The sequence below is a fragment of the Pholis gunnellus genome, assembly GCF_910591455.1.
Source record: "Pholis gunnellus genome assembly, chromosome: 19".
Classification (NCBI taxonomy): Eukaryota; Metazoa; Chordata; class Actinopteri; order Perciformes; family Pholidae; genus Pholis; species Pholis gunnellus.
In genome coordinates, this window is record NC_136546.1 from 17085925 (window position 1) to 17355667 (window position 269743).

The window sequence follows — 269743 nt, forward strand, 5'->3', positions numbered from 1 at the left end:
ACTGGCTGTTCTTCTCAACAGATGAGATAGTTTAGGCAACAGCAGACTCATTTTATGAGGCACAAAAGCGTCATTTATATTTTGTTATTGCATCCAAGGGTCATAAATGTCACTTGGGCATGGTTACGTTTTTTTACTGATTGGTTGTTTTCTGTGGGTCCAACAATGAAGTTTCCTAATGGACATAAACCTTTTAGTTTGGATTTAAATCGAGACGTAGACATTTTTAAGAATTAGCTGACGGCTAACATTGTTTCATGTTGTTGCCTCTCTTACAAAATGTTTATGGAAAGCTGAGTCTTAACTATAGCCAGTCCCAAATTTTAGCTGAAGGGCATTTTGAGACTCCAAGGGGGAAGATGCTGTGCGTAAATGGGCTCTAATTGCTGAACCCGTTCTGTGGCGCCCCCTCAATCCTGCATAAATATTGTAATTCATTCCCAGTGAATTCTCCCCTTATTGAATCGATGTGCAGGCAGGGGAGGAAAGGAGTTTTTGTCAACACGGCAACCGTGTGATTAAGGTGTGATCATGTCAGGCACAGTCCCAATCTGGTCAGGTGTACTCAAGGCTGAGCACTAAAGAGGAGGCAGGCTGTAATTTTGGTCTGGCTAATGGGCTTTTTTCTCACCTCTGCAGAGCATAACTCTGCCATCTGCTGCGGGGAGTCTCTGTCAGCGCCTCGACCCTCTCTCTGGAGCAGGGAATGGACAAATGGCAACCTGAGAGCCGCACTCAGCAGCTGAGTACATGACTGGACGCACATGGACCCTTTGCTATTCTCCCTTGCCTCATCCTGCGCCTCATCTCCTACCACCCTTTGTCACTTTGAGTTGTGTAGCCCAATGTCCCAAATCACAAATTTGCCTCAAGGGGCTTTACAATCTGTACAGCATGTAACACCCTAGCTAGTCCTCAGATCCATGCTCCGGATAAGGAAAAAGTTCTAAAAAAAGAAGCCTTTAAAGGGCAAAAACATGAGAGAAACCTCAGCAAGAGAGACAGAGGGGGATGTCTCTTCTAGGACGGACGTACATGCGACAGATGCATTTTCTCAAGTCGACAGAAATGTATCGTCTCAGGAAGGATGAACCCCTTGAGATGTAATGTATAGTTTTCAAGGGGGTCCCAAATGAGTTGTCCTTGAAAAGCATTGACACACAGTTTCATGCATGCACAAGCGTGCCTCTTGCCAACTTACACGCTTTAGTTTGTAAGAAATTAAATAATTAAAGATCTTGAAACTACATGTAGTTTTCAAGATCTTTACTGGTATATAGTCTACAGCCTTTTCTGACAGAAGCAGCACCCGTGTAGAATCGTATGAAGAACCGTTTGCAGACAGTTTTTCATTTGACAGGGTGTCATTGACTCTTTGTTACGAAACTGGTCAAACGGAACTTCACGACATGCTCCTCACTTCTCCATCCAGTGATTTTTTTTTCTCCAGCTTCTAGACGTCTGAACTCCAGCCCCGTGCTAAAATAAGCCGAGGCAGATCAGGCGTCTGTTTTGTGCCTCGGCCCACTCTGTTAAATCTTCTGCCGTGAGCACAGATAAGCAAACCTGGGAGAGATGCTATCGGACCGCTGGGTTAGAGAAACTGACAACTCCATCACCCCTAGTCAGATCAGAGGGGAACTGGAGAGCAATGCATATAGAGCGGTTTGAGATGAATCCTCATGATTCTCTGTATGGCCATTATGCTTCTCGGTGTGACGCTTTACAAGAGATATAACTGCAGAGGAGGGCATTGACTGTATGCAGGCTTTGACTATATGAGGGGGAGGGGAGGCATTCACAGCTAACTGTCCTAATGTGCTGCAATTGGTCTTGGTGTTCCATAGATGTTAGTAACACATTTACTACAGTACTGTACTACCGAATGCGTATGATCACAGATCATCTGAAGAAATGGAGGTTAAGAAGAAATTAAAGAACTTCATGCATTTCTCAAGGCAACATTTGCCATTCCTGCCCAGAATGAATTAGGAAACAGCTCTGACCTGAGGACAGTGGCAAGGTCAAATGGAGAAGGTTGCGCAGGCCGGTGCAGGAGAAGAAAATTACAACAATTTAGCGGAGTGACAAGCCAAGCCCCGAGGCACGGAGCCTTATCACTCATGTTCCCTCACGTATGAAAGCCGGGGCACACTTCCCACTCCGCCGCCTCCGGAATACAATAATGACTGCATCTAGGTTATCGGATGCTACGGATGCATACTGTATGCACACAGACTGCGTTTATATGTGTAAAGGGGCAATGGCACGGCAGAACAAGGGGGTCATGTGTCCTGTGATGAGCAACACAGTCGGACGATTAGGCATTGTTTTTGTAATATGGTGGCATTCTGCCTCCAGCCTGCGAACTGAGGCGGTACACAGAGGTATCTGTATCCATATCCTCTGAGTAGGCTGAACATGTACTTGGTATTCCTGATGGGACGGAGCTGGCTAACTGAGCTTTCCTGGCAATCTGGCAGCTCTGTGGTGGTACAAAATAGAATAGCGGTACAAAAATCAACAGCAGCTATGCATAGGCTCTGAGTCAACTGAATGCGCTGTGTGTTCATGACAGCAGGAGAATAATTGGTCCAATTTATGCCGTGTGGATTTATGGCAAGCTGTCGCACATTTGGAACATGTTTCTTTTTTTTTTTTCTTCTTCTTCCTCGATTTGTCATTGATGTGTCAGAGTTGAAATAAATGGGAGCGCATTAACATGTGTGATGCTTTGAACGATGGTAATGTTGCCTGAAGAAAAATAGAAAGATCTGCGTTTTATATGCAAACAAACAAATTAAAGTCATAACAATATTTTTTTTATCTTGCCACTAAACCCAGTTAAACCGCCCAAATGGAAAAATAGAAATGGGTTTCAGACGGCTGCAACAGAAATCAGGAAATGTCATCACCATCATGGTGCATGCGCTCCCACTCGCACCATTTCAATGAAACCCGAGCCAGGTTCAACGTAACTGTACTGTGATCTTGTCTCTTGGATATTTGTTGTTTCTTAGTCGTAGAACCTTGCAGGACAGAAAGACCTGTTACCCTGAGAGATCAATGAAATGTACTCTAGTGGAAGCAAGAGTGAAACAGCAATCCATGTACCCATTACTGTCAGACATGAAGCATAATGTATTGTTCCTGCAGACTTGTTATGTTGATTGGTATCAGTGCACCGATCGGTTCAGTTCCAGGCTGCTGATCTGAAGTACTGAAGTGAAGAATATTTATGTTGTTGTGCATTTATGTACATTGGTCATGGAAATGCAGGAATACTGCAAGCACTATAAGCTCTAAATCCCAACCAGGTACATCCATAGTTGGGATTATGTTTACATTTAGGGTTGATTTTTGCACTTCATAATGGGGATGTCTCATTCCAATCCAAATGATCACAATTGGGGCCAATCCAGAGATGCTTTGGTGGATCATGTATGTTTCCTCCACACACTTCTCAAGAATGCCCCATCACGCTCTGTTATTGCACACTGGAACCATACAGCTTTCATAAAAGAAAAGTATTAAAGGTGCAATGTGAGTACCTGACCACCTGCTCCATAGAAATAGCGGGCAGTATTTCACTTCAATCTAAATGTACAGCTATTTTATTTTAAAGAAACCGCAAAATTCAACCAAACTGCTGAAACTCTGGGAGCCGGTCAAAACAATCTTATAATCTTTAAGGATGGCCTCCGCCTATAGTTTATGTTTGCCACCTGTATTTTTACTGTGACGCTGACCCGGGGCTGTACGGTTCTATTTGATGGTTTGTTTATTGGATTAAATCCAAAGTGGCAGAAATGAGGAGCCAGGAGACCACCAATGCCGAAAGGAGAGCGGTCTGCACTCAGCAGCTCCGAAAGACGGACGCCCAGTCAGCGGCCGCATGCAGCAAATTTATTCCAACCAGCAGAAATCCCGGCGCCGAAGTCGAGGACGTCTCCCAGAGCAGCCGCACGCTCTACTCCTGGCGAGGGTGCGAGTCATTTTGTTGTTTCTGCCATTTTGGATTTAGTCTCGTAAACAAACCATCAAAATGCACAAGGACCGTGGATAAGCCCTCTGTGCAGCTCTACTTCTTTATTCTCTAGACTAAAAGTAGCCTGGTGTTAAAGTCGCTCTCCATCGCCTCTTTAGTAACAAGTGGTATTACAAGAAAGGACGGTCTGGACCTTGCTGGCAGTAGATATCTCTGCAGCACAATACATCAAAACTGTTACTACTGTACACTGTTTTGATTATCATAGTTCATTTTTTTTAAATGACTTTAAACTAAAGTTCTGGCCAGATCTTGCACGTTGCACCTCTGAATTAACTCTTCTAGATATGCTCGATCTTCTAAATTAACTTTTTATTATGCACCTATGGCTACATTGCTAGACCCCAATTGCTGCTTGCAGCTGTAATTTTATTGCTTCTCATGTGGGCTTCAGTTCTGCTGCAGTGTCCTTAAGCAAGGCACTTGAAAATCAGCTCCAGAGACACTTATAATTTCCCAAATGGATTGTTTCATTACAATTATTTCTCTGTTGCAAAATACATTAACCTAAATGTTTATAAAGCTTATAAAGTAATATCCTTTTTATTTCAAATATTAAGACTAAACTCTCCAAATACTGAATATATTTTACGCTATGCAAATGAGAGGGTTTAAAGGAATTACTGTGGCTTACATTTTCTTGATGTCTGCATGTGTGCTCATTGACCTGGACACGCTTCAGTGTCACCTGACAAACACCTCACTATCCTGTCACAGCGAGCAAGAACATAAAGCGGTGCGAGACAGCCTGTGAGCTATTGATCCCTGCTCGAGTGGAAATATGGAACGTTCCCTCTGTTCTCTGCAGCCTGAATAGGATAAATTGTAGGATTCAAACTGAGAGTCTCACCTTCGCCCACATCACCGGGGCCTGCTGCTGCTTCCTCGACAGAAGCTCCTCGCATCGATTGCTCTGATATCCCTGTGCACCCGGCGCTCAGTTGAAACAGAGAATTCTTTTTTTTTTTTTTTCTATGGAAGATTAATAAGAGGCACAGCGGTGAGTTGCTGGAAACGGCAGATGAAAAGAAACGCGGTTCAGAGAGAAGGTCGTCTGTAGAACCTGCACACCTTTTTAAAATAATCGCCGTATCACATGCATGGGCAAACGGCAATCTCTGTGTGGGGAGATACCAATACATTTGGTCTCCCTCTTCAAAGACACACAAACTTGATGGTTGCTGCTTTTCCATGAGTTTCTTTCTGCTCTCAGTAGGAAGCATGTTCGCTCATTCCCCAATGTAACGCACACAGCGCTCTGACTTCTTTCCCTCGGCCCAACACACCTCCCATTTCTCATGTCTGTCGGTGACCTTTCCTTCTGTGGGTGCACAATGGTTATTTCAGTAATAACTAGGCATCGTTCAAAGCTACACTCTCCACAAACAACACGGCCAACAGTCCAGACTGCTTTCAAGTTGTTGTTGTAGATTCAGGAATCTTTTGTTGTCAAGCATGCATTTTTTTGTTTTTGCTGAAGTTCAAGAATGTTGAGATTTAAAGGCTGTGAGGTTGTTAGTGGTGGAGTAGCAGATGGATAAGGACTGTCTATAGTGTCTCCAGGAAATGAAACTGTCTTTATTACCCCTCATCCTCTACCCCCCCGCACACACACAAACAAACACACACACTCACTATTACCACTACAATACAGCCAAGCGTGGAAGCTCCCAAAGCCCAGACACAGAGAGAGAGAGGAAATGTCAGAATTATATGAAAGCGTGAGCCGTAATGAGATGATAATGGCTTCTCCCATGCTGACGAGTTGACAGAAGGATGAACAGGCTTCTGGGATGTTGCTGTCAATAACCTGCTGAAGCTGATAAAATGACATTACAGTCAATTAGCTCTTGAGTTTGCATGGATGCATCCTGTAGCACCGCATTCGGTAACGCAACACTTGAACCCCCACATCTCATGATGGCACTTACTGCTTTGCCGTCATAAGCACTGCCAAACATGTTTTACATTCTGTAAATATCTGTACGGTCGTGTATATACATTAGTGTTTTTTCTACATTTGAGCAAAAACTAGTTTAGAGATGTTTTAATGATGGTACAATGGAAACTTAATTGCTGCTGTCTTTGCAGTTGTCCAAAGAGCAACATGTCGTTCAAAAACCTAATGAGCAGTGGACTGAAAATAGACTCACATTGAAAGTGGAGGCGACATATTTCATTATAACACCTCAGTGAATGTGTGATATCTTGCCGTTACTTGTCCTGGAAAGCAAAAGGTCGTAGAGTCATTTTAGTTTTCTTTAATGAAAACGCCTCCTTGTTTCACTTTTACTCAGCTTTCAGACTTTACAATGCACAAACTGTTCCGGTTCCGACAGATATTAATGCATACAGACACCTTGAAAAAAAACAAAAAAACAAGTTGCACATTTCTTTTGACCCCAAGTGTAGAGTCTGTTTCATCTTGGTAAACTCACCTCCACTCCTCTCTACTCCCCTTTCCCTTTCAGTGCGCCTCTCGCTCCCTCCATGCGCTCAAATCACCATCTGGGAAAGCCTGATAAGCTCAGAGGCAGACACCAGCATTTGTGCGTTGAGTTGAAGAGCCGCCTTGAGAAAGCCACGACCAATGCATAGCCTTCCAAGTTTACAGGTTACACATCGGCACACAGTTCATTCTGTTTGTTTCTCTCCTTCTTGTTTATGTGTCCCTTTGTCTATATATATTTGTCCCCATCTTTAATCCACCTTTATTTAGACTCTAAATAGGGTGCAGGCTGCACAGTTTCCCAAAGGGAAGTGAAGAGATTTAGGTGGGACATATTTGTTAAAGGGACTTAGAGTAGGTGTCATCCTGCAGGTGTGGGATTATCCCCCTTCTGACAGTTTGTCCTCGCAATCGAAGGAATTTGACTCTACTGAAGGCCATAATTAAACAAAGCTCATGTTTATTCATTTGATCCCGAAACCGAGAAATAATTAACACCGGAGCTCAGTTGTCACAAGCTGGAGTACATGTGTCCAAACTATTAGTCACAACCCTCTTTGTTGAAATCCTGCATGGAATGGATTTCGGTGTAGCTCCCTGTAGGTCTCCGAAAAGCTGCGTTTCTGACGTGCATAAATACACTTGCAAACTAGAAAGGTGCACTCACCAGAGTGCAGATCTCCCCCAGGTGTGTCTGCAACTTTCCTTGCTGTAATGTTTTGTTGAATGAATAGGAAACCATGATTCCCCCCCCCCCCCCCGTCTAGTATCAGACGTGTTTTTCATTTGAATCCATGCAGCTCTCTGCACCGGCTCAGCCAAACACACTCTGCTGGCTATCGGATGCTAACGGCTAACTAGCTCTCCGCCCGTGGACATGAGACGTCGAGCTCTGTTGTAGTCAGTGCTCGGTTGAGTTTGTCATTTGATTGGCAATATTCATACATCAGATTGTTTTACCTTGACCTGCAAGTCAAGAGAGGAACACTTCCTGGTCTGTAGTGGAAACAGGAGTTCAAACTGGAGCAGTTGTTGATCTGTAGGGAGGAGTCAGCAGTTCATTTTGTCAATGGAGTATGTTTTTTCAAAAAGTTAGAATTGCTGCAACCACAAGAGGTCCTTGAGAGTTCAGATAAAATGAGCACAAAAAAAATAAATATTAAAGTTTGGCTGGAATTTCTCTGTGGTGCTGTCCATGGTTCCTGATGGCAAATACTACCATTAAACCCCGATAACTCGATATGCTCTTTCCATTACGCTCCACTGCTTTTGTTCTTTGGATCTCTGACTCTCACATACACGTATGTGTACGCACAAAGAACACATTCCAACTAATTAAAGAGATTTTAGTTGTGTCTAAATACAATCTGAAAGCTGCCATCTGAATGTGGCAGCTGGGGGAACAGTCAGGGAGGACCCCAGGGGCCAAGTGTGTCCACGGGTCACCTTAAAGGACTCTGTGTGTTCTTCTGCTCCTCTAACTCGGGGCTGCTCCTTGGCCTCATACTGGACTACTTGCACTATGATTTCATGAGGAATAGTATTATTGTTTTAATAACCTCCCTCATAACTTTGCTGCATAGAACAAAAACATTAAATTAATCATTGAATTGATGAATAAAATAGGTGCCAGAAATTGAATTTAAATACAGCTACTATGAATATGTAACTTAGAAAAATAGATAAGTTTTTCACCTTAAAAATTCAAAGTTGAATGCATAAGCATAAAACACACCCTTGTCTAGTTCAGTACATTAAAAGGGTTTCACCGCTGCAAGAGTTGGTCTGGTATGAGCAGCAGCTTATGGTGGCTAATGTTAACAAACTTTGTATAGCTAGTGCCGTATGATGGGTATTACTGAGTCAGTTAAACAACTTTAATTTCACTTCTTCCACTCTATTTTGAGGTTTTTGCACCTATCCATAATTGTAGTTTCTGGAGCTCTGTTTAATAAATGTGGTCTTACTTTAAAGTTATCATGATTAATCAGCTCATCAGATATTCCTTCAGCTCATATCAAGCGAGGCTTCCTGCAGCAACCGGCCCGCCACGGACGGACCCATGTCCGTCTTTGCTGCCACCTTTTTGAAACTACTGTCAGCGCTCCGGCGGGAGGTGAAGAGCTCCGCTCCTGGCAGCAGCGGCTTATTCTGCGGCCAAGAGCATTGCCTCACTGCCTGGCTGGTTCCTGTTGGAAGCCAATGCAACGATTTGATCTCCTTCATGTTGCCAGACATGAACGAGATAACATATTTTGAAACTCATGGGTTTCACATTGCTTATTACACATTTTATGTCAGTCGCTGTCCGCTGCTTCGGAGAGAGAGAGAGTTTGATTTAGCACAGGTTGCTTATGCAGGCTACTTATTTAATTTGCCAGAACGTGTCATAATGTCGGATCAGCCGGTATGTATAAAATTAAAGAGGTTTAAGCTTCTACACCGACCCAACTACTATTGTCTTTCCAGACTGGTCAGGTGGGTTGCCGACATTGCCGCAGACACTGAGGACAGTCCGCCCTGTTTAAAAGTTAACCGAAATCATGCAGGTTCACCGGAGAGTCCTTCAGCTCAGACTCCAGCGGGGCCTCCGGCAGTAACCAGCCCACCGCGGACAGATCCGGCTTCGCACCACTGCACACTGTGCCTACATGAGGACACATGTTTCCCAGTACTTGTCCTGTCAGCATGTTCCTTTCACTGCCCTCGGTCATCGTGCTAACAGCTGCTCAGTAATGGCAGCTCTTAATGCATCCAGGCTTTTTACATGATTGCTGCTACATTATGGGTTAGTCAATACATTTACGTGCTGCAGTACTGCCTCCCATCCCAAGTATTGGCTAAAAATGAATATCTAGTGATCCATAACATCACCAATTCAGGCTGTGACCTTAATTTTGAAGAATAGGAATGTTTTGAGGGATCTTAATGGCTGCTCTCCACAGACGTTTCTTTGTTGTCGGGCCTTTCAAGGATCCCTTTGAAACGTCTACCTTTGTGGTGCTAGCAGCATCAAAACATGTCGAGGCATTCCCCATGAGGACTTATCAATTCTTTTTTTTCCTCCATTTTCTGTTTATTGACACATTGAACCCTCATCCACATTGCAGCCTTGCGTCCCTTGGCAGCAATAAACACATCAGAAGCCATTTTATTCTGAACATTTAAAATCACCGTCCTTTGCTTCAACCCACAAATTCAAGCCCCTGCTCCTTTTTAACTCCGTTCCTGTGCTCCATTCCTATGTCTCTTGAACCATAGAAAAACTGATTAAATATGTAGTCGAATCTGCATGAAGTTTTTCATACGAATCCATTGCAATGAGAATCCTGCCTTTGCTAGCATCCCTAAATGGACTGTTCCACAAGGCAAGAACAGGCATCCCAGAGGAAATCTAAAGAGATCTAGACAACCCTTCCTGGACACTCACTTATTCATGTGGGATTGTGGGAGGAAGGAGGTAAGGAAGGATACACGCGGCCCCAGTAAGCCCAAGGCTATATGGTCTAATGCAATGCTGGATGAGTGTGCTGAAAGGCTTGCTGGACAGATATCAGATAAGGTCAGGGGAAAAAGAGATTTGCCATCCATTCCTGGGGATTTGATAAGTAGACCATTGCCAACATGTCCCCTGTAACACTGACACCTCAAGCTTAGTATGAGGAAATCAAACATCCGATGGGCAGCAGAAATGAGTTTGGTGGACTCTGCAGTGGGGGGATGATCTTGCACACCGATGACTTCACTGATGGCTCATTTGAAAGACCTGTTCTGAATTCAAATACTAGAAAGTTGTTTAATAAGAAATGCAATTTCAGAAAATGAAATGTCATCCCTCACATTATTACACGGGGGTCATGTGAGGCACATGGCCGAGATGATGCTGAATATCTTTCACAGTGTAAGCTACACAGTCGAGTGGAAAAAAAAGTGTGGATATTGAAAATGAAAATCAGAATACCATGATCAAAGGTCTAATGTCCCCGCATTATAAACCAAGTTTCATTTGGACTCTTTCCATCAACGTAACAGCTGCTCTGGCAGCTGTTTCTGAAGTCCCATAACCTCTGATAATAATTATATAGAGAGGGGGATTTATTCAAATTAGTCATGTCATTATCCCCAAGATCACTCCACTGAATATTACTTACTGATGTCTAGTCAGTGACAAAATGTCCTACTCTGCACCGCCTGACAGTGTCACTGCAAACCCCGGGGAAAGTTAAGCTGACTGTAATACGCAAGCAGGAGGGAGATGCATCAAAACATTGGCCGACATCCCCAAATCTGCTCAATGTCTTTGCATCTTTTGTAGAAATGGCCACACAAGAGGAAAAAGTAAGGAAAGACGGTAATTCTGATGTATAATTTCCATTTTCTTCACCATCCACCACATGTCAAAGAAGCTATAGAGGGATCCTGCATCACACTGAAGCGGTGTTTAATGGCAAAGACGTTACAGGACCGTAAGAAGTACTGCAGTGTCCTTGTGCATCTGACTGGCACAGAGTGCAGGACTAGATAAGTGGGGTTACAGTGTGAATATAGAATAATGAACATAGACAAAAGGAAGATGGATCACATTAATCTGAGCAGCAGATCCCCACCCCATCCAGCTCTTTTTTTTTTCTTTTTTTTTTAACTGTGGATACTGCAGTTGTGTAGCTGACACCGCAGCCTTACCATTTGATGAGCAATTAGCATACCCTCGCCTGAGTTTGTATCGTGATGATCCATTCATTTCCGTGGTGTAATTACGTGTATAAGGCTGCTCATTTGGAAAACATTGAACTCATCAATCTTTATGCACCCATTTTCTAATTCGGCCCATTGAGAGAATCCTGGGGGACACCAAAACCACACTTAATTGTCCTCATTCCAGACAGCTCCTAATTACACCCAGTGCTTTAGATCTCGTTAGAAAAAGTTCAAGATCCTCCTTGCCTTTTTTTTTTTGCTTAACTGATCTCAATGTGTAGGGAGAGGGAGAAAGTCCCTCGTCACTTGCCCTCTGGCAGCTGCGCCCTGGATAAACAAACAAGCGTCGCTGCACATCAGTCAGCCGGTTGGGAGCTGGGGCTTGATTAAAACGCTCCCTCCGCTGTATCTCCATGGCCTTGCTCCTGTGAGCACTCAGATAAATAAATTAATGAATAGCTCTCGTTGAACTAATGGAGGGACTGAGCGGTTGTCTCAACAGCTGCTGTACTGTATTGTTTTGAGTTTACCTGATTGAGTGGCGAGCGGCGCATATTGAGCCGCACTGGAAATCACTGGAGTCCTGATTAGCACTTAAGGAGAGGATTACTAGCGAGAGCGCACTCTTTTCTTACCTATCCTTGGCTGCTCTCGTATCCTGATTCAGCTGGAGAACAACCTGACCCAAAACGGATACTGATGGTGGGGTTAACTTCAGTTGCTCATTACGCAGCAATCTGAAGGTAGGATAGAGCGTTTTGTTTGCATGGAGGACATGGTAGAACAGCATTGGTACATGCTAAAGCTGACCGCTGTCAAGGCTATAAAGCACTCAAGGTCCAGGCTTGAGTGCAAATAGGAGCATGAGGCTTTCTATAAGGCATACAGTTCGGCAGGAAAACCTTGGTTCCCTGAGAATATATTTAAGGTTAATTTATTTTCCTTCTACATCACAGTTGTACAACAAATTGTAAGCTGTAGACCCGTTATGTTACACAAGAAAAAAACTAAACACAACTATTCTGAATGGACTGCAATTGGATATTGAACATCCTGAATGTAGTGACCTGTGTTTTAGCCTTCAGTGTATTCAACGAAGGCTTGAATGAGTTGCACAGTGACAACCCATACAGCACAGTCATATTCACCAGAAATTCATTAGCTATTTTATGCTGTGTGTAACAAGGAGCAGATAGGAGCTACGTTGCAACAGAAGCTTAATACATACAGTAGTGAATAGGGATGGATATCATTAGAATTTTATTGATACCACTAAACACTAAACTGGTGAAAACATTGCAACAAACACCAGATAGGGCCATGTTGAACATGAAGCCACTTCCGTCCTGCATACCCACATAATGGAAAGAAGTTCAGCTAACGGTGCATGCACACAAGCAATTTTGCTTAATGCTTCCAGCACAAACGATGTCATTATGAAAGCTGATACTCCACAGGTTACAACTGTTATCACTCTGTTACCAAAACTCCCTAAACCTGCAGCCGAAAAACAACAACTTCACTTTGCACAGAAATAACCATGAATTATGTCTTTCCTTTTCTTTTTTTGTGAGTAAACGTTTTGTTCGAGGGCATAACAACGCTGCCAATGACTACTACGATGTCTCCTGATCATGTTTGTGTCTTGCCTCAAAAAGGAGCATTTTCAGTCTGCCTCCATTTAGCATCGAACAGCCTATCCTCAGCCTTCCATTGGAAACACTGTAATGTCACCATCTGGTGGATGAATCTGGGTACTGCACTCATTCCAAAGGCTTGAAGGCCTTCAATACAGGCATGAGCTGGTCAAATAGACGAATATGGTATGGTCGTCTTTGAATGACGACATGTATGATTGATTTTACAAAACAAAGGCAAAAATAGTTTTATTTAGATGGAATAACTACCTACAGTGACATGTAAATGAAAATAAATGACTTTTGTGGGAACATTTTAAATAGCACAGCATGCCTCTCCTAAAATACTCCCAACTTTGCTCTGCCTCATACAAATAGCTTTAGTCTGTGCACAGATAATGTTTAGATGTTGCAACATGGTTTGCAAGAACGTATGATCTTCAACTGCATCATCATCAGCAGATAAGCTTACAAGAATTTAACAAATTGTAAGATACATGGTTAACTGAGCTAAACAGTTGGACTACATTCTTATTTATGAAATCTCTTTGTGTGCAGAACAAACATCCCCGACCGACACACACACACACACACACACACACACACACACACACACACACACACACACACACACACACACACACACACACACACACACACACACACACACACTTTTCCTACCATAGTGCCAAGCATAATATGTGAAATGTCTGCTGTGAGCATCCATTTAGTCCATGGTCATCTAAATCATGCTTCAGAAGCACACAACTACAACAATCAAAACAAAAATAAATGAATGTATTAAAGGAAATGAGTTCCATTTGCTGGTGCTAGTGAACACGAGCGCACCACTTCTGTCACTGAGCTGAAGAGCTCAGAGTCGCTGCTATGGCAACAGTGCAGAGCTCTGATAGGCAGCGGTGAGCCCTTGGATTTTTAAGGTGGAATCAGAACAAATGAAGATTCATGCATGGCAATTTTACCCTCCGACTGGCTTAGTGTTCCCTCTTTTGAAATATATTTTAATTGTGAGTGTGCAATTCTATAAACATATTTAGTACTTCGTGCTCATTGCTTGGTTATACACATCAGACTTTGGATGTGGAAAAATGTTTGTTGGATATGTTCAGACACATTTTGTTGCTCTCTCCTGTAGAGAACCACTCGTAAACACACACACAGACCCCTGGCGCCTGCTAAACATCGAGGTCAAACCCGATCCGTGTGTACCTGAGCCACATCACACAGCTGGACCACTGTGCATTAATGACCCTGTGCACATGCACACGCTGACATACTGTACGGGAGTGTGTGTACTCCGAGTAACAGTGCGCACACACAAACGCACACCAAAATGCATTATTCAGAAGGCTACGCACATGTTAACATCTGTCCAAGTCGACGCTTTAATTGAATGGCATTTTTAACGTGTTGTTTCTGACTCAACAGCCAGAGGCATCTCATTATGTAAACAAAGGTCCTGCCATCAGCATTCACTTTCCTTAAAGTTCATACATTCAAATTGGAACCACATTTTGTAGGACAAATACACTTCTGCTTGTGCTTTTGTAATCTATATGCAAAGAGAAAACAAGAGCTTAAACCAGCTGTGGGCCCCGTAAACACTTGTGCAGACTTTAAGGTAGCGTGCAGTGGTAGAAAAAAGACCAGCAACATGACAGAATATCGTCTATCGCCTCCATATTTATCCTCCGTCAGTGGTTTTTATTTTGAACGGGACACTGCGTAAACTTCAAGCTGTGTGCTGAGCCAAAAAAACAGGTGACATGCCGCAGGACCGACATGGAAGTAAGACATGGAAATAGCTTTTTAGAAAATGACCAGAGTTGCACATGATGCACAGTTCACGTCCAGCTGAGGAAAGTCTCCGCAGAGCAGACTAAGCAGCAGTCTGTGCCTGAGGGACAAGCCGCTTCATCATTGTATTGATCCGTCCCAGTGCTTAACTGACTAGATCGTAGCATGGAGTTTCATGATTGATTATTGATATCAGGGAGTGTCATCAACCCGCAGCATTAATGAAGCCGCGTCTTCTGGCAGTGACTCAACAACACACACTTCCCATTTGAATTGGAAACAAGGCGAGAGCAAGGTGTGTGTGTGTGTATATGTGTGTGTGTGTGTGTGTGTGGCAGTGGCAGAGAGAAGCACCTGAATCCTAATCACATTTGTTGTTGCAATGGAAAGCACACAAGCTGATTTCATAGAATATTTAACGACAAAAGAACTGGCTATATAGAATAACTTTTCTGCAGTGGTGGGGCAAAAACTACTCTGCAACACATTCTCTTCTCTCGAACAAGTGAACGAATAACACTGGAAGGACAATCTTTCCCCAGCCTCAAAATAATAACCCTACTCGATTTTGGGCTGTCAATTTTCCCATTTCCTGCTGTGAAACCGTTCATATGAAGAAAACCCTGTGTGTTTCTGTAGGTGTGCACTTCTCACACTTTGTGATTCTCAATCCACAACATCATTTTCTTAATTTTGCGTGATTATCAAGGAACACACTCACCTGTGAATTTCACAATATAACACCACGGGACAATCCTGTTTCGCTCAGTGTACAAAATTCAGTCAGAGAAGTTATTGAAATGGAGCAAAGATACAGTATCTGTTGGAAACAGAAAGTGCTTTTTTTAACCTCAAATTAAACAATTTAACTTATTACGTGACACAAAGAAGCCCTAGAACCAGTTGGAAAAACTGTCTTCTGCTAACCTCGGTTATTCTAACCGATGATATAACAAGCACTAATGTTATGTGGGTTATACACCTTTTTATATGCAGTTGATTCAGACCAAGATGTGTGAATTACTCTGGGCCTTAATGTCTGCCCCCTGTCCTATAAAATGCATTCGTCAGCTGTTTTTGATTCATATTGCTTTCACTTTATTATTTATTATATTATTGTATTGTTTTGTTTGTCTCTGCTCTATGTAAAGTTTCTTTGGGTACTTAGAAAAGCGCTATATAAGATGAAAGTATTATTATTATTATTATTATTATATCATCTACAGGCCATGCCGGTTTATTTTTGTCAAATCGGTGTCCATGGAGGAAGTCTATAATTTTTTTTCTTCCAAAGTAAGTTGTATTTAAATGTTGTTGTTGGCAGAAAACCAGCAGCAGGTTGCTTCCTCGAGTTCAGCAGAGAGTGATAATACGAGTGGTAACTTTCAACTCTTACTATTAGCTGCAGCACATAATATGTGATGAATACAAATGTTAAGAAAAGGTGTAAATTATTATACACGATTGATGAAATACAATGTCTAAAATACTATTTGTTTTCTCTTAAGTAATGAACTCTACAGGATCAGAACATTAATTGGGCTGTATCTGCCGGCTACAGTGGATCTTGGCTCCACATGTAGTGCGTGGTGCTAAAAGCAGAGTGGCTTTCCAAAATATTATACAGTAACTGAGTGGGTTTGTAATGCAGTTATTAACTCACACTTCAATTATTCCAGGTCACTAATCTGTAGCTGTGTCTTTGAGAGGCCTTTCTGGAGTTTGCTAAACTTTTACATTGGATTAAATAAAGTTTTAAGACACGTATTACACGTGTAAACACTAAGGAAAATGTTAATGAATTCTGATCTGTAACAATAAGGTTGTAACATCACATCCTCCTCAGTGTTTTAGTTTCTTCCTTTGCTAACATTTGTTGTCTATAAGAGGATGTTTCGAAGTGAGACTCTTTCATCAAATATCTCAGCAAAACAGTTGGCAGATCTTTTTTATTAATGTTGGCCTTAAAGGGAGCTGGAATTAACACGAGCAGTAAACAACTATTTGCCATGTGACGATATATCAAAGTAACGTCTCCCCGAGCAGAGAATGAAGTCGATCTCCCCTCTGTAACGCCGGTTACAGCTGATAATGCTGCCGCTTTCCGGTTCCCCCTCAGGTAAACTAAGTTCGCTCTGTCAATACTTCCGCCGTAGTTTGTGCTGTTAGCGCTGTTTTAAGCTGTTCGCCGTCGCCATGTTGAGAGCCGTTGAGAGGCAATCGCTCCCAATATTGTATATTGCACCTTTTTAAAGTAATATTCTCATCATGGAGCTGTCACTCACAGTTTGTCCACCCAGAATTTGTTTGGGTTGACTGCTGGGATTATTACCTGAGCAATGTTAATTTTACAATCACTTAATTAGACACTTTATGTTGCTGTTGTTGCCTCAACATAAGGTCTTCAGTTCCGCCTCAGAGAGCCATTTGTCGTGTTTAGCTTCTTTTTTTGTAGAGAGGTTTATTAGAAAATGTGTGGAATATAATTTCATCCTTTGGGGGGATCGAGTCGCTGACATTTTCTCGATGGTTTCACCACTTGTTCATTAAGTTGAGCGTTATTGATTTAAATTTGCAGAGGGGTATACGTTTTCTAGCGTTGAAGCCAGCGTATGCCTTTCTAGTTGTTGTGCGTCTCTATTCATGCTAAAGGAATATCAATGTCATACAATCGATTTCCTCAAGGACAGCACAGCCTCGTACAAACAGAATACACACAGGCCACAATAATAGCTTCTCTCTACATCCGACGTACATTAATATGCTGTTGTCATAAATGATGTCTTTTTTTAAATTGAATACACAGTCACTATAGTAATGTAACGGTGATTAAATAAAGAATGCTGTATCCCTGTGCTGACAGTTTCCCTATTAATAAAATGTCAAAATCAGGTTATCTAATCATATTAAAAGTCAGGAGGCTGCATCCTGGCTCACTGGCTCAAAGCTCATCTCAGGTGGTAATTTGCAGCCTATTTTCCATATAAAAGAGACAGATTCTAGTTAAGTCATCCAGTTGGAAAACCAGGAGTGTCTCGCTTTCGGATATAGTAGTCTACCACTGTACCTTGTTAGACCTCGACTAGTTCTCAGTTTGGCTTGGTTCCTGTCGAATGTCTCCATTTCAGCCTTGACCTCCCAGCATCCACACAAACGCTCACACTCACTTATTCTCCTGTAGTCACTTCCCGAGGGACAGGAAGTGCTGCCAGAGACAGTGCTGTATGTTTACCTGTGCACTTTCTGTCTGTGCAGTTGTACACATAAGACTGGGCCCCTTACGTCTATGGGGATTGAATCAGGCGGCATTCACAACACAGTGAACCTCAACCTGCCTGCTCTTTTCTCTCTCTCTCTCTCACTCACTCACTCACTTACTCTCACACAAAGTTTGCAGTTGTATAAACGAAAGAGTGTGGAGTCTGACGGAGTTGGAGTCTCTGGGAATATATACTCGTGGGTCTGCGCTTCATGACTCAGAGGTGATGATGATGGGCAAAATTACAGTAGCAGAAAATTTTATAGGATTACAATATTAGATAGACGAAGCATTAAATTAATGCTAGTGGACTGAAGGGAGGGAGGGAGCGCAGGGGGGGGGGGGGGGGGGGGGGGGGCTTTGCCTGTCTCATATTTCCATTCAATCTCCATTACCAGACCACAAGAAATAATAAGAATGTGGAATTATATTATCCGAGAAAAAGAATTGCTGCCAGCTTGCAATTGTTTTTATGCTCGAGAGACTCCGTTACTCTGTGGACTCAAGAATAGAAATGTGTCTTTCCATTACGCGCGCATCCCTGCTGTAGAGCGGACCAAATGAATATGAATAAACATCTCTGCTCATATCTTTAAGCTCGCCATTACATTCATAGTCGCGGTCGGTTGTGATCGCGCTGTAAGTTGTCCAGGTGCACCGTAGCGGGCTCAAGCCCCCAGCGTCATCTGTTCAAATCCACCTCGATGACGTTGCATCTTATCCCATCTGTCTTTTTCTCTCTCTGTCTCGCTCTCTCGCTCTCTCTCTCTTAAACAGAGTGTGATGAAAGCAAAGGTTTCGAACAAAAGATGCAGTCTGGAGTCATGTTGGGAGGCTTGAAGCCCATGTGTCACATGTGAGTGGGTGCTCCTTTCTGTCCTTGACCTGCCTGTGTTAGGGCAAGAAAATATGCACGTGACCTTGAGCATTAGTGTTATTGCTGTTGTGTGCAACACACAGTCCTATTAATGTGCTGATTTATTTTTTTCAATTAGACAAAGGCTTGAAGGTAGGCATGATTGAGGGCGTGGCCTCTTTGAGTGACAGGTGGGTGTCTCTCTTCTGCTGCTGTCACCTGGGCTCGCCACAGCTCCACCGACGATCCACCTCTTTACCCATTTTTTGGATTAGCAGCGAGTTGGGTTCGCTGCATTCGACATTCCAGAGAGAAAGCCTGTGAAGAATTGGAAAATAACAGAGGTTATTTGCTGCCGGGCCGAGTGATATAATCTGACATCAACATCATGATTGATTTCCTAATTTACCTCGTTAACGATTGATGAGCGATGTCTTGTTAAAAACACGTGTTCACAAGATTGTCTTTCTTCACAGTGGACCTCTTATTAATCATTCCTACCGATCAATAAACACAATCATCATGAATTAGGACTCTGAGTAATATTCATATTTAGTGATTTGAGTTGCAGTATTTGAACAAAAAGCTTGTGTAACACCGCTGCTCCGGCCTCCAGGCTGTGAAGGGGACGCTCCGGTAATGTTCCAGGGCTAGCTTGTAGCTAACTTCGGGGTTCGACCACGCCGCTGTGTTCAGCTGCTGGCAAACAAAGCAAGTGTTCTCTGCTTGGATCTCGAGGAGCTGTAGCATTCATTTGTAACAACCACGGCTCGTACAGTCACTGTTGCTGCTATCCGACTACGCCTCCCTGGACATCTTTCTATCTCCCTCCAGCACACACACACACACACACACACACACACACACACAGCAGCGCACTGCTTCTCTGCTTATCCGACGACCGCTCCACTATTTTCTGACAGTATTTCCATTTACTTTTGTTGTGTCTGTATTGTGTGCCCACATGACAGACAAGTCATCTTTTTTTGTTTTTGTTTTGCACCTGTGCTTTCTCATCTGCACCTGCCCCCCGGCTGCATTTGTATCTGAGTTAGCCTGGAACATGCATAATTTCATCGCTTGAAACAGCCTGGCAGAACAATGCTGACTCAACTCATGAAATGAACCCAACCGGCTGAAGGCCTGAGGGGTTGTGTTCTTCAACCCGTAGCATTTCATTGGTTAGAGAGTCACGATAACAAAAAGGAAATAATAATCTATAATGCAGTGTCAATCACTGCTTGTCAGCAAACGTTCTCAAACCGCGTGCGCACAGTAGTCCCGCCCACTTCGTTCACATGGCCAGGAGCTGCACATGTGGTTTCTCCGGCTAATGGGAGACTCGATGAAATAGCTTACTGTAGCTTAGGCCATACAACAGTGTATCTCAGAGAGACTGTCAGACCTGCAGGATCCCAGTAGTTGGTCCCTCTGCCTGCACTAAATCTATTGGAACCTTTTCTTGAATATTGAATATTCGCAGTCGTTTATTCTTCATGTTCGGGTCGAGATGACTGAACAAAGAAATCACACAGAGAGAGTGTTCACTTCAGCCTGACTGTCAACCGTCTAGATATCACAAAACCAGACCAGAACTGTAATATATTATTAATTCAAAGTTGCTCTATTATTATTATCATTATGCCTTAACTACACAGACAAAGTATTATTATGATGGCTTTTGCCCGACCAAATGCTTCTCACTCTACTTACTTTGTCATTACAGGTGAGCAATGATTTGCAAGAGATAATCAGCAGTAAATTAAAAATGCATGTGATAAATGATGTGTTGTTTTTAACCACATTAAAAATTATTTAATTTAATTTAATTAAATCATCAGTCAACCAGCAAACAATTATCATGAAATGAAAACGCTATTATATTCTGTGTTAAACACGCACTTACTAATAACTCTTGATGCAATTGAAGCACATTCAAACATTTTTCACAGGATTGTTAGCAGTTATTAGAACGCGTCCCTTTATTATCGAACATAATGCAGAGTTCAGTCAACAGTCTCTACAAATGTGCCTGGAAGCACACATGGAACCTCTCTATAATTCAGAGCAGCGAGCTTTAGAAATACAAAAGGCAGCCTTAAGGTGCGTCTCATTTTGGTTTCTCATTCATTGTGGCAGGGAGATTTCACTGGTTCTGGAGTTTTACATGTGTAAGAAAGAAAGAAACGGCAAACAATCCATCCCAAAAGTGAGTAATTCAGGCGCTTTCGATGTCTTTTTAAAGGCACATCTTTAAAGAGTGAACAGAACAGAAATCATCCGTCACTGCGGCTAAACCGGGAGCTTTACAGCGGTAACACTGAAACCCATCATGAGTGGTCTGACTCACTGTACTTAAGTTCAGCCCAATCACACTTTGGACAAATCAAAGACGGAGTCTATCCAGAGCCGATGTGTGTTGAACCACAGGCGGTTTACTGGAGAACGCCAGTTTTAAAGTCTGGTAGGTATTTATAAATCGTGTAATAATCTCAGTGACTTGATTGTCATTTCACACAAGCCTCTCATACTCTTATACTGTCCAGTAACCAAAACACGGAGACAGAAAACCTTGGATACGTTCAGTGAGAACTCTCTGCCCTTAAGAGGAAATAGGAAGTGAGTGGCCCAGCTAAGGCCAGTCCATGGAGCAAGCTATTGATATTCATGTGAGGGTCCAGCAAACTAATGCTTCTCATTTGTACCTAAGGCACATCATAAGTGGCAGTCTTTACCCTGACGATCTGGCTCTTTGACTTCAAAGGGTGGCGTGAAGAAAGATCCTATTATTCTGCAGCAGAAATCATTAGACTCCAAATCTCTGATGTGGCTGTTGAGGAAAGTAAGTGGTGAATTAATACTTAGCTACTGTGCTATATATATATATATATATAATGTATAATGTAATAAATCAAAGGGGTGGATGTGTGCATGGGCCACGAGAACTAGCTTACATAACATGAAAGCTAATGCTTTTTATACCTGTGTATATATATTTGCCACTCAAGGCCGAAGTGCTTCTGAAATAAACACTTTACAGGTTGTTTTTCTGCTGAATCAGTATGGGCCCAATACAAGCTTGTGTGTCAGGAAACTGAGCTGTTAATGTGTCTGTTAAACAAGACACAAAATCCCTACCTGATGTAAGGATACTGTTTTATTTAAGACCAAAAGCTTGAACTTTTCCTCAAACTTTCGTCCATTTTTTTTATGGTCTATTTTACTTTTAAATGGAACCATGGTTTACTGAATGAACATCATGCTGTATTGAAGAAAACTTGAAACTAGCGATTGAGGCGATAAACTCATGTTCACTGAGGGAATCATGTGAGAGGCACGGCCATTTTCTCATAGACTTCTATACAGCTGACTTCTTTTTGCAACCGGTGGAGTTGCTCCCTTTTTAAGCCAGTAGAGAAACTGCAGATCCAAGGCCCGTCAGCATTGGCTTGGGAGGATCCTCTCGTCGACACTGGCAGGCCCTCGCCGGACGCATTTACTCCACGTCCGTGGATTTTGTATCTGCATGTTAGTCAACAGTGTGTCAAACGCCTCTCCTTGTTAATGTCAAGTAATGTGACATTTCCTTTTATGACATCAAAGGAAATGAAATGTCAAGCACTGCAGGTGCATGTATTCTAGGGAGAGTGGAATATAATGATATATGATCGGTGAACATACATGTGAACCGATAAACATGTATTTATTCTTTGAATGTGTATTTTTTTAGATGGTTAGATTAGACATTTGTTTTCAATGCTATGTGACGGGCCTCTTCTAAATGTAATAAGTGACGTCTTGTTCTGCTCCGGGCATGAATAACTGAACATCAATGTATATTTCACTCACACTCGCGCTAAGACCAAAGATGTATAGAATATCTTGTTGATGGCAATGGCCTCACACAACATGTAATTTGAATGTGATCACTGCTCACATCCCTGCAGTTACACACAGCAGTGGAGCCAATATGATTTGGAGCTCGTCATGATGCGTAGGGTTAGTTATTGTATCAAAAAATGACGATGCCAGTACCAATACTACTCTTAAAGTGATAACGATACCAAGAGAGTACTTCATTCAGTACCCATCATATAAATGGAAGCGGCGTGTGTGCGTGTGTGCGTGTGTGTGTGTGTGATCAAGTCTAGCTAATCCCTGCAGCACTGCACAGTGCTCATACAGTGGTTACTGCTGATTATGCAGTCCGTCAACCCCCATAGCTGTTAAGGTAGTGGGTCAATTAAATCTTGCATTAAATCAAAGACTGCTTGTGGTGATTATCTGCGAGCAAAACCATTCAAATAGTTTTAAAACAATTTTTTTAAAGATCTGGGCTCAAAAAGGGTAAATTCCTGGTATTGTTTTGAGTACTGAAGCGATACCCAGCCCAAAAAATGCTATGTGTAGTTTTGCATATATATTACATGGAAAATGTTATCCTCATGTTATAGCATTCCTTAATATTATTAAAAGATGAGGCTGGTAACATTGAACAACAATGAATTCATTTATTCTGTCGCTGAAGCTTTATATAGTTTATTTAGCCGAGCCTTCAATTATTGTACAACAACTTTTAAAATGAGGAAGAAGATGGATGAAGAGCTGCAGGTGCTTATTGCAGCTTCGAGCGGATGCCCTGAACGTACAACAGCATTTCGGAAGAATTGGATTTTCTGTTGTTGATGCAGAGGAAGAGCAAATTAAAAGCAACACAATACTCACCTTTAGCCGAGCATATATATAATCCATTCGTCTGTGAGCAGTCAGGACTTTGGGTTGAATCTAATTGTGTTGATTAACATTGAAGAACCAGCCACCCGCTGATTAAAACGGGCATTAGGAAACAAACTGGAGTGCTCAGGTCAAATGAATTTAGCTCCTTTTTTTTCGTTTTTTTTTTTTAATCGACAGCAAGTCGTTCACTAACACCAGACAGCTGCTAAAAAGCTGCAGGAGTGGCCTCCGTAAAGACTGGAGAGGATGCAAAACTATTCACTGCCATTTAAATGTACCCAGCCGCTGTGTACCAGCGGCGTGTTGCATGATAATGTGCTCGTCATCAAGGCGACAACAAAGCAGTATTTCAGCATCTCATTCATATTTCAAAATATACTTCTAATTTCACTGCCAAACTACGCCTGGGTAACGTACAAGCGGCATTTAGCTGCGATAACAAAACTGAAATCATAACTCTCCACTCATACTTTTAAGTAATCCCGTGAGACGCAGATCAAGCGACATGATTGTGATAAGTAAATCGGGACGTGCACAGATGTTGTAGCAGCTGCATAATGACTAGCTTTTGAGTTTGACACCTTTTTAAATAGACTGTGCAGTAGGTATTGACAGTGCATAAGCTCAGTTTAAAAGCATCAGCTGATTCAGGATGCCGCGCTCCTCAGGTTTTCTGTCTGAACTAGATGGCAGGCTTATTACCGTCATTAATATTCAGCGGTCAACACTTGAACGGCAACTATCATTTTAGAAGATAAGGTGTTACATTAATCGAATCGTGGAGACCATGTTTAGGGTGTAAATACCAAAATGCTAGCATTAAGTGTGGCACTGTAAGACATATTGTGGGCAGCATATATATATATATATATATATATATATATATATATATATATATATATATATATATTACTTGATGCAATCCCTGGAAGAGAATGCTATTCTGCTCTTTTCTTTCCTGCATCTGCAAAGCGGCTGTTGATATTCTTTCCAGGCAACAGCAAACCACCAAGCACCTCCAAAGCCTTTTGAAAAATGTATGACTGAAACATCATTCACTTCGATCCTCAATTCCTAGCCTACACTACATACCTCCTTTCTGGTAAGTGCACACATACATCATAAGACTGCATAAAACAGCCAAAGACCCATAAATCATGCAGTAGGACACATTTGCAGTGCTGCAGTCAATAGGCTTTTGTCCTCCATATCTTTCAAGCCACTTTTCGTGAGCACCACTCTAATGTATGTGCAAAAGTAATATCCATAATATTGTAATATACTGTTTCTACATTTGGGGTTTCAATGTATTTATCAAAGCAGGAATGGCTGCGGATCACTATTTGGACCTGCGGCTGAATGAATATGACTTGTGAGCAGAGTTTTATGGTGTAATGGAGTGAGTCTGCGTGTATGACTGAAGCTTAGGCTTGTTTCAGTTTCCACAGATGCTGCGTTAAAAATTAAATTTGGGTACATTTAAAAAAAAAATCAGTCGGCCTTCCCTCTCCTTCATCGGAGCAAGTTGACCGGAAACTGTTGTGCAAGATTCATTAGCGGAATGAAGACGGAGCAACTCTGCTGCAGTCTTTTGAAAAAGCAAATTCGCGAGAACATATTGGATGCAGGCGACTGAGAGATTGTTGGTAAATTGTTTTGCGGATGAAATGGGCAAGTGACGCGAAGAAAAAGAGCGTATCACCGGCGTGCATCTCATTCACGGAGCACCTTGGTATTGGCCTTCTATCTGATAGGAGCTCTCTCCTTCCACTTCACTGACTGTCCCCACAAGAGGAGAGCTCTCAGCTCCAACTCCAACCACTTTCCCATTATGCAAATGATTTCCCTGCAGAAAAGCTCCACGCCTGGTGCCCATCAATTCAGCGAGGCCTCCAGTTTCAATACATGGTTTCCCCGCCCCCCCCCTCCTCTACCCCCCCACTTCCTCCCTCCATACTTATGAATAGAAGGTCTATTTCTGATGCATAGCGCTGGTGTTCGTATTGCTATGGTGGGGGAATATAAAGAGCTCTTACCCAATCAATTTATACATCCGCCTTTGAAGAGTATGCCTTTTTCTATGGTGAGTAGTGAAATTATACAAATGTATGGGGAATACCAGCTGTAAAAAGTAAGTTGAACTCAAACAGCCATGGGTTGTTTAGAGTGACGGCATTGCCATTCCAAATGCATACATCACACCAGGACACTTCCCCAACACATTTGATTAACTTCATCGAGGCCCTGAAGGTATATGGCCTTAAAACCTCACCATAGTTTAATCCTCTCTTCTGCAGAAAATTCCTGGAGTAAGACCATCAAAAATATCTTAATTCTCTGCATTGCCACTGGCACTGAGTCCATCTGCAAACTCAATCCATGGTGAGCAGTATTGAGGTTATTATTTCCCCCCATACTAGTCTGAATATGCAGTAGTAATTCAACCAATAGATGAAAGAAAGATATCACATCATGTATAAATAAAAGTTGACCAATGTGATTCAATTGTTAAGCTCTTTATACATTTCTGTTGAGGATTTAGAATTAATAATAATACAAAAATATTAACAATTTTACGTCACTGACAAAATAACCTCCTCAAATTCCGATATTAAAGGTGCAATATACGGGATTCAGAGTATTTATATTATATAAGCTAACAAAAATAAAGCTATAGTGAAGTATTCAGTCTACCTGAGCAGAGAATCAAATCGAAGAAACTCTGCAGGAAGGGCAACACTCATAATTACAGGAGCTATTCATTGATTTTTAATTGGCTGCTGCCCCTGTACATACTGGTTTGACCACAGTGCTGTGTCAGTATGTGTGACGATCAAAATACAAAGGACTTTAAAAACCTTCCTCGTGAAACCCCACCAGACAATTATTAAAATGCACAACACCAAAAACTCCACAATATATACAACATTCAGGATTTCAGTGTATCTTTCTACAGCAAAACAGCTCAGTTCATCAAGGTAAGACACAAATAATCCTCTCCTCTGGAGTGTTGACAAGGTTGGTAAGGTCAGGCCAGCTACCTGCTCCTTAGTCAGCAGTTAGGAGTCCGGCAGGAAGTAGCCACTCTGGCGTTTCTCACATCCAGATGGTGAGAATGGCAATAGTTGAGGATGTTCCTGAAGGCTTCGGGCCGTGTGACGACTCCATGGGGCGCGGTTTGATCGCAGACTGTTGTGACTTTGCCAGAGGCGGGCTCAGAGCCCGAGCCTCGGACACTCTGATGGACCACCTTCACGGGACGGAGTCTTTCTAACACCCCTGTGGGCTGTGCCATACTTCTGAAGTAAAACGGCTTAAACCATGTCAATGTGGATGTCACTCAGTATGTATTGGTAGAAAACCCTCAAGCAGGAAATAATATTGAAGTTTTTTTTTTTCTTTTAAGTGGTAGATTGTCACAAGGGACAGGTTTAACAGGGTTTGAGTTCTTTCTATCGGCTGGCCTTAACATGAGGTGCTTTGCATCAGTGCTCTGCATTGCTTTCACCTACTCTGGTTGATTGGACCGTTTTTGGAGGTTGACATTGGGCGACGCTATGCAGGGTCATCCATGATGTACGTGCTAATAAATGTGACAGAAGAGTATCGCCCATAGAAATAGAATAAGAGGTGAAAGGACATTCCCATTCAAATCAACGTAGCAGGATGGTCAGAGTTTTTATTTATGTGCCGTCACCGATTGGGTTGCATCGATCCAACTTTTTCAGCCCCGATGCTGATAACGATACCCGGCCTTTGGGCATCGGCCGATACAGAGCAGCGATCCGATACCAGTGTTTATAGAATAAGCTGTGTGCCTCAAGGTGTGGAAGAGGCTGGGATCATTCTTTTATGCGTTGGACAACATCAGGCTCGACTTTAACATAGCCTTTCTAACAAAATGGTACAAATGCATAGAAATAAATGGACTGAATATATATTATATACATTAAATAGATGTCGGTGCATTCTTACCATGCCACCTTACAACAATTGCTATTTTCTGTTGAAGTAGTTAAATGACCGCTACAAACTGTTCAATGTTTACTCTCAATCAATCCCCGAGGTCCCACCCTAACATGCTCAAACGCAGGAACAGGAAAGTGAGACGTTTACTGTGCATGCATACAAGCCGTCCGGAGACGAGGTCGGATCAAGAGACATAATTGAAAACATCTGTGTGGGTGACTATGCGCGGGTCTTTAAAGCCTTAATATTTTTCCAATTTATTTCATTCTGGCACATCAGACCGTTAGCGATCCGTCATTTTATACTGAAGCATATGACAGCAAACTTTCATTTTTATAGCCTCTCCTTTGAACTTTGTCACATCGGCTGGCATTTCATCAATACAACTTGACAGCTCTCGCCTCTCATGCGAAGTCTCTCAACCGTCAAAAAGTGGACACTGGGCTAACTCAACCTGACCGCAGGTTAATTCTGCAGATTAACAATCCCCTGCAGGCGTCTTGCATAGAACTGCTGATCCCTACACTAACATTAGGTTTTGATCCATGGATGATCTCGCACAAGCTGTCACTGGCGGTGGTTGTGTTGACTTTTACGTCTTTGCAGATTGATACAGATTTTTTTTTTCTTTTCTTGTTTTTTTTCTGTCCCATCGCAGACAAGCGGATGATCTCTCCAGGTTTATGAAACGGACACATGGCAGATAAGGAAGAGACGTGCCTCTTAATGAGTGAGTGGCCCATGCTATTTGCCTGTGATTCAGCACAGATTAGTGTGATTACAGTGTGACAGCTGTGTAATTACATGCGACGCTTCCAACAAGAGAGTAGATGACATGTTTGAACAGCTGCAAACGGTGACTTTGTCCCTCTGTCACTTCCCCGTGTATCACTCGGTGGGTGTGCACATGAATCTGCGTGTATTTGTGTTCACCATTTAGTGCACAGGGGATTGTTTTGCGAGACCTTGTGCCATGAGAGGTACCGGTGTCGAAAACAAGGGTAAGTTGTGGTTGTACCTCCCATTACAGATGTTTTGTCAGATTACCAACCGTTCACGATGCCTCCGAAAATCTCGTCGGCTAACATTTCACTGACAACATTCGACTTGTGATCTTCATAGTTTAGGGTTTGCTATTCTACAGATATAGATTTTAAATACAGCTGCCCAAAAGTGAGTCAAAGAAGTGATGAAATGCAAAGCAATACAAGTTGAAAGCATGACCGTTCGCTTCAGCTCAGCCAGCAAAGTAACGCGGGTCCTCCCTCCATCTACCTCGCTCCTGTAGTTATGAATATGATTATTTCTGTTTGGTGCTATTCTATCGATTATTTTCACATGAAACGAGGTGTCTAAATAAAAATGAATTGAAATGGAAAGCCGACTCGACTGCGATATGATACATTAATGATTCACTGAATTTGTGATTCATTGGGATTGCTCGGTCTAAATTTCCCCAGTTTCTACCCGTCCTCCGCCTTCTGCATGTCAAGCAGAAGGCGGCTGACAGCAGCCCACCTCTCTGGGTGTAGCGCTCAGGTTTTTATTTAATACAGTCACGCTACGAGGGCATCCCTTTGGATTTACAGCGCTCATGCTGAATGTAACAAACGGCGGCAATAAACAAGAACATGAAAATATGCGACGGGTTTTTAGAGGTGAAAGTGAGATGTGTAAACTTAATAATCACCTTCTGTGAACTCATTTTCAGGATCACCGTGAGCCTCTTCTAGTAATACTTTCTTCTCAGTTCTGCCTTCTATCGGGTGAAGAATCTTTCAGCACAATTACCCACATAATCAGACTCTGTAACAAATTTTCTTCTTTATTAAATTATTTCTTAATTCCGTTTAAAGATGATCACAGCCCCACAGTCAAAATAATTTAGCAAGAGTTAATTAATTGAAGAAGAAAATGAGTTCCTTGCAGTATGTTTTTAGGCTGGTAGGAATTTAGATGCTACCCGAGGAAACGGAGCTCGAACAGGCCTTAAACGGTTGAACCAATCTTCCGCTGCCTCTTACATTTAAGGAGCGATTAAAACAGCATCTTAACCAAAGATGTAAATGATGTTGTACTTCCTGCAACAACTAGCAGGAAGCCACTTTGAGTACATCTACAGCAGGACTTCATCATATAGCTACTTGTTTTTTTTGTTTGGTACTTTCATTTATTGATATTCTCGGCTCTATATTAGTTTTACAGCATTAAAACCGTTGATGTGGCACTTTCCTGGAGCGGTGAGGTTTCTCTGGCATTTTGGTGACTCACCCTGTGCCGAAATAGAAGAGCCACGCAGCACGGGGGCGAACCGTTGGCAGCTCGGAACAGTTTTGGTGTCTGTGTTCGCAGCATTTTGTGGCCAGCCTGTCTGGTCCAGGTCAACGGGGCAACACGTATGTGTTCTGTGCTTTTTTTTTCTTCTTCACTTTCATAGGTGGAAACAAACCATCCAACATAACAAAAAAACTCTTTCTACTTGTAATTAGCTTGTCAGTTTCATTTTCACTATACATTCATCAGCCGGTAGACACATCTAAATATACAGCAAAAATACAATTCCGTAGCAATTATGCCAATAATACCAGCAAGGCAGAGTAAATATTCCCATCTGTTCTTATCAGCATCTCACATCCAACATCGTGTTCAGATGATGAAGTCCCGTTACAGCTACCTGAAGGTGACAAGCAAGTTTCCATCTACAGTCTCTAATTTGAGTGACACATATTGTCACCGTCTGGTTATGCATGCCGGATGCACTGTGGTGGTTAACTTGATTAAATCATGCACAAGCGCACCAGGCTGCTGCGGAACAAAGACGCCAACACCTGTGCTCTGGCGTACATCTAACCAGCCATTATGTTTTTTGAAGTTGTCTGTCCATCCGATCCATTCTCGTGATATCTCAGGAACGCTTTGAGAGAATTTCTTCAAATTTTTGCACAAACAAACACTTGCAATCCAGGTTTTTTTTTCGGTCACTATTACCTCACAAAACATGTTTTGGGCCATAACGCAAGGATTGGTATGCTAATTATGACAATTTCACACAATTATCGAATATGATAAAATGATGAAGTGATGAAATTTTGGAGAGACATGGATGTTTACTGCAACATGACTGCTAGTTGTCATGTTAAAAGTGAAAAACTGCCAAACCAGGTGAATTTATAATGAAATAACATGAATAAAACAAGTCGTGTGATGCAAGTTTGTTGTAGCGATCAAGTCTGTATTCAAGACCCTTTTTTTAAACGACATTTTCAACTAACACCTAGAGCTATAGTGTTTGCTTAATTAGCTGGCTAGCTAGCTACTATAGCTGGTTAAATCCCAGATAAATTGTCATTTTTGACAGCAAAATTGACGGTTTTCAGCTAAACAATATCTACCCTTGTCTGAAATCAAGGACCCATTGCTTGAAAATGTACTAAGAACTTTGAGTGGGGAATCTTCCTGTTCTTGTCTTTGTAAACTGTAATGTGCTGTCTGACAACTGAAAGCCTGGCAGGCGTCGCAACGGTAATTAAAAGTGACGGTGCTTAGCGACGGTCAATCAAAAATCCTCTCTTGCCTTTGTGTCACTTGAGTCTTTCAACTCCATCAGGTGACTGTCAGTTAGTGTGACTGCAAACAGGAGTTTGTCGTGGGGAAAATCATCAGTCAACAGAATCATCACACATTTTAAAGTATTACAATCTGGAATGAAGCGGAAGACTAACCGACAGACATTGCCAAACATGTTCTTGGTAGAATATTGTGCCGTCATGTATATTTGGGAAGCTGCGACATGTCCTCAAACCTCCGAGGAGATGCTGGTCCGGACTTTTTGTTCCAGTGAAAGATGTTTTTTTCTCCCGTTTGTCCATAGTTAACATTTTTCTCACTTGTTTGAACCATCTGTCTTTATTTATCGCACAAATTGTGACTGACTTCTCCGTCTGGATGTGGCATCTTGCAGACTGTGATCATTTTATGCCCGCAATCTGTCCGGCCAAGTTGTGACAAGCATGATGGCTGATGTCTACTCTCTGTTTGGTGTGGATTTCTGTGTATTTGTGCTTATGATAAATGCAAACACAGTTGTTATTTGCATCCATAATGGAGATGCATGGCTGGATGTGTAAGTCTGTCAACGCAACAGCAGAAAAAGATCCCTTCTTCGCTGCATACTGTCTTTGCCAATCCCCCTCTGCCACATCAGTGCTTTGCTGTCTCTTGTTAACCTCCTCACACAGCGCACATCCCCCGCTCTCGCTTCTCTTTTGCAATCATTTCCTCTTTTTTATTTTTAACAGGAGATAGGCAATTGCCATGATGAACCCTTTTGTAATCCGGAGCATGTTCTTTTTTCTTTTTTTCTAGCTCTGGGGCTTTCAATGATAAACATCCTGTTGTCCTCACACTGTCTTGGGTCACAGAAAGCAAACAATCATTTCACAAAAAATAAAAGGTGTTGATGTAAAACAGATGCAATCATACCCGGCTGTGTCTGGCTCTGTCTTTATACTCAAACTTTGGAAGGAAAAAAAAAAATGTACTGACTTTTTTTCATAGATTAATACACATGTTGGTCGATACTCTGACAATATGTGGTTGATGGCCTTAAAGGGGACATATGCTTATTTTCAGAGTCATACTTTTCAGGTTCAAAATACTATGTATTTTGGGTTTACACTATCACATAATTTTCTGATTATACCTGTAATCACCCTCTGTCTGAACCGCTCCATTTTAGCGCCTGTCTCTTTAAACCCCCCCTCCCAAAAAATGCCCAATCTGCTCTGATTGGCTTGGGAGAAAGATATGGTGCACCTTTCCAAGAGCGGTTGAGAGGGGGCGGTATATTCTAATGAGCCCACACGTGACATAAGCTGCTTTCACACAGTCTGTTCAAGGCGGGACTGCGGGGAGGTTTTCATTCGGGATGCCCCTCGATACCCGGTTCTAAACGAGAACCGTAGTAGAACCACAGTAAATACCCGGAGTATTAATACGTTTTGGAGTCGACGCTTCTGCTATCGGTACTTTAGAAGTTACGGAGTGGGAACTCTGCACAAACACATCTACTGTTGCCGCTCAAAAAAGACTATTTGTTTACATACGAATATTAAAGCAATGTTGATCAACCGTCTTTTGTTTCTCACAAAAGAATCGATAAGAGTATCGATAAGGAACCAAACCGATACGTATCGATAATAGTATTAGTATCGATAAAATCCTAATGATACCCATCCCTAGTTTTCACAGAGTCAATCCGACATCAGTAAAAAGTGACAGCCAGCACGACAGAACAGGTGTGATATTTGAATGACCTAGTGCACCCAAACTTTGGGGAGATAAAAAAAAAAAAAAAACTAGCAGCATTTAGCGGCTAACCTACAGCAACAGAGGATGGCAGAGAATTTGGGAGTCTCAAACACTCAAAAACCAACACTCACTTCCCCCCGCCAAGTTGCTTTTCCAACGTGTATGTTATACGTCACACTAGACGTCGATGTTGTTATGTTAAACGTCATGCTTCTTTTGCTCCCATGATGCTATCCGAAATCACACGCTGGGGCAGCATCATGGTGCAGAAAGCAAAGCCGGCATAACAGCAGGTGTGAAATGCGTTATAGGAAGCTTGTTGATTCACATGTTCTTTGATCAAAACAGCCCCACAAACGTTTGGGTTGGGAGCCACTCCAGAAACCACAATGTCTGTGCGCTGAAGAAGAGAGGTATTCATGATCCGTCCCCTTAAAAAAAAAAGTGTCTTCTTGCTTGTGGGAGAAATATTTTCCAAGAAGATGAAATAAAAAAATCTCCAAAAGACTGCTTTAAATACAAGTGAGGTGCTGCTGTACGGTAGGTTGATGTATGACGCAACTATAGTTCAATTCAGTGTTTCTGCTGAGGCAATGGATGGAACCAGAAGTGTGAATAGATGAGAAGCCATCACTAACCACTAGAGCAGGGCAGAGCAACTTGATAACACTGATATGCCCTAATATCAAGAAGACATCGTTCCTTTCAAATATCACACACACACACACACACACACACACACACACACACACACACACACACACACACACACACACACACACACACACACACACACACACACACACACACACACACACACACACACACACACACACAAACACACACACAAAAAATGTGTTTTTTTTGTGTGTTGTCCTCAGAGGATCTAACTCTGTTCAGCCTCATTGAAAATGTGTTTTGATGTTTTCTGAAAACGGTGTAACTCCTTTTGTTGAGACCCACGGTATCATCCACGGCTCTCAGCATAAAATATAAATCGTAAGCGTGTTTGAAGTCAACATCGGGATGATGTTTGTGCGCTTTAGATCTTTTTTAGCTCCCATTTGTATCCGAGCGAATGGAATCCAGCTTTAGCGCTCCAGGAATCACGGTCCACTCATCTACGTAAAGGTGTAATGTGCAGTTTTAATAAAGAATAGGACAGGTGCTGCTTGTTTAAGCCGCTTACCTGTGTGTCCCGTGCATGAACAGTAGGTTTAATTGCATGTGAGTCTTCCAGTGTGTGTGTGTGTGTGTGTCTGCGTCAACACTGTATATCCAGCCTGTGTGTGTGTGTGCGTGTGTGGGGTGCTGCAGAGTGCCGAGCAGGACCGCTGTGCTGCAACAGTAGTAACGAGCTGCCTGGTGCCTCAGCATTTCTGATGAAGTCTTCCCTGTGATCACTTCTCTATCTAATCCCTGTCGGCCAGGTTCCTAGCAGCCTGCCTCCCATTAGTACAGCAGCTATCTAATACATGCCGAGGAACTCTCACATTAACTCTCTCCTGACCGGATTAATAAAAGCTTCTATCCCACAGTGGGGCTTTGCATGCATTTCCATGCTAACAAACCTCTTGTAAAACATCATGCACATTTTCGCGCTGCCTAATGAGGCCTAGATACAATACAGAGTGCAAACTAGAGGTTACAAGGGATATATGCTTTCCGACCATGCGGCTGCTTCTCCTAGTTCTGATGTCATGGGTGTGTAAGGTCAGATCGTACAGCGAAGTGGATCGACTTGTGCTCCTTCCTGCAGCGCTAAGTCTCCCGGGGGCCTCTCGCAAGGGTCCACCCCGTACGCCACCGTAACCGCGGATTCCTCTGTCCTTCATGCCGGCTGAATTATTCATGTACCAAAGCCACTGCTCCTATCTGTGGAGGCAGCAGCTCCCCTGCATTATGAGCCTGCAGTAATGTGACTTTATAGGGACCAAAGCTCCCTTTACCCGACCAGACAATCCTACATTCTTCACTACGCGCCTCGGACTGCCTGGTGTTTCCCCTCTTCTGCCCCTCTGCTCCATTTTTCAATCCCTTCCTCTATCCCCTCTCACTCTCTGTCGCCTGTGTCCTTCGCTCACTCCCTTAACTTTATAAGTATGCACCTTTTTTTTTCTCTCCTTCAATATTGTACTCTCCTTTTTCTCTCCCTCCAGCATCTAGCAGTCAAACAAAAAACAAACCTTGTCAGTCTTCTTACTTCTCCCTAAACAGTCACTATCCACCTTGAGAAGATGCTGACCTGCCATCTACGCACAGTAATGAGCCCTAGATGCATATTCAGCTCCTGCTCTGGACTGCCTGGATGATAACTGGATCCAAGGGCATTTGTTGTCGTTGCCGTTGAACCTTAAAGATCAATTCAATGCCATATGTGAGATTTGCAGGATCTCAATGTGTTCCTGTAGCATTTATTGTTTTGTTGTTGTTTTTTGTTTTTCTGTGTTCAAATGTTATATCCCCAAGAACTTGAAAGTCTTCCCGGTGACATGCTTTTCGGTGGCCGACTATCAGTTCAGTGTTTGACTTTGTCCTGTTTTTCCTAGTTATCAGTGGCCACATGGGAGTTTATTCCTTGGAGAAATTCTAAGCAGACCTGCAAAGTTTTTCTAACGGTAAGCAGGTGACAGTACATGACAGGGAGTGAACTCTCTTTTAAAAGAAAATAATATCTTTATTCTCATGTCTGACAGATATATATATATATAAATTCATGGCTTTGCCAATAATATAAAGGCAATAGTCTTCATTGCGATAAACAACCTGTCGCAAACCACTTCCTGTGACATGCTGAAAATAACAACTAGACAATTTATATGGACTAACGCATGCGAAGGTGACACATTTGTTACTGATTGACAGGCATGTTATCATTCATAGGGACCGACATTCTCCTATTTCTCCTTTTTTCCTACCAACTTGCAACTGATTCAAGCCATTACTTGATCTCAAATTAAATTTCATCAACTGTCTGTTATTTTTAACATTCAAAACATCCTGGATATACAGCAAAACTCAGCGAAGAAGAGAAATCAAGTCTTGCAATAGATTCATTGAAGCATATTAGATATGAAAACTCTTTTTTTGAACCATTGTTTATTCAGAATGGGGGGAAAAACCAATGCTCTCTTATTTCAGGGAGCTGCAAAAAAAAAAGTGTTAACTGGTTTGAGTTTCAAGCCACACCCCGGATTTTACCACGAGGTGTCATTCAGCAGTCGCTCCACCAAAACTCCAAGGTTACCTTGAAGGTCAGCCCAGCTTAAATGAGCCTGGGCCGAAGTGGGCGCTAACTTCGGAGCTAACACCCTTCACTTTAATCAGCAGGTGGCGAGCAAGACACCAATTGGGCATATTTCAAGCAACACTGGAGAAATTGATGATATGGAGTGTCGGTGGACAGCGCCGTTTGACCAGGTGACTCTTTCTGTGTGCCGATAGAAACTCTGGTGGAAGGGAAGGAGGCAGCGTGAGCTTCTGAGGAATAATGCATAAACTTGACAGAAGAAACGGAACTTAACTGTTAGCTTCTGAAATAAATAATAAAGTTATGCAGCTGTTCCTCGGGCGTAAACGAGGAACAAAAACATTTTCCTCATTATGTTATGTATTATTTCACCCATCCGCTATCAATCAGAATGCTAATTATTATGACCCGACCCGCCCGCGGATATAACTCCAATCTACGCATCTCTGATGCACAGATCGATGGAGCTTACTAGATTGCATTTAACTTCAGTTGTACTTTTTCTGTATTTTCTGTTACAAATTAAATGATCGATGGATAACATAAAAAACAGACATTTTGGTTTATGCATAGAATGTAACTACTTTGTTTTTTCCTGTTTTTCCGGCTATTATATTTCCCGGATAATGGTTTGGATGCATTTTCCCAGGAATTCGGTTTTCCGGGACTGAACTCTACTCACTGTCTCACACACACACACACACACACACACACGCTCCCTCTCCCTTTCGACCACACTCGATAACGTCACTGGCTGCTGGGCTTGCAATAGCTGGCAGAAACCCGTTTGTCTTGTCACCCCAATGGACACATGAACTTCCTAGTAAACAAACACAATGTGCGACTCTTCCCACTTCCCACCTCTACTGAAACCTGATCCGTTTCATGTTGCCGCCCTCGGCACAGCCTGCAGAGGCTCCGTTCGTCCGTTTGTGAACAAACACAGTATTGTGTTAATCACGTTGTCATATCACCTATCACCAATGCAGTACAAGCTGGATTTTAGCTGGACCAGATTCCCGCAGTTACACATTCACACCTGGAAGCTGCCCAAAACAACCACATGTCGGATCCGCCGGCCAGTGAGCAGCTGTTGAGGTTAAGGGCACCAGAGTGGTGGTAACGAGGGAGGAACCGGGGAACTGAACCGAAGCTCACGTCTCTAACCTTTGGACACCACTGCCACAATAGGCCTATAAAATATTAAATGCTCCTTCATGTCATATTTCTATTAAGCCAATACAAAAGGATATGTATTAATATGTAAAAGTTCAAGGGAGTACAGGGAGAAAATACTGGAAGATATGTTCTAACGAAGATGTCTTCATGTCAGTGTTTGGGCCTTTAGCATTCCGGTTTTAATGTGACTGTGTCATTGCACTTGGTGTCCGTGTATTAGCTCTGTGGGCTTTCACAAGTCACAGAAATGTCTCCACTCCATTTCCCAAATTGTCACACACAGAGCAAGGGGTCCTCCAGAAATAATTAGTTTGTTACATGCTGTCAGGAGCAGTAATGCAAATCAAGGTCCGACATCTTGTTACGTGATAATTTATCGATCCAGTCGGAGGAGATAACATCTCATTTACTAATGGAGGCTGATTGAACAGTAGAGAACAGGAGAGAGAGAGAGAGAGAGAGAGAGCGAGAGAGAGAGAGAGAGAGAGAGAGAGAGAGAGAGAGAGAGACTTTCTTTACTACGTTATCACAGCCTGCTAATAGAAATTCTCTCTTCCTTCACATATTGGAAAGATATTCATCGTGAGATGATGCAGTAATGCATTCTGGACAGATCAATTCTCCTGGAAGCTTAGCAAGAATAATATGTTCTTTTGGTATATTTTTTTTGCTCCCATTTTTGGATATATGGTGTTTGAGTTTCCGCTGCCTGTAGTAAACCCTTGTCTTTTGGCTTAAAATTACAAACTGCAGTTTTAACGGCAGTACTACAAATGTTGAGGATTCACTGAGTCTTCTCATTGTGGAAATAGGTGGCAAGTATCAGAGAGAGCTGAGCTTTAATCTCAGTCCCAGAGGTAGTTTCACCTCAAAATGTGTCTGCCAACGTGTCAGACATACATATTTCTGTTTGTTGATTTGAAACTGTGAGTCTATACTTGACTTAGGATGTGTCTTAGGAAGACTTGGCATTTTATTGCTTTTGAGACTGCTCAAAATCCTTTGTTTTCTTGTCTTTTTCCTTGAGCACTTATAAAACAGAACTGCCTCAACGCTGACTAAGGTGTTCTCTATTTGTAGTAATAGTACCGCTAGCTGCTAGCTTTATTGTACCAGTACACACAGTGTTATCAGGAGAGACCAGTTTATCGACGGCATGTGTTTCCATCACGGTGAATGGAGTCTTAATCCTTCTGTAGTTGGGGAAGATGGTGGTTGTATTTTTGCATCTGAGTGAGAGCTGGAGGCAGCATGCTTACAGGTGCATCTTACTGGGTTTATAAAGAACATGCTAATTGGTAATTGACTCCCATGTGGGTAAGGGAGGCGAGAGGTAGCATTAGCATATTCTCGATAAGAATGGTGTGAACCAGGAGGGAGTTGGCTATTAGCTTTTAATCTGATAGGATAATGGAGGGAAGTGGGAACATTAAATGGAAAGGTTTGGCTTCAGCTTTCTTGAGGAAAAAAATGATTGAAGAGGAACTATATTCTTTTAATGTTGTAGCTCCTCATTTCAGCCTCTTTATGCTGTTAGTTAAAGATTCCACATTATGTTATATCTTATTGGCTGATGTTATTTACTCATATGTAAAATGTTTATCTGTAAAGTAGTAACTTGTCGCTGTAAAAAGCACAATATTTCCCTCTGAAATGTAGTGAAGGTGTGAAGTAGTGCAATGCTGAAGCAGATATAGTTTTTTACTGTCACCCACTGTTAGTGTAGATACCATCACAAACCTCTTGGTAAGTTTGACTTATTCCTCCGTATCCAGTGATGACTGGGCGTTATTCATCCTCACAGCTGTTGTTGTTTGACTGGGATATTTCAGATTTCATCTTCATTCCATCATGGAAGAAATTCATTTTCAACCTGAATTAAACTGTAAAAAGTGAAAAGACAAATTGCTTTTCTCATACAGTGAAACGAAATTAGACTTTCCTCACAAGAGATACAACAGCATTCGTGGTTCATTCAACTCTGTGCTATGACCCATTTATGTTTACCTGAAAAGGACCTCTAGTGTCTGTGTGAATTATGACCGGTCTCTGTCACAAGCAAAGGCCTCTGCATTTTTTATTTTTTTCAAAATCTTGTCGGGAGGAGGTTAATGTGGATGATGGATGCTTTTTTCCCTGTGTCCTACAGAAAGTCAATGTTTTCTTTTCACCATATCCGGGAGTCTTCCACGTCTGTGACTGTAAGTCATTTTTTTATATTCAAACCACATGTTTTCCTAAACAATAAACCTGACATAATAAATATTCTTATATTAAAATGAGGAGTTATCTCTCCGATACGTCCTCATTTTTCTACATAAAAACCTGAATAAGGTGGCAGCTGGGCTGGAGGGAGATCGGCAGGGAGCTGAAAGTTTCTTACTTGCTGTTGGCTATATTGTATGTCATATCCAGTGAATATTAAACGTGAGGCTCTGGCCTCCACTCATGGCGTGTGAGCACACGAGCACGCACAAAGGCTCAAAGCACTGTTCATTGCAGTATTCTCCGAAACGCCAGAGGGCATACAAACAATATATTCTGTGAAGAAGCAAGAAGTCAAACAGTGTTACTGGCAAAACGCCATAAAACAAGGCGGGAGGAATTGTAATGAACTGTAAACGCATAATCTCATATTCATGGCCTACTTAATTGCCTTTTATACAATCCTTGTAAAGTAGATGTAAAGTAGATGTAAAGTAATAAATGTCTCATAATGAAACAAATATCATGGCATATCATCTCAATCTCATTTGGCTGGCAAAATATTTATTAAAACGTAATCGCTTAAGACCTGTTAATGTGTTATGTTCACAGCTTGTTTTGCTGCCCTTGTGTGGCTGAAAAATCAAATAACGCATAAACCAACCAGACCGAATCTCGAACAAGCCCCCCCCCCCCCCCCCCCCCCGACTATTGCATGCGCCTTCTAGCTGCTTTAATCTGCGAACATTCTCCAACCAAAGCCCCAGAGTGACGCTCTTTGCTTTCATGTCCACCGGAGCATCGTCTTTGCTTCTCCTCGCTCAGTTTCTTCCTCTCTGTCTGTATCTGGGTTTGCAGGGGGCGCCCCCGCTCTGTCCTGACACCCTGACCCCTCCTTACTACGACGCTGGCACGGCTCTCCCCGTTGCCTCGGTCGACAAAATGGCAGAATAGTTCTGTGCCTTGGGGTATGCAGAGATCAAATAGCCACAATTCAGTGTCGTGGAACCGCAAAAGAGGCGGAGTGTGTCACCAGAGGTCTCCCCAGAGCACACTGTGTGCCAGGATGAAGAGGCTCGCTGATCACTGACTGATGAAGGTCTCAAGGATGACACCTGTGCTTCTCTCATTGACATCAGCTATCCCACCGACAGCTTTGGTGGGAACGTGCTTTTTGTGATTTCCCCATCCTATTCAGGCGTCTGTAAGAGAAGAATTTTTGCAGTATGAAGTTGTTGCGGGGGTTGTGCGATTACAGGACCTTGAATTACCTTGCTCATATTCTTTGAAACAATGTCTGGCATGTTTGGGAATAATAGCAGAAAAGTGACTTTGTTAATAAAGTTTCATCCCAACGTTTGTATACCGCTATCACACACACACACACACACACACACACACAAAAAAAAGATAGGAAAGAGATCATTCATGATGAGTCATCTAATGTGTGGTGTGCATGCATGAAGGGTAGTTAAAGAATGAATTTGCATTTAATTAGCCCTGGATACACATGAGCCAAGGAAGAACAAAGAACCGCCACATACGTTTTGGAATCTAGCCCCTGATGGGTCGGTGCCTGTTTTGAAGCACTGAAAATGTAATCATTGCATAATAACACTTAGAGCGCCGCGCTCGCAGAGATGAATATTACCTCTCACTTCCAAATCATTGGCGTTGCCATGGGAATTGAAGCTTTTTGCACTCTTCAGTAAGAATGGCCGTGCTAAATGCTTACACAAGGTACTGTTGTTGTTACATAAGAGGCACAGCCACTTTGCCGGTCTGTTTTAGGAGTTGACATGCCATCGTGTGTGTGAGTGCATCGGTACGTGGGCGGCCTGCAAACCAATCCTGTGCAGGAGCCGATCGAATCTGCACTGTCGGCACAGATGGGACTTCCTGGACAGGCAGAGCTGCTTCCCCGATTGGCTGTCGCTCTGCGTCAGTCACTCAGAGCCCGACTATCAGTCATACAGAACACACACACACACACACACGCGCGCGCACACTGAAATAAATGAATTGGGCTTTGGAGAAGTCAAATTATTTGCAGTTTAATTGCAAAACTTTCATTCAGAGAGTTACCCCAGAGAATGGATCGGGAACGGTTGCCTGAGCCCACAACTGTTCCGCAGCAGCAGTTTACTTGTTGAAATGTGAGAGGCTCATTAGGCCTAGGGTTCCCTGATGAGACAGTTTAATTACATGCCATTGGGACTTGTGCAAGTGGTAGAGCTGCCATTACAACTTTTATTAGCACCGTGAAGCAGCAAAACACAACATAAGTTCTTCATAATGTAATTGTGTCCGTGGCCTTGCAATAGTCTGCTCAACAGTATGGGTCACACACACACACACACACATACATGCATAGATACATGTGGCTTTTATTTTGTGAAGCTCAGGCTTTTATTTTGTGAAATCCATGCACTACATGCAAAGTACACAAATCTACAGTAAATAAAGGGGAACAGTTTCAATTCAACACGACAGGGCAGAGAGAAGACTGTTCGGATTTGCTTGCTTGCATGTAGCATGTGTGCATTGTGTGCATATACATGGCCTTCTAAAGTCCTCATCAGACGGAGCGGGTTTTAACAGCCTGTGGCGGCTTTGTGCAGTTGTTTACAATTAGAGTGAAGGGCGTTGTGCGTTGCTGAGCGCATCACGTTTTCACGCTCCATGGATTTTCACGCCCTGAACGCCTCGAGTTGAAAAAAAATGTCTCGGAGCGAAAAACCACCCGACGTCATTGATGTTTTTTGACATTGTGGTGGCCTTTGGTAGACACTCTGAGGAGCTGTATGACCGTAGTCACCATGATCCGAACAGAAAACAGCCGGCCTGGAGGTAAAAAGTGCGGTAGGCTACTTTAGTCTTTGGTTTACTTATTTTGATTCATATAAAGTGTACTATTAACTGTTTGTCAATTTAAAGAAATTTGCGAGCGGGCGTCTTCAGCAAAAAGAGGCAGGGTGGCGTGCCTCGCGTTTTCAATAGCCAATGACTCTATTAGGCTCTTATCAGAGAAACACCTCACAAGTGTTTGCAAGCTGATCTCCGGTGCCACAGGCAGTTTGACAAGCAGCCACCCAGAGTGCTCTGTGCTGCCCCCATTTGTAGCAGATTGTCCCCCTGCCTTGTCTCTCACACCCTTCAGTGCAGACCTTGTGTGGTTGAACCCTGAGCCGTACCTCTGAGCCTGCTGGTTTTCCCCACAGATGAGCTCCTTGAGAAAAGCTTTCTCATTTCCTACCGCGGTGGAGCCTTTTGTTTCCCTGCGGCCCCAGCGGCCTCTTTAGCATGCAGATGCAATTAGCTAATGTCACCGCGCAGGAGGGCTGATTCAGACCCCTTCCTCTCAGCTGGAGTCGCTTAGACATTGCAATCCCAAGAAAATCAAATTATAGAGCCATTAATTTGTCTAGGTAATCCCGCCTGTCTGCTGCTCTGGAGAAGTAATCTCCCAGGACTGCGTTCATCAAGTGTGTGATGCCAGCAGAAGTGAAGCATTATCTAATTAACAGGAGAGGACGGAGCGGCTATAGGAATTACATCTGGCCTGAATCACCTGCCAACTGTGGTGACATGCAGACAAAGTTGTGTGTATATGATTCTGAAATATCATCTACGCAGATGAACCGCTAATGAAAGGTCCTGAAATTTAAATTGGCACTGACTTGATACTGTGCACAACTGATGTTTCCACTGAAGGACTTCACACAAACATCCATGAATGTCTTTTTATAAACACAATTGGTCAATAGTGTAGTGTCGGCAAGACAGGAACAGACGCTTTTTGGGTGTGTCTTGTATATTCAAGACTTATTAGAAAGGAAGCAAACCCTCACAATGTCACCGCCCAGTATTTGCCCATTTAGATCATTTGTACTGTCGTAAGTGCACCGGCAGCAGTTTATGCATGTTCTTGTTCTGCTCATTAATAGAAGGGAAATTGAAAGCTTGAACTAATTAATTCATTGTTTGAGTGAAATTTAAAATAGTTCGTAGGTGAAATAAAGTCTGTGTTCCTCTTATTTAAAACAAAGTTAATTATGTAAAAGCAGGTAAATTATAAATCACTCAGAGCAACAATAATCAGATAAGATACTTTTTTTTACCGGGCTGTCACAATACATTTGTGCTCACCAAGTTAATTGCTGAGATTTGGGAACGTGTCTACAAAACAAAGTTGGCGCAAGAAACATGAGCAGTCAGATACAGGTTCAAATAAACCGCCAGGTCAGCAAAAATAATTTAGAGAGAGAATGAAGGCAAACTGAAATGACACAACAAACTGCGTGTTGTAACCGACTACGACGCTTTAGATAATCTGACTAAAACTCTGATCATCCACACATTTGTGCTCGTTTTTCACATAAATTAAAAATAAAGTAAAGTATTTCACACAAAGCAAAATTGCAATGACTAGTCTGATGTTTTGGATCTTGACACATCATCAGGTAGAAAGAAGCGTGTTTTGCCACCGTTAGCTAGCTAATGTCCCCTCCAATGCAGTGACACAAAATGGATCGGTTCTGGAAACGAAAACGTGATGTGGGAGACAACCCTGCACCCGTAAAAAGCTCCAAAGCGCGTGAAGAAGAAATATGATCCGGAATACATTACATTTGGATTCATAATGACAGGCAGTGATGGATGAGGGTGAGCAGGATATTTATTTCAGTCATTACGGCTGACAGTGGCATAACACATATTTACAGCCCTGTTCATGTTTTTTGTCATTTATTTTGGAACGTGGTCCTCGGAAATTTAGTAACAATCAGAAGGGGGCCTTCAGTTGCAGAAGGTTCAGAACTCCTGCTGCAATCTACAAAAATAAGGATTTCACATCGCAGCTCTAAAGCAGGGCACTTTCTGAATGCCAATGGTGTTTTACACTGCAGGGCTTAGTCTAGCGGCTAACGCTAGCGGACTTTAGTTCGTTGGGTATTTACTCTTTCTTAGTCATAGCTCATCTACTCGTACTTGGTTTGAATCTGAATCTCCTGACAGAACAACACCACGGTTGAATTTCAGCCTATGCCCCGCCCTCATACATATACTGCATATATATATATATATATATATATATATATATATATATACATATATATACACATATATATATATATATAACTTACTATTTCTTTGAGCCTCATGTCCTTAGCCTATGTGTTAGCGTCACTAAAGGATGATCAGAACCTTGATCTAACTGCCTGAACATTGATCTGCATTCGGTACACGAGGATCACGTAAACACATCTTGATTATATCCAACTTCCTAGTGATGCTACAGGCTCATCCTTCTGCCTTTTAACTGTACATATTAACAACTCTCAGTTTGCTGCAAGTTGACCCAACTAAGTCCACTTGACATGACACAAAAACCTCAAAATACATGACTGTGCTGATGACACAACGAAAGTATTAGATGCCAACATTTGATCATTCTTTTCTTTCTTGTCTAGACAGTTTAGTATCAGATTTGAGCAGCACATAATAGAAGCTTTGATTGGACTCTAATATTAAAAGAATATAGCCAAGGACAGAGGACAAAAAATACATATTATGGTCTCATCTAGTACTTGAGTGAAAACGAACTGGGCACCATGCTGTGGTCAAAAGGAAGCAGGCAGAGAAATGACCATGTGTACTGTAGAGAGAAGCCAAAAAGGGGATAATGAAAGAGTGCATTGGCCTGTCTACTGTATCTACGCCTCTCTCATTAGCAGACATGAATAGAGTTGAGAATTGCTCTGAAATATGATTTTGAAATATTAATTTTCTCCTTGATTAGATTTGAAACTGATGACTGAAACTGAAAGCGTAATCAGGCATTAATAATATCAGCCTTTACAGTAGGTTTGCAGTGGGAATGGGATCAGAGAGAGGAAGAGGATGAGAGAGAGAGAGGAAGAGGAGCATGTCTCTCCTATGATTACCCCTATGGGGTTTTAAAGCAAGCAATGGTGTTAGCAAATCACTCGGCACTGAAATCCGTTTGTTCTCACCCCGCTCTCGTTTGTTCATTTTTTCGCCGTGTCAAAGCTTTTTGCCAAACATCATCCCACTTTGGAAAAAATAAAGAAAAAATAAAGAAACTCCTCGGTTTCTTCTTTTTTTTGCCGTTCACGTTGAGCACTCAGGGGTATTACTCTGTAATCACATTAGCAGATCATTTGTGACGGCTCTTTCACTACATGCAAAGTGTTTAAAGGATCTTTTCTCTTCCAGTGATGCGCCGGGAGGAGTCTTGAAGCAGACATTTTGCCAAAATACAGGAGGGAGGATACAAATAGAATAGGCTTTTGTTATTGTGAACGTAATCATCGGCGGTGTTTGTTTGCATGCAGTCGAATGCAAACTGCGCGTTCCAGAGTGAATAAATGATAACGAGGCATCATTACCGCCAAATCCGCTTCCTTTTGTGTGAAACGTGGCCCCGGTCCCGTGAGAGAGTATTCCACCATCTCTAGCACACACATGAGAGCTCGTGCTGAAGAAAAACAGCTCCCTGCACACTGAGGACGTAACCCAAACCTTTGCAAATGCCACCCTCCCTGTGACTAAGTTTACTGCTGCTATTTGCGTCACAACAAACAACCCCTGGGTGTGGATGATTGACAGGCTGTGAGTGATAATTTGTCACATTCTGTCATTATTTCTTTATGCTGACTCACTGTGCGTTCTGAAGCGCGCGGCGACACTGTCAACCAGAAGCGCGATGACACCTGACAGCGACAACATAAGAGAAGACGCCATCCTTTCTTTATAGAAGCGACAGGGTTTAAACTTCAGATTTAAGTGTTTCACACTGGGGGAGAAGTAAAAATATATAGTTGCTCTTGGGTTGATGTGGCTTCGATTCATACTATCAACTTATGTACGTTTTTGCCAAAACAGCACACGTCGGCTGAAGACGACACGTATGATGGGAGAAAAGCCCTTTGAAATGCACTAACAGGCCACAAAAGTGCCTCGCATCGACCACAGCCACCGTCCCGGCAGTCAGGTCTGCGCGGAGCTGTTTAGCAACTCGCCCCATTGATCGCCTAAAGTGAACACCCGCCACAATCGGCATCCTATGACATGAGGGGGAAGCGGGGGAGTGCAAGAGGTGCAATTAGCTGCTCCCAGGAGCACTGCAGGAGTGACAGACAATCAACATGGAGGGAGGGAAAGAAAGGAGTGAGGTGCAGGGGGGGGAGACAGAAATACAAAAGAGGGGAGGAGATGAAGGTGTATACAAGGAGAGGGAGGGAGAGGGAAAAGATGGTCATTACCCAAATGGGCCGTTATGCCCCATCTATCCATCCCATGCTGCCATACCCCTTCGCCCACGCCACAGGAGTTTTAATTGGCCCAGTACACAGTGTTTGCTCAAGCACTCTGCAAGTTTGGAGAAGGGCTCTGTAGGGGAATGTGGTGAGCTCAGTCATGCTGGAAATATATAAGATGGAAAAGAGTGGGTGGAGGAGTGAGGTCTATCTGTGTCTATGCGTGTGTGTGTGTGCATTGCTGTGCATGTTCCACCGCACCTAAAACTCATATCAACGTCGAGAATTTTATACCCAGCCACGTGGATAACGAGCAGCTAGAGTTTTGGTGATTTCCTGTGAGGGGCACATAAAGAGGAATCAGCAATCTTCAGGACTCATTATATCGCTGCTGTCACTGCATTAAAAGTACTGGTCACTAAACCTAAACTCACCGCCAAGATGAAGCCTCGCTTATTGTAAAGCCATGACTGGGATTTCTATACTATATCTGAGAGCTGATGAAAGTTTTCACAAGAGTGTATAATGGCTCCTGCACCGATAACTTCACGGCGCGCTGTGCTCATCATAAACCCCCGACTCGGATCCATATGGCTTGCACCTCACGCAGCAATGTTAATTTAGATCCCTTTGCGAGAGCGAAGTTGACTTAAAAGTTGAACAGACTTTCCCCGGCCCCCCCCCCCCCCGGCAGAGGGTAGAACTGAAGCTTCCAGTTAGAGATGCCGTGATGGGAAGACGGAGTGAAGTCTTGTCTTTTTCAATCAGATGAATACCCTCCATTGGATTATCTCACCTGGCAAAGATGGAGAGTCCTTGGCTACGGGGAAAGTCTTTGCTTGTGGCTGTGACACTATTAAATCCTCAGTATGTGACTCAGAACACTTCCAGTTGCCTGTGCATTTTCTTTTCTTTTTTTAAATGCAACAACTATAACAACAAGTAATAAACAAATGGGACAAAAGCACCATATGTCATTTACAGAATGTAATTAATACAACAGAGATAGTGAAACATTTGTTTTCCTTTTTTAAATATGACTTTCACTAAAATGATGAGCCTGTATCTTAAGTTTTTACATATTATAACGTTTGCATGTTTTGGAAGTTTGCACTACACATTAATTAAACTGTCACTATCGTTTTATTTGATCAAAAAAACAGCAGCTCTAATACCTCCCCAGCACAGTGGACTACAGACCTGCAGTCCACTGCAACAAACATCTTGATATCTTAGTCGAGACTTTTAAAAGATGTTGAAAATGAACCGTTAATTGTATATTTTTGGCAAAATCATTTGTTTTATCTTGACTTTACTTCCTCAGCAAATGAAATGCTTAATCAGTAAACTCAAACAGAGGCAGTATTTGCCCAAAGATGTTTTCTTTATAATGATTTATTAATCATATCTCATCAAATGTGTAAGATCACTCTTTCAATATTTATTTGACAGGGTCTTAGGATTCTTTAAGTTTTTTTTATACATGAAGTAAAAACATTTTTACTTTTTTTTACTCTTCAGAAGAACAAGACGAAGCCGGTTCGAGGAATACTTTTTACTATATTTTATGGGTGCATCAATATTTTTATGATAAAAATTCTTCACACCTCTCATTCTCTCACACACTCGGACAAGCACAATTGAACATTTTCTGATAGCCTTGTCTGATCCAGGTATGTCCAACGAAAACATCACACACACACACACGCACACGCACACGCACACGCACACGCATAGGTCCATAATTGATGTGCTCAACTTATCCAGTTGGAGCAGAGGAATGGGATGGTGAATTAATCATGGAGGGAAGTCTGTGAGCTCTTTGGCGAGAGAGAGAGCAGGAGAACCTCGCACTGATGAGCGATGATGGAGGTTAGGACAGGCAGGACCGGTGCCATGAATGTGCTGAACAAGGCGGGCCGAGCACAGCACAGCGTCATGTACGACCACACGACGCCATGCAGCCCGTGTGTTGTAAAAGCTGACCTCATAAATACGTCAATGAATCACTGCTGGAAAACCACTTGATATGAATACAATATTCATCACTCAAACAAGCCGGCTGCACTAAGTAACTGCAGAATTATTGCCTGTTTTCCCTTTGATCTTAGAGTAAACTAAATATCTCTTTATCATATGGCCAGATGGAGTGAGTGTTGAACTGATTTCATCAGGCAAAAGGATGGATGGTGGTAGATGAAAAGGACAAGCTGTCCCTGACATGCTGGGTAAAATGGAGGGCAATTCAACATTGGAACACTTTGTGCGCTTGATTTGAAAATAAATATTGAGTATCAACCAAGTGGCAATCTCAGGTTCTGAAAACTAAAGCTAATGCAGAAGTGTCTTTACCTTGCGTCCTCCCTACTGGCAATCAGGGGGCGACTCCTCTGGTTGAATAGAAGTCTATGAGAAAATGACTCTACTTCTCTCTTGATTTATTACCTCAGTAAACATTGTGAACACGAGTTTATGGTCTCAATCTCTAGTTTAAAGCCTTCTTTAGAAGTGCAATAGATGTCGTGTGTACAGAATAAACAACATAACAGAGTTACAACACATTAACTTCATATGACAGAAATGATTCATATAATGAGAGGAGTAAGCATAATGTTGGAAAAATTACTACTACTACTAGTAGTGGGTGTCAGCAGGGCCATGGCAGGAGGCAGGACCAGTTGCTTATAGATTTTTTCACTTCAATATAAAATTTGATTTCTTAAAATGTTTTGACTTGTCAAATTGTCCAAATCTCTGTTAATTTCATTTATTTATTAAATGAATAGACCTACATTTTCCATTTGGTATATGGTAGTTTGGATATCGTATCCTATATCGTATCATATTGTGCTCATTATAACACATTATAGATCGGTAAATACCGTTAATAATTAACTGCACGTACAACATTTATACAAAACAATAGATTTCTGGGAGAATCTAATCACGCACATTTGCTTATTTTTTCATCGGCAAATGAATAATTTGAGCACCAAATGCAAAGCTTGAGACGGGTCTCCCTGAGTTATCTTGAACTGTTTTTATTTCAGCACAGGTTCCTGAGGTTTACGCAGTCCATCGAACCATTAATCCTTCTCAGAGATACAGACATGAATTGTTTATATGAAGAACTTCTTTTTCATTTGGATCGATTTTTGTGCCTTGACCCAGCGGATTAAAAGAAAAGGGCAAAACTTTAGTAGCTGAAAAACATTTGACTGAAGCGGCGCAGTGGCAGAAACTAGGGAAATAACCCACAGAGTAAAAACAAACCCTGAATGATGCTCACAGCTCATGTGACTGCGAGCATCCAAGTCAGTCACCCCGAGTGCGAAAACTCATCTGTCTGCCGCTGTACAGTACATTGCCTTCGAACGCTCTGAAATGTCTGTGTCTGGCAATACATTTTCATCGTATGAGTGCAACTTAAATGGTCTATCTAGATGTTTCAGTTGCGCCGAAAAACACCATCAATATCACTAATGTACCTTACAAGGGCGAGACGACATTGTGCTAAGAGCAACTATGAAGTTAAATTACGCGAGCAGAATATCACCTCCTGGATGCTTTCAGCTTCAAGGTCGGTTATGAGCTGGTGTGATTTGACCCTGGGTGGAAGACGGGACGTTTTGAGGTACTGATGTTAAGAATAAATAAAATAACCGAACAGACACGACTTTTCCTAAGAGACTCGAGGCTTATCTAATAACGGGTTCAGATGTACTGCAGAGGAACCACGTGTGGGTCGAAGTTGTTCATGGTCCGACTGTTTCTCTGTCCCTTCCTCTCCGTTCCTCCGTACACCTCCTCTCTCCCTCTGTCTCTCTCTCTCTCTCTCTCCGCCTCGCTCTCCCTAAATCTGTTCCACTCCAGCGGACTCTCCCCTTTAATCCGATCTGATGAGGACCCCGGTTGTCCCCTTCTCACTACCGCATGGAGAAATGTATGCTAATGTGGCCCGACTGCAAGAAATGGAAATTGGACTCCTCAGCGCTCCTGCAGCAGCCTGAGACAATGCAGCCGTGAAAGAGAGGCGGCGTTGTTCCACAACAAAACCCCAAACGGGGAGATAAGAACTTGTCAAATTTGATCAGCTATGAATTATGCATCACTGGCCACTGAGTTGAAGCGTCGTGCTTTTTTTGATGAATCCCCTTTATCTCTTCATCTGTTTTAGCAATCGCCGTCAGGAACTCTGTCTTCATGTACATTTATATAAGCGTGTGTGCATACGCAGTGACTCAAGACTTACTGTGTGTACAGTAAGTGTGTGTCGACGAGATAAAGCCTCCAACAGTGATAAAGACACAGAGACAAGAACTTTATTTTTTGCTTTTCTGATCTTCAGAAAAAAAAGAAGAAGAAAGGAGTAGCACATTGTGAATTCACATCCAGGACGAACAAAGGCAACTTGTAAAGGGCTCTATCAGGTAAACCTTAGATGTAAGCAGAAGCCCTTATCACAGATACCCCTCCATCTGGGCGAGTGGTTGGGGAAAGAGCTGCTAACAGGATTATGTCTGACGTGTTCGCCTTTACCAAGCAGACAAAGGGGCACGATCGATATGTGACTAATGTGATCGGGGAGGGCTATCACCCTTCGTCTCCTGCTTTCAACGAAACCCCATCAACCATGCGGCCGTGTAGCGCCGTGCACGTGACCGCAAATGTTCCCTCCTCTCCGAGCCCCTAGTACAGTAAGCTAACTCTGAGGGCAGCATATCTTCCTGAAATGGGATACGTCTGATATCATCCGATGTCTCTCAATTTGATAATTTGAATCCACAGTGGAGCAGAGAGGCGAATCAGCCGCATTGCTAACAGATCAGGGTTCTTGTTGGTTGACAATTGAGCGTGCCCTCCGAGTGCAATTTCATTTACGCACAGCCCAGGACTGCAGGTAGCATGAGCCGAGCATATCTCATTAAAATAGAGCAGAAAGTGCTGTGCCTGAGTCTATTGTGCTCGGTAATTCCTTGGTGATGTATTCCTCCCCCATCCTGCTAATGTAACAGCGTCTCAGATCCCGAAACCCCATTCGCCTCTCCATCCTCTCCTTCTCCGGGAAGGAGAGAGTGTGATCTCCCCTAAGTTAATGAAATTGTCACAGCACCTTATGAAATCACCACCGTGTAAGCAATAACATCTGGCAAATAGATGGCGCATATAATGTCCGCTGAGCCTCACTACACACAACCCTGTTAATGAGTGGAGAGACAGAATGACGGGGACGCAGACAATTCGGGAGCCGATTGATGAAGAACAGACAGGATGTTGTCAAAGTGCGAAACTAAAAGATGGAGAACTAAAAAAATAAATGATGTGAAAATGATCAAGAATCCTTTTTTTATTTCAACATTGTGTGATAATTGATACAAATGTAACAAAAGACAACCTTCAATCTGGAGCAACAGATTAAAGATTCACGTGCCATCAAGGTTTGTGTGACAAGGCCTGGCAATTAATAGATTTTAAAGAATGATGTCTTAACATTTTCCCCTTTCACTCTTGGCTTGTTTGTGTGTTTTGGGACGGCTGTGTCTCGGGAGGTGGAGCGGGTCATCCACTAGTTGGAAGATCGGAAGTTCGAACCCCGGCTCTTTCAGACCTCGTGTCGACTACAGATGCACCAGTGCTGAGATGGGATGTCTGTCCAATACTGACTCAAATAACTGGATTGTGACAACGAGCCGATTCAATCCTGTGTTTATATACTTTTTACAATATATACTGGAAATCTAATTACTGTTTAAGCTTTGACCAAGTTGCTGTGAATGAAAGAAGTTGCTGGTGTACAATTTATCACATTAACCACCGGTTAAAGTTTCGTGAACTGCATAGCTTTAATTTGACAAGCGATTCTACTGGTCATGGGAATTTTATTTAAATTATTTTAGTCCAATTTCTTTTTTCCTGCTACTAAATCCTGGTGTGACTCAGCTCATGAGAGTGGGCACGTAGTGAAGAGGCTTATGCCAGAAGGTTATGGGATAGGGAATCACTGAAGATTCTCCGATGCACTGTATAATGATACAAATCTGCTGCGTGTGCATGTGTTCCCAGTTACTGCATCATGCTGAGCAGAGCGGAGAGCGCCCCAGCTCCTCAGCTTCACTGGCAGGCCTCTGACAGTTGGTGCTGGCTGTCCTCCCAACCTGCCGTTCCGACGGGACGCCAGCTGGCCCGCCGCCGCCGCAGCCGCCACCGCCGCCTCTCCACCGTCATCACCAGGGAGGCCGGCTCAATGAAAGACAGGGCGTAGAAGGAGAGCGAGAGAAGATGGGAGCTGCCAGCTCGCACCATCCTCACCCGCTCACTGAGATGTTAAATCTGTCGTCGGCCTCGCTGTCTCCCGTCGCCGGCTTGCGGATTTGTATGCAAGACGGTGAGTGTAACTCATTGCCGACTGCCTCCTTTACCCGTTCCCTCATCCGGGGGGGGGCGCACTCAGCTTCCCGGGGCATCTCCAGCACCACACTGTGTCGAGAATCATTTATGATAACAACAAAACATTCGGCGAAAAACCTTGAAGGAGCACAAAGCATTCAAGTGTCAACGGGGTCAGCTTCCTATAGCGAGAGTCCCGCTGTTCCCGCTCTTTAATGAAGCCCCGTCTGAGCAGGCTTTAATCAGCCAGAGGAGGAGGATGGGTACACTGTTGTGATTATCTATTTATTAAGCGGCCCTCCTTGCGTTTCCCCATGTTCTTTGTCACCTGCGTGTCTCATTGGAAGTGTTTGGTCAGCAGTGCTGAGGGCAGCACATCGAACCTGCATCGCGGTGTAATTAGGCCCTCCACATATCACAGTTCTGCTTGGCTCTGCTCTCCTGAGACGTACTATCATGTCGACACACACACATACCCCTGGAAACCCAACCCCCAGACCCCTCTGAGACACACACACACACACACACATTCTAAAACAAGCTCATGTGTCTGTGCACGCTTGAACACATACAGTATAATGTGTGTATATATATGAAGAAAGATGGCTGGGATTACGTGGTACACGCGTTCACTACAAGGCAATGATATGCTATTTCTGATTCAGTTTCATGACCTCTGCCTCAGCTACGTCTCTCTTCTTACAGGTGGAGTAATGGCACACGCCGTCCTATTAGCAATCCTCGTGTAAAAAGGTGATTTAAGAATCAAAGTAATCCGTTTTGGAACAGTCACACTTGATTATGGTACAGCCTGTCAGACTGCCAAATCCTATACTGTAGCAACTTTTGCATTTATATCCCATTTACGCAGCCACGGGTGTCTGCTCTCATTTTACATCTATTAGCAACATATAAGTCTACCGTGTTGGATGCCTGCCCAGCAATTAAATGACAGCTGGGAAATGTGATGAATGATGATAAGAAATAAGTACATACTAATAGAGAAAAGACAGATGAGTGAAATCTTCCACTTATCCGCCCACAGTTTCAGTTAATGGACTCTAAACATCCATGTTTTGTGGTTACATCTGCATTCATACAACAGCATGCATCCAAATTGACTGATGTGAGAAACAACGTTACCTCAGATGCAATTCGCATTAGCGTCTCACAAAAGATTAAATCTAATTTCATGATGAGCTCTGCATGATGATTGAGGAGTTTCAGAGCTCACAAAATCTACAAACTCACCCACTGCTCACACAGGCGTCTATGAGCCTCAGTCATCATAAAAACGACGTCTCAGTTGCTTGGACACACGAGAGACACGAGAGACAGGAGAGTACGGGGAGTTAAAGCTGAGCGAAACGGAGTTTGTTGCTGAATGAAACGCGACTCCCTTTTTATTCAGCTATATGCACCAAAAGCCGATCACATCCCAGGTGTTGCTTTGGGTGAGGATTAAAATGTTCAGACTAAGACGTGTGATGAGGTTTCAACAACCTCGGTAAAATGGTTCTCTGACGTACTCCGCCAACATTTCAAATATTCATGATGTTGTAAGCTCCAAGGTAAAAAAAAGAAAGTCAGCTCATATCACTCCCCCCCAAAAAAACCCCACTTAACTGACAGGTTGAATAAGACACAAACTCTACCGGGTATTCAGATAGTACATGAAAAAGCGTGACAGTGTGAATATCTAATTGTTATTTATTACTGATGCATGAATTGTATCGGGTCTATACATGGTATTGATGTGAATTTATCATTATTCCTCATCTATTGGAAGTTACCCAAAGTCAAATTGAGGTAACACGGCTTTCACCAACCGCATCATTGAGCTGCTGAGCGTTGTGATATTCCTGATGACAGCTTGTGGAGTGAACAAAGGTTTCGCTCAACCATTGACTTCACAGCCAAAGTCCACCGACAGCGAGGCTTTTCATGTAACAAAAAAAAGAAGGAATCTGGTCGAATACATATCCATCACCTGCCACGAAGTAAGCAGTAGCTCACTTCTAACATTTCCTGACACATCGCAACGAGATCATTCCCCCCAGGCTCTGTCGTCCTGGATTTATTTTGGCTGCTGCTGTCACGCCATTCCTGCAGCAATGTTTGATGATGGGAAGTCCAGACAAGCTAAGTACGTTAGTTTATATCAGTTCCTATTGATCCCAAACGCAATATCTCTTTGTTCAGATTGACATAGGAGGAAAATAGCAGTTTCTTTTTTTTTTTGTTATAAATCTTTACTTTCTGTTGCGAAATTTTAAAGATTAAAGCTCCCATTGATATATTTGATGTTAACAATGGATGAAAATACTATGTATAATGTGAAAGGGGTGGCTTGCAGTGACACATAGTAGTATCACCCGACTATGCAGACCTCCTCTGCTCTGCTGAGCGTTTTAGCATCTATCAGTTCCTTGTTTTCGTTTTTTACGACTTGCAACTTTAAGGTTTTGATTTACTCTCATCAGCATCATTTTCGGCAGCTTTGAAAAGCCCAACGAACCCCACCTACCCATCCAGACAGACGAAGCTGGTGAATGTTGCTGAGCCTTTAGGAGCTAAACAGACAGATGTTTCTTCTCAGGAGTTGGTGGAGACCAAAGCAGAGTGAATAGATAGTTAGATAGATACTTTATTAATCCCGCAAGGGGAAATTTGTTGGAATATTGGACAAAACTGTCGCCATAGCACCTTCTAAAATGTGATATTACTTCAGTGTTGCGTTCACAGCTTGTTGTTGTGCTGCCCCTATAGCTAAGAAAAAACTAATAATGTGGGTTTAAGAATTCATGAAATTAGTATTTCTGAACTGTTAGCTATCCCGCAGAGCTAGAGCTACTGGGAGAACATGTCCACTTGGAACTATAACTCTGTGCCTCCATAAAATGAGCATTAAATGATGGGAATGTCAGTGGCCCTGACTTCAAACCTTTGTGGCATATATCACCATGTCTCTGTGTGGGTTTTTCCTCAATGCACTCAATTTCCCTCCCACAGTTCTGACACATTCAGGTTAGGTGAAGTAGAAAGTTTAATATTGTCTGAAGCTGTGAATGTGGTTGTCTCTCTTTCTGTGACTGGTGACCTGTTCAGGGTGGACCCTGCCTTTTGTACAAATACAAATACATACTGGGAAATTTGCACACAGAAAATAATTCTTTTAGTTTATAATTGTATTCATGTTGAATGTTATGGATGTGTTTTTCATTTTAAAAAGATAAATGGCTTGAATCAGTATAACCTGCTCCTCTAAATGTTTAAAAACAGGCAAATCAGCCTCTAAAACCTCAGTGTTTTCTCATATTTCCATGATTATCTATTGGCGGTGGTACTTTTGGTGCCAGGATGACTGCGTGCCAGGCATAAACAGCAGTGTGCAGTCAGTTTTTTTTTCTTTTTTAAGCCAATAGCAAAAGACAATTTAAAGGACAACCGGGTGAGCAGATGGCAGAGCCATTATTATCCCACACCTGAACCCACGGTGCAAAATAGAAAAGCCAACGTGTTACACAGCGGCTGTTTCAAGCTTTATTTGACCACTCGATTACTTTTTAAAGTGGGCAATGAGAAGGCAATGTTGGGTGGAAATAAGAAACACAACATGATGCGACGCTGCCGGCGGAACATTGTTTATCGGCCACGAATGATAGAAACGTAATCATGACTGGGTTCAAGGTAAAAGCTCTTTTGCAACAGAGGAACCATGTTTACGTTGGGTGTCAGGAAAATGAAATGCAAATTATTCAACTTGGATACGTTTTTTTTTTTATTCTCTTTTAATATATGTATTCTACATTTTATTTTATGGTTCCGAGTCACAAATATCGACAGCATGTCGGTTGCTTCTCCCTCCTCCGTGTGCTGACATAGAAAAAGTGATTAGAATTCAGCTGCCATAGAAGTGAATATCCAGCCCTGTAAATCAAATCTGCTGGCTTATGAAGGAGAGACAACAACAATTTTGAGAGCAATATGCAATATTCATTGTTCATAAATAATTAATTTGTTTGCTCGCAACTCAGCCTAAAGTGATTGTGGCCCTTTTTCATTTGGGTGTATATCTATGGCAAATACGGTCCTGTTGAATGGAGTGGCATTTGTATTTCATTCACACACACACACCACTTTACCCATACTGCATTGCTTTCTGCTGTTGCTCCTGGCCCTACTGTGTTTTCAGAAAGAGCTCTGATTCACAAAGAGGCTGTCATGCAGAATCGGGCACAGGATCTGCCTCAGATAAAGAAAATAATTACACTGTAATGGTTCCTTTCACGCAATTATCCGCATCTGTTTGTACACGTTGCTACAAACGGGGATTACTAATGGCCTTTCGGTGGAGGTAGGACGAGTGTGCAGTTAAGCGCTGATCCGAGGCCTGCCGAGATACAAAACAATTGTCCAAGTTCTCTTTTCAACGAGGGTTTCCTCCCCGTCACTCTTTACCTGCAATTTTAGTTGGTAATGTAATTTACTGTCTGTCGAGTGCAGAGTAATGATTTTACCCTGGACGAGATCTGTTCTGAAGATTTATTTTCCCGCCCCGGTGCAGCCGAGAACACGAAGGCTAACATGGGCCTCACTTTACCTTCTTTACAGAGAGATAATTACAATCTCAGACGCTGAGCCAAGTAGCGCCGCATACTAAACCCGGGAATCACATTTTCTATGCAGTTGAAGGGGTTTAAATCGGGAAACTGATTGCGCTTGCTTGGATCATACTATTTGTGATTTGCACAGCACTGGGAATACACAGCATTGTGTTACAGACCGCCACCAGGAAAACAAATCGTCTCAGTTTCTCATTATCATGAGGATGGTTTTCTCTTTCAAGGTAGTTTTCTCATTAAAATAAATATCAAGTGCAGTGTGTGTCTATGTGTAACATTGTTCTTGAAGCTGGGTGTAAGCACACGACTTCACTACTTATGTACAAATTACATTTATGCAACGTATTCATGTATTCATTGTAATCACCACATTACATACATCTTTATATGTATGTAATGTATTACATGCAGCTGGAAAAAATTCTGTTTTACCATTGAATCATTTCTTCCATATGTATAAATTAATACATATGTTGTAAGGATTTGTTCATGTGCGTCAACATGTTTCATGTAAATATGATTACAGCATGTTAGGCTTTGTTATCCATCATGCACTGTTACAGATGCTTCTCAGGAGTTCAAGTTGTTGATAAATACATTATTAACACTTTAAATAAATGGTAAATAGGAGGGTTTAGATAGTGTTCCCAAAATACATTTTCATAATGATGAACTAATATTATCAAGACCTGAGCAGATTCTTCATTTGAGCGATTCGCTGCCATTTCAATGCAAAGAAAATGTGCAGCAAGTTATGTCACAAATCCTCCGCAAGTTATCCTCCGATCATCTTCAGACTGTATTTATTTGATGTATTGCATTCTAACCTTCTACAGTGGTACTGCTCTCAGTCGTATGTTGTCAAGTATAAGGCCGTCTAATTGTGAGGTTCATACAGTTTAATTAGAACGCCATGTTAACTCTTTGCTGTGTCGCCAAAACGGCTTCGGCAGAATCAATCGGAGTTGGGACGAATCACCTGGGAGCGCGGCTGATCGATAGGCCAGGAGTTGGTTCTCCCATGTTGAGGTGGACCAGCCGCAGTGTAGTTATCTTAGGGGACACGTAATGTATTTGTAAATGTGTTTAGGATGCAGTTTGAGTGACACGCAGTGGTGGCAGGTTTTACAAAGCTTCAAATGTGCAGGTATCCTTCAGACCCCTTCAATGAATACATTTACGATTCAACCTCTGCGGAGACCAGCCACTGATCTCACCAGGGAGCATCACAAAGAGCGGCGGCCTCTGGATTCTGACTGCTTGTTGATACCAGCTGCCATGAACCGCTGCACCTCATTGTGAAATCCAGCTCTTTTCACCCCAGTTATGTGTGTAAATACTGCCGACAGGCGTCCCGCTGCCGTGAATACAGAGTGTGTCGGAGTGCTGCTACCCACGGAAAAACGGGGGTGTCTGAGGGAACATTTATAGAATAGAAACGCGTCATGCCCGTCAGAACTGCCTTTTGTCTTTATAGTCGGGCTACGGCCTGCCTCTCAGCATGACATCTTACACTAGTCTATGTTAAGAGTGCACTGATGCTTTCCCCAACAGGAGATCAGAAACACTAAATCTAAATGGCGTCCGCTCTCTTCATGTGGAAGAGCATTAAGAACAGATGGGGTCTAATTCCCATTAACATAAAAGAAAGTTATTTGTTTCCTTCTTAGAGAATCGACAGAGCAAGTATGCATTAACTCATCAGTGCTTTATGAAGCCCAGAAGATTTTTATTGGAACGAGGATTGCACTTTGGCATCTTTTTTTAATACCGCAGCCTGGATGAGAGTCGCACGTGTTCTCGTTGAATGCACTTTTACCCGCCGCCTCATTCCCTCCAGCCGGGACTCGGAGGAGCCACATGCAAGTCATTATCCGTGGCGTAAACGAATCATGACACAGAAAAACAAAAAAAATGTTGGCCCTTCTAAAATTGTCCTGCCAGCTTGAATGTGACCTATTTTTTTTTTTTAGGGGAAACATTCGTCAGCAGTGGCACACGAGGGGGACGCTTGGTTGTGTCCTGTGAGTGTAGCTAACATGCATGAAGTCAGGTATGGCCAATTTTTTGAGTGACAGACAAAAATGTACATCCCATATCCCCCACGGGTGCTTGTCCCCAAGACGTTGGAGCATGCTCAACGGCTCTTCCGGTTGTTCAGAGGTGAAGGTAATTGCAGTTTGTGGAAACCATTAAAAGTCTCTTTGAATCCAAATGCTCCAGGCCTATGCATGGCTTTACTATCTCACTATTTCCTCAGGGTGTGCCAAATGACATCTCTCTTATTCACCAGATAGAAATTTAAAGTAATCATTCCCTTCAAATGTCACATTGGAAAGGTGCCGCTGACAATTTTAAATGAAGCAAAAGTAACCCGACGAAAAAAAGAAGTGAGCATTGCTAGACGAGCCTTGAGCTACAGTTGTCAGTGGAACCGTTTCCACAGGTGGCCACTGGCTGTTATATGACTTTTAAGGCAGCGAGATGGAAAAATACATGTTGTTCCATTTGAGATTTGCTCATGTGTGATGCCAACCAGAGCAGAATATTGTCAGGAGTACCAAAGCCATAACCCTCTCATGTTCTTTCTCACACACTCGCAGATACACACACGCACAGATACACACTCCTCTGGCTGACCCTGGCTTTGTGTGCCACCGTGACATCATAGGTCTGCTGTGTTTGAAGATGAATGTGAAGCCCACAGAGGCTCCCTCAAATGCCAAATTGTCTTGTTTCATACCGTATCCAACACCTCATGCACTGTATGACTGAATACATTTAGTCAAATGTCATACAGCTCTAACTACAATACTAGTGAGGGCCTTTTATATTAAAAAAAACCCCATGATGCTGCACGGAGACACTGTACTCACAATGGGCTTCATAATCGCATTTCCCCCAATGTCAGTGTACTTTAGCAGCATCAGACATCTTGCTTGAAATAAGGTTGCATTATATTCCTCCAGGGAAGCAGAAGATGGAAAAAGAGAGAGAGAGAGAGAGAGAGCGAGAGAGAGGAGAGGGGGGGGTCAGAGCAGATTTATCCACAACAGACAGATGGAGGGTTGAAGTCTAAGCTTCCCCGGTGGTCTGTCGTTCCAGTCCATATTGGATGGGTGATGCAAACGTACAGTAATACACATAATGATTAGCAGCAAGCAGGTGTGGGATAAGCGACTACACGCACCACATCAGCTTAGGACAAAACACACGCTTGTCAAAATTCTATCCGTGGACACTGGATGTTAAATGACTTGTTGTAAAGGACCACTTTTCTAACACTTTCAAAAACAGGCACATACGTACGCTCACAGAGAGCAAGAGATGGTTAAACATCCTGCATTAAAGCGCCGGTAAAAGTGATGGAGATCTCTGCTCCACACACCATTCGGGATTAAAACAAAGCCAGTTATTGGCAGGAAGTAAGATCTGAAACTTCAAATTACGGTTTGCTATCGACGCTGCTGCTCCACCCCCGGCGTTCGAGGGCACGGCACTGATGACGGCATAAAACGGGTGGGAAAGATCAATCATTTAGATTTCAAAAATTAAATTTGGAATAGCCTACATCAAATATTAACTCCACTAAATTCATTTTACTCCTCGTGTCAGGATCAGATATTGTCAGCTCAGCTGAATTACAATGATGGAAGCCTCATGAGGCAGTGAAATAATCATATCATATCTATTTATATTTTAAATGGTAAGAATGTGCGATCAGAATGGTGAGAAATTGGGTATACAACCCCAATGACTGCATGATTATTGATTCATTTAATGGAGTCCTGTAGAGGGCGCCAAACCACGCACTGGTGCTCCACCAGTCCCTCACAGTGTCTGTGCTTCAAATAATACCAGTTTTCTGTTACAACATGAAATACACTTGTTTTTTACTTGATTTAAAGAAAAATTCAACAGCAGATAGATTACTTGTCAATACAGAGTTACAGTTTTGAGTAGAAGTGGATCTAGTGCTTCGACTTGAGTGCAAATACCAATCTGGATTTATTGTAACTCGTACATTTTGATGCTTTTTAAAAGCTACAAGGCCTGACAAGACAATTATAGACATCACAGGGAAACCGAATTTGGAGATGAATCAAACTGTTTGATCAGGAATCAACCTGTGGCGCTTGACGTTCATCACTTGTCCCAAGAGTCTAACATTTGCTGCTGCATTGGGGACACTATTTAACCAATTAATACCATTCAATCAAAATTGTGTTGCTAGGAAACAGCTGTAGTCAAACTTTTAGATCTGCAGTAATGCTATTACAGAACATTTCCAACAGGAAATACAAAGAAGTGGAAGCATTTACAGTATAATGAAATGGTCAATATGACCATTAAGGACAATGGGGAGGTGAAACCTGTAGTCAGAATGGGCCACATTTCTAATTGGGATATTTCCAGTCATTAGAATGGGAACATGTTATATAATGAAACAGAACTGCCAGCAGGACCCCCGAGGGCCTTCTGGGACCCCATTGGGGAACCACTTGGTACCTTTTTTAAAACTTTAAAAGTTACGTGTTGCTAAAGTTGCCAAAAACATTAGAGACCTGTGGCAGCAGCATCAGCAGTGTGTGCTTGGATAGACTAACCGACATCTCACTGTTGAACACAGATGAACGCTACATGGCAGACCGCATCTCATCCTCCCTGTCTGATAGAGGAGGCCTGGTGAAACATGAGCAGACAGGAGTATAGACTGGCTGCTTGGTGTTGATTGCAAAAGGTCTGTCAAAGCTAGATCTCCTGAATTCCAATGGTCTCTTCTCACTCTCTCTCTCTCTCCCCCTCTCTCTCTCTCTCCCTCTCTCTCTCTCAGCTTCCAGCAGCTGCGCCTCTCATGCCTTTCCTGACGCTGAGCGAAGCCTCCCATACAGATGAGCGCTGGAAGCCACGCACCTCTTGACGTAGCAACAGACCGGCTGCGGTGCCACTCGGTCTCCGTAGCACGTATTGCGCAACGTGACTGATGCTCAACTGGCTTCGCGGCGGGCACATCCGGCTCCCCACCGTCGCGTGAATTCATTAAGAAAGTGGTCTCATAACGCCGAGACAACAGCGGGCATCGCCGAGGCGCTGTGGAGGAACCATCCGCCGCTCCTCGCTGGACTGGACCCTCCCCTTGTCATTGCCACCGGGAGAGATGGAGCAGAGCGCGCCGCGTCGGGGTGCAGTCGTGATGTGACTGTGTGAGCGCACGAGCCTCCAACTGTGGTATCGGCAGCCTGACGGCCGCCTTACGAGGTGGGAACTGAAAATTTGACAGTGTGCGCGTGTGTGTGTGTGTGTTTTTTTGTGAATCATGAGGTGATGGCTTCGTTTGACAGCACGCAGTCAACGCAGCAGCTGCATCCGCGGAGCGAGGCTTGACCACAGCTGGATTTTGAGGAGCTATGTCCGTGGGCACTGAGCCTCCGTCTGCCTGTAGTCGACAGCACCAGTGTGCCCGCTCGGTTTGGTGCCTCGGGGGTCTCCGCTAAAGTCCGGGGGAAACACAGCGCACCTGGAGACGCGGCTGTCTGTTTTAAGGCCGGGCTTTCTGCAGCCCACTCCCCCGCGCCTGCTCGCTTTTCCCCGCATCCTCCGCGGCGTCTCTGTGCCGCGTGCGCTTCCGCGTCCCGACTACATGGCAGCGGACATCAAAACAATCACAGCCTGAGTGTGTTCGCCTCCTGCGGACCGTACATACCTTCGCAGCTAATACCGAGACTAAATTAATCGACGTGTGGGGATCGCAGCGGCGCCGTTGTCTATGCGCCTCAGTTACACCGCCCCGGAAAGGACTTCTTGCCATTGAGAGGAGGATATGCAGAGATTAACGTGAGAGGATGGATCTAATTATCTGTGTTTTGGGGCTGCTGGCGCTGGTCGTGGAGGGCATCCGTTGCCAAGGAGTGTACGGTGAGTGTTTGCAATTTGCTTCTGCTGAAACCAAATACAACCATGACCTTGTAAAAGCAGTGGTCGCTCATACATCGCCACCCTTTAGACTCGCCGTGTCCCGTAATAGTAATAAAACCCCCCCAAAAAACGCAGCATCACCTGGTGTAAGGGGCGCCAAACCAGGTCTGAATGTCATGATGGAGTGAGAGGCTCCAAATGTTTTCAGCAACCCTGAGGTTACACAGCAGATCGCGTGGGCAGCCAATCATGCACAGCCCCCCTTTCCCCGTCCAATCCATCACTCATGATGGTCGGTGAGCAGGCTAAATTTAGTAGGCTGCATTCATACATTATGACAGTGGAACCGGGTCGACTTTTCTTCAAGCCTCTCAGACTGCTCACCATACAACATACATGGGGTTTGGTAATTAGCACTCAAATGGTCTACGTGGCACTTTTGTATTTGAATGTCACCATGAGCACCGTAATCTGTTGAGCATTGGCATTTAGTACGCTCAGTCATGAATTATTTCCATGTGCGGTGGCTCAGTCTTCCTACCTCTTCCTTATGTCTGTCTGTCTGAATGTCTCTCCCTCCCACACACACACACACACACACACACACACACACACACACACTCATACACTCAACAATGAGCACATATTTTGGTGTCTCTCTCTCTGTCTGCTTGTGCAACCGGTGACAGAGATGATGTGTCAAATGAATCGTCATCCTCGCAGCAGCAGCAGCAGCACTGTGAGGAAATAATGATTCCTGTGCAGTAACATTGGGACGTGGAGGAAGCCTTGAGGTGCGCGGCGGCCCTGACCTGTCGGTGGAGACGGGAGGCTCTTACCGAAGCCGAGGCTGTGCGGGGAGAGCGCGAGGTCAAGTAGAGACGTGGGGTGGCGCGTTTCAGAGGCCGTTGCCAAGCACTAAAAAAGATCTTTGTCTCCAGGGTCTCTGTGCGCGCACAGATGATGTAGCAATGAAAGGTTACCGTGAGCATGACAGGAGCAGTCAGTCTGCTGCACCTGACCAATGATGCGCCAGGATTTGATCTATTCTCTTGCTCGAGACGGAGGAGGTGAATGAGATAATAAATCACAGCACACGTCAGGGCAGCTGTTGCACGGCTGCTCATACATGTGCACTCATATTCCCACATTTCTTCGAACACCTGTTGCGGAGATATACATTTTTTTTGACCTGATCTTTAAACCTCTAAGCACTCATTAGGCGGAGTAAGATTTGTACGTGGGTGTTGTTGTTTGGAGTGAGTGGATTCCTCCAGTTACCCATTTAAGCCAGAGGGCAATAACCTCATCAAACATTGATGTCTCAAGAAATCATTGCCTTTGCTGGATTCGATATCTGTATCTTCTAAATTGGTCTCATTTATATACATGTATTCAGGGGGAGACAGGCATGACGCCAACCATCAAAACCGATCACATGATTGTCAGATCAAAGCTGCAGGATTCTTGGTGTGAGCGAAGCTGTCCACGCTGCATGCGGCGTGTGCGTGCAAGTTGAAGATGCAAGCTCATTAGAAGGAATCATATCCCATAATGCTCGATGTGGCGTTGCCATAGAGGTGTGTGTGTGTGTGTGTGGACCAGTGAGAAGAGACAGGGAGATGTAGCACATGGAGTTATTTGAGCATGTATCTGTTCCTGTGTGCTTTGCATGTTGTGCAGCCTGGAAATTCTTTTGAGCACAGTCCCCCCTCCCTCTCCTCCTCCCCCCTTTTCCCCCATCAGTCTGTGTTTCACTTATTCTACAGTAAGTGTGCTTTAGTCAGGATGTCCATATGTTCTGCTGCTGCTGTATGTTCTGGTGCCGCAAAAGGAAGAAGGGCTTGTGTAGAGAGGTAGATAGAGAAGCATTCCTTTAAATGGCGAGGAGCCAATGGCTAGGTCCCGTGTATGCCTCGTGTTCAAAGTGCACTGCACATCTTTAGGGAGGTTGTCAAAGGTCACCGTTTATTATTGATAGTGCCAAACATTAGCATGCATGCTGTGTTGCCTCCCGTTGTGTTCACCGAAGGTTTTGACGGCTGAAGGAGCGGTGGGGGGTGGGGGTGGGGTGGGGGGGGGGGGGGGGGCAGTGAAATGGGAGTATTGTGCACCACAGGTGAAAGGCAGTGGGTGTGTGCGGTTGAATAAAACGAGGGCTGTGAGAAAATAATGCATAATGGTGCCAGTAACTTTGAAGTGGTAGAGTTTCAAATCAGGTCTTTATAGAGGGCAAGGCCTGACTTCTTTGCTCCGGTCATATCTTTGAAATCGAGGTATTTAAAGTGCGATATATTCTTCATTTTTTTTCACAGTCAAATCTATTTCAATAATAGCTTTTCACACAGTTTTCTTTTTCTTTCTACCACCCGATTCCATCTCTTATTTTTTTTGCATTCAAAGCCATCAGCTATCACTTTCCTCCCCAGATCTCCAAATTGCCTCAAGAGCAGATGAATGGGACAGTTTTGCGGGGAAAAAAAATGTTCACCGATTATTTTTATCCCCGAGCATCGACAAACGTCATCGCGGCCGACTAAATGGTGGAATCATGATGTGGTAATGAAGAAAACACATACTAGTGCGTTAAGTGGTGCTGCCAGAGTCATTAAAGAGGATTGATGAAGGCTAGTCATCCCTCCATGACTCCAGGCCACAGAGTGGAAAAAGAGAGACACTACTAAAGTACATCTGCTCCACTCTTTATCTCCTCTTTTTTTTTTTTTTTACCACCCTCCTTCCCTCTTTTCTCATCACTTTCTCCACACACACAAACACCCTCCACCAGGAGATTGCTCTATTATCTCAATCTGTGTTGCTCTTTAGAGCTCCAATAAGCCAGTGGCTGCTCGTAGCAAATGGAAGTAACGCTGCTAAATATTCTCAATTTGGCAATTATCTGTAATGTTGCTGACAACCAAGCTGCCCTAAATAATAATACAATGGAGCATAACACTTCCGATAGCATGGACGTGTTTTTTTTTTCCAGCCGGTTACCAAATCTGGAGATGTACCGCCTTCAGTATGTTCTCTTTGCATCAAAGTCAGTCGGCGACAACCTCCATGGGAAGTGCACATGTTCCTGATCTCGTTTTGTGTTATGCCACGAAAGAGAAAAAGTTCCTACTCTCCCATCCCACTTCTCCCTCTCTGTCTCTCTCTTGCCGTCTCTCGCTCCCCTCTCGTTTGCATTGAAGTCCAAGCAATTGCTGGGGTTTCTTTTCATGAGCCCCGGTTCAGTCGCTTTGGCTTCTAAGCTATGCAAATGCATTCTGCCAGTGAAACTAAAGCCGTCTTTGTTGGTTCTCAGAGGCCTCCTCCACAGAGTCCTTCATCATTCCCTTGGATCGGGACCCTCACATTTCCCACCGTAATGAGACTACGGATAACTCTATCTCTTCTCCTCCCTGCCTCCCTGCCCGTCTCTCTCTCCTCTGCCTGTCTCTCTCTCTGCCCCCCCCCCCCCTCAAGAGTAGCAGAGGGATGTCTACAGTATATGCGTTTCCTATCAGAGGCAAATAAGGATATACAGCGGGGTACGTCGTAGAGGAAGTTATTCGTTGCAGTAGAAGAAAAGAAGGGGCTTCAGACAGCACCAACTTAATCGTACTGAATGTCAGTTCTCTTAGGACAGAGTCCTCTGAGACTGGCTCTGAATATACGCTGCAGAGACATTGTTTTAACTTGAAGTCTGAAGCACTCCAGCTGTGCTCAGTATTCACTGGATAATCTTTCACACTTTTACTTTAACACTTTAATACAATGTGATTAAGGTGAAACAGCTGTTTTGCCACTGTGGTCAATTTTGGAAACCGAACATCGAGTTGGCTCGAAGTTCAAATTTAAGGGTACTACACCAAATGAGTATAGGCATTTACGTGGTGAAAATGAGGCAACAGAGGCTATCCTGATGTTTGGTCAACGGTTTGAGTCAACATCCAAAAAACACTGGGTCCTACGTTACCCATACTGCAGCCAATAGAATCATTTCATTTGACCCTCCCTGCCCGTCAAATGCCCACATCTTTCCAACTCCATGCTCATACCTCGGGTATAGATTTGCAATCTCCAAGTCAAATCACTATGACATCCTCAGGGTGATTTTCTCAGGCTTTACAAAGCCATCGAAGAAATAGATAGAACTACTTTCACGAGCTGAGAATACATTCTCATCTGTGTAACATTAGTGAAGTGCCCTTTTAGTTTGAGTGCTGTCCTCTTCCTGTTTAGCTGTGAAGCAGATGTCTGAGAGAGGTTTATGCGAGGTTTGTGTCTTTGTTACAAGGGGACACTCTCCACTGGAAGGATGCCGCTCGCAGTTCTGCCCTCTCTCTGCTCCCCTTTAGCTACTGTGGAAGATGTAGCTGTGTGTAGTTTTGGCAGTAGGCAAAATGGAGCAGTGGGCTTTATGGCTGAAGCAGGGATTTTAACAGCATTGTCAACTCCTGCGATGTCCTCTGCAAGGAAAATAAGCAATTTCATTCCTGTTTCCTTGTGCATAGTTCAAAGCAGAGATAGAGTCGTGTGCAGCTGTGATAAATGGAATATTTTTCTCTTGATGGTTTGTGTTCCAAAAAAAAAAAAAAAAGGTATAATGTAGCTTTTGCTACTTTTCACACATCATGAACAGCTGTAATGCTCCCCCCCCCCCCTTCTGCTGTGAGGATTTGGATGAGTTAAGGAACACAATTTACCTCTGGATCATTCAAGGCCAAATCCCCACCGTGGACCAAAGAAGCTTATTGTAACCTGGCTGGCTGCTTCAACTGTTAAGCCCACATCCCCAAACCCTGAGCTACTTGTCCCGCTCCATACAGTGCTGCGGACAGAAAGCTGCTGCTAATGATCTCGTAATCATTCATTCATTAAGGCCTGTCCTGGTGCACGACTAGACCGCCCTTATGCCCCCCGTTTATTTAGAATCAAAAGCAATTCTGTACTCGACATTAAGTCTAGTCACCGATATTTTCTCCTCTGTCTTCAGACATTCTGATGAAGCGGCCATTCATCATCTGGGTCATTAAAAACATGATTTAAATCTTAAATGTCAACCTTGGGCCCGCTGATATTACCTTGTACAGCAGCACGACTTTTATCTGTCGTGATTTCATTTCACGTGATAGTGTTAATTTCCTCAGGTTGCGTAGACACGAGGTCCAACCCGAATGAATTAAAAGCTTCAACGTCTTGCTTTAAAGGAACAGTGTGTTGCATTTAAGGGGATCTATTGGCAGAAATAGAATATAATATTACTTTTCATTTAGTGTAGAATGAGCTGATGGAGCCCATCATGTTGCACCACCATGTTTCTACAGTAGCCCAGAATGGCTCTGGATACACTGTCCACTGTCCCTTTTTAAGAAGCCCAAATGGCCAATACTAGTGTTGCAGTAGTAGTGTGACTCATGGCAGGTGTAAATCATTGGGATGAGACTCCTATTGGCATTGCATTGGGCTTCCTTTCCATACCCTTTCTATCTCAGTTGCCGTTTTCATGATAATAAATAAACACTAGAGCATCAAAAAACATTTTCATCATGTTGTTGTTGGCTGTAGTCATCATTACAGTAGCCTCATGTTTTTTCCTAAAGATGGATTGGATATGTTTGACCATCATAAGGGCCAGTGTAATGCTTGAAAGATGAAATGTCAGTAACAGAGGCATCCTGTTGGCCGTGGGGTTGAGGCAAAGCGCAAAAAGTGGCAGTAGCGTAAGCTGCTCACAAAAGACTGTAATTCATAGCCAGAACACACATAATGGCATGTAGCCCGTACTCAACAGGAGCTGATTTACATCCACTGAGAGTTTATTCTGAACTCTTGACCTGCATGAATCCTATTTTTCTAATTAGTTTCAGTTTGTAGTTTGGAACTGACAAAAAAGATTTTGCTTAAGAGTAAGGTAGGCAGTGCTGCTGTTTAGTTTCATTAATAATAATGCATCTTAATATATAAAAACATGCATTATCTTAAAGCCTCCATCCGTGGTCCACTCACACAGGTATGCTCACTTATGTTCCCTAATTGGCACTCTGCCCAGGACAGAGAAGTGAGTTTGAGTGACACCTCCCTCACCCTTTCGTTGATTCTGTTGTGTTGTTTCGGGCGGGGCAAGTTACCCTGTTATGATCCCTATCAGTGCACAGAGTTGGGTGGAATGATTCCCGGCATAGCTCACCTGGTGAGCTCTAATTAGGCTGAGCAGCCTAATTGAAAACACCTGTTTGAGTGTGCGGAGCCTTTAGATTTGCAAACTAACTAGTAGCTACAGCTGTCAGATAATTGTAGTGGAGTAACAAGTACAATATTTCCCTATTGTGAAGTAGATGGAAATACTCAAGTAACGTACAAGTACCCGAAAACTGTACTTAAGTACAGTACTTGATTAAATGTACAGAAAAAAAAAACAACTAACCAGGAGAGAGACCTGGCTGGAACTCCGATAAAAGAAAGGGTCAAAACAAAGTGTAATACCTTATTATAGCGCCACCACACGGTCGTTTAGTGCACATTTAGTCGCATATATAGGCCTGTTCGGGGACATCAAAAACCAACTCAAAGAGTTACAGTTTCACAGGTAAAGACTTCGGTGAAACAATTAGAATTGTAATTAAAACAATAGAGTATAAACCCAAGGCTTAAGTATTAATCCCTTAGCGGAGCCGGAGCTCTCCTTTGTGTTTCAGTTTTACATTTTCTGCTCAATTTCTAACCATTAACCCGCAGTTAAGTCATAAATTCATTAAAATCTCATTATATATACGCTGTGTTGCAGAAATGTGACTAACTGGACGTTTTTTGGTTGATACCACCGCCCCATGACCCTCCATTTCTTCTAGCGTTCATGCTTTCATTACGTCACGCCTGTTACATGCATGAAAGTCTGGCCCGCTCGTAAATACTGTATATGACTGTATGTGACTGGACGGGCAAGACCTGGATGCAGAGAGCGAGGCATGCAGCTGTATGTGCTGCATGCTGATAAGAGCAGACCCAAATCCCTTCAGCCAGGTTTTTAATTTGTGCACAAAGAGAAGAAAGAGGTACATTTATGCTTATAGAGGGGCTGAGACAGACTGAGGCTTATGTCCTTTTACCTACTTTATAGCTGATTTAATGACTTGTTAATTAATATAAGACTTAACTGTGTGTTGAAATTCATTTTGTTAAGTGATTGTTCATAAAGTGTTAAATCATGGCATAAACCTGATCATTTATTGATATTAAGCTACTCAACCCATTAATGCATGCATTAGATATTGATGAGTCGTGCATACATTTTGCATTTAAAAAACATCAGTTGTATACCTCCATAGAGTGTTACAGATTATTCTTAATGAACGGCAGGATTAGCCGCTAAGATAGATCCTTTTAAGTGTCTGTGGTGCCTTTCCGTATGTGGAGTTATCATTTCCATGATTGGCGTCACTTCAAATCACAGAGAATTATACATGTTAGCCAGCTTCAAAGTGACGCAAGTGATGAAAGGGGGCTCGTTGAATATGAATGTCTCCTCCCGTCTTCCCTTTACGCATTTCAGTCGATTGAATTGTCTTTGTTAAACCAAACTGGCAGGACCTGCATTTACACACATAAAGTACAAATTACCCGCCGATCCCCAATAGGTAGCTGACAAGAGCAACAGGGTGTGCCTTTTAGCGGAACTGTGGAGGAAATAAAGGGAAAAGGAAAGGATTGGTACGTTTGGCACCCACAAGAGGCTAATGCAACCTTCAACTATGTCACTTCAGCCCACACAGGCATCCTAAGTGCTGCTCCTGTGAAGTGATGTCTGTTGTCATGGTGACAGTATGTGAGCCTTGCATTGCACGTCCTCCGACTTCCCTGTTTCCTCCCTCCCTCCCTTCCCTTCCCTTCGCTGCCTACCCACTCGCTCATTCTCTCCTTCCCCTCACACGCCAGGAAATCAATCGCCGAGACAAATGTGAAGTGATTGCAGAAACAAAAGCTCTCCTCGCAGCAGCCTTACAATTGTGCACGAGAGCAGATGAGATTGCTGTAAAAGGGGGGGGAGGAGGGGAGGGTGATGCATGTAGAGGGGGGGGGGGGCTCTGAATGTGTCTCTTCACAAATCACCACCATTTCACTGCGATGAGGCAACCGCAGGAAGGAAGCCTACTTATCTTCGTGGCGAATAATGGCTGAGCTTCTCTCGACGAGCAGGGACAGCGGCGAAGTAAGTGTGTTGACAGTGACGCCCTCAGTAGACCCCGGCTCCAAAACCAATGCTGAGCAGGCAGCCAGCGGGGGAGCCGCACATTGGCCCCTGGATAAGACTACCGTCACATCAATAACTTCCACCTAGGCAGCCACCCACACCAATGCTACTAAAATAAACACACACACACACACACACACACACACACACACACACACACAAATCCATGCTGTATCCCCCCCCCCCCCCCTCCCCATCTCTCACATCTAGTCATTCATCCCCCTGCTGGCAAAGGGAAAACTGAATCTCTTGAGTTGTGCTGTGGCTCTGCAGAGGCACTGTGAAATTTCAACACAGATGAACATGCAGTTTGTGTGTGTGTGTGTGTGTGTGTGCGAGCGTGTGTTTGGAAGCATGATAACTCCTTTTCTGTGTGCGTGTGTGCTTTTTCATCTATCTAGGGCAATACTTTGCTGAGATATTAATTTAGCAATGTGCATTCACACACCAGCCCGGCTGAATGGGACGCATCGTGCTGAACGCGCCTCAAAGTGCCTTTTCGAACATGTGATGCAGTCATTACGTGCATCTTTACACTCGCTAAACCTCCTACCCTTTCTAAAGGGTTATCCTTTTGTCTGCTGAGCCTTCTTTTTCTATTATTTGGCTTTCCGTGTATCCCTCAATAGTCTCTAAAAACCTTATTCTTCTAACAGAAATTCACATTGTAATAGTTAATCTCTTTAGCGTCATGCTCTCTTCATCTCTCCGCCAGACACGGTACATCCCAGAGGCTGCTACACCCATGGGGATAACCTCAAGCCGTGTACTGTCAGTTAATGGCTTCCTATGGCAAAGTAAGCAGTTATCTGGAGGAGGCGAAGCACTTCTCCACTGAGAGATCAGTTAGCGGGAAAGAAATCTACGGGCGAGATTTAATGCAGATGTTGGCGTTCTCGCCCATGTTCTGATTGTCTGCCGTCTCCCTTGTCTTCATTCAGGCTGCTGCAGCAAAAGCTTTGGAGTTCACAGTACCTGGAGTTATATTTGCGCACTGTAGGTTGTATAGGAATTTCTTTAGGGAAGTAGCCGCAATACACTGATAGCAGTCACAGTCAAAAAGCTGTTCAGCAGTGCTTCCTCAAGGGTGCAACGCCTTAGAAAATCAAGCTTTGGCCTTCAGTTATTAACAATCCAATCTGACCCATGACCCCGTCTATATGTGTCTGCAGAGCTTGAGGTTTGCTTCCTTTTGGAGGTCTTCTCCCTCGCCACAAGCAGCGGAAGTCTCAACCCACGCTTTTTCGCTCTCACTTGATTTGGTTCAGTCTCCCCTGGCCCCAACAAAGGCTGCCGTCCATCACTCATGGCACGCATCTCTTTTGCTTTGAGCCTGTCACGTTTTATTTGAAGAGACAAATGAAATCATTACAATGACACACGTAACCTGAGCTTCACCGAATGCAGACTTTACATCTCGACACAAGTGCAATTGCTGATTAATTCAAAAAATTGCTGTTGCATAAGCAAATTGTATTATATGCAGCATGCGATCTGGTAGGAAATCTGATGCTTTTCCGTAATGAATTTTCCGCTTATCATATCCTGTCATACTCTGTGAGATGCGGTGAGTTAACACATGAGTTAAGACCATTTATGTCAGAACAAGAAAGGTGTGATAATTATCTATATATATAAAAGCATTGATGCAACACTTTTTTTTTAAATGTTCCCGTACTGTAAGAACAAAAAACTCATGCGCATATATACACATGTGCAAACAGAGAGACGCACACTTGGCATGTCCTTTTTTTTCTCATCTTTCTTGTCACTTAGATGTATTTCATCTGAAGATGAGTGAAGCCTAAAGCAGGCCTCCCGAAATGCCACATTCACAGCTCCAGATGACCTCCTGTCCCCTTTTCTCTTCATTTCCCTCCATTTTATTTACATGAGCCCTTATATTGCCTTTATCCTCGCACGCAATATTATTACTCCTTCGGTTCTGGGTGTATACCAAATGCCTCTAAGAGTCTGCACAGTTAAGGCATCTTAATATTAAGGAATTGGCTGGTTTGGCCTTTTTTTTTTACCTTTCATTGGCGTGATTACCTTAAAAAGGTTGCTAAAATATTTGTTGGAGCAGAGTTTATATACGTCCTCTCTTGGGTTGTAATCAAAGGTCTCTGTGCTGAACAGCCAGACTCCCCATTTTATCATCCAAGCTCATTTGGGGGAAAACTGCAGGTCAATAGTCGATCTATAGTTGATTGTTTGGGGTCTACTGTGCCAGTTCATGGTAACACCAGTATGTACTCACTGTATACATGAATATAGCGTCTATATTCTAGGGCTGTATTCTGGTGTGACTCAAATGTGAAAGGAGAAAGAAGAAAATGATCTGTAGCTTCCCAAATGATTTTGAACAAAGTGACTAAAACATTACCGGAGACCACGTTCCTCAAGATGCGAAATTTACCAAAAGCTTTGATCAAAATTCATCGAAATACCCACCTTGAGGTTTGAATTTGTCATATTGTGGGTGAGTTTACCAAATGTGGATTAAATTTCTCTGTAGAGGCACAGGTGATTTACAAATACACAGCTATCAGAGATTTGTCAGTTTCAATAAAAGAGAAGTGGTGCTCCGGGCCATTTCACCGCGTCATTAAAAGAAATGACAAATCTCGTATAATTAAAAATATATCGCAAAATCGATTTCCTACTAGCATCTGGTGAAGTATGATTTCCCATTGGCCTTCGGGCCCCCAGTTTTAAGGAGAGAGGAAATATTAAAGTTATTAACCTGGGTAGAGTAAAAAAAAAATGAATGCATTAATTCCAGGATGTTGTATTTTAAATGAGTTTGGTTTGGTGGGTCTACGTGTTTGGTGTGCTGATGTGGGACCATGTAGTTATTAAAGTTTGTTGGCAGGGATATTAAACAGCTAGAAACCTCAGCTTCTGCCACAGAACAGAGGACTTCAAAACAGCTTTGAAATGCACCAATAAACCTCAACATATTAGTGGATCCTCAGGTTCTCTAGGCTCATCAGAAGAGCCCATGCAAATCCAGTAATAGCTTCACTGAATGCATTAATAATCCTCCCCAAAGAGGTGGAACCTGGGTGGTGTTTTCCATATTGCTATCCATATTTATATCATAAGCCATCTATCAACACATGCTGATAATATTCATGAATTCTGGAGCAGCCGATCCAGCAGAAGCAGAGTAGTGACATTCGGCCGGGCCCCCTCTGCGGTGAGAGCATCCTGCAGTGGGTGTCTTACATGTTGTGTGTGTGTGTGTGTGTGTGCGTGGGCGCCCATGTGCGCATGTGTGACTGTGTGTATCTGCCTGTTTGTGTGCGCGTTCCCCCGCGGATTTCTGTGATGCTACCGTGGTAATTGGATGTGTGGCGCCCACCAAAAATCCCCTTTAGCCCTGGGCAAGCGCTCTTTCAATCCCAGCATGCCTCTGTGGAAAGCACAACCCAAAGTAAGGCTTATTCTTTCAACTGGCAAACATCAAATGGTTCCCTGTTCTCTCCATCACAGCCTCCGTCTCTCCCTCTCTGCTCCGCTGTAGCATCAGAGGAAAGCCCATTAACATGTAATGACATGACCGTACACATGCGTGGCAGTCGCAGGGAGAAAACATCCAGCTGCTCACCACAGTTTTCCCAGCTAATATCCACGAGCAACTGATTGTTCTCTGGTGGAGCGGATGCAACTCAGGGGCAGGTGCTCGAAGGTGTCAAGAGTGTTAAATGACCCCTGATGTGTGGAGATGTACCTAAAGCCTGGCACGGTGCTGAGTTTTCTGCAGTCTGAATTTAATTAACGTTGGCTCGGCTGTTTGGGAATCACGAACGGCTACGGCAAACTTTCATCATGGGAAAAAAAAAATGTCTGCAAGCTGACACGACAACATTAGCATGTACATTAACAGAAGAATCAGCAGTTAACTGATTTGTATAGTGTCACATTACCATACTAAATATCCATTTGGCAATGAGCCCCAGTGTTTGTGAAGTGGTGGCGTGGCTCATGAAGCCTTTATAGTTGCTATATTCTAATTCTGCCACCGCATTTATTTTCAGCATCTATCAATCTGTCGATTTGATTAATTGTTGAATCTATATCAGTCTTGATTGTCTGGAATACTGTAAAATGGCAGTACAATCTCCCAGAGTCATGTTAGATGTCTTCAAATTGATTGTTTTGTCTAGTCAACAACCCATGACCCCAGAGATATTCTGCCTTCCCAATAGTTTGAAATCCAAAGATATTTACAGCAATATATAGTTATATTGCCAGATTCAATGTTATATAGATAAATGGATGAATCGTAGTATTTTGGAAGTGAAATACTTTTAGGGATGGCAATGTGGGCCTCTCGGTCGGTCTGTCGGCCACCTCGATTCAGGCTGAACTACCAAATCAGTTTCGGATGGGTCGCCATGACATTTGGTAATCTCACAGACTTCTCCTCAGGTCTGAGGATCTGTCCAACACTTTGGTTTATGACAGAATACCTGCAAAAAGTAGGTGCAGCTGCACTTTAACCTTTGTCCTAATTGACAAATGCTAAGGTCCTAACATGCTGTACTAACGTGGTTAACATCATAGCGGCTTAGCGGCAACTTGTTTGCCTTTGTGAGCATGTTAGCTGTCTAATATTACTAATGTGACTATTAGTCTTGTTACTTGAGAAAGGACTTAAATAATAAAACAATTACCATAATTGTTTTTTGGATTCATTTCTCATTGAGCATTACAATAATCTTCTTCTGCTCCAATAGTCATTTATTCCCTAAAAAGCACTACTGCTGCTTTTAAGTCTTCTGTCTTCCTCGCTGCAGTTGCTATTGTTAATCCCCAGTGCGATGCAGAAGTAATGTGTGACATCTCTAGACATCTCTAGGGCTAGTTTTTATTTTATTTTAACCAGAAGCCTCATTAATAATGCATGACAAAGAGAGGGTCAGAATAAGGTTTCTTACTTAAGAGGATGCCTTGTTTAGGAAATTTGATCTCAACCGCGGGTGAGTATTAAGTCTTCACAGCGATACACCTCAAAGCATGCAGCTGGAATATGAGCACAAACACAAGGACACGCCGCGGACCACGTCTTGTTGAAACTATCATGATTTCTCCAGCTGCCAGTGTCTGACATGTGCATGTGTCAACGTTTGTGCCTCCGTCTGTGTGGATTGAAATGTGTGTCTGCCGGCATTTGTATGCGTTAGATGCCGCAGGCGCTCTCATTCCAGTGGTCTCACCTCCCGCTGAATCACACACTGCAATGGGCAGAAAGAGAGGGAGGAGGAAGAAGACTTTCCTTCCCTTCCTCTCCTGTTTATCTCCTTTGATTCCTCACTGGATATTTCCGTGACCTTGTTTTCGAAAGTTGCGTAATGCGCTGCTGGAGGTTTTGGGTGGAGGGCAACGGGGTGTGGAGGCAGCGGGGGTGGAGGCAGGACACTGATCTAAACTGTGATGACAGCTTAGGCTCTCTCCCTCTCACCTCCTCCACGCTCTTGAGGGGAGGTGAGAGCGTGGCGACAGAGAAAGGAACCTTAAAGACAGCAGGGGATTTCGCCATCGCCACAAACACGGTTTACGGGGGATGCGAGTGAATAAAAGAGCACCCTCTGAACCGTGCAGTTCATTCACACGTGGATAGAACGGGTCACACTTGCATGGGTTTGCTTTCTGTTCCTGTATGTTTTACTCCCCTGCTTTCTCTCTCTCACACACACACACACACACACACATGCAGTGAGAACAAGAGGGAGAAGGCCTCTGACTCATTTATTTCGCCATTATGTGGCTTGTTGTACATGTTACGAGGTTATTTTTGCTGCAGCGGAAGTGGGAGGCAGCCGTGATCATAACGTCATTAAAACGCCAAAAGGTGAACAGCAGTGGGAGTTAGTCACTGCCTTGTCTGATGACATAATATTGCTAAAACTCACTAACAACAGTAATAGTAATAAATTGCATGGTCATACAAAGCTCTGCTGCAATAGAGAGCGCTGTTTTAGGCTTCTGAGCTTTTTGGAAGAGGCTTGATATTGGAAGCTTTATGGAAGCAATAGTAATAAAACCCTCTGTCAAGTAATTTGTAACACTTATTAGCATGCATATTAGTGGAATACTGGCTCTTTATTAGTCATTGTAAAGCACTTATTAATGCCTTATTCTGCATGACCAAATTCTACAACTACAAGGCCATTTAATAAAAGTTTTCCACTAAATAATATCCTAATTACTGCTTATTAATGGTAAGTAAAGACGTTGTTGTATATGAATTATGATACACTGCTCTCCGCAGTCAGACTAATTAATTGGTTTCCTGTGTCGATTTAAAGCATTTTCAACCCACACTGCTAATCCTATCGTTGGTAAGACTCCTCCATATCTCTGCTTACTGCTCAATATCTCCAGCAACTTTTCTTTGGTTCATCTTGTCTGATGTTATTTTATTGCACTAGCTGTATCTACGTTTTCACTGTCTTGCATCGACTTTCCTTCTGTCGCTGCCTCTCGGCCAGGTCGTCGTTGTAAGTGAGAATTGGTTCTCAATTGACTTATCTCGTTAAAGTTACATAGAGGTCAAATAAAATAGATCACAATCTATAAAACATAACATGCTTCACCCAGTATGGGCCTTATAAGTGGAAGTACCACAAGAATAGTCGTTCTCCCTTAAAATGACAAGTGGTAATAGTGTCCAAATAAGTCTCAGTATGTTCCCCATTCTAAAGTGGTCTTGCTCATTGACACATTACTCATACAGGTTCTCCTTACTCAAGTTGATGTACAGTTTATATTCCCATTCAGTGGTAGAAGAACCGAATCAGCCAGAGTAGAAGCCTTGAATATAGTTTAAAAAGTCTTTCCGTAGGTATGTTCTGAAGTGGTCCGTTAATAAGTTACCTTACTTGCGCTGTCTCTGTTCTTCTACCGCTGAATTGGAATAGGACCTGTGCCTCCTAATAGACCTCCATCACTTGAGAAAAAAAACCTCCAAATGCTGTAAGAAAAGATAAAGAAGCAAATTGAATGGACCGTATTCTCAACTTGAAAAAGCAAGCAGTTGTTAGTACTCACCGGTACAAAAAGGCTATTGTTGCACATGTTGCCCTGCAAAGCTTTTGAAACGTATTTAAGTCAAACCAACACCCGTTGAGACCAAGAGATCAAAGTCTTGTGTTAATATGCCAAGTGTTCTTTGCAGCATTTGAATGGAATCAGCAACACATTTGCATTCCCGATGGTGTGCCATGTTGTATATGGTATTATGATATGTTTCTTTCTGGATGAACGCTCCCTAGATGGACCATTAATGGCTCTTTCTTAGGTTTTTACGAGTCCTCTTAATGCACTCGCATCATCGGCTGACATTACCCTATTGATAACATCAGTATGTCATCACGCGTGCTAATACGTGGCTGCTGTGGGCTCTGCATGTTTTATTGGTATACAGGGAATATGTTGTTGGATCTATTCACATAATGGAAGGTCTTTGACGGCGGGTTTCATTGGCGGCAGCTCCCCTCGAACAGAGGTTAACCGGTTCTCTGCCTCCACCGCATCGTGTACGACAATAAAACAGGAGGGCATTTAAGGTTATTACGTATCAACTTTGATTTGACATCCAATCACTAGATCACGTAGCGTTGTGTGTTAAAACGGACACGTTGTTGAGTTTTACCGAGCTTGGCAGCTTTTGGTATGCTGCGCTGTCACTGAGTAATGAGATGCAGCTCTCGCCCTGACGATGCTCGCCATGGCGTCCCATAAACAACGTCCAGGATCCAACAATGCTCTCCTCATTTGTTGGTTCCACCGCAGGGTGCCAGCTCTTTAAAGAGGATGAAATCTTTCTGCGAGATAAAGGGCACATGGAGCTCACTTAAGAGTACCTGGCCTTGTTCTTTTGCTTGTTTGCAGGCGTACGGTGCAAAAATAGGGACAGAAGGAGAAAGCGCACCGTAGGATGGTAATCTTTAATGAGGGGATTTTTTTTCAGTGGCTGCACATGATTCTCAGCAGTGGATATATTACGCAGAAGGGTAAAAAAGTCAATTTCCTCAACAACTAGCTCCTTGGTAACATTATATGACCGCTCAATTTACATAGGTAAAGAGAAGAAAGGAGATTCTCTATCAGCTCTGTGTTTATCTTCCTCAGCGGTGTGCTGAATCTGGGGCTTATTTCCTCCTCCTGGTTGGCTTTACTTCCTCTATCATTTCCTGTTACTTCATTTTTTTTTTTATCATCCTAAAGCCAAAGTGCACAATGTAAGCAACGGCTCCTTTGACTGGGATTCTGATGGAAAGTATTAGCAAGCGTGGAGAGGAGAGGAGGCTCAGCAGGGAGAAGATTAAATTATCTCCTTTGAAGGTGTGCTGGTGCTTTCATGAGACAGAGGCCATTATTAATATGCAGTGACACATGCATACATCCAAAATGATCCTGGGCGCTTCGTCATGGATCATAAAATTCCCCAAGGTGCCTTTCGCTCATCGCATACTGAGAGACGCCACCACATCTCGTATGAATCATAGCGGCTCCGCCAGGATATATGGAAAGATGGCGGGAGAGACAGACAAGAGGGAAAATGGCTCTTATGTCTTATTAGATTGCCCAGACAAAATTATATTAGTTTTGAGCGGTTTGACTCCGTGGCAGGCTGCTATGGGCGCTCCGTCCACGGGTGACAGGAGGGCCGAAGAACAGATTGTGGGGTTTGCATGGCTGGCAAAAGGTTAAATGGGTCACGTAAGCTCCTATCAGTCTGGAGCGCGGTGAGTTCATTGTTTGATTTCTTGCTGCCACTTAAAGGTGAACTTTTGTCTCAAGCACTGTGTGCTGAAATGGACTTTATACTATACATTGCTTCCGACAGATAAAAGACGGTATGGCATGCTGTTCTCTAGTTATTCTAATGAGCTAAAGGCAGCCAGGTTCAACCAGCTCTATGGGATAATTTGCCTGTCACAGCGTGACAGCAAGATAATACCTGTCTGGGTTCTCGACTCTTACCCTCCTGATGGCTCCCTAGAAGCACCTTTACAATGCAGTACTCGCTTTATTCTTCTGATGTTTAACTCCGCTAAATAAGTTTCGCCCACATCATGCTCATTATACGACTGGATGGAGGCATCAACAACGCCAGGCACAGGTTACACATATCTACGGAGCAAACGGTCATCGACTGTGTAATTGGAATTTCTACCCTTTTATTCCCTCGCCCCTGGTAGATAGCCCAAATGAGCTGTCATCCATGATTGATTTTCACATTTCAGGAAAGCCTACTTTGACTAAGAGCTGACTATTGGAGGAGCTCTGTCATGCCTGTGGCATGGAGTGGGCCGTTAAGTACGGAGCAGGAAACATCTTGGCTTGGGCGCTCTCGAGCATAACATGTAATGTACATGCAAATAGGAACACACTCCGTTAGCTGCATGGCAATGAACTGTAATGCATAAGGCCGTAAAAAGCCTTTATGATCTGCAAACTTAGCTGACTGCAACATTCTCCTGCTGGAAGTGCTGATGTTAAGATGGCAGCTTTGAATGCTTCACAGCTGTGCTGAAGACAATCTTTACACGGTTGACTTTTATGTGTTTATGCCGCAGCATGTAACTCTATGATGGCCCACTGCAGTGTAGGAAATAATAAGTAATCTGCTGACAACATAGTTACGAGCCTCTAATTGTGTGGCAAAGTTACAACTCCTTTGGCTTAGTGTTGGTTTGTTTGGAGCACATGAAATATATACCAACAGTGCATTCAACTTCATTTTGAAAGTCTCACTTCAGTTTCCCAATCATTTTAGCGGCATACAGAAGCTTCTATAAGTCATTCTGGTACTTTACTTAGTTGGTCTTTCAGTTCCAAAATCTTCAAAAACATTTATTATGCATGTGACATTGTTGGCCACATGCCTAATTGGTGAAACAGAGGTTTGCCCTGCGGGGAAAGACTTGCCTTTTGGGGTAGTAGGAGTGTTTTTTAATTGGACTGGTTCACCTGAGAACTGGTGGCAAGCCATCGCCACTTGTGCAAAAATGATTATTGTCTCTAATGAGAAGCTGGTTCATCTCATATCCTCTACTGCTCACCAGAGATCCTGAATGCTAATTCCAAATTAGTCAATTTAACGCAATGATGGTTGGAGATAATCAAGAATTATTTGTTTGAATTGCATAATTCTCGAGCATTTTCTCTCTGCTGGGCTTGACCGAAGGCTGCAGATAATTCAGCCATCTCATTCACTGTTCAATTAATACATCTGTCTCGCCATCTGATGTGTCTGGCAGCAGCTAGGTGCTTGGCCTTGCACGGAAATTCTAAACTTTGACTTACACTGTACAACACCAGACCTCCCGTTCGACCCTTTAGGCTTCATGACTGGACATTGATTTACTCCCTCTGTGTTTTCCGGCTGGACGATCAGGGCAAAGGCACTTATTTCAATTACAGCGTGAAATGGAGTGAATCCAAAAATGTGATTCTCCACGGCGGATCCTCTCATGCCTTCACATACCGCCCACGCACATGCCCAGGTATGCACGTGCAGACACAGATTTAGAGCCACGGGGTGACATGGCACAATCGGGCACAGTTTACCGCGCGTGAAATGAACAAAACGGACATATGCTCCTCCTGCAGTGGGTGTAGCGTAGGTTTAGTTTGCTCAAGCCTATAACATGTGATGGCCTTTTCAATGCTCCGAACAAAAGAGAGTTTGTTCCACTCTGTGCGACTGCACTTTGCTCTCTAATCCGAGTGTGTGTCGTGGGTATATGACTGAATGAGTTCTATTTCTCATTCATACAACTCTCACAATGTAGTCTGCTGGTAATGATAATGCTGGAAAAAAAAAATACTTTTACGAGAGCAAAAGTAATGCCTTACATGACTCATTTACTTTCATTACTCAGCGCAGCTGCGTTTCAGGTGCAAATGCTCTACAGCCCCACGCACAACATCTTTTGCATTTAAGAATTTGAAAAACAGGACATTGGCAGGCCGTCCTACTATTTTGAGGAATTTACCGACGATCTAGCTAAGCCTCAATGTCTGCACACTCTGCAAATGTCCCGACCTCACACACCATCCGACCCCAAACAAAACACAGTGACTTCTAAATGTGGGCTTACCCGTGGCTAACGTTAGCAAGTTATGGAAAAACACTCAACATTAGAATAAGACAACTTTGGAAGAAGCAGGGTTTCATGTCTCCTCTCTTCGTAGAGGTTAACCGCCTTCCTAGCTGGCACGTTCCGGATCAGACTGTCCACTGAACGGTGAGAGCCAAACTGAGATTGTCCCACCATCTAACTCCTGGTAAGACACCGAGCAAGCCGACCACGAAATGTCAAAGAAACTCCCGTACACTTTTAGTTCCTGAAAAAAGTCATCCGTTACTGTAACGTGTCCGTACTTCATGCGCTACTGCTGAAACACAGGAAATTAAAAAAATAAATCTATAAAGAGACACTCTACAAGTGTGTAGAAAAACCCAAGAAAGCTTTTAATCAAAGTGCAGCTTCTGGTTCATACATTCTAGGATGCATAACTGTCTCAACACAGAGCCAGACACATAAGGTCCATATACTGTAGGTGTCCCAAGTGTATGTGTGAGTGGATATCTAGTACTCATAGTCTTTTTGTCTTTTTATACCTAAAGAGAGAGAGCGAGAGAGAGAGCGAGAGAGAGAGAGAGAGAGAGAGAGAGAAGTATTCACATCTTCCCTGCTCCAGGCTACTTGCTTCCTGAGGCCCTTTAGGTGTCTGTCATGCCCTGCAGGGCAAAGTCCTGCATTATGAATGCACGAGTGGAGGTCAGGGACAACGAATCAGAATATGGTTTTTGCCAGCAGGGACCCAGAGGGTCTGCTTTAATGACCCATAACCAGGTAGTGTTTATAAGTGGAGCGGGACACAATGGTGCAGAGATTAGTGGGTGAAAGGGTTTTGCATCTGGATGACATAAGACTTAATTGATTTAAAGACTCTGTATGTCGATCAGTTGTATTGTAAATGGTTTAGGATACAGGAGAAAAGCACATGATTTTTTTTCCGCCTTTAGAGCTGAAAATAACATCTTAGATTAAATGATCGTAAATCAAAGGCTCTAAATTGGCACTCAAGTAATTCAGCATCACCTCTTTGTTCTTATTTCAGTGATTTAAGTGGCCCAGATGTTCTTAGCCAAAAATACAATGTAACTGCTGAAGGATATGAATCATTTCATGAGTGTGATCTTATGTCCCAGCAAGGCCTGCTGTCATTTGTAATATAGAAAGTTGCAGACTTGCCAGGTATTTTACACTGATCTCATCTGTAATACCGCCGTATGTCTTTCTTCCTCTCCCCTGGTATTTAGATTAATGTGAGAAATGAAAGAAAACAATGAGGAATTTAAATCAGGGCTGGCAAGGGCGACAAAAGTACAAGCATCGGTAGAAGAACAGAGGAAACGCATTGTGAAGAAATATGTCTTGTGTGTGCTCATGCCAAAGAAAACCCTGGCCGGCATGGATACCGTCCTGTGAAGCGGTGGTTCTTCTCAACCCTTTCAAAGTCACGATTCTTCCCAGAATAATCAGGTTGGTGTTCGTTTTTGGACCAACGACCAACATTGTATCAACCCACTGAAAGCGAAGGGACCGTCAATGACAGTGTGTGAGAGAGAGACAGCGGCAAAGCGCTGTAAACTGCTTTTTCTTCACGCCTCCCCCCGCTGATTTTGAGTGATTATTGTGAATGCTCTGATTAATAAATGACAAACCTTTTATTTTAGGATTTTCAAAATGATGCAAAGACTCCCATCATTACATAATCAGTACATCATTTGAACAAATCTGCCATGATTACCTTCACAAATACAGAGAGAAACAAAACAAAAACAAAACACAGGACTTCAACAGTACTTATACACACTACACTCCAGTACACTCGAGGTACACTAGTACAGGGCTCCAAATTCTGACAAATACATCATTTTTCTAAATCCACATTCACAACTCTCTTATCCACATACATGTTGGTAGAATAGGTTTTCTTGATACAGCCATACCAAATGGCTTTGATATTAGTCGCCATATGTAACACACTCATGACACCTCAGACGGGGACTATAGTGGCAAGCGGTCCAGTCCTTCCCAAGGGCCTGAGATAAACTTTTAAATACACTCTTCCAATAACTAAACACTTCCAGACGTGTCCAAAAAGAACAATGTCCCATCTGTCTCGCGGTTACAGAGGAAGGACAGCTCAGGGAAAATCTTATAATCTGTCTCTGGAGCAATAGAGCCGATGTACCGTTTTGAATCGTGTCACATTGTGCCTGGAGTTAATTTAACAGTTATGCACAATGTCAAGGCTTTCCATCTCAAGTCTCATTATCAATCCCTCACCAAGATCTGTCTCCTAATTCTGCTTAAGTGCACTTGTGTTAACGTCAATACGTCGTCATCCTACAATTTGACAGAGGTAAGGGACTTCCCCCTTTCTACGTGGATCAAAGTGGTTGATACTCTCAGGGGTGTTAAGGGAACACTTGTTATGAATACTAGACATTTTTCCTTACATATAGTCATAGGCTGGGATATTATACGCTTACTGTAGCTGCTGAAGTGACAAAAAGTTCCCACCGAGGTATAAAGCGCTTATTTCTTTGATACCCTTTGAGATAGTGAAGACTGAGTCATTCAAGCCAGGAGCGAATGCATGGTTTTCACATATTTGATTATACAGGTATTTGGTGCGTTTTATGTGTAATTTGATTTTAAGAGTTATTGACTAAACTGTTGTTGTAATGTAATTTGCCTGTTTTTGATGGGATGGTTGAGAAGGGCAAGAAGAAAGGTCTCATACGCTCTAATGATAAGCCAGGCCAGGCAGTCACTTGATGCATCGACTGAGCCCTTTTCCCTCCTCAATAGAAAGAAGCAGGCTGAAACCACCGTTGTCTTTGGATTTAATTTGGTGTTTTTTTGGTGATTTTGTGCAGTTTTGTAGCTCCGTATGAATGGCATGATGATTGAGTCTCGGGATTTAAAATGAGAAAGAGGGATGAGAGATAGGCTGGCCTGGAAAAAGGTAAAGAAATCGTGGAAGAATGACCATTTTGATAGCATTGATTCTCCCAGCCGTATGGATATGGAAAGTTATATCTGTATTTCCATATTTTGCCTTACTTGAAAGTTGATCTGCTTTTTTTGATATTATAATTCCAAGACATGTGAAGCCGCTGTGGTTTTCTTTTGAAAGGACTGGTCTGCAGAAATTCTTCATTAACATTTGTGGGGGGAAGAAAAGAAAAGAAATGTCTTTTCCCAGTTAATTGAAAATCCTGAAACCTATGAAACTGTAAATGAGTGTGAACAGTGGAGGTATTGATGTCTCTGGGCTCGATAGATACAGGAGGATATTTGTGGATTTTCCGGTGCAACTTCTTCTCTCCCTCTGACTCAGCAGCTTCTCTGTGTTCCAAGACCTCCTAATTTACAAATGAAGCACTAAATAGAACACTCGAGAGCTACCAAACTCACACAGGAAGACCATTGCGTGTGAGAATTCACACATTCGAGTGGGACTGCTGGGCCTGCTTATTTAATCAAAGCAACGTTATTCTTGGGTTTATGATGGAGACGCACGAAGATCCTCTTCAACTCTGCTGAGCTGTGATCTTCTTTTTGTTCTTGATGAATATATGTGCGGAAAAAAGGCCTTTTTCACATTAATTAATATGTAAATCCAAAAGGAATAAATAGTTGCATTGCCGCTTTTTCCTAGTTCCGATTATTCAGCAGCCACTGACAGCCATAATTCTTGCAGTTTGCAGTGGCTGCTGGGCAGATGAGACTCTCAGCGGTAGTGTGGGGCTTTCCACTTGAGCCACCAGATATGCCACTTCATATGAAGCTGCCAGGGCTTGAGAAGAGACTGTAGTGTGCACACTCGCCTGCTAGAACAGAACTTGACAAAGGATGTGACAGGTGTGTTTCTTTTGCAAACATCTCTGGAGTTTTAACTGGTTTTACGCTTTCATGAGCAAGCGCTTCAGAACAAACAACACTGTGGATATTCCACATTGGTTTTTGGCTACACATGTAAATCCGTGTTGCAGAATGTCAGGCCGTTGGCCTGAGACTTGAGCTGGAATACTTTTTTTTTCTGAGAAGCCATCGCTCTGTAGTCATCCCCATGTGATAGCTAGCAAAATTGTCTCAAGCTGCATGGCTAAGCACGATACTGTGAAACTCCAAAATGAAGTTTTGTCAATCAGGAAGTCATGCAAGCACACCGTGACTCACAATCACAGTCAACAACATCGACTCTAAGGCAAATAATATCACTATTACAGGTGAAATATGTAATTTTATTTTCAATATGTTTCATTATGTCTAATATGGCCTCTGGCACCCTCAGGTTGAGAACCACTGCTTTTTAGGTTCAAACATAATTCTTAATTACATAATGTAACCTTCAATTGTGGCGCGAGGATAAAAAAATCAGATTTTCCTTCACTTATGTTTGCATTGGGTTTCACCTGCTGCGATCAATCTTCGACTCAAATCACCGGCGAACACCTTACACTCTCTGTCACAGCTGCCAGAAATATAACAGCCTGATGAGTGATTACCAGGATCCTGCTCTTTCTCCTCCTTTTGTTCCCGGACCGATCGGGCTGCTGAAGCCCTGCTTGGTGTTTCGGCGGCTCCTCCTCGGTCGGAGAACTGAGGGTCCCGGCCTGTGTGGAGACGTTACAGGTTGCTCTGCTCTTGACAGGTATCTATAGATGCCATTGACTTTGAATTAAAGCGGGGGTGCGAGGTGATCAATCATAGAAGTGCACTCTGGACACAGCTGCAGTGTGATGCATGGGTTTCCCTCCCCCGGGCTCCACGACAATGCACTGCGATCAGAGCTGAATTACCCCAGCGACTGGTTCTCCCTCTCCCCTCCCCTGCTGTCCTCCCTTTCTGCTCGCTGCCAAACCCTCCCATTATACACTCCATGGAGCAACACTGTTTTTTATTACCTTGCTACAGTACCCCTCACACTTTTTACTCTGCAGTATGTTAGACCTAAATGTGCAGTAGATGTCGATGGAAGTCTATTACTCCGCTCAGGTCAGGTAGCATGCTGGTGTGTATACCGAACATTTTCCCCCTCATGTTCAGATTGAAAAGGCTGCCAGTGTATCTGACACGAGCCTTGCATACTGTTGCTATGCGTGTGCGTGTAGCTTTGAGACTGGCAGAGTGGAGGTTATGAAATCAGTTTGAAGGCTGCTGATGAATGTGATTGACGGACAAGGCTAATGTTTTTTTGCACATTAATCACATCTAATTGCACATATTTTGCATTTTAACATCACGGATTCCACTTTTAATACATCAAACTAATAGTTGTAAGATTGACTTGCCCTTTTGGCAGTCACTTGCTTCCATTCATTTTGCTGCTGTGTAAATCGTGCAGACATGGAATTGTCTTGCGTGAGTCAACATATCTTAGTTCTGTCAGCAAAGTTGCGTTATTGTCACGTGGTCATGTGGGCGTGGCCCGCTTTGAACGATCTCCTTGTTTGTGTGTTCAAGGACATTCGACAAACGGCCAAAGTCAAGTTGTCCTTTTTTAAAGGTCCACTCTCGCTTGTTGTTTGTCCAATATCCAACAACATGCTTTGCTTTCTTTATTAGTGCAGTTGTGGATATTGAGTTCTGCATAACTAATATTATTGAGATGAATTCAGATGAATGGCAGGTTTGTCTCAAAGAAAGTATCAACGGTTTACAATCTGTACAGAACACTCCACCATCCTCCGACCCTCGATACGGATAAAGTCCTCCAAAAAATCTGTAACGGGAAAGGTTTTCATTTCAACCCACTCATATAACTCAGCAAAAAAAACAGAATGAGCATATTTCCCGAAGTGACAAACTACTTCTATCGTTAGTGCATTGGTTTTAATAGTCTGTTCTGATTGAGACAAACTCAACACTTGTTTTACTGATGAGAGTGAAATAATGTTACTGGTTGAGAATTTAATCCTTTACATCCTTTAAAGCTAAAGATTAAAAAAATGGTGCATTAGGAGTAGTGATGGAGAAGTGCTGCTGGGAGTAAAAGTCCAACTCTGTTTCGCAAGTGGTGATTTTAGGTGATCAGTAGGTTCATCTGCATGACTGCAAGACGGGTGCATGTTAATGTTCAAGTGAAAAAGTAGGAATAAGGACTCTTGACCATGTTTTTTCTTTTTTCTTTATTTTTTTCGTTGCTGTTTCACTGAACAAAAATCGCGACAAAACATCGTTAATGACAAAAATACAAATAGACATAAAAGTGAAAATTAAACAAAAAATTAAATTAAATAAAAGGGGGTCAACACTCACTCTTTACAAACTTTGGTCTATTTCCTTTTATATCTTTTTTTTTTTTCAGGCCAGCATGTTTTAATTTTGGGAAAAGCAAACAACACCTTTCTTTTTCTCTCCCTCTTTCTCTTTCCTCCTTTCTCTCCATCAATTTTCTTTTTTACAAGACAAGGTAACATTGGTCAATTTCATGGTCTAATAAGCCTCTCATTGCATGGGGCATCATACTGGCACACAACATGTCATGTTTGCTATGGGAAGGGGGAACAAAACTTCAATTATATTCTTGTACTAACGGGTGTGGAAGGCTGCCCACTCAAAACAACTACCTGAGAACAAGAGACACTGAGGCTTCAAAAAAGCCTTTTATGTGCTGCATGCTGGGATGGAAACTGAACCCAAACTTCAACCGCGAATGTGTTCATTATTGTCAGATGTCAAAACTTTAAGCCCATTTTCACAGTGAGGCACAAGAAGTGTGACGGCCTAAACAACGAATTAGCATCCACCATGGTCTCAGCAAACTTCAGCTCCTCAATTTCACATGTGCGCATATATGCAAAACTCTCACTGCAACAACACACACACACACACACACTGGAAAAAATGATGAAAGAATTCACAATCAGAACTGGTGAACTGAAGAAAAGGCTAATGAGCCTCGGCACTGTTGTAATGCTCCGGCGCCATCTTCACCATGTTTCAGCGGCCATGAAAAATGATCAACTGTATCCCCGAGTTATGTGTCGACTACAGGCGAACGCGCCTGCCTGCTCCCATCTACCGCATCATGATGAAGACACTAATGCGGCATCTGAATCCTGGTGTTACGGGTTGCCGGTAGGACTATGGCATCCTTTGTTCTAGTTGGTGTCCGATGCGATGAACCTAGAGCATAGGGGCATTCCCACAACACTGCACACTGTTGTCGTCTCCTTCGCTGGAGCAGAGAGGTTTTTCTTATTTGGGATTTATTGGTGGTTTGTTAACAACTCTTAGCCGTATTACTGCCTACCGCTTGGAAACTTCCCATTTGGAGTTTCAAAAAGCAGCTTAAATGGATTTCTTTGCTTTTTGAGAAGTAGACCGTTTCTCCGGTTGCTATAAAAGTACAATGAGGAGAGTGGAAGAGGCCAGGCATGAGAGGCGTACTTAGGTTTTCGCCTGAATCGGAACATTTACAAGTGGAAGGAGAATTCAGGCTGGGGCCGTGTATGCAATGGAAACTAAAACAGGCGCACGCTGTTCACATGAAAGGAAACAATCTCATTTCTCCTGACTGTGAAAATGTTATTGCTTCAATTGCCTGCAGTACCCTGAAGCACTGACTGGACACCCACAAAGGAACTGCCCAAACCTTCCTCTAAAGTTCTCCCTCTCTACTGCAAACTGTTTGACCTTTCTGCTGATTTAGCATGTCCTTGTGGACAGTGTGTTTTGCTCCAGGACAGAGGCATACATCGCCCGAGCGGACGTTCATGAGCTCTGCAACCCATTCATTCAACGAGAAGAAATTACATTTTCCAATTGTCTGCGGCAAGATGATGGGTGTACATTGGGGGAAAGAGGATGTGTGGAGCAATACAATAAGCGCATAGAGCACACAAACATGCCTTCACATTTCACAGAAATAACATTTTTCCAACACGATTAGAGACGTTTGACCTTTTAAAGCCTTGTCTTTGGTGGTTTGGCCGCTTTTACGAGGAGCGTGATCCCGGCTGTTTGTTTGTCATACGCGTTACGTTTCACTTTGTCCTGGAAGCGCAACGCTGCTGCATTAATTACGGCTTTAATTGGGCGATATACAAGTATACTAAGTTAAAAATATCTTAAATGTGCAACACATCTCTGCAGGGATAGTATGTCCTCCTAGGAACATTATGTTGTAAACAAAGAAAAAAGAAACATTTAGATTTTTAAAAAAAGAACATAATTTCCCCTTATTGGCTATATCTGGGAGCGCTGGAATTCTAAAAGCACATTTGTTGTCGTTCAACACTTAAAACAAGTAAACATCTTAGCTTTGGGGATCGCTCACCAATACTCTCGGGACTTGCTTCATCGTTTTGTCATCTCATCAATGTCTGTTTGCCCATTTTGTTCGATTTTTCATCAACACTCACCGCGCAACTGTGCTGATGATTAAACCACAGTTTGATTGCAAATGGCGATTCAATTTATTGGCTTGAAAGTGATGAGGGAGCCATCAGCAAAAACCTATATTAATTAAGAAAAAAAATAATAATGCGAAAATCAGAAACAGCTGTCAACGATCACGATTCTCATGGGTTGCGAGTCTACAAGGACAAAGAGAGTGAGGTACAGCCAAATGCCACCATGATTAGATGAAGCATTAAGTGTCGGCGTCCCTGCCTGTGAGAGCAGGAGAGGCGCTATTAATATAACGTGGAATAAATGGCCTTGCGAGACTTCATGGAGATCGGAGGGCTGTCATCCACTCTGCTGCTCATACAAGTCAGACTCATACAACCTGTGTAATTGCCACATATAATTGCTACATTTAAAGTTGTAATTATATTTCTATAGCAGTAATTATACAATCCCACCTTTAGTATGCACATTCGCCCTGATCCAGTGCTCGCAGTATAGCACGGCTTAATGCTCACGAGCACCGCGTGCACAGGAGCACTTGTTCAGTTGCTTTTAGCCTTCAACACTTAGAGAAGATGTGCATGACACGCAAACACACACACCGCATGCTAGCATCATCTCTGTTGATGCACAGAAAGAGCTGAAATGACGCATGCAAGCACTTCTGTAAAAGCATGATCGCTGTTTTATTCAGTTTATTATTTTAGCTGCGTTTCCACCCAGAACTGCTGTAAATGCTTTTCTTCATCAATACTATCTAATGTTGTAGTAGCACTGTGTGGATTCCCTGATGCTTGAATTAATAGGGATTTTATTGCAATTTACCAAAACAAAACCAGCCGTTAAGGTTTCTTTTGTTTGTCTTTTTTCTGTGTGTGGCTCTTTAATCTATCTTAAAGGACTATTATGCACTACAACTACTGTCGTGATAGACGCTCTGTGAACCAAATGTTGACCAGAGCAACTACAAACTCATGCAGGGTTTAAAGTGTTCACTGATTGGTTTAGAAATGTGGGATGATTCATTACCGTGTGCGCTGTCCTTGGTGCTGAAGTGATTTCTCTTTAATCAAAGTATTTCTGTTTGACTGTGTGGATGTTATTGTGTTTCTGTTGTTATTTCCATCGTATCAGTGCTGTTTGGCAGAATACTCTGGGGATTATTTCCCTTGGGGTGGCAGCAGGAATGAGAATACATTTTGACTTTTTCTCAACTATCTTGAACGCCACAATATGGGCCCATTCTAACAGCTTGCACAGTAGTTTGAATTGCCAGAAAAATGTGTTTAAGAGAGCTCTGCTCCCCTCTTTCAGTCTACCTGTGAGGCAGCTTCCTGGTTCTATTAGGAAGGAATTGATTACTAACCAGGCAAAGTGGGCAACTGACCCTCAAGGGCCCCAAAGGCCCCAGAGGCCCCAAGTTGTCTGTTGGCAACGTTGCTGTAATCTATTAGGGTTATATTAACTTTAACCTTTAAATTACCCTTGGTTATTCTATTATCACATCGTGTTAGCACCTATATTGCTAGCAGTTTAGCTCCCTGCATTCGGCAGAGAGAGGCTAACCGACTGTAGAAATGTACTTTTTAAACCTGTTGATTGTTAAGATGGCCACCTGGCTGCAATGTAATGCTGCAGCCTCTTCTGTAGTGTGACCTCGCAGACGGCTCTGTACTCAAATCTGTTGCATCGAGCGAAGTGGTCTTTACTTTGCGGCAGCTGTTGGGGTTTCTGCATCGTCTTCCCGCTATCGCGCACACGGCTTAGCTCAGAGGTGAAACGATCCGCGGGATGAGAGATCAGCAACTCCCTGTGAGTAAACCTGCCAATTTGTCAGTGTTCCGGCTATTGGGCTCCCTCCGTCTCTCGTCAACTCGCTCGCTGCAGTCACCGCTTTGATTCATCTGTTTCAGTGTTGCCTTCCTCTGATTACTGTCCCAGTCACTCCGTTTTACTCCCCAGTCTCATTGTCCCCCCGCTCTATTTGTCTCGTCTTATCTCCCCCATCCTTTTTCCTCTCCCTTAACCACTTCTCCTCTCTTTCTCATTCTCCACTCCGTCTCTCTCTGTCTTTATCTCAACCCCCCCCCACCCCCATCTCTTCCCCTGTCCCCCTTCTCATCAGACACACACAGAGAGTGATGCACAAACACCATCCCTCACATCTCCAATGAGTACCTTGTTATCATCTTGTCCCCACAGCGGCTTTCTGTCTGGCTTCGTCTCAGCTTGGATTCCGTCACTAATGGGGCCGCATCATTTTCGACAGCTGCAATTCCTCAGTGCTGACAAACAGAGATGTGGTGCAGCTCTCGCGAACACCGCTCAGAGGGATTGTAGAATAATGCCTCAGTCTGATTCACACATTTACAAAGGCCTTTTTAAAACATCATTTCTCTTTGACACACGCACACACACACACACACACACACACTGGGGTTGTATAGAAATGCCACAGCATACAGTACGTATATAACAGACCTCAGTCGGACATATTTTCCTTTAGTCAGAATCTCCCAACTCACTGTCTTCTGAAATGTCTTTTTTTTTTTTTTATTTAAGTAATATCAGCTTCAATCCAGTCTGGGAACACGATGCATGAATGCATGAGATTTGACAATTCAGTGACAACAGACAGTAACTTGTCAGTATGCTATTCTAGGTTCAGACATCTTAGAAGTTCGTATATGACTCCCCGGGCTCCTCAGATCTGCCGAAGAGAAGCTAAGTGAAATTTCGTGAAGGCTTCAACAATAGCACATATTACAGTCTGCCTGCCTTCGATCTCTCAGCCTGCTAATCGTTTCCACTGGGTCCTGCAGGGCAACAACAAAGACTCGCAGATTTTGTATGCCAATCTGTTACTTCTTTTGATTGCGTCCTTAACTAAATTTACTTGGTTTTTTTTTGGAGCGCTGCTTTCATCTCCCTCAAAAGGGGCACTTAGCAGCTGACTCGCGCGTGACCCGGGACAGGCTTTGAAAGCAGAAGCACACCACAGATTGCACAAATCAAATGTTCCGCGCAAACAACTGTTTCGGTTGCTTTTATGAATCCCCGTTTGTTATCATGTTATGTTCAGGAGGAAGCGACCGTATGTTATTTATGCAGCTTAATACCCATTCTGTCATTAGGCAGCTAGTTTGTCGTAAACAATAGTCACCTACTTTTAATTTACCGTTTGCTGTTATCCTTTATTTCTAATACGATAATAATGTATGGAAGTGTGGATAGAATCCACAGCCCTTGTTTTTTGCTAAATGGCATTTCTCAATTAAATTAATATCAGCAGTCAGAAGTAGACAAATCAAGAGTATTTTCATTTTTCCCCTCAGCGTTTCTTTGCTGAGCTGATGCAAAAGGAACAGTAACATAAATGGGGACTTCTTTTACAAAACACTGTAACTCCGCTAACTTTCCTTTAATCCACGCTTGCAGTTAGTGTTATACTATTTTTTTTTTCCAGTAAGGTCAAAAAGCCCACCTTGTTAACAGAAAACTCTCCCGGGTTGGACTAGTTAAGATGGTAGCACCGCTCACAGAGAACATTTTCATTTCCTATTGGGGGGTTTAAGGCAGCTTGCGCAGCGAACCGAGGCGAGCTGTGTGTTGAAGCTTATCGTGTTTGAAGAGAGGCAGGTACCCTGATCTGTGTTAATAACGTGGTGGTAAGAGCCGCTCAGCCAGCCGGCGGTTACGGCCTGCCAGCATATTACCGGTGACATCACAGATCAGACTGCATTGGGCCTGCGCTCGGTGGCCGTCTCTCATTAGACCAGACAACCTACAGGGGACCCTGCTGGTCGTATATACACGTGAGGTCAAAAAAGCATCACAAACAGTGCTTTAAAGCTACTAGCAAATAACAGTAAAGTCAGCTAATATACTGTAGATCACGCTTCCATTTCATGTTTTAATTTTTTATAAGGCCAAGGAAGGCACACTAGCAATCAAAGCAAAGATGAGATATCCCATTCGATGTTTTTCAGTTTACATCAGCCTCACAGTCCAGAGAGATGACTCTCATTAGACGTACAGTGTGTTTTGGTGGTGGCCTGTTTGTAAGGGATCTCCGGCTCATTGGTAATCTTCTTTTGATCGGGATGTGAAGAAATACTCTTAATTTAGAGCTGGCCGAAAGTCTCTCAGAGCTTCTTGGAGCGTGAACAGAGCCTGGAGCGTTAAATATTTCAATAAACAAGTATATTTTAAATATTTCATGTGTAGAGCGATTGATAGGAACTGAAACTACTTTATGAAACATTAACGGCCCGGTGTCCATCTGAACCGTACACATTCGCCGGCTTTCTCAGAGCACCACTGTGCCGCGGCCTCTTTAGCTGCATACAAGCCACACAACACTGGAGGAATACATGTGATGCTGTCGTGATTGTTCGTGCGGTCGTACATCATGGAAGGAGGGAAAATTAGCGTTATAGGAATCTGTCCTCTCTCACAGGCATTCTCCTCCCTTATCTCACCCGGACACTCCCCCGGCACTCCTTTCTCACCCGACGCTGCGCTCTCTCACTGGGGTGGAATACAGAAGGATAACATTGCGTAGGATTTCAAAGGGAGAAGGAAAAAAAAACACATTCAAAAGTGTGGGATGTGGCCAAGTTGAAAACCCCCCCAGAATGTCTCTGCAGTGTTCGGGAGTAGCAGCGGGGTTTATGTTGTGTCCTACCACATCTATTCCTTCCTGCAAAGACTGGCTCGCTGAATATACTGCAGCACTGATTCTCTCTGATAAAACACTTCACTTGTGTACGAATCCCAAACTTAATTAGCATGAGCCGAAATGGAAATGAACTCAATTATCACGATATTGCCGAATATTTGCCCTCCGGTCTTTTTTGTATCTAATTAAATTAATCTCTGTGGTTTTGCCAACTTTTCCCAACTTTGTTTTCACAAAAAGTAATATGGACTAATTGGAAAAAATGTAGTAATAATTAGAAGGATTTTGATTTGGTTTATTTGCGACAGGATTTTACTGCATACGAAGTTCCTAATGAATGTAGTTAAATGGATTGTTTTGTAACTTCTTCATGTCATCCATCCTGTTTTTGTAGAATCAAAATTAATATTTTGGGAGTTTTAATTGAGCATCACAATATGTAACTTACAAATAAGTTCAAGAAATCAAATGAAACGAAGACTTCGCACTCCATGCAGCATCTTTCGTTAGACCGCTTAAACAACATTGTTGGGTATGTGAAGGTTGGGTGGGGGTCGATAAAGTGGAGGGTCGGTTCGAGGTTTATATATCCTGTCTGTCACATCAGAGACCAGTTCTTTCAGACGTTTTAGATATGTCACTATTTATTGTTCACAGTACTGGTGTAGAATCAATAAAAAGATTTGAGAAGACCTGTTAAACTTCATACCTCCAGTGTATAACGCAGCCTTCAACTTTATATTTGTTCTCTCCACACTAGTTCATTTTCTTTGACACCTATAATTGGTAGACTGTCCCTTTTTAAATTTACACTAAATGTCTTCATATACTTTACTGTTGAGTAAATGAAAAAAGACAAGGGCTGAATTAAATCGTTTTATTGTTAAACTGTCACATGACTGTCAAGTATCATGTCAGAATGTAAACATACTGCAGTAACCTTCTACTACATGTGACTTCAGCAACTGTAGAGCCTGTTGATCCTGAGAATGTCGTTTTTGGACATTTCCTTCCTCTGCCCGATGGGAACAGAGGAGTCGGGGATGGGAATTATGGTCTCTTTTCCGTTCTTTCCAAAAGCAGTTCTACAGATTTAGACAATGGGAATCATCAAAAAATATCATTCAACTCTTAGTTTCCATAGGTTTCTATAGGTATATAATAGAATTAGGTTCTCCATTGACGTATTTGATTAAGTTACATGCTTTACCTTCCATAGTGCATCACAGAGGTGTAATCATACGGAGTGTTGAGATTATTTGTGCTCTTCTTTTTGAAGTTCAATGCAAAATCTGGTACCAAAAAAAAAGATGAATAAATAAGTACCAGACTAAGAGATGTACCAATCAATCATAAACAACGCGAGAGATTCTTACATTGATGGAGGTTATCCCAGTTGATTCTGATATACTGGTCACGGTCGCTGCGGGTGTGTTCGTGGTAGAAACCCAGCGCGTGCAGCAGTTCGTGCTGAATGATGCCTCGCTGTATGCAGCCAAACCTCTGCAGTGACACTACCTGTTTGTCTCCAATACGACCCAGTGAAGAGAAACAACTAATGGCAGAGAGAGTGACAGAGAGACAGAGATGATTAATATGCAACTTGATATCTGATTCATTAATCCATGTAATTTACATTATCAGCGACCCTGTGTGTCCATGCTTAACTGATTAGCTTCAGAACAACAGACAAAAATAGCTCTTGTGACGCTAAACTTGTAATTTACTGTTCTTTTGTTTCGTTTTTGCTTCTAAAGCTCTTGTTGAGCACAAATGACCAACATTTGGTAGAATTTGCGACCAACTAAAGGGAAGAGTGCTGGATTAAAGAAACACTTCCTTAAAAGCAAGAATGATGCTACCAGATGACCGTTGCGGCTCTAACTTGTGTCCATAGAAAGATTACAGTCATAACCTGAGTTGATTCTTTAAATTTTGTTGCGACCATTTTGTGTCTCTTTGTAGCTGTTTTGTGTCTCTTTGTAGTTGTTGTGCGTCTCTTTGTAGCTGGTTTGCATCTTTTTGTAGCAGTTTTCTGTCTTTGTGGTTGTTTTGTGTGTCTCTGTAGCTGCTTTGCATCTTTGTGGTTGTTTTGTGTCTTTTTGTAGTTGTTTTGCATCTCTTTGTAGCCATATTGCATCTCTTACTGACACTTCTCTGCAAAGATATATATTGAATACTAGAATGTGCTACACAAAGTATTATAGGAAACACCCAAAAAAAGCCTGAGATATAGAACTCCTCCGCTGCCAAACTGGTTTAAATGACTCTACTAATGTTACTGTATTTTAATTAAATGTTGATGTAGCCTCAGTATGCTGTGCAGCTGGAATATGGTTACGTATTCTTACCCTTAACAGATGTCTCAACTTTCCCACTACTTTTATGGACACAACTTCTTCTGTGTTTTTCCCTTCACATACCGGAGTGCTTTAGTCATTGACTCACCCAGATCTTGGTTCGATGCTTACGTACGCCCTCTGATTGGCACGTGGAATGAAGCGAATGCAGGTTTTGTATTCAAAGTCCTTCATGGCGCTTAAAATCTCATTCCTCTCGGTGTTGTCTAAAATTGTGAATAAAAGTAGCTAATTAGATTCTGTGTGTGAAAGAAACACCAGTGTGCAAAATCCTGAATATCTTAAACTTACCATATTTGTTGCTTATGAGGAAAGGGATATCCACGCTCCCGTCAGCAGACTTCTGCCACAGACAGCTATATTCTTTATTAAGGCACTTCATAGCATTCCTGGCTTTTGGAATCAACAAGTCTCCTTCCAGCAGAGTATCCCCGGATCCTATTGGAAGAAAATAAATGAGTACTTTTTAAACTAACTGGCAGAACATCAGTACAATCCAGTATGTATGTTTTCTATGACTGAATATAGAAATTGTGCACCAATATTGGGAGAAACTAATGTTCCCACCCTCATGGAAACTCACCATTGTTCATCCTCAAAATAGTGTGGGTTAGGTCCTCCTCTAAGATCTCTAAATGGAAGCAAAACAGAAGTCATAAACTCTTTTTCTTTTCCTTACAATGACCCTCAGTCATTGATCGATTTTGTCTTTTAGTGAGGTTTGGTTACCTACCATTATCAGTATCATGATCCTGTGGGAAAAAAAAGGAAAAAATAAACCATTTTACTTAATTTTACAGTATTTAAACTCGGTATAATGCATTAATAGAGACAGAGATAGACACAGATGATATGGGAAATATGTCACTATTACATACAGTGCATACAAGCTGCTCTACACTAGATTTAGTGAGTTATATCTTACAATGCCCTGCTGAGCACAACAGAGGCCTGAAAGCAGCAGCAGAAAAAGAGAAAATGTTGCTTTGAGATCCATTTTTGTCTGAAGGTGCTGCTTAAGATGTTGCTTCGGAGACATCCTCTCACTGGGGGCCGATGCTGAAGCCCACTCAGGGCTGAGTTTATATGCAGGCTGTCAGCGAGTGTCTGTGTACAGAGATTAGTGGTAGGTGTTCAATGGGCTCTGTCTTAAACACACAGCTGATGGGAGTGCCCTGCCCACTGTTGCCTCACAGGGATAATCTTATTCTGGGGGCGGATTACAGTACAATGACCAAAGGCTGCTGTCGGCTCGCTCAGCATCAGATTTCAGATGGCCTTTTTAACCAGCGGGGAATCCGCGCATGAGATCTGGGCCTGTCCTTAAGTTTTATTCTAAAAATAACAGATACACAGTTTGGAAAATTCCTATTAAGTATTTGCAGGCACTGAAGGGAAGTGGTAATGTAGCTTGTAGACCTTTAACAAAATAGAATAAATAAATAAAAGACTATTTCAGTACTAAAGAAAAATGTATTTGTATTATTTGTTTTAGAACTTCTCAGTTGTGAGTGTTTGCTGCCTTGCTTTATCATAAATGCTTGTGCGTTAAACATCGTTGGGCTTTGGACCGATTGTCGAACAAAACAAGTAATTCGATGACGTCACCTTTGGGCCGTGGGACTATTTTATGACAGTTTTTTTGGTTATTCGAGAAAGTTAGATCTAAAATAAAAGGAGGCTTTCACTAGGTTTTCAGAAGGAGAACAATTACAAAAACACATGCTTAGTTTGACCAAAATATGCACCGAAAACTATGAATCCTCAATGGAATCATAGAAGGAATGATTATTACAGTTATGATGATAAGAAGCCGTAGAAAATGGAGTTAAGCAGAGAAAGAGAGATAAAAAGATACATTATAGAATATACTGATAAACATCCTCTGCATTATAGTTTTTAATTTGTTGATTACATAATGATTAGCTGGCTCTGTAGTGTCTTTTTTACCCCAACACTCTTAATCACTCCATATTTCAATGTCAACATCTTTTTAATTAATTGTGTCAATTTTTAAAAGGTGAAAAAAAACACCAGAAAAACGTTGAAAGTTTTAAATAGGTTTAAGTATTTCATTTCTGATTGCTGAGGGAGCCGCTCCACCATTCTGAGCGTCTCTTCGGTCCGGAGCTGCTGTGAAGCGACTCCCCACACTGCTGCTGTGTTTCTCTTCCAGCCCGAACATTTTTATTTCATTATACCAAAGAGCAATTTATTTCTCTATTGGTATCAGAACAAACTTTCTTTTTGATCCAAGTATGAGCCCTTAAGAGCTTGATCACCAGTGCTGCAGAAACCATCCGTGCATCTCATTAACAAAAAACATAATTTCCTATTAAACGAAACAGCCACTGTGGCCTTTACAACCCTTTGGATTCCACAAAGAGCTGTTGAGATTGCACAGGGTGTGACCTACTGTTATGAGGCCCCATTTAAATTGTGTTGTTTAAATAATAAAAATAATGGCTCAATTAGTGACCGGCGGTAAAGTCCTGGATTCCTTATTAAAGCGCTGCTGCTGCTGCTGCTGCTGCTGCTGCTGCTGCTGCTGTGATGATCTCAGCTGGAAAGGCCGGGCCACCTTGGCCACCAGACTGTGATCAACAAAAAAACCCTCCAAATCCAGACATGGGTTGTTTAGAAAGATGAGTATTCAGATTTATTGAAGGCCTCGCTAATAAATCATCCGCTTCCAGTGGATTGTCTACTAGAGAAGAGGGATGCTGTCTGGTTTCATAGCGCCATAAACAGTTTTAGCATCTGATTCTGCATGTCAAGGCCGGCAGCTTCAAATGGAGATTCCATCACGGCAACCTTTATATGATGCGGCCCTCCACTGTACATCACAATAATGTGGCATTTATTATCGGGGAACAAAAATTGCACCGTGTGTGTGTGTGTGTGTGTGTGTCATAAAGAGATGAACCTCAGGTGCTGCCTGTGTGAACTCCCTTTACTTCAAGCCCAATAAAGTCCTATGGATTTGTGAATTTAACAATGTTTGCGTCGTGCATTTTGCACATTCATGTGTGTCTGAGTGTGTGTGTGTGTGTGTGTCCAGCCTGTGTCTGTCCAACTCGGGGTGATGCGCGTTAGTGCACAGGTAATCCAATTTGTGTTTTAGAGACACAGCACAGCACGACTAATGCTCAATGATGTATGACCCATCCTTTCAGTTGAGCTTCATTCCTAATGCCCCTCCAAACTGCAGGGGGAAGTAGATCTTATTCAATTGGCTGTCAGACTAATGCTATCATTGGTCTTCAAGCATCTGCACTTTGTTAAGCGGAGGATAAGCTTCAGAAAAAAGAAAGAAATCATCACTTGTCAGAGTAAAAGTATAGTGTAAGACTTTTCCAGTTATACTTAGTTTTAGTTTTCCCCTTTGGCCGCCAATATTTTTCATTTTTGACACGTTCAATGGACTTGAACCTCAACTATGATCCTGCTCGTTTCAACCACACTTCAAAGTCAACAGGGAACCGCATGAGGGGAAGCACTGTTCACCTGTGTTTTTAACCACAACTAACAGTAGAAACGTCTTTATATAAAGCACAGCAAGTCTATATTTTTTATAAGTTGAACATTAAAAAAAAGAAAGTTGTGGTAAAAAAACAAGAGGCGTGAATTATGAGAGATTAAATCTGGAACTATGACTTGATTGACCGATTGGTAGATTGGTTCATCGTTGGGTCATTTTTTTACAATGTAAGGGAATTGATTTGCGTCTTTGTTTTGTCTCTTACGGTAGTAAACTGAACAGAGCTGAAACAAGTAGTCAATTGATTGATTAGTCCATCAAAATTTTTTTCATAATCAACTAATGGTTTCAGTCATTTTCAAGCAGAGAAACGACATTCTCTGGTTCCAGCTTCTTCAATGTGTAAAATATTTTAGCTGCTTGGCTGGAGAAAAAAAAAAGACAGTTAAATGACATCACATTGGGCTCTGCAAAATTCTAAAGGGCATTTCTCACTATTCTATAGACATTAATGGATAGATGACTCTCACTTCTCATTTCACGGTGACTTCTCGAGCATTAGGAGGTAGATCTGTGTGGTGGGGGGGGGGGGGGGGGCGGAGCAGATGGGACGTTTTGGCTCATGTGCTCCCGATCACCAAACAACAGTGATGACGTACCCGATTACCCTCCATTGCGCTAGAGTACATCTCTGTCTTTTTCTCTGACTCTACGTGGGCAGCCAAGGACAACAGTCAATGAGCAATATCAATTTACGTAATGGACTATTAAACAATGTGCTTAACATTTAGAATGGCTGCACTGGTGTTCGGTGGGAGTGTGTGCCAGGAAGCCCGCTGCCATGATAACCGCCCTGCGAAATGAAACGCATTAGCGTGCTCCGCCGCCTCTCGCTCACTCGCGCTCCTTCTCCTCCTACAGTTGTTTGGCTCATCCGACACAGGTGCCCTACTTACTCTCCCTGCGCTCGCCTTTAACTCTGCATGTCAAAGTAACAATCGAGTGCGTTGTACACTGCATTTATGTCGGACGTCCTCTGTGATTTAACTCCTTGTAAGTCTTCAAATGAGCCCTATATTTCCTCTGTCATGTCCTCTCTGGCTGGCTAATTTCTCATCTAATCTGCTTTTTTTTTTACAGCGTTAGTAACTCGGAGTAATGACAAAATCTTTCTAAAAAGTAGCTCTTCATCCCTCTTTTCCCCTCTCTCTGTTCTCTATGCTGAAGTCAATCAGTGAAGGTAAACATCTTGCTCACACTAATTGACATTCAGACAAACCGGGACAAATATATTGAATATGAACACCGTCTTAATTGGTGTGAATTGCCAGACTTGTAAGAGCCACGCAAACAGCTAATTAAATCAGGTGTGTTATTGTCGTAATGCAATTGATTAAGCCACAATGCAGTTGAACAGTCCATTCAGGGAATATGTGTCAAGTGCTTCAGAAGGCAGATTTGAAAATTAGACCATAAAAGGTCTTTCTGCTGAGAGAAATGGCAGTTAAGAGAACTTGTGGTTCGGTCAAATGGTCCAGTTGAACAGATATTCGACATAATGACACCAAAGAGTTGTTGTTTTTTAGATTTTTTTGTTTTTCAGAAAGGAATAAAATCCATTTAAATTCACAGAACTCCATGTCATCATACTTAAATATTGGTTGCCTTTAACCCAATATATGACTTGCTCAAGAGTATCTCAGAAGTGTTGTTTTATTTGAGGGCAGAGTGGGACTCAACACTTTGCCCACCCACGTTTCTCCAGCCCCGTCTAGAACTGATGAGGTTAGAGAAGAGGTTGCACGCCCATTTCCCCACCTCCAGGCCACAGCCACTGATATAAAACTGTTCTGTTTGCATAACACTATAAATTACATTATTATTTCAATATGGAGAACACTTAAATATATGAAAAAGGCTTTCCTCCCAACACTCATTTAAAGGAGCGCAGCTTCCAAAGCTTGTCTGTTGGCCATTATTCCTGCAGATGACTTTAATGTTACAATATATTTTTTAATATATGATGTACTAAATAAAGGTTACTTTTTGCATAAATATCGTACATTTTATGCATACAAGTGAAGTAAATATGCTGTAATTCTACTCTAAGTATATGGGATTTTGTCATATACCTACAGTATTGTCTTTTAGTACACATTCGCTTTGAGATGACTTCGGTGGTTATCTGTACTTTGTTTTATGATACATAACATGCAAAACTAGTGACATTCCCATCAGCCTCGGCTGTAATTTGTGTGTTTAGCTAATTAGCGGATGTTAGCATGCTAACGCACTAAACTAAGATGGTGAACATGGTAAATACCTGCTAATCATCAGCAGTAACCTGAGCAGCGCTCTGCCTCAGAACAGCCTTACTTACTCTTAGTCTTGTTACTAATGCAAACACTGCTGCACGTCTGCAGACAGCTGTGTTGATTTTAAAGTCAACTGCCTTTTGTGTTGTGAAGAATTTGGTATTGTAACTAACATAACATTACCATATACAAGCCCTTTTTTCACCGCTCACACCCAGGCTAATGGGTGGCTACTGTTAGCGCACAGCTTATTGTATCAGATTAGACAGCGCTGGGCTCTCATCTGTCTAGTCAGGTTTAACCACCTTCTGGTTTACTTTTTGACATTTTCCGCACGTTGTGTGGAGAGTAAAGTACCGGAGGTAACGGGGAAACACCAGCACGGTATGAAAGACATTCTTTGAATATAAGATCAAGAGGTCTGTTCTTGGCACGCTTTAATGGACTGACACTTCAAGTCTTGAGTAATTATTGCTTTAAGTGAAACTGCACTTGATAGCAGCTTTAAGTGATCATTCAAGACTGATTACAGTCATTTTGACCGAAATTATTATACCTAGTTTTGAACCTTGTGTTCACATTTTTATTTGGCTGTCTAAAATACGGGATGGGACAAAATAGCTTATGTAATGACATGAACTCAATTCAATCTTTAATGCATACATGTCACACTGTCATTTATATATTTTTTCTTTCTTTCTCTTAATCTTCTTCTCCTTCTCTGCTTCCTTCACCTCCTTTTTTTAAATTCCCTAGTCAGTGTATACGAGCTAACTTACTTACATTTTTCACCCACATGTAGAAAATCCCCTAATGAGGCTTTAGGCACTGCTGCTCTTCATCTTCATCGTTCCGCTGAGCTGTATTTAACATCACATGGAATAAGCACCCTTCAGTTAACAAGACTCGGTGGAAAAATTCGAATTCATTAAATCTCGAAAACTCTCGGACCAAAATTAATTTGCACAAGACTACAACAGTTTGTGTTTGTTTTAATGTAACAGTACGTGCCTAGCCACTTGGTTTAGAGTTTTGGTGAAGTGCTGCGGTGGAGCTAACTTGAATTCAACATTTCCGAGGTCTGTGCTGCTGAAGACCTGTAGCCCTCGTTTCCAGGAGCGTAGCTCGGCGAGAGATCTCCAAAACCCATTTCCTGCCTGGCTTAGAATAATGAGGTGTTAGGGCCTGCTGGCAGGACTTAGCCGCACACCTTCCCAATGGAAAAGTTATGGACTGTATACACACACACACACACACACACACTCACTCACTCACTCAAAGACATGGACACGTGCCCCCTGGAGGTGTTACGGATAGCTGCATTTTGCAAACCCAGCCAGCAGGCAGCACTGTCAGCCATCCTGCACTGTGGGCTTTGATAGGACAATCAGTTCACACTGGAGTTGCCGCAGCCAATCATCAGACAGTTTCTTGGCGCCAGCACCCAATCTTCAGAGGGTTGCCAGATACTCTATCCTCAGTGAGCTCTCGCTGGCTCGCTGCTCGCCAACCATAAAGAAAGCTTGCATCAGCCAATCGTGTGAGTGTTGGCCAGAGTGAAGCCTATCGACAGAGAACTGCTGCATGTTTTCAGCCAATCTGGACTTTATCCTTCCCTACAGATGTCCGATTAGTGTTGTTTAGGGAAATCTAACTGCCACAACAGGCCCACGATGCCAACGTGGCAGCATGAATGGGCAGACCGGTAGAATGGGACAGGAGAAACCCACAAAGGCTTACTTAACTGTAACACTGTCATACTCTGTCAGTGGGTGTTTTGTAGAGGGTTGTAGCATTGTTGGGTAGGCAAAGTATAGATTCACACCTCTGCTTGATGACCTTTCTTAGCAGTACCGTGAGCTAGCAGGCACTGCTTAACTGTGGAGGTCTTTCTTTTAATGAGGTTCTAAATTTAGCAGCATGTACTCGTAAAGGCCTGCAGGTTTATTCCTCATAAACCTGCACTGGCGAGGACATGTTCAATGATCTCTGGTCACGGTCAGTTTAACGGGCTTATAACACATGTCTGCGCCTTAAATTGACATAAGCATTAGATCAGATTAGAGTACAGAGGCTTTAGGACTGCTCAAGCTTTTCAGTTTCCACTGGAGCATTTTTATGTTGCAGCGCTCATCACTTGCAGTAGCAAAAAAGTGCTAACGGCACCTGACATCTCTGCCCATTCCAGAGGTAAATATGCATTTTCCCATTCAGCAGACTTTACATTCCCTGCTCTTCCCTGCTTTTACGACACACTTTAAGGCAAACTTTGCAGATATTTTTTCCTGTAACTCTTTGTAGCTGCTGTCGGTTGTATTATCTTTGATGTACAAAGCTCTGAAAATATGATGCTAGTTCAAGCCAGAGAATGTTTTAAATTATACTGTTGAAATATTGGAAGATTTACTCCATGATATTATGGTGCAAAAGCACAAGGATTAATGCTAATACACACCATTTTCACAGGAGGCACACATTATCCTTCTCTTTTTTGGCAGTGCTGGTGGTTGAACTGAATAATATTCTATAAAATCATTATTATTTCTTTCTAGTCTTGGAGAAATAGTGTTTCAAACCCTTTTTTGCTTCCTTGCAGTGCTGAGAAGTCGTACAGTATGCATGCCAGCAAACCTTATCTGATGATGACTGTACATAAATGATAAGTAGGTGAATGACAGGTGGCTATACCCATAACTATTACTCAATAAAATCAAATACATTTCTCTCATAGTAAATGCATTATTTAGTATTCAGAATGTAAGAAAAAAGTGTAAAAACTGCCAAATTGCTTGTTTTGTCTGCGTAAAAGTTCAAGAAGATCAAGAGAAACACCAAATATTCAAACTTAGAAGCTGGAAACGGCCTGGTTATCAAATTTCTTACTGATTAGTTTCCTGTTAATTCCTGTTAGTGTTGGGTATTAAATCTTAAAAAAGGTTACAAGCTCAAAGTCCTGGTGTAGCATTTGAAGGAACCCAGGAACAGTGAAACCAAGATGGTGGATTTAATGCACTGCCTTACTTGTAGGCATTTGCTGAGGTACAATAAGCCTTCAGTGTTACTTCAAGTAATGTATGCCTGTGTGGTTCTTGTTGGCGTGATGCCTGCATTGTGTGTAGGCAGCAGCAGCTGATCTTTTTTTGCATTCTACTCTCCCTGCATGGCAACCGCTGTATGCTTCAGCACCATGGACAGAGACGGCACCGTCACAGCACTGCTGGCGAGCCAGACGCCACAGTGCATCTGATAGTCTGCGCCGTTACCTTCGCGCGTCTGGTCTGGTGCGGAACCAAGCGATACATCAGATGAAACCGGGGCTCGTTTGTGTAATTTCCTCAAGACGGTTTGCATGACATAAAGCTTGCATGAACATAATGGATGCAGCTGTATGCAGTCAAGCTCCATAACCCCCTGCTGTAGAGCGCCGTAATGTGGGAGCAAAGATGAATCTGTCCTCTAAATCTCCCCCACCTTCACCCACCACAGTCATCTCTCCTCTCTCTCCGTCTCAGCAGGGCTTCGGCAGTTTCACACTGGCCTACTTTTAGACTAACAGTGTGTGTGTGTGTGTGTGTGTGTGTGTGTGTGTGTGTGTGTGTGTGTGTGTGCAGGAGTATGTGTTTGTATGATTGTGTGTGCATGTCTGTTTCCTATAAATAGCCCCTCTGAGCACCACAGCTGTTTCCGGTTTGTTTTGTGCTCTTACAGTGTCCCGTGTCCGTCCAGTGATCGGACAAACAAGCTGCACTGCTGTGTTAATGAGCTATCTCAACTACCCAATTTACAGTAGGCTTCAGTTTGTCCCTTTGTGTCACACAAAGACCACCTGGTGTCTCTCTTGATTGTACTATTGACCGTCTCTCTTTTCTGCTGTGCTGGACAGACGTGTTGTGTTTTTCTGTGATGCTGCAGTCTCGTACGAAAGTGTGTGTGTGTGTGTGTGTGTGCGTGTGTGTTTATTTTTCAGCCCACCACAGTACACACGGTGCGATAGATCATCTGTGCTGATAGTGCGAAGCCGGATATACACAGGCTCTCATTTACAATAACAGTGTGGGCCGAGGAGTGCATGCGAGTGCATTACAGTGTGTAATCAATACGCTCTGACAACCCCTGATGTCATAGTATGCATGTGCTGCTTGCACACCATTTCTAGCTCTTCCACACATGGATGACCCCGCGGATGAGTTGCTTCTCAATTATACAGTAGGATGGGCTGGGTGTAGTGTGAGCTTACGCTGTCCAAAGTGTAAGGAATGGGGAAAGCATAACAATTCATTTATCGTGTGAGAACTTTGGCAATGGACCATGTTTACGAAATCTCAAGGTTGCAGCATCCACTCACACTGATATAACCAATGCTTGTGCTCTTCATCACCCGAGAAGACACAGCCAATACTCTTTTCAACCATAAAATACTGATTTAGTAGAAGTGGGTCTGCTCAGCTGGGGTACAAAAAGGGGGGAAGAAAATATCACAGCTCTCTAACGCCTACTATATGACACGGATGCACCGAGCTGACTTCTCCAGTCCCGATACAGATAACGATACCTGAGCCAATACCGAGTATCCGATACCAGTGTTTAGATAATAAGCTCAATCATTCTTTTATGAGATAGGCAACATCAGGCTTGACTTAAACATTGCTGTCTTAACTTTGTAAAACAGAAAGTAACAAATAAAAACATAGATATTAACGTTTGAATTGTTATTTATTAAAATAATGTTATCAGATGACAGATTGGCCCGTAGTCACTGGCCGCCGATCCAGCTATTTGAGTCGGTATCAGACTGATATCTGATATCTGATATCAGCATCTGTAATGATGCATCTCTGCTATATGTTCTCTATAGATTTACTAGAGGAAAGACACAACGTAAGAGTACATGTTGGTTGGGTCGTGCACTATGCTCCTTTCTTACAGCTGCACAAATCAATACTTTTACATAAGCTATGGATCAAATTATATGTAATGTGAAAGGAGTCACTCGTAATGAATCGGGATTTGGTTTTATGAGCTGCTTGTCTTGTCTTCAGCATCAAACAACAAAAAGATAACGTTGTCAACCAGCTGGTGAACATAGAGCATTTAGCTGCTATAAAGCCAGACATACGTATCCCTTAAGGAGTTGGTGGAGACCAAAACAGAGCTTAAAGGAGAGTTAATAACTACTAACTACATCCTAATATTACAATGGTGTGTTTAAAACGTGTTCCACGGCCTCAAGGTGGCCAAAAATACAAATATTGCTGATTTGAAGATAAAGAAATAACGTAATATTCTTCTTACAAATAAAAAGTTAAATTCATTAGCAGCTTGCGGCGGCTAATGTTAGCACACTTCAGGTATTGCTAACTGACATTACTGAGTCAATTAGCTTCCTGCTTCCTCTGCGCTCTGGCTGCTGTTAACATTACGTTTCCGTACGTACGCTCTGAATATGAACAGAGAAGAAGTCTTAGTGAGTTATAATTCTTTGATTTAAGCCGTGATGTGTATGAAAATGTCGCGTCTTGTGCCTGAAACCGAAATGTGCTTAAACGTGTGTTAATTATCGCTCATCAAAAAAGGAGAGCTTGTGTGTGACAGTGGCGTTTATTAACAATGGGTGACCAGTTAGACCAACATTTTTTTCAAAACTCATCATTTTTTTTGCAATATCTAACATGGCCGTGTTGTCCTTATTTAAGCAGCTCAATGAAGCTTGTTTTAGTGTTATCTCTAAGCGTTTTTATGTTGGCATTGTGCGGCTTTATCGTACAGCTGAAATTAACTTTTCCCCCCAGTCCCTTTATACCAGAAGTTTATTTGCAGCGCTCCTGCTGCAGAATCGATAATGAGTTTGGTGCGATAACAAAAACAATTATTTTTAAAATTGTAACGGTATGCATATTGCATGTCTTTTTCTCCTTCTGTTGCTCTCTATCTGGCTCTCCCGTTCTGAGAAGGTGATTACGGAGCCAGAAAACTAGCAGGCAATGGTTAGTGGTCCTGAGGGGTTGGTCTGAGGACATTAAGCCCACAGCGACAACGAGCCCCAGCTGTTGGCATTTTTTTTTTTTCACATTCATTTGTTTGTCAAATTTAGAGACACTACTAATGCCAAGAACCTCCTCTGCCACTCGGGCACTCCAGAACCGTGGCGACAAGGCTGCTTTTAGCCAAATCCAATTTAATCTCCATTGGCGGTAGTGGATAAAGCTGTCTCAATTTCCCCCAACTGAGGCCAAGGAAGGCTAGTCACTCCAGTGGGAGCTGCACATTCAACACGCACAATGCCCACACAAACACACACACACACACACACACACACACACACACACACACACACACATATATGCAGACTGGAGATGAAGAGAGAGCACTAAAGTAACAATCTAAAATGCACAACTATATGTGCAGAGGCACCTTTTCTCTCCCCGTTGTGTGTTTCTGCAGAGGGGGCGAATGATGTCACTGTTATGGAAATTAGATAACAAAATGAAAAAGAGAGGCACATCTGAGACTCCAGCTCCTAGCCTGCAGCTCTTCTGCTTCCTTTTTTTCCCCCTAAAACAAAAACTGTATAGTTATCAGGAAACGTGTGTGTGTGTGTGCCTGCAGATGGTTGGGTGGGAGGGGTGCAGGGGGGGGGGGGGGGGGGTGACGCTACAGCCTGAAATGCACATTTATGCAAATGTCATAACTTAACCCACAGGTTTGTGGCAACATTTGCTCGACATTTGCAACAACGCTGTTTAATCACAAGTGCTTGTAGAGCAAACAAACAAGTGATTTCAGAATAACTCTGCATTAGTTTGACTGTGAGGATCCACTCAATATTTGGCATTGATTTTCCCCCCGCACTGTGTTGCACTTCTCACATCAGTGTGAGTGGCAGATGTGCCTCGTATGCCAATGCCAATTCCCCAACCGGCAGGAAAAAACGAAGAAAAAAAAAAACAAGATCTAAAAGAAAGTGTCTAATTAACATCCAAATGTGCAGAAATTCGCTCCCTTACCTTTGCTTTGCTTCCCAACACACATGACCACTCACTCATTTAACACGTTGTTTTGCTCCGGAGGGGTATGATGAGTAGAAGAAGGTTCTTTAGAAAAGTTTGTTATCGATTAATTGTCCTTAAACATTTACTTGTAGCTCTTAATGGAGTGTTGAAGGATGTCTGTGACTATCCAAACAGATGTTTTAGCGGACTGCTGGGAGTTTCACTCCTACTTTTAAGCACATTAAGCTGGTTATACTTCTGTGCGTTTGCTTAGAGGCACCCTGTGGAGATATAGAGCAACGTGTTGAAGTGTGGGTTTTGTTTGTATTGTGTCAGTGCGTTTTACAGCGTGTCATATTGTTGATTGAACGTCGGTGAGCGAAAAGCGCCAAGAAGCGTAGAATAGAAGAGCAATGCCAGCAAGCAAACATTGATGTTAACGATGGACAATTTCAAATGAATGTAAACATAACCTTTGTTTGCTTTCGAGAAAACTCCACGTGGTACCTATTAAGTATAATTGCAGGATGTTCGCTTGTAGCAGTTTGTGGAGTATTTCTACTTTCGTGTATGTAAAAGATCTGAATGCCCTTCCGCCACTGAGAAATCATTTGAAACCCAGTCTAGAGCGTCGTATCTCTTTTATGTGGAGTAAAAAATATGTTGCATTGGAAAAAAGAGGCCATTTGAATGAATAGGAGGTGTTTTCGCTTGTAATATGTAAAAATGCTGCCAATGCAACAAGTGATAATTGGCTTGGTAAGAGTTCTTGAAATAAGATGTAATATGTAGGCCTTTAAAGAGGTCTTGAAAGTAGCCGGGTAAACTCATGATGAGCTATATTCCACTGGCATTAGGAAGTGTTATGTGTCCCAATGAGCCTGTGATGTAAACTTACGATATTCAGGATGCATTGTCTAAAACAAAGTCCCTATATTTCACTGAAATGTTACTTAATATTTTGACTGACAATTAGACAAATGTACTTCAAAAATTCACGCAGCACAAATACAGCTAATCGATGAATGACTCTGTCAGTGTGTGTGTGTGTGTTAGTACGTTCTTATTGACCCACAAACAGACATTTAGAAGACATTACACCGTCACACCATAACGTTTCCAGCGAATAAGACAGAATCCTGATCCCCATAATCAGCTAGCATGTGATGTAGTTCAGATACTGAGGGCCATGGTCCGCTGTGTCGGGCCTGCTCTGGCACATTCAAAGCTTTGTCTATCACCCATATCTCCTCCACCAGGACATCTTTTATCTCAAACCTGTCAGCGCGTTGACATCTCCCTTTGTTCTACCCCAAAGTCCCAGTGCATTAATGTCTCATTATCCATCCTTAGATGTCTTTTCTGAAAACACCATGAGTAGTTACTGCCAGTATCAAGTGGCTTTCATGAAAACTGAACCAACAGAAAATGATGTAGTAATGACAGCGATTGTGGCTCATGCTTTGGGCCAAGTGAGCCGAGGTCTTAGCTCTACTAGGATATGTGCGACTCTCCGATAACATTATGGCGCTCATTACGTATGCTTAAAGAGAGTGTTATTTGCTTTCGTCCCTGTGAGCTTACTGTTGTCTGCTTAAAGAACAAGTGTGTGTTTATGCGTGTGCGGCCACGGCAGTCGCTGCTATAGCAGTTAAAGATCATTAATTACGGGTGTTTCCCTACTTTCCTCCAGGGCAGAGGGTGTGCTGCGGAGATACTGGCTCATTGGAGTAAATGGCATTAGTACTTTGTTCGGTGCGTGCCCTGGGGCCTTGTTTCCGAGCCCTTTTTTTGTTTCAAGTGGCAGCCTTGCGTGAAGCTCCCTTACACTGAGCCTATTTCTCAAGCCCTTATCCGCCCCTATGGAGTTCACCACCAGTGTATTCCATCTCTGAATGGAAGCGAGGAAGACAAGGAGGGGGTGAGAGAGCAGGAGCGGTCCAACGCGGCTTTATGAGTAGCCAGTTAGCATTTCGTATCGGTGTTCATCAATCTGTGTAGCGTGCAGACGGGCAGCGCGGCGAGCACGGCGGGGCAATAAGCTGAGTGAGACAAACGGCGCGCGGTTGGTAACGGGGGAGGGATGGGTGGTTAGCGCGTGGCTAAGGACACGCTCTGGCTGAGACTCCCAATGCAGCGGTAGGGAGGAGCGTCGCCACGCTCATTAGCATCGCAGCCTGGATAGAGGTAGAACTGAGTCTGCTGCTGGGGCTGAGTCTGCTGAGAGAGAGGCCCACACAGGAAGCTGCTCCTCCAACATGAAAAGGCACACAGCAGTCAGTAACTCCATGTGATTTCAGCTTGAATTTTTTCTTTTTTTTCTTTTCCACCAATTTGTAGTCCTCCTCCTAATCATATCCCGTATCCGCTCTCTAAATCATCTCATCCCAAACCTCTTCACTAATCATGTAAGTTGAAGAGGAATAAATGCTTAACAGATGCTAATATCGTCAGGGGTCGGTTACATGCGACTGCGCTCTCACAGCTCATTGGAACTCTTTTTTTTTGGGGGGGGGGGGGGGGGGGGGGGGCGCTTTACCTAAAATGCCTCGTTTCTCCGTTCTGTTTAACCCCCACCACTTGTGCCCCGCTGCATGTTGGGCTGTGGAGGGATTGCAATGTCCTTACAGTTCCTCAAGGGTCAGCTAATAGAGAGAGAAACACCAGTGCAGTAACTACAGCTGTGGGTTTAGAGTCCTTCTGCCCTGATCTTGTGCTGCTGAATACTGAGCTGCTATTGTCTATATCACAGATTCTGGCATTTTGATATTCTTAATTGTATTACACAAGGAAATGATGTGCTCAAATAAATGTGCTAAGTGACAAAATAAAAGAGTCACTTATTTAAATACAGACACCTACTCTCCAGATGTTCTCATGACAGTTTTTGATATGTTGATATTGAAATCTTATCATTAAAATGATATTAAAGTCACGTTAAGACATTTAGCTAAAAGATGATCAAGTTTTTTGAGTCATGGCTGATTCATTTGAGAGCATGTTCTTCATGTACACGTGTACGGTTTTGTAATGAAACCCTTCTGGCGTGTAATTAGACTGAGTTGTAAATTCGTCCTGAAAACTCCCCATAGTGGGGAGGATGAGGAATGAGAGAAATGAGTTGTTTTTGCAGCCAACCATCAATCGTTCACAGTTGGTCATCAACTTGACACTGCATTTGAATCATTTCTGATTACACGGGGTAATTTGGTTAAGATGCAAAGTGATTGTCACTTTGCATCAGAGTGGAGTGATACTGATTGGTTACTGCTTTTGTCACAACTACTGAATCTGTTTCCTCCAAACTGTAATTAAGATGCTGAGGCCAAGGTGCTCCAGAGAAGGTCTGCAAGTATCGCAGAGGGTCACAGGGTCAAATATTGATTTAAAATCTTTACTTTGTGTTATTTTTCTTTGAATAAGATACCACGTTACGTACAGAGATAAATACAGTAAAAGTGTTTCATCTGTGTTAGTACATATTAAAAGAAGAAACAACTCATACGTATGGCTCTTAATAAAACACTGTCACCCTTTAGGTAGCAGTACTTTTTCTATTGGCAGGGTTTTGTGATACATAACGATACATAAGTATCGTTAAAAGTGCAACATTAGTCAGAAATGTAAAAACGACTTAACGACTTTCGATTACATGACAGTAAGTTGTGTGAGCGGCGCAGCGATCTAATGGCTTTGAACGTGTAGCGGGAACTCAGTCCAACTGATCACACTTGACGGATGTAGGACTCGCTGAGGATTAAAAAAGAGAAATAGAACACCATTTTTAAAACATGTTTGACAACACACTCCGCAGCACGAGCCCTATCAGTGCGTGTCTGTGAAAGTGCTACTCTCACAACTTACTTCAAATAAAAACTAAGCAGGCAGTGAACCATTTCCCCACAAGTAGCTTCCCTCGACTTTGTGTTTGACGTTCTAGCAATATTTGAAAAGCTAAACCAAACTGAATGCTATAAAACAAAAAAAAACGGCAATTCTTTTTCTATTTTTTCGTGTGCAAACATCTCTGGTTTGTTGTTTTGCTGTACAAACGTGGCCACAACACTTTGAAGACTTTTTTCTTTTCCCCGAGTGAGACGACCTCTTAATCAATACACAATCAATACACAATCTGTTGCGCTAAACCGCTCATTCCTTCAGAGGTGATCAGAATGCTAACACACTTTGTTCTTTTCCCCTCCACAGCGCCTCCGACCGTCCGCATCATACACTCAGGGCACGCCTGTAATGTCGAAGAGGAGAGGCACACGGAGAGGGTCTACACCATCCGAGAGGGAGAGACCCTGGAGCTCACCTGTCTGGTGACGGGGCATCCTCGACCACAGGTGAGGAGCTCACTGCCAGCACGAGGGACTCGTGGGACAAGACAGCTCATTTTGTAGCCATGTCTGTCCGTTTCTCCTCCCCTCGCTCACCTTCATCAGCTTTCTTTTTTCATTCTGTATTAGAACCATTGAGTGGCACCCCAAGTAGAGTTCAATCCTTTAATTATTGATGGTTTGGGGGTGCATTGTGCACCTGCATGTTGGTAATGAAAGCTTCCAAGTCTAATTATAATGCAGCAACAAAACAGTCGGAACATCTGCCAAAACAAAAAGGCTAACGAGTGAAAGCAGGCCACGGTGAAAAGACGCTCGGTCATGTGAATGCACACGGGTCCTCGACATCTGAGAGTTCTTTTATTTACTGTTGAGATCTGAACTAATTAAAAAACTCTTCCACCTTGTTCCAAAGAAAATGGGCCGTTGATTTGTTCTTTTAGTTATTTCCTTTCCTTAGAAGTAAGTGCATGAAAAAAAATATGTTCAGAAAAGTAAGACAAAAGCAGAAACAAGATTTCATCTACTCGCTTCGACTAAATACCAACTAACGCAGGTATAAATGTCAGCTCTGCCACAAATGACCCGACCATCACATTTTGTTCTCGCATTAATCTGGACAGGATTTGCACACGCTAACCTTTCGAACATTTATCGAATGTTGTTTCCTATTTGCTCGATAACAAAGAATGTAGCCGGTATTCAGCGCTATCTCCAGACCCGAACTGAGCTCATTTACATTAATTACTATAATTCCCCTTTTGATCGATGGACGGGGCCTTTTGTTTGTACACTCCCCCCCTCTGGATGCCGAAGCGGAAGAGCGTGTTGATTTTCATACTCCACTTGAAAAGGTGAGGCCTCTTAAATTAGCGAGACGTTCAGGCACACCGTTCAGCTCCCCTACTCGTCGGGGGGGGGGGGGGGGGGGGGACAACTTCGCACTCATCTTCTCTGTCTTTTCCTCTTAATTAGACTTTCTGAAAACCAGAGCAGAGCGAGGGGAAGGGGAGAGGAGGGGAGGGGGGGGAAGGTTGGGAGATCAAAAGCCCTGCACGGCTGTGGCAGGAGAGGAAGGATCTCCTTTGAAACAGAGTCATTATGAGACTCGCACAGTTCCCCTGGCACAGCAGGTCTCGGCTGTGTGTCTCCCCGGACTATGGGATGTGTCAGCTTTTCCCCCCCTCTGGTAGTGGCATGGGACCGGGGGAGGCGCACACTCATACTGAGTAGTTTCGGAAAGCAGGCGAGGTTATCTGGGGTTGGCGGTGGACCCACGGCTGGTTTTTGTGATGCTGGTTGAAGAACACGAGGGCTTTTGCGACCTCATCGGAAACACACTGGCGAGTTAATAACGGCTCGTCTTTTCATTCGAGTTAAATATTAATTCTCAGACCATGTTCAGAGTCTTTCTTTGCCCCAAAGTTCCACATTTAATTGAGTTGAGTTTCCTCATCTTTCGAGAGCATATGTGGGGGGGGGGGGGAAGTAATCAGTGCTCTTTGCAAAGGTTATACTGTAGTGCACTTTTCCTGCGTCCTGTCTTGATTAATGACACGGGCACATGTTTGGTTTTGCCTTTGGCAGGGACTTTTTTGTCAGACTGTATAAACAATTGTGTGTGTGTGTGTCTCTCTATTTCTTGTTGTAAGTCATGTGCATGCATGAACATACACATAGTGTATGTACAGACACATAGGCCTTGATAAAGCTAAATGTTTGCAAGATGTTTTTACTCGTAAACTCCCTCAAAGCAGGACTTGTATCATACTGTGCACATTTTAGTTTCCGATTTTCAAAGATCTCGTATGTCACCGATCATTCTTATTAGCTAAGATGTTACAGACACTTTTGTTCCTCTGAAAAAAAGACACATGATTGTCCTCCATCTTTTGCATTTGGCATAAAACTATAAGAATGAATATGAATTAGCTCATACATACATTTTGGGCTGTGCTTAGCACTCCGTCAGCGCTTCGCTCTGACCACACTGTTCAAAACACATTTGTTCCTACGCGGCCGTGATCTGGGCTGAGTAGAGGAAATGCCACGCGTGATGAACAGTAAAAGATTCTGGGCCCTAGAACCCCCCCCCCCCCCCTGGAGACGCCTCAGATTAATGGGAAAGTAGTTTCTCTGGTCTGTGAAATCATTTTCAAATCTGTTTTCTTACTTCCATACCAACAATCACTTAAACCACTCTCTCCATCTGCACCGCGATATCACAGGGGGCCAAGTCACACTGCTCGATCACTGTGAGTGGCTTCAATTAGTTCTGCATTAGTAAATCAGAAAATGGCTTTCTCCATCATTACTGTCCAGTTTTCCGTCTCTTTCCCTGACTTTGAGATACTGCAAAAGCTCCCATGATGATACATAGACGGAGGGGTGTTGTGCCAAGTACGACATCAGCACCACAAAGGACCAACCGCAGAGTAAATGGGGCCACACTTGGCAATTTCGCCACTGTTTAATTCTTCGCGTGTCTATCAATATGCACACTTCTTAAATTACATAGACGCCCCTCAGGCCTTCCCGCTGATGGAGTCTCTGGATTGTGTCCAACCAGGCAGCAGCAGCTTCCTCACAGTGGGCCTCGCTGTCAGCCCCGTGCACATCTGCCCACTCACCTCGGGAGGAAAAAAAAGAAACAGAGGCTTTCTAATAATAAAAGCATACATGCATCCAAACCTCACACACAATGGCACACGCACACACTCAACACTTGTCTGCCTTCCCATTTAATTGTCAAATAAATATATGTTCCTGTCAGTCACCAGCACACCGTATAATATGTGCCTTTTTTCCGCTGTGCCTCGTGGGTTTGGCATTTCAAGGTGTTACTGAAGGCTGTGCAGGAAGACTGGGACTGCTGGCATCTGGCAGGCTCAGGGGGCAATGAAGTTAAATTGGCATAGATGTCTGGTGCAGAGGTCACTGGAAGGATTTGTGGAACTTGACTCTCCGAGGAGAAGAATAAGACAGAAAATCGTAGTTGTGGCCGGTGCTTTTCCTGCTCACACTCACACAGATCAAGTCCATGCTCTTGATCTGTCGCTTCCTTCTGTGTGTTTCTGAAAAAAAGAAGTACATCAACAGAGAATTAATCCACAACAGTATTGGTAATCAATGAACTGTTTATCAAACAGCAAGACAAGAAGCATCTATAGTGGCTGTGAGCTAAATGCTAACATGTGGATGTTGAGCGGGTCACTCGTGATGAGCATTTTTCACTTTCTTGGACATATTTGACATTAAAGGATTAATTGATTAGGGGGAAAATGTACAGACACAATCAAATATACTTTATATACACGCAAAACATTTGAAAAAATCGTATTCGATTCCAAATTCCACATCTATAAAACACTAACATGTCCCGTCTGTTTCTCTACCGTCTCCCTCCATCTAGTGCTGTAACGATTAAGCGATTAATCAATTGGTCGATGGACATGAAGTTAATCTACTGCAATTCTGATATCCGAGTCACTCACAGAGCAGGATTGCCGAGCTTTTAGCTGAATACGGCTTCTCAAATGTGATCTGCCGTTTTTCTCTGTTTTACATCAATAGAAATTGAATCAATGCAATTTGAAGATGTCCCCTGAGGTTTCTTGAAACGTAATGAGGATGTTTCACTGTTTTTCTTGACATTTAATAGATGTAAGGATTAAACAATTAATCAGACAACTAATGACTCATCAATACTGCAAATAAATATAACACTCTGCCCCTCAGCCCTCCATTGAATATACGTATAAAGATAAACTCTCTCCTGACGGTATGTCTTTATCTCTATCGCACTCTCTTTGTCTCTGTATCAGAACACCACGTATACAGTCTACAGCTTCATCTGTTCATAGTTTCATGGTTACCGTCCTCCAGCTTCTTTCATTGTCTTTGATGCCGTGGACAGACATCAAAGAGTCCCATGATGATGAAGCCATCTGCCCCCCTCGCTCCCCTGCCCTGGCCTCCATCCATTATGTCCACACTACTTTGTTTGAGTACCAGGCTCCCTCCAATAGCCAGCAACACCACACTGCAAACACCTTTTTCTTTTTTTTTGTTTCAATTATTGGCCGGCCAGATTCAACTCGCAGCGCCACGGGTCAGCGGTTACAAATACGCTGACCTCGGGCCCTGGGACATTTCGCTTTGCACAGACCAATTGGAGTATGTGATCTGTTTTGGATGCTCCCATGACAGTTAGCCTACAGTGCCGGTGTCTTTAGCAGATGGTGCTTTCAATTCTTTGCCATGCAAACTGCAGTATCGTGGGGGGGGGGGGGGGGGGGGGGGGCACCGTATCAGAGCTTCCCCTTGAACTACACCCTGTCCAATGCACCCGCAGTCATTTGCACTCGGTTGTCTAACTGCAGCACTCAAACATACCATTAGTAGTTCAACACCAAAGCAAATATTGATATCAAAGACCATTGTAGTTTGTTTCATATTGTCATCCAGTTTTGTATTTTTACAAGGTACAGTACTTTCTAATTTAGACCTGTAGAGTCTTTGCACTCACAACTTGTGATTTGGACCCCCTGTTGCTTCCACTGATCGCTTGATTGTCATGCTCAGCCACACTTGGCTTCACCACTGAGCGGCACAGTCCGCCATCAGCGCCGGAAAACAAAAGATGGCAAGCAATTACAAACCGGTCTGTTGTTAGGGAGAGGGAAACGTCACAGCAGGCATTATGGGAGATTCACCGAAGACGCGTGCTCCAGCATATGATCCCTGCATAACAACAGACACTGGGCGCATTTTAATTAGCTCTTGCCGTGACATCGCAGCATGTGTGGTCTCAAACACTGCTGGGATTTTCAGTTGGATACTGATCGAGACGAGCTTCTGCTTTCCTTGTAAGCAAATGTTGATCTTCTATTGGGATGTCTAATTTAAGAGGGAATGACGTTATTACTGCGTAGACTCTGCTGTTCCCCTGTGGAACTAAGTGGTGTCATGTATTTTTTTTTAATAGAATATGCTAAATATGCACAACTTCCTTTTTTTCTAAACTATGCGAGGTGAACATGAATACCAGACCCCATTTACATTTCATGGTCATAATATATGCACACAGTTGCAAGGGGCCGACAGGAATAATATATTACTTCTATAAAACAGTGGCTGGGTGCTACATCTTTGAGCAGTTTGACTCATTCCCCAGTGTATACTAAAGAGCACCTTATTAGTTTCAGCTGAGGATTGACAAAGGAGAGGCACAAACAGTCAAAAGGAACTCAGCAAGGCAGTCAGCGGGCTAGGAGCAGCAATTATCATATTGCTCAAATCCACCAGCTCCTCTCAGATCAAGAGTATTTGCATTGCACTGAGGAGAGTGAAGAGGGTCAAACTGTTCTCGCCAGGCATACTTCAGGACTCCCCCTGTGAGCAGAAGTGCTCAGAAGAGAAAAGTCAAAGGAGTGGAGGAATGAAAATAGCTCCAGGGTACAGGGGGAGTTTAAAGCTCACCAATAATGTGGTCTGCTGCCCTCGTGAAAACAAACAGCAGCACTTTCCTTTTGAAAATATGAAGCGTAGTTTGAATACCCACTTCTTAGCGTCGCTCCAACAATGCACTTATTGATACTGCGCTTTCCTCAAACTCAAAAGCTCTTTACACAAAAGGCAAAGGAAATAACTGGTGGTATAAGCTGGGAGAATACTGAATTCTGCTGAGGTCGCCATAAACTAGCTTGCTTTGTATTTACATGAGGGGATCCAGAGAGCACCGGGGGGAGAGTGACACAGAATTCAAAGACTTTGCTCCATCTAATTTATCGTCATAACTTATTTAACTTTGGGGCTGGTTTTGCTGAACTCATGATGTCCCTAACTGTTATAATAGGGCTCCAGGTTTCCTAACAGTGGGGCTTTAGCATCGATCAATTGCTGAGTTTGGGCTTTTTCATGGAGTGTCTCTTAATGCATTTGAAACAGGCCAAGTGAAGCCTTTTCAGTGAAGTGTATTCATTTACAGGCATTTATTTTTAATGACAATATATCCACTTAAAGGCAGTATAAATGGATGGCACAGAAGCTCAGTCAGCGAGAGAGGTCGATGAAAGGGAGAACTACAGCACACACACACACACAGTCTTTGAGTTTCAGGGTAGCTCATTTATTTCTGCCACTCTGAACAGTAAACACCCCAAGCAAGACAGAGAATCTGAAACTCCTCTGATAAACTTTTGCTGCATGTGAATTCCTCTCCTTGTCATCCTGTAGCCCTGAGCGCACGCACGCACACACAAAAAAAAAACAGCGTTTGGAATATGACACCGTTATCAGGTTTTGGGCCAACCGTCCTTTCATTTCCTTTCTGTTGTCTGTTAGGAAAATGACCAAACTTCAAGCTGTCGTATCCTCGGGCTGGAGTCGCCATGGTTAAAACCCCACGGCACCAGCGGCACAGCGGCAATCTCCCAAGATAGCACCCTATCTTCATCCCTCCATGTAGCGATATCCCTGTTCCATCTGATGCTATCTCTGTAAAAATGGGATGTTATCAGTATCCAAAATGATGCTATCGCTATACAGTGTGGAGATATTGGATTCTAATTCCTCCCGCCCTGCCTCGGCAGAGATATGAAAGGTTCTGCAGGCAAAGCCAGTCCATCTGTGGCTTACTGAGGATGAGGGATTGAACGGAGCTTTATGCTCCGTAGTTCTAGCTGTGTGGCCTCCAGGCCAGAGTTGTCGCAGTACCTGTTCATGCTGTATGCTTTAATGAGGACAGGAGATGGAGATGATGGAGAGTCAATTACAACCTCGTGTAGGAGAGTGACACTGTTTCACCTTTCATTACACCTCAATGCCATGGGCTAACTGGGTCTCATCAGCTAGTGAAAGGTACTCATGCTGAGAATACCACGCTGGTGTCGCCTTGTGTGGAATGGAGGAAAAACGGAGGTTAGAGGAAGATTTTTAGCTCTCGAGTCCTCCTTTGTACGACGGCATTTCACAGAAGAACATCTTTTAAACAGGCGTCTGTGCATTTTGTTAATTACAGAATCTAGTCAACAACACAAGAAAATAAAACAAAAGCAATAACTTCATTTAAATCTTCTGCAAATTCTTAAATGGTGGCTTTTATTCATCTCAACTACAGAGACAAACAAACCATTACTTGGAACAGGCTCATATTGGAAATTCCTTTCGTTCCAATTTCCTTTCTTATATATCTCATTATGTTTCTATAAGAAGCCTGTTTTCTGATCCGCTCCGGACAAAAACGCTTAATAACTTTCTTGCTGAGGGTTTGATGTGATATCACTCTCGTATATGTTAGATAATAATAATAAGCTGGAAATAGCTACCCTGACTCTCGCCAAAGGTAACAAAATCCACCTACCAACACCTCTAAAGCTCACTTAAAAAACACATTTCATGAAGGCTTATGTGGTGGACTATTTCTTAGTCCGGCGCAGTAAATATTTCTCCAACTATGGTTGTCGATGTTGTTTGCTGTTAATGCAAACTCAACACGCTTACCTGCTCTCTTGACTGTGGGAGTTGCTCCGAGTCTCTTCTCACAAATAAAAGCACAGATTTAATTCACTATTTATTTCCAGTCGCTTCCAGTTTGTTGATTTTATCATCTGTGATAAGCCACTGCCAATGAAGCCAACACTTCCTGCAAAAGACATTTCACATTAAAATCCACCTTCCATTGCTCAAAGGGCATAATCATAATGAGCTTCTACAGCGATCAAAAGACACTGAACATAAAATAAAAACAATATTTATTTTAAAAAGAAGTGAAGTGCACTGGAATACTGATGAAATTAGTGCTGTATGTATATGATGCTGCGTTTACCATTACTTTTACCATTACTTACTTACAATTATTGTTTGAGTGAAGATGATTTCACCCTTTCAATGTTTTTATTTAATCAGTCCGTGCCAACGGTGCCCATGGCTAGTATTTGAATACTGTCTTTGTGCCATCTGGATTTAACCTGTATATCTAAGCTGCGTTGGACCCCTCACTCTAAATCAGACCTGAAGTCATTCCCGGCCTTTGTTCTTCACAGATCCGATGGACCAAGACAGCAGGCAGTGTGTCGGACCGCTTCCAGGACTCCAGTGTGTTCAACGAGACGTTGCACATCTCAAAGATCCTGAGGACCCAGGGAGGTCGCTACTACTGCAAGGCTGAGAACGGCCTCGGATCCCCGGCTATCAAGTCCATCAGGGTGGACGTCTACTGTAAGTGCAATGATATACTTTGTCTACTTCCTAATTCACTACTAGGACACATTCCGGACAAACATGACCCTGAAAAGGTTTCTATTCACAGTTCTGATATTGCGACAAAGTCAGTAGGCATGTGTAGCAAAACGTAGTATATTGCAGCTTCCAGCACAGTCAGATTTTTAAACTGTAACCAGTGTGTATATGCTCTATTAAATCAATTCAAAGTGCTAGGAAATATATCATTATGTGAAATGAACTATTAGTGCTGATCAGTGTGAAACAACATGAAACCTTACGGCCCAATATAACACCGTTCCATACTTTTGCTTTGAATGAAAATGTACTTATTATTCGGAGGTAGAGCCTCCGAAGAGACCCCGGCGCTCTCCTGAGAATGGCAATTAAGCTAAAATGCTTTTGTCATCCTGAACAAAGCCATCGACTGTAAGTGCAACCTCTCTATTTTTAGAGTATCTGTACGACAAACGGTAAAGGCTCATTAGCATTCATCAAAGGAAACTGTGATTAATTATTATTGTTTTTATTGACTGGGAATTGATCGTCCGATTTCACCTTGTGAGTTGTCGAAAGTGTGGCGCGACAAGGGAGTCGCTGCCCGGACCCTCAGAAATGGAGGGAAGTGGGAGTTTATATCCAGTGAATAATATATAGTTGTGTTGTAATCAGATGTATCAAGGGAGGAACTCTAGTCTTACTGTTTCAGCTTCAAAAAAACTCTGCCGAGATACATTTAAAATGTAGTGTTTTGTGCCTTTTGAAAGATCTGTAAGCCGCCTCCTTAAATTTACACTTCTGCTTCAGTCTCCGCTCCCTCGGTAGCACTCAATCACTGCTTTGTTTTTCACGCCACGCTGCAAAGTAAAAACATGCTTTGTCTTATCTAATATAAGTCTAATATAATCCATGACCTCTCTCTTAATTCATTGCCAAACATCTACTTTTCAGGCACAGAGGAAAGAAGGAGGTGGTGGAGCAGAGCATTCGCACTAAATGAGATGTACTTGATCTCTTTCCAGTCCGTGACTCGTTTCTAGTAAAGCCTGCGTTCATTTGAAGCATCGCAGAGTGGCAACGCCGGCCTCTCTGTCTGTTATGGGCCTCTCTCCTCTGCCCATGTTTTCTTTCCCCGTCTGTCTTTTTCTTTCCTCGCTGTGTGTGAGCCACATCCTTGTATCTGTTTGTGTGGACTGACACGGGCAAAGGTTGTGGAATTTAAACTAGTATAGAAAGCTTGTGGAAGGCCTCAGTGGAGCAGCAGAGCTGGGGCCGAACGTATCTCAGGAGCTGACAGTCAGAGTCCTCGTTCTCTCCGTGCACCATTTCACCTCGACTGCACTAAAGAGAGCCGGAGGAGCAGCAGACGTGGAAATGAAAGCCAGATAACACGTCAGGGACAGAACAGAGGAGAATCGGAGAGCGCGGATCCTCAACGAGCTTCATTTTGAGCTCAACCTTTCCATACTGTCGATGCAAATTCATATTTGAGGTATCGTGAAGAAAAATAAGAATTTATCAAAACAGGAAACAGAAAAAATAACGATTCAAACCAAACAAAATTAAGATAAAAATGAGAAGTTGAAGAAATAGGATAGATGCCATTAAAAACAATTACAATAACGTAGAACACAAATATTTTGTGAAAGAAATTCAGATAATCGTGCTGCTCCAGCAGCCATGATGTGTGGAGTGTGTATATGTAAAGATATATAGAAGTACATACAGGAGAACAAAACAATATAACAATTATATATTTGTAATACAGGCTAATATTATGGTGCTATAAGTCCTATGCATCAACAAAAGGGGAGTGATGAAAACATTGAATATATTGAATAAAATGAAGGTTATTAAGCAGACATTCTTCACACAGTAGCGTTTTAAGTTGCTATCCTGATAATGTCCTTGCATCTGGCCTTGGAACACAGTATGAATGTACTTCATTAGCTAGCATTTTGTGCTATGTTGCACAACCAGCGGAACACATCATTCCTCCTGAGCAATGTTATAGCTGTCCCCCGGGGGTGAATTTAATTGATGGGCCTCTGCAGTACATGCTATTTTTAGTGGTTTGCAGCTACGGTTTTTAATTAGTATTAAAATTGGTGTTTTGGAGCTGGACCTCCCAACAACAACACCTTGAATTGAGTTTGCTGTCTCTTTCAGATTCATCCTGCATGTGTTTCTTTGTTCACATTGCTCTGTTTGTGCCTAAGAAACAACACGGGCAGTTCTAATGGACTGCACCATTACGGCAAAGGGAACATACTCTGTATAACCGGACACAGGGCCCCATGTTTTACAATAAGAGGCGTATAACCTGAATGATCTTTCTACAGTCGAATCCTTGGTTTTCTTTGGAGACCGTTTGTTTGCTTCTGCTTTTTGGAATCAAAGGTTTTGTTTTAAATTTTCAAAATATACACAAGAGTTTTTATTCACGTATGCACCTTTTTTATTAGATCAAAGTGTGCTGAACACTCCATTCTTCATAAAGGCAGCCGAAAACCTGCTTGACTCACTTTCAGGGAATTGAAATGACGGAAATACGAGGCTAAATCTAGACGGACAACAAAAGTTTTCTGCTGAGTTGAGAGTCAGCAATAACTGACCTCTGCAGCCCGGAGGAGCTGGTATTAGTTACACAGCCAGCTCAAAGCTAACATATTTACAGAGCTCTGAAGTCCATCTAAGCACATTTTATACCTGCTGACACGTCAGCTGTGTTTGTCTGCATTTAGGTCTGTCGGGAAAGTCCTTTGCAAAGTTAATAAAGAACCTTGCCCAACATCCTACACTGATCGATTTTAAGCTTAAGATGCTCACTTCTTTTTCCTACAGGGGGGTCTTTTCAATGTTTTCATTTAATTTCAGCTCCATTAATTTTGCAGGAGCATCTAATGTGTCATCGAGTGACTGATTGAGGAGGGCTTAAGAGTTCTGCAGGGCCAGCTTATGGCAGGCTCAGAGTGTCCATTGACTATCGCCAGCACAATAAACCTAAAAGAGATTTGGAGAGGAGGAGGCCAGGAGGAAATGTTCCAGAAGTAACTGGCCACCCAAGTCCAGGGGCATGAAATATTGCTATTTACAGCATGTTGTTAATGAATTTACTCTGCTAATGTCTCATTCTAGTAATCACCAGTTTTCAAAATACACCCTACTGATATTAATATATTAAAATGGTGCTGAAATGGAAGTTAATTAATCCATTTGTAAATCAATAAAGCATTGATCAACAATTTAGATTTTGTGTTTTATATTGTTTGTTGGTCTAAACAAGCAATTCCAACACAGCGAGGCCTCTGTTGACCTTTTTTAGAGTTAATATTGAATTTATTCAAACTATTTAATACAAAAAATGTCATTGGTTGCAAACCCTATAACAGTAATCTGCTGAATGAATAACTCCACTTCCTACTGATAAACAATATAACCTTTAAGTCGATTATTTGTGGCCAAACACAGAGGTTGTCAAATTAACTCGTAGAGAGCGAAGCAGAATGATTTCACCTGACGGACAAATGGAGAACAAATTGCTTTGCCTTAAACCTGCTCAGTCCAGGTCAGCATTTACTGTACAGGTTGTGATAAAGGACCACTTTAAAACTCACTTTAACAGAAAAAACAGAATAAATTGAGAACACAGAGATGCATTGCGGAAAAAAGTAAAAGAAAAGGAGAAAGCAAAAATGCTGCCAAGTCTTCCGGAGTTTACAGGAATGTTTGTCCGTATGCTAATGTTGTGCAGATGATATTAATGTGGTCTGCCAGTTTGTCAGTGGCTGTGAAATAGTAAGAATCAGGTGATGCATATTTTGTATTGTGAGACATAACCCACTGAACTGTAGATATCAGTTTACCGAAGCTTTCACACACATCCTCACTCCTCCCTGATATTTCTCACTACATTCCCTCAAAAGAAGGATTAGAAAAAGACAATAGCCTGCTTTCTCTGTGTTATCTGTGGCAGGACTTACTCCACACTGCCATTGCAGAAGCCAGAGAATTTTAATGAGGATACTGTGTGTTTTGTGTGTGTTTGGCAGAGCACGGGCTCCAGTCTGAGCTTGAATCATATTTTGGCAACGGCAGCGTTCATCTAGATTCGAGACGTGTGAATGTGTGTGTCCATCTCTTTGTCTGCTCATGCGTGCGAGAGAAAAACAAAAATAGAGGCTGCCCAATGGGCTCAAGCACATGCTTATGCATGAACACACTCTCCACCAGTGAGGTCCTGAGTCACACACACATGTCAAAGGCTTAACTTGTCTTGGCATATACGCCTCCTCAGCTGTGCAACGCTGTGCAGCAGCATGCGGTGTGGGGCCGACTTGGGGAAGTGTGTCCGCTTCATGTTTGCCTTCCATCGATGGAGTTCATAGAGGAGCTCGGAGACCAAACAGCAGCTGATGGTGTTTGTTTAGCGGCCATGCTGGCTTTCTTTTATCCAGTCGGTCAGTATAACTGGCGCTTCCTATCTCATCAGGTGTCCAATTCGCGCCGCCCTGCTGCAAGGAGCCTGAGTAAATGTGTGTGCAGAGCAAGGGAGGACAGAGGGTTTTGGAGAAACACTGGGTCACAGAAACAAGAAACACGGAACATGGTGATGAAAATTGAGTGTTGACTGTGGCTGATGTGGTTAACGTTAACCCCTTTATCCCGTCATTACTGGCCTTTGCACCCTGTGCTTGAATTTATATAGCATGGAGAGGCTCTTTTAAAGTGACTTAGTAATACATTTGGGTGTGCAGTGTACAGAAGGTAGTGTGTGTGGGATGGTGATCTCAAGGGAGCCTATCGATTAGTGGGTTCAATTGGATGAAGCAGTCTGTGCTGCAGGCTCAATAGGATGAGTTATGACTCAGATTGAAGAAGGGTGTGATTGTTAACTGGTGGACTAGCTCCTAGTTATATACAATAAAGCATATATTTTGACAGTTTCATGGATAAAAGAATAGATCGATCCATCCCTCCACTAGTCCACACACTATACCTTCTTATCCTATTAAGGGTCAGGGGGATTTAAAGCCGATCCCAACATGCGCTGGGTAAAAAGCAGGTACACCCTGGGCAACAATAAGATTCACAACCAAAGGTACTTTAGATTTAACTCATCCCCGCTGCTACTCCGTTAAGCTGTCAGACTTACCATGGAGCCCACACTGTCACTAACTGCACTCCCTGAAGAAATATTGAATTTATGGAAAAACAAGTCAGAAAGAAGCAGACAGAAGGGTTTACACACAATGTCAAACTGATTTAGCAGTTTAAACAGGTTAGAAAGATACAGATAGAAACTAAAGCCCACAGATCACAGTGTAAAAGTGAAACATCATGATAATCGAGACATTAAGGAAACATTATTAAGGAACAACACTGTTCCTGTAAGGCTGGGTAGGTCTGTATTCACTGTAACAATCATTTAAAAGCAAAAGCAGCATGTGTAGCTATATAGTATATATTCAGTAGCTAGCGTAGCATAGAAGTGCTAATGCTAATTAATGATGTGCTAACGTACTTTGCTAATGTTAGCGTCACAGGTTTTTACGTAGAAACGTAATGTTTGAGAAACGTATATCTTCTTCCAACCTTTCAGGGTAAAGAGTTTCACTTTAACCATGACCACGTGGCTCAAAATCAACAACACCAGCCTGAAAATGAAGAAAATTGTTCGCCCTGCCTGCTATGTTGCTGTTAAACACAGTTTAATCCATTTCTTACGGACTAAGTCCCTGTGTTTTTGGTTTTAGAAAGGCTGAAAAGAAAGTTTCACACTCACTATGGCCCCTATTACTGCTTTGACATTTTGAGGAATTCAAAGCTCGACAGACCTTGGATCATTGCGGTTTGAGGGAGGGGTTAAGCAAACGATTAATTCCCCTAGCTTGCCTGTTCTTGGACTATAAAACATTCCTGAGAAGAAGAAATAAAACAAAATGGGTCTGAAATATTTCATAATTCTTATAGCATCTATTTGGAGCATATATCTTGTGTATATAATACATTCCATGCTCTTCCAAATTCAACAAAACAAAACCACACATGACAACTTCAACAATTTTGGGATAAAAAACGGGTATTGTGCGAGAAATGGCTGAGGAACTCAATCTCGCCACCTCAAAATGATGTGATCTCATGATACGAGGTGATGTATTAGGCAATCTTCTGAAAAGATCCCATAATGTATGTAGACAAAGATATATGTGCAGCAGCTCTTAAGTGCTTTTGGATGTAAATGACCTGCTGTGATGAATGGTGTGATACAGCCACGGTGAGTTATCTGAGCCTTGTTTGAATCAGGACAGAATGAACCAGCACATTATGTGTACATTATGTAAATGTTTGCAGGTTTGGTTAATGGAGGTAAAGCCAGTTCACGACTGCCCATTACTCTTTCAATGACTTGCTCTGGGGAGGGGCCCTTCATCAGCGTAGTGGAGTCAAACTCATCTCTTGCCTCAGTTTTTCTCCCCATCAGGAGCTTAAAACATACTAGTGTGTTTGTGTTGTGTATGCTAATGATTATCTTGTGCAGAATTTCATTCTTATCTGCTTTTTTGTTTTTGAACATTTTCTCTCCGGGAGAGGAAAGGCCATGGATGATGTACTGACTGCGTTATTATTCATCTTTTCGCCAGTATGTTTGGATAAGGGCCACAATATCCAAATTACGAGATCAGTCTATACAGTGGGAATCATGGGAAATAATGATGGTATTGATCTTGAGTTCTACTACTATTTATGTAACAGAACTTTATTGAGCAAAAGAAGTATTTAATGACTGCCTGTAAATTATATGATGTTATTTGAATCCTCATAATAGTCTCATGAGGACAGAGGGCAAAAATGTGTGAATAATATTGTTAAAACTAATTAAAATCATGCAGAGCTTTGGTTTTGTGTTAATACCAAAGAAGTCCAATGAGACAAGAAATGAAATACTTGTTTACTGAGTTGTTTTGAGAATGATATGAGGTGATGGAAAAGATAAAGAGAATCAGTAATGATTGAATGAATTGTAACATCATACAGAACACTGCTTTAGAGACACAATCAGATGTTACTATCTTTATATGATGTAATGTCTGGACACAAACAGGACGTTGTGGCAGGAAATAACGCAGTAAGAGATCATCAAGATCAAAGAGTATCAGTTAAAGAAAGAGAGTATCTAGTTTGATGTACAGAAATGCCCAGAAGAGCCGGACTCTTTACATATGTATAATGCATTTTTTATTTAATTTTTAATGCAAATGTATGTTCACACCTGCTGCTACAGTACAAGGTCACTGTTGGAGATTTATTGTGTGCTAGAACGTTTCAATGCCAATTTTATTGTGTCTTTAAAGAAACACAGCGTGCCCTAGTATAACAGACATTAGGGTTAGTAGTCAAACAAGCATCAGCACCTTGGAAGCAGAGCTGCTATCGAGAACAAATAACGGATGAAGTATCTTGCTGTTTTCTTGGATACAACAACAGAATTTCTTTTAAATCGGTACATTTTCACATTCTGTGTTATACCTCACATAGAAGACATGAACCTATCACGTGTCCAAATTGCACCAAACGTGGCACTCATCGTCCTTGGGTCCCCATCAGCCGCAAGTCTGAAGTAGATCGGATGGACGGTTCTCGAGAAAGGCGAAGGACACACACACATTCAGAGATCCTTTCGGTGCGGAGCCATTGCCAACGGGTCGATTGCTTGGCTCCCGGTAGAGACGGTTTCACAGTTGTGAATGTTAACGTTCCAAACGTTTCCCAGTTTATTCCCAAGCTGCAACTCCGTTGAACCGGCACGTGGCTGTTTGGATCACATGGCCGTTCAAAGCAGCCGCATGCTTGCGTCCTGGGAGTGCTGCGTTGACTCGAGGGAAAAGAAGGGAAGAGTTTAGTTGTAACATTAGTGCATCCAGCATCCAGCAGCACCCCGCTGCAGGTCACCTGCTCTGCTGTGGCCACGCCCCCCCCCGCTGCTTCACAGAGTGCTATCACTTGTTAATTCAAAGTTTATAAGTATTGAACGTGCCGTGGATTCAAATTGTACCAAATTCGACAGGGCACTCCTTTGGGTCCCTCGCAATACACCCACCGAGTGTGAAGTAGATTGGATGAGCAATTTTTGAGATATGCGAGAGACATACCCCCATACAAACAGACTGAGATGCCTTGCTTCATCGTTAGACGCTTTCGCATCATCATTCAGGAAAGGTATCCTATTCTCGGTTGGTCTTTGGCCAAACCAAACAAAGGAGAAGGTCATTAGGCCGAAACCAGAAAAGAACTCCGTCATGTTGCTGGCGCTTTGCCTCCAACTGTAATGGTCGGTTTCTAGGTGGTTTTGTTTAGATCAGTGGTCGGTGGCTTGCTTGTTTTCTAGGGAGATGAATTAGAGAGGAGATGAGCTGAGGCAGACGCCACTGTCTAAGGGCGAGGATGAAGAAGAGATTTCATTACTCCTCACCCTCTAACTCACACACACACACACACACACACACACACACACACACACACACACACACACACACACAGAGTAGAACTGGGCCTCATTATTTCCTCATCTCCATCACTGGGAGGAAGTGAGGGGCTGCAAGCTCTGCTGTTAGGCTGCTGACGTCTGCCCCTCCATTTATCACATATATTGTCCATGTGTTCACACAGACACACACACACACACACACACACACACATTGGTCTCGTACACACCCCCACAGACACCCAGTGTTCCTCCAAAGACAGCATAATTGGAAAATCACTGTCACTGAAGAAGATGGAGGTGAACCAGTCCTAAGTGGGCTGTAGCTTCCTGAACACAGCTCCAGCTCTTAAAGCAACAGCTTCAACAGCACAGTAAAAGTGAAAGACGGCTTCATCTGGTTAGAGGGAAAGATGGTCCGCTCTTTGAGCTTAAACATCATCTATTTGCATAGTTTTGGCTTAAAGGGAAAAAGAGCAATCAAAAGTCTATATCCAAGCTCTGGAGGTTTGTTTATAGCACAAATGAAATGTTTGTGTTTTTACATCCATACTGCACATTGTCTAAATCTTTTTTTTAATCGACACATTAGCAGTCAGTAACTTGAGGGGACAAGCCCACTTTACTATACATTAGGAGTTTCCAATTCTAACAAGACCATTGTCCTCCATACAGTATATCTGTTTAGGCTACTCTGCCACCAACAATGTAGCGAGCTGTATTGCTGGATTGCTCCATTGACTCCATTGTGCATTGCCACTTTAATTGGCAGTAATTACACTTAACCAGGCCTGATGACTGTAGCCTCAGAGAGGGAGTTAGTTACCATTACCTTAATGCTCAATGCATATCCTGAGAGAGAGAGAGAGAGAATCAAGAAAAGGTGATTTGTTTTATAGTCCAAGTTAACGCTGGAATGAGGAAATGCTTAATGAATAATTCAAGACTTGTTACACAGTACCACAGAGGCAAGCCAAACAGCAGCCATGGCAGGGGGGGTCCGTTGCCCTTTACAAACCTTAACCCAAACTTGTACAAACTCCCCCTCACTGTGTTCCTGGCAGAGACAGAAGAGCAGCCTTTATAAACCCTCTTTACAGTGTATTAAAACAGTTGTTTTGACCCCTGGCAACTGACCCACTGATTCAATTTCAATTCCAAACTTCTGATATTAAAGCGTGGATGGGGAGTTGTGTAACTCATTGCTCCCTAAGACACACACACACACACACACACACACACACACACACACACACACACGCACGCATACAGCCACCTAACCCAATAAACCCCCAAATGTTCAATTATTGTGCCACAAGGATTTGGGTATTCACTCTTGTTCTACTGATGCAGCCAGAACAAAAACAATCATTTGTTCTTTTCATTTAGAATCTGTTTCATTACAGAAGCAGCTAATTGGGTACGTGAGCAATGTTTGCACATTGTTATCTCTCTTTCAATGCTTTTGCTTTAAGCGCTACATTTTAAATCATGCTTATTAAAATGACATGGAGTGAGTGCATTTAAATGCATGTCACAATGGAAATCACAGGATTGAGTGCATAACTAACCTCTGTTAACATACTCTGAATGAAAGAAATACGTATTCACCAATACATTTAAACCACTTTTTTTTTTTAAATCCATAAAGAATAATGTTTATCTGATTTCCCTGTGATGTTTGATGAGAGGATTGCTACACTCATGACTGTACGGTCAATAGGAAGCAACATTCAGCAGCTGGTTAGCTTAGCTTAGCACAAAGGCTGAAAACAGGGGGAAATGGCTAGCCTGGCTCTGTTCAGTGGTCACAAAACACATTATGTGTTACTTGTTTAATCTGAATAAATAACAAACTGTAGATTTGACAAGTTGTGTGAGACTATTTCTTGGCTGGAAGTAAAGACTCTTTAGACCCTGAGGTTATACCGGGAACCCAGCGATCATTCCAGGAAGTCACTGCTCCAGCCAAGAACGAGTATTAATACCCCCAGTGGTATTTATCTTCTCATCGACTGTAAATCTCAGCAACAAAGTGATTAACTATATCTTCCAAATTGTCTTAACTATTACTTTAAGGTAGAAAGTGGGCTGAACTTAACATTTAACTAATTCATTAATGTAAAACATTTCCTAGTTGACCAAGACACTAACAGCTTACTGTGTGCAAGTAGTGGCTGGTGGTAATAGAAAACATATTGCTTCAAATTAATACCATAATCTGCTTATTCACAGTAATCTCTTTCAGTAAAGCGTGTGCATGTCTACATACTACATGCACACACATACATGGGTTGGTTTCAGGAGGCTATTACTACGATCGATGATCTTTACCATGACGTCACTGTATTCTGAAGCTTTGATGTCTAACGTTTATGATCGCTCATAAAATATCATAATAATCATTAGATATAAATCAACGCTGCACCGTGAGCCATGTTCACATTACCATAGTACGATACCACGGTAAGATGCACTCGGCTGTATAATGTGTCCAGTCACTGTGTGTCCTTCTCAACATACAAATGATACAAATTCTGTTTTCACACACAGACTGAATCAGCCCCCCCCCGCTCACACTCATTTCTCTTGTCTCGGAGAATGATATTCAGTTTCCTGAGATATCTCTGCTACACAGGCGCCATCGTCAGAGTGGACTTATTGCAATAGATGTATCACGCCCTCGCCCACCCTCCAAACACATCCATCCGCCGCCACAATCACACTTTAGTCTGAAGCAACAGCTGACGCCTGATAGATACAGCTAGCAGGAGCTGGTTATTGTGGAGTGTAGCCATGAGATAGAGGTCACTGTTTGCCACTGGGTTGAGAGATGGAGGGAGCGGAAATGTACCGACACTAAATTACATGCTGGATACACATATTCCATCAGAGGCCTCCACATGAGATGGATGTTATATATATCACCACTGCGTCTTTTTAACCTTTTGACCCACATAAATTAAATTCATTAAAGCACACCATTCAGCAAACGGAAATGACACACCATCTAGCTCATGTTCTATCAGTGCCGTCTTATTTGATGTAGTGTGTTTGCACATAGTACACTGATGTCGCATATTACACATTTAAGGTCTTCTTACAGTACATTAAACACACACATTTTCCATCAGCGGCGTGGAAATATCTAACGTTGAGCCCTCGCTGCCCATTATCGCAATCCCTCATTTATCAGAGGCTTCTGTTTCGCTACCGGTGATATTTTTAAAGATCACACATCCTCCGGTATTCGCATGAGCAGACGCCTTTTAATGTGATCGGAGAGCCAGAAAATAAATTCACCTATTAATGCTTCCTATTTATGTGGAGGTGTCTCTACCTTTTTTAGGATTTACTTTTAAACTCCAGCTTTAAAAAAAAAAAAAGAAAAGAAGAGGCTTGAAGGTGAGGTCAGTCACAGGGCGGGCTGCCAAGTAATAACTTCTCTAATCACTTATGCCTCATGCCCATATTTCTATATAATAATAAAAAACCTTTTACGAGAGAGAAAGGGAGCAAGTCACCCTTATTTGGAGACAGCTGTTATCACCACCTCGTTAACGCCGCAACGCGATCACAGCAATTTAGCAGTTGACGCATGCTCTCGACCCTCCATTTCCTCCTTTTGTCCGTCTCGCTGCTTCTCTCCGTCCCTTGGCACACAAATAAAAGCAAATTGCTCGTCTTTGACGTAACCTGGCTGTTTTTAGCTCGCGAAAGACGTCGCACCAAATGTCTTTGAGGTCAGCGGCTCCCACTGGTAATCAAGCTGGCACGGTGATTAGGGGGAAAATGAATCGCAAGGCCTCTGTCGCTCACGGCTGACAGCCCGGGAGCCAGATAGGTGTTCTCTTCCCAGGTGACTTTGACAGATCAGGCAGAGAGAGTGAAAGACATCAAAGCAGAGAAAAAAAACAGAAAGAAACTTGCATTAGATTAATACCCGCGAGATAGCCCAAAAGAGGTGTGTGCGTGAGTCCGTACAAGAATGTTGGTGTCTGAGTGGATTGGGTGTTGGTAGGTGGAGTGAGGTAATGCGTGTGAGTTTTTTTACAAGTGTCTGCTTTTTTTTTTTTTGGCAGGGGGGGGGGCATGAAAGGAAGGAGCTATGGTTTGATGTGATAATGAAGCACCTTCTTTAATCCCTCATCCTCTCTTTTATCCGATCCACTCACTTGTGCCTATTTGTCCAACAAATGTTTTGGTAGGCGTTATAAAGCGGAAATCTCCATTCTGCTTTTCAAACGGGAATATCATCCTCAGGTTTTGTTCCACTCTTTCACACCGGAGAGGATTAAAAGATTGGAGATTCTGAATTGTATCTTTTTTTTCCTGCTTTTCTTTTGAGACCCCCTCAGACACGCAATGTGCCTGGCGTTTGCACATTAGTGTGTCATGTTGCCCCCGGCCCCTTGTGTCTTAATATCAAAGAAAACCCAGAGCTTTTAGACCCTGTCATGCTTGGCGGGAGTGAGCAGGAGTGACGCTAAGGTTAGCTCGCTGGAGCGTTTAGATGTACATGGGCAGATTTACCAGCCTGTGAACCCATAAACCTGCAATTACAAACCCTAACAACTCTGGCACAGGCGGCCTGTACACCGCAGTTTTCCTCTGGGCTCCAGGATTTAAGCTTCACAATCAGTCAAGCGTAACTTCAGAAGCTAATTGCACAAGAGTGACACACACACACACACACACTCACACAACATCCTTACGGGGGGGGAAACTGATGGCGGAGGTGGAATTTTGTTTGAAATTCATCAAATTTTAATCCAGCGCGTACATTTCCATATTTCCATATTTATTTCTTTATGCTCCTAGCATCCACTTCTTCTCTGCATATCATTTCGGCCCTATTAATAGCTCAAACCGCTGCTTGCCTAAGACGCAAACATACAGAAACACACACAAACACTCTTGTCGCCACAAGAAAAGAAAAAAAAAAGACAACATCCTATCAGGTCCGGTGCTCAAAGACACGGGCAGATAGGGCTGTCATTGAATCACTCCATTCCTGCCACAGTTGGTAAATTGACTGTTTGAAACAGATGAGGCGGGAGCTGGGAAGAGTCAGAGATAAGATGTAGCGTTCACACTCTCCTCCTCTCTATAATGAATCAGTGTATTTACTTAGCAATCTGCTTCTCTAAAATGGCACCGCAATCGCTTCGTCTTCTCCGGAGCGTTGTCACCCTCTCCCGTGTTTCTCTCATACCCCCCCCCAAAGGTAATTGCTCTTACCTGAGACACTGTAATGGATCCTGGATGAAGTATTGACCGCTGCTAGATTTTGATTAAGGGGCTGTAGGGCAGAACATGTCTTTAATGAAACTGAGGAATCAGCATTCTGAGGCTGGAGGCTGTGCAGCGTGGCCCAGAGGCACCTTGATTAGGACCTGATCCTCAGCAAATCCAGAGGTGGGCCACAGCTACTGAATTAAAAGCGATGAATCCATCCATTAATAATACCTAAGGCGTGTGGAGTTTTTCTCTGGAGGCTTATAATCGTTAAAGATTTGGGTATTCATTTACTGTAAGCGGTTTGCACTCGCGCTCACACATGTGCACACCGGCTCTCTCGATCACTCAGTCGTCCACCTTGTTGCTCACTCACTGACTTTCATTAATACAATCGCTTTCCCCTTCATATGCAAAAGGTCAGCCTTTATCATTTGGAATTTGAGCATGAGGGATAACTTGCATTAGCTTCTCTCATCCTCTCCCTTAAATTGCCTTTTTGCTTGTGTTAAAAACTGATTGCATCTATGACGGAGATGAAAGGGTAACAGCTAGCTCCCCACGTTTCTTTGAGCGTGCAAATGGACATAATCTAAAAGGGGAGTATTAGCATGCTCAAAGACACCACAGCCATGATGAACACTATTTGCCAAGGCTTAATGCGATAGCCGGGTAAGATGATTAACTTTGAATCCATTTAATCAACCACAGGCGCTTTCTCAAATAACCAACTGTCGAGCGTCGGGGTAAAACTTCCCTCAGATCTGTTGGGAAATGAGTAGAGTAACAGATGTGTCAGTGCCTGAATCAGAGAGGAGGCCAGCCAAACATTATTCTTTGAAGTGACGGACATCAAATATCATTTTGTGCACAGTGTATTTGTCGTCCTCGCTCATGTTTGAAGCTCACGACGGGGCGAGACTTGGAACACGTAGCAGCTCGCTCATTGACTGGGAAGTCAATGTGCCCTTGGGCTGCATCCTATTGACTTAAGTAGTTCAAGTAGTGGGCTCCTCACCTCCCTTCACACATCGACTCCTGTGTGCGCGCCGATAACTAGCTCTCATGATGCAATGAGAATTCTGACCTTTTCGGTCAGACCTTTCACCACAATCAGCACGGGAGATTGTATTTGTGTTAACGGATCAAGGGGGTAGGTTTGCAAATGGACGGTATGGCCATGTTTGGGAGGGCAGAATTGTCCCAACCCAATATTTGAGCAAACTTCTCATACAGCGTTTGGATTATCTTATGTCTCATGCACGCACAGAGAGTCTCGAGGAACAGAATCGCTTGTTGACCAGCGTGGAGAAATGCGCTTCTGGTGGGATCATCGGTTGTAGAGGTCTGGACCTCGGTAATTATTTCCTAAAAAGCCCGCCGTCTCCGGTTCAAACTGACAACTATCAATTGGACAGCTATCTGTCTCCACGGCGTCTCCATTGCGCTCTTTGGCAGCACATCCATGGTCACAAAAATACTCGGTTATATTTGCACAGTTTCATAAGATATTATCTAAAACTATTGGCGCTCCGTCGTGACCCAGCTGACTAGTGTCCATTGCAGATCTCATCCTGGCCCTCTCCTCTGAGTCGGTGAGACAGTACCGATGAAATATTGAGCGGAATTTGATTTAGGGTCTGAGTTGGTATAATCTTTACAATCTTTACAACAAGTGTAGTTGCAGGCTACAGGTGATGGCTCACTAGCACAAATAACACTGCTGGTTTGAATGCTTATGATCAAGTGGATCTGTAGCCTGTACTTTGTCAGAGTTGGTGAAGTTTCCATTTGCTTGGACATTAACACACACAGTAGTGAGATGTATGCCTGATCAAACGTGTCACAAAAATATCTAAACTATGTTGTGACTTCCCAGAGAGCACGGATGTGATATATGTTTTGAATGTGAATAAAGTTTTGAATATGAGCAGAAATCTTTGCTGAAAGACATTAGAAGCTTTTCAATTCCAGAGGTTTATAAATTCATTTGAATTGATTTATGTTATCATTGAGGAATAGGTGCCACATGCACATTTAAAGAGGTTAGAGACACAAAAGAGGGGAGAAGAGAAAACAAATGCCGACGGATGTTTTGACTCGGCCTGTTTATGCGTGAATCGTCTTCTACTCATTTGCAAATTGAACGACTCGCAGAAGACTGTTTATTGATAGCTTCCTGCCGTCCGTTTGTGTGCTCCTCTCACAGACCTTGATGACCCGGTGGTGACGGTGCACCAGAGTATAGGAGAAGCTAAGGAGCAGTTCTACTACGAGAGGACCGTGTTTCTGCGCTGCGTCGCCAATTCCAACCCGCCCGTCCGCTACAGCTGGCACCGTGGGAGGGAGGTCCTGACTCAGGGCTCGGACAAGGGAGTGGAGATCTATGAGCCGTTTTTCACTCAGGTAAGACGGAGGCAACATGGAAGTGTCAAATCAGGCAGAATATTAGACAGAAAACAAGATGTATCGCACTATTCACCAAATGCTTAGAGTTGATTATAAAACTTAAGGGCTCCGGCTATCCCCGAGTCTTTTAATGTGGCTATATGCACCTTTTGCCGTCTGCATGCACACTACAAAGGGAGGATAAATAGGCTGATACAGAAGAAAAGAGGACGCAACCATAAAAAGCTTTTGAAGGCGTCGCAAAAGATGTGTTCATCAGGAGCGAAATATGCTGAAGCTGTTACAGACAGCGCTCTCTCATACATCATTAAGAGATGCTCTCATGACCGGTGGCCTGGCCTCCTGTGTGTTACCAAAAGAAAGAAAGAAAAGGGAAAAGAAATACAGCAAACATTTTTGCTACAAATAGATTGAAGCAGCAGAGCAGGTTTAGCATTTGTTAACAAGATTAAATTCGAATGACACAATGCTCTCTCACAACGAGGGGCTGTTTGTATTCCCATGTTTCTTTGACTGATTTAAAAACTATTGTTGCTGGTTAATGTTTCAGTCACAATAGATAGAGTAAGCAAAGCAATTTTTTTTTGCTGAAACAAGACAATGCGTTTACAGCACACTTTAGAACTCTAAATGATGAAACCCTGCGTGTTCAGGAAACCAATTTTGCTAGCGACGGTATTTTTATTATCACTAGTGATACAGTATGTCGAGGCGCATTAAGTTCAGGGACTTAAACAGACACTAAGTATGTAAATGATGCCCCTTCATCAACCATCTTGTGACAATAAGTAAGGAGTGCAACAATAGAACACACCCGATCCTGCGTGTTCACAGCAGAGATGAGTAAGCCGCAGTAGCTAATTGATGAGTCAGCGCCACATCTTGTTACAAAGGTGACATATTGCAACGTGAAACACCGTAATGATATTGCTGCTATTCATTTGCCTGCAGGTATTGGGAATATGAGTTTGATTTAGCTTGTTTCACATCCTTTCCCTAAACCCTATCTCCACCCCTTGCTGTGAAAGCTAAGCCGTACTCATTAACCATATGAATAGCAGTATCGCTTTCACTAACCCGGTTTCACAAAGTTTCATGCGTGCTGAGTAATTGCCGACACAGAGAGATCGGGTTCTCTTCACAATCACTTCCCTCAATAGTTGGATTTTCTTCGAAATTGCAAAATTGCGAAACTTTTCCTCTCAATGGAATCAAATGCTGACAATAAAAAAACTGATCGAGCTTACTCTGTCACTCGTAAGGGAATTGTAGTTTCTGAATTGATCGGGTTAAATGTGATTTGTATGTTGAACCGGGCAGCAGAGGGAATGGAAATCTTTAAGAAAGAGATAAAGACGTGCGAGAGAGGAAAAGAGGATTAAGAAACAGGGAGAGAGGAAAAGGGAAGTGAAATTGATGTTTGGCCAAATGGAGAAAGATGGCTGCGGACTAATGGAGTGGGTAAAGGAGGCTGAAGAAGCTGCGCAACTGGGCCTCATCAGACACTCTCCCCTTCTCCATCCTGCTCTCCATACCTCTTTGCTCCTTCATCCTGCCCTCTATTACAGTAAAGCTTTAATTGCTTCTGGAAATATGAGCGCAACCCAAACCCAGAGATAAGCTTTGTGACGGTCCAACCCCAAATAAATCCTCACAAAACTCCTCGTAATTTGCTCATATAAATGGCAAATAGCATTACTTTTCACCAATATGTCTGAACTTGCCTGAAACATACTCCGACAATAGAGTTACAGATTCATAGCTGACCAAAGCTGAGCCTGCGGGGCCGATTCGGAGTCCATTAGAGTGCCGCCAGGCTTCCATTTTGACCTGTCAGATTTGTGAATTAAGTTCACCTGAATACCTTCCTCCCTCCATTATTCTTCATTCCAGCTTCATTCCCTTGCACCTTTTTCAGTCTACCAAATGTTTTTTCATATTCCCACTGATACGGTAGAAATGCAGAGGTGGCATTTTAAACCCTGTATGGAGAAAGGGTTCATAATTAGGTGAGGCCCAGAGCTCTGCTTTTATTGTAGAAAATCTCTCTGCTGTCTGTTCCTTTCTCCTCCATTTTCCTCACAAAGTGCCAGAGAATAGGACAATTATCCAATATATAATGGAGCCATTTCTCCTCCCTCGTCGGATTCCCACTTCTTTATAGCAGTCGATATGTTTTGATGTTTACGATGGAGTTTGATGTTTTCTTGTGGTGTGATGTTCTGTTTGAGCATTCTGTCTTGAGCTCTTGAGGAAGTAACCAGTTAGAAACATATTGCTCATCACCCAGCGGAGGCACACATCACATTTTTCTATTGCTCTTTTGTTCAGCTTCCTCACTCAATTTCTTGGCCCCTATGAAGCCAAGTTAGTAATTTTCCTGCTGCTAGCCTGAAAAAACGCCCTCATTTGCATCTTTATTGCCATTCATTTTAAGTTCATCAAGCTGGTTTTGATTCTATGTCCCCAAAGACGCCCATTTAATGCCTCAAATATGTCATTTAAAACATGAAAGCAAAAACTGGGGATTTTCACCTGACAGTGACAATGCACTCCTCCATAATTTCTTTGCCCTTTTTTCAGCCATGAGTCCCGTTCCCGAAGCTCTTGTGTACTTTGTGTAGCGTTCAATCTTTCAGTCGATATGACTATCAAATCCCCCCGTCCAATTCGGTTTAATGTGTTTGTCCTTTCGCTTCCTTTCTCTGCCCCTTGCATTTTCCAAATAGATTTTTCCTCCAATTTGCCCCCCCCCCCCCTACTGAGAGTAAAGCTTTTTACTCTGAATACCACGGACCTCATCTCCTGATATCTGCTCCGAAGCAGAGGAGGTGACAAGAGAACGAAAGGAAGAGCAGCGCGGGGTCCGTCGCTGATCTAATACAATTAATTTATCCATGAGCCTCATTGGATGTGAAAGACGTGAGGCACTGCCATGTTGTGTGGACTGCCGCAGCGCGCGGCTGACTCGTGTTTTAATCAGTCGCCGCCCCCTCCGACCCAACGCCCACACATTGGAGTCAGCCAGATCAAAAGGTTTCACATCCTCATCACGGCCTCCTGGACGGAGCTCATGGTTGACAGGCCCAGCTGGAATCAAACACATATTATAAGTGAGATAGCCGTTTCTATGGAGGGATCCCCTGCTGAGCCCATCCATATTACTGCAGCTGAATGGGGAAAATACTGCAGCGCCATTGACTGGAGAGTAATCCACACGTTGGTATTAAGCAAGTTGACACATTCATTCCCTTTAAAACCAACACCATCATATATTTAGCTGTAATCTGCAACCCTTCCTTTTTATTTTGGGCTTCATTAAAACTGTATACATATTCATCTCTTTGACCTTTCTTTGGAGGTGTTTGGCCTTTTGTCATCCCGGTCCCAGCGCCTCGTTTTCTGCATTTCTTTAACTTGATTATGTTGATATTTTTGCACACATTTGCATACCAGTGTTGGTTTGGTCTGAGCTGCAGGGGGAAACGAAGATATTGAAGCTGAAGAACCTGCGTCCTCAGGACTACGCCAATTACAGCTGCGTCGCTTCTGTCAGAAATGTGTGTGGGATCCCTGACCGCAGTGTTATCTTCAGACTCACCAATAAGACAGGTACTTAAGACCATTGACTTTTCTGCATTATGATTATATAATCTTACACCAAATTACTGTTTTTGCAGTTATTTTGATATTATTCCAAGTGTATTGCAAAATAAAAGCAGCTAAATCTATATAAATGTCTTATATAAGTGTCCTAATAAATATAGCACAGGCATGGAAACAGACAGATGAGGTGAACTGACGTATTCTGTAACTGTCATAACTGCCAAAGTTGTCCATCTCCTGCCAATTAAGACTCCACACTGTCTTCCTCCACAGCCTCGCCGTCCATCAAGCTGCTGGTGGAGGATCCTATCGTGGTGAATCCTGGCCAAACGGTGTCCTTGGTGTGCATCACCACAGGTGGAGAGCCGCCCCCCATTCTCGCCTGGATCAGCAGCAATGAGAGCCTGCCACAAAGGAGCGTGGTAAAGGGGGGCACGCTCACCCTTCCAGCCATCAGCTCAGACGAGTCGGGGGTCTACAGCTGCGTTGCCAGCAACAACGTGGGAAACCCGGCCAAGAAGTCCACCACCATTGTGGTGCGAGGTGAGGAGTCCAAAAAACCTTCAGTATGACAGAAATACAGGATTCAAGGATAAATGATTGGCATTATGCAACAAAGGGTTGCAGTATGAAAGGCGGTTGTTGCCTATTTGCTACACAAAGAAAGCAAAAACAGGAGAGCGTTCTGTCGTGTGTGTTTTAAATTAGCATCAGGAGGAATGTAGACAGCAGCAACTAAATAATTCTTTGTGCAGATAATATGGCCGGTATCATAACATTAGATCGTTTTATTTCACAATTTATTGATTTCTTAATATATTTAGCTGTGTTTATTAATATGATTATTCCATATTTAGTCTGAGAGAACTACAGGATAGATACTAAAGGATATATAATAAGCCTAAATATTGTGTAAGTCCCTTCTTTGCTGCCTGAGGATGGTGCACGTCTTGTATGACTGGGCACGATATTATTTCGTGTTTACTGTATTACTTTTGATTAATAATTTAGTTAAAGTTTGCTTGTATAGCTTTTTAATGTATTCACAGAGTTGCTGAGTGTCCTTCAGATGATGCGCTCACAGTTTGACCTTTACAAACACTCAGAGCATCAGATCTCACTGTCGGTTCTGCTCAGGCTACTTGAAGACCACCAAGGATAAACGCTGGAGGCAAAAGAGTGTAAAACCGTTAATTAAAAAAACATGGATTCAAAGAGTGGTTAACACAAGTTTAACAAGGGCAGCGGGGCGAGGGTCCATTGCTGCCTGTTTGCTCGTTATCAGGGGTAATGTTTTTTTCTCCAACCTGCTCTTTACCTGAGTGGCACAGCTGTAGCTCGTTACAGAAATGACCTTCATCAAAGTCCCTTTTTCCTGCATGTTGTCACATTGACCGCTCCCTGTCAACGCGGATACGCAGACGGTGAACGGTGCTTTTAGTTGTCAACAGACACATGTTATGTTACAGTAATGCTAAAATAACTACACTGAAGGTTAATACTCAAGACAGGATATTTTACCACCTGTAAAGAAGAGGCGTTTTGATATAAAACACGCACGGATGCGACATGATGCATGAGGAAATGAACTTTCTTAAATTGACTGCTGTTACTAAGCTGGAGGATTAAGGGTGGTGTGTGACTAGGCTTTCGTCTGTGACATAACAGAGGAATGTGAAACTGCAGGAACCTCTTGCAGGTGAATAAAAATATGTATTAATTAGTGAAAAGCCTTACAAGCAATACAGCATTCAGGGGATGATCCAAGAGTGAATTTTAACTTTCAAGAGAACATCCCACACACACACACACACACAAATGGAATCACATATCAGAGTTTAGCAGATTGGCTCGGAAAGTTTCTCACAGAGTTTTCTCCTTTCATCTGAGAGATTAAGCCACAGCTCCATCATCAGGTCGCTTCTGTGCTCAACCTGTTTGGAAGCATTTATTTATGCAGCCATATATTCCCCGGGATGAAAATCAAATCATCAACAAATCACTCCTGATGGCCCCCCCTGACAGATAAAACCCCTTCTCTGCATTGTGAAAGTGCCCATATAGTTGAGGACTCAGGAATTGAGAGGTTTACATCAAAGAGAAGGTGTCAGGTGTCCCATGGCAGTAAATAAGTCAGAGCACACTCACCGCGGGCAATCGCTGCAATAAATATCACTCTCTCATTGATGTGTCATACATCTGGAAATGACAATGGTTCTCTTATGGGATCTTGATCAAATATCATTAAAAACAAACACCCAACCTTCCTTAAATATATATGATGTTTGAATACACACTCATTGATCACATTGAGAGCAAAGTCTGCACTTGTTAAAAGTTAAACAGGACAAATAAACATTATTCTGCTTGACTGAATGTGTTGCTGCTGTAGATGTTTTCATGCAACGCCAGGCTTTATGAATCATCAATCCAGATACAAAAGTCTGATTATTAGCTCTTTAAAAACAATCACAGGTATAAAGGTGTATATGTTTGGTTACATTTCTGATTCATGACCTTCATGCAAAAGTCAGACATTGATGAACACCCATTGTGGCGACATGAACAGTGACCAGGACACTTGTGTATTCTCCTAAAGCCTAAAAGCCCTCACCAACGTGTGTGCGACTCAATCATTTACTGCAGATGTTTAAACAAAAGGCAATCAGACGGGAGGAGACTAAATAGATTAAAAACTGACACAAAATTCTGTTCAGAGTAAATCAATTTGGAGTGAAAACAAACTAAGCCAAAGAAATCTATGCAGTCTAAAAACTAAACAGAGAGATGCTTAAATGACACAATTAATCAATAGGTGCCAAAGCCAATTAAGGATCAATAAAGGAGGAAAATAAATTGGGAACATTCTCATGAGATTGATGAACAGTCTCTCTTGTCAGTGCAGTTGTGTGATCAATAGTTATAGAACTCCAGAGTGAGGGGGTGCTGTATGAATGGCGTCTAATCAACACAAAAAACTCTGTCCTGAGTCTGACCAACCGTCACTGAGAGCACAATTTGGATCAGCATACCATTAAATGACATGTCTTTTAGATACATTGATTATCAAAATGATTCAGAAAGACAAAGACACGCCTAAATGACAAGACCATTTCAGGGAGACACTCTGGAGTAAGCTCTGACAGAGAAAAGCAGTTCTGATTTAATTCTATTTCTGGGACAGACTGATGAACTATGAAAAACAGTCAGGATCGATGTCACATATCTCTCTGAGGCGTCAGGATCGGTCTCCTGAGTCTGATGAGCTGTCGCTGACGCAAATGCAATTTTGGGATCAACATGCACCAGATGACGAAGGGCGGGACGGTATATTAATAGACTACATTAGTCTGTTGAAATATATCATAGTTTTGATTTGTGTCCTAATAACATACAACCAGTTCAGCGGTGAAACAATGGAGACGTACAGCTCTCTGTAGCAGACATGCTCATGGTGAAAAAAAAAAATAGTTTGTGCAATACATCATACTTTCTCTCTGCTGTTACTGAGTGCATGAAAACAAGCTTGCAGCATCTTTTCATATTAAGGGGGCTGGTGGGTGGGATGGGGGGGGGGTGTTTGAATTTAGAAGAAAATTCTTCTTTTACGTATAAACCCACCAACATAGACCAAACTAATATTTGGAAGGTTTCACGACAGCGTTAACTTTTACACAATGTTACTTTCCCTGATGTGTGCTTTTGTTAATGGGTAGTGGGCACAACTAATACTGGATTTTCTATGCAGATGTTGATATTTGAGAGTTTAATTTGAATATACAAATCTTCCAATATTATTTTCTTTTAAATAATGAATAAATAAACAAACATATGAAACATTTTTTTAAAAGCTACTGTGAGGAACTGCCCCGCTTAGACCTGGTTCTGGTTCTCCTGGGCCTCTCCTTCTCACTAATGGTCTTGTTTACTTATGTAGGTCATATAGAGGCATCTCTATTAAATGGAGACTGTTTTATAACCAGTTTAAAGTTCCTCACAGCAACTTTAAAGGATACCTTAGAGTTTTTTATTCATTTTTTAGGAAGACAAACTGTGTTGATCCCTGAGGAGAAATTCCATTTTTTCACTCTGTTGTTATTTTTACACATTACACACACACACACATGCACAAACAGGACCTACTTATGCATTAATGGAGAGATTCTCCACTCGTTGCTCGGTACTTTGACCATGCGCTGGGACTTGAACATGCGCCCCTCCGGTTCCAAAGCCAAGTCCCACACAGACTGAGCACCTATACCAGCGATGAGTACTAAGTTAGACATTTTACAGTTGAAGAATGAACTTGTCATCAGCCGATATATCAGCGCGGGTGACAATAGTAGTGGACTTTGGTGAGTTAACACCGGTGCAGACAGTTTTACAGACCACTTCCAGACCCCATTAACTGGTTGAGATGGCCCTTAAAATGACAAAGCTGACCAGCGAGAACACAAATGTAGGCGGAGTGGAAAAGGGTGAAGTTGTAGCGCCAAGAATGGTTTTGAACCTGTCTACCGTTCTTTACCCACCTTCCTCTTAGCATGCAAATCAATCACGCATGATTGCAGTCAATCTCTATTGAAATTAGACAGGAAACAGTCATCGCACTGTACTCTATTTCCCCCCTAATGCCATTCTATTGTGACTAAATGAATTCTAACCGGGTAGTAATTAAGAAATGACATCGTGCTTTGTTCTCCTCTAAATCTCCCCAAGTTGCTCCTTCTCAATGTTGGCTAATTTTTAAATGAAAATCATGGTCATATTTGCACGTGTACATTGTGTATTCTTTTAATTGTGTTCGAACAAGACATTCAGTACAATCGCTCCACTGGCAACTTGTTACTGTCGTGATACTTTGAAGTGAGGAGAAAGGGAAAATTGAAAGAGGATAAGCCAGGCTCGAGGCTAGAGCACAGGCAGACCTTTAGTTGCTCTTTGTTTGTGTATGAATGTGTGTATGTGCAGAAAAGAGAGGCAACAGAAAAAGACTGCTGTCTGTGTCCTTATAAAACATTTTCTTCAGAATATCCCGACTGTAGGCTACAAAAGCAGTAGAAATAATTGCTCTGCTAATTGCTTACGTATGTATGTATGTGTGGCCATGAAGGGCTGAAATGTTTAGGGTTGCAAGCACTTGGGAAGAATTGCTGCATCCGTCTGTGCATGTGTGAATATGTTTTGATATGCATGTTCATATACTGCATGTGTACATGTGTTTTGCAGGGTCATCCTGTGGCCTCATTGTTGCATAGCTTGTTCAACCTCCTCTCCAGTCCTTGAGAAGCCCTCTCACACTGCTGTTGCCAAAGGGGGCTGTGTGTGTGAAAACACACATCTCTCCCCAGCAGATGGTAGCTTCTCTGGCCATACTGTCCCACCAGCCAGACTGCCTTCCAGGGCTTGGCCTTCTCCACAGCCTGCCCCAGCAGGCTACTGGCATCACATCACCCTGCTGACAAGATCCTTTTTATGGATTAAGGGTCCGCAACACGTCTTCAAATGCAGGTCAATACCCTGCCTTCCCCGGCCACTTCAGTCCACTCTGTCCTCCACAGACACACCAGTTTGTGATATATCCGCTGTGACAATGCAAAGATACTCTGCGCTGGTTGTTTCTTCCTTTCCTCTGTTGCTCAAATATGAGTCGGCAGCTCTCGCTTGGAGAGTTGGTGAATCGAGACAGGACTGTCTGTAGATGGTGTTGTTGAAATGGGCAGCTGGCCTCGCGTTTTGTTTTCATGTCTCCCTGCACACAGACGGAGACTCGGCGCATGTGTTTCCCGTCTTTTCGCTAAGCAATGTGTTTCCCCTCTTTGTGATGTAGAGAAATGAGCATTTCTGTAGCTATCAAAGATTGAAAATCAAACGCAGCCGCGTTGTCGTCGGATTTTCTCGACAATTCCCCCAGGGCCTCCTGACAAAATCAGGTATGAAGCTTTCACACCCTAAGACATCCATCATTCCCGACGCGCTAACGTAGACACAACTTATTCCGCGTACACACACTCACGCGTGAACACAAAGTCAAACACACTAGCTACCAACCACACTTTGTAACTCTGATTGGAAGCTTGCTGTTATTTATGGAGAAGCAAATGCAATCTTTTTCAGTGTGAGCTCCCCGCTGTTTATATTTAGACTGTTTTGGAGGGGAGAAAACAATCATGACGTGCCTGGTAAAAACCCGGCTGTCAGCATGTGAATCAACATGTGAATGACCCTTATCAAATTTGCTTTGGAATAAATTGGACGAAAGCTGAATACATCTCCATTCATGAATGCCAGATTCAATGGCTGGATGGCCAGAACTGGCACAGGCGGGCCGGTCTCTTGGGCTGCGGCCCTAAGGACCGCCTGTGTGTATTTGTATGTGTCTGTGCCTGTACATGTGAACGGCTCTGTCTTGTTTTGTGCATTCGATGCATGTGAATCCTTTTTGACATAAATTAAAGCCGGAGGTCCGCCTGAAGGTTGAGAGCAACATTTAGGACTCATTTTCTTCCTGCCAAAAGAATGGACACGTGTGAGTGGCCGTTATATCGTGAAGGTGCTGATGCATGGGGGAATGTGTCGCTGCTAATGTGAGGATACATGCGATAATAGGAAAATGAAAGGTGTTTTGGATGGCGGTGCCAGTGTGTGTTTGTTTGCAAGCGCATGTGAATGCCTTGTGTTTTGAGCCATGCTAATGCCCGTTGTCCTCTTTTTTTTGGTTAACCTTGAGCGGATGAGAGGAGGCAGAGGAGAGTGGCAGTTAGAGAGGCATCCATCTGGCTCTGAGAGATGAGTTCAGCTCCACATGCTGATATTCGCCGCAAGAGTGAATGGAGAGCCCAGGATGACGCCTGCTGAGAGACGGGCGGACAGGAGCGGCTGAAAAATGAGATGAACTGATGAGTAGAGAGGAGGATAATGATTCAGAGTGGGAACGGAGTGAGACACACGTTTTTCTTCGCATCCCCAGAGAATGGCGGGGGAAGTGCTCTGGAAAGAGTGGGGGCACATTCAAACGTAATTTCTCCTGCAGTGTTGCAGCGTTTGTGTCTGTGCATAAGTGAAGCCATTGTGTCTTTGTCATTTTGTGCCTACATACGTGTATGTCATAATCAGTATGTCAGGGCTGTGTGTACTTTTGCCCTGCTAAGAAGCTCCCCCGAGGTGGTATTGTAATCCTGCCGTGTGACATGAGCCTTCTGTAGAAGGAGGCCTCAACCAGGGCTTTTTTCTTTGTGTGATTATCTGCGCTTTTCATGTTCAGGCCACCCATTATTCTCACAGGCTATTAAAGCTATGGAGAATCATACAGGCTCGCTGCAGGGAAAAGCACTTCAGTTTGCAGTAGAAAAAAAAGAAAAAGAGAGACCACTGTAATTTGTTTGGTAATGATCCAAGAAAATGCCTTGAATATGAACTGTATAACCGATGAACCGCATGCAATCTTCGAGGCGAAATAGGATGCAGGAGACATGTAATTCAAATGTAGGCTCCATCTCTTCGCCTGATATTACCATGAAGAAAGTAGCTCCTGTAAGTGTCCCTGAAGTGGATGTTTTACTCCTTGGCATGTTGTCACAGCCAGGGTTCAATGACAGAAAACTCTGATGATGATAAAAGGAAACCAGCTTCCTAAATTCATCAATAATTCATGTAGAATTTGTTTGTGCGCAGGTTGACTTGTGTTTTGTGCCGCAGTGGCTGTGATACTGCCAATGTTTTTTTAAATAAGGCTTGATTTTCTACACCGGTGCCTGAGATATGTGTTTAAATTTTGCTTACTCTGCTGATGATTTCTTGCTTTGGTGTGCAACTTATGAAGGAGCTACTGCCAGAACAGCTTTGCGAACAAGTCTTGGTATGTCGTTAAGATATCGTGCTGTGAGAGTTTTCTATTCAACACAGAGTACAACCACTGAAGATGATCTTTATTAAGCTTACCATGTTTTTTCCCTAACCAACAGCTGACATCTTAAAAAAAATGTTACATAGTACTTCTTAAAGGTTAGAATCAAATCTCAGTCTTGACCTTTACAGGAGCTTACAACCACACATCTGCAGATGCAGTTTGCTCAGTTGTAGCAGTGTAAACACTGACCAATACATATCAGAAATCGATGTAAGTAACTGGTAGTTACTATAGTAGTTAACTACTATATAGAAATGTTATCAACATGCCATTTAAAGCACGCAATTCTAGTATAAAATCCGCCTGTGGCACAACAAACCCTTCTGGGTGTGTGAAAAGTTGACTTGTGCACTGACAGTTGAGTTAACAAGAGGAGCAGTTATCACTAAGTGAGTAAAGCTAGCATTAGCAGTAGGCTACCACCTGAAATGAAATGGAGTCAAACCTCATTGTGTTAGTTAAAATGCTGCACTTTTTTTAAATAGCAGTGTAAACAGTAGCTTTTACAAAACCAAACTAACTTTAGAGATGGATAAACTATGTTTGAACATGTGCTATCTCCACTTCCTCCACTGTCATTCAGCGTGGTCAAGACTTCGAGCCAGGCCTCTGATTAGCTGCTAATGCTACTGCATCACTTCCTGTGCTGCACTGTCGGCATGGCAGAAGACGTAACTTTCTGGAGTATTCAGTGTTTAAAACTCGAAGAAATAATTTATATATTTTAGTATCACTTCAAATATAAAGTTTAAATTGCGAATAACCGACTTGCGATGAATCGACTTTGAGTCGCTTCATACGATATCGTATCATTACGAAGCTTTTGTTTTGGATTGTGTATCTAGCTACATGTTGAATCATCTGAGAGAAAAAAACTCCAGAAAAAGCTATTTTTATTGTATTTATTTATCTATTGTATCGAAGAGTGTGTCTCCCCTACAGTACATACAGTGTCACATGTATATATAGACTCACTAACTCCAACCTTATACACACACACACTCTTGTGAGATAATAATGATATTGTGGAAATTGTAAAACAATATTCAGAGACACAGTTTGCCTCCAGAGCAAATTGGAAAGTTCTGTTTCTGAGCAGACCCTCGTTAAACATTCATATGACTTTTTGCCGTGATTTAGAAATGGGGAAGGAAGAGTGACAGTACATCATCACCCGACAAAGCCTCTCAACTCTGCTCTTCTCACCTCACACACTCCCCAGAATCCCTTTTAAAATACCTCTAGTTTTAGATTGTCTCCCATGCATAAGGGATCAGGCACAGTTTTAGTCACAGCTAAATTTGGTGCAACCAGGTGAAGTAATGCCCACTTATCTCTCGTGTACACAAATGTAGTCGATTTACAGAATACCTACCTGCTATTCAATATTTATGGTCAGATAAAATTGCAGGAGAGGAGGTTTGAATGTGGAGAAGGCAGGGAGGGTACCGATTCTGAAATATGCATGAGTGCACATGCAGCACCGGCCATTCTGGCGTGCGCTGCAGCTCTGTGCGGAAACGAGGGGAGTCATCGCGAGGGGAAGAGTGGGAAAAGTAGGGAACGGGAAAAAAAGAGCACCGAGATTTAACACTCTTACTCCCGGTTTAACTGGAATGAATCATGAATGATTATCTGTGGTTTGAGGAGTTTAAATGCACCTTTGCACCGACCACGGTAGACAATTTTTTTTAGCAAAATTGACTTCGAGTAAGTCTCACTTTGAGTTTGTCAAAACAACCTAAATCCATTAAACACAGTTTGAAAGAGTCGGTTGCAGATTTCAGACACTGTTTTTTTCATTTTTTAATGAAAATGTATTTGATAGTATAGCTCTGATGCTTGGTGGAGATGTTCTGATCAGTGTAATAATATAGCGGGTCTCCTCGGTATTCTGGTATTATCATAGATATTAAAAAGTGGAGCTTGGGCAGCCGGGTCAGTGTGGACTATTATCTGCTCTTCCCTTATGACATTGATGAGTCCAGAACTTGTTAATCATGAGTAGATGAAGAATATGATAATGGCCTAGTTTACTGTGCATGGCCTTTGACATAATACTATTATTAATATTATTCCTTTTGTATATAACTTAAAAAAATAAAAAACATTGTAATCAACGGTGGCTATCTTCGCCAGGTCTCCCTCGAAAAAGATCATTTCATCTCAAGATGAAAAATACAATTAAACCCAAAAGCTGCAACATCAAAAAATAGAAATAAAAAGTTATAGAGCAGGTAGACAGATACAACGAAAATACATAGTGTGTGCTAAGACGTTTAGAGCCAGTTACAGTGGTTTACAGCTGCAGCATTTTGAACAAGCCGGAGATGTGAGATTGATTTTTGACTGAGGCAGGTAATGTATAGAGATAGTTGCAAAAGCCTAGATGAGATGAAATAAAAGTATTATTTACCTTTTAAATCAGAGAGAATTGAGCACGAAATAAAAAGAACTAGGTTTTTTGAGACATTTCTTACTGCACAACTCTCTTCACCTGCTCCTCCAAAGTGAAGTCACTCTCAATATCACGCTTCTGTTTCTGGCCACCGGCCTTCTATTAATTGATAAGGCAATATATGTAAGTATGTAATTTCACTCTCCAAGCGGAGGGACAATTTTTGTGGACTCATTATGCGCTCATTGGCTGTGATAAAAAATAAGCTTTATTATGTTTTAGTCTTCTGTTCAGTTTTATGTTTTAGCTCCATTTTGATTAGGATTCCAGATCAGTCAACACCGTCACTTCACATGTAAAGCCAACCAATGCCAGCAGCAAGATCCTTTATATCACTTGAAGCTTGAAGCCCTGTAAGCTATTCAGCAATGTTTACACTCTGAAGGTCCATGTATTCATTTATGTTCCTTCAATCTGAATAGTTAGCAGTAAAGCGATGGACAGTTACTCAGAAATGTGAGCAATGAAAGGCTGACTTTTCTAAGGTTAATTAGTACCAGCTGACATTTTCCTACGCTATTGTGAAAAAAACCCTGAAAGGCATAGAACTTATAGTGAATGCTGCACATAAACTAATGACTGCGCCCTGTTTTCCTCATCCACCCTTTTCACTGTGGTATCAACTTGGCCAGCCAGTCATCAGTGAAAGTTCAGGGATGTGAAGTGGTTCGTAAGAAAGGGAATTTAAAAAAGGGCAAATGATGTAACACTTGACGTAACAGGTTTCTCCAGTTTGAGAGACAATTTACGTTTCACGATTAAAGCCCCGATCAGTGATTTGTGAATAGCTCCTCATCACATCAAGTGCAGATGGCCCTCGTTGTGATGGGGCACTTTAGAGTCTGATTCATCACATCCTGCGGTCAGTAAAGTGTATCTATGCAGCAACAGAATTGAATTCGGCCCAAAGGTCCAAGTTTGCACAGCAGCCCATCTTGGTGTTTTCTGCTGATAACATGCGTGTGTCGTTAAATACATCGAAGGTTAATATTCACCTAAAGCAGTGACCTACCTAATGAGTAAACGTATGCCAGTTGAAATGTATCAGTCATGGTGATGAGTGGATAGCTGATAATTGGGGTGACGCAGGTAACGTAGTTGTTAAATGATTATTCTATTGAGATTATAGAATTAAATTATAGATATTGAATTCTATTTAGGCAAATACAATGTATCCAACAGAACTAAAACGACGGCAGCAAAACAAACATTAAATAGAGTAGGCGATAGTCTGAAGCTGCTGACCAGTTTTTTTCTCAAGTAGGCCAACAATCACCGACATATAGAGTAGTTACTCACTCGAGCATTCTGTAATAGGGGATGATGTATAGAGGCAATCACATTCACCATTGCATACAGTGCATGTTGTCAAGGACGGACCATAAGTGATGTGGAAAACAAAAAATCTGCCTTACATTACCTCCAGAGCACTGACAGTTATTTCTTTGGCTCATTGGCTATTCACAACAGAAATAACTGACTACAAGCAACTGAAGAGAACGACCTAAATTCATGCGACTGACGGACAACTCCTCGAACAAAGATTAAATCTGGCCTTCCAGGGTGATTGTTAATTAAATGCCTGGTTGTGTCGCAGTTCTTGTAGCGGAGAGAATACACTTGAGACGAAGGAACGTAAAGAGAGAAAAGCAGTAAATTCAAATGTTTATCCGCTGTCACCTGTGACAGCACAATGGCTCATGAGATGTGTGTGTGTGTGTCTGCGTGTGTTTTGTGGATGAGATAATGCTTTCTTAAGAAGCAGCTTCCAACTCTGCTGAGGATGTCGCTGAGACGCAAAAACCTTTTCAAACTGTCAAGATATAAGTACATCTCTGTCTCCGGGTGTTTCCACTTTATGACGTGCGTGATTGACGGAAGATCTGCGTTTCCTTCCAGATATGCTCACCTAATGGCTTCCACCTCTGAGTTGGTATTGACTCATTAACTATGTGCTGCGTTGGTCGGCTTTAAGGAAATCGAATCTCGGCGTGTGCGTAGTAGATGTACGCCGTGATGCAGAGACGAACGTGGGTTGTAGGTAATGCCTTGTATTATATTCCATCCATAATCCATAAAGGTCACAGACATACACTGTTTACCATATTATGCTAATTGACACATTTTCCATGCTTGTGCTATTGAATTATACACAGCACGATTGATAGCTAGAGCTTCGGAGAATAAGAATATATGGGATACAAGAATGGATGCAAATGCACATCGGCTTTTGTGAGAATTTGTGTGTGTTGACATGATTTGTACTATTTGTATCTGACACGTGTCAGAAATCAAATTGTCTGCCTGCTGACGCTGATTTCAAACGCGAGGAGGAAGATCATGTCAAGGAAGCGTGTGTCACTCGTCTCTCCCCTCAATGTGCAGCTTGGCAGGCATCACAATGTTTTGCACATTCAATTTCCTGTGTTTAAATCTGACACGCAGGTTTTGTTTTCATTTTCCCTTTACCAAACTGAATATGATAATGTCACTCGAGAATTGCTAGATGAAAAGATTTCCATGGTGATTTCCATACATGTTTTTTTTTTTTTTTTTTTGCTGAGGAGATAAATTAAACAGCAGGCTCAGGGTTTGGAACCAATACAGCATGCATTATAATGAAATCATCTTTTTTTCTGTTCAGAGAAGCTATGCTTTGAAAATGGAGTTTGCAAACCAAATTGGATTAGAAATGGTGGAGATTTTGTGAGGTATCGCTCCAATTTCACAGTGTGTGTGTGTGTGTGTGTTTGCATGTGAGTGAGTATGTGTTTACCTGCTTGAATGCTGCAGGATTCTTCAGTCCGCAGCTATCAATATTAATGTTGACTCAAAGCTTTGGTCCTCAAAACAAGTATGGGATTCTGATTTATCTGTTAAGTTCTCTGTTTGACTCTGCTGCGCCACCAAAAGTCAAACTTTCAGTTTTTGTTTTTAAAAGAACAGTTACAGTTGTCACATCCATGTGTACTATTCCTCTTGTGGTTGAATACCTCTTTTATGACTCCACGACGTCTATACTGAAGTGACACATCTAAATGAGCAAAGACAGATGTGTTGCTCACGATGCCATCCTATCGGTCACATCGTAGCTGTAACACGATCCGGTCGTTCTGTGCATTTAGACAATGTGTGAAGTGATTAAAGGCTGAGCAGGTGAGTAACGCAGTCAGGTTTACTGCATATTCACTGGAGATGCATAACAACCGTTTACAGCCCAAGTGTGGACATTGAGCAAAGTAAAAAAAAAATCTATTTAAAGAAATCCATAAAGTCCTGTCTTTGGGATTACATCTTGCAAATCGCCTCAATATGACAAGCAGAGCCATAACCTACAGAGTGTCGCAGATTTTAATCTAGTTTTAATCAAATGGTTTGTTTCTTCACAGCTCTGAAAAAGGGGCGATTCTGGATCACCCCTGACCCCTACCACAACGACGACAACATCCAGATTGGACGCGAAGTCAAGATATCTTGTCAGGTATAGTTGCGCTGGCAGAGTAAACACACACACGTGTCTGCATTAAAAAAAAGACTCATGAATGCAACACAAATAACCACGTTGCTGAATGTGCTAGGTGGAGGCGACCCCACCAGAGGAGCTGACCTTTAGCTGGCTGAAAAACGGGCGTGCCCTGCGGAGCTCAGAGCGAATGGTCATCACCCAGACGGACCCCGACATCTCCCCCGGGACCACCAACCTGGACATCATAGACCTCAAGTTCACCGACTTCGGCACGTACACCTGCGTGGCCGCGCTGAAGGGAGGGGGCATCCCTGAGATCAGCATTGACGTCAACATCTCCTCCACAACTGGTGAGCCTCACACCCCTTTGTGTCAGTGACGCATCTACACACCTCCCCCCCAACACATTCGACACGCAGACGTCTCGTAGCTACGCTCGTCAAACACTCATGCTTGAAGATCACGAGAGACTGAGAATGACAAGGAAATAAAAAAACTGGGGCAGTGTTTCTTAGACTGTGGGGCTTTTTTAAAGGAAACACAATCTTAAGTCTTATTTTTGTAGTTTTTGCTATCAATCCAATCAGTTTTGATGTAATTTCACTGTAATCATGTCCAGCCAGGTTATATAAAACATTTATTTGGAAGTAAAAGCTAAGGACTATCTAATATACCTTTAGGTAAGTGATTGTACTGTACAGTATTATTAAAATCTGTGTGACGTAAATTCAAAAGTAGAAAATAATTGCTAAAAACATGTTCAAATAATCATTTATAGATATTTATATATAGTTAGATACATAGTATTCCAGCTAGTAAGTTGTAACAGATAGGAATGGTAGCAGAAATGTGAAATAAGACCAGGTTATAAGAAAAGGGAATTTTCCTTTGAATGGTCACTTCACCCAAATCATGTTTTCCCATGTATCTCTGGTGATTGTGTCAATGCAGACACGTTTCTTATTATCAGAACTAAAGCAGATAAAGGCAAAACTATCTGGTATTTTTGTGTGTGATTTGGGTGAACTGACCCTTTAAGCCCTTCGTCTCCACAGGATAAGAACGCTTGTATGTCTTCTTTAGACTGTTGCTCACTGCCTGAATGAACTCCAGTAATCTGTCCCAGCCTGAGGAATATTCACTGTCGTCTGCCATTTCGAGTTTTTACACACAGTCGTATCACAGCACCAACAATGAGAGTTCAATTGGACTCCTGTGAACCAAAGCTGACTCCATCAGTCCGACTAATCAGAGACTAAACATCCATCGTCTTCCCATCTAATTGACTGCTTCCACCACTGTTCCGACTAACGTTTGTATACATGTATACAGCATGTTAATAACACAACATACCAGTCCACCTTGTCTACTGAGCTGCATCGTTCCAGTTTCAACCCTGGCATGTTGAGTAGTCTCGTTACAGCAGCTGTTCATCGTGTCTTTCAGATACATAGGTGCTTTTATACTGAAATCTTTCAAGCTTTAAAAGTGTAATCAAAAGACAAAATCTGCTGTCAAACATCCATTTTCTATCTATTGTTTTAGATTTCAACATCAATCAACCATCTCCCTGTCAGACTTTAAAAAGAAAGATGCCCGGAAGAGCTTCACAGGCAACAAAAGAGAGCCTTCATTTTTCGAAGATTGCGACATAGCACACTGAGTACAGTTAACAATGCGTTTTGTGCTTACTCACTTCCTGCAGGCTCTGCAATAATGGTGAAACGCAGTGACAGAGACAAAGTTATGACAAGCGTAATGGGACAGGAGTGGTGTTTTTTTTTTTGTCTGTAATCTCCCGTGTGAGGTCAATCAGTGTGCAGCAAATGTGCGGTAATGCTCCGGTGTCAACGGGCATTACTTCATCGCTCATAGAGGGGTGTGAGGAGTCTGTGTGAGGAGTCTCCTGCTTACCGCTTACTCAGTCATCCCACTTTTTCAGATTTTCCATGTGGGGGACTCCCATGTGTTGGTGTTGCCGCTGGCTGAGGAGATATCTGTTTGCTTTGACTTTCCTGGCGTGTGTTTCGGTACTGATAAGTGACTTTAAAGTTGTGTGATATTTTGCGACTTGTGATTGGGTTCATAGCGAGCTTTATTTCCACATTTTCACATTCCCGCTGCACCCTTACCAGTCAATGTCTATCGCATACACACACCTCGCTACCAATCACAGCGTGAACATGAAAGCAGTGTGTCAACCTTGGGTGCATAATTATTGTTAGATAATCCTTTGATAATCCCTGAGCTATAAAACAGTGCGATCAATCGCACCTGCCAAGATTGTTTCCTCATTATCTTTTAAGTAGTGCAGTCTTTTCTTTTGGAGTGTCTGGGTGATGGCAATGCATTAACACAGACCCTTTAATGTGTAAAAAAAAAATAAATGTGCTGCTGTCTGACTGAGGAAATAACCGAGGAAATGACTGACTCTATTGTGATCATATGGAATGAAAGGTTTCCTTAAGGCTTCGCTGTGATTACTTTTTAAGCTTTCATTGTTCCAGTCAGACGTGCGGGTATGAAATATTATGAAATGGTTGCACTGTCATAAAGCGGTTCCTGTCGTAGGAAATATTGTGTTGAATTTTGCTTCTGCCGGTAACAATTCCTGCCGCATTAGCTGAATGTGGCTGGGCTTTTCCCCTGGAGAATGCGTGTGATGTTGTCAGTCGGATTGAAGCCATGAACCAGAGAAGTGTCTTCAACCGAGGGGCACATTGTTGTCTACTAAAGCGTAGCGTAAGGTGGTTACGACGGGCCCCAGTGCGCATGATTATGTCGGGGGCCTAGTTACTTACTCTTGCTTTTATTTTGAAGGGCTCAGCTTGTCGGTCTTGACAGATTTTGCAGCTAAACTAGCGACAGTATATCATCTCGTCACGTTATGAAATAGAGACTTTGGACAACATCAACATACATGTTACCCAGCAATCATCATTGCATATCTGTATCAGGCAACCTCCGGTTCTGAGGAGTGAAGCCAATGCAAAAGTGCCTAAAATTGCATTCTCTCTACTGGCCATCAGGGGGCGACTCTTGTGGTTGCAAAAGGAAGTCAGTCATGCACTACTAGAGACGTATACGGCGTCCCTACGTCAGTCCTCCTTAGTCCAAATATGGTCACTTCCGTTCACTGGTTGCCATGAATCAAGATGGCGCCACTCGATATATAATGTGTGTTTTTCTTTGAACACAGGCATATTTCTTTCATATTTTCTGAATCGATCTCAAGAGCCCAAATCTCCAGTCTGCTCACTGTTGTCGGGCCCATTCTCTCCATGAGCCCTCCACCCCATGGGCCCCCAGTGTCTTTATTCAGGCCCCTGACTAAAGCTCCTTATGCCTCCGCCTTGCCATTCCCCTGCAGCCTGTTTTGAGGTGTATAAGCCTAGTTTTTGTTCCTCTGCCTTTTCTCCTGAAGGAAGAAAGCCCGAGTCTCAATTAGAAGTCTTAATAAAAGCATTTAGAGGAGATTACACTGCAGGTCTGCCAGGGTTTCGTGCTGGTAAAGTGGTTGGAAGGAGATTGGGCCTAAAGTGTCTCTCGTCTGAACACTTTGGAGCTTGCTGACTGTTCGAGCATTGGCTCCAGTTCCAGATTCCAAACCCGGATTTAGCCCCAGCCCACAGCAAGCCTTTATAAAAGAGAATATTTTCTATGTTTCATTCTTTCAACTTTTGATGAATACAGATTTCAACAGCCCTTCGTGATTTCTCCCTTTTGCAAAAACAGCGCTAATATTTACTATCATGACGCACTCATGGAATAAGCATCTTCTTTTCTCGTCGGAGCTCCCAGAGACTGCGAGGCTAATACTTATTTATGAGCGTGGTCTGCAAACGAGGACACAGACCTCCCCTTTGGATACTGTCAGGATTAAGAACCGCAAGACACAGGAACAGCTGAAAAGAGTTACGAGCATTAGTGTAAAACATAAAACATCCCATAAACTTCTAACAGCTGATTATTCCTCTCATTAGTCTGCATGTTAAATGTGTGTTTAGTTGGTGCGTCTTGCTGGATTATTGTGAGATGATGCAATTATTGCCATTCTATGGCTCTGGCTCTGAAATGGCATTTGGCTTCAGATTGGAACCACCATTGGGACCATCTTCGAGATAAATTTTAATAGCATGAAGAGTTATTACGGGTGGATTGTTGACATTTAAAGCTGATATCTGCTTATTGCACTCTGTGTTATAATTACTACAAACACTGGATTCCACCGCCTTTATTCAAGAAAACGACATTACTGCGGCAAGAATAGTCTCTGTTTGTACATCAAAGCATCAGCACACGGCAGTAGCTCATCCTCAGTCTGGTTGATAATCACAAAGTAAGTATTAGGATTGAAAGTCACCTCTCTCTTTCTTCCGTGATGAGTTCCCCAATTAGCATCCCGCTCACACCTGAAACTCTGGCACCACCCAGTGTTTCCGTCAATCTAAAGAATCACTGCAGTTAATGAATTAAGCAAATCAATTAAGTGCTCAGTTGATTAAAAAATGAGCTGGTTTAATAAACACAAAGTACAGCTCTTTTTTTTTTCTTGCGAAATTAGTTTGAGTCATCCAGAGCTTGCAGCAGGCCCGCTCGTCTCAGTCTATCCTCCTTTCAACCGTCCTATTGTCTGTTTGACTCTGATTCGTCATGAGATGCCATCATCTGAGTGACCGCGCCACATGTGACTCTAAGGAGGGGCAGACCGCTGGCTAATGTGCTTGTTTCAGCAGCAAATTCACTGACCCCGATAAAGAGAAACCTGGTCTGCGTCCTGACTCACCTACAGGGTGCAAAGGTTCAACTGCTGTTTGGTATCTGTGGGTGGAAACAACTTGTTCGCTGCTTTTGTTTGGACATGTCGAGTTTTCATAGAATGTCGGTCTTTTGTTGATGTTGGACAAATGTCCATTTTCTTTCATTGCATTGTTATTACTAGTCATTGGTTTTTATTGTTTGGACAGGAGGAAATGCAGCCGGTCCAACAATCGTCTGAAAAAACACTGAAAAATATGACACAATATCTTGTAATATCCTGTAAAAATACTGTGAGCAGTGTATCGTACTTTTGCAATGTGTCTGCTTTTTGCTTTGTTGAAAGATCCATTTTCAATTGGTACAACAAGTGCTAAGAGTTCATCTTGTTTTCTATTGACCATTTGCTAAGCCCCGCCCCTTTAGTTACTTCGGTTGTGTCTAGTTGTGGTCCCTAAACTCGGATTGGACAATTACTGTTCAGGGTAGCGAAGCGTCAGTTAGGTGGCATATTATGTTTGTACTAATAAAACTGAAACATAGAGGGAATGCAAACCCTGTACAATAAAAAGATGGTCCGGTCCATTCATTGAAATCAATGAAAGCCTAAGTGCTTAACCTTAAAACCTGAAGTTGAAACTCTTAAGATACACAATTAGGATGGTTACTGTGAACTGAGCTCAAATAATAACATCTGAGAGCAGTAAATCCCAGCATTGGACCAACAAGCCAACAGAGGTCCAGAAACCGGCCCGGTGAGCTGTGAACTGGGATGAAGGGGCCTAACAGCTGTCTCAAAGCTGGGATGCTGTCCTGTGAAATCTGCCATATGACAACAGTAGATGCCATGGTCATGCCACTTCTACAAGGATGGACATATAACCACCTGGCAGCATATGTCAGCACATCTGGGATGTTGCTGCAGAACAGTGTAAAAAAAAACATTCATGGCAGAAGTGTAGTGGTTACAACTGTAGGTAGACTATGCTGTCACCAGTTTTCACTTTAGTCCATAAAATATGTGAATAGGACTAGATAACTTGGCACATTGTTTAGCCCCAACTGCACCACCTAAAGTCATGCTTTATGGAGGTGGCCATCTGGGAAATCACCTCCCTGTCCAGTTGGGAAAAACCTGAGGGGAACATGCATAGAAAACCCTCTCTCCCCTCCCTCATTAACTACTGTCAATGCCCCTTGAGCAATGTACATAAACTCTGGTCCTTCCTGGGAGTTGCTTACTACTTAGCAGCAGGCAAAGTGCTGGTGCTGGTGCTTTGGTTTTGAAATCTCCACATGAATTAATGTGAGGGTTGTGTGATTGATCACAAGGTAAGTTGTAAGATATCAGCAGGATGGCATAGAGCCCAAACACACACACACACATTGGTCAGCTGTGTGTCACTGCAGTCTATCAATCCACTTAGCCAATTTCAACACATCTGTGGATATTTATTACACTCCAGCGACTCGATGCAGCTCCGCCCCGCACACGGATTTCACAAACATGTGCACCGTGGTCCCTTGGGAACTCCTCTCTCGGTCCCCAGAGGTCCAGGACTCAGAGGAGCAGAGAGTCCTGTCACATTGTGACCAACTCATTGGCCCCAAGCTGTCTAAAAGACACACTCTCACATGTACATACACACACTCTGACGGACTTGCAGTTTGTAGAGAGCGCTGTGTTGCCATGGTGACGGAGAGTTATATCACCGCAGTTACCCGAAGAAAAAAAAAACGGGGCAACGGGAATGTTGTTTATTCTCGAAGACGTCCGTATGCACCACTCTGCCTCCCGCCGCTGTAAGAAAATGCAAAGTGCCAGATATTTTTTCCCGTTTTTTTTGCAGTCGGCTTGTGTGTCTGCTCTGCTGGATCCTGCTGAGAGGCTGCAGCAATCAGTCTCTACACTTAGAGGATCATTCCAGCTGAGGCCCTAGAGATGTGCAGCGCTACTGAGGCCAAACAAGGAGGTCCAGTCCCAATTTAGCCCCACAAAGTACACAAGCACACACACACTTATAGACGTGTTATACCCGACAACGGCAACAATGACAAGCATCCCATTGAGGGGACTGGGGAAAGGATCACAGCATGGGGTCACCCGTGGGCGAGAGGAGCAACACTCAGCTACGCACATGCACAAGCAGAGACTAACAACCACATAAGCGCACACTATAGAAGCATACGCGCACAGCGGGCGTGCCCTGCGGGCAGCGCTGGCATTTGGTTTGGCTTTTGCACAATGAGAGCACAGTGAAGACCAGTAGCGGGCTCTCTGCCACACTGAGCATCTCAGTGGTCAGTCTCGCACACAGAGGCAGGGTGTTCATTTGGAACGAGAGAGCAGGGGGAAGGATGAGGTACAGAGTGAGCAAGAGAGACAGAGATGAGCAATGTGCATGCGTGCCTGTTTGCGTTTCCACGATGGCACGGGGAGAGACAATGGCAGCTGATGGCCAGTATTTGTGCTGCCAAACCCAATAGGCAGAAAACTGTAATTGCCTGCCTAATCTGGGCTGTGGAGAGGCCAGGTGTAATGATGGCAACTCCGTGAATACAGCTCTCCTGCACTCGCTAATGGTTGCTTGCTGCTCCCTTCCCTTTTCGCCCCTTTGTCGGTTCACCATTCTACTGTTTGGTTTCAAGGAAACATTCGGGAAAGTGGAGAAAATGTGCTGTGGAAAGAAATATGTCAGCTCTTGACACCTGGCTGCCTCGATCGAGACATTGTGTGAATACCAATCAGCGAATGTGAGTGAAATGAGTGTCTGCTGTCATTGTCTCTGCGGGGATCATTTTTGCGGCTCGTTTGGTGCCAAACAGAAATGTCAAGCCTGTGAATGACCAGTGTTCATTATCCCATGCTAATGTCACCAACATGTTTAAATATGACTTACCTGAAAAGTTATACATAAATGTTGAACAAGCCGATGGCTTACAATGGCTGAAAAGGCATATTCATCTGTCAAAATACAGTGATTAATCAGTACAGTATTTCCTATACACAGTAGAATTGGTTCAGAGCTGCTATAATCAATATGTTCATATTAACAATCAATCAAAGTACTACATATGTGTTTTAGCGCGTTTCAGCTCATTGTTTTGGTTTTGCTGCCCAAATCTTTACTGTTATGGTACACTCTCATCGCTCTTTGCATTGTTAGCAGCAGGCAGCTGTTTCAGTGGAAAGGCTTTGATAAACCCCTCTGCCCAGAATTTGCAGACCGACAAATTTAGTGACTAGCAGTGAAAGGGGAATGAATTTTGGACTGACATTCGTCAGATGGCCTGAAACACAGATCCAAATGTTCTTTCTCTGCTGGATGTGGAAATATGCCATTGTTTGTTTGCCATATTAACTTACAAGGTGTTGTGTTTACAGCTTGTTTTCACTTGCCTCCAAGTAGCCAATCGGTTATTCCAGGTTTTAAATTACAAAAAATTATAATTCAATACCTTTTCCAATTTTGGGATTTTCACATTCTTTGTGCAAAACCTTTGGTCATTAACGAGCCAAATGCACAGTTGGTTTTTACATTATTACGTGAGGATGACATTTGGCACGTTGAGCTTTTCGTGGTTTCTACCGGTTTGACTCATCTACAATTCACACAATGTACTATTGTTCCAGCTTTTTGAGCAAACTAGTACATGTTGACAAAGGACAAAGTCAATTGCCGACAGTTGTAGACTTGAGATGGCAGCGAGGCTGTTACCTCTCACCCAGACAGAAATGGAGTCAAAAGAAATAAAGCTGGACTCTGCTTCATTTTCTGGAGATTACTAGCGATTTCATCACTATGAAACTTCATTGTGACTTGACTTCATTCCAGCTGCAGCATTGTTTGGGCAGAATGACAGCGATTCCAAAACCATCAGGGAAGCGTGACACGGTTTCATCATTGCTGAGAAGATTTTCACTCCTCGACTCGATGGCTGTAAACTATTTTTGGGAGCAGCGCTGCAAAATAGTCTTGGAGTCTGGTTTGGACTCGCACAAAATACATGAACACACACACACACACACTCAGACACACTCACACACAGCACAGCACTCCAGGAGCCCGTGCAATTTGCCAGGTTTGCTAATTATACAAATTTACTTGGCCAGCATGCTTGATGAGGAACCAGACTGCATGATCCAACCTGGTAGTTTTCCTGCTTTCCAAACTTAGAACACACACACAGACACACACACAAGGAAACCTGCAAATGTGTCCAGCAATTCGGCAATTTGCACTTCTTTTATTATTCATTGATCACTTCCAGCCAAGGCTCTTAGTGTCGGTTAAACAAAGGCAAGATATTTATTGGGGCATATTTTGTTACATGGCCAGCAATAATGCTATATCACCGATGGGAGTGCTCTGTTGTAAATGCTCGGGAATATACGACGCTGTGCTGAGGAGGCGGGGCAGAAAAGTAAAACGCTGCGGCGAGCGATGGTGAAAAGGATTATGAATGTTGTAATGGCTGTGGTGGAATCCATCCTGAAAATAGTATTGTGATGAGAATGTGATGGGATGATGAACATTATAATGAAAATGTGACAAGGATGATGATAATATTGTAACGCTGACGTTGATGATGATGGTATCTTCAAAGGGTAATGCGTTTCTTAGACAGATGTAGAGTAGATAGAATGTGATTATAGTGAGATTATTAGGTGGATTACGTTATAGCTTCTTATTGAGTGATTTATAGCCCGTTTTCACTGCAAACAGGCGGCACGGGAACTATTTTTAAAGAAAGCTTATTTCCATTTTGACCGGAGGAACCGTGGACTTAATTTAGCTCCTCTGCCATAGCTTCTGGTGGCAAAGCAGTGCCTGCTGTGAGACCGGTCCAGGAACTATCGGGTCAGAGTTTGCGGTGCTGAACGTCGCTGATTGGTCGGACATAAAACTCAAGTCTGCTCCAGCTTCATTCACACACAGTAAGCAAGTGCTCGGTGCCACTTGGATCGATACTAGGGCGAGGGTCGTTTATTGTACGATTTATCGACGTTAAAGACAAAGTTGGGTTGCCAGGTTTCCAACAAAGAGCAAGATAAAGGGAGAGAGTGTGCGAATGAGAGAGATGAAGCGGCGACAAGGGAAGATAGCATCATAGAAGTAAAACAGGAGACACAGCTAGACCGGCCCTGTTCAGAGGTAGGATAGGATGATTAACATGCTATATGTCTTTGGTTTAATCCGTAGTCCGTAGAAGAGATTGCGGAAGTCATTGGGTTGGACCAAGATTACGGATTAGAGCAAAACACCCTGGGAAAAAAATGCACTGTTCAATTTGTAGATTTTGAGCTCATCTCATACTATAAATCTACTCCGTAGCATTTTTGGACAAGCTTTGGGGTTTGTTCATATATCATTCATTGCCTGATTTATAGAACATTTTATCTCTAAAAACACTGCGAAGATAGATTTTGTTTTGGCTGTTGACAGTATTTTCTGATTTAGGAAGTAATAAAAACCGTTGACTCAAAAATGGAGACAAGGATTTTGAACCCGGCTTTCTCCAATGTTCACATTTCTGTCCTGGAAATGTACGCTAATTAGCTAATATTTAATAAAATAATGCCTCATTTGGATTTTCACACTTTAATACAAAAATGTATTGCCTTAATGTCAGTAATTGCTGGGGAAGTTTCACCCAATTTACCCGGGCTGTCCAAAGACCGGTAACATGCTAATTAGTTTTACTTCTTTGAAATTGATCCCTCACATGAAGCCCCTTTGGTGTCTCATGGATACAGTCCAATGACTCAGCTCTACTGTTATTCCTTGTGTGTCAATTATCGGACTCATTTGTTCACAGTTCTTCACATGCAGTGGAAAAGCAAACGGGGACGCTCGCACTTTAAGATCCTCGTTTCAAACCTGAGTGTAGTTCCCGTGGCCTCCTTGTTGTTGATCTTTTCCTTTGACCGTCGGGGTCACAACGTGCATTTGCTTGTCAGCTCCTCATTGCATTGTCCATTGTTTGCCATTGCTTGATTGCATTTAACTTCCTCACTGCTGCCCTCCATGATGGTTCTACTGAAGGTATACATGCTCAGATCGTCCAGTCCCAGCCGTTTAGCCATTGCTGCTGCTAATATCCGCATGGTCCTTCCATTCGAGCTGTGTATGTGGCTGAGACTCAGCTTCATTGCCATTGCAACCTGGATGCTCATTCGCTCCCCCCCCCTCCCCCCCATACCTTCCACGCCACTCTTCCCCCCCCAGTCGCCATTTCCTCTTACCCCGCCTGCTGACTTTCTAGAGCCCCATATCAGTCCCTCCTCTGTTTTTCTCTTTCTTAGTTCCCCCCAACCTGACAGTCCCTCGGGGCAAGTCCCCCCTGGTGGCCCGCGAGGGTGACACAGTGGAGCTGGAGTGCCTTGTTTCAGGAAAGCCCAAGCCCATCATCCTGTGGTCGCGGGCCGATAAGGAGGTGCCCATGCCGGACGGCAGCATGCAGATGGAGAGCTACGATGGTGTGCTGCGTATTGTTAATGTGTCCAGGGAGATGACGGGCTCGTACCGCTGCCAGACCAGCCAGTTTAACGGGTTCAACGTGAAGCCCCGGGAGGCCGTGGTGGAGCTGATCGTACAATGTAAGTAGACAGACTGTGGGTATTTTTGTCTTATGTGGTTATATTTTGTGTGTATACGCATGTTGCAGCGTCGTGGCAGTGATATAGTAAGCGTTGATCTAAGTGTGGTGCGTCAACTGTCTTATGTGGTGTATTTTTGTACGTACGCAGTGTAATTAGTCTTTGTGTTCTGGTCCAGTGTGACTCAAATTTAACATTTCTTTCCTTCCACGCCCATCCAATTTACCTTCTGAAGGCTTTAGAATTAGTCCGGTCCCCCGGTGCTCTGTCAGGTCTGACAGGAATCAGCTCTGACTCCACCTCTTACACTAAGGGGAGAACTTTATCTGAGTGTGAACTGTGCAGAACTTGTATTATCAGAGGCACAAAGCTAGTTACTGATGGCCACACTTATTATAGTGTGTGTGTGTGTGTGTGTGAATACAGCAGAGAAGACCCTAAGACTGTGTGCCATGTCCCCGGGCCTGAGACCCCCCCCCCCCTCCACTGCCGCTCATTGTGAAACCCCTTCCCTTCCTTAAGATGTCACATTCAAAGATGGCTGTTAACGGCTAATTAGCGAGCGGCTAATTTATTCCCGCTAGTATTCATTTATGGAGATTTAAATGGGATATTTCGAATGAACGTCAGGGATTCAAAGCGTTTTCACTCATTCAAGGGCTGGGGATGTTCCTCTCCAACGGAAAAAAAGGAAAGAAAGAAAGAACGGAAGATGGATAGGAAGTAAATTAAAGCAATCCATGTAGGGTGCTATCATTCTCTGCCAAGTGATTATAGGAAATAGAAAAACGGAGTGTCACAGCCACAGTCCCATTGTTTTCCTCATGGCCTACTTAGTTAATCCAAACAGTCTTCCATCTCAACTAACCCAGAAGGAACCTGTGCACCACTATGTCACTCCTAAACTACTCTGATATCAATGGCAATTAACATGCTCTATGCTGATTGCCATGTTTTAAATGTCCTCCCCTATTGGACCGAACATAAGACTGCGTAAAAAATATTCAACAACTTTTTAAAGTCTGAGTAATAACAAGGAATAATGGCTGAACTTCACACACCAACTACCAATATTTTGATTGAAGAGGAACAAGAACTGCCCCCGTTCTGTTCTTTTTTTTCCAACAAGGATTAGTGCATAATTCTGCCCTCGTTTTTTTTTTCAAGAGTTTTTATTGCACTCTTTGCTTTTGGTGTTCACATTTAAGCTGAGCTGCTTTGAAGAAGACTGTTTTATTTTGGGCTGAATTGATTACGATCATGCAGTGACGACAGCCCATATCAAAAGGTTAGTGGCTTTGCTGCGCACCACTGCCGACACCAGAGAGTAAGCAGAGGCTTCGGACTCTAAGATGCCCTTCAGTGATTAGCAACACTCGGTGGAGACAAATTGTTGATTGCAAAATTACAAGAAGACCGGTGTTCACGACTTTTATTATTTCAAACACACGCTATTTGTTCACGCCGCATCCTGATGTTGAACATTTCTCCTTGTCCTTCTTTTAAACAACAGTCACATTAAAAACAATCTGTACATAAGTCGATGTAAAAAAAAAAAACAACAACGCTGCCTCAGTTGTTTAAAAAGAGTGAAAGAATGGATGAAGATGCTTTCCCCTCTGATCCCTCTCAGCAGAGAGAGCAGCTTACTGCCACAAGCAGCAAAAGGTCACCGTGATCTTGGCTACCGCTTGGAAAGCAGCAGGGACAAGTACTGGATTCTGTGTGCCTCAGAGCAAATAAGCACAAACTGTCCAATTATTTAGTAATTACGACACTATATGTTTCTTTCTGTTTTTCCTCCTGCATTCGAAGCGACATCGCAGGCTACCGCTTCATCTACAAATCAGTGAGAAACACAAAAAAAAGATGAAACAACCCGAAATAAAAGAACTTCTTCAGATTTAGAGTACAAAAAACTATTCGAGAAATAAAAAAAAGCAATATGTTATTATTCTATGATGAAGTGAATTCATTGTTTATGGGTTTTTAAGACTTGATGGTAAGAGACATGAAATAAGAAAATCCAGCAACCAGAGCGCCAGAGCAGCTTGCATCTGTTTGTTCCCTTTCCTGTTTTGTCTTTTAACGTCCGGTTATAGCAAATACAAGTCAAACTTGTAACAGTCTTATTGTACGTTTCTCAATGTCGGGAACAAACGTCCACATTTTTTAGGTCATATGCTCAGACACAGTAATGTTCTGGGTTAAGTAGCTCACGACTAGCTTTACTAGCTTACTGTGGGTTGCAGTAGTTGGTTGTATGGTGACGTTTTTTTCTACATATCAGGATGACCGTGCAGGTTATTAAAATATTAACATTATTTGCATTCTTCACAAGCAATAGTCAAACCAGTTTTCAGTTTTTCAATCTGACTGAATATATATGTTACTGATAATATAGATTAGAACAAGTAGCTTGTTACACAATGATAAACACATGTCGTGTAAAAATGGACTGTGTCTAATTGTGTAACCGAATAAGTTTCCTCTGTTTTAGATGAGGAAATATTGTATCAGCAGACAAAACACAAACACCAACACATTTTGACTCACTATGTCCATCACTATTATAACGGAAACCAGAGCAGCTGATCCCGGCGCTGTGTCGGGAGGAGAACTGATCTGATTAGTGATGCTATGCAAATAGCAGTTTGTCAGACTGCTGAAGAAGAAAGTATCTTATTTTCTTTGAGCTCTGGCAGACCTTCACGCTGCACGTTATACTATTAAAGTGGTCAGATGTTTCATAAAATGGAGGCGCATTACATTTTCACTTCCAGTGTAGAAAGGAAGTTAAAAGACAAAAAAACAGGATATAGTCAAGAGCAAAACTATTTTCTTCTTGTTTACATGTCACTTCTCCTTCAAAGTGTTCTGAAGGAGAACGAATGCTGCGGCTTTCCTTCGGCTAATACGCACTTCATAAAAGACAGACGCTGTGCTCTAGTACAGACGTCGCAAACAAGTACAGCAACTAAGAATCTGTTAGCACAGTGATCATACACGTGTATTCAGTGCTTGTTGAACACAAACAAATGTTGGCAAACAACAAAACAGATTAATAATGGAAGATTGGAGATGTGACTGAGCCTTTGTGCAACTGGGGATACTCAGTAACATCCAGTGGACATCTGGGGTTAAAGATAAGGTGTAGAGGAGGAAGGAAGTGAAGATGTCCCGTACAAAGTCCTCCTCAGTCTGAAAAGAACATCTCAAATTAGATCAAGAGTATTCATAAAGAAGACAAGACAGATATGATGTTACAAATAGGAATAGCAAGAAGAAGTGAAAGAAATGTAGAACTACGCAGTATATTGAATGTCAAACTACCCCTTTGTCTGGTATAACAGATTGTTTTAAAGATGGAGAGGAGGAAAAGGACCTTCAGACTATAAATCCAGGTGGCCTACCCACTGAATGTACAATGACTACTAAGAATATTCATTGCATACCTTTATGGCCCAGTTCAATCCAAAATGATATAGTGAAAGCTTAAAAACAAACCTTTTATTCTCACGGGGTCTCTGGTCATGTATATATGTATATACTGTAGGTATACTGTATATATACATTTGATGCAAACTGTAACCATTTTTAATCACCTGAAACCCTCCAAAATACAACATTACACACCACGGCCTTGAGGAACACCATGCAGGGATTTTGCGTCTAAAACTTTTGACATTAAGAGATTTATGTAAGAATTGCATTGTTTACGATTTGCAAGTTTGTAGTTGTAAAAGTTTCATGAAGCTGTGATTATTACACATCAACGGTCTCACTGCAATGAAATGGATGACTGTTTAGGGACCCCAGAATGCTGCTTGTGAACAGCACCCAAAGAACTCATTTGTATTCATATATCTTGAGGTGAGATGTCAAGAGACCCCTTTTGAAAATGGCCGCACCAGTTTTTCCCTCTAGTAATTTCTTAATAACTTTGGAGCGTTATTAAGCTCCCTTCCTGACAAGCTAGCGTGATATGGTACCAATGGATGCCATATGCTGTCTATTTACAAATGATACCAATATCTTCCCTCCAGCTTTAGAAGCGAGCTCGCTGCAGCCTCTTAATGATCCGGCAATCCGCAGGTCTCAAGAGGGTTTAACTGTAGTTTCGAGAAGCAAAGGCGTAACTCTCACAAAGGTCCACAACCTTTGAATGATCCCGTCATCGAGTGGAGGTCAATATCACGGGCGCTCTCCGGCAAGATGTTTCTTGTCGGATGTTTACAACCAACCAGGGAAGGTAATCTCCGAACACACACTGCTGCTGCTCCCCCCCCCCCCCCCCCCCATGTCTCAGTGACAGTGGACAGGGGTCACACACAGGGATGACTGTTTCCAGTGACACAGAGATGAAGAGGACAACCCTCAGAGGAAGAGGAGTGTTTAAAACACTCAACGTTTGCTACGTTTTACGCCTCGCATCCAAACTACTCCAGCATTTTGGAAGTATTTTTAAAACCCTGTTGCGAAGTTAAATGCTACATTTTATAATGCTACTAGAGCCTAGATGCACAGTAGGCAAGCTATTATTTGAGCACTTTGCAACTATGGAGCGCTGGTTTGGGGTGAAATAAACATGGCGGACCGTCCTTTTGTTATCTATGCTTCTTTTGTTCTGCATGAAAACCTTTTTGTAACTGCGTTTGAATTGTTTTTGTTTTGTTTAACTAAATCCGTCTCTGTTTGAGTGACAGTGCTTGTGTGGGAAAGATATCTTCAGATACTCTTCTTCCTCTGTAGTATTTTAGAGTAGACGATCTGCTTCCTGTTCACACCGGCACGCGTGTGTACAGTGTACGTGAACGTTCATCTGATTTGCGTTTTTCAGGCGTCTTAGTATTGACGGCGATTACTTTGAAACGCTGCTAAAACGCTTAAGTGCACATAGATTTTCTGTTTTAAAACAAAAGCGTATTATTGTGGATGTAGCCTGAGACTCCATGATGCTTACCGTTAGATCTATTCTCAGGCATACGTTGCACCAGCAGATTAAAACACACACACACACAAAGTGAAGCAAATCCATTCACTCCCAATAATTCTGCCTCTTCTTCAACACAATTTATTCTGAGAATGCAATTATTTCTCATCATGTAATATTTTAATAAAGCGCCTCTCTTGCTCGACATCTGTTCGCCATCTTCAAAGCAAGAATGCACAATGAAGAAAGTTATCAGGCCTTTGGTATTGATAAATCAATCATTCTGCCAAGTGTTCTCTTCAGAGACAGTGCTGCTCCCTTATTAATAGTTGGCATCAAAGCGCAAGTTTAAAAAGCAACAATTCGTACTGGAGGTGTCGGATTGCTTTGACACAATTGGAGTGTATCGGGGAAAAAAATGTGTCCACCGCGCGTAAACATCAACGGTTGACTCTGTTGCGTCTGCCAAATACACAAACCTTTATTAACACAATCCGGCCTGCTTTTGTTGTTTTGCTCAGTACGCCTGTCGGTATGCCCCCCTCCCTTCTTCCTCTTGGCCTGTCTCATGGTGTGTAAGCACAAGCCAATCCCTCTGAGATGCTTTTCTCGCCTGCATTTCCAGGTCCCAGCGTGAGCCACCCGCCTTTGGTGGTGAGCCATGCGCAAAGCCGCGTTTAGTAACTTGATCAAGGGACCGAGGTACAGTCCTCTGAAGCAAAGAGCATTAGAGGCGTGAAAGAACGACTCTGGCAAGTCAACAGCTTTGATATGTAAAAAAAACCTGCATCTGTTGGCTGGCAGAGGCGACACCAGGAGGAGAGGTAGAGGGGAATGGAAGACGTCTGCCTTTAGAGTCGTCACTCTAATAGAATTGCAAACGCCAAATCCCAAGCTGTGACACCCTAATGTTCTTAGTCAGAGTGAGTTGGCATGGTCCAGGGGCTTGAGAGAGGGAGTGAAGAAAGAGAGAGGAATCGAGGGAGAAAGGAGGTGTAGAGTGGTCTAGTGAGTGTCCTAGATACCACTTTCTGTCAGAGTCAGAGTTATCAAGCTCTACTTCAGCCCAGATGCACAGGTTTCTTTCATCCAGGCTTCCCTTCTGTTCCTCCTCGCGTCGTCCATGACACCTGCCTGATGCAACCGCGCGATTGTCCCCCCTGAGCGAGCGACTCGCTATCTGACATACATCAAAAAGACACACCAGGATAAAGAGCTACTGTCTGGGCAAAAGTAATGAGCGGAATTACACGATTATTGTTTTTAATTAATTTTCCTTTCTGCATCAAGAAGGCCTGCAATGCCGGCCCCCGAGGCCCACTCTAAAGTGAATCACATTAGAGTGATTCACATTAGCCCAACGCCGGCAAATTAATCGTTTGCATTACAGCGGGGCTCACACTCCGCATTTGAGGATGAAATTTTTAATAACCTTTTTTTATGGAACAATATTGAATTGATCACCCGCAGCAAATCCACACCAGAAAAGGTCAGCGCGTATGCAGGTTGTAAACAGGCGCCTGCACACGGCTGAGACAGAATAATTCATAACTTGGTCAATGACTGAGCTAAACCTATTAGCGGCTCACCAGGCCTCTCCTCGCGCTGAAGAGTCTACATTGATTATCAGTAATTGTATATTTAAGTTCATAAATTATCCCTAAGTTTTAATAACAATATGGTAATGCCGATGGTGCTTAAGTTCATTGTTTGATTGCAGCGACTGTAGCGTGAGGGAAGGAGGTCTTACATTATTCAACACAGGGATTCATTATAAATCAGTTGAATCAGGGTTATCATTTCATATTCTGTATATATCAGTTTGACTTCCTATTGAATGTTATTTCCTCTATCAAGACTTGATATTGTAGCATGTAGTTCTACAAAGGTTATTGTCCCACAAGAAGGCTTTCATACGAAAAACGTGACATGTTTCTAAATGGAGCGCAGGTCTGTCACATGTTAATCCAGCATTTGACAGTAGTAAGTTGGATGTATCAAGGAGCACCGATATAGTAAAGTAACTAAGTACATTAACTCAAATGTTCCCATTTCCCCGTTGACTCCTTAAAACAAGCAGTCTTAATTAATGTTTTCACGATACTGGAACTTCCAACTTTGAAACAATGCCTTGAAAAATATCAACATTCTTAGAGAACATAATACCACGAGGGCATAAAATCTTACATCCTTATTAAAAGATAAACAACCGCAAGTTATGTTGGTCCACTTTGAGAGCAGAATTAAGAAGCTAGAACACAATGTAATCATAGACACACAGTTGTGTAGCTATGAACGGTGATGACACGGCAAAAAAAGGCACACCAACATACAAGGAAATCTGATCAAACGCAGTTAAATCATAGGCAATGTATGAAAAAATGCTCAGTACTTTTTCATTTGTTAAGTATTTTATTTTTATTTACACTGGAGCCATACAAAAATAGGCTTTACGAAGTGGTTATTTCTAGACGACTTACTTATGGAAGACATTCTACCGTTAGAGATATGAAAGGACAAATCGCCCAGCTCTACTTCAACTACATCCTGGAGATAATAGATCTGTAGATGTATTTGATTTGTAATGCAGGACTTTTACATGGACTATTTTGATACTGTTGAATTGGTGCTTTTATGTAAATCAAAGGTGTGACTATGAGCCATGAGGGAAAACGCTGTGTTGCTCTCAGGAGAAAAGGGATGAAAGACAAACCAAACCACATGTAATCATATAGGAACACAGTCCCACAAACAGACTTCATGTGCACATTCAGACTCTCCAGTACGATCCACTCTCGCGGGTTTTCCCACAGGAGTGGCGTGTCCTTCTCTTGATGCACTCACCCGAAGCACATGGAAGACAGATCGAACCAATTCTGACTGAAGGTGAAGTTTATTGAAAAGCAGTCAAGCGGTATTTCAGAACTGCAGGTGCACACATGCACACAAATTCACCTCAGCCTTGCACACATGCTCGAAAACACACATGCGTACATCCCCCCCCACGTATATCTGTGTCTTTGTTCTGTCCGCCTCCCTGTTGATACATGGGGCCGTGGGGAAAAGGCCTCCGTGCTCCTGAATGTTGTTTTTCTCAACATTACTGTCAAAGTATCCACCGATGACTGATGATGGATTACATCTCAGCCAGTGCACAGGGCTTTCCCTGTGACTTACAGCAACTTCGAGCCCTCGCCGCCCTCGCCGCTACACTTAGCATGGCGAGGCGCTGCTCGGGGAATATCACGCAGGACCTTTTCGCTCCCGTCTCCTCGTGTTCGCTGGGCAGCTGTTTCACAGGAGAAACACAGGGGGAGATGAGGCGTGTGCCCTTGTTTTAAAGGATGTTTTGGTTACATAACCGATTTTATTTTTTTCATTTGCTGCAGACCCAAACCGTGTCTTCATTTTTCTTTCTGTGTCAATGGAAATGCACTTACTGCAATGTGTTGTAGTGCCACTCAGGGAGGCTGTGGAGCTGGGCTGTGATTCAACGCCGCACACAGACCTACAATTTTAATGTGATAAGTAGAGATTCAGACCCCTCTTTTGGAGTCAGAAATAAGCCATAGGGTTTGGGTAAAAGCCCAGGCAAGGCTCATTTGAAGGAGGAACTGATTGCTGCTCCATTCAGCGGAGATGAAAGCCGCTTTACTCTCCACCTTGCTAACAGCGTCAGGTGAGGGAGGCCAACTGTGTTTGCAAACTTTTTTTGTCCATTTCCTTTTCAGTCCAAACCTTTTTGGAATATTTGCGTTTACTTTTTCTGTCATCCCGTGTGTTATGATTCATTATTTATCACATTCCAGACAGTCATTATCCGATCTAATGATTGGTCATTAATCATAGTCGCTGCTGTGGGAATTCCAGATTTGTGTGTGTGTGCTAAAAAGCATCGAGGGCGAGAAAGTAAAATCCCACTTTGGATTGTAGATGTGTTGGTGTGTTATTTTGCATACAGTATAATGTTTTACAGCCCACATTTCCCAGTGCATCTCTCTCTGGCCGGGAGGACCTGCCCTGCTCTACGGCCTGGGCTGAGTGCACTCAGTGATGCGCTACAGAAAAAAAAACAAGATCCAAGTTACCACTCGAAAGCTACTCGAAAACAGCAAAAACAAGTCGATTGAGCTTGTGAGTAGTGTTGCCCCAGTGAAGCAATTTCCCCACATGTTAATAAACTTGTGATAACATCGATGTTGCGATCACGTCGGCCATCTTGCAAGAAAAGATAGTTGTGAATATCTGTAGAGCGCATACTTTAATCTTTAACATCGGATGGCTGTGTGTCTGGCCTCTCCGGTCGAGCTTTCGCTGTGGGTACGTAGTTTTAGCGGCGCAGAGAGAAGCTTCAGTAGCAGCTATGCCCGATGGAATCCAGGGGTCGGGCCCTACTCCGCCTCCGATTGGCTGACCCTGATATTTTCACCTGAAACAATCTCACTCCTCATGCCTAAACCTAACCAATCCAATCCAACCACATTGCGCATAACAATGAGATTAATCGCAATTAATCGCAAAAAAATCATGCGATTAATCGCGATTAAAAATGTTAATCATTGCCCAGCACTAGTTTTTTTATAGAAAAGTGAGTACAAAACAAGTGCGTGTGTGTGTGTGTGTGTGTTTCTGTCTATCTTATGTGTGATCTGGTTAGTGGGTGAACATAAACCAAAATAAATATCAACAAAGGAGGGCGAGAGAGTAGGAGGGAAGAGGAGGAAAAAGAAACAAAAAAAAGTGTATATGTACAAAATAAAGAAAGAAAGAAAAAAGATCGAAATTGTATCGTAAGAACAGAATAATAACAACAACAATTCAAGTAGAAGTAATTGTAAATTGGCCTCAATATTCTGACGCATACAAATGTCAGGTATGGCTAGAAGGCAGAGAAGGGCAGGTCATGCCTTCACTCTAGCATGATTTGTAATTAAGCGTATGGAGTCGCTAGCCCACTTGTGACATTAAAGCATCTTGTACATTTAAAAAAAATGGCTGAATAAAGTTGTAAATAATGCCATTAATAGTATTATCAAGTTACACAATGTAAATCTTAATAAACTTGCATTATCCTATCAAGTTCGGAAGGCTCAGTAATTAGATTATATTACCGTGTGTGAATAATGTCGGGAATTATGTTGCAGATTACAGTTTCAATCAGGTAATCAGTGATCTGTAACATATTACATTTTTAAAAAGTACCATCCCCGGCCCTGGCTAGAGCCCGCCTCTCCTTTTAATGAGTCAGGGAATATGCAAATTTCAGGCAATTAAGGGGCTTTGTGTCATTCTGTCTCTTCCCCTCAGCATTCACTGTTGTTTTTCAAACCCCGCCGTGACTTTTGTCAAGCATCTGTATGGGCATATCAAGAGCAAAGATGCTTAAGATGGGGAAATTATTCATAACCATTTCGGTGCTGGCGCACACAAGCACTTGCTAATGTTTTGTCCTCACAAACACACACGTCATGTTGCCGTGCACATCATCTTAACACACATTTAACGTGAGCCTAAATATAGAATCATGCATATTGTACCTTGCAGAGGAAGGGTCCGGGTTGCTTCGAGGTCATATTCAGCCCCTCACTTTTCTCTGTGTTCGCCTGGTTGAATAATTCACCACCCGGTTGTATGTGTGTGGGAAGAGGTGACGCCTGTCAGATACTCAAATAAGTTATTAATTTTCCATTTTGAGAGCTTGAGGTGCACTTCATCATCCTGTTACCAATTTTCCATGAAGCGTGACTGATTTCATTCAGAACATTGTTCTAGTTTTCATGCAAAATTGATCTCCCCCTGCACCCATTGCAGCTCCCCCGACGATTGTTTTCACTTGCCGTTGTTCATTTATTGCTGAGGCATATTGACTTTGCAGTGGTGATTGTTTAGAGTTTCAATCTCACCTTTTTCCTCCTCTGGCTCACCGCTCCCATTCATGTCAAAATAGTAGACTGTCCTTGAAAATATTTCTCTTCCTTTCTGTGTCGGTGCATGATTCGTTGGTTGTCGTTGGAAAAAGCTCCTGTTTTCTCTCCAGTGATGTGGTTCTTAGGTCTTCGGCGAGCTTCGAGAACATTGCTCAGAGCCGTTTTCCCCTTTTTCACACTTTTAACATGTCCTTGTATTGTTTGTTTTTCTACATCTCATACCTAACTATTCCGACTGTCTTTTCTGTCTTCCAGATATTTTTTTCTCTCTAAATATCTCTGGAAGTCAGAGACAACCTATCTGACCAGGAGGGCCCTCACCCGAATAGCTTCTGTTCTGTCTTTACCCTTTCTTCATATTTCCACTGTACTAACTTCCACTGTCCTTTTCAGTCCCTGTGAAATGTTGGCTGAACTCATCTGAGTCCTTCTGTCTCTCACTCAGACCCTCCGACGGTGGAGCCGGTTTACATGGAGATGCGTCAGGGCCTCGGGAGGCCTGTGGTGATGACCTGCAGGGTGCTGCGAGCCCACCCGTCCCGCGTGCTGCGATTCGAGTGGCTCCTATCAAACCGGCTGCTCCACGCCGGAGCCTTTGACGCCCAAAGAGACGAGACGGAGTACACCATCCGCAGCCTGAATCGAGACGGCTGGGGGGAGTACACCTGCAATGTCATCAACGAGGCGGGAGCAGGAAAATGCACCTTCCAGGTTACAGGTAAAGAATGCTTGATTTAAACAATGAGCCCCTGATTCCAGACAAAGGGAGACAAAAGCAGCTGATTTTACCCACAGGCGTTGTCTGGTCTAGGTGTTGTTCGTGCTTAAAACCAAGATGGCGACGGCCAAAATGCCTAACTTGAGGTTTCACCACGGCAGTCCCCAAACCAATGGGTGACGTCATGGCGACTTCATCCGCTTCTTATATACAGCCTATGTGACACTTTCTTGCATTACTTACGTTTTTAATTTTGGAAAACTTCAAACTCTTTAAATGCAAAGTATAGCTCTTACTGCAGCACCACGTACACCGTGGAACATGTGGCGAAATCCAAAGTTACCGAGTTAGTTTGTGCCTAGTCACAGTTGCTAAGCTGCAATAGCACAGCTGCTGTTCAATGATTTATTGTTACATGATCATACACATGCCAATATTACAGTAACTCCGTCAGTATGCCCTCCAGTTGGTAATTCAATTGTTCATCTTGAACTTTTTGGACAGCTGAAATTGTCTCCTCAAACATAGAACAATCCTTGTCACGCTGTGTTTTAGTGGCACAGATGTCTCTGCGCGTGATAGACAAAGAATTTAAGAGAAGAGTGAAAGAAAAGATGATAATAGATTTTCAATTTGAACAGGACATGTCAATCATGTCGGCTCGCTGTCTTTCCCACGCAAGTAAACCTGTTCTTTCAGATAATACGCGCTTACTTCCTGCTATTTTTCATTAGATTGCCTGTTGTTGTTTTTGCTTTCATCAAGATCTCTAAGTGTCCATCTCCTAGTTGTGTTGTTATGACAGGACCAAATTAGTTTGGCCACGTTGAGTGACCGCAGGAACTCCAGCCAAGCTTTCAATCTCCCAGACCTCCCATTAGAGACGGGAGCCGCAGGGTCACAGGAGGAGTATTTGTCACTTTGATCCTCTGCCATTTAGGTTGCTCTCCTCTTTGGTACTGTTTCTCTCCATCTATTGCCGTTTTCTAATCATACCTTTCCTGCTGCATTTTCTATCTCTTCTCTCGCTGTTTCCTTCTCTCTTTGTCCCCTCCCTTTCCTCCCCCACTGCGTGTCATAAATCAGTCCTCCCTGGTGAAACAGGTAGAGAGGTGAGACAGAAGCAGATAGTCCCCTCCAGCCAGTTGTTTTTCTCAACAGGGCTGGGGTTTCGCCTGTTATTGCTCATGTCCCCTCCCTCCCAGTTCTTACCTGCAATACCCTTCCTTCCCTTTCATCCCTCCATCCCTCCTTCCCTTTCTCCCCCACCACCGCTCCATTCTTCCCGCCCAATGCTCCAGATTCTCACCATCTGGACTCAGTGGTTGCCAAAGGTATGGAGGCTCTTGTAGTAACCCCCTGAGTGCGGGAGCATGGTGCAGAAAATCCACTTTTGTTCCTCCCATCATCCATGAAATCTGGCGGGCCCCATTCCCTTAACTCAAGCTCTTATTCTTAAAGATTTGTTTTTAAAATGTCATCCTGAAATTCAATAGCCACAAAATGAGATCAACACTATTCCGTCGTGTGGCTGGAATAAATAATCTACCGGAGAGAACGTCGGCTCCTCGCTAAGACTTGTGAGCCCATCTCAAGATGAAGCTCATTAAATATTTGTTATGGCTCATGCAGTTCGGTAGTATCTTGGGTTGCTCACTTTACCGAGTGAAGACAGGTACACCTCAGTGGATGCTCCCTCGCCGCTCTCTGCCTGACTTCCTATTGCGCCGTGTTGATGTGTAATCAACACATCAGTCAGGGAGCTTTGGCCTGAGGCTGCAGCGGCTTGATTTTACATCACCGATCCAGTCAACACACTATGCACTACGCACACACTGCCTTGCCGGCGGAAACATGCAAACTCACCAGACGCGAGGCCATTCTTTGGCTTATGTAAACGTTGTCGCCTCAAAACGTGTATTGTGCCAGGGGAGAGTGTGTGCATGTGCATGGATGCCCACGCGCCAAGTCATTGGGACATCTGTGGAAACAGCGAGTCGGCTGTAATAGCCAAGTTGGCCATTAAATTGTGCCAGGGGAGAGACCCCTCAGAGGGCTGTAATGTGTACCACTGAGCTTTGGCTCAGGCTCTCTGTCATGGGAACCCTGACTTTTTAGCAAATGCTGAAATCCTGCTCTTCTGAAGAGTTAGATGTGGAAGATAAAGAAAAGACGTATTTCACCGTTGAGACTTCACGCTGCTTTTCTTTGACTCTGACTTCATTCCAGTCCGATGCAGCTGATGATTTATGCACTAGTCTGCATTTACTGTACATCTGGCCCTCCGGCTGCAAATGTGTACTGATGAAGCAGTAATGGGGTAAAACCCAGGTCACAGAATACACAGACCTAAAGATGTAAAGTTATATTCTATCAATTTAGTACTGAGCTTCATAAAGTCGAGGGACTTGCAAGAGACGGGATTCTTTCAAAATGGAAGCGGCAGAGACTGAGATACTTTGAAGCCCAAAGTATGAGCTACACTCTTAAAACCTTGGGTCCTACATCTCCCACAATGCAACTCAAAAGTATCCTTCACTAGACCCGCTCTATCTTCTAACACTTCTTTCAAACTTCCGGTACATACCGCAGGTTTTCAAGTCCAAGCTGTGGCTTGTTTTTAGATTTTAGAAAGCTCCCTCGAGAGCAACCTAACGGTTCTCACAGGCTGAGCTGTGGCGGTTCCAAGCGGTGGCAGCCATCACCCCCAAAAATACCTTGCCGCCCCATTTTTGGATAATCTAATTAGAAATGTATATTCGTGAAAAGTTGTTGCTTCGGGGATAGAGCAAAACTCTGATGTCCGAGTGCAATTGAATGCAACAAGAGCACCCCTAGACTCCACAGTTTGGTACCAGGAGTCGCGAGAGGACTTTGGTAACACACCAATCAACCGCCGCTAGCTGTCCGTGCCGTGCAGTCGGCAACAACACCGGTAGCTTTCTGTGCAGTCTCTCCTGGTCGCACACAACAACTGCTGATGGATTTTTTTTTTTTTCCTGCTAAATGTGTGTGTAGGGTTGCCAACTCCCACTAGTAGAAAATACAGAATGGGCCCAGTTGGACAGCAGTGGCCGGTTGTTATGTTGAAGCGTGTTTTGTTTAGGAGGCCTAATAGTAACTCCTGTTTGATTGTGTGAGGGACGGATTAAACCTGACTAAACACAAACATCCACTGGTGTCTGCAGCTGCCAACATATCTGAAACTGCTCATTTGCAGACAAACATCCAAATTTTAGATCAGTCATCAGTGCATCATACGTAAGCACCCAGGCACAAAAATCACTTGCCCCAAGCCCCAAACAAAAGCACAAGTCAAGAATGAAGTTACAGTTCATTCGAAGCTTACTACCTTAGAGTGTCAAATGTAATACATTCATTTAGATTTATTATAAAATGAATAGAATGTTACAAAGACCAATAAAAACACATATAATTACTGAATATGTTCTGGCTACATTTAAAGCGAGTTAGGCCACTCCTTAAGGTCTCCATACCTCCCTCTTCCCACCCCTGAATATTTCTCTAGATCGACCGCTGAAGCTGAGTAGCACCAGCCATGACGAGTAATCTGATCTTCATGTGTATGAAGTGTCCCTTTAAGGCGGTGCATTTCTCTAATCAGTTCAAAACCAAAATGTATAATGAAACAAATTCTGCATAGCGAGTCTACACTTCTCCCTCCTTTCATTGAACAGTCTCCCAAACAGTGTATCCTGCAGTTTTGCTGGAAAATCACAAAGAAAGGTTTCCTAATTTTTCCCACATTTAAGTCCTCTTTTTGGCAGTCTGTCATGAATTACAAGAGAAGAACAAGTCAATTCTCAGGGACAATGTTCAGAGAGACATTGTTTGCATATTGCGAGTTTGCTGGTGAAATGAATTCAGATTGTCCTCTGTGATGTGCTCATCTGGTCCCAGTTTCCCTTTTTATTGTAGCCATTGTTCCTAATGATGCAGAAATCACATTGTGGAACATGGCGCCCAAAGTTGGCTGCAATGAGTTATCTGCATATGTTTTAGAATTTAATTGATTGTACTGTGACTAACACACACACACACACTATCTTGTTTCTGTTCTACTTTCGTCTATTTGATTATTTGATCCATCATCTGTTAAGAGTAATGATTTTGTCATCTTGATTTATTTGTTGGATGTTTGTTTGGCTCTTTGAGGTGTGTTTTAAATAGGCCTCTTGAGCTTTTTATGAGCTAGTACGATCTGACCTTTTTTAGCGTGTGGATATCATTTTTCATATCTTCAAGCAAAGGAAAAAAACTGAATTGATTTTACCTTCAAACCTGCAAGTTTTTCCATCTCAGGGGTGTATAAACCTTATCAGTGTTGGTCTCCGATGAACAATTGGGAGTTCAAGACATGGTTTTTATTAACTCCGCTATTTGCCTTTATAGTCTGTGCCACGTTCACCTGAGTTGAACTTCACCCCAGCTGTAGATGGCGGATGATGTTGAATACTTTCCGCGGCTCACAGAGACACACGGACATTGATAGAACGGACGGAATCTGTTCGGCCATCGTACTCCCTTTTTCTTCCTATTTTTATTTTCGGACCTATTTTTTTTTCTTTTATATCGACACCACAAGCTTAGTCATCAGAGCAGGTCTCCCATTGACATTCACCAAGAAGGACTGAATCAGAAGTCACAGTGGGTCACGACGAACAAAATGTAATCCCAGTGAATGTGATCAACCAATAGAAATCTCTCTGGCTGTGTTTCTTGTTCAAGTGGATTAGGAGAGGAGGGAGGAAGTTGAGGAAGAATAAGCTGAATAGTCAGGGGGGAAGTGACTCATTTCAAGTTCAATGCCATTTCCCTTAAAAAAAAAAAGAATAGCAACAGAGAGATTTCATTTTCTATCCCAGAAGGACACAACCAGGCAATTACCACCAAGTCTTTTAATGTCTCTAATGTCTTTTCCCTATAGTCCGTTAGCTATTCATGCGGTGGTGTTGGGTTGGTCTCGGCCAGCTGTTCATCCATATGTAAGTGTCATTTCTGCCACAAAAGCCTACATCACACATCAGCCCCGCACCATATAGCACCGCTTAGCATATGGTGGTGTTTTCATGGAGAGGAAGGCACGTTCATAAACCCTTAAAAAACGGAAAGGAAGTCTGCAAACAAGGTCAACGTCTTGCCTGAAGAGTTTTTTACTGAGCTGTTATGAATCATTGCATTGGTCTGCTGTTATGAACAGGATTTAAAAATAAAATCAATTAAGCCGTCCGTACTTAGTGTTTGATGTCTCCCACCCAGGGTTATCGGTTTCAAGTGGTGTAAGATGGTTAGGTAATGTGCTTCACCACCAGTAATGTATTATTAATGATTGACGGCCTTCGTTTCATTAGATTGTATGTTTTGAGTAAAAAGCCACAATTTGTTTAAGTTTGTGACAATGTCTCTGCTATTCTTGCAACTGTGCTCCGAGAACATTACTTTTAAAAGGTGTTTCCTCAAAATAAGATCGCCAATTGATGTTATAGATTAGTACAAAACCCTTTGGCTAAATGACTAAAGGGAATGAATGCAATCCTTTCAGTCATGTGTTCCTAAAGCAGAGTCCGCCTGGGAATCTTTAAAGACATGTGACGAAAACATACAATATGAGTCAGTTTAATTAACCTTTTGTGCCTTTGCTCCGCTGAGCAGCCTTTCACTGTCAGCCTTATTATACAGAATAAACTGCATGAAGAACACTGACAGCACTTGCCTGGCTGGCTTATGTAACGTATACTGTACAGTGTGCTGTAAACACAGCTGGCTCTATACAGTGAAACGCTGCCAAGTGGAGAGCAGTCAGTAATTATCCTCGCTTTTTATTGTTGGAAAATGTGTTTTTCTAGCGGCATTTCAGCGAGCCATGTAGAGATAGTTTGTTTTCTAGCATCTATAGCTACAAAACAGAACGCTTCAACCTTGCAGTAGACGTCTCAGCCTTGAGAGATACATTTCTTACCTCAACATAAAAACATTAAAAAAAAATACACGACAGCAGTAATTTCTCTCTAAATGATTTCATCCTGCTGATGAATGAGTGTTCCTTTCCCTCAGATTATGATATTGTATTTTTAACAGCTTTATCCGTGTAAAGGCAAAGTGATCTGCCCAATGAATCATTAAACTGATTTATTTTCTAAAATGCAAGAACAAAATGCCCTCGGACTTGATTTTGACTTATTGTTATGAGAATTGATCAAACCAGTCAGAGCCTGACCGAAACTCTTACAAAGGCCCCTCGCTGCTTTTGATTTGTATAAATGTGAATGATTAAATATGAAGTGCGTGCGTTTACTGCTTTATTTACAAGGCACTCAAAGAAATGATGAAATATGCCAGTGTGTTGTGGATTATGTTTTCTCCTACTTAACTATTCAGCATGTTTGCCCCATATCGTTTTCCTCGTCGTGGTGTAGAATTCATCTCAAGAAGATGCATACTCTCGCCATTCTGCTTGAACATTTAAGGCTGGCGTTATTCTGTATTGGTCCTACTGTCCATACATCCCGTTTGTTTGTCCGTATCTCAATACTGTGACTTTGCTGCCCTGTTGTGGCTCTCAGCCACAAGCTCATTCATTCCTATTGAAGACATTTCCTAAAACGTCTGGGCACTGCAGTTGTTTTTTTGCAAATGTTACTCAAACGGCACTATTTAGGATGTGTTGGGAAAATATATATAGCTGTTGATTAATACACTTCTGGTGAGTATTTCATGACAGCAGGGTGGGGTTTGTTGAAGGGACTCAAAACAAACAATGCATTGTAATGCATTCATTGTAATGCAGTGTCTCATTGATGTGTTTTTGAGCAACAATGGAGGTCTATGGCACAGGAGTAAATGCTGACAAGGCTATAGCTATACAGATAGTTGGGTCAATTAATTGTTGGTTTTGGTCTTTTCATGGGATTTAGTTTGTTTCAGAAAAATAGAGAATATCACCAGAAAGAGGCTCAGAGACCTCTCTGAGTTTGCGAGCTTAATAACTAGCTTGCTGACTCGGCTAACTCAGTCACTAACAGCACAAAATGTCCACTCAGTTTATTCAAAGGGCACATTTGCACCATTGATGCCTGTTCCAAATGTCTGTTTGCAAACCTCGCCTTTGCTATGGAAATGCCGATGCTGCAGCACAACTGCCACGATAAAATGTGCTTCCTCCAGTTTGTCCAGCTCTGCTCTTAAATTTCAGCACTGTCAAGACGGTTTGCTATTAGTCAACGGCACAAATTTCAGAATTCTCTACAAGAAGCATTTGTAGGGATTTACTTTGCTCTTACAAGCAAATCCACTAATTGCGGCGATGGCCTCTTATCATTCATATAATGTCTGCAGAAAACATCCGTTATTTTGCAATATTAAGATCCAGCTCCAGATTAAGAGCCACCAGCCTACTGTGTTACCGTGCGGGGAACTGGAACCAGACAGATAATCCTTTGAACCTTCACAAACTCCCGAGTCACAGTTTATTTCCTCCCCCGAGTGTCATAAGTCAAATTTAAAATCAAAGAAAACAAAATGGCTCAAGGATCTGTTCACACAAAGGAGTCTACAGAAAGATCCCCAGGAGACCACTAACATGTTTAGGGAAATAATGCTATTATAATTCATCAATGACATAAACTAACTTGACAGGTTTATGCAATTGCCTGACATACATCAACTACTTGCTGCATCTCCACTCGGGTACATCAAATCCCAGTCCTGCTTTTGTTTGAGCGAACAATGGCTGCTCCACTGTCTTATCCCTGGCTATTAAAAATCATCTGCCTTGGGTATTGTCATCCTTCGATAAACAAGCCCAAACAGCAGAGGGGCAAACACAACAACCTGACATTGAGGTGAATTACTATTCTTTGCCTGGAAGGTCATCCTGTAAGCTTGTTTCTAGATCTTGATTAAAGTACAATGTTCTGCCAGCTCCGATACTTCAGCTGTCAGAAAATCAGCTTGCAGGCTGTGACTGGAAAGCCGAAAATCTTGAAAGATGTATTCAGTCCGTGCCACCATGGCTGTCGCAAAATAAATCCTCCCAGATTCCAACCAAGCAAGCCGTGCTATTGAAAGAAAAGCATCTTGAGGATCTCTGTGGTCGTCTGCTTCCAACTGTATGAAATGATTTTGACTGAGGAGGTCATTTGGGTGTAATGTTGAACGGGATGGACACGTTGCTACATTTATGAGACATTCTACAATCTGGTACACGCGTTGATTCAACGCCATGAAAGACCTCTACAGTGTGTCACGTAACATGAGATGAAACTTTAATGATCCTTTGGGGGAAATTGGGTCACAGCAGCAACGAGGAATATCGTATACTGTAGAGTGAATGCAAATAGAACAAACAGAACATAGTGCAGATGAAAGATACTGTACATCTTTGTCATGCTAATTCAGATGTTCTTTTTTGGCTTTAAAGAAGTGTCACTGGGTTAACAAATGAAACATTTACAAGTTTACATTTTTACATGAGAATAAGCATAAAATAAAGCCTGCAGTGTGCAAAAGAAACCACTGCAGCGGGGCAGGGTATGCCTGTTCAGTAACGATACAAATAAAGGCAAACGTCTGCACGTGCATGTAGACACACAACTGTAGAGATATCTCAGCCTCGGCTGTTTTTTTTATATACATATTTCTGTAACAAGTACCTTTACGGAAGGGCAATACTTCTACTACTTGTACTATAATTTCAACAGCCCTTTAATTCAGTTCTGGGATGTTTATAGGTAGACATGAATTGCAGGGGCCCTTAAATTCCACTATATGATTTTTAGACATTTTGTTTCTCATGCTCAGTAAGCTTATGAATCTGCTTTTTTTCTCTCCAGGCAAGGCCTACCCTCCAGAGTTCTACTACGATACCTACAGCCCTCTGTGGCAGAACAGGCCCAGAGTCTACGGCTTCAAGCTCCAGTGGACCCAGATGAACCCCAACGCTGTGGACCGCATCGTCGCCTACAGGCTCGGCATCAGACAGGTAGGAACGCCGAGCACTCACCCTCCTGCCTGCGTGTTTCTTCTCTTTTTCTCAGTGTAACCTATGCGTGCATTCTTCAAATGCTGTTTGCACTGAAAGGTGTTGTTCAGTCCCACAGAAATCGGTTCTCGGGGAGCTTTTGTTACAGCCAGAACATGAGTTTTTAAAGCCAGAAATGTTGGCTCCTGGTACAATAATCGCTGAGTCATTGGTGTTGGTCAGCCTCTTTTTGACTTTTCTCAGGTGAATTAGAGACGTTATGTGCCACCTAAAAACCTCTCTTGTAGCCAATTTAAGATGGAAGTGTTTGCACAGCTTGCGTGTTGTCTTTCACTTGACAGCGCCAAATCTTATTCTGCAGTTTTTGAGGACGTGAATGAGCCTCTGCGGGGCCGGGCAGGATGACTAAGAATCTGTCTGTGGCGGTCGTTTGAACGAGTTCTGTGGTTTCCACGACGTGCTTCTGATTTTTGCTCTCCATCAGAGGCTCAGTCAGACGAGTGGAAGGGAACCCCGCAGAGAGAGAGAGAGCAGGCATAACTCCTGTTTTCCCCCGCTTCTCAAGTAAACTCCACAGATGACAGGCTGGTAGCATTGATGGATGGCATGGTTACATTTTCTCTCGTTGGCAATCAATGTGTACCTTCCTCTCTCTCTCCTCATGGCAGACTGGAGCACATTTTGTCTTTATAGATAGTTTTTTTGTATTATTTACAGCAGCAGGTGTGGCACCCACTTCAGTGAAATAGTGAACTAGCTCCATTAACGCTACAGATGTTTGGGTTAGCACGGCATCGCAGAGCTGAGCCGCCATTCAGGAGCCTGTTTGAAAAAAGAGAGAAGATGCATCAGAGAAAAGTAGTACATGCTGCAACGCAAAATCCATCTCAGCTCTGCTCAGAATTAGCGAGCATACCCTGACAGTTGTGTTTGCAATGAATAATATAATTTCATGTTTGTTTCACACTACACCCTCGAGGAATTGGAGCTTGAAAACACATTCTAAACCAGTTATGTTTGCGTAGCGCAATGATTTTTCTGTCAACTATCTTAGTCGGTCTGTTTGGTAATAAATGATCTTCCGCGGAGCCCATGTTTGCGCTTGGCAGGCGTTTCTCTGAAAATTTGCCAGGAATATGCATTTTCCTGTTTTCAACTGCAGTCTTTTTTTTTAACAGATTATAATGTCTGCGTCTGTGCTTGAACATTTCGACCTCTCTGCATTTGTTTATTAAAAAAAAGAGAACGTCACTACCACAATCTATGTTAGCAGACAATCATTTTTTGGGGCAAATTCATTTTTGTTCCACCTTTCTTGCCTTGATATCTCAACAGGGTACATTTTGTGACCATTATTTTCTTCCTCTGAGGCATAACAACCAATCTTCTATTGTTTTAAATGAAAGGGATTATTTGCCTTCAGGAGAATTCACTGACTTTGTCCTGGGCTTTGTGATACAGTATACCCTCTGTGATTGATTGAGTCTCAGCTTAGAGTATTGATTTAGACTGATAATAGGATTTTTGTTATGCCTGTTGGTGAGGAAGAGTTGTAGCATGAAAGAAGCAAACAAAAAGGCAACGCAGTGAGCAAGAGGAAATGAGTGAGAGGAAGAGAGAAAATGAGTAGGAGGAGATGCTCCCTGTGTAAATACACAAATACAGAGATACCCTCAGACTGAATGTGAAAGAGTGGTGCAGTAAGGAAAGCTTCGGCACGTGGACTACACCACTTCGATCTATTTATAGATCCAGCAGCAGCTCCCCTGCCATTCCCTGAAAATTGTTATCATTTCCTCGTTTGAATTAATGCTTAGAGCCGGTAGACCTTATGTCTCTGAAAGGGATTGCTTTGTGTTATCGTCCAGCGCTCCCGTGAGAGAGAGAGTCTGGCTGAAGGGGAAATGGGAAAGAAGGTCTTGCTAAAAGGCATCGAAAGGGTGAGAATCACAAAACACAAATCACCGCACCCGTCAAGGATGCAATGGTGAAGGTTTGACATCTGGCCTTGTTTTGATGCTACAGTCGGCTACTTCAAAGCCTCCTCGGCTGTCCAGACGCTTGATTGCCCGTCTCCAAACCCGTCTTCAACCTACGTCTTGCCATCTTGGAACTGCTTCTTCCGTCTCTTCCTCCTCCTCCTCCTCCACCTCTTTCGTCTTTTTCAATTGATGTGTCAAGTCAGGGTGCGCAGGCGGATCAATAGGAGCCATATATTTGACATGCAGGCAATCTACAGTAGATCAGCCTTCTTCAAACAATACACCGTCACTTTGATTATTCCTGTCTTACTTTTGGCTCCTGCCATCGCTTTAATCAATCCTGCTGTGATTTTGAAGTTGCAGTCGTCAAATTATTTTGAATCAATGTGGCACTTTGCCTCTGTGGGGAAAATTTGGAGAATGAAAGATAATGGGATGTAAACAGAAACCTTAATTGAGCGCAGACGCGGGGATTCGGTGATCATTGATGGGAATCAGAACAAAGGTACAACAATCCATAACCCAGTGAGCATGTGTATGATTCGAGACATCTGAAAACGTAAATGTTTCTCTAAATCAACATCTCAAACTTCATTTGATTTGCATTTAAATATATTTCATTTTTGATGTCAAAAGAATTTTAATATTTGCTTCCATTTTTTGTTGTTTTTTGGAGTTTCAGTCAGTGTTTGCCAAGACTAGCATTTAAGACCTCCATCTGCCTGGAGCTTTGGGACACACACACACACACACACACACACACACGCACACACACCAGTCTCCCTAGTTTTTCCAATTAAATATTTTTAAATCTGAAATATAAATATATATTTTTTTTAAACACCACGCGAGCAATGTGATGTGGGAATTTGGGAACAATGATGGCGTAAGATACAAACCCCAAGGCATCGTCATTCTCATGCTCCCATTATAATCTGCCATTAAATCCATTTGAACTGAAATATGGTATTATAGTAAAATATAACTATAGTACTGAGACCTACAGTATACCATTGTTTTTTTGAGTAGTAAGAGCATTTTATTCATTTTGTAAAGTAACAAAACTAAGAAACTATATGTAAAAAAAAAATGATCCAGTAATTGTGAAACATGAATGGTGCAGCTGATAGCAATCAGCTAATGCAAGCGCAACTTCAGTGCTCTGCCTGAACTAAAGCTTTGCTCTAGAAGTAGGACTTAAGTAGATGTCATGATGTCGAGCATGAGCATTCAGTTATATGTGAGATTGAGTTTTGGAAAGCTTTTTGGCTGTATTTGGAGATGACGTTGGTCAGGAATGTTGTAGGTATACAACACATTCTTTAGGAAAGGTGCATTAAATGTTCTTTAAAAGGTTTCCATGTGCAAAACACAGATTGATCAGTATTAGTTGTTTTAATAGACACTTCTGCATTTGCACCACTGCAGATATATATAATACATGAAGTAGTTTGTCATGTGTGTAAATCATTTCTGAATCTTACAACTGCCTATCACTGCAGACACACAACGGTAGCCCGTCTCTAGCATCTGCAAACCCCTCATCACCAATCTGCAGACATTAGCTAGACTGCCAAATATAAAAATATGTCATTTTTAATGTATCTGTGTGTGTCTATTCGGAGACGGCAGATGTCCTTTCTGTTACCACTGGGGAAAGAAGTTATTTTCAAACTCTTTTATTTCAATATCAAATGTTCTTGAAATGATACATCCTCTTTTAAAAGTGTTCAAACACAGCAAGACGTACGGGCCGGCATCGTGTAATTCACGGCTTTTGTTAGCTGCCACGCCTTTTGTTAAACAATTTTACTTCAGCACTAAAAAAAGGATAATGATAAGTGTTCCATCTGCAATTACCAGTGGCAGACAAAACACTCTATCTATTTACCTGCAAACTAATGGTGGTGAGAACTTGCACCCCATAATTGTGGATCATCTCGCCTCTTAAGTAATTACTTAATTGGTATTGTTCTCCCACACACACACACACACTTCTCCACTGCTAGCACACCTTCATTCACTCTATCTCTGTCTCTCTGTGCTAGTGAGAAGGGCATGTAAAGTCACTAATTGTGATGCAGAAGCTGTAACTTGCCTTTGTGCAGCTCTTCCCCTTAAACTGATTCTCAAGGATAAAATGTACCCTGCTTCTCATGTCTTTGCCCCCAGCGAATGCAGCAACAAACCCTTGTTTTGTCTCTTTGAATGTCTGAGGGGGCTGCATTGTGTCACAAGACAAGAAAAGCACAAGCTCATTTTGTTTTGTGTGATACCTGAGCTTAGTCACCTGAAGACAGGTTCGCATTGTGTGCTCAGCATTGTGCAAAGTCCAGATATAAAATTCCTGTCAGTTCAAGGTCCCTGTATAAAGGGGATAGCGGAACATTGTAGAACATGATTAAAGACAAAGTTTGAAAGAATGAGGCAATCGTGTACAGAGCACAAAGGTGTTGGCCGTACTGTACTCGCAAAAAAGCCTGTATAGTGCCGACTGAGGCATATCTTTAATGGAGAAAAGGAATCAGGATTTTTCTTGCTTCAGATATGAGAATATTCCTGCTGCTTGCTAATAGCAGTCTTTGAATTCAGAGGCTGGGAGGTGCCTTGAAAGTAAATGTGGCTAATGAGCAGCTAGCTGTCAACAGCTTACAGAGAAAAGACGTTTTTGTTGTGTTGCATTAGTGTTGGTGGATCATACAAATGCCTATAGACAAGGTTAATTGGCAGATGAGAGGGAACACCCTACACTGATGGCGAGGAGAATATATATGTATCCTGCTGTGGTTAATACAAACTCTTAATAAGAATTTTCTTTGTATTCTACATGCTCTCCTTCTGTGGCGATACTATAACATCTATAGTGCCTTGTGTTGTGTGTATTTTAGTTTACTTCAAATAAATGTATAAGTATTGATTATAGCAGCTTTAAATTTGTGGTGGTTACATTTCTTTTAGTGTAAAAAATGGAACTTATTCCAATTTCTGCCAACACAGGACCTAAAGAAGCGAATATGTTGGTATTAAAACTCTGCAAGCTTGAGTCGGGTGGGCTTGAGTTCCTCTAACCCTACAAAGTTGGTCTTTGAGATGCCCAAATGGTATGATTTGTAGTTGTACAACTTTATCCTTCAAGCCTGACCAACCTAGCTGCTTGCCAACACGTGCCCTTGAGTCCAAACCCAACACTGTCCAACTTGTGTTCTGTAATTAACTTGAGGTGTTTCGCGGACCTTCGAACCGTGAACAGAGTGACTAATCAAAGTAACTCAAAAACAAGGGAATTAGCCAGCAGCAGCATTAGTCTTCCTTTATCAATTAAATGAGCTTTTCTAGCCAGAAACTTAGTTCTGTCGTCTCTAAAAGAGGGATTGGCAGATTGAAACTACACCATCGAGGACAGGGGTCCCCAAACTTTTTGGCACCTCCCTTAAAAAAAATTAATATATATATATATATATATATCTTTCCTATTACTTCTCATGTATTTCAGTTTCAGCTGCTTCCTTGATATAACTAGTGAGCGCCTAAACATCCGGTTATGCAGATGTGGTTGACCGTCTCGGTCGTGTGCCAGCTGTCTAAGCGCATCATCCTCAAACGACTCCTCCTGCTGCGGAGCAGCATTCGATGTCCCAAATGTTTTTCTCGGGCCAATTATGTACAAGAATATCTGTGTGGTTACGCACGTAAGTGCGGAACTTGTGAGTGTTTTGTGGTGATTTTTTAACAATTGTGCGGTTCCTCTCTCCATCCAGATGGGCTTGCAGCGCTGGTGGGAGCAGGAGATCCCCGTGGACGGAGCAATCAACAAAGGAGAGCTCATGACACACAACCTGACGGAGCTCATAAAGCCTGAGTCCTACGAGGTGCGCCTCACTCCCATCACACGTTTCGGAGAGGGTGACTCCACCATCCGGATTGTCACGTACAGTGGTGAGTGCTGTATAGCTCCTGCTGCTGTATTTGAATGTTTCCACGTTCCGGCACTCGCTGTAGCCTTCTGGCCATGCATGTGGTTGCACAGGTGGATGAATTACAGCCACAGCTGGTACCGTTATCCTTCAGCTAACTCAGAAATAACTCCTAAATGATCTCCATCTTGAGTTTTTTATATTGACACATATTCATCAACACTGATGGATATCAAAAGTTCACTCTGGTATCACCAATCATTACGATGATCCCTGTGATGACGTATTGTGTTTGATATGTAGGAAGGACAAAGTGAACTCATTAAAATGATTTGAATTGCATCTAACACACGCAGTCATCAGAAGACAGCTTGACATCAGCTCGCTACGCTTCTTTGCCACTTTGATTAAATGCGGATCAACTGACTAATCATCTCTGCCGTGTGACCTTTATTGCCTGAGTCAGGTCTATTCTGGACTCGAGCAAAGTCTGACTTGTTTCTGCGCATGAGAGATCATCGTGGCATCAAAGTGTCAGATGACTGAGACATACAGTTCGGGTCACAAGACCAAACCGAGCCGGTCACAGACGAGTCGTGCTTTTCTTGACTCAGTTTCCCACAAAACAATGCATTTTTGGTGTGTGATTCCTTTGATTTTCTTTTGCCAGAGGAGGTAATTCATCTCATGGGATGTTTAGTGGCTTTTTTCATTTTTTATTTCAAATATTTTGAAAGGTCCCTGGCTTTACGAAAGCCCCACAACGGCCCCAGAACCAGACAGGACAATAACAAGTGTACTGCTGTCATATTGTTAATATATGGTTGATGTAGGTTTTGAATCAGGACTGTAATAGATTAGTGGCCAGAAGGAGAACATGAAGATGATGTGTGCTGTATGAGCAGGCCAGCCTGGTAGGTCCTTGCAAATGAAGGAACATTCTTCAGCCTGTTGGACGACACGCTGGCTGAAACACAAACACTACATTAGTATCCAGCAGTGCCAGTGGACAGATGCACATGTACTTGAGATGTGCATTTTCACAATCAACTGGCTGACTGTTTTCTGTCTATCGCTGGCTGCTTCGTCTTCCTAAGTTGTGCTGCTGCAGTTGTGAATTATTCAGTTTCACTGCAGCTTATCATGGCTGGTGAAAAGAGAATTGGAAAAGAGGGGGAAGAGAGAGAAATAAAAGCTTTCTCTGCTGTTATTCCTGTTGTAGTTTGTGATATTGTGTTGCCTCTGCCAAACCTTGAGTTGAATTCAGATGAATTGAATACAATTGAATTCAAGTCATGACAAATGAGACTAATTAAGACAGAGAGAGGCACAGAAGGGAAGACGGAGGCAGTCAAGTCGGGACTGAGAAAAAAAAGAGAAGATACAGAGGAACAAAGTAGGAAAAAAAAATGAAGACAGCCAATGCTGATGTGCGAATCGGCTGCCCAACAAGAGACTGGACTAATTATCACCCTAGGGCTGCTCTGCTCTCCCACGCACAGCGTAGCGTCACTGAAGCAGCCTCATGCAGGTCTGAGCAGAATCCACTCTGCTCACACAACGTGACCCGAAAGACATCGTTACTGACGTGAAATACAGTCCCGGCATCATCTCCATTACCGCTTCCCTTTCACTCTCACTGGGGAAACGGTAACCTGTGTGTCTCCATACAAGTTCACGGTGAACTGAAATGAATGTGTTGCATGCCGTTATGATGAATCAGTATGTTAGATTTGGGTATTATTCTATCTTTGTTTACAGAAATGAATGTGGTATTTTCTTGGAAGAAATAGAAATCCACCAGAGATGTTTTACTAAGCTACTCACATTTAGCACTTTCATTACAGGCAGACTTTTGTTGGAGTCGGAGATACTTACGTCAAAGAACTGACCATTTTTAACAAATGGTTCTACATATAGATTTGGCAGTAAACACTGTGATGTCTGAGGATTTAGCTGGGAATAATAAACACAGACATGTGGCTGTGGAGGGAGCTGCGGCGGCTACCAATGTTGGAATAAGTGCCGAGTGCTGAGCAGAGGTTTAGTGAGAACTGTTATGTGTGTGTTACGTGTGACTGGACCAATCAGCAACCTGTAAGTAGCCATTGGCAGCTACAGGCGCTGCAATAGCATCAGTTTTATCAGAGCTGGAGAGTATTTCTTCACTGAAAGAAGAGCAAAGAACAACATTGAAGGCTTTTCTTGATGGAAAAGATGTCCGCTCTTCCGACTCACTTCGGGAAGAGTTTGATTGACAGATAGTTCATCAAATCACCTGCCAAGTGTTTCTTTTAAAGTGCCCTCCCTTTTCCAAACTGTTTCCAATGACGGCTTCTCAGATGGTTCTGTGCAACAAATCACAGCAGGTTTCAAATATACAATGTGTTTAGTGTACTCGAAACTAGGGGCTGCACAAGTATACTAAATTTAATCGAAATTGCAATATAGCCTACTGCAATTTTCAGATCCCAAGAAGCTCAGAAGCTAATCATTTTAATGATTTTCAATGAAAATGAGAATAATGATCTAAAAATGATCGCTCTGTGTAAAAATAATTGCAGTATTTTTTTCTTAATCGTTACCCAGCAGGCATTGAAAACGTTCACCACCTGGACAACGGCTAGCATGACGTTTTGTTTCCATTCTCAAATATGGCAAAAAAAATGAAGGAAAATACACCGCTCTGCACAAACCGCCACTCAACCGTGTGCAACATTTTATTGTTGTGTATAATTTACTGGGGCATATGTTAATTTGTTTAATATGCTGAAAAAAAGATTCTAAAAAAGAATCTTTTGAGTTGAATCAGACACAAAAACAGAATACTTAAAGTTATAACCAATCATTTTTCACTCCAATTAACTCTCAGGTGTCAATGTGAGTGTGTTTGTCTTTCTGTCTTTGTCCATTTATGTGTGTTTGCATTGCAATGACGAACATGGTGCTTCCTGCCTTTCACTACAGTATATAGTCTCCAACTTCCCATGACCCTGAAACAAAAAATAATCCAAAGAAATAAGATAGGCGTTTGTTAGCTGCTGGGAGAAACCTTCCTGTCCTAGTTTTAACTCTCAGGCCTCTAAAATCCAAGTATGAGTGAGTTTCCTCGTCATTGCCCAATAGGCCAGGCGATCATTCCGATGCAGCACATAAAGCCGATGGTAGCAGCTTTTCTGTGCATTGGCAAGAAAACACAAAAGCGGTTATAGTGTCCCCAGCTGTAGGATGAAGGATGGTTGTGTCACCAAACTCCAAAGACGCTCTTTTAAATTTTGCTGCAGTGACAAACTTGGCATCTGTTTGGTGTTCCTCATAACACTAGTCTCTCTCTCTCTCTCTCTCTCTCTCTCTCTCTCTCTGTCTCTCTCTCTCTCTCTCTCTCTGGTTTCCCCCAAAGTGCAGGATTTAATGTTTATGCCTCGCGTCAACCTGCACAGTGGTGCGGTAAAACACTGCCGTTATTTCTTAATTTTCCATTTTTATGCAGCTGGAAAGTGACAATGCGACATCTTACAGTGAGATGCCTGTCCTCAAGTCAAAATCCACTAAATCTCATATTAAATACAGTCCTCTGCTTCTGGTGATGTCTATCGCTGCCATACCTGAGGTGTTGGGGTATTATTATTATCCGGCCAGCGGTGGTTCACTGTAATCCCTGTCTGAGCTTTTGTTCAGTTCTGGGCTCAACTCTGTTTACCTCAGAATGAGTCACAGTTTTTGAAATGATATCTTATGATTTTTTCTTCTTTTTTTGAAATACTTTGGCCTCCAGCCTGTAACAAAGGGTTTGTGATGGTGGGCAATATTTCCTTGAAATAATGTGGGATTTTGAGTTGTTGAGAACATATAGAGGAGAAGGTCGATACGAAACAGCTAACTTCAGAGCGCATCTTCCCAATGCATTTTCATTAATAAAAGATATAGCAATATTATCATAAGTGATATGATATGGAGCCCCTCTCACTGTTTCTATCAGGCACATGTTTGCTCGCTATGTTTACTAGCAGTCGCTTCTTTTTGCTTTTTGCACAATGTACGCAGACGCCCTCTGCTTCCTTTTCTCCTTCACTTTCTTTTTGTCTCAATCCCTCGACTTACTATTTAAACAACGGCAAAGTCATCCACGTAGAGGACCATTGGGAGATTCACTTGCTCGGATCAATGTGTCACACGTTAGCTGATGCAACAACAGGATAACACACAGGAGATTATTGGACATGGGCTGGCTGTGTTTGGGTGTGTGACACTGCAGGACCAGTGCAGAACACTTACATCCTCTGTGAGGCAGCAACAGTTTTCATTAAAGGACACAGTAGTGGGATGTCGCTCGTGTTATTTCTTGTCTTGGCGACATGAAGGGAAGATTGCTGAATGACATTTGCCCACGCTGTTATTATTCCAACTGATGGTTGGAGCTGTAAAGCCGTCACAGGGCTTTCTCAGAACGTCACGGCATCCACCCAGACCCCCCTAAACATGATGGATGGGAATCTTAGAGAGCGTGAATTATATGAGAAGCCGGGCTGCTGTTGTGTTTGAGGACACTTGGCCTCGGCCGTGGAATTGTCTGCTGCTTTGTAATGCGGCCGCAGGCCATGTGGGCAGAGAATCCAGCCAAGATGAAGTCAGTGTTTGTATCCGGAACGGCCTCTACGGACCGCTGTCCTTTGGCGGTCAATGAGCTCACTTTGTGTTTCAATCAAAATTAGGCAATTTTGGATGGAATGCAGCCATGCGTCATGCAACAGTTTGTTTTGTCCTCTGAGGTGGAAAAGTAGAAACCAGAGGACACGACCTTTCCTATGAGATGTCTTCAAAGAAGTCCAACGAAAAAACTCACTTTGCTCCACGTCACGATCACCGGGACTGTTAATCTTAAGAACGATCAAAATTACATTTCATCCTCGGTCATTATTTGAGGCTTTTGTTGCTGGAAGGGAAAGCAGAGCGCTGCAGCACTGAGATAGAAATAAGACATTTCTTTAAGCCCTTACACCTTGAGGGCTTTTCATACATTTTTAGGCGAGTGCTTGAGGTTCACTAGTTTTCAGGAGCTACAGAAATATTCAAAGACAAGGCTGTAAAATAAAAGAAATGCTCTTAAATGGATGAGCCAACAACAGAAAATTATTTTCATAACTACAATCCTGAAAGAAAGAAGGGGGCAGCAGTAGGGATTGGGATGGGGGAGCTGCAGGAAACGGGAGGTTGAGAGTGAAAAAATAGAGTTTTGTCAGAAAACTCAGCATCCGTTTCACAGGCCCGGGGCTGTAAGTTGTCATTTAAAACGTTTCCTCTGCAACAGCCCGGATGATTTCCTCCCTCTCTGCAGACGTTCGTTGCAGCAGTGCCAGTGTGCAGCCCAGCGTAGATTCAGTAGGATGCAGGTATTTTCAGTAACATAAGAGATTATTAAAGCTATTACAGTGTACAGCCTGTTCTTCCCACACTCGCGGTGAGGCTCCAGCTGCAGTGTTGCAGTTCACTGAATGTTTTATATGATTCAATTGGAAATGCAATGGTTTGTTTTCTCTCTCTTTCCCCGTCTCTGCGTGTGCCTTTGAGCTTATTTCTCTTTTCTCCACACTGCAACTGAACAAGTGGACGCACATTTCTATGAACCGCAGAGTAATAAACAGAAATCACTACCTCTTTCTGCTTTTAAAGAAGACCGATTCCACCATCCCCACAGCGCTTCCCCGCTCTTCAGTACATGTTTTCCTTTGTAGGAGTGATTTGTTATTACTCACTTTAATTGGTTGGATTCAAATCAATTCCCCCCCGTGAACAGCAGGGTTTCATAAATCACGCGGCAACATAGTTTCGTGGTAAAGCTGATGTATCGCATTTATTCAGCCGGTCAGCAATCGATCATGAAAATGCTCATGAATCTTCTTGACAGGTTAAATGGTATTTACTCTGCAAAAAGTGAAGTGCCGACTAACTGGCTTGTTGCAACTCCGTGTGATACCCTTGACCTTTCTGCGTTGGCTGCGGCGGTGGCCTCTGTAATTATCAATGAGGGGAAGCGGTGAGCCGCGGTTAGGTGGACAGAATGCAGAAGGAGCTTTGCACGTGTTTCAGTGGACTCGAGTCATCAGCGCTCCGTGTGAAAGTGTCCATAATGGCGCCGTTGAAAACACAGAAAGAATCAAGGATGTTTAAGGGAACATGATTAGCACACACACACTTGTGATTATTACTACTTTTTCTGATTTACTGGCTTCTAAATGGAAGTATAAATTAGGCTTAGCGCTTTAAATGGAAGTCACCTTGAACAAGAACATCAGCAATGTCGGTAAATGGCAATAATGATAAGCAGTTGCGCTGTAAGCTTATTAATGTGGTCAGGCTGGTCTTCCTAATCCCTCTGTCTTTTACATTTGATAACAGGCAGAGAACGACTGCTGTCACCTTTTCAACTTTAAATCCCAGACATCTCTCTTTCTGTCGGCTCAATAATAATTGCATTGCGTGTGTGCCTGCGGATTGCTTCCTGTTTAGCGATGTTTGCGTTTTACTTGAACGCCGTGAAAGCAACAGAGCTTGATGAAGATGGAGCGTGTACTCTCTTAATATGCTTCCAGCGTTTTAATATCACCGGACGGCATTTTCCAGCCTTCCCGTGGGCCTCTTTCGTTTTCCTTTTATGACAGCAGAACACTGAGCATTGTGTTACACATGCAGACTTTCATGAGCGCTGCGCCTAAACAGCAGATGACAGCAGGACAAAAGTTGAATAGCAACTACTGCTGTGTGCATGCTTGTGCTGTGTTCTGTGTGACCTGCGGCAGAGATCATTGTATCAGCCAAGCGTTTTTTAAAGCGCGACAACTTGAGTGCTTGTTCGGCTGCGTGCGCCTTCCGTTCCCTTTTAAGAAGTATTTCACGTATTGACAGACGGCTAATATATTCTGTACTAATGACTGTCCCTGGCCTTTCTCTTTCACAGCTCCCATCAACCCTCACCTGAGTAAGTAACGTGCACCTCACTTAGCATGCCTCGGCAGAGGGCGAGCTCCTTCTGTCGCTGCACAGTCTGTGAGAACAGTGAGGGGGATTCAAAGTAACTGCACATCCTGTAGAGATCTGACTCACAACATGTCACACTGCACTGGAAGATCATTCTAAGTGTTCTTAAGTAGTACTAACTGAGGTATGATGGAAGAAAAGTGAGACTTCTTTTAGGAACTCTGAGTAAACCTTCATCAGACATGTTGAGAGCTTTTAATCTCCACAGGACAGTGTGCATTTTAGATGGAGTGTATTTGCATGAGATATTAGCTTTTGTCTGTGTGTGTGTGTGTGTGTGTGTGTGTGTGTGTGTGTGTGTGTGTGCACGCCCTGTGCTTTGTGAGCATTACTCCTGCATGCATCTGCGCCGTATGTTTATATCCGTTAATGTTTAGTCCCGTTTATGACACATTTCATTGTTGAAACTTTACAAATTCACATTATCCACGCCTTGAGAATCCACGCTTAATCATTGTTTGCTGTGCTGCACTGCGCCGTTGTGTATTGCGGTTTATTTATTTGAATAGTTATAGATTTTGGTGGGTGTTTACACAAACATTGCCAACATAATAACAAACATCCTAATCACCAACATCATTATCCAAATCCCTGGAGGAAACTATCTTACCTGCACGCCTCCTCTTCCTCCCTGCTTCCTCTGCCTCTCCTCCAAATCCTCCTATCTCTCCCAGGCACAGAAGGTGAAAACATTTAGTTTCGCTCACAGTGGATGGGGGGCGTTAGTGTCTGGCACCCGGAGCTAGACCTCCATTTAAATCTGCATGCCTATGAGGAGAAGAGTCGAGAGTGCCTGCAACCTAGCCCCCCTTCCTCTCCCTCTCCACTAGTCTATCGCTTTCTCTGCCTCGCAGCATCGCTGCCCTTCCTCCCTCCCTTGGTCCATCCACCCACACTCCACCTCAGTCTATGTTACCTCCATTACCTGAGTAAGAGCAGCGGATTCTGCTCCTCTCAAGGTCACCACTCCAAACTGCTCCCGGCTACATTTTAATAAATCAATGAATATTTATCAGAACACACGCCTGCATCCAGAATCCAAATGCTCTTTTTTTACTATCTCTTTGAGGACTCTGCTCAGCAGCACCGTGTCCTCTGGTTCGGGGTTTTGCTTTGTTTGTTACATGGATTAAATGGGGGGGTTCTGACTCTGTTGATCTTGCCGCTACCCCCTTCATTAAACTGAGTGGGTTAGTTCCCCCACGCGTCTAACTATACATGAGTGTATTTACTGTTAGACATTCCCCTACATATGACCCATCATAACACTGCGCTACAGATTTACCTCTATTTTTTCCTTAAAGGGTGATGTTACTTACAGTGTCGCTCCCTCTCTGCTCACTCCACTAGTTTAAAAATTGCAGTCGAAGGGGCGTGGAGGGCGACAGAGAAGAGGGGGGGGGGGGGGCAGTAGCTCCATCTGTACACCCACTACAGAAAAGATGGAGAGTGATTGAGAAGGAGGGAGTGGGTGTCAATTTTTAAGACTGATTGCACAGAGTCCTACTTGTGGGACACTACAAAACATCCAGCAATCGTTTATGCTTTCAATCTTTAAAAAAAAAGAGTTACTCTAAATTATTAGCAGTATATATACACGTTATACTACTTTTTCAACGTCAAAAAACATGAAGAAAACCATTAATGCCTTTAGAAATCATGGGTTTAGTGTTTCCAACCTCTTTCGCGTGATATTTGTATTTGTTTTTAATAGTATTTCCTAAGTCAGGGTGCGTGGGTTTGTGTTTATTGAATACTATCCACCATGCATTAGTAGTGGGCTGTCATGGTATAGTGTCTAATAACCAGCTCCGAAACACACACACACACAGAAAAAAACACACACTGCCATTGGATGTTTTCAGGGTGCAGCACTCTCTCTGCAGAGACTTCTTTTCATTGTCAGGGAGGAACCAAACACACTCACTGACGTCTCCACCACAGTCAGCGAGAGGTCACGTCTTGATTTAGAAATTATTCTCACCATAGTATGGCATAATTAGGACTGTTCTGGTGTGTATATATATATATATATATATATACATTATATCCCCCTGTGACACACATAACACTCGTGCATCTCATAAATATACAGTAGGTGTCACACTGCACACATACTGTACCTACAAGGCAGTGTACAACTTCTCACTCTTTTATAAGAATGTGAATGTAAGAGCCTGGTTCTGCTCTTGTCGCTCACCAGGAGAGTTCCACTGCAGCTTTGAGGAGGAGCCTATCTGCATGTTCACCCAGGACAAGAATGATGATTTTGATTGGACGCGACACAGCGCCGCTACCCGCGACACCAAGTATACGCCCAACACCGGGCCCAGTGGCGACCGCACTGATTCCAAGCAGGGTAAGTATCTAAAAGTCTACCGTGGACGTAAGTCTTTTTATTGATGACAATTTTTCACATTATAAGAACAGTGAGAAATAAGGAAATATTCACACAGAAAAAGCAAACAGATATGACGTGATGTCAGTGAGGTCAGCACTTGGACAGTTTTTTTTAAGCCAATGTTTTGTTCTGGCCTTTTTACTTGCTGTCAGCAGCCTCTTAAGCAGGTAGGTATCATCTTTACTTAGCCCTTCAGGGCTAAACCCCAGGGCTAAACCCCAGGGCTTTTGAGATGATTGTCATACCAGAAGGTCTCCTAAAATAAGTCTTAACCATTCACTAAACCCCTCCCCAAACAGTGAGTATCCAATCACAGCTAAGCTGATGATGACTTTCAAAAACCAAGAACACGAAACAACAGCAAAAGTGAACGGATCAAAGAGTTTGTTTAACTTCTCTGACGTTAAAGTCGAAGGTTAGCCTGCTCAGCTAACTAGCTTAGTTAGGAACATGTGGTTTAAAAATATACAAGCAGTCAAAGAGTGGTCCGTATTGTTTCCCCTCATTCAAAAATCAAGAATCTTAGAATATGCAAATGTCTTGGGCACAAGATGTCCCCTACTTAACTTGAAAAGTCCATGCTCAGTGTATGTGCTCTGAAGGCATCGCGTTTGCTCACCACACTGTGAACTGCAGAGATTTAAGGGGAGCGCAGAGAAACTCTCCTCCGTCAGCAAATGTAAAAAAACAAACTCTGCACATACATTATTCTGCAGAGTGAAGGTCAAACATCCAAGTGAAGCAACAGCAAAACCAAGTTTCATTACTGCAGAGGGACTTTTAACTAATCCCATAAAATAAGTATAAAAAGAACCATCAGGAGGAGAGAGAGAGAGAGAGAGAGAGAGAGAGAGAGAGAGAACGCTGCTGTGGACAGGAGAGGAGTGTGAAAGTGAAACTGTAGTTTGTTTACATACTGTGTATAATTCAATTAAACTCACCACTTCATTAGCAATTTGTGCATTTTCACAACTTAACTGTCAAATTGATTGATATCAGCCATAGACGTCTGTAATTGCCTGTAATTATGACTGTAATGTAATGTAGTGTAAGCTGGAAGTGATTTGGAAACCCTAAATTGACAATGGTTTTCAGTATTGTCCTGCTTTTGTATGACACATGCTCTCTGTTATGTTTTACATAATCCAAGGCTTCAGGTTACTGTGACACAAACAGGAATGTGTGTGTGTGTGTGTGCGTGTAGAATAGATATATTTACCGATACATGTAACATAACCGTAGATAGAAATCACAAACGACATCAACATTCACTAACCAGTGAGTAAGTTACTCAATTGAATTGCTCAGCTGGGGATTATCTATAGAGCTGAACAATCATATCGTAAACGAATGCACGAATAGAGAAAAAAAAACCACAGTTGGTGTGTGTGTGTGTGTGTGTGTGTGTGTGTGTGTGTGTGTGTGTGTAAGCGATTATTTTTGCCAGCTGTCAGCGGGGCTCTGAAAACACTGCAGCCGCTCATTGGATTGGAAAAATGTTGGTTGAATGCACAGATTTTAAATGGACACCACTCTGTATTTTCTTATGTAATCCATGCGTGAATACGTGAAGCCCCAGAGTGCAGCGGGCAAACTATCATGGTATTGCTGAATGATGGGGGTAAATTAGCGACATTGCGTTCGCTACACACATGCCAACATTTCACTAAAAGTTTCACTTTTTGACGTGTGGAAATAAAGAAAGATTAGTGTTCCCAGCTGCATAGTAGATGATTTCAGCTGTACTCATTGTGTCATGGACTGCTTGATGCAGCACAATCTAACGGTGAGCAGCCTTGATCATTTATATTCAAGATCAACTTGTAACTGAGTTGCTGTTTCCATGGGTACCTAAAACCAGGGAATACTGCATATAATTTAGTATTCAATATATGTTAGTTACCAGTGCAGTGAATTCAATATTCAAGAACTTGATAAATAAGGAATTAATATAATTGGATTTGTAGGGATCTGTCGCAGGATTTTATATGAATCTGCTGATGGAAAGTATCTGTGGTGGAATATAAGTGCCTATTATGGTGCTGTGGCACCAGCGCCAGCTGAAGCAGTAAATAATGCATCGGCTTTAATCACCTAATGGTTTCAAAATGTCCAGCATTTCATTACCGTACCCATTCCTCTTTGCGTGTAATTATCTGGTATGAGATTCAACTGAGGGGAGATATTCCATTTGATTTTTTTGGGCTGGAGGGGCGTGGAGCGGCTCACCGGCTACCCTCCCTGTGGCAGGGCAGAGTTTGGCTTCAGAGCGTGTGGCTCAGACGCAATCAGAGGTCCGTTAGACATTCGCTTGCCGCCACCGCTGCTGTCCACGTCCGTCAGACCGGGGGGAGCATTAAATGTAACCCCGTTGTTATCGCCTCGATTCGCCCCGGGTCATTGCTATAAGTAAAAGGAGAACTGTCCCTCGTAGAAAGCCCGTGCCCCCTTATCTCTGATATGGAAGGTTTCATTCCCATCATGCTATCACTGACCGGCTGAAGAAGCAACCGAGGATGACCGCGGATGCCTCGCTTTTTTCGCTGTTTACAGTGACAAATGATTTGCTGGTGTATCAGTAGGCATTCAGAAAGTCGTTGAGGGAGTCTGAACACTGTCTGGAAAAAGCTCTCATATTTTTTTCAAAGGGTAAATCAACTGTTTGTGCAGATTCTCAGTGAGGCACAATGACTTTGTCCTGAGGATATCCACAAGGCATATTCTCAGATACTCTTTATACTCTACGACATCAAAACGACATACATGTGTCCTATTGGTAATAATAACTGACATCTGGAAAAGTGTCGACGGTGCAAGAAACATGAGCAGCAATCAGACAACAGTTTGTTTCAAACAAACCAGATGTCTTTGGAAGAGCAAAGGCAATTGAAAAACCCAAACTGTCTGTGTAACCTTCCTTTTAAACTGTGTGCACACAGTTGTGTGTGTGTGTGCAATGATGGATTATTGCCAATTCAGGATGGAGTTACCTTTTGGTTTTACCTTCAAATAAAGTGGTTGAGTAAATCCGGCTCAAGTGTTGGGTTGAGTATATGAAGTTAACCAAACTGAACTAAATGATGACCAAAAGCCACAAAATAACAGCTAAGTTGTAATAAACTAGAATTATTCTTTTAATGTTCAAATGTTTAAATGTTCAATGAACAAAGTCCATTGCCGTTTTGTTATATTTTAGGTATTTATGTGTTTTTTTGTGTCCCTGTGTTTCAAGGTTTCTACATGTACATTGAGACATCAAGACCACGGAAGGAAGGGGAGCAAGCGCGGCTCATAAGTCCATTTTTCAACGTAGCCCCCAAAAACCCTTACGGTATCACCAACCCACCCGCCTACTGCTTCGGCTTCTTCTACCACATGTACGGAAAACACATAGGTAAGATACATCCCCCCCGGACGCTTCTTTGTTCCCCATCTGTGTAACAAACGTCTGTGTTGCTCTTGGGTTTAATCTGCCACACAGTTTATCCACTGCTGAAAAGATCATCTTCATTATTTATTCATTGCTCAATGGTTCATGGAGACTGATGAAGAAAAGGATAATTGCACTCATTCTTTAAAGTATATGTCACTTTTCTGTGCGTTTGGTTGCTTAAGCAGCAAAAGCAACTTTAAATTGCTTTGGCAATTCTCTGTTAAATGAAGGAGATGCGTTCTTATCTATGCGTAAACTAAATAACAGCCAATGAGGAAACAACACAACACATTTTTATTTACCAAAAAAAGTCCATCGACAAGCATCTGTGGGACAACATCACACTGGCTTTGAAACATAACGAGAGAGGAGAGATTCTTAAAATTGCTGTCTGCCACCTACACGGGGTTTTTACAAGGGAGAACGGCGGCACTTTTTCCTGCAAGCAACAGAATTTCAGTCATTTCCACAGAGCTTGTCCCCACGGCAGGTGCAGCGGGGAGTTTTGTGCTTTCATGCTAAAATGTTGTAAGTGCAGCTGTCAGATGTTTTGAGCAAAAGATATCTCATTTTTGCAACAAACCCTTTCAAAAGGTGCGTACACAAATCCTGGGCATTAGCTCATACATTCCTCTCTGGATGTAGATAACAACCTTGTATGGCCCATTTGAAGATGGCAGAGCGACTGAAGGAGCCATCTGTGGCTAACGTCTGACTCTTAGGCTTTCTTCACCGGGGACCCAATCAGCCGATTCGCGAGCACTCCGGCTCTGAGTGCATGCTTTTTGTGTGTGTTTGTAGATTTGGAAGTGGGGAGAAAGATTGGATCTCTAGCACAAAAACAGCAGGCTTATACATTGTTGACATGCCTCTATTGGTGATTTCTCTGTCTCGGCTTCACCCAGTATCATCAGCTCCTGCACAGGTTCATAAGGCGGGTGAGGCACTGTTGGGTGGGGTTGCGGGATCATCTTGGTTTCATGGGGGCTGGACGCTGTTTGGCATAAGAGCAGTTTGTTAGACGGCAAGCTGTTGTTGTGCACTCGAACCGCTGCACAAAGCATTTACTATAACAGCAAAAATGTAAACTTGTGCTTATGAAAAGGTTTCTCATTTTTGTCTGGCTCGTCACTTCACAAATCACAGTGGAATTCTGAAATGATTAAAACCTTTAATATTAATGTGTTTCTTGTTAAAATAAAAGATGTCAATATGTCTCATAAACCTTCCACGAACCACTCAGCATTCACGGTGTTCCCAAGGTTGAGGAACTCTGGTCTGTTATGGCATTGATGCTTCAATCCAGATAGATCATAGGCACAGAAGCCTTGAGGCACAGAAGCCTTGAGGCAAAGCCTGTGTGGTATTTAAAGTGTGCCTTTCTGTACATTACCACTGAGACTTGCCAAAGTCTGATGTTTTCTAAACTTCTCTCAATAGCAATAAATGTTCATGACTAATTGAGAAAGTTAAAGTAAAAAAAAAAAAACATCCTTCAGTATTATTCATTGAGAGTTAAACACTCAAAACTTCAGCTAATCTGCTCCAGTGTGGTTTGATCAGATTTGATTGAGAGCGACCAAACAACATCACATTCTGATTCAAATACTGCCAAATCCTGATTGGTGCTTTGAAAGTACACGACATCGCCTTCTCCCAACTTTGGCTCTCCAACAACAAACCAGTAGAAAAAGAAGAAACAACAAATACAGAAAAGTTGTCAGACTGTTTGTGTTCATGTGGGACCTCGTCACTCTTGGTAAGAAGCTGATTGACAATGACACCAAGAGAGTGCACCACAAAAATATCCAGTTCACTAAAAATATGTTCAAGTAAACAAAAACAAACACAGATAACAAACACAGCGACGGTTGAAAAACAAAGCGATGCTAGTGAATGAACCCAATGAGGGGAGAGGGACTTGCAGTTTTGTGCTCATCAAACTTGATGTTTAATAAACTGTGAAATCACTACAGGCTGGCAACTGCACTCAATTCTCTTTTGATAAGATGTTTACGGGCGAGCATTTGGCTGCATTTACCTCAGTATTCTACTGAGACGTCGGTGGAATCTCCACCCTCCACCTGCTCCGCTCTGAGCTTCTGCTGGACCTGCTGCTCCAAGAGCAACCCACTCGGCTTCCTCTCTTCTTCTTTCCTCTCCCTCTTTGAGTAAACTGGCTTATATATCTTGATAATAAGCCACGTCTGCTTGTGTGGATCTTATGTCGTTCCAGCTCTTTTATTTCCCTTTGAAGTTTGTTAAATGACTCGTATATTGCATGAATAATACAAACGCTGGCTCACAGATTGTTCTTTTGAGTAAAATGCTTTTTTTTTTTTTCACAGCTGAAGGTGAACATGAAACATGATCTGAAACATGAAGTGTTTTCGACAAATTTGACCACTGTGAGCTCTCGTGCTTATTCAGTGTAATCCACAGATGTCACTGTGAATACATTCAACCGATTATTATGAGTAATCAGAAAAAAAAAAAAGCTTTCTGAAAAATGTAAATTGTCACTGCTTTGCACACTATGCACAACATTCCAATTATCTCTGATGTATGTCGGTAGGGTCAGACAACTCAATTCAAATATCTCAAAAGCTCTGCAAATAATACCAAACCTATGTTTATGGCGGTTTTGTATCCTTTTGTCCATAAAGTCCTAATTGGGTTGGCTCCCTCCTACATCGCAATACACATAACATTATCATAATAAACGTCAACATAGAATATGAATATGGCTCCGGTAGCGGCACCTTTCGATCACAGTAAGCCCGGCCTAAAGCATACTCCACTTTACGATCTATTTCACTCTATGCAAGACTCATCCTCATTGGCTTCACTCGGCAGAACTGGAGGTTGTAACCTGCCCTAGCCTTGTGGAAGACTTTGATCACATGCTATGAGTGTATGGGAAGGCTTGTGACGGCCACAGATGCCATGTTTTAATTTTATTTAATTTTTTCATATTTCTAGAAACCCTAGCTTTAAGCTTAACAGCAGGACTCCATATGGTCTGAAATTTAGCCAGGCTACTTTTCAGCTGCCCTCAGTGGAAAGGTCTAGTGGAAGTGTCCAGGTGGGTGGGCCGGACCAAACATCTGGAGAGGTGGAAGCAAGGGGAGGGGGAGAGAATATAAGGATAGGGGTGTTGGAGGGCGACTCAGCGGGGAGATGAGAGCTCCTCCGGCTCCCTGCCGAGGTTGAGTAGGCCGTGACATTTCCAATTTGCTCAAATTGATCGCCAGCCAGACCCTCTCTTCCCTGCCCTCCCCGTCTGTGGTGAAGCCCATGCCCAGACTGTGGCGTGTTATGATGAATGGGCTAAATGTCAAGGACTTGAAACCCAGCTCAGATCCTCCATGGCTACGCTCCATTTAGTATTCTGCCTCTCTGGCCGTGAGAGAAATTCACCCCCCAGAACTCAGAAGAATTTTGGTTTGTGATATTTTCTACCCACAGAAATGAGTGCTTATGACAAATGCACCAAACTATGTATGTTCACATATGCTGTGTATGTTCTCTTTTTGCAGAGGACTGTTGTTTTAAAGAGCTCGTTGTTCGTTTGTTTACATTTACACTTCAAAGCCTCTTGAATGCCTCTCAAACTAATGCAGCTCCCACACTGGCCTCTACATTTGTAATCACGCATGGTGGTTCCTGTGTTGGTGCATTTGGAACCGGACAACCTTTTCCATACTCATCTGATGTGTGTTGGGTCATGGCACCAGATGTCTCCCATTGTTATCTACCATGGGCACCTCTCTTAGCAAACATAGCACGTCTTGTGTTTTGGACCTACACCTTTGACATTTTGCACTTTAAAAGAAGCCCGGTGACTTCTACAGTTTTTTGGCAGTGGTAGAAAATGTCTATGGCATCCATCGAGCCATTCTCAGTAATCCGTTGGAGCTGGCACAGCTCCGTCTCGAGAAGCTGGGAGTTTGATGCTCTTAGGGACTGTGCTGCAGAGGTGAGTCACAGTCAAGTTGTGGCACGGCAGCGCTGGAGGCCAGAATCAGTCGATAAGGAGTTTCGCCCACACGCTGATGAGAACAGTGGCACGGGCTCAAAGAAACTCCTCCAGAGTTAGCTAGCGGGGGAATACCTGAGACAAGGTCACACTTAATTACTGAAGCGCACATCAAAGTTTGCCTTTGGAGCCCGTGTCGCATTTGTTTATCGGATTAAGTCTCCAGCAAAGCACACCAAGCAAGTCTGTTTTAAGCCTGACCTTCTGAGAAGCAATGGAGTCATCCTTTCATTAGCGAGGAGGGTGGTACTGCACCTCAATCCCCCTCTCTCTCTCGTCCTCACTACATAATTGAAAATTTCCAGGAGCTACTTCTCACTTTTCACCAGACTCACGTCTTTCTCCTCTCAGATCTTTTTAAATTTCACATGTGTCTGCCACAGGTGTTTCTTAAAGGTATTCTGAAGAATAGACAACGTATGCCTTTGCTCAGGATGTGATGACACTGACATTACCACCTACATGGCGATGAGTTCAAAGCAAAATGTAAGCGAGCCAGCTCAGCAAGAATCCTCCTACATCCTAAACACTTCAACGGGAGATGAAACAGCGGGTCATGTTCTGTGCAAGAGCTCATCTCTCACTGGAGATTGTGCTGTCGTTGGGGAAAGCGCACTGTATACTGCGCTGATGAAAGAATATGAACAGTGACATACAGTGTGGCTTCCCCTCGTTTCCTCACAGAGACGTACAGTAATGAGGCACCTCGCCGAGGCAAAGATGCATCAAAAGAGAGGTTGAAGCCGTAGACGCTGCTGTTTCTTTGCTCACCAGTTATGTCAGTCGAAAAGGTTATGCTTAACATATTTGTAAAAATTCACTTGACTTCAGAGCAGTGGTCCTGCTGAGCTTCAATATGGTGCCAATGCTAACCTGATCTGGTCTTTGGATGCTGCTCTCTCTCTCTCTCTCTCTCTCTCTCTCTTTCTCTCTCTCCCTGCATGGCGATTAGAAAAACTAACAAGAGAGGAGGGAAAAGAGGTTGCACTCTGTGTCATCATCTGACAGTTTTATATCAAAGCCCAGGGCCAGACAAGAGGTCTCACTGAGGGGAGTCTTCAATTTCAGACCTGGTATATATAGCCTATTCTGTGACAAGGGGAGCCAGTACTTCTGTGTTATTATTTAACTGAATGCACTTAAAATGGATCCATCAAATTGCATTTTCAAATGCAGAGTTTGTCTCGACGGAAAGATGAAGCTGGACTGAGCATAAATAGTTTGAAGCTAATGAAACATTAGGAACTGTTCTCTACACGGAATGTATTTATGTTCTCCAAAAATTCTCATCACACATTGCCTATTAGTGATAATTAATTTGGATTAATACAAGCCAGAGAATAACTTATCTTCGCCTTGCAGAATCACAACTTAATAGATGTATCAATTCATGTGACCTGAGTTTAACCTTTGCTACTGCTCGGCTCCGCTTCAAATGCAGAGGAATACATACATTTGAAATGCAGGAGAAGGGTGTGAATACTAAGATGAACACTCTGCGTGGTTGTGTATCTCAAATATGGGAGAAGAAATGCTTCAAAAAGAGGACAGAAGCGTCGCTGGAGTTTCAAACTTTTTGGTTTTATAGTTCTTTAGAATACTTCAGATATGAAAGAGAACCATAAAGTCTCATATTGTTATGAACTAGACTTCCTTGTTTGTCTTTCTTTTTTTTGACAGATCTTTTTCAGATTTCTTCTCTACTTTCTCTTCTTTTTAAATTGAAGGGTCCACATGTAAGCACAGTGTGTCTTGGTCTCACTAAGAAGTCTGCCTAAACACAATTGTGTCTCAAGCTTTTCTATAAACTATTTAATGCCATAATGTTCTTAATGGAGCAAATGATTAGGGCTCCAGTTTTGGGGTTCGACGCATAACAATGCATAGAATCCGTGGCCCCCTACGGGTCCACTGCCAGGTTGGAAACGCTGACATTCATGTGCCACTGTCTCTCTCCCTCATACAGGAACACTGAACGCCCTCCTAAAACAGAAGGGCCAAACGACCTCCGAGGGTCCCGCGTGGTCGTTAAACGGTGACCAAGGTGACCGCTGGAAGCAGGCAAAAGTTAGCATCCATCCGACAGCGTCCTTCCAGGTGAGACTAGGAAACGTAATCAATCCAATACCCAGCAGCGTTCCTCTTGTTTGCCCTCTATTCCCCTTCCGTTTGTATGTCGAAGTATTGGTTTCCTTGAGGGCGGCATATTGATGTGGCGCTTCACAAGCTGTGATATTAAGCAGAGAAGTGGACATTGTTTGCTGTTGTGAAAGCAATATCGCTGACGCGCTGCCATCAGGATGCCTCCTCTTTTGCGAGTAGAGAATACGGGACTGCAATATTCTCAATCATTTTTTTATGACTGCGGAAAGTAATTATAGTTTCAGCTCTACTTCTGTGTCTTTTTTTTGTTCCCACTTTTACTTACTAACTGTTCCAACATCACAAGCATTCTTAACTTTAAACGTTGTGACATTTAAGACTGAAACAAACACTCGCCACCTGCTGTGATGCTCCACGATCGTTCTGCAGTGACAATTTTCTTGTTTTTTTTTGTGGTCTGATCAAATCTGAACATCTTAATATGACAAACATTGACAAACGTGTTTTTGCCTCTCTGCAGGTGGTACTCGAAGGTATCCGAGGATCAGGCATCGAGGGAGACATCGCCATCGATGATGTCACGCTGGAGGAAGGGGAGTGTCGAGACCCACCGCCCAGTGAGTAGCGCCGCACTGCTCCGTCCCCCCCCCTTTTTCATCTGAGCTCCAGGTTCTGTCTCTCTCTCTCTCCACCCCCGTTTCGGACGAGGTTATTGATTTTACGAGGACGGGGATCCAATCTCAGAACGGTTGAGCGGCGTTGAAACCGAACGGTTGCCATAGCAACAGCGTTGTAATCACATGAGCGATAGCCACGCTGGCCGAGCGGAGCGCCGTAATTGCGCTGCAGGAACAAACGGAAAACGGGATGAATGAATGAACGGGACAGAGCAAATGGTCCGCAATTGACAAAGTGATATTGGCAGGCAGACGAGCGCTGTTCATTTGATGTCGTGCGTGTTATTCAGGGTCGGAGGGACATTTTTTCAAACTGAGACATCCTTCTGATTTCAATTTTTCAATGTCATTGGAGGAAAATAACCCGGCATCTAAAGGGTATTCTTTCTATAACGGCGAGATTGTTTGCTCAAGTTACATTTCATATGGATCCATTATGATTCAGAGCGACAAGATTTGATTCATTTAGGAGTTCTAGGAGCGGTCGCCCAGGCTGAGGACAGAGTCATGCAGAGAATAATGCATTTCAATCTCAGATGATGAATATTATATGACTTTATGTAATGTAAGAGCGAAGAAATTAGAATGATCTCGTCTTGTTTTTTAGGATCTGATCATACAGGTTAGTTCTACATTAGGAATAGTTTATATGTATTTGTTTCTTGCCGGGAGTTGATACCGCGCTCATGTCTGTTTGTAGAATATGAAACTGGAGACTGGTTTAGTTTGGAGACTGAAAGCAGAGCCGGACTAGCTGTTTCCCCTGTGTTCAGTCTGTATGCTAAGCATATTTATCAGAGATACATACATTAGAGTGCTATCAATCTTCTCAATCTTCTTCTTTTCTCGGCAAGAGAGTGAAGAGGTGTATTTCCCACAAATTGGAGAACTATGCCCTGAAACACAATTGGCTCATTACATGTTCGTGTGATGTTTGGAGTATATAAAATCAATTTCCACCATTACATTCTGTTTTCTTTTTGTAGATCTCAGTGCTAAGGCTCCGTCCACATCCTCCCATATATGGCTGCTATGCATCACCTTGGTGATGACCCTCCTGGAAGGTCAGAGGTGACCCTTCTCTCCGTCATCTCAGAGGCGAATATTCAGACCCACCGTCTGCGAACTGTACCCTCGGCATCCAATCACCAAAGATTCATGCATCCTGAAAGCAGCAGGGGTCCCCTGCCAGACCTCGGAGGGACCGAAATTAATGAAAGAGAGAAAAGATCGTGATTAAAAAAGTTCCACAAAAAGTAATAACGAAGATGCGCAATTTTTTTTAAAAGAGACCACTTTTACAGAAACAACTCCTCGGCGCAGGACTCTGGACGAGCACACAGACAGGTGGGCGACGAATACACCTGGACTTTGCCGAAAGAGTTCACAAAGCGCCCGAAGGAGGACGGACAGTTTGTAAAGCACAAGAACAATTTTATGAAGTTATGAAAATATCGTTAGAAGGCGGCAGAATATAGACACTGCTGACTTTTTTGAAGAGGAAATCGCATTTCCCTGCTTACAAATACATGGAATCAGACCTTTCTCTGTGTATCTTTATCTTCATTTTCTCGCACCAGATGCCAATCACCGACACTTGTTTTTCACTCTAGCCCGGCCTCAAGTCACACCTTGGCATTTCTTTATCCGCTTGGTGCTGAACTGTAGAAAAACAAGGACTTTGGCAACATTTAGTTCCGTCTGCTTACCCCCCCCCCCTGTAGCTGCCTATGTATCTATTAACACTGTGCTCACGAGTCCAACCGACGGTAGGGTGGCAGAACAATGAATGCAGGAGGAATCAGCGGAGGTGTAGACAGCTGGACTGGAGGGCAGAGAGAAGTTCCAGCTCGGGAGCTGACATGAGAGGGAGAGGTGGAAGGAGAGCAGAGAGGAGGAAGAGAGGAGGGAGAGGAGGGACAGGCAGAGAAACACACAAAGGTCCGATTAGTGAGGCCCGACTCGAATATTCAGTCGGCGGTCCGCCTGTGGAACAGAAGCCACTTTACTTTCTGCCATGAAACAAAGTGCCTTCAGATTACAAACCGAATCGTGAGCCTGGGTGTTAATCAACATCGAACACATCTCTGTTCATGTTTCCTCTGATGGGCTATTTTCTACATGTTTCTTTTGCCCCACAAGTGCTGATGGGAGATGGCATGCTTGTTCAGAGGGAGCATGGGGGTTGTGCTCCACCCGGATTTAACTCCTGATGGTACAGTTGCCTGTGTGTTTGTGTGTGTGCAAGTGTGTGTGTGTGTGTGTGTGTGTGTGTGTGTGTGTGTGTGCATGCGCCTAAGCCTTTGCCTATGCCTACGCGTAGTTCAATGTGAGGGCAGCTGACCAGGCAGTGCTGGCAGACCAGGTTTGGAAACAATTTGGATGAAAACAGCGGCAACAGTGACAGTGAGGCTCTGGATCTATTTTTTTTTTTTTTCTTTTTGCAGAAAGACGAGATCATACAGGAGGATGAAGACACTTCATCGAATGAATACCCCACTCTCTCTTCCCATAATTCTCCTTCCCCGGCGGGCGAGCATTTTTTAAACAAAAGAACAACTGCTGAATCAAACATTGCGTTGTACAGGGAGAAGAGCAGGAACTTTGGGACTGCAGGCTCTTCATTAGGGTGATATGCCTCGCCCCTGTCCTCCACCATTTATATGGAACAATATGAGAATAAAAGATAATAATGACCATAATAATAGTCATGATATTTTATTACTCTAGCGAGAATGTTTCTCTGCTTTTACACAAACTGTGAAGATTGACTGTGGAAGATCTACCTGAGACCATAACCTTAACCAGCGGGGTTTTTGAAAAATGTATTGTAAAAAAGAGAAAATAAGAAAATGAAAAATTCCGTTCATCGTTGGTTATGACAAATGTTTTGAGGACTTGTGTCTTGTTTCTTATTTTTTTCCGTTGAAGATGAATTAACTTCCTTTCTCTTCTTGTTGTCTCCCTTTGCATTGCTTAAGTATCAAAGCTGATGGAAGCATAAGAAGTAAACCAATTTGGTAACTGTATAACTTGTAAATGTTAAAGAAGCTCTATTCAAAGGTTTATGATAAATGTTTTATGTTGGAGTACAGGAAGCACAACATACAGTTTAAGGTCTCAACATATAAAATCCATTTTATATTTCTCACATGCGTGACCTACTCCCACAGGATTTCCAACCCAAGTCCACATTTAACAGCAAACTGATCCTTTTTTTTACTCATATTTATCGTGCAACCAGAACACTAAAGGACAGAAAGGGAACCCAGTCAAGAGTATAAAGGAAATCTTGGTGACTGCGGACTGGGTTAAGGTTCAGTTTGGTGTTGTGGTTGCTCAGCATATGTAGCCTCTTCGGTGGAAGCCTGGGCTGGTCTGAGTGGGTCATGTACATGTGTGAGCATAAAGCTGTGTACAAAAGATGCGATAAAGAACTGACACATGTAAAGAAGCTAAAAAAAAAAACAGAGCAGAATGATGAGCATTTCAGGGCATCCTTATAATACCATCATAGTCTAAATGATATTATTACAGAGACATTATCACAGCTATTTTCTGCTATTCCTTTTTTTTTTTAATTTAGTTTCTTATTTTATTTTTATTTCCATAAAGCCCAGATCATAATGAATGTAAATGGAGTTCTGGGGGGAGTTCTTTTCTAACAGTCTTACTAGATGTAATGTTTTAACTAAAACATATGTTTTTTGTGTGCTTTTGATGATGAGAACTTTCAGACTTTCATAGGTTGTTTTGGACACATCGAGAACATGAGGTTCGTCTGACTTTGACGCAGACTTTGACACGATTTCCAAAAATACAAGCTCAGATAAAATATCCATTAGCTCGTTGCCGTATCCACATGTGGTATAGCGAGTAATGAAAAGTGCCAAAGTGCCCTGTGCACTCGTCACTGTTGCTAAGTATGGATACGAGTTCCTTTAGATATTTTGGTAACTGTTCCTTTTACTGCCACCCTGAGCACCTGTACAAGTCTCATGTAACAGCAGCTACACCTTAGTACAGTACGTGAGCGATTCAAAGTTACAGCTGGATTTAAATGAAAGAACGCATTTGGTGTTGGTTCAATTTTTTCAATGAGCTTTTTCCCTTTCTTGCTGAAAGCTGGTTAGCTTAGCTTAGCACAAAGACTGTAAACAAGGGGGAGCTGTCTCCGAAGGCAACACACAGCAAATAAGCAGACTGCTCCAAAACTTGAGCTTCTAAATTACAGCCTGAGTTTGCAAAAATTCCTTCTGTATATTTGCCATACTTTGAAATTAGTTTTGTGTTTGTTGGAATTATATCAGCATGAGCCTTTCAAAAACAGACCTTGAATGGGAAACCAGATTTGTATCCTGCTTTTGTGTTGTATATTATTAAATTCTGGGCACATTCATCTGCAAAACTTCCATCTGTGTGAAGGAAATATTGTCAAATTTTCCCATAACTGCTAAAATTGGACAGCAAAAGGAACCATTGTTTGTTTCCGCGGTACTACAGCTCTCGCCACATCCTTCATTTTCATTTCTGTGCGATTCACGCACCCTGTGTGAGCCTCTGCCCTTTGTGTGTACGTGAGTTGTGAGTCTGGTGAGTAGCTTACACTCAGCTCTGCTCTTTATATTATTAATAAAAGTCCTCTAAGCTACTTCAAAGTACAATAGAAGGGGATTAACAGTATTTGAATATGTAAACAGCGCCGTGTTTACTGACTTTATTTTCGAACGATGAGAGGCGTCTGTAAGTTGCGGTAGGCGTGCTCATAAACTAACGAGGGGAAATGGGTTTGAGGTCATTTTAGTTCCTGATTAGTTTGGGGTGCTGGAGCTGAATGTGTCCATGTGCGCCAAGAGTTTCATCAAGTCATTTTGTGTGTGTTGTTTTTCCCACCGGCACACACAGTATTAGATGTGTCTCACACCAGACACTTACGTTTGACACTTTGTGCGAGAGTTTTTGCAGCGGTGATGATAGTGCCATGAATTTTAATAGACGGTTACAAACATAAAGTGACTATCTTTTTCTTCTCTTTTCTTCTCGGTAGACCGCTCCAGGAATCTATTAAGTCCAGTACTTCAAAACTCTTTTATGATAATATAAAATCTAACAGTCTCTATTTATTGTATCAATCTGATTGTCCGGTAATGACTACTGCATTCTCAAGTAGAGCACGGCATTAGTGCAGACAAAAGCATTGAAGTTTGCCACTTTTTGTTTGCTGCCCCGCCACCACCACCACCACCACCACCCCAAACCTCTACCTTGTGTGCTATATTTTCTGCTGTTGTTGATTATACAACGTGTTAACTTCCACGTCTTTATTAAGAGCGGATTCATTTACCCAGCAGTCCATGCTGCTGCTCAGAGTCGTTCAGAGCTCGTTCAAACAGAAGAGCCTTTTCCATCGAGTAGAACTGTATCACTGTTTGCTATAAAGTTTATTTAGAGTTTAGATAAAACCTTTGGAAAGAACAACGCGAAAATGTACCATAACATTCAGTCAAGACAAGTAAAGCTCAAATACTAAAGCTTGCAGTTTTGACAAATACTAACACTATACATGAGGTGTTTGGGGCAGTTGCATTGGTTTGCGTTACATAGTACTGGTCACAGTATACACTTGCCTTTTCCTTTGTAACACCGCTAAAAGCATCAATCGTTATTGCATGGGAAAAGGCAATAATAATAAGAAAATGGCACGTTTGACTGAATGCCTCTGTGTAACATTAATGACACATGTTGGTCTTGAACTGAGAAGGACAAAGGAAACAAACAAGGTCTTGACTCAACGCTGTTGCATCCTTTTGTGCATTGACAAATACACAAAGGAATTATGCAGTTGTGGATGAATGTACCCGGTGCTTACATTAATACCATTCAAATGGAGGCACTGTAGCATTAAAGGATGTGGCCTGTCAGGGTTTGTGCAGGCTGTAGATTGAACATAATTGGTGCAACATGCAGCGTGCTGAGACTGTTTCCCAGGTTCTGTGGTGAATTTGATTAAACCCATCCATGTGAGTTGAACCGTGACCACTTGCTATGTGAGAAAATGTAATTTAAAACAAAGTATTGCCTTAATTCCTAGAAAGTGCATACTTTGTAATATTATAACCCACAAGTGGAAAAAGTTATTTCCGTTACGCTGCCGTAATGTAGTTTCTTGAAAGGTGTTTCAGCTGTAACTTTCACATTTTACAGCTATAATTACCTGGTAGAGTATTATTCTTACCATGTATTTAAATTTTTGATACCTAGTGCTTCAAGGGTCTCTGAAAGGAACAGTCCCAAGATATCTCATTGAGTGGAAATGTTCTAATTTTCTGTTCAACCTAAGAAGGGCTTTGTCACATTGTGCCATTCATCGCGCTATTTTAGCACCCTGAATAACCATTCAGTTCCACTAGCGTGATATACTTCCAACCAATTATCACTACACACACCCTGCTTTATTGATTCAGCAAAGAAAATTGGTGCCAACAGTGGGGGGGGGGGGGGGGGCTTTGTGGTTAGGCTCGACCAGAAACGTCAGAATTGGAAGTGGCATATTGAATTCGGCAGTCAGAAAAGTGTTCTTATGAGGGACTCAAATAGGAACAAAATGTCTGTCATATTAAAGCCGAAACATTACCACTGTGTTGAATGTGTTTTTCGAGAGTAAAATAGCCATCTTAATGCGGTGAGTTTCTTTCACTTTCACACAGTGGCTAGGCGGTAGTGAGGGACTTCTCGACAGGAGGCTGACTGCAGTCTCACTAAATAACTGGGAGAGGTAGACACATTTCAGAGATCTCATTTTACTCTGTCAGGGAAGGAGCTATATGTCGCTATTTGATGGCATGGCTGCTCAGTGTGACAACTTTACCAGTGGGGAAACTGCCACCTCTTGGTACTTTATTGTTTCCCGTGTTGGAGTGAATCTCGCTACTTCTCGATGGAATCACAGGCCAGGCGGGAGCAGCGTGACTGCTCGCACACAGACTCCATTTTTACTTGTCCAGTTATTTACCATCGGTGCGGCAGGATGACAAAATGAAGGGAAATCGCCCCTCCCCCCCCCCCCCCCCTCTCTTTCACATTTTAAAAGACTCCTAGAAATAATGAGAATTGATGCTGTAACATCAAGGTTGTTGAGAAAGCTGTGTTTCAGTGATGTTATTTATCTTGTTGTGTGCCGACACCCTGTAATGATGACCTGTCACTCTTCTCTGTTTTGTGCTCTATATTTATATATGATCAGGCTTTTTTTTCACTGTATTTCTTTGGATTTATCACCCATTTTTTGTGCCATACCTGCAACTAATGAAAAAATAAAGAAAAGGAATATTTTATGGGCTGCGTCAAATACATTTTTCATTGTACAGCATGAGACTAGAACATAGTAAAGTGCAATAGAATAGAACACAATGTTCCATATTATAAGCTTAGCGCTTTTCACACAAACCCTCTTGTTTCTGTGGCTTGCCTGTACTTGACACTTCTGTCCCCACAGTTTTTCAAAGGGAAAGCCAGGTTATTCCCACAGTGACCACCTGTCTCCCACTCAAAGGGCCGGAAACAAAAGAGTTTGTGTTGTGCAAATTGTTCTTTTGACAGTACTCCCCAGTTTGTGCTCCTTCTGAGGAGCTAGCGTGCTCGCTGTCCTCTCAGAGTTGAGAGCATGTGAGTGATTGTAGCAAGAAAAGGACATCTGAGGGAAAGACGGAGGAATAGCAATGCTGTGCGGAGGGGCTTGAAAGTCATCCAAAGGTTAGACAGCAGGGGCCTCCAGACTGAGGAAAGCTTATAGAGCAGAAGCTGCTGTTCACAGCCTGAAATGACTTTTCTTCCGCTTTGATGTGCTAAACATACAGGAAAGCCCTCAAACTTTTTATTATTATTTGAATAATCACAAGTTGAAAAATGTTATGTAAAAAAACGTGGAATTTTAAGGTTGCCTGTGGAGTTTCTGAACACCAATGCAACTTGTTTGATGCATTGATCCCATCTGTGTTCGTGCCACTGATCCACCGGTGGCCGTATCGTGTCAAGAAACCCACCAATGTGCCGACAAATGCGGTGAAGATGAAGATTGCGCGTTGGTAAGCATGGATGTAAACAATGCAGGTTTCAATCTTAGAGAGAAAAGAACGGAAACTTAAGAAACCTGAAGCTAAGCTAATGCTTCATGCAAAGCTAAACCCAATTTGCCATCTGGCGATCAAGAAAGGCCAATCTTAAATCTTGAAGGTAAGTCTATAGCTTCATATTTGCAGTACAGGATTGCGCGTCACCGGAGTCTTCCTCAAGCTGCTAGCTTGACAGCTGTGAGTACTAACAATAGTGTCGTGTTTACATTCATGAGCATCATTTTGGAGCTATTGTAGCTAGCTACTTTTGTTGGAAAATAATTGGCAACACTGGGCTGGATTTTTTTGGTATAGTTTATTTTTTTTAATCTTACGTACTGGTTTCTCCAATGTAACCCAAACTTTAACTATGAAGATATTCTACCAATTTCCAAAGGTTATTAAAAGACCAGGCTGCATTTTGCTGTTTATACAATACTGACAAATAAAGTAATGCATGTCAGGATGATCTCTTTACACTATTTTGGCTTTTGCACAGAACAAGGCCTTGCTGTAGGGGCTAATGGGCAATCTCATTCAGCCAGCTTTCCCCAGGGCCTAGCTGCGTCCATACCCCTGATAGGCAAGTTCTTTATACTGGGACCGGAGGAATCTGCCAGTTGTGTTGTTTTTCAGCACCGTACCCTGAGGGAACAACGGGAGAATGTTATTGTTTTATGCAGATTTTGTCATCAGTCTCTCTTTAGCCTCAGGGCTTTCCTAAGGCTGCCTACCAATTTAGAGAATGCTATGGCTGTGATGTGTGGGCGCACACGTGTGTGGCTGTGTGCAACATGCTCACGCGATAAAACATTTCATTGTCGCAACAATATTTTTTTCAGCGTCAATCTCTGACGAGCAATCAGAAACACAGGATTTTCTGCAGCGCTCACCTGTATCTTCTTGTTTTGTCCTGCATTGTCGAAGCGATGGTGTAAGCCTCTTTACAAATATCCAAGTGGTGATCTCATTTAGTTTGTGCAGATTCATGAAAACAAAATTACATCAACACCACATTACACAGACAATTACTGTGAAGGGAACGGTTGGTAACTGGAGCACATTTATTCAAAAAGGGTGTTGAGTACACAATCCACACGTTGTTCCTACACACAAGGTGCTAAAAGTAATCTTACAGTGCTTTAAAGGCTCCCTAAAGTTTGCTTGTGGCCTTTATGATCTTGTTTTATCCAGCGAGCCCTCTGTGAAGCGTAGCAAACCTCCTTTTTGTCCGGATAATAAGTCACTCCCATAAAAAATTCAGATTGTTTCTGCGGCTGATAACCCCTGGTCGCATTTGGCCTTTAAAATCCAAAGCACTTTCAATTACCTTGCTGCATGTCCCATTCGTCCACTCCCTTATCGTCCCCCTCCTTTGTTTCAGTCAGCCAGAGGTTGCCCTGTAGATCCGCATTAGAATGCGCACCTGGTACCTCAACCGCTGAACAATGCCGTTTTACATTACATTCTATTCCCTTTTCTCCTTGCCATGCACCGACACAGCACTTTGTTTACAGGGCCGCCACGGCTTTATCGGCGGATGAGAAAATGTCATGGAATGCTAATGGGCTGTTAATGCTCCCCATGTCCGTCAAACCATGTCTATTCAGGTATGCCAGCGTTGTCAAAGTCAGACAGGCGACCACGTATGTGACCGGTGCACTGTTGACAAATGATCAATTAAAAAATACTCCTTATTTATTAGCCATCAACACATGTTGTGCTTGAACTATTTTGTGTCCGCGGCGACGATTAAAGTAGAGTAGCCTTTAAGAACACATCAGCATTTTATTTTTTCTTCAATAACAGAACTAAGAGAGCCACGCAGCTGGGATTGTATTTACAATTGTATTGTAATTTTATTAGCTGGGACACTCTTTGTTGCCTCAGAGCATCTTTTTTTCAACTTAATAAGCAGAGTTATTGTTTTTAAATAGGATTCAAAAGTTTTCACACCAGATTAAAATAATCAGAAAACAACAAATCCAGTCAACAGTCTAAGTAGAAGCAATCCGCGAGGCAACACCTGCATCTCGAGTACAAAGATGTCAGCATCTACATTAACTTAGCAATTAGCATTTCTTCTATTATAAGCAGTGATTTGTCTCTCCACATGCATATGAGCACCTCTCACTCAACCCATGGCTTTGAGACATCTCCTTGTCCCTCTCATGGATGTTGCATAAATTAATCCCTCTCATGTGATGCCATCTGAGCCGTGTTGATGCAAAACTTCAGGCTGAATAATTTATCCGTCTGCCCTTCGGAAGCCAGCGCTCGCACCGGGTGCCACCGCGCATAACTAGGAGTTCTCATCACAGACCTGAGCCCGCTGGCGTGCGCTCAGACATCTGTGTCGTGTGATAAGAGCACACATCATGGGAGGAAGGCATCAGGTCTTTGTTTTAATTGTGGCCGCTAGATACATATACAAAGGGGAGCCTGAACAGCAAGAGTGGTCACCTCTTCCACACGTGCACTGCGCCGTTGCTGCACTTCTGCTTCACCTCTAAGGGGATTACTTCTGCTGTACTGCAGTATTGAGTTCTGCATTGCTGATGCAGGACAGATCCAGAGCGCTTTCACAAAGCGCACACCGCCTCATTGTTTTATCCTTGCAGGTAATTAAACAATGGATGAAGAGATTCTGAACATCTGCTGATATTCTGCCTAATTCAATTATGATGACAACGAGTGTCACCCTGTATCACAACTCTTATATTTCTGTATTGTGATACTGTCTCATCTATAAGATGGATTATCTCTACATGTAGTTCCCTCGTGGGTAGAGCAAGACCCGCTTCTGAGGGACATAGTGTTTCTCAGAGTTGGTGAACACTTTACTTTAGATGAGTCAAAAAAAAAAAATCTTTTCAGTCACATTTATTGTTGATAATTAATTGTAAATGCAAATGAGACGTCTAATTCGAACGTCTGCCAGTAAATATTCCCCTCAGCGTTCTCTTTGTCATGTGCATATGCTCTCAATGTATAGTTTCTTTGCTCAGCGATTAAGCAATAATTTGGTAAGGAATGAGGATAAAGACGACCGCTCCTCATCCATCCACATCACGATCACAATATCTTTCTCTGGATCACTTCTCAAAGAGCTAATTGACAAAAAGTGATTTCATGTGCTTTGTTTACTAGTAGGCTATGAGCATAATGCTCATGAGCTGGCTAGATAATGATTACTGCTCCTGTGCATATCAATCAGGTCATTCATTTGCTCAGTATGAATTGTGTGTTTATCCGAGCAGCTACTCGGGGTTGTGAGGCTTTTCATTACTGTTAAAGATGCTGATACAGATCAAAAGAGCGTAAATCTGCGCCAGTATGTCTTCCACGTCAGCGGGGAAGTAACCAAACCTTAAACTCGCCGGATTCACTCACTCCACTGCCACCCCAGACATTGAGTTTACATTATGAGTAAGGTTGCACGCAAGGTTGTTCATCATGTGAGCGGGGCGAGCCCCACCCAGGCCATTATCCGCCCACCAGATGAGCTGTTCGCTCTCTTGTTCTCTGATGGAGTGCGGAGTGTGCAGAGCAGTCATCAGATCTGTTTTGCATCACCTCACTGGACAGAATGGGCGTGATGACACGGGTGACCTTTGGATCATCTATCAGCGCTGACGTCTCTCTCGTGGAATAAAAAATATTACATTAGCACAAGTGACCTTTTCTCATCACCACATCCTGATTACACGACGCCACGAGGATCCACACCCACTGCTCCCTTATCGCACTGCGCTTGTGAGCGGTCACGCCATTTAATATCAGCCCAAGAATTATGATTCAGAGTGGCTTCAAATGCCCCGCTTGAAGCATCGCATCAAGTGGCCTCACATTTGATTTGGCCCAAAATGTGGGGATTGCTTTTCTTTGAAGGAGCTGTATTTCTTTCTTAAATTCTTAAAATTTGATATAGCAGTAAACAACTATTTGCTATGTAAAGATATAGTTGAGTAATGTCTACCTGAGCAGAGAATGAAGTCGCTCTCCCTCTGTGTTGTTATCTAGGCATATCCTTGCTTTGTTGACTTATCCAGGCCGGCCGCATGTGCTTTCAGTGCATGTTAGTGCATGCGAGTGTGCTAGCTCAAGGCCGCCGCTCTGCACTGCTCTCATACGACGGTTATAGCTGATAACGTCGTCCCAATCGACAGCAGCACCCAGCCCCCCCTCATTCGCTCTCAGGTTAGCTCTGCCAGCAATTTCCCCATAGTTTGCACTCTAAACGCTGTTAGCACCGTCAGCTATGAGCTCGCTGTCGACCTGTTGAGAGCCGTTGAGAGACAATCCAAATGCTCCCGATTTCTGATCTCGCACCTTTTAACTGTGTTTGAGAGAGGCCGGTCGTACACTGTGGAGGTACAGAGGGGAATGGCTCATATCGCATTTCAATGAAGTCACATGCCCTTTAAACGAAAGTAGGTCAATCAACACGACACGGAGCCTGGAAATCACTTTCAATTTACACTCCTTGAGTCAGCATGAAAACAAGTGAAGCTATGACACAAAGTGATGAAAGTGACATGATTGCACATCAAATCAACCTGACTGTGTCAAATGTTTCACCTGATGACAACCAAACTAGGGGATAGAAGAGTTAGTATTGTGTAATCATTAATGAGTGCAAACAGGAGGAGTGCTAGTTGTGCAGTTGAATCACTGTATCCATGGAGGTCTTACAAAGCGTCAAATTTAAACCTGCAACTATCAAGGCCACTTAGGAGCAGTGACAAACTATAAATATGACATTAACATATTATCACCTTAGAATTTAAGCAACTTTGTTAGCAAACTTTGTCTTTGATGAGAAGTGAATCAAAAACAGAAAAGTTGCAGGCCAGAAGACCCGAACAAGGAACTGAAATATGCTGCAGTGGGATGCTACATTTCTGTAGGTACATCACAAGCAACTCCTTTCACATTACACATAGGCATTTAATCCATTGTTAATACAGGAATATTGATTAAAGCTGCTTTAAAAAAATGCAATCTTACGCTCAATAAGATAGATATACCCACATGTTTTTTTTCTCCAAGAAATCTAAAAAGCCTGTTAAAATGTCTGAAGTATATAACTGCTGAAAGTGGGCAAGTATCCGAAACTCCAATCCATAATTTCCATCTCCTCTTTTCATCGGTGCCCACCCACTTGGTGGTTTTGATATCACACAAGTGTCCTTTGAAGAACAGGACACGGGCACAGAGTACCTCTCAGCATGAAGATGACAAGTTAGACCAAGCTATTACCTCTTTTTTTATTTATAGACAGACAGAAAGGTGGATGGATGGATGGATAGATAGATAGATAGATAGATAGATAGATAGATAGATAGATAGATGAAAATCCTCCATCCATCAGAAACAACATCCCTTTCTAGTGTTCGCATATTTCACCGGGTGGCTGAGCCCTCATCTGTATGTGAGTTGACTGGAAATCATTTGAAAAATGTAAGTCTGACAAGTTCTTCTGATCCCTGGTTCCACTTAACAGGTTGTGGTTCTTCGATTCCTCGACAAAATCCGCCCCACAGCATCGTAAAACTAGTTTTCACCCTGACAAAAGCCTGACAGCTCAGGAAATTCAATTGGTTTTATTTTGTTTGTTTCTGTCATGGTTGCAGTGGAACTGTGCTGGAATGCTAACTCTGTGGCATGTGCTTTATGTGAAATGATATTTATCAAGCTAGTCAAATGGATTTGCGATCTGCCTTCAAAAGCAGGGATTGTGTCACGCCGCGTGACATGGCATTCGTTGTGTTTTGTTTTGTTTTGGCCAGAAAGGCAGGACTTAGTTCACTGCAGCTGCAGCAGTTATATTTTGTCATGTCGTGTGGAGAACAAAGCAACCTGTGCCAGCTTTTCTCCCAGAGGACTAAACCTTCTGCTGGGTAAAGAAAATCAACAAGGAAGACAGTGTCGCAGAATCCAAGCCCGTAGACCAAATTTCTTCAGTGGATTCAACTTGACAATATTTTTGTGAAGCCCAAGTTGTCGTATAATATCAGTACTTATTTGTAGACATGCTAGAGGTGTGGCTCTATGATACATCTTGCCTGTCCGTTGGTTGGTTTGTCCACCACCTTGGATGGATGAATGTGAGGTTTTGTACGTTGATGGTCCCCAGAGGATGATGTCTACTGATTTTTCCTCTAGTGCCACTAAGAGGTTAACAGTTTAGTTTTTTTTACTTATCCTGTGAAATATCTCAACATCTACTCGGTGGATTTGACACCAAATGTTGTACAGACATTCATGGCATGCACCCCAGACAATGTATCCCACTGATGTTCCCCTACTTTGATGATGCACCTGTCTGACTCACCGGATGTAGGCTGTGGGTATAAGCCTGCCATCGGCCGCCAATTGCAGCCATCATTCCACGCCCCTTCCGCTATCTATATTGCAAGACGATTGTGTTTGGTTTGAAGAACTATAAAGAAGCCAAAGCGGGGGGGTTTCCGCAATTGCAGAATGATTATGTGTGACCTTTCTTTAGCACTGACAACAGTTCTGCAGCGATCTTGTCTCGCTCTACGAGACTGAAATATCTCAGCAACTATTGGATGTATTGTCATGAAAGCTTATCTCCGTCAGAATGCTATATAATGACTTATTGTGTAGCGCCATCATCAATCATTTTTAGTTTGCCCAATACTTATTTTTACTTTTAATTACCTACAAACTGCCATTACCAGTTGCAGCTGTACTTTAGTGACAGTTGACAAATGTTAGCATGCTGATGCAATAAGGTTTGTACATTGTATTGTGCATGATTAGGCTTGACAAATATCCATGGGTTTAAGTGGCACATGAGTGCCCTCTCATCAGCATGTTAGCATTGTCATTGTAAGCATGTTAGCATGTTAGCATGCTGAGCTTAGCATTTAGCTTTGTCACCTCTGTGCACAAGTACAGCCTCACAGAGCCGCTAACATCGCAGCAAACTCTTCCCTAATCACCTCTCTGTGTTGTTCTTGTTCTTATATCAGTTACTTTTACAAGTTATTAGTCCCCTTTAACTTTGTGTTTACTGCAAACTTTGCTGTTATTCATTTTCCTAATATTGACAGTCTGTGGAGTGCAGTCAAGTGTGAAATTTTAATTGTGTGCTGAGATCCATCTCCATGTCCCAGGGGTAAGAGGTGGAGATGTAGATCTGGTTCAGTGAGGTTTTCACTGCCTCGAGCTCGTATTGATCAGTTAAGAACTGTAAATAGTGGGGCATGTGGACAGACACTGCAACCCCTTGCTCCGCTGCTTAAGCACACACATACGTTTTTGAAGGATAAAGTCTTTTTCTTTTTCTTCCTCAACTGACAGTGCTCCAATAAAGTTAGATTATTGAAAATCACGGTTCACTAAGGGGGAAACCATGGATCATTTGAAACCAAGAATGGAGTAAGTCGGACAAAAGGGGTGAGGGAAAAAAAAGTGTGTGGGCGGAAGGCAGTGTACCGTAGCTGGCTTTCTGACTTAAGAGAAAACTATTCTTCGAATAAAGGAATTAATCCTTGTATTGTACTGGAAATTCCTCCCGAATGAGCCGCACTAAACCAAATTCAGGGCAAGTAGTCTGGTCTGAGAGATTTGTGTCGACATTAGTGTGCGCTCCAGAATTTACAAAGACACAGAAAAGCACTTGAAATACCATTTTGCTCTCAGGAACTTAGGATGGATTTGTATTTCCGTGCTGCAGAGGGGGCTGGGCAATCACACAACAGCAACGAAGCAGCCTGAGTGTAACAAAGAGGAACAGTGATACTCTGGCTGCACTGCTCTCCCTCCTCAGAGCTCTGGTGTAAACATGGAAAGCTATTTTTGGGGCTCCTTGGGTGCAGGTGTCCAATTATATTTCACACTCTTGTGAAGGTGCACTGAGAGGCTGCATGGGGATTAAGTGGCCCCAACTGACTCTACTGCCCCTCAGCGGGGCCAGGGGGCAGATAAAAAGTGAGGAAAGAAGAACATAAGAAATAATCAGAAAAGGAAAGAAAAGTCCGGCAAATTCTATCATCATCTTGCCGATTTCAGGTTCACAATCTCTCTCAGTCGAAGAAAAAGATCATTAACTGTTTTTCATCTCGCACAAGTGCCACAGGACCCACAGGGTGACTTTAAGCAGCAAGCTACTCTCCATCAGCTATAACCTTTAACCTCTGAGGCCAACCTCGACACTGTGTTTGTATTGTGAACACCTGAGCTTTTCTTACAGTTCAAAAGGTCATTGCTGAGACACTTTGCTGTCTCCTGGACAATAGGGGAAGTATTTGTGAGTGCTGCAGAGTCAGGTTTTGAGGAGTTGGAGGTACCGAGTGAGGGCCAGGTCAACTCTGCAGTGTGAGGTGAATTTTTAAGTGTTTGAAGCGAGCTCGCAGAGACCAGGAGGCTTGTTCCTTGGCTATTTGTTTACAGCTTGTACACATTTTCCAGTCCAGATGGTTTGGGATCCTTTGGGCTTTTTGTCAGTGGTGCTTCTTTAGTTATTTTTGTGTGTCTGTGTGTTGCTGAGAAGGAAATCGTCGGTGGGTGAAGAGAGGATTTCAGAGGTTTTGTTTCTGTAGGTGCTTAAACGTGCTCCACATTCTGGAAGAAGAGTTTTCTTAAAATCAATATGGGCATCTGCTAAAGTAAAGCTCTTGTTTCTGTGATTTTAGTCTTTTATTTGTTTATCTGCTGAGCACATTAACACAGAGGAAAATGGAGACTTATTTTTGTTTTTGTTTGTTCTCAATGCTGAATTCTGAGATGTCCTGAGGAGCACAAAATAATCTGAAGGAGCCAATCCTTGAGACAAATTGGCACATACGGAGCAATGCTGGGAGTATATCACCAAAATAAATGCTTCTCCAACACCAGCACAGTGACAGGCCCAATCCCAACTATGCTCTAAGGCTCCAGCAAAAGTGACAGGACTGGCAATCAAATACACCCCATCACCTGCACTGAATTTAAACAACATTGTCCATTTCGGAAGCCTAAAATGAAGCTTTTATCCAACATAAACAAATACAAACTGTGCAAGATGCAGGGGATTTTATTTATTTAAGAAAAAACACAGAAGTTAAATATTCTATATCTAAATATATTTACAATTTGAGTACCAAATACTTGCTTGTTCAGCTGGTAGAAGTGCAAAACTGCAGTATAACTAAATAATAAATGCTCTGAATACATCTCTGGAGTTCCATTGCATTCTGTTTACACCCGCACTGGCCAGCCAGATGGTTTCACTTGGAGTAAGAACGAAATGACCCAAGACAAAGTACACTGATGATAGTTAATAGAGAAAATGCTGGTTGTTCAAATTGAGGAGAATTCATAATCAGCAGATGGCAGCTTGGGTGCTCAGTGTAGCCGTTTGCCGGGTAGAAGTGAAAAGGCTTTGGCCTGGCTCTGTCTGAAAGCAGAGAAACTGTTGATATCTTCAAACGAAACTTGTGAATGTGTAGTTACGACGTGGGAACATGGACCACCAAAAAGACTACTTGTTTTTCTCTTGTTGCTAACAATTTAGCAAGTTAGCGAGCTGGTAACATAATGCAGGAATATCTACGAGAAAATGACTCTACTTCTCGCTTGATTTATTACCTCAGTAAACATTTTAAACATGGGTTTATGGTCTAATGCACATGCTAGCTTCAAGTCATGTAATTTATGGTCCCATTTAGAGTAAAATAGACCATAAAGCAGGGTATGCATTAGGGCGTGGCTACCTTGTGATCGTCCTCGTTTTCGTCTTCCAATTTTAACCCTTTCTCAGTGTGTTTACAGTTCATGACAGTTAATTGTAACCATTTTGGTCGCCTAAAAAAATATTTTTCAGCAGTCGATTTTACTTAGCTAATTTAGCAATGGCCCAAACGCAGAACTTGGCGCTTCAAAACGGCAGTCCACAAACCAATAGGTGACCTCATGGTGTCTACGCCCCCATCCTTCTTACATAGTCTATGCCCAGTACTCAGAATCTCCGATCCCTGCTGCATAATTCTTGCACTTTGTTCTTCACTGTCTCACAGAGGCATACTTTTTGGTGACAGCCTTGTTAACATCTACAGCATGTCCTAGAGCAAAACTCACACATTCATGCAAAGGTACAAATCTCAATAATCACAACTGTCACTTCTCATTAGCCCCCCCAACAAAAACGTATTTTAAAAGCTGTTGAAAGCAAGGGTGAGGCTTTATTTACTTGAAATTCAGCATCCCACAACCTACACTCCTGATAAAGACACAGGCCAAAGCTGGATTATTTGTTGACTGACACACAAAAGTGGACACTGATCTTGTTGATCATAACATATATAGCCTACATGACTTACTTGACTTGTATTCATTGTTTTTACAACATGTTAACTGATGTAATGAGCATTACATTCTAATTCTAACGCTCTCAATTTGGCTCCAGCTGCAGTATTAAGTGCAGGGCAATAAAGGGGACTGTGTTAGAACGGCCTGTGACTGCGTACAATATATGCAGCTACAAAAGGCTGCATAAAATAATTGTTTAAAGGACTGTAATATCCTGTGATAGTGAAGCATTACGTTAGTGCACAATCCAAGAATCATATATTCATATTTTCAGCCATTATTGCTCACTGTGTGATATTTACTTTGGCAATCTAAATGCTTCTTCCACCACTGAGCTTAAACATCATTTCTACCATGGTGGTCACAGCCAACATTTTAATACGATATAAATAATAATAATAAATCATCATCCTCTGTGGGATCTCAGTCAGTGTCATTTGATTTTGATGCTCTGCTCTATGGCAGCCCCACTTCAGGGTTTTGGCTGGGACAGTTGTGTTTCTACATAAAAATCTGCCGAGCGGAGCTTTAAAATTCAACTTTATTTGAGATTTCTTCCAGTTAACTTACAGTTAGTCGGTAAAACCAGACTGCTGTAAAAAGAGGACTTTTGTGTGACAGCACTGGTTTTTACTGACCTTCCAGTTGATAGAAAAGGTTCTAAAATAGGACATTTAAAGTAATTCTTTCACCCAGTGACAGTGTGTCTTGGCTCTTATTTCCTCTCTGCCAATCAGTGTCTCAATGCTGTGCTCTAAAGCTGTCAGCGCAATTGCTTCGGCTCTCCTCTAAACTTATTTGCCTTAGGGCCACCTTTTTCTGTCCTTTCACTCCATTTCCCTCTTTCATTAACCTAATCGCTCACAGTCTGATTTCCCTCCGCCTTTCCCCTTCGCTAGTCCTCTGGCCCATCCCAGAGGGGAGCATTGTGAAGGTGAGTCAGCCGATTAGCGTCCAGCTGATGTACTGTCCCCTTCCAGATTCGACCTCCATTGTGTCCCACCGGCCCGGGCCCCCCGTACAGCAGGGCGGCCGGTCAGAGTGAAGCTGGAGATGCTTTGGAAAGAGGTGGATCACAGATGATTGTGGAGCAGACTGTACTGATGCAGCACGTGATGGGAAACCATTCAACAACCAGATAGATCACACTTTGTTAATTAATTCTCGATCGATCAACAGTAACAGCAGCAGCACAATAACACAGAAACTTGGAGAATGAGTAATCAATTCATGAAATACTATGATTAATTAATTGCTGATTTAAAATTGTTATAATAGATTTTGAGGCTATCTTAATGACCGACTAAGCCACAATTAACTGAGTGAGCTGGTGAGTGGAACAAAACTGCTACATTTCCAATCACTTTATATTATACAGTAACATAATGTTTTGTGTCCCTTCAAGTAAAGTGATGCATTATTAAAGGGAGTATTTACTTCCTAAATCATCACCTGAATCACCCTTTTTTTTTTGCATCTCCTCAAGTAAAATAAAACATCATTTCATCAACATGGTGTTTACTGTTGAGAGAGCAGAACGGGAACGACAGGGATATTGTGTACTGATGTGCAGAGAAAGTGGACTACAGGCACAAGGAGGAATGTAGAGCTGATAATGCAAGCAAATACATTTCCAACACCATCATCCAAATCACATCATCATCATCAACCACAAAACCACACCAGCACAAAACCACAAAATAAGTGCGTGTTGGTGCAACCGTTAACAGCACAGCTCGTCGCTGAACTTCGTACTCTTTTAGCGAGCGTCAACATTACTCTAACTTAGTCTGTTGAAGCTATCCGAGGCCACTTCTTCAGGTCGCCCTTCCATTCCTCTGCAGCAGAAGGCAGAGATGTTTGACACTATCCCATTTAAAGTTTGACATTGTCGTGTAACCGCGTCATATATCATTTAAAGTGGCAATCCATTAGATTTCAGTTCTGATTGATTTGGACGCAACCCATTTACTGGTGGTAACAGCAAATGTGGTTTAATACTGCAGTAGTCTGGGACCTGTTAAAATGCAAAAGAGGGCTGCAAAACATTTACATTTAAATAAATATGTCATGCAATAACTGGCCTTTTTCCATCATTCTGGGAGAGACCATGATCTGACTCATGCTACACACGCCTTGAGTCTGCAAACAGTGAAAGTGAAAGCAGTTGCTTACCTCGCTTAGAAGTTGGGTGTGCAGCCTGTCGCCTGCAGCTTTTCATCTAACAGTTCACTGTAGCTGCGGTTTCTTGTTCCATTACTCCCGGCAATATTTCCAACTGATCCGCTGTCAAAAAATCCCGAAAATGATCTGTTCCTCGTTTCGTCGATGCATTTTTGATGAGCAATAGCCATCGTCATGCTCACTGACAAACAAATCACCATTGTGTGACCTCCCGCAGCATTAGAATACAGACTTAACAGATGAAAATCTTTGAGTTTCATTTTTACACTCCGGGAAAATTGAACAAAACTGTCGCTAATTCTGCCAGGTTCACTAAAAGAAATAAACGGATAAACGTCTATAATTCATGCAAGAAATTATGGAGGCTAGGAATACTGTGCATTGCGTAATTATCATTGTCTTTATCGGCACAGCACAATAAGAGGTGGCACTCAAAACCTGGATGATAAAACGATTTATTTAAACTTGATTCAAACCGACATCAAGTTTCTGTTTACGATCTCCTTTTGAGATTATCATCATTTAACTGTGGCCATGTGTGTCAGGAATGGACCACACCCATCAATGATAGTGCTGCCTGCGAGCTCCCAGAGGCCTCTGTGATGCCAACTTTAGCTGTTTTTAGCTCTAGTTGGCAGCCCTGCTGAGTCCTTATCTACATCTGTGTCTACATAAGCTTGTAGCACATAAGATAACATTCTTCTATCTGCTTCTTACTATCTGGTTCTTGCGGTCACAACATCCCTCAGGCGTCAAGAGAAGTTGCACAGCAAAAACAAAGCTACCTCTAAACTGTTTCTACCCACAATGCAGAGCAGAGGCCACTGAGCGGCTTAGCAGGCTCGACTGCAATCCATCACAGCAATAATCAAACCAGCTCAGACTTAGTGCTTATTAAATTCAATTGGATATAAATGCAAGCAACTCATCTTATTTGTGCAGTGATTCTGCAACATTACATCTATTGACTGCCATTACATTTCTTTATAGACTTTTTGAATGTGTGATTGGAGCGAGTTTAAAAGTTTGAGATGGTTTTCATCTGTATTATTTTAAATTATTCATAACAGTGCTCATCAGGGAATGGCTTTCCCTCCATTACATTATTGGTTTATGCAAAGCAGGGAACAACTGGCTGCTGGGATGTGAGTGTGTTTGTGTGTGTGTGTGAATGTGTGAGTGTGTGTGCGTGCGTGTGTGCGTGTGTGTGTGTGTGTGTGTGTGTGTGTGTGTGTGTGTGAGGGTTAGAGTGCATGCATGCTGTTAAGTGGTGGATGCTTTTCTTGGCTGTAGCTTTAAGTCTCTTTGGTCGAGTGTATGTATTATTTGGAGACAGCGATTGGCTTGTAATTTGAAAATAAAGAAAAAGTGTCTCATGAGTTGTGAAGAACCTCCTCGCGGCAGCCATATTCCATCATTCACTTTGATTTCCCATCTAATATTTCATTTGTTTGTTTACTGTTTATTTTCTCAGGTAGTTAAAGAACGCCATGTGATGCGACACCTTGAGTACAATGTAGTAAAGCTGTAATATCATGAAGATTAATGGGCACTTCCCCTTAAAAGTTGCATTGGTGCATAAGTATGTCGTCTCCCCTTTTATATTTAGTAAAAAATGGATATTTCTTTATGTTGGCATGCAGATATATATTTTAAGGATTTGCTAAACCATATGACTTTTTCTTCTTCTTGAGGAAAACCTGCCTGGGCCAGACAATGATTAGATGTCATGTTGCTTCATTGGCTATTAAACAGTTTCAACGGTGATTGGCTGTGCTGTGTAAGCAAATGGTTTGTCATGACTGACAGAGAGAGTTTATCAATAATTTGTGACTGGCTGCAGTTCAATAACTGTCAATTGATCAGTCAGAGCCCATATTCCCACTGCGCCTCTGTCTCTTCATATTTTTACTTACTAACATAACGTAGTACCATATTTGTTCGTGGCTACTATTGACATTGATGCATGTACATCAGATCTGCTCATCCAGACGTAAGCAGCAGCGCACAGGGCCTCAAACGTTGTAGCCACAATAGAGCCCGTAAAAGAAATGATGTCATGGATTTCATCACTCCTGTTGTTTTTGTCATTTCTATTTGGATTAACTGGAACTACAGTTCCCATAATGTTGATGTGGTCAGTTATGGATCTGAGAATATGGGATTTATCTGGTTTACGGGGTGACAAATGTGAACCTTATCCGTAAAAGGACAAATTACAGGTGAAAAGACAGATTGAAATTACACTGATATAAACTTTCCAGGCTCCATCACCGCTCTACCTCCAGATAGCGTGCTCACAATTCAAAGTGTGTCAAAGGTGAGCATATGTCCTAACTGGTGTCCATTAGTGGGATTAAAATCCAAACACTGTGCATATTTTAATACAATCATGATTATAGATTAAGAGCAAAATCTAATTAATACAATCAGAGAATGGTGTTGACATGGGCTCTGTCTCACATGCTTTATTGACTTAATCAAATTATAATCTAATATCTGATGTGCATGTAGACGTGACTTGTGTGAGTGATGCCTGTTTGTGGTTTGTATCTTCCTGTTTCCACCTGAGGGGGGATCCAAGGACTTAAGAGATCAAAACGTTGTCACACCAACGCGTTTCAGCGTGTGGCTTTCAGGTTAAACGTGTATAAAACACTACAAATCAAATGCATAAATATCAAGCAATGGGGCAGCCGTTATCATCAGTAAGGGGCAGCATGGGGGCTCCAAGGACAGAAAGGCAGGGGCAAACCCCCCCCCGCCCATATCCCCACCTATGCACACCACTATATTAAGTCTTTAGTTGTGCCTAGCTGTTGATTGTTGTCTTTAGGTGACAGTTTAGAGAAGCAAATGGAGTTCACAAACAACAAATGAAGAGTCGAATTTGCCAATTTGCACATTACATTCAGCGTAAACACATCGCAGCAGACAGCATTGCACTTAATGTAGGCCACCACACACGCACACACACATCCCTATAGACTGTGAGTGGCGAAAAGAGACGAAGCAGCACTGGCACTACTCAAACAAGGAGTTTGTCTCTCTTAGTGTCTCTTGTACGCAAGCAAAAAAAAAAAAATATGTATAACAAATAGGCTGATCTGAGAACAGCATCAAGGGGATTTGGTGGGGGTTGAAGTTAGCCCACATTGTTATCCCTCCAGAATGCATACAACCCCCCCCCCCCCCCCCCCCTTCATCACTCAGTGTGTTATCGCTGTAATGATCAGGAGAGCAGGAGGAGGAAGAGGGGAGGCAGGTGGGAGAAAGAGAGGGGGGGGGGGTTGATGAAGGCTCTCAGAAGTCAGATAAGAGAGCCCAGACAATCCCTCTGCTCATCCCATATTTTTTATATCAAGAGGGAATATATCACAAGCTGTGTTGTCTTGGCTACACCAGAGATGGTCTTTGAGTTAGCAGAGTATATTAGGAGGCATCTGTGTTCATTTGGGAGCTGTAAGGAGTTGACAGGAAGGAGGGAGAGAGAAGAGTAAGAAAAGAGTGAGCGCTAGTTTAGTCTGACGCCGTTGTTTCAACATTGATTATTCTGTGTTTTCCATGGATGTGCGATGTTCATGTACAGTATACACATTCCTATGTTGCATCAGAGCAGGGAGTGAGGGGTAGAAAGAGAATCATATGGGTGTTATGAAACAAAACCAAGAGAATGCTCTTTGATATTCATGTCTCTGTGGGTCTGATGGTGATATAACGCGTGTTCTACATTTTTCATACCAGATGAAAAGCAATATGTAGGCTACATATCACAGTATTGAACCAGCGCTACTAAAACAGTAATGCTGCACTGGTAAAAAAAAAAAAAAAAGAGACAGAACATCAGCTTGTTTCTATGGCAAAAGCTACTTTTTACCCCGTCCTTTCTCACATGTCAGTGTTACATAAAGTATCTTCTGAAGGGTCCTTTAGACGGAGAGACATTTTAAGGCAGTGTAAGTCATTGATTTCTGCTGTAAATAGCAGTAAATAATGCTGGCAGGTCACAGTGTAGCATGTGTTGACTTTATGGCGAAAGAAAAAAACAGCCATACAAGCAAGAAAGTTATGTTGTTTCTTGTGTGGGCTGTGCTTGATGAAAACCGTGTAGTGGGTATTCAGTATTGAACTTCTATGCAGTTTTACGAGAGCAGAATTACACACTGTACAGCCGAGGATATGTGGACACATACGTTTATGTGCTATTGATCTGGGGGTTGTTTCTCCACCGCTGTCACCTGATAACAAAGTCGATATTAGAACAATGTTCATGACCAAAGCCAAGGTTTTTAAAATTCGCTCTTTCTACAATATCTATGCATGGCAACTATTACTTTAGACAATAGTATGTGTCCTACTTTTTGGCAGCAGTTTGTGGAACATGGCATTGTCCCCGTGCAAAGTGAGGTCAGATGTGCGAATGAATCACATGTCTGATACACTTACAAATGGGGGGGTTAGCCAGTTGACTTGTGCTTTGTATTATATACTCTACGGAGTGCAGCTTTTCTACTTTTATATTGTATTCGGCTCCGGCCTGCAAGAACCCTGACCCTAACCCCATCCAGCACCTTTGGATTACATTGGAAGGTCCGCTGTGAGCCGGTCCTTATCGCCCAACATCGGTGACCTCACTAATGCTCTTGTAGCTAAATGGGCCTAAATCCCTACAGCCAGGTTCCAAAGTCTAGTAGAAAACCATCCCCAGATGTGCAGAAGCGGTTATTGTAGAACAATCGTTCTGGAATGATGGCTGATCAACAATCACATATATTTTCGGGTGCCTGCATATTTTTTCAAGCGCCCACATACTTTTGGCCAGAGTATTATTTCAAATTAATGAATGTATTTTTGTGTCCAGTTCAGAAGAAAATGTTAGTTTTCAGGCAGCCAGAACAAGTATTGTGAGGTTCCAGAATGTGCCCAACAAAACACCCATCTGCACATCACACCACCTCTGGCTCTCTGTCGTCACACAACCTTGTCTTGCTTGTGGAGCTTGATATAATTCAAAAATTCAATGGGCCTCTAAATCTGGAGCAGATCCCGTGCACAAGCTGTGTGCAGCATCACTCTCCGAAGCTTAAGGTTCGTCTCAGCTGTGAATATTCTCCAGCAGTGATGTTTTCATACTGAGGGAAACGGTTTTATTTCGATTTTTAAATATTGAATGCGGATTTAAATATCACGCTATGTCTTCATTTGCACATTTTATTGAGTGCACTGCAACACAACATCTTAATATTGCTCTCATGCCTGTGGACATGTTTTTTTGTAGCTTACCTATTTATGTTTTCTCATGATTTTAGTGTCCTTCTGTTCCGCTGTTTTTTTTGTGCTGTTCTCTTCCTGATTACTATTATTTATTGCCTAATCCCTTTTCATTATTCCTTCTGCTTTCATTTTATTTTGCCGCCATTGCTGCCAGTCTGCACTTATTTTGATATTTATGTTCTTGTTTATCACTGTCTGATATTGCCCCTCAGTGAAGAGTGTTTTCGTTTGCCTCAACGTCATTTTTTATCTCCTCCCCCTCCCACTTAAGAGGAAAATTCCCTCCTCCAAGGTTATGCTTGTAAATAAGAATGTATTCTTTAGTGACCTACATGCATAAATAAAGGAGTTTTTTGATTCTCTACGCTGCCAAATTCATCTTCCAATTGTCCTTGGGATCCTAAGCTGGCAAAGACAAGCGCCATATCATCCTCTGAAGAAATAACAGCACCGCAAAACTGTGCACAAAAAAAGTCTCAGTTTTATTAGTCTGCAAATAATTCCACCCAAAGCTCAAATAGTGGTGCAAAACATTCAAGCCAATAGGGCCTTTGTGTTACTGTATCAGCTAGACTCCAAGAGATGTGTTCCATTAGAAGCAGGCCATATGTTGCTTTCCGATGGCGGTTTGTTTTTCTCTGAATTCACAGATGAAGATATACATCCCCAGAGACCAAGAGCTTGTTTGCTTGTGTGTGTGTGTGTGTGTGTGTGTGTGTGTGTGTGTGTGTGTGTGTGTGTGTGTGTGTGTGTGTGTGTGTGTGTGTGTGTGTGTGTGTGTGTGTGTGTGCATGTGAGGAAAAGAGCATCAGAGAGTGAGAGGGACTGAGTGAGAGTGTGTGGCAGAGGTTCACCACAGCTGCATCGTTTACCCGGGCCGGCACAGGGGAGGGTCATCCAGAGCAGAACAAAGTGTATGCCAGTGTGCCACAGCTGTGGCCATCTGCACGGCAAACTGGGCTTCTCCCTGTGAACGAGCCACCGTGCTCGCCAGGCCAATGGGGGGGGGGGGGGGGGGGGGGGGTTGTGGTGTATCATTGTCAGCTATGCATGACCCAATCTTGTGTCTCAGCAAAGTGCACGAGTAGGTCCCTCGGGTGCAGGTAAGCGATCTAAAGTGATGATTATGCATAGCCTCATCTATTGACCCTCTTCCTCCAACCGTAGTCTATATTTTTCTTTTCTTTTTCTACAAATTTCGAGAAGAAAAACATCCATAGATTTATTTACTCTGTCTATGGCACTCAGCCCAAATAATACTGCTTATACTGGTCACATTATATAGTTTGTCTGATGATTAACTAAAGTAGCTGTTCTCGAAGAAATGTTACTCGAACAGAAGTAAAAAGAGCATTCGTTGGGGACTATTTTCAGCATCTGATTCACACACATTTAGAGGCAGCAGGACAGTGTGTGTGGGATTGACTCGCATAAACTACAGTGCCCATGTTCATTATAATGAAGGAACCCAGCGCAACAGTGTGGCTAATTTATGCGTTATTATTTTTGGAGAACAGCGGCATTCTATGGCACGGAGGATTACGCTACAAGGCTTTGGGTACACAGAGATTACAATTAGGATTCGTTATTGATAGTTTTTAGCTTTCCGTGGGATTTGTTGACAATAAGAAAACCCTATCCTTATATGTTTTAGAGTCAAAAGGTAAAGACGGATGTAAAAGTTGTAGTAAAATATCTGGTGATGACGATTCTGCTACCTAAAATTAGCATGAACAAAGAATCTGTAAAAAAAACGAGGTGTTTTTTGAATGCTTGTCCACTCATTTTCAGTTTTAGAGTAAAGAAAAGCACCTCAAACGGCTTCGGACTGGAGTAAAAATAAGCCTTCAGTTTGCATGTTGCACCCTACTTGACAGCCACCTTCTCCCCATATGGATGCGTAAGCCACCTCTCTCCCACTGCGATCGCGACATGTAATGAGGGTGAGGTCTGACATTACCTAGCTACAATCTAGAGTGAGAGATGTTGACTGGGAGAGGGATATTGTGTTCGTCTCTGGAGGACGAGCATCCTGCTAAATTTCCTGTGCAAGCAAGAAAGAGAGCACTGGAAAGAAAGCGGGCATGAAATAGAACGGAGAGGGAGACACAGAGTCAATTTGCTCTGACATTTCAGAGGTATGGCAAGTGTGTGTCAGAACAATTCAGCCTGGTTGTGACTGTATAGGAGATGACCTCCATTGCTATGCATGCACTAAATTTACTGTACACAAGTACAGTTTGCAGATTCAGGGACTGCTGCAGCGCTACTGTACTTTACAGTAGTTTTTCTGACATAACAATGAGTGTTGACCTTTGCCTGCAGTTGCGTTTGTGAAAATGACACATTGCACAATCTTCAATGCAGCCCACACGTGTATTTTCCACATATGCTGCCTCACAGAGGCACATACTTCACCGTATATATTTACGGTGCAGTATACCCACGTATTCTTTGAATTGGAGCTGGGTGCGCATCGTATCATAAGAGGCTGCCTGCTGAATAGGAACGCCTTCAGCATGTCATCCTGGCAAGGCCAACGGTCTCTTTATCCCGCCTGCTGGCTGTCATGCGTACAGAGCCACCTCCTGTCCCTCGGCTTCACTAGCTCCCTAAAGTCATTATCTGCATGATCAAGGGCTGGATTGAATAAAGGCTACGCGGGTTTAACCCCTGAGAATGTAAAATGGTAGAGGGCCTTACTGTGGTGAGGCGCAAAGGGAGGAATGACGAGATTAGGCCGAGGCGTAGTCGATGTGCTCGCACAGCTGAAGTGAAAGCTGGAATGAACCTCCAGCACTATCTCACCTTTGTTGGTTTGAGGAAAATACACTCTGATGTGGTTGTAATATCTTTTGATAAATATCCTCACTCCTTTTTCACCCAAAAATTGACATTCTTCCTTTATGTCCAGTTAGAAGTAATAGGTGTTGGGCAGCTGCGTGTCTCCATTCATTTTGTGTCACTTGTGCCACATGTGTTGCAAGCAGCGGATTTTTCTTGGTGGTGCATTCAAGGACTTGACAGATGCAAGCTGAGAAGCTTTCAAGGACATTGTTGGACAATCAGAGAGGACATTAGAGACATCGTAAAAGGCATCGTGGCAATTCGATTTTGTCATTAAAACGGTTGCTTTCAGAGCCAACTTCAGTCATCAGAGCACTGACACCTCATTCAACGTACTTTTTAAGTTATTCAACGGTCCTTTTGGAAGGCAATGATGGACAGGTTTGAGGACGAATTTACCGACTTTCAAGGCTCAGTTGTTTACCGGTCCTTGAAAGCAACAACAGGAGCAGTCCATGTTCACAGCTACAGTGCTACACAATAAAACCTTTGTTTACTTTATTTATTTATTTTTAGAAAAATAACTCAGTGAACTCTTCAGTTTCATGGTGTACTCAAAGATATGGAACCCAGCGGCTCCCTGGAGGGTAGGAAATCAATGTAAAAATCCATGGCATGCTTTAAGAGTGGTCAGCAATAATGTTAAGTATACACAAATGTAATTAGTGGGCTTAAGGTGCAGAATTACCAAGATAGTCCATCTAAAAGCAGAAGCGGTCAGTTCCAGTTGAAGGTGTTTATGTATGCGTACCATCAAAAACCACTCCGAGGTACATGCTGTGCTGAAACACACATACGTACACACACATTTACTCACAGTCTACTCACACATGTCATCGTAGCTAATTCCTTTCTTGCCATTGTTCCACACCTCAATTAGCTGAGCTTTGTTTGTGCTAAATGCATTTTCCTGACGCGTTCAATTAGGAAAAATTGCAGCACAAAAAATAACTAATTAGGGGACAAAGATGAAGAGCACCTCGCTCTATCTCAGAAAACTAATTGGTGTAATTTAGTCTGGTTTGTAGCACGTAGCTTCGGGGTGATACAGGTAACAAATAGATTAATTGTATGATTGCCCCATCTGGTTCCAGTCATCTGAGTTGACAGCAATTCTTTGGTCTACGTTTCTTATCCGAATACTGCATGTATATGGTGACTTCAGGCTGCAGCTTCTTATCTGTGTTTTTAGAGCATTTCATAAAGCGTCAGTCTGTTTTTCTCACACTGAAAACACAAGGCGTCCCCAAGTCCTGCCTCTCAGCCATCTGTGTACTCTGATATCGCAATCGTGCACTCGTTTCATTGATAAACGACATAAATATTCACGTGAGACATATGTACATTTGAATACTCACAACTCGCCTAATTATACAATCCTCCTCCTCATCCCGTGAGCAGCAGAGTTGCCTTCGCAAACTAAATGAATGATGGGTATAGGCACTGCATATTGTTGGGCCTTCACCTCCCTCCCCCCCCCCCCCCCCCCAAGGCCATCCTCTGAAGCTCTGAGTTCAGGACTGGCCAATTTAGATCCAAGCGGCAGAGACGTCTCCTGACCACGGTTTCACCCATGCTTAGATGCACCGTATGCCATGAGGAGGAGTGCGTGGGCGGGAGCGTGTATGTTTGCTCTCTGGGTATTCCGCTGACATGTGGAGGAAGCGAGAGAATGAAGCCGCAGAAAGAGAGAGAGAGAGAGAGAGAGAGAGAGAGAGACAAACAAAATGTCAGGCAGCAGAACAGCAGCAGCAAAACATAAAACATGCCAGCGCGGAAAAAAAGATGCCCTGTGCTTATGTCTGTGTGAAATTGCAGTGAAAAAAAAGCAAAGAGTGATTAAGTGAATGCAAAAAAAAAAGAGGTGGAAAAATCCAGATTCATGCTGTGTGAGAGAGTAGGATTACTAATGGATTTTCCTCATCGAGAGCCAGCTACTAATGAGGAAGCAGGTAGCGCGAGGGCAAGTGGCGGGTCGGCAGAGTAGGTCAGAGGGAGGGATGATTGCTATGCAGGTTGCAGCAATAGGGCCAGGATCACCGCACTGGATGTGGTGGTGTGGAGGCAATCTAATAATATGCTCTGTACATAACTTTGCTTAAATCCGTTGTGGCAATGTACCCCTGCTAATGGTCGTAGTAGGGTACACTTAACTGGTGTTAAGACCAGGACAGAGCAAGAAACTGAAAAGAGGATTTAAAATAGGATTATATTAGACACAGGGGGTTTAACAGCAGTCCCCCATAGATAGCTACAGCATATGTTTTGGTTTTTAGTTCAGTTTAATTGGATGTCACTGCAGCGAAAGATGAATGTATTGTTTGTAATCAGGTCATATCTTGATTTATTATATCTCTAACAGCAACTGTGTTGGCATTCTTCATATACATGGTGTTACAGAGCAACGGTGGGCTATGCAAAATTTGTGTCTCATAAAAGTCCGGGGTTGGATTGGTGCATCAAACCAAGCCGGGCTCTAAAGCTCATTTTACAGAGGGGCCAAACGATCGGATCATAATTTCCGGGTATGTCACGTGATGCCATTGGACCTAAAAAGATTTTCCCGTAGACTTGCATTAGGAAAAATGTCTGTAACTTAGCCGATAATTATATTCTCATGTGGTGAATCAACTTCCCAGTAGGAACAATTGAATAGCACTTATTTTAATGCACTTATAGCCGACTCCAGAGTTATTTTACGTCCTCCATTCATGTGAATGAGCTGGACTAAGGAGTGGGAGGAGGGTTAAAGAAAACGCTCGTGCACTTGCTCTACTGGTCCCATCGATGTGAAAGATCGCCGGAAGATACGAGTAATTTTATCTGAATCTTATACTTGGAGGTTTTTTTGCCTCATGCATCACTGAGTAAATCAGTTGCGCCACTGTATCCACTTCTCTTTATACATCCACGGGTTACACAAACAGAGGACTCTCACCCAGGAGACCGTTGCTCGTGTCCTGTGTGAAACCAAAAGTCAATGTTGACTTCTTTAAATTCACATCTGTAACTTAAATAATGTAACAAATGTACCTATTTCAAGCCAAACCATGCTGTTCTAGTGATCCTGCAAGTGGTTGTGTTGCATAAACATAACCAAGGAATTTTGTTTCAATTTACAATGTTAACCACATGTTTAAAACTGCAAATGTAATCCAGGAGAAAAAATGTTTCCCTCAAAGCGTTTAGTTGAGAATGCAGTTTAGTTTTGTAGGAGAAGGGGTTGTCTCATGAATAAGGAAGAGCCTAATGCTGTGCAATCGTGGCAACCTTATTTCAGCAGTTAGCTTTGTGAGTATATTGTCATAACCATTAGAAAAGATAACTCTAACTATAAAAATAAGACCCAAATTTCCATATACATTAATTTCCCTCAGGAAACGTAGATCCTGGATAAATCGGTCCGTCTCGTGTGAGACGGCATTAAAGCTCCGCTCAGATTGAGCAGTAGGAGCAGGTTTCTAACAGCAGGCAGAGAGCAGCATGTAGCCTGGAGACCTTGTTAGCCTCTCCCCTCTGATCAATGAAGAATGACAATGCCAGGGGCTAGGCACAGTCCCATGGGTGCTGCAGTCAGCCAACGCATGCCAGAAGCACTACCCACCCAAAACGGATATTGTGTCAAAGACCAACAGAAACATAAAGTCCCGCTCAGACTTTCATGTTAAATCTTGAAGATGTCATGTTTTATCTCACTTGGGGCTTTACATGAAAGTGCATTTCTGTGAATCTAAACCGCAGACAACAGACGTGGGGATGAGTAGTCGAATCTGAAGGGTGCACCTCTCATCACGTCATTCTCTGCTGTCCGCATTGAAGTAATGCCAAAAAGACTGATGTAAAGTTCATTATCACTCTCCAAATCCTTCACTTATATCGTATGAAGATGATGTGTACATGCAAAGTTTAACCCTCATCCCTCTGAGACATACAGCAGGAATGTTTTCTATGCTAGCTTGCCCTCTAGCTGCAGTGTTAGGAAAAGAGGAGACAAATAAAGCAAGTAATACCATTTCATGCTTTTACCAAAGACAAATGAGAATGAACAAAATCCTCTAATGACTTTCAAGTGTTCTTCTGTTTGATGGGATGTAGATGAAGGTTCACAAGGTGATGAGCCACACGATGTTATTCCTGCAATCAAGCGCAGCTTTCATTTGGAGTTCAGATTTATTTTTATACTCCTCATCTCTATGACTTTGCTTGAGCTTGAGCTTTGGGCACGGTTGCGAGTCAAGCATTAGAAACGGGTTCAGAAGAATAACGGCTGCTTGATCCACAGGCGACTTCAGTAAATACAAAAATATATTGTGCATCTATTCTGCATGACAGTAAGTGTCTAAGGTTGTGCACGTTGCAGAAAATGAGGAGAAATTCGTTGAATAAACATCAATAAAAGCCCATGATTATTTGTGCCCTTGCACCAAGCTCAGATGTAATTTTAAACCTCAGATGAAAAATGTGTAAAGTTGAAGAAAATGCTGTGGATTCAGGATTAGCACGATGGCAAAAATGATCAGCTACGCCTGCGATCATTCACGTGAAGTCATCGTGCTTTAACCGTTTAACATTTTACACTCATCAAACATCCAGCGAGTCGAACAAAACAAGAGGATGTTGCACGTTTTGTATGTTTGCACTAATGAACTCTGCCAATTTTCCAACGAGATTGAGAATTTAAGTGTTTGAGACAAGGTAGGGACATTTGGGTCATCGCAGCATCAGGCCTTCGCCGTGATGACAAGCCAGGCTGCAACAGTCTAAGAGACACAGGTTAATTAGTGGGATTCCTTGCCCCTGTTGCCCTGCACCAGTGACTAATTTAATGGCTTTGTTACTGCGGCTCTCTGCCTAATTAAATTGCTCTAATCTTATTTGCAAAGTATTGTGAGGTGCAAGTTCAAGGTGCTCCCGTGAACTGGTTTGTCGCAGCGGAAAGACATGCAAAGCTACACAAACATGGACATGTCTATACAAACGCGATTTAACCTGTAGATTAGATCGTACGTGTATTATGTGTAGGGACGGAGCACTACATGGCGTCTGACAGGTGTGCCGTGAAATCAACAAAAAAGCCCTCACAGTTAGATAACAGGGAGTGAATACTTGTCAAACATTGCACCAAAATGCGATCGAGACCACAATCAAGTGGTTCAGCTGACAAATGCTCAACTAGACAGAGCAAAATTAAAACCAACCGGTGACTGTGTTTATCCCTCTGGCAACAAGCAGAGCTCCTCAGTCGCTGAGAGACTGTTCAGTTCGTTGACTCCTCCTGCAAGTGGTGACAGAAGCCCCTGTTTGACAGACCATCATTCACTGTAATGGTGTCACCAGCTGAACAGTGCTGCCGGTTGCAGCTCTCAGGAAGCGTAGCTGCGTTACATGCCCAAGAGATCTGAACGCACACAGGAAACAAGCGTCACAGAAACAGGCTGTCACACCGACCAGCTTTTCACTCGACGCAGTCAATTAGCGCGGCTGCTGTTGGATGCTCAGCCTTTTCTTTTCCCATTTGAATTTAACAGGGAAGGTGAACATTTACAGGGAACACCTGACTGAAAACAGGATTTTGCACTTTCGCTGTGCTGTTCCTCCGTGACTGGCTGTAATAAGTCTGAGGTTATGTTCCTTGATTTAAAAGGTAGACTGATATTAACTGGTTTTGTTTGTTTTTTGTAAATGTGTCACAAATTAATTTATTTTTACTAAAATTGCTCGGTAAGCATTTGAGCTAATCTTCCCGATGACCTGAAACATTAGCCATCCAGTTGAGCGCTAAAACCACACACCTACACAACGTATGCGAACTAGTGAAGATGCTGACAAATAGCTATTATGTGTTTTAAAAGAGCAAGACAAACTCATACATATCCATATCTGCCTGAACGGAATAGCTCAATGTTTTTTTGAAACTCTCATATCTGTGAGTGTTGAGCTAAAGCCAGGAGGAGATTAGCTTAGTTTAGCACAAAGAGTGGAAGCAGGGGGAAACACCTAACTTCGGTCTGTCCAGAGTTTAAAATAAATATATATATATATGCCAACCAACCAACAGCTGGTTATAGCTCCCTAATTAACACAATGTATCTGGTTTGTCTAGTTTACATGCTGTAACTTTTTGTTAGCGAAAGGCTTAACCTTCAGCAAGTTGTTTTTTTGTTTTACCTATTACACAAACTAAACACTTGTGGGATGTTGCGTGGATCACTCAAGTTGATCTACAACCTTTACTCACAAGTTTCTTTCTTTATGTCCTTCAATGCAGACGGCTTCACCACGAAGCCTGATTTGGCTTGAATGTAGGCCGATGTTAGCTTGGCAGCAGAGATGGTGTCAGCTGGACAATGATAAAATAGCAAGCGACTTGTCGGGAACAGCATTCATTGTTGTTATCGGGGTAATTTATTGTTCGGATGTACTGAGGCTTCGCCATGTCCTTCTGGGGACATTGCCATTCACGTTGATGGGATTGGCAACAAACTGCGACAGGTCTCATTGCTGACAGACACGGAGTGAAACACTTGAGACAGCCGAAACCGCCTCAAGTCACCTGGATCTTATTTACTTTGAAGCTCTCTCCTTTTTCATGTGAACAAATAACATGCACATAGCTACTCAGCCACACAGCTATACTCACAAGAAACACACACACAAACACACTAGTTGATGTGCATCTTTAATCAAAAACTCTGCTACTTCCACCGGTAAATCTGATAATGCTAGTAGATAACAATGCACTCTTGCGAGAGATGAAATAACTCATTATTCCTCTTATAAATGAAAAGTTTATAAGCAAATAAACACGTCCAGTAGTTAATATAATGTTGCTAAAGTAAGCAAACTTTAGCTAGATATTGCTGTGTGGCGGACGTTGCAGAATAAGCTTGTTACACACTGTTACACACCGTTTTAGCATTATGCTTGTGGCTAAAATGAGAAATACAACAATCTGTGATTTGAGAAGCCAAGATGACATCTATTTTGGGCGCTTCATCTTCAGGTTCTGTTTATTGCATTTTCATCCACAGCTATTGTTTGCTCCTACCGTCAACCAATTATCCTTCCCAGGGATCATTGAAGTTAATCTTACTTCAACACTCCAGCTTCTCCCTCTTCTCCCTGCCGCTACCCATAATGTTCTTGACATGGTCTAGATGGAGAAACAACATGGCCAATTAGGATTTGTCTGCTGTCTCACGCTGGTAAAACAAAAGGTTTCCAGTCCCGTTTTCACATTCAAATTCAAATCCATTGCTGTATAACGGACTTTGTGACCTTTCTCCACTTGTGCTACTCTGACACAATGTTTTAGATTTTAGCAGTATGCTTCTTTCATATGTAGACACAGTGACTCTATATTAAAAGTTACGCAGTATAACTTTATGTTAATTTGAGTTTGTCTTTGGTGATAAGGGGGGGGGGGGGGGGGGGGGGGGGGGGGGGGTCATTCTGAGAAATACAAGAGTATGTGATATGAGAATTAATTTAAGGCGAGAAAAGATCTATTTTGGTACGATGGCACACGTCCTCAGGTTCTGTTTATTGCATTTATATCCATAGCCTAATGTTTGCTCCTACAGTAACCAATTATCCCTTCATGGGATCAATAAAGTTAATCTTACTTTAACACTCCAGCTTCTCCCTCTCCTCCCTGCCTCCACCACCGCTCTCCACCTCAGCCACACAAACACACACACACACACGCACACACACACACACACACACACACACACACACACTTACATACTATTTATTGATGCCCACATCAATACTAGACAGAAGGACATGAGCACACATGCACACAAACACAAACACATCCCACAGCCAAGCATATGTCTCATCCTGCCAAGCAAACCTGCACACACACCTACACACACACACACACACAAACACACACACACACTTTCCAGCCTTTTAAACAGAAAAGAAGTGAGAGAGAGAGAGAGAGAGAAGAGAAGCCTCTTAAGTTCCAGCACATTGCATTTGCGATGAGACCAGCGGGCAATCATCGCCCATCTCCGCCAGTGAAATGAGCCCAAAATTGTGAAGAAAAGAAGGCCGTTTTGACAGGCGGGGTACAAATACAAGGCGATAGAATCTCAATGAGGCCTGAAAGAGGGAATGCATAAATAGATTAGATTGAAGGGACTGCCGCCACACAGAAAGCAAATCTAATTATGAGGCGGCTGTGTCTCCTGATTTCCGAATAGGAGAAGCTCATCTCTATCCAGCGGAACCTGCTGGATCCATGCGGACAACAGAAGCCATCGATGGAGGGAGAGAGAGAGAGGTGCATATACAGTATTTTATTTTCTAATAGGCAGGATTTCATAGTGAGCAGACCCATGGTGTCATTTTAAAACAGAAGTAGGCAGCCAACTGTAATGAATATGGCCAATGTTCAGGCTACTGTGACACCAATAATGCTCTTGACAAGGTGTGGATGGAGAAGCAACATAGCCAAGTAGGAGACCGCAGTCTCAAGTTTGTAAAACAAAAGGTTACGAGTTCCATTTTTACATTCAAATCCACCCACTTTAGTCTGCGACTTTACTCCTCTGTGATGAGATTTCCACTGGGTTTGATTCTGCTGCAAAGTGGGTTAATAGAGCACTTACTGTCTTCATGCTTTTGCTCAAACAAAGTTATCTAGATGGACTCCATTTCCTTAACTTTGCCAAATATAGTCTGATTGCAACGTTTCGAATCCAAATGAAAATTCACCTCTCTGCAGGGAGCACGACATATATGCCATTTTATTTTAGGACTGGATATAACAATTGAGATTAATTTTACAGTAATTATAAGGAATCAAATGAAACACAGAGCTGTTCCTCCAAGGAAAGTATAATGCATGTATGTAATTGAAATATTCCACCATCATAATGGCTCACACAATTAAATATGAATTAGTGGAGCAGTGTCCCTATCTGTCAAGAATAGTGGATTTCACTGTCGAGAGCCACAGACGATCCACATGAGCTTCAGGAGGAGCTTGCAAAGGGTTAAATGTTAGAGGCCACTGCTTTTTACATATTGTCCCTCATGGTGCTTTTCCTAATTATGGATGCTAATGCAATGAACGGATACAAAACATATAAATGCCACTAAAATTGCAGGGAGAAACTCTAGTGGTCATTACTATTATCTGTATTAATTGCTCAGCGAATCCACTCGCATCACAGCAGGGAGCAGAATGAGCCAAAATACAAAAGGAGGCATTTTATTTTCAAGCTCTCCCTTCCTCATAGAGATGCACGTGCAGCTGTATATAAACCCAGCGTCACAAACTCAATCAAAGGCCGAATTGAATTAAAATGCAGGTTAACTCAAGTTGTTTTAGAAGAACACTGTTCAAGGTGCTCATTAACCAGACCCCCCCCCCACCCCCCCTGCAGCGACAAACTTCCCTTGAAGCATTTTTAATAGTGAAAAATCACATAAGGAAAAATCACAACACAACCGGTAAACTTATATTAACTCCTGCTTGGTACTTCAAGGTTATTATACATAATTCACTCGGGTGCAAAAGAGGGGGAAATGAAAGTAGCAGAATGTACAATAGTGGAGAGATTTATTTTTTGTTCTGCTCCCCAACACACACACACACAGCTGCCATTTTGTTTGAGCGATGGGTGACTTCAAGAAAGAAGATAGAGATGAGACTTTAATTAGACAGCATGCAGGCACAACTGCAGTCTGCTCGGGTTTAATTATTAGTAGTAATTGAATAAACATATGTGTTCATGGTCAGCTGCAGACATCAATCACAGTGTTTCTAATTATTACACCAACAGTTATCTTCAGAAAACTGCTCAATGTGTCACGTCTCCACCATGTTACATCTGTTTTATCGCTGCAGAGTCCCATCTCGCACCCAGTCAGTCAAACAAAATGTCCACGTGACCCTTGGCCTCTCTTCTCCCCCCCCACGCCCGTCCCCAGATGAAACAGTTGGGCCGTGCACTCGACTACAACCTCCAACATGCCCTCTGCCCACGCTCCCACGAGCGCTGTCTCCAGTGATCGAGTGGCTAGCTAGGAGGTGTAGTCCAGTCACACAGGGTGCAGCCGTACGACGGGCCGGTGAGTGATAGGTAGCCCAGAGGTCTGCCAGGCAGCAGGTGGAGTCAGCGACTCTGTTGCTTCGGTCAGCGCCGCAGCTCTGACCTTCAAACCAGCGCTATCATTCAATTTAGCCTCCAAACACGGCGCTCATAAACACTTTTCCTGACGTCATTAGCGTTTCAAGGCCAGTTAGATGCCAAAATTCAGTCAAGAGCTTATTGCCAGAACAGCGCCACAGACTGCATCTTGATGAATTATGCATTAAAAGATCCGATTTTTCCACGATTTCTGTTCATCTGCACCATTACGGCACAGCATGGGCCGTGAGTTCCAAATTCACATCAGGTCCCAACACTTTAGTGGATCCAATGAACTCCACTGAAACTCTATCAGCTATCCCACTGATATTCACAAGTGTTTTTGACAGTATTAATGTATATTCATCATTGAGTCCATGCAGGCTCGATGGTGTTTTTGTTTACAGAAATAGCTTGCATGTTTCTGTCTGTCGTAATGACTTTGATAACCGGCTCTCCCCATGTAAGACTTGTTTGATGTATAACGCCTCGCTGGAAAAATATTTTACCTCGGAATTGGTTGCTGTAAACACTGATTTGACACACGCTGTGTCTCAGTGTGACTCCAAGCGTTCCATAAAAAACTTTTCTCTGCATTTCTTTTTGTCTGTAACCTCAATGCGGCCCGATTTTCAGAGTAGATGTGAATGAAAATGCTCTAGTGCGAATCCTGCAACTGGAGGAGAAATTCAGGGTGGGGTAAGTGATTAAGCAGCGCTCTCTCCTCGCTCATCTCAACAATTAATTATGATAAGCCCTCAAGCAAGGCACTTAAACCTGTTTATGTTTAGGTTTGAGACTCTGGTTATCCTATTATCCTGCCAGATTGTTAATACGTGTGCTGCAGCTATATGAATCCGAAGCCGTTACATTGCTGGAAAAGAGCATGCATGGTCAGCAAACCATCCCTTAACAAATAAGAAGAAAGAATGTTATCCTGGATCAAGGATAAGTCAAACCACCTGTCCCCCTCTTCCACAGCCTGATGCTTAAATCCAACACCAATAAGCCTTGAGCCGGCGCACTATTTCCCTGAGCCGTAGACCTTGACCCCCCGCGCCACCGGCCCAGACACACTCGCTCTGCACCGGGTATCATGACTGCTGCCGTGGAGGCCCAGGCAGATAAGACATGATGAATGCAGATTGTTTGCGGTGTGACAGGCTCATTTGTTTACAGTGGGATGGTGCCTTCACAAGGGGCAATGCCATGCAACCCTTAGTCTGAGAGAGAGAGAGTGGGGGAGGAAGGGAGGGAAAGAAAAGAGAGTGAGGATAACAAAAGAGGAAGAAAATAAGGTGTGAAAATGAGAATCGAGAAAAAAAAAGAAAGGGCCGATGTAATAGAGGAGATGAGAGACAGGAAAAGACAAGTGTGTTGAAGTTATGCTCACACCGGAGGACACGATGACACAGAAAAAGTGGCGGTCCGATTTCAGAATGTCAGTGAGAAGAGTCCATTTCCCCTCCAGGCTGGTAGTAAAGAAAGAGAAATTGGAATGAGAGGATTGAGAAAAGGACATAACAACAAAGTGAGTAGAGAACAATTAGAGATAGAGATAGAAAAGATGCATTCAGCACATTCCCCTGTTTCTAATCTAGCGGCTTTTATCGCGGGGCTTGTGGGATTTATGCTTCTCCCTGACACACAGACAAAGCCCTGTCTGATACTCTCCATGGCAACTGAACGTGGTGACTAATTTTAGGGTTGCGGTTTGGATAATACTTCAGTTATTAAATACCCGTCCGACAGCTTCCATGCTGTGCCGTCCCCGAAAGAGAAGAAGGGTTGTGTAACATACTTGGCCTGGAACTTATGTGTCCTACTTCCTCTGCCATATACATGCATGTAGTGAGTTCACAATTTGCCCAGATTGTATATTTGTTTATCAAAATCCTAGTGATTCATCCGTCTTTCTGGGATTCACATATAATGCATGAGGCAACAACATTAAAGCTGCACTAGGCCATATTTTATATGAACAAATGACTGTGGTGAAGTTAAAAAGAGGTCACGCGTAATGACATCACACACACACAGAAATATCAACCAACTCTGCGGTCCCTCAGCTCCACGTAGCTTTTTAGTCTATTCTATTTATCTATGTGGGGTTTCTGGCCTACCAATCGGCTTTCATCAACTAAGTTTCCAGCAGCAGCAGCAGGTTGTTGTTTTCGGTGACCAAGCTCCAAAAAACACACGGTATACGCTTCCTGCCCGGCACCAATCAGCAAACAGACAAACTCATCAGGTAGCAATAAGTGACCAAAATGGAGCATTTACTGTTGCAGCTCAAGAGATGTCGGCAAAACAAAACAGCTAAAAAAGAGAGTAAATATTGGACTTCAGCCAGAGCCATGAGTCTAAATTTAATGCTAGGGTTGCTTTTTATCAAAGCGACTCCATCATGCTCTTGGTCATCATATCTGATCAATAATTGCATGCTTCCATTTAATAACGAAATAACATAACCTTTTATTCATGCTTTACTGCCAGATATTGAGAATGATTGCATCATGGCCTCCTGATGATTAAGATAGCTCTTAAATATCGTAATCATTGAGTCATTACTCACATTGTTAGGGAGTAAGCTTCACATTAGGCTGTCACATCATTTCCTTGTTGTAAAGTTTATTCATGTTGTAAATATTTACCAGCACGAAATTGAGCAGAGTTAGAAGAAAATGCATCCTTTAATCCCCAATCCTCGTGTTTTGCATACACGGCTGACATAGAATAAAATACTTGCTCATTCTTGTGAAGCCACATGTCTGCGTTTGAATAAATGTTGGACGACAGTCGGCTGCCGGTCCACTCAGACATCTCGGTTGTTGCGTGAGGTCCGTGCTGGTGTGCAGTGTCTGGTGTCAGATTGGGCAAATTCTTCACATCCAGTAGAACAAAAACACTTCACATCCAGCTGTGACACGACAGCAATTTCACTGAAGATGAGCAGCGAGATTCAATAATACATGTTGATGTTCTGCTGTGTTTGTGGCTCAGTGAAAACACAACTGACTGATCCACAGCTGACCTCATACACACATTAGGGTCAACACACATCCACACACACACACACAGACATGAGCGCTCTATTTACTCACATCCAAATATGTGTAGACTTAATGCAGCACAGTGTCTTACTGTTATAGGAATGAGTTTGATCCATCGCTGTGGATTCTAGCCAAGTTAGCATAGCTGCTTTTATTACTCTTTTTTGAGTGTGAGTGAGTGCACTGCTGCGTATCAGGCAATCGGGTAGAGAAAAGTGTGGGAATAATTGTAAGTTTGACTCTATTATTACAAAGAAATGAAAGTGATTTCTCATAGTCCTGAGGGGTTTCTTGCTTTATATATGTCATAGCTTTAAGAACTGAGCTGACTGAGCCAAAACGTACGATTATTCAGCTGTTACTTTTGCTTTCTGCCTGTTTTTGTCAATATTTGATCCTGAACGTGGTCATTAAGTGTATTACGGTGACTCAACCTGCAATCCACCTCTAATTATTTCCGGCAGGAGAATCACGCGATCACTCCTGTGTGTGTGTGTGTGTCCGTGATTGAGTGTGCACCTCTGTGTTCGTCCACGGCTTATCTCACATTCTGCTGCAGCAAACTGCATAATATTTTGGGTGGCCAGTTTTATGACTCACACTTTTTTCAGAACACCTTTTATTGCCTGTTTAATATCGCCATTGACTGCGTGCTGACTCCTCACTCACTACTCTTAACTGACCTTTAACAGGTCGGGGCCGTGAGTGATAACACAGCCTGAGAGCATCATCCATTAGGGGAAACCAATAGACTGTGTGTCTGTGGGGAAAACAGTTTTCATCAACCTAACTTCTATGTTTTAGATGTGCTCGAGTCTGAAAAATAGATTTGAAGCCTAAATAAGTGCTTCAAGTCACAGTTTCGCCCTGCACTAAGCTGCTGCACTCATCTAAAGTGATTCAAATGAGAGTGTATCTGTTGTGTGAAACGAGTGAGTGAAAAAACGGGGGTTAGCCAATTGGGGTTTATATTCATTCAATTAAACATTACAGCAGTGGTCGTTGCAGCCACACCAGGCAGAGATATTCACTCTAAATCACAGCTTTTCCTTGAGCTTTCTGCACTGTATCGTCATCTAAGAAAAATATGGCTGCTCGCATAATTATTGTAACAAATCTTACCATTTGCATTCCTTTAAATTATTTTTCCTGCCACAGCTTCTTCCAGGCCTTATAAATAATGTGAGACATCTCAGCCCTATGGAGATTGTATACCCATGTTGCACTTCTTTTAATGCCCAACGTATTGCAAAACACCTTCAACTAATGAAGAATCGCTGCACTCAAAAATGACTGACTGCTTAATTGATACTCTCCTTTGCCCATATGTGGGCCGTTAGCCCAGCAGGCCGCAATTATTGATGAATTACCATATCATCAATATTTAAGTAATCTCTCACTGGGTAACCAAAAAAAGAAAGATTATAATGGTCTGCAATTTGTAAAATATTCAGAGAAGGGATTTTTTAGACCAGTTTTATGTCTGTGATGAGGGAGTACGTGTTCCAGAGCAGTGGCGTCTTCCTCTCCCATTACCAGGAGGGCAGTCGTCCCCACTGGCTCCAGATCGACGGGGGAGTCAGACGTTGTGAAGGACAATTGGCAACTTGTGAAAATTTAATCAGGGCCATAAATTAATCAATAAAGAGGGAGGATAAATGACGCAGGCGCATGCACCTAAATGATGGCAGGGGAGGCCCCGTGGCCCGCTGGTCCACTCACTTCCTGAATAAATCATGTCCTGTGAAGGCCTGGAGTGAGCAACTGCTCCTACACTCAAAATCGTTTCCCTCCTGAGTCTCGCCTGTGTGGATCTCAAGGCCTCGACAGAGAGCAGGGAGCTGAGTCGGTATACTCACCACACCAAAATAGACTCAACTCAAGAATATTTATCATAGCACCAGATCATTTCTTATGGGAGCCAATTTGAGAAAGGCTTTGCATGAAAATGTCATGTAATTAAGCCTTATAACACAGTGTACCTGATTGCTATGTACTGTGGCATGTTGGGACTTAATTGCTCCGGTTTTAACTCACAGGGGAGCTAGCTTAATGTTTTCCTCTGTCCATAAGCACTTCACTTTATACTCGATGTGTCTTGATTATAATTAAAGGGTATACCTCTGTTTAATACGTTGGCATGGAACCACAGGAGGCTGATGGGTTTAAACAGTTGTCTGTTCGTGTAATTATTCAGTTTGAGGGACTAGATTACTAGCTTGCGCTGCAGAGATTGTAACAGTTTTGAGGCCGTAGCCACTGTAGTCAAATTAAACATCATCACACACACTGCCACACAACAAACCATATAAGGCTTGTTTAGAATGGAGAAGCTGCACAGCTGGTCCGTCCAAAAACAAGACGGCTTTTCCTACGAACTGTTCCCGGTGTTCGAGGTCGACTGATTCCCTGATGGGCTGCACGCGAAGGCTTCACACGGCAACATCCCGCTATGCATTCAAACATATTTGGGTTTACTTTTCGAGCCAAGTGATTGTGAAATCGAAAATGTGAGGGCACCTAGCGTGGTAATTGGTAACTCGAGCCCAAGCAAGGATAAATCTGCAGGAACTAAGTCCACAACGAATTGAAAATGCATGCTTGTGGAAAGAGTGTGGAAGAGAAAGACGGAGAGAGATATTTTATTTTAGGTATAGGATCTATATGATAGATGAAGAGAGTCAAAAGCAGGGAGAGAGAAAATGAGAGCCAGACGGAGGGGGAAAAAAGAAGAAGAAGAAGCTGTTCACAAGAGAGAGAGTCAAGTGTGAAAGAGCGAGAGAACAAGAGAGAGCAAAGCAAAGACAGGGAGACTTAAACTGGCAAAGCCAACCTCGGCTTCCCGTTGGCACTGTAGTGCACTTGGAGCTAGGTGTGAGTCTAGGTAACCAGCTACAGCGGCATGGACTCTCCTGGGCACTGTTCTCTTGTATCTCATCCTCAGCACTCAGTGGAGCACAGCAATCGCTCCTCTCCACACCCTGCCACAGATCTGCACCCGCAATTACACCCCAAATCAAATGAGTCTGGGCCTGAGAGATGGAGGAAGGAGGAGGAGGGGGGGGGGGGTTAGAACAGGGATGGGGAGAGAGGTGGAGAGGAGACAGGGATGGTTTGGCAGATGTGCATACAGATTTATCATGCCAGCTCTGGATCTGAGTGGTCTGAGACTGTGGAGAGTGAAGCACACCGAGTGATTTAGAATTCATCTAAAGCCTGTTGGTTTAGAAAGGCCATTCATGCAGAGAAATGACTTGAGCTTTTTTGTAGGGATTTGCTGTGAACAATAGTGCATGTGCGAAAGATATGTCCCTTGAAGCCGAAGCAACTCTTTTTTTACTATTTCTTTTATGCAAATGGGATTCTGAGATCTACATTTCAGCCGCACAAAAAGGGAACTAGGTTGATACCCTGTGAAGACAGACGAAACAGAAAGGTTAGGAATTGAAATAGGATCAGATGTGCTCATTGATGATGCCAGAATAGAGTCTGGCTGTAAAAACGGTGACTGCAAGAACAGAACAGAGGGAGCTGGAGGAAAAATACTTAAACCATTTACCATCGCTACAGATCCACAATCAGGATATGTTTCAATTTTGAAATGTGTAGTCTTCAGCTCCCACCGACTCTGCCTCAAGTTACATCTTTTGATCCCTTGAGGCAATTTATCAGACTATGACTCAGCTCCCTGTGGAGCCACAAAAGGCTTTATGAGAAGTATAAGCACATAAGAACTCCCCAAGACCTGTAAACGGACTACTTGGGTCAAATTGGTGGAAGTCCCCATTAAAAGTGAGCTTCTCCCCCATGCATTGGCAAGTGCAGTCCTTAAAGCTGCACGAATACAAACATTTGTATAACAATGGATCAAATGACTGTGTGATGTGAAAGGAATCCCTCGTAGCGACAAACCCACAGAAAAATAGTTTTAGCCATTTAGCATTTTGCAGCTCATTGTTTTGCTTTTACGGCCAACAGTTTCCTCAACGCTTCTCATCACCACCATTTCTTGGCATAGCAGGCGGTTGTTTTCAGCTTCTTTTCCCAGGTAGACCCACTGTACGTTACCTGCCCAGCACCAAACAGCAGACACAGCTGGCAACTAGCTGGTGAACATGAGCCATCACGGTGCATCAGGTACACCACATCAACTCAAATCGACTCCTCAGCCCCTCCCTACCTCCTGTTGAACTAAATGATTTTTCAATTTTTCTACAAAAATACTGCAACACATGATGTGTAAATGTCATTGCTCCTTAGTTATTATTTGATGTTACCAAATTGTGTTTACCTACAAGGGTCTTCTACTATAGAAGGATTGGCAGAGATGAGTAGCTCAGTGTTTCTGGCCGCCCGGCAGTCATCTTGGTTTTTAAGCATTTGTTTTGCACTTACAACAGCTGGCCAACGGGCGGTAACATATGGCATGATGCTATAGGGTCCACTGTGGTGCCTGATGTGCAATTATGCTATCAAAACACATGCGTATACAAGAAAGCTGCTTTTAAATATCTGTCCACTGTCGTGACTACTATGCATGAAAGGGTTACACAAACTATATAGAAAGAAATATCTGTTCTGGCATTTTTGGCACTTTTTTGCTTCAACATTTTATTCACGTCACACCCGATGTTGTCGCTTGTGATGCATGGCCCTGCAGTTATTCCCTAAAATCAGCAACCACCGCATTCGGTAAAGAGTCGACATGAATGTGGAGCGCAGACTGATGAGGAGAATTCCTCAGTTGAATGGCGAGACAATGAATACATTGGGATGGAACTCTTGGAAGGCAAACCGCTGCCTTTGAATAGCAGACAGGTAAAAGCTAAAATTGTCCCAAACTGCCTCATCATTCATTGAGTTGGCCCTGAGCAGCACTCTCATTTTGAGAAATAAGAAGGTTGTACAAAGAGTCCAAAAAGGAAATGTTTTTTTAACTGTTGAGCCCAATGATAGAAATTTGGGGACATTACAACATGCTCTAATATTTGAGCACACTGTAAAATGTACCCTTCTTACATCTCTTGTGATCGAATAAATGTATTGCATGGCCTTTTGACAGTGTCCTTGTCACAGCCATACATGCATCATTGATGCAAACAGAAAATCCCTGTAGCATCACATACTGTAGCATGTCTTTCAAAAGGGGACATACCTCATTTCCAACCTAGTGTTAATATAAATCTGTTGTGTGTTTGATTGTGTACGTGGAGAATATAGAAACAGCATTGTAGTGATGAGTGGGAATATAAGATGATGCTCACCAAAACTTTTTTTTGTTTTTGCCAGACGTTATTAGCATGCAACTTATTTCTACTTGAGAATTAGCAATTAGCATCTGTTTGTGTGGTGACAAACTGATTTAGTTTGATACGTAAATCTCTAACCGCCGCAGTTTTAAATAGGTTGATCCAACTCCCACTTCTAAAAAATGTTTGAGGTTAAATTGACGGCACAAAACATGAGCAAATTGTGTTTTTACCTTTTAGGTGTTTGCTGTGTAATTTTCTATAATATCTGCAGTAATTTTGCCCACAAATTGGTTTGTTGCCTTGCGTATGAGACGGATAGCATTGAACTCGCAACAGCATGTTTAAATTAGTCCGATTAAATAGATTTTCTTCTCAAGTGTAGGCATTAGTGTCTGTACTGGTTTGCAGAAATGAATTTGACTTTTAGCATGAAAGCAGTAAGTAATTCGTAAGCATTATGAGCAAATGAGTCCATGGCCAGGGATGTTCACGCATTGTTTAGACATTGGACAGGAATGCCTCTAAGCAGTGGAGAGATGTTAATGCTTCAATGTGAATGACTGAAAGCGGAAATGAAGGAGACAACGGGGTGACTGGCCCATTGCACTTAAAAAAAGACACAGAAAACAAAGAGCTTTTCTCTGTTTTCCTCCAGAGAGGGGAGAAAGGGTGCAGGAGGTGTGTTATTCTGTGTGAACGAAACAGAATGAAGAGATTGGTAGTGAGGGGAGATAAGGTTCATTAGAGGAGGTGAGCAGGAACAAAGCGTAATCTCCATTTTAACCTTACCTTTAGAGGAGGCCGCAGTTGCTGCTGTGATAAAGGACTAGTGCAGCCCTAAGCTATGCATGGAATACTGATTAATCCCTTACCATTGTTATCAGGAGACGTCAGCTCAGGCCGCGATGGCGCATCGCACTCAGCCGCTGTGGCTCACGACATTTTTTCCCTCTATCTATCCCTTTCCCTTTCTCTCGCTCTTGTCCATTCTCTGGGTCCATTTGTCTCTCTCTTCATGAGGGGAGAATAGGCGCCTAGGGCCTTTGATGGGGTAAGGGGGGCGTTAGTGTTTTGATAAGTATTGATATCAATCTTATAAATCTAAATTTAATGACCCAATGTGCCTGGACTATGGACATTTGTCATGGAATCCTCATATGAGGAATAAAGCTAAATAGGTTCTCTGAACGCTTGCTTGTGCATCATAAACTATGGCGATGACTACCCCATGTGCTTGTGTTATCGACTTACCCTGCACCTTTCCATATATGCCGTATACAGTAACACAAAAGAGGATGTGTGTTCTTGTGGCGAGCACAAGGCGACTGTTGGAAAGTGAAAAAGCAATAAGAGGTGTTAAAGGGGAATGATTAAAAAAAGAAGCAAGAGGAATAAAAACACAGAAAGGAGAGACCCTACAGAGGAAGAGCGGTTGAGCGTCAGCATGAGTTCTTACCGTCCTTCCCTGTTTCCCTCCACCTACTCCTCCTCCTCGCTTCCCTCGTTCAGACTGTCTCTCTTGATGGATTGGCCCATCAGTTAGAAATAATTAGGATGAGCTGTAGTCTTGTCTTGCTGAATGCAGTATCACCAGGGAGCAGGTTCAAGCCTTAAAAGCAGAACTCCATCCTGCCTTCACTTTATATTCCTTCAGGGGAGGTTTGCACATAAAATTGCTTCATTCCACTTTATTACTCTGATACCTCTGTACAGGATCATGCAAAGACAAGCAGTTAAAGTCAAATAGCTGATGATTTCACCTGCTACTTTGTGGAAACTCTACGTGTGCAGCATGTCGTAAGCTGTTATTTTCACCTGCAAAAGCGTCAGCCTCAGCGTGATCAAACGGATAGTTAATGCACACAATATATAACTCCTGTCAGTGCGTAAATGATATCCTGGCCTGAGCCTGAAGGCACCAGCACATACACATTTTCCCCCTGTCTCTGTTTATATTTTCATTCATTTTTATGTAGAGAGTCACTCTCTCCTCAGCAGATGCTCTTGTCCACTGGAGGCCACCACTCGATTCTGCAGATTGCTGATTAAACCATTTTCATACTTAGGCCCCTTAAGTGTATGCGTGTTTATTAAACTCCAACATACTGTTATGATAAATAGTTAAGTGAGATGCATCATGGGACCGTAATGACTCATAGGTGTCCCAGTGTTGAATCTAGAGTAGAGATTGAAGGTGATGAAAAGATTACCATCTTCACTGAGTGGCTGTATGACTGTAAAGCTGCTCTAACCCATATTTCTACATTAACAATGAATACAAGGACTTCCTGTGATGTGAAAGGTGTCCCTCTTTGTGACAAACCCAAAGAAAATGATCATCAAATTCTTCCGTTCTCCTAAAGTCCATTTTGGCTTTTACGGCGTTAATGTTTTCATTTGTTTTTTTCTCTCGAGCGCATGCTCGTGTGCACGGATGCACACAACCACTCCAGACAATTGCAAAGGAGACAATTGCTCTGCCACCATGGACAGGCTCACCACGCAACTCCTATCCTGTGAACCAGCCTTTGATCAGCACCACGGACAGCAGCCAAAGCTCCAAATTCATCAATGCTAAATCGACAGCCTGTCCTGGTCTCAGCAGCCAAAGGTTATCACAGACACAGTAGACACTACAGTATATATATATATATATATATATATATATATATATATATATCTTTCAACATATATGAGGTCACAGTTACATTGCTTTAAATCCCTGATCATACTTCATAATAGCAAAGAGAAACCTGTAGGGCCACGGGCGCACAGCTGAAAGGTAGCCCAGTTAGTTTGTTTACATGACGTAACATAAGTGCAAAACAGACTCAGCGTGGACAGAGAGCGTTCAATGCTGTTCTAAGACCCTCGCTTGCTGTTAGGACACAGTCGGAAGGCAATTTATGGGGCCCTGACATTTTTCGTGCCCCTGTGCAGCTGCACCATGTTATATTTACGCTCTCGCTGCTCTCAACCTCATTTCCAGACACAGCACGTGGCTGCAGTGCAGTGGTCTGCAGCTCTGATAAACAGACTGTACGCTACATGCCCAGACTTACAAAGTTAAAGAGCATTTAACTGAACCACACATTCTTTCTCAGGACTTTGCTGGAGACCAGTCCAAAGCTAAAAGGACATTGAATATTAAAATTGCATTTGCCAGGTGACCAAAAACAATTCCAATCGAAAGCTAATAATTAGTATGTGCCTGGTGGATGTATATCGAGCCAACCGTTTGCTAACATGCTCGCCATATTAACTTAGTAAGGTGATAATATGAGCAAAAATGTTTTAATGCAGCTTTGAAGCCACACCCGCTACATACCAGTTTTTACTTACGGGCAATTTAGCAACGAATCTTCATGTCACAATCACTGATTGAAGCATGGAGGCACTCACTGCGTTCTGATAAACTAGTCTCCTCCTTAAAAGTACATCATATTGGCCACCAGAAGAAGAATGTGTCTAGACAACACTGACAGTAACGATATTTTGGGCCACATATATGGCTGTGCATTGATAGAAATACGATTTTTCAACCCACTGCAGCTTTAATACAAGATGTTGAGGAACAATCTGTAACACCGCACTAAATTAATCGTATTGTCTCGGTCTGTGAGAGAAAAGAGGATGCCAGATAGTTCTGCCCATTCCTAATGGCACCTATCTCCACCTGTGTTGGTTGTTATTGCCATCTTGGGACACCTCGGCCTGCCTACTGTATCTGTCGTCTGCAGCCTCTCTGTCCTTTACACTGATGAGCGCCGAGGCCCCGTGGACCATCTCACCCTTCCAGATAATGGCTTTTTTTCCTTTTGCCAGGACAGAGTGTGACCTTCTACTAATACCAGTGAACAATGCCATAATATCACAGTCATTCTCCTCATCATCATCATTGTCATTGCCATCACCCTATATTCTCTCTCTACTCTCTATTTTAATGTTTTGGTTCGACATGCCTTGACAAGGCATAAATAATATGTGTTAAAGCTACCGAAGTGTTTGTTTATCCATTCCTACTCTCCCTTGTTACTGGATTGAGCAATTTATTCTCTTAGATGGAAGGTTCAACTCGTGTCTCCTCGAGTGTCTCTGACGCACATTGAACCTGTGGTCACTGCCCACCTGAAGAGCATTTGGAGAAACTCAGACACACCCCGGGGCTGTGGTTCATTCCCCGCACCGATTCATTATTCAAACATGACCTTTCTTCCTCCTCCTCCTCTGTAAAAGTAGAACCTTCATGAATTTCGTCAGAGAGACAGCTTGGTTGGCACCTTCGAAAATGCAAGGTGCTAGAAGTGCCAGAGACAGACTGGGACTGGCACTTTTCTCTTCTCCAATATTGAGATGAATGGGATCGCGGGAGCGAATGAGAAGTGCAGAGCAGCGGGGAGCTACAGTGGATGAATCGTTGGTTGTGTTTTTGAGTCTTTTCGAACATAACGAAGGAATGAGAGAGTGTGAGAGGCAGACGCATTAAAGAAAAAGATTGTGTGGATAGGTGCGTATGTTTGCCTGAGTGAATAAGTGTGTGTGTGTGTGTCATTGCCTGGGTGTTTGTTGAGCCTTTCATGTTCATTGCATGGTGCCTTGTCCGTGTCAGGCTTCACAGACTGATCAAACTCTGAGCCTGAGTGGCTCAGCTGGTTGGAGAGGACAAGGCAGGAAAGCAGCACATCAAAAAAAAAAAAGACTTGTCACCTTTTTTGGCTGTTGTGCTTTAATGTCCCGTGGTTTGGCACCAGGTGTGCACCCTGAGCATGCACAGGATTTAACACACAGCACTCCAACCTCTCAAATGCCCTCTCTCCCCCAGTCATCCCTCTCTAAGGTGTATTCAAGCACATGCATGTGCACTCAGGGAAACAACATATCGGGTTCATGGCTTCCATGACACCATCTGTCAAATGTTCACCCATATTTCCTGTTATGCTTCACCTCTAAGAGGAGAGATGTGGCCTTAGCAATGACCTTCAGGCGGTGTTTCATAAATACTAAGTATGAGAAACATGTTCTGTTGTCAACAAGTCTTCTCTCCGCAGTCATGATGTATTATAAATAGCAGCCACAGTGAAACCTGCTCATCCCCGGTGATGGAACCAAAAGGAAAAAAGATGGAATTCCATCCACTGAACGCAAACCCATTTTCAATTACACAAAAAAAAAAAACTCTCGCATGGTGCGTACGCCTGTGCGTGTTTGTGTTCTTTTTAAAAGAAAGGGATCGCTCTAAAATGCAATCCAATCTTTGAACAAATTGGACAAAATCTTGCTACATCCCAAGTTTTTAAATACAGTGTAATTAAAGCGAACTTGCTCTGTGTTTTATTTGACATCCTGAAAAGCCAAGGACATCCTTTTTCATAATATTGTGCTTGAATGTTTGACTGTTTGCCACGTTGGGTATCCTGCCATGGATTCAATGGCGGCTGACGCAGGCAGTGAATCCCTTTTAGACGCACACCGCTGGATGAAACTGGGTATTGCAAACATGTCTGTATCACCGTGAAATATATTCAGCCACCGAAATTATTATATTTTCAAATGATGAACAAAAATATTAAAAACAACGTTATGATCCAAAGTAATAAATGTGTGCAACGGCTCGTCCTTCTCTGTTTCATGGAATCAAAAAGACGAGCTTTCCATCATGCTGTGTGGCATTCAAATCAAATTAAGCTGAGAAGAAAGCTCATAATCCAAACCATGCAGTCTTGACATATGCCTTTCACTGTCACTTAGTTCTGCTTCTGACTCAAAACCTCTCTGCAATCAGCATTCCCTTCACTATCACCACACATCGACCACATCCATGCCGAGGTGTCCTGTTGAGAATTCCTGGAGTTTAAAGCATGTTACACTGGTGAACACAAGCGCGGCGCTCATCCCAAGGTTGGTAAACACAAATACAAGCCGGTGATGGATCCGTGAGTCGGTGATGTGTGCGTCTGGGTGAGATGTGGGCCTTGATCTCAGGCTGTACGGCCGGGGAAGATCTCTGGATGGAGGGGTGAGACAACATCTCCTCGGGGGCAGGTGTGTGCGTTTAATACTTATGTGTGAGATGTGAATGGGATATGTACACAGTGTATCTTTTGTGGTTGTAACATGAGCTGTGCATGTTAAAGTTGATACTCAAGTGCTTTTTGTGGGAAAGTGTAAGTGCAGGCAACCTCTCTCCAGTGAATGAAGTGCTCTGTTTTTTAACCACACACAGGTGAAAGGGATTGTGGGTGTGCAAAGAGCAGGACATACACCCAATTCACATCAGACAGCAGGAGAAGCTCAGGTGGAATAAATAACATTAATGATGCATCCATTCGGCCCTGAGTCAGCTCCAAGGCTCCAGTGTTGTGCATGCTCACTCACTGACACGGCTTACTGGGCCACTTGGGGTTCCACGTTAACATCACCATGCTAACAATGCTGACATGTTGCTGTTTTGCTTGTAGCCTACAATATTTATCGTGTTCACCATCTTGTTAGCATGCTACATTACTAATCACAAAGTACAGCTGAGGCTGCTGGGAATGTAGGTTTTGCAGTAATTTGGTCACTAACCAAAGTTTTAAAGACGATTTGAATTTTTGACCTGATGATTGTGTTAGAGGAATAGTCAGAGGATCACTTAGGTTATTACAGTTGATCAACTCATCCCGATTCATCCATAAGCTGTTGTGGTACTTGTGGTACAAGTCGATCACCAAAGTCTTTAGGATTTATCCTCTAAGAACCATGAATATCTATTCATTCAATAATTGCTGAAATGTTCCAGTCTCGACCGAAGTAGACTGACCGACTGACTGATAGACAGACATTGTCGTCCCTAGAGAGCCCGCTAGCAACTCAGATAAAAAACATCATTCAGGCGATATTACATTTGTTCAGTTAGCCTGCAATGTAATTGCTCTTTACTACATATTTTTATACGACAGTTTTTAAACTCAGGCTGTATATAAAGTCTGGAGACAGACTAAATGAAATAATAGCTGGGAAAAAAATAGAAATAACCTTCCACTGCCGCATTTATAACAAACTGTATTTCTTTCACAGTCATTTTAAAGGTATAAGAACAAGAACATCGTGAGCTGTGGATGTCCTCGACAGAGCCATGAAGTTATTATGCGATGTTTTACATGTATAAATTGCACTGAGGTTGCAGCCTTGAATCTCATTGTTTAAATGCAAACAGACAGTGTGAGAGTAATGCAAGGAGACACGAGTTTTGGGAGCATGTGGCTCAGAAGTCTGTCCCTTTAAACCCTGCGAGATATCATACTGGGACCAGTTCCAATAGAAACTTCAAATCCATCTTTTCTCTTTGGTTTCTAATTAGCAGTTAACAGATGAAGCATCTCGGAGACAGACGGGAGAGAGCACGTAGTGGTGTACAGCAAAGCCTCTGGTGACTGATACCAACCCCTTATGCCACCCAGCTCTTCTGATTTTGAAATTTTTCAGGTGAGTGATTTCCCTTTTCCGTTGCACGCCTGTGATCGGGGTTGGGCTGATCTCAGTTAAACTCTTAATAAGCCCCATTTCACGGCATGCAGCCAAGAGATTAGATCTGACAGGGCAGGCGTGGGCTAGTTCTGAGACTACAGATCTGCAGGCTAAGCTCTGGATTGGAAGTGTTCCAAAGCCTGGTGCAGCTTGTTGGATGGAGAGCTCCTCGTGCATGGTGATACCAGAAGCATGATTGTGTGAAATTCCACACTCCCTATTGATCAGCCCACCT

The 269743-nt window shown here is 42.7% G+C and overlaps 2 protein-coding genes across 2 annotated transcripts; one reads left to right on the forward strand and one right to left on the reverse strand.

Moving 5' to 3' along the window:
* Positions 1 to 63518: 63518 nt before the first annotated feature.
* LOC306710996 (MAM domain-containing glycosylphosphatidylinositol anchor protein 2) lies at positions 63519 to 215882 on the forward strand (the record flags this gene model as incomplete). Its single annotated transcript, XM_079179762.1, has 18 exons — positions 63519 to 63623; positions 115358 to 115497; positions 123537 to 123711; positions 139647 to 139843; positions 143326 to 143458; positions 143726 to 143995; positions 157209 to 157300; positions 157398 to 157635; positions 168324 to 168644; positions 179950 to 180222; positions 189075 to 189223; positions 194964 to 195141; positions 202075 to 202095; positions 204358 to 204513; positions 207788 to 207949; positions 213994 to 214124; positions 214651 to 214747; positions 215794 to 215882. The coding sequence occupies exons 1-18, from the start codon at positions 63551 to 63553 to the stop codon at positions 215880 to 215882; spliced, it is 2895 nt and encodes a 964-aa protein (XP_079035888.1). The 5' UTR covers positions 63519 to 63550.
* Positions 96965 to 98959, reverse strand: LOC306711614 (low choriolytic enzyme-like; the record flags this gene model as incomplete). The annotated part of the gene is given in 7 exon segments (XM_079180625.1): positions 96965 to 97091; positions 97217 to 97298; positions 97383 to 97561; positions 98455 to 98572; positions 98658 to 98806; positions 98808 to 98841; positions 98950 to 98959. Coding segments are annotated over 7 exon segments (699 nt in total).
* Positions 215883 to 269743: the final 53861 nt, after the last annotated feature.